This window comes from Dama dama, chromosome 33, assembly GCF_033118175.1.
Source record: "Dama dama isolate Ldn47 chromosome 33, ASM3311817v1, whole genome shotgun sequence".
NCBI classification, from domain to species: Eukaryota; Metazoa; Chordata; class Mammalia; order Artiodactyla; family Cervidae; genus Dama; species Dama dama.
Genome location: NC_083713.1, coordinates 33,309,820 through 33,598,177, shown reverse-complemented (window position 1 = coordinate 33,598,177; position 288,358 = coordinate 33,309,820). Strand labels below are relative to the sequence as shown.

The 288,358-nt window shown below is 37.6% G+C and overlaps 1 protein-coding gene, 1 non-coding gene and 1 pseudogene across 2 annotated transcripts; 2 read left to right on the top strand and 1 right to left on the bottom strand.

Annotated features, from left to right (window-relative positions):
• Positions 1-59,947: 59,947 nt before the first annotated feature.
• CSRNP3 (cysteine and serine rich nuclear protein 3) lies at positions 59,948-255,725 on the top strand. Its single transcript, XM_061135230.1, has 7 exons — positions 59,948-59,996; positions 73,858-74,028; positions 96,481-96,569; positions 176,053-176,223; positions 231,270-231,529; positions 246,792-247,088; positions 249,344-255,725. Exons 3-7 carry the CDS (start codon positions 96,557-96,559, stop codon positions 250,391-250,393), a joined length of 1,791 nt encoding a protein of 596 aa, XP_060991213.1. The 5' UTR covers positions 59,948-59,996; positions 73,858-74,028; positions 96,481-96,556; the 3' UTR covers positions 250,394-255,725.
• Positions 149,042-149,832, bottom strand: LOC133051280 (small ribosomal subunit protein eS4, X isoform-like; annotated as a pseudogene).
• LOC133051322 (U6 spliceosomal RNA) lies at positions 218,730-218,836 on the top strand. Its single transcript, XR_009691826.1, has one exon. It is a non-coding gene; the product is annotated as a U6 spliceosomal RNA (small nuclear RNA).
• Positions 255,726-288,358: the final 32,633 nt, after the last annotated feature.

Here is a 288,358-nt window from a genome sequence, read left to right as displayed (position 1 = left end):
GTTCATTTATTTGATCACCTCATTAACTGAGCGCATCCTTCTTGGGCAATTATGGAGACCTCTCTTTATTTCTACTACTCCTCAACCAGCTTGTCCATCTTTTTTGTAGCTTCTTCTTTTTTATTTCTTCACTTCAGTCATGGTTCTCATTTCCCTGACATCTTCTCAGCTTTTGCTCCTACATACTCTGCTCCTGCAGATTCTCTCTTTTCTGGGTTAAACTCCAGAGGAAGAATCTAGGTCCATGTGACTTACCTGTCTTGGAGACTTTCATCCCAGGCCACTTTGGATGGCCACTTTGAGAAAAGAACCCGTCTTGTGCACATAAAGGATTGGATAACATAGAACTGCCTTACTATAGTATACATATATATACTATATATATATATACTATATATATACTATATATATATAGTAGACATTTGTAAGAGGGATATGTTTAAAAATTAACTAGTAGTGTTTATATTAAAAAAGTTATAAGCTACCCACTCGACTGTCAGCTTTATGAAGTCAGGGCTCCTTTCATTTGTCCACATTTCTTGCTTCGGTCAGTTCAGTTGCTCAGTCATGTCCAACTCTTTGCAACCCCACGGTCTGCAGCACGCCAGGCTTCCCTGTCCATCACCAGCTCCTGGAGTTTGTTCAAACTTATGTCCATTGAGAAATGGCTCATGTAATTTCTCGTTTAGCATCTAGCTTATAACCATGCTGAGGAGCTGTTGTAAGCCAGACCAGATACTAGTTTATCATATACCATATATCATGTATCATATACCATCCATGTTTTCAGAAAAGGGTAAATGTACAGTATAGTAGTCAATGACTTCAGGAGAATTAGTGCTTGTGGGTATAATGTGACTGAGTAAGAGTGACCATTCTGTACAATGCACCGTGCTACGCCCAGGCAGTGTGCAAGGGTGGAATCCCACCCTGTGACTCAGAGCTCAGAGCTGGGGTGGAATGAAGGGCTCTTGTCCCAGAAAAAGGCAAGCACCACAGGAAAGGGATGCCAGGCTAGATTTGGCAGGCACTTCCCTTTCCTGGCACAGCCGCCGTGATCACAGGGCTGTCCTATTAGGTATCTGGCTGTGATGCCATCACAGGAGGTAACAGACAGACAAGCTAATGGGATAGCATGGACATTGATAAGTTGAGGCACAGAAAAAGGTTTGAGGGAGGAGCCAGAAACCTGGAAATCTAGAGAAAAAAAATAAGTCAGGAAACAAAATGGGTAGCTGGCTAACAGAGACCAGAGCAGATAGAGAATTCAGGAAAGAAGCTAAATAGGTACTCTGCTAAATAGCTGCATCAGTTATTTTGTTAAACTATGAGTTTCTCAATGACTTTTTCTTGGTTCAGTGGAAACAGTTTATAAGCATGAGGTGGACTTTAAAAACATGGTCCAGGCCCATTCTCCTTGTTAAAGTCATTTGAGATGACATGTGTGCATGCATGCTGTCGGTTCAGTTGTATCCAACTCTTTGCGACCCTTGGTCTGTAGCCTGCCAGGCTCCTCTATCCATGGGATTCTCTAGGCAAGAATACTGGAGTAGGTAGCCATTCTCTGCTCCAGGGGATCTTCCTGACCCACGGATCGAAACTGCATCTCTTGTGTCTCCTGCATTGGCAGGTGGGTTTTGTGTGTGTGTGTGTGTGTGTGTTTACCACCAGCACCACTTGGGAAGCCCCTTGAGATGCTATAGCTTCACCAAATAGAAGTAATTCAGGTAATGAACATAGTTGGAAATAAATATATATGGTAATAGGAAAAGACAAAATTATTAGGCTACTTTCAAAGATGCTTCATAAAATGTCCTCAAACTTCTTTCCATGGATTATCCCTCATTTTTATGTTTCAAAATACCCTGGAGTCAACCTACACAGACCAGAAGTCTTTACTCATGCAACACACATGTGTTCAGGTCCCTATAGTTCAGTACCTGTATCTTGGTCTCTGTTATATAGTGAAGAATTTAGCTGATCTTTGTCTTCAGTTTGAGGGGAGTAGCCTCTAAATCCTTGGAATTTCCCAAGTGATAAGGGTATTTTTATTATTCACAGTGATGGTTCCTAACACTTTATACTAGTCGATCTCACTAGTTACCCACGCACAGGGGTGTCCTAGAGAGTTTATGCTGAGATGAGTCAGGACCAACCTTGGTATTGGAGGATTGGGATTTTGAGCTGCATGACAGCAGCCCAATATCTAGGGATGGGGGGTGTAGATTTATTTCGATCATGTGGCCCATGACTCACTCACTCACATTTATGTAATGACACTGCTATGTAAATGCTAGACACTGAAGCTTGGGTAACTTCCCCTGGTTGGCAATATTTTGTTGACCTAAAACAAACAAACAATCCCAAATGCCATTTGTTAAACATCTATTCTGTTCCAAGCACTGTACCAGTTTACTGCAGTGACAAAAGCTGCCAGTACCCTCTGCGGAGTAGGCCAGTGGGTTGCTTGCAAAGACTTTGGGGTCCTCTACTGTGAAAGTGGCAAGGTTTGCAGCTGTTGCTGGGACTATTGAGCTCCTTGGGGACAAAGGCTGCCAGTGTCCTCTACAGGGCAGGCCAATGGGGATCTTGATGGCACCCACCATGTGGCTGATGCTGTACGGATCATGACAGCCTCTGACCTTCTTCGTTTCCAGCTTTCTCCAGATGTTTCAGCCAGGCTGGTCTCCCCAGCAATCTTTTACGTGCCATTATTCTCCCTTTTTTTTCCCCTCCCCTGCTGCTGTAGCCTCTTAACCGAACTGTTGAGCCTTCCTGGAGCAATTTTCATTCATGAGTAGCAGTATGTTTTCTATAGGAGGATGAAAACTGACATTTCTTACTCTGCCTTCTTGCTAAAGTCCTAGATCTGCCTTTTTCTAATCACACAAAATATTTAAAAGACATATACTTAAGGGTCAAGATTTAATGAAATTAATCTTTACTGCTTCATTAAGAACATTCTTAAGTGAAGCTGTTTTTTTTTCTTTGTCTTTCTCCCACATATTTGCAACAGTAAGAACAAAATTTACTAGAAATGGAAAACAGTAGGGTGACACTGATGGTATCTGTGCTAAAGCACCAGCAGTTTTACCCATTATTGCTTCTACATCACGTATGCAAATGTCAACAAAGAAGATGAAAAAGCAAATAATGTCTTACGCTAGTATGAAAAGCAGTTTGAGCTCATGGATCCACTAAAAGAGTACTGGGGATCACCAAAGGGTCCATGGTACACACTTTGAGAACTGCTGATGAAATAGCACTCCCTGTTGCTTAGTGATGCTTCCACTAAAATAAAAGCTTTCTGGAGTCAGGTTCACTCCTGTCTTGCTTGTCATTTTAGTCTCAAAGCCCAGAAAGGTGCTCAGAATAAAATATTGCAAAATAAATACGTATACAGCAAATTAATTTAATGTTAGTTATACTTGAACCTTGCACTCCACTGTTTTGCTTTTGATGTTCCCCTAATTAATATCTATCAGTTATAAAAGAAGACTCTATAAAACGGATCTCTTAAAAGACTTACCCTGCACATGCTTTATTGACTATGCCAAGCCTTTGACTGTTTGGATAACAATCAACTGTGGAAAATTTTGAAAGGGATGGGCATACCAGACCACCTGACCCACCTCTTGAGAAACCTTTATGCAAGTCAGGAACCAACACTATGAACTGGACATGGACCAACAGACTGGTTCCAAATAGGAAAAGGAGTACGTTAAGGCTGTATATTGTCACCCTGCTTATTTAACTTATTTGCAGAGTACATCATGAGAAATGCTGGGCTAAATGAAGCACAAGCTGGAATCAACATTGCCAGGAGAAATATCAATAACCTCAGATATGCAGATGATACCACCCTTATGGCAGAAAGTGAAGAGGAACTAAAAAGCCTCTTGATGAAAGTGAAAGAGGAGAGTGAAAAAGTTGGCTTAAAGCTCAACATTCAGAAAACTAAGATCATGACATCTGGTCCTATCACTTCATGGGAAATAGATGGGGAAACAGTGGAAACAGTGTCAGACTTTATTTTAGGGGGCTCCAAAATCACTGCACATGGTGACTGCAGCCGTGAAATTAAAAGACACTTACTCCTGGAAGGAAAGTTATGACCAACCTAGATAGCATATTAAAAAGCAGAGACATTACCTTGCCAACAAAGGTCCGTCTAGTTAAGACTATGGTTTTTCCAGTAGTCATGTATGGATGTGAGAGTTGGACTGTAAAGAAAGTTGAGCACCAAAAAATTGATGCTTTTGAACTGTGGTGTTGGGGAAGACTCTTGAAAGTCCCTTGGACTGCAAGGAGATCCAACCAGTCCATCCTGAAGGAGATCAGTCCTGGGTGTTCATTGGAAGGACTGACGCTGAAGCTGAAACTCCAGTACTTTGGCCACCTCATGCGAAGAGTTGACTCGTTGGAAAAGACCCTGATGCTGGGAGGGATTGGGGGCAGGAGGAGAAGGGGACGACAGAGGATGAGATGGCTGGATGGCATCACTGACTCGATGGACATGAGTTTGAGTAAACTCTGAGAGCTGGTGATGGACAGGGAGGCCTGGCGTGCTGCGGTTCATGGGGTCACAAAGAGTCAGACACGACTGAACGACTGAACTGAACTGAACTGCACATGGCAATATTGTCTGGGAAGTTTGTAATTTCCTCAGTTCTGTCTCACCAGAGCAAAAATTTGAAGCTGTGGACAGACCAATGTTACAGTTCCGTATTACAGCTCAGTTTTAATTGCAAGCAAAGGAAAATACATCCTCGAGGCGTGAGTGCAGGCTGACCCAAAAGACAGGAAGAGAAGCCCAAAGCTCCTCTTTTTATATGTTTTTTCCTCCTCCCTCTGAGCCTGCCCTATGTAAAGTGGACTAGCCAGAGGGCTGTTTGTTTTACCTGAGGTCCTCACTCTGGTCCTTCGACCTTCCTTTGTTCTATTTTCACAAACTTTTCCCTTCTTTGTCTTTTAGCCACCACCATTCTGGACTCCTTTTTCCTATTCTAACAACATCAGTTCAGTTCAGTCCATGAAGAGAAAGCCCATCTCTTTGACATCCCAACAAAGGATAGTCCCCAGACCAGTAGCATTAGCTTTACTGGGAGCTTATTAGAAATGCCAAATCTCAGTTCCAAGCCCCCAGATACCCACTTTAACATAATCCCCCAGGAGATTTGTATGCTTGTTAATGATTGAAAATCACTGATAACTTAAAAATCACCTTCATCCATTTCTCTCATTTTTCTTGTCTTCAGAGCAGCTGTTCCCATGCGTTTGATCCATGAGTGCTTTGTGATGTTGAATTTCTGCCAATGGTAATAGAAATATTTTTGGAAAGAAAACAAATCCTACCTCATCCCCATCCTTCTACAGAGGAAGGAAGGTCCATGAAGATAAGAAGCAAATGATGCTAGGAAGATGAGGAAGAATCAAAAGTGCAGAGGTAAGGTGTTTGTAGGGGTGAGTGGTTAACCTGGGAGCATCTATGGTTGAAGAAATTTTACTTTAATCTTTTTAAAAAGTGTACACTCTGGAAGTACACTCTAATCTGCTTCCCTATTAGAATCCAGATTACTCTGCTCAGATTCAGCCTTGGCTGAATAATTAAAAACAAAACTACTGAAATACCATTGGTGATAAACTCATGAGTTCAGAAAAACATTCTAAAGCCTCTGATCTTTAAAGGGTATGATAAACCACTGATTTACTCTTAATTATTTTATTTCTGCTCACCTGTCTGTAATCTGTGATTCAGCCATTCAAAAGTGTCTTTAAAAAAAAATGGTGTTTTCCCTAAGCTTATTAAACTGTTGACTTGTGGTTCTAACACATTACACTAAACAAAAATATGAACTTCAGTGAGAATCTGATACAATCTAAGAAGCCTTAGATGTTGACTTTTTGCAATGAAAGCTTTCTCTCTCTCTCTCTCTCTCTCTCTTTTTTTTCAAATATTCATAGCTTGTTGCTTTATAGGGATCCAGAATAAACCGTGGTGGTGTAAAAATTTATTTTGATCTGAAGACCTTTGACTTCCTGAAATCCCTCTGCCTAAAAGCAGACCCTCCATTGCCACAAATGGAAGAACCCCATTGTCACAAATCACCTCCCTAGGAGTTATGCTAATCTCTTTTTGGAGAACAGAAGTCAGTACCACACCCAAGCAGACATAATCCTATCTCCCATCTATTTTCCTAAAGCCCATTTATCTCTTAAGACTGTTTGTTTTTCCTTAAGTAGCCTTTTTAACCCCCTTCTAAGAACTCATTTGTTCTCCCAAAAGTGTCACTCTGCCCCACCCAGCCTCCTGTTAAGATGGTATGTAAGCTCCAAACTCCCCTCCTTGAGTCCCATTTCTTTGTGAAATCCCTTGTGTACATATGTAATTAGGTCTTTTTTTTCTTGCTAATTTGTCACTTGTCAGTTTAATTGGAGGCCCCAAACACTTCACTTAAGAGGGTAAAGGAAAAGTTTTTGGTTTGCTGACAATATTTAATCTTATCAAATTTGAGGCACTGTAAATTAGTATTAAAAGGGCTTCCCAGGTGGTGTAGTGGTAAAGAATCTACCCCCAATGCAGGAGACATGTAAGACTTGTAAGGGTTCGATCCCTGGGTGGGGAAGATCCCCTGGGATAGGAAAAGGCAACTCACTTCAGTATTCTTGCCTGGAAAATTCCATGAACAGAGGAGCCTGGTGGGCTACAGTCCATAGGATTGCAAAGAGTTGGACGTGACTTCGTGACTCAACAACAACATTTTATTTCTTTCCTAATGCAAAGCATAATTCCACACCTGATATTGTTGTAGCCACGCATTCTGAGAAGGAGGATGCAAATAGTGGAGGGCAGTTTATTACACCTGCAGTCCCAAGGCAGAGTCTCCTCTTAGCCAAGGACCCTGACCAGTTTTTGTGAAAACCTTATATACCCTAAGTGTACGTGCCCAAACCCACCTCCCCAATTTCCCTGAAACTAGTCTTGAACAAAGGAAAAGAAAGATACAATCAAAGTTAACCCGCTATTCATATACCTTAAGCCTAGTTAGTTAACAGTGGACAATTATCAATAGGCCTGCGGTCATACCCTGGTTACACAAATAATTAGGGTATTCTTTTAGTCAATGAGTGTCTAGGTATGAGCCCTGGGGCTCTTCCATCTGCGGCGTCTGGTTTTGCAGTTGGTATGTCATTTCATAGATACTGGGCATATATCTATATATATAGATATATGTCTGGCCCAAGATGGAGTCCTGCTTTCAAGATGGAGCCTGTTCTGTCTGTTTCCTCCTTGAATATCACCACTAATAATGTTCTTGTTGTTCAGTTGCTCAGTCGGTTCGACTCTTTTGGGACCCTATGGTCTGCCTGCCAGGCTCCTCTGTCTATGGGATTTCCCACGCAAGAATACTGGAGTGGGTTGCCGTTTCCTTTTTCAGGGGATCTTCCTGACCCAGGGATCGAACCCACGTCTTTTGTGTCTCCTGCACTGGTAGGTGGATTCTTTACCGCTGAGCCACCAGGGAAGCCCACCACTAATACCTCATTCTTAATCTTTAATATCTGACAAGTGTATTTGAAAGATGCAGGTAGGTTGGAAAGTTAAAGTATCAAGGGATTTGGAAAGTTTTACCATTTGCCATTCATGGCAGAACAATGCGAAGATTATTATTACAATACATTATCATAAAAGATGTGACATTTATATAAATTCAATTACCACTCAAATACATGGACATCATTTGGCAGTTATGCTATAGTACGTTAAATCTTATATTTAGTGTATTTTATCAAACACATTTCTACATGATTGCAGAGACTGTCTTCCTAACCATTGTCACACAGGATACTATATCATCCATTATTTTTTTAATTGTATTTTTTAAAATTAAAGGGTAGTTGATTTACAGTGTTGTGCCAATCTGCACTGTATAGCAAAGTGACTCAGTTATATAGACATTCTTTTTTTTTTTTTAATATACTTTTCCATTATGGCTTATCACAGGATATTGAATATAGTATCCTGTGACACGGGTTTGATCACTGGGTTGGGAAGATCCCTGGAGAAGGAAATGGCAACCCACTCCCGTATTCTTGCCTGAGAAATCGCATGGACAAAGAAGCCTGGTAGGCTACAGTCCATGGTGGTGCAGAGTCAGACATGACTGAGCAACTGAGCACACACACATATATACTAGTTTACATCTACTAATCCCAAACTCCCAGTCCTTCCCTTCTATACCCCTCCTCCCCAGTTAGTATTTTTGATGGTTGATTAACAAAAGAAAAGAAATGGCTGCAACAGAAACTTAGACAACCAAACAACCACAAACTGCTACCACGTACAAAATCTGTCCTGCTCTTACTTCAAGAGCTGTGTTGATATTAAATGGTTTATGCCTCATATGTGTGATTTATAAAACTCCCATTAAGAAGAAGCAGTTATTGCTGCATGTAGAGATTTTGTGTCGTTTGTTTTAACAATAAAAACTAGGCTGAGACAACTTTGTTCTTTAAGAAGAATGTGTGTGTGTGCTCAGTCTTTGCAACCCCATGGACTTTGCTCGCCAGGCTCCTCTCCCCATGGAATTTTCCAGACAAGAATGCAGGAGAGGTTGCCATTTCCTCTTCCAGGGGAATCTTCTCTACCCAGGGATTGAAACTGGGTCTCTTGCATCTCTTGCATTGATGGGTGAATTCTTTACCACTAGTGCCTCCTGAGAAGCAACCTTAAAAAGAATAGATTTAGGATATAAAAAAACTTTGGATTCCAAGGAAAAATTAATATAAGTATTTTAATATGCTGGATTATTTTTATTCATTGTTAATCTCACTTAATTAGTGCATTTAACTGAATCCTGACTCTGCAACTCAACAAATGCAAAAGTTTTGAAAGTTGACAACACATTAAATTATAAAGATTTTTAAAAATCAAATTGAGCACATTGACTGGTGTACTGTAACTTTATCCAGTATTAGTTCCCATTCTCCATCTCTTAGTGATGGAATAATGGCTTCATGCAAAATTTTCAGAGCCTGATTGTCTTTCAGAATAATAGCTGTGTCATCTTTATACATGTATAAAATCAACATGCTTCTCCAGAAGTTTTTCTTCCAAATACTTAAATAAACATACAATTATTTCCTTTGTACCATAAAGATTAGGCAACATCTATCTAGGATTATTTTGGTCCATTTCTCTCTGAGGAATTAGATATTAGATTTTCAAACAAACAAAAAAATAAGCACCACTAATAATTGTGATTCTAAGGGGACTCCTGTCAACTTCTGGGTTTCCCTGGTGGCTTGGAGATGAAGAATCCACCTGCCAATGCAGGAGACCCAAGAAATGCAAATTTGATCCCAGGGTTGAGAAGATCCCCTGGAGAAGGAAATGGCAACCCACTCCAGTATTCTTGCCTGGAGAGTTCCATGGACAGAGCCTGGTGGGCTATAGTCCACAGGGTTGCAGAGTTGGACTTGACTTTGTGATTAAACAGCAAAGAACTCATAAGACTTTGCAGAGACTAGTTTAGAAATGCAATTTTTCTATACCTATATGTCTCTGCAAATGGAACAAAAAGTTTTTTTAAATAAAATTTCTTTACCACAATGTTTTTGATTATAAGAAATTTTATTTTCTGTGTCATATCTCAAATTTAACTGAAATTAGTAAACAGTAGAGATGATTGTTCCTGGATTTTATCTAATCAAGGTGAGCCCTTTAGAGGTGGCATCTAAGAAAGCCATTCTTCTGACCTTGAAGGATGAGTCACTATGAGTTCTACAAGGGAACAAATTCTACCAAATTGGAAGAAGAGATTTCTGGAACTCGGATGAGACTCCAGCTCTACGGATAGCTTGATTGAGCAGAGAATACAGTAATATGGTGCCAGGACTTTGGACCCATAGCCACTGAGATAATAAGTGAAGCTTGTTTTAAGCTATTAAATCATTGGTAATCTGTTACACAGCATTAGAAAACAAATAAGCTTATCTAGAGGTGGTGCTAGAGTTCCATTCTTGTCATTATGACATAAACACTCTCAAAGCATTTCCTTGCTGCCTGTGCTATTATTTGTCCCACTGACGCGGTGAGAGGGCTTCCCTGGTGGGTCAGTGGTAAAGAATCTGCCTGCAGTGCGGGGAGACGCAGGAGACCTCAATTCAGTCCCTGGGTTGGGAAGATCGCCTGGAGGAAGGCATGGCAAGCCACCCCAGTATTCTTGCCTGGAGAATCCCATGGACAGAGGAGCCTGAGGCGCCACAGTCCATGAGGTTGCAAAGAGTCCAATATGACTAAAGCAACTGAGCACGCACGCACAAAGTGGCGAGAACTTTCCTCACTACCCACAGTGTGCACTCTCAACTAGTGTAGACGGAACTGTTAAAGACCCAGCCATGTGATATTCTTTCCCTTCAAGTAAAAAGATACATGGGGTATACTTTTATGTCTTCTCTCTCCAACTAGATTTTACATTCCATTTGGAGTGAGCATCTCTGTGTAATTTTTATAACCATTTAACAAGTATTTATAATGTACATTGCTTTAAGTCTATTCAGTCTATAGTAGAAAAGCAAATAGAATTTGTTTTTCATTGATGAATCTGTCACCAGTTTCCCAAAGATGGTTAATATAGTTTAGTTAAAATATTCAATTTATTTCTCAAATTTTCAGTTTCAAGATCCTGATGAATATTCACTCAACTGTGATGCCAAAACCATTCTTTGACACTAAACACTATTTATCTACAAAAGGAATAATAAATGTCAATTACTTTTGACCCACTAATTAATAATTGCCAAAGTTTTTAACATCTATAAGAGGTAGCATTAAGACAATGCTTATAATATTCAAATAACTAATATTCACTTTGTTACCATTGATTGGCATGTATTTCTAATTCATAGATGAGAAAAGAAAGAATTTCTAATTTATTAACAGATTTCTAAGAACAATACTCTCTCTAATCCAGCTTCTGAAAGTCAGTATTTTCAAACAAATATCCTCAGCACATGAATATTTATTTATGCCATAAATAAATTTATATATTCCTTAAATTACAAAGGATGCAATAGAAGTTTTTAAAAACTGAACTGAGAAAACCACAAACATTTTAATAACTATTTTAATATAAAGAATAAAAAAACTTTTTTTTCTTTGAAGACAAATAATATATAGTACGATATGGGGACAAAACTAGTATTTCATATGCTTCATTATTTATAAAAAATATTTCAGCCTAATGCTTTATAATGTAGAAATTTGCAAATATGAGTTTAAGTTCAGTTTGCTTAGATATTTGGGTTTGGAGACCCATCTTAGCTGACCAAAAAAAAAAAAAAAAAAATGCAGATACAAATGGAAAAAACGTCTTTTTTTTTTTTTTTTTACTTTGCATATGAAATCATCCTACTCATTTCTCTATATTGTCCACTAAAGATTTTTGTTGAAATTCAAGCAAGCTTTAATCTTCCCTGAAGTCTGTCAGGTTTTTTTGTAAACTAATCAAATGTTAATTATATCTTTAATGATTCGAAACCCATTGAGTCACTTTTGAAGATTTTCAGAGTAGAAAATTCATTTTCCATGTTTTTAAGTATGCAGATTTTTAGCAACAAAATTATGTAATGATAGAAACATCCGTTTTCAAAATGCTCTTTCCACAGCCTGCATTTACTTCAGAAAAGAGTTCTTTTTATTGATCAACTTCTTGGATCTTAGTAGATTACTCCTCTTAATTAGATTGGGAAATAACTTGCATTAAGAGTAGGAAATGTGTCAGCCGTATCATTTTCAGATGGCTTATTGTGGTTGCATTACTCACAATGTCTTCAATCAATCTCGATTCTTTTTAAGCCATTTTCTGAAGACTTAGGTCAGTGAAAATCAGGGGGAAAAAATCCATATGTCCACCTACATGAGTCTCAGTGAACTGCTTTGTGTTGTAATAATGTTTGAATGAGAATCTTGCTGTCAACCTCTCCATGATAAAGACCCACCTTTCCTTCCACAGTAGGTGACTCATGACTGGCCCTGCTGATGGGTTCATTTTGGAGGACAGAGTATGAGGAAAACCTAATGCCTTTCTTAGTTTTCACGTTAAAATAAAATAATTTTAGTCTTTTCTTTCCCCATCTCAAATAGATGTCTTGAAGAGCTCACTTTGAAGAATAATCTTGTTCATCACCTTCACCAAATCCTGGTGGTTCTTGATAAAATTTCAATTCCTGAGTCCCATCCAGACCTACTGGGGCAATGATTGGAGATTTATAAACAAGCTTTACAGCTATACGCTACAACGTGACAACTTGTCTTGAATCAGTGATTCCCAAGCAAAGTAGAGAAATAGGCGTATATCAGAATTAACTTGGGATGCTTGTTAAAAATATTCAGAAACTGGATTCCATCCAAAAGCAACTAAAATCTCTAGGAATAGGACCCGGATTTTTGTATTTTTTAAGTGATTTCTCAGGCAGGAACTGGTATGAAAACCACTGCAATCTCCATCATTAAAGTGAACTTTTAAAATAAAAACTGACATTTTTCTTATTCTTCACATGATTCCATGGCTAGGAAGGTTTTTAGAGTTCTTTGAGATTCTTAGCTTAGATCTGTGGTTCTCAAAATAAGGAACTTGGGCCAGCAGCAACAGCATCACTGGGAAATTTTAGAAATACAGGTTCTCAGATCCCACCCCATTCACTGAATCAGAAACTTTGGGGCGGAGCTGAGCACTTTGTGCTATAAGGAGTCCTGAAGATAATTCTGATGCACACTTATGTTGAATGCTGCTGGTTGAGGTCAAATCATGAAAATTACCTGTCTCATTTTTGTGGGGAGAAAGGTTTTTTAATAATTTCATATTTAAAAACTAACTTAATTTTTTAAAAGTTGTGCTATTGACAATGAAAAAAAAACTCTCTGTGTTTCCTTTAAGTTATGTGCAGCAGATATTGGCAAGAATAGCACCTTTTAAAATATTTGTATTGGGGGAATCTGAGATCAGAATTGAGGAAATATTTTAAGGTTAAACTCTCACAAATACTTCCTCCCAAAGACCTTGTGCCAGTCCGACTGTGATTTCCCAGCAGATGTTTTCCATTATACTGTTACTGGGTCATGACAGACTTTGCAGTTTGCAGTTGCCATGACAACCACAGTTTTCTGTCTGCAGAGAATAGTATACAGCTCAGAGGTGTACCTTTTTTCTCAGTAATGGAAATGTTGATCCACCAAAGGAATTGAATAAGTTGACAACTGTAGTTTGATAAATCAGCAGTAAATTTGCAGGATCGCATTTATTAAACATGCTTTATCCAGTGGACAGTATGCTATTTCCACTAAATTTTCTAGACAAATAGAGATCCTGTGGTAAGCATATCAGTCTTTAAAACTATAAAAAGCTGGGGGAAATGTTTTATTATTCTTATAAACCATATTTTTCATGGAGGAGAAGATGATTCTAGGGAAAAAGAGCCACAAATTCTGGTGATTCATAGTCATGGTTTTGCACTAATTTTGAACCTATTTTCCCCTTGGTCACTTTACAAAATGAAAGCAAGTATTAATTTGCAAAGCAATGATAATTTAATAACACTGTAGACTTGAAAGCAATGTATGTAACATCTAATTGTTGGTAATTTTATTTGGGAACTTGTTATCTAGGGTATCATTAGATTTTACATACACAAAAATGCTATGGTAAAATATTTTCAGAATTAAGGTCCTTTGAAAAATGAACCAATTATCATTTTTAAATTAAATCAGGAACAAGTTTTTTTTTTTTTTTTTCCAATCTGTTTTTTTTTTTTTCCTACCAGTGTATGTCAGGGCATGACCATTTTCTTTGCAAATACTCATAATATACTGAAATCATGTTCTGGTTAATTTATGACCTAGATGAGAAGGGAAATCTTTCAAAAGAGGTATTCTAAATTATGGTAATTACTTTCATTTCTAGGTCCCATGAAGTCAGGGTCAAAGTAAAATGTTCATTTAGGAAGCTGTAAAATCTAACAGCATTTCTTCCACTACAAAAGTAATTAGAGAGGGGCTCCATTTTCTACTTGTTTTTGCAATATTTTAAATTTATTGTCTTGGAATAGTTTGATTAAATATAATTAGGTATATGCATCACGGGGCTTCACTGGTGGCTCAGGGGTAAAGAATCCGCCTGCCAATTCTGAAGCTTCAGGTTCAATCTCTGCATTGGGAAGAAGCTTTGGAGAAGGAAACGGCATTTCACTCCAATGTTCTTGCCTGGGAAATCCCATGGGTAAAGGAGCCTGGCAGGCTATAGTCCATGGAGTCACAAAGAGTTGGATATGACTTAGTGACTAAACAACAAATATGCATCAGGTTGATATGCAATTGTTCCATTTTAATTGATTATTTTTTAATTTGCTATAACTCAATGAAAATTTGAAAATATTCTCATTTTTCTTTGTCCAAGAAAATAAAAACTCTTTATATTCTTTCACTGCAACTTTCACTGAATTATACAACTTGAATTAATTATATTTGGTATATTCCTTTTACCAGTTGCATCTTATAGTACTGCATAAGTGGTGTATGTACTTTTATTGTTTCTTACTTGTAGGTTAGATGCTACCTATGCAGATGACACCACCCTTATGGCAGAAAGTGAAGAGGAACTAAAAAGCCTCTTGATGAAAGTGAAAGAGGAGAGCGAAAAAGTTGACTTAAAGCTCAACATTCAGAAAACTAAGATCATGGCATCTGGTCCCATCACCTCATGGGAAATAGATGGGGAGACAGTGGAAACAGTGTCAGACTTTATTTTTGGGGGCTCCAAAGTCACTGCAGATGGTGATTGCAGCCATGAAATTAAAAGATGCTTACTCCTTGGAAGGAAAGTTATGACCAACCTAGACAGCATATTAAAAAGCAGAGACATTGCTTTGTCAACAAAGGTCCATCTGGTCAAGGCTATGGTTTTTCCAGTGGTCATGTATGGATGTGAGAGTTGGACTGTGAAGAAAGCTGAGCGCCAAAAAATTGATGCTTTTGAACTGTAGTGTTGGAGAAGACTCTTGAGAGTCCCTTGGCCTGCAAGGAGATCCAACCAGTCCATCCTGAAGGAGATTAGTCCTGGGTGTTCGTTGGAAGGACTGATGCTGAAGCTGAAACTACAGTACTTTGGCCACCTCATGCAAAGAGTTGACTCGTTGGAAAAGACCCTGATGCTGGGAGGGATTGGGGGCAGGAGGAGAAGGGGACGACAGAGGATGAGATGGCTGGATGGCATCACTGACTCGATGGACATGAGTTTGAGTAAACTCCTGGAGTTTGTGATGGACAGGGAGCCTGGCGTGCTGTGATTCATGGGGTCGCAAAGAGTCGGACACGACTGAGTGACTGAACTGAATTGAACTGAAAGTTCAATATTATTTCTTTGGTTTGTCTTTTTATCCCTTGTAGTGCCCATTGTCTTCAAAAGGAGGTAAAAAATATATATATAAAAGATAAAAAAAGAGACAGAAGAGTTAGGGATGGAGACCCATCCCAGGAGGGAGTCCTAAAAAAGAAGTTTCCAAACACCAGGAAATCCTCTCACCAGAGCGTCTGTGGGGAGTTTTGGAATCTCAGAGGGCAACATAATCAGGAGGAGAAATAAATAAATAAATAAATAAAACCCACAGATTACGTGCAACTCCCAGCAGAGAAATAGCCCAGACATCCGTGCCACGGGATGCATTGCATAGGATAAGGACCAGGCCTGAATGCCCTGAGGGCAATCCGAGGGAGTTAACATGAGATAGCAACCCAAACCAGCCTGTTCACAGAAAAAAGGACTGAACAAATACCAGAGGAGAGCTAGCCAGCAGCGGACTGGCCCATCCCCTGCTGGAGGCAGGGACGCAGGTGGGCAACAGCCAAAGCCTGAAAGGGGCAATCTCAGCCCCAGAGACGGTATCCTCTACCAAACTGCGAGCAGGCTCCTAGTTGCTAACCGAGTCTTCCTGGGATCCTGGACAGTTAACATCTGACAGGAGGGTCACAGCCAGAGATCAACTCTCCAGAAGAGACACATGGCACACCTGAGATGGCGGTCCCGCTGTGCACCCAGGAAACAGAGAAGCTGGTACTGGGGAAGTGATAAGACGCACAGCACCTGGGGAGTGTGCACTCGCTATGCACCTGGTTACCTGAGCTGCTCAGACCTGGGAAGGGCAAAAAAAGCAGGCCCAACTGAGTCTGCGCCTTTGTAAAGTACCCGAGAACCTGAATCTGGCTTAGACCTGGGAAGTACTGGCAACCCAGGGCCCACTTTAGACAGTTCCCCTGCAGAGCAACCTGGAGCCTAGCAGTGTAGACTGGGAAAGCACACATGCGGTGAGCAGTGGCAAACCCAGTGTGGCTGAGACACTGCGAGCACTCCCCACAGACGCCAGTGATGTTTGTTAGCAGTGTTCCTCCCTCCTCACAGCACGATTGAACAAGTAAGCCTAAATAAGTGACCACCTTCGCACCCTAGTGTCAGGGCAGAAATTAGACATTGAAGAGAATTGCAGACAGAAGAAGCCAAAATAAACAGAGGGAACTAGTTTGGAAGTGACAGGTGCAACAGATTAAAACCCTGTAGCTGGCATTGACTACATTGGAAGGGGCCTATAGATCTTGAGAAGTATAAGCTGGAACAAGGAACTATCTGAAACTGTACTGACTCCACACTGCCCACAACAGCTCCAGAGAAATTCCTAGATGTATTTTTACTATTATCATTTAAAAAAAATTTTTTTTAAATTTTAAGTCCTCTATTACTCCTTTAATTTTCATTTTTATAACCTACTATTAACTTGCAAAAAAAAAAAAAAACGTATTTTCAAAGCAAACTTCATATATATTTTTTATAATTTTTGTGATTTAAAAAAAATATTGTATTTTTGAGAGTCTAACCTCTAGATTTTTAATCTTTGCTTTTTGGTATTTGTTATCAATTTTGTACCTTTAAGAATCCAATCTTCAGTACTCATTTTTACTTAGGGGTGTGATTACTGACTTGATTGTCCTCTCCCTCTTTTGACTCTCCTTTTTCTCCCCTAGGTCACCTCTATCTCCTCCCTCCCCCTTCTCTTCTCTACCCAACTCTGTGAATCTCTTTGGGTATTCTGGGCTGTGGAGGACACTTAGGGAACTGATTACTGGCTAGATCTGTCTCTCTTCTTTTGACTCCCCCTTTTCTCCCTCCCCCTCTTCTCCTTCTGGTCACCTCTATCTCCTTCCTCCCTCTTCTCTTCTCTATGTAACTCTGTGAACTTCTCTGGGTGTTCCAGGCTGTGGAGAGCACATAAGGATTTGATTACTGGCTAGATTGCTCTCTCCCCTTTTGATTCACCCTCTTCTCCTCCTGGTCACCTCTATCTCCCTCCTTCCTCTTCTCTTCTCCATGTAACTCAGCGAACCTTTCTGGGTGTTCCTCACTGTGGAGAATCTTTTCTCCATTAACCTAGATGTTTTTATCATTGGTGCTGTATGGATGGAGAAGTCTTGAGGCTACTGTAAGAAAAAGACTGAAAACCAGAGGCAGGAGGCTTAAGTCCAAAACCTGAGAATACCAGAGAACTCCTGACTCCAGGGAACATTAATCGATAAGCGCTCATCCAAAAACCTCCATACCTACACTAAAACCAAGCACCACCCAAGAGCCAACAAGTTCCAGAGCAAGTCATACCACGCAAATTCTCCAGCAACACAGGAAATTAGTCCTGAGCTTTAATATACAGGCTGGCCAAAGTCACACCTAACCCACAGGCATCTCAAAACTCACTACTGGATGCTTCATTGCACTCCAGAGAGAAGAAACCGACCTCCACACACCAGAACACCGATGCAAGCTTTCCTAACCAGGAAACCTTGACAAGCCACTAGTCCAACCCCACCCACAGGGAGGAACATCCACAATAAAGAGGAACCACAAACTGCCAGAATACAGAAAGACCATCCCAAACACAGCAATCTAAACAAGATGAAAAGGCAGAGAAATACTCAGCAGGAAAAGGAACATGATAAATGGCCACCAAACAAAAGAGGAGGAAATAGGGAGTCAGAATAATGATAGTAAAAATGGTCCAAAAATCTTGAAAGCAAAATGAAGTTACAGATTAAATAGCCTGGACACAAGGACTGAGAAGATGCAAGAAAAGTTTAACAAGGACCTAGAAGAAAAAAAAAAAGAGCCAGTCAATAATGAATAATGCAATAAATGAGATCAAAAACACTCTGGAGGGAACCAACAGTGGAATAACTGCGGCAGAAGACAGGATAAGTGATGTAGAAGATAGAATGGTGGAAATAAATGAAGCAGAGAGGAAAAAAGAAGAAAAGGATTAAAAGAAATGAGAACCAAATGTCCCAACATTCAAATCATAGGAGTCCCAGAAGAAAAAGACAAGAAGAAAGGCCATGAGAAAATACTTCCCCTAAAATGGGGAAGGAAATAGTCAGCCAAGTCCAAGAAACCTAGAAAGTCCCAGACAAGATAAACCCAAGGTGAGACAACCCAAGACACATATTAACCAAATTAACAAAGATCAAACACAAAGAACAAATATTAAAAGCAGCAAGGGAAAAACATCAAGTAACTCACAAGGGGATCCCCATAAGGATAGCAGCTGATCTTTGAATAGAAACTCTTCAGGCCAGGAAGGAATGACAGGACATACTTAAAGTGATGAAAGAGAAAAACCTATAACCCAGATTACTGTACCCAGCAAGGATCTCATTCAAATATGAAGGAGAAAGCAAAAGCTTTACAGACAAGCAAAGGCTGAGAGGATTCAGCAACACCAAACCAGCTCTCCAACAAATGCTAAAGGATCTTCTCTAGACAGGAAATATAGAAAAGGTGTATAAACTTGAACCCAAAACAACAAAGTTAATGGCAATGGGATCATACTTATCAATAATTACCTTGAATGTAAATGGGTTGAATGCACCAACTAAAAGATGAAGACTGGCTGAATGGATACAAAAACAAGACCCCTAATATATGCTGTCTACAAGAGACCCACCTCAAAACAAAGGACACATACAGACTGAAAGTGAAGGGCTGGAAAAAGATATTTCACACAAATAGAGACCAAAAGAAAGCAGGAATAGAATACTCATATCAGATAAAATAGACTTTAAAACAAAGGCTGTGAAAAGAGACAAAGAAGGACACTACATAATGATCAAAGGATCAATCCAAGAAGAAGATACAACAATTATAAATATATATGCACCCAACATGGGAGCACCACAATATGTATGGCAAATGCTAACAAGTATGAAAGGGGAAATTAACAATAACACAGTAATAGTGGGAGACTTTAATACCCCACTCACACCTATGGATAAATCAACTAAACAGAAAATTAGCAAGGAAACACAAACTTTAAATGATACAATAGATCAGTTAGACCGAATTGATATCTATAGGACATTTCACCCCAAAACAAAGAATTTCACCTTTTTCTCAAGTGCACACAGGACCTTCTCCACAATAGATCACATCCTGGGCCATAAATCTAGCCTTGGTAAATTAAAAGAAAAAAAAATTGAAATCATTCCAAGCATCTTTTCTGATCACAATACAGTAAGATTAGATGTCAACTACAGGAAAAAAACTAGTAAAAATTCCAACATATGGAAGCTAAACAGCACACTTATGAATAACCAACAAAAAATTACAGAAGAAATCAAAAAAGAAATAAAAATATACGTAGAAAGGAATGAAAATGAAAACACAACAACACAATGCCTATGGGACACTGTAAAAGCAGTGCTAAGGGGAAGGTTCATAGCAATACAGGCTTACCTCAAGAAACAAGAAAAAAGTCAAATAAATAACCTGACTCTACACCTAAAGCAACCAGAAAAGGAAGAAATGAAGAGCCCCAGGGTTAGTAGAAGGAAAGAAATCATAAAAATTTGGGCAGAAATAAACGCAAAAGCAACAAAAGAGACCATAACAAAAAAACAAAGCTAGAAGCTGGTTCTTTGAGAAGATAAACAAAATAGACAAACCATTAGCCAGACTCATCAAGAACCAAAGGGAGAAGAATCAAATCAACAAAATTAGAAATGAAAATGGAGAAATCACAACAGACAACACAGAAATACAAAGGATCATAAGGGACTACTATCAGCAACTATATGCCAATAAAACGGACAGCTTGGAGGAAATGGACAAATTCCTAGAAAAGTATAACTTTCCAAAACTGAACCAGAAAGAAATAGAAAATCTTAAAAGACCCGTCACAAGCATGGAAATCAAAACTGTAATCAGAAATCTTCCAGCAAACAAAAGCCCAGGACCAGATGGCTTCACAGCTGAATTCTACCAAAAATTTAGAGAAGAGCTAACACCTATCCTACTCAAACTCTTCCAGAAAATTGCAGAGGAAGGTAAACTTCCAAACTCATTCTATGAGGCCACCATCACCCTAATACCGAAACCAGACAAAGATGGCACAAAAAGGAAAACTACAGGCCAATATCACTGATGAACATAGATGTAAAAATCCTTAACAAAATCCTAGCAAACAGAATCCAACAACATATTAAAAAGATCATACATCATGACCAAGAGGGCTTTATCCCAGGGATGCAAGGATTCTTTAATATCTGCAAATCAATCAATGTAATACACCATATTAACAAATTGAAAGATAAAAACCATATGACTATGTCAATAGATGCAGAGAAAACCTTTGACAAAATTCAACATCCATTTATGATAATAAAAAAAAAAACCCTCCAGAAAGCAGGCATAGAAGGACCATATCTCAACATAATAAAAGCTATATATGACAAACCCACAGCAAACATTATCCTCAATGGTGAAAAATTGAAAGCAATTCCCCTAACATCAGGAACAAGTCAAGGGTGCCCACTCTCACCACTACTATTCAACATAGTTTTGGAAGTATTAGCCACAGCAATCAGAGAAGAAAAAGAAATAAAAGGAATACAGATTGGAAAAGAAGAAGTAAAACTCTCACTGTTTGCAGATGACATATTGATCCTCTACATAGAAAACCCTAAAGACTCCACCAGAAAATTACTAAAGCTAATCAATGAGCATAGTAAAGTTGCAGGATATAAAATTAACACACAGAAATTCCTTGCATTCCTCTACACTAACAATGAAAAAAACAGAAAGAGAAATTAAGGAAACAATCCCATTCACCATTGCAACAAAAAGAATAAAATACTTAGGAGTATATCTACCTAAAGAAACAAAAGACCTATATATAGAAAACTATAAAACATTGATGAAAGAAAACAAGGATGACACAAATAGATAGGGAAATATACCATGTTCATGGATTAGAAGAAACAATATTGTGAAAATGAGTATACTACCCAAAGCAATCTATAGATTCAATGCAATCCCTATCAAGCTACCAATGGTATTTTTCACAGAACTAAAACAAATAATTTCACAATTTGTATGGAAATACAAAAAACCTCGAATAGCCAAAGCAATCTTAGAAAGAAAAATGGAACTGGAGGAATCAACCTGCCTCCCTTCAGACTGTACTACAAAGCTACAGTCATCAAGACAGTATGGTACTGGCACAAAGACAGAGATATAGATCAATGGAACAAAATAGAAAGCCCAGAGATAAATCCATGCACCTATGGACACCTTATCTTTGACAAAGGAGGTAAGAATATGTAATAGAGAAAAGACAATCTCTTTAACAAGTGGTGATGGGAAAACTGGTCAACCACTTGTAAAAGAATGAAACTAGAACACTTTCTAACACCATACACAAAAATAAACTCAAAATGGATTAAAGATCTAAACGTAAGACCAGAAACTATAAAACTCCTAGAGGAAAACATACACAAAACACTCTCTGACATAAATCACAGCAAGATCCTCTATGACCCACCTCCTAGAGTAATGGAAATAAAAGCAAAATAAACAAATGGGATCTAATTAATCTTAAAAGCTTTTGCACAATGAAGGAAACTATAAACAAGGTGAAAAGACAGCCTTCAGAATGGAAGAAAATAATAGCAAATGAAGCAACTGACAAAGAATTAATATCAAAAATATACAAGCAACTCCTGCAGCTCAATTCCAGAAAAACATCTGACACAATAAACCAATGGGCCAAAGAACTAAACAGACATTTCTCCAAAGAAGACATACAGATGACTAACAAACAAATGAAAAGATGCTCAACATCATCATTATCAGAGAAATGCAAATCAAAACCACAATGAGGTACCATCTCATGCCAGTCAGAATGGCTGCTATCCAAAAGCCTACAAACAATAAATGTTGGAGAAGGTATGGGGAAAAGGGAATCCTCTTACACTGTTGGTGGGAATACAAACTAGTACAGCCGCTGTAGAGAACAGTGTGGAGATTCCTTAAACAACTGGAAATGGAACTGCCATATGACCCAGCAATCCCACTGCTCAGTATACAGACCGAGGAAGCCAGAATTGAAAGAGACACGTGCACCCCAATGTTCATCGCAGCACTGTTTATAATAGCGAAGACATGGAAGCAACCTAGATGTCCATCGGCAGATGAATGGATAAGAAAGCTGTGGTACATATACACAATGGAATATTACTCAGCCATTAAAAAGAATACATTTGAATCAGTTCTAATGAGGTGGATGAAACTGGAGTCTATTATACAAAGTGAAGTAAGTCAGAAAAAAAAAAAAACCAATACAGTATACTAACACATATATATGGAATTTAGAAAGATGGTAATGATGACCCTATATATGAGACAGCAAAAGAGACACATGTGTATAGAAGTCTTTTGGACTCTATGGGAGAAAGCGAAGGTGGGGTGATTTGAGAGAATAGCATTGAAACATGTATGTTATCATATGTGAAACAGATCACCAGTCCAGATTTGATGCATGAGACAGGGTGCTCAGGGCTGGTGCACTGGGATGACCCTGAGGGATGGGATGGGGAGGGAGGTGGGAGGGGGTTCAGGATGGGGAACACATGTACACCCATGGCTGATTCATGTCAATGTATGGCAAAAACCACTACAATATTGTAAAATAATTAGCATCCAATTAAAACAAAAAGAAAAAATAAATAAGTAAAATTTCTGGGTACAGCAAATAAATAAATAAATAAATAAAATAACATTTTGAAGTGATGAAGTCCACTTATCCAAGAGACTTATATATCAATACTCAATCAGGAATTGGATAGAGGCCCCTTTCTCCTCACTTTGCTCTATTTCTTTTCACCCTTCTCTCAATGTCTCCTGCTCTATGTGTTGGTCTTTTAGGAAAAGGAGAATCATAGGATTTCAGAGCTGAAAGGGACATAAGAGACTATGAGGTTACCATCTCCAGTGCCCCTGGATCTGGGTAGTCGGTGCAGTGGGCATGCTGAGGACTGATGTCTTGAAAAGCACAAGCCCCACCCATAGGAGGCAGTGCAGACTCAGCTGCAGGCAGTTATTACCAAGGGAACATGTAGGCCAGCTCTGCCAATTTCTTCATGAAAAATTCAAAACTGGATTTTCACATAAACATCCCAATTTTAATTTTATTTTTTAAACTTAAAATAATTGAAGTTAAGCTGACCTACAAGATTATATTAGTTTCAGGGGTACATCATAGTGATTTGATATTTCTGTAGATTATATACCATACAAGGTTTTTATAAAATATTGACTATAATCCCAAGCTGTGTATTATGTCCCTGTTGTTTATTTTATAATTGAGTGCTTGTACCCCTTAATCCCCTTCATATATTTTGTCCCTTCCCCAACCCCTTTCCCCTATGATAACCACTAGTTTGTTCCCTGTATCTGTGAGTCTGTTTCTGTTTTGTTATATTTGTTCTTTGTTTTGTTTTTCAGATTTCACATATATGTGAAAACATACAGTATTTTTCTTTCACATTCTGAATTATTTCACTAAGCCTAATACAATCCAGGTCCATCCATATTGTTACAAATGGCAAGATTTCATATTTTTTAAGGTGGATTAATATTCTTTTCTATATATATACACATCACATCACATCTTCTTTATCCATTTATTTATTGATGGACACTTAACTTCCTTCCATATTTTGGCTACTATAAATACATTTAATAGCTGATCTTTTAGCAGAAACTCTGCAGGCAAGAGGGGAATGGCACTGAAAGTACTGAAAGAGAATAATCTATAACCAAGATTACTCTACCCAGCAAGGATTTCATTCAAAATTGATGGAGAAATAAAAAGCTTTTTAGACAAGCAAAAGTTAAGAGAATTCAGTACCAACAAACCAGCTTTACAACAAATGTTAAAAGGATTTATATAGTCAAGAAATTCAAGAGAAGAAAAAGATCTACAAAATCAACCCTAAACAATTAAGAAAATGGCAATAGGAACATATATATATCAATAATTACCCTAAATGTAAATGGTTTAAATAATCCAACTAAAAGACACAGATTGGCTGAATGGATACAAACACAAGACCCATGTATATGCTGTCTACAAGAAACCCACTTCAGACCTAGAGACACATGTAGACTGAAAGTGAGAGGATGGAAAAATATATTCCCTGCAAATAGGAGGCAAAAGAAAGGTGGAGTAGCAATCCTCATATCAGACAATATAGACCTTAAAATAAAGAAGATTACAAGAGATAAGGAAGGACACTACATAATGATCAAGAGTTCAATCTAAGAGGAAGACATAACTACTGTGAATATCTATGCACAAGAGGAAGACATAACAACTGTAAATATCTATGCACCCAACATAGCAGCACCTCAATACATAAGACAAACACTAACACATAAAATGAGAAATTGACAGTAGAACAATAATAGTAGGAGAATTTAACCCCACTCACACCAATGGACAGATCATCAAAACAGAAAATTAATAGGGAAACATGAGTCTTCAATGATACATTAGATGAAATGAATCTCACTGGTATCTTCAGGACATTCCATCCAAATGCAGAAGAATGCACCTTCTTCTCAAGTGCATGTGAAACATTCTCCAGGATAGACCACATCTTGGGTTACAAATCAAACCTCAGTAAATTTAAGAAAATTGACATAATATCCAGCCTCTTCTCCAACCACAATGCTATGAGGTTAAATATCAATTACAAGAAAAAAGAACTGTAAAAAACACAAAGACGTGGAGATTAAATAATACATTTCTAAATAACCAACTGGTTACTGAAGAAATCAAAAGGGAAATCATTTGTTCTAGAAACAAATGACAATGAAAACATAACAACTCAAAACCTATGGGATGCAGCAAAAGCAGTTCTAAGAGGGAAGTTTATAGCAATACAATTCTACCTCAAGAAATAAGAAAAACATCAAAAAGATAATCTAACTTTACACCTAAAACAACTGGAAAAAGAAGAACAAAGGAAACTCCAAAATCAGTAGAAGGTAAGAAATCATAAAGATCAGAGCAGAAATAAATGAAAAAGAATTGAAAGAAACAATAGTAAGGATTAATAAAACTAAAAGCTGGTTCTTTGAGAAGATAAACAAAATTGACAAACCTTTAGTCAGACTCATCAAGAAAAAAAGAGAGAAGAATCAAATCAACAACATTAGAAATGAAAAAGGAGAGGTTACAACTGACAATGCATAAATACAAAGGAGTATAAGAGTCTATTATGAACAACTGTATGGCAGTAAAATGGATAACCTGGAAGAAATCGACAGATTCTTAGAAAAGTTCAATCTTCCAAGACTGAACCAGGAAAAAATAGATATTATGAACAACCCAGTTAGAAGCACTGAAATTGAAGCTGTGACTGAAAATCTCCCCAAAAACAAAAGCCCAGGGCCAGATGGCTTCACAGGAGATTTTTATCAAGCATTTAGAGAAGAGCTAATGCCTATCCTTCTAAAACTCTTTCCAAAAATTTCAGAGGAAGGAACAATTCCAAACTCATTCTGTGAGGCCACCATCATCCTGATCCTAAAACCAGACAAAGAAAACACAAAAAAAGAAAACTACAGGCCAATATCACTGATAAACATAGGTGCAAAAACCCTCACCAAAATTTTAGTAAACAGAGTTCAGCAACACATCAAAAAGCTCATACAACATAATCAAGTTGGGTTTATTCCAGGAATGCAAGGATTCTTCAATATATACAAATCAATTAATGTGATACACCATTAACAAATTGAAAGATAAAATTCATATGATAATCTCAGTGGATGCAGAAAAAGCCTTTGAAAAATTCAACACTCATTTATGATTAAAACTCTTCAAAAAATGGGCATAGAAGGAACTCACCTCAACATAGTAAAGGCAATATATGATAAGCCTACAGCAAACATTTTTCTTAATGGTGAAAAACTGAAAGCATCCTGCCTGAGATCAGGAAGAAGACAAGGGTGTCCACTTTCAACACTATTATTCAACATAGTTCTGGAAATTCTAGCTACAGCAATCAGAGAAGAAAAAGAAATGAAAGAAATCCAGATGGAAAAGAAGTAACGCTCTCACTGTTTGCAGATGACATGAAACTGTACATAGAAAACCCTAAAGGTAGTATCAGAACATTACTAGAACAAATCAGTAAATTTAACAGAGTTGTAGGATGCAAAATCAATACACAGAAATCACCTGCACTTCTATATACTAACAATGAAAAATCAGAAAGAGAAATTAAGGATCAATCCCATTCACCATTGTAACAAAAATAATTAAATATTTAGGAATAAACCTACTTAAGGAGATAAAGAGACAACACAAAAGAAGACTCTACACAAGGACATCACCAGATGGTCAACACCAAAATCAGATTGATGGTATTCTTTGCAGCCAAAGATGGAGAAGCTCTATACAGTCAGCAAAAACAAGACTGGGAGCTGACTGTGGCTCAGATCATGAACTCCTTATTGCCAAATTCAGATTTAAATTGAAGAAAGTGGGCAAAACCACTAGACCATTCAGGTATGATCTAAATCAAATCCCTTATGACTATACAGTGGAAGTGAGAAATAGATTTAAGGGACTAGATCTGATAGACAGAGTGCCTGATGAACTATGGACGGAGGTTCATGACATTGTAAAGGAGACAGGAATCAAGACCATCCCCCCAAAAAAATGAAATGCAAAAAAGCAAATTGGCTATCTGAGGAGGCCTTACAAATAGGTGTGAAAAGAAGAGAAGTGAAAAGCAAAGGAGAAAAGGAAAGATATTCCCATTTGAATGCAGAGTTCCAAAGAATAGCAAGGAGAAATAAGAAAGCCTTCCTCAGCAATCAATGTAAAGAAAGAGAGGAAAACAATAGAATGGGAAAGACTAGAGATCTCTTCAGGAAAATTAGAGATACCAAGGGAACATTTCATGCAAAGATGGACTCAATAAAGGACAGAAATGGTATGGACCTAACAGAAGCAGAAGATATTAAAAAGAGGTGGCAAGAATACACAGAAGAACTGTACAAAAAAGATCTTCATGACCCAGACAGTCATGATGGTCTGATCACTCACACTCACCTAGAGCCAGAAATCCTGGAATGTGAAGTCAACTGGGCCTCAGAAAGCATCACTATGAACAAAGCTAGTGGAGATGATGGAATTCCAATTGAGCTATTTCAAATCCTGAAAGATGATGCTGTGAAAGTTCTGCACTCAATATGTCAGCAAATCTGGAAAACTCAGCAGTGGCCACAGGACTGGAAAAGGTCAGTTTTCATTCCAATCCCAAAGAAAGGCAATGACAAAGAATGTTCAAACTACCACACAATTGCACTCATCTCACACACTAGTAAAGTTATGCTCAAAATTCTCCAAGCAAGGCTTCAGCAATATGTGTACTGTGAACTTCCAGATGTTCAAGCTGGTTTTAGAAAAGGCAGAGGAACCAGAGATCAAATTGCCAACATCTGCTGGATCATCAAAAAAGCAAGAGAGTTCCAGAAAAACATCTATTTCTGCTTTATTGACTATGCCAAAGCCTTTGACTGTGTGGATCATAACAAACTGTGGAAAATTCTGAAAGAGATGGGAATACCAGACCACCTGACCTGCTTCTTGAGAAACCTATATGCAAGTCAGGAAGCAACACTAAGAACTGGACATGGGCCAACAGACTGGTTCCAAATAGGAAAAGGAGTACATCAAGGCTGTATATTGTCACCCTGCTTATTTAACTTATATGCAGAGTACATCATGAGAAATGCTGGGCTGGAAGAAACACAAGTTGGAATCAAGATTTCCAGGAGAAACATCAATAACCTCAGATATGCAGATGACACCACCCTTACGGCAGAAAGTGAAGAAGAACTAAAGAGTCTCTTGATGAAAGTGAAAGCGGAGAGTGAAAAAGTTGGCTTAAAGCTCAACATTCAGAAAACTAAGATCATGGCATCTGGTCCCATCACTTCATGGGAAATAGATAGGGAGACAGTGGAAACAGTGTCAGACTCTATTTTGGGGGGCTCCAAAATCACTGCAGATGGTGATTGCAGCCATGAAATTAAAAGATGCTTACTCCTTGGAAGGAAAGTTATGACCAACCTAGACAGCATATTAAAAAACAGAGACATTACTTTGTCAACAAAGGTCCATCTAGTCAAGGCTATGGTTTTTCCAGTGGTCATGTATGGATGTGAGAGTTGGACTATAAAGAAACCTGAGGATAGAAGAATTGATGCTTTTGAACTGTGGTGTTGGGGAAGACTCTTGAGAGTCCCTTGGCCTGCAAGGAGATCCAACCAGTCCATCCTAAAGGAGATCAGTCCTGAATATTTATTGGAGGGACTGATCCTGAAGCTGAAACTCCAGTACCTTGGCCACTTGATGTAAAGAACTGATTCATTTGAAAAGACCCTGATGCTAGAGAAGATTGAGGGCAGGAGGAGAAGGGGAAGACAAAGGATGAGATGGTTGGATGGTATCACCGACTCAATGGACATGGGTTTGGGTGGATTCCAGGATTTGGTGATGGACAAGGAGGCCTCACGTGCTGCAATTTATGGGGTTGCAAAGAGTTGGACACGACTGAGTGACTGAACCGAATTGAAGGAGACAAAATAACTGTACACAGAAAATTATAAGACACTAATGAAAGAAATCAAAGATTACATAAACAGATGGAGAGATATTCCATGTTCCTGGGTAGGAAGAATCAATATTGTGAAAATGACTATACTACCAAACACAATCTATAGATTCAATGTGATCCCTACCAAATTACCACAGCACTATTCACAGAACTAGAACAAAAAATTTCACAATTCATATGGAAACACAAAAGATCCAAAATAGCCAAAGCAGTCTTAAGAAAGAAGAATGGAGCTGGAGGAATAAACCTTCTTGACTTCAGATTATACTAGAAAGCTACAGTCATCAAGACAATATGGTACTGGCACAAAAAATACAGAAATATAGACCAATGGAACAAGATAGGAATCCCAGAAATAAACCCATGCACCTATGGGTACCTTATTTTTTTACAAAGGGGGCAAGAATATACAATGTTAAAGACAGCCTCTTCAATAAATGGTACTTGGAAAACTGGACAACTACTTGTAAAAGAATGAAATTAGAACACTTCCTAACACCATACACAAAGATAAACTCAGCATGGATTAAAGACCTAAATGTAAGACCAGAAAGTAAAAAACTCTTAGAGAAAAACATAGGCAGAACACTCGATGACATAAATCCAAGCAAGATCCTTTATGACCCACCTCCTAGAGTAATGAAAACAAAAACAAAAGTAAACAGGTGGGACCTGATTAAACTTAAAAACTTTTGCACAGCAAAGGAAACTATAAGCAAGGTGAAAAGACAACCCTCAGAATGGGAGAAAATAATAGCAAATGAAACAACTGACAAGGAATTAATTTCTAAAATATACAAGCAGCACATACAATTCAATTCCTAAAAAACAAATGACCCAATCAAAAAGTGAGAAAAAGACCTAAACAGACATTTTTCCAAAGAAGACATACAGATCGCTACCAAACACATGAAAAGATGCTCAACATCTCTCATTAGAGACATGCAAATCAAAACTACAGTGAGATATCACCTCACACCAGTCAGAATGGCCCTCATCAAAAAGTCTACAAACAACAGATTCTGGAAAGGGTGCAGGGAAAAAGGAATGCTCTTGCACTGTTGGTAGGAATATAAATTGATACAACTACAATTGAAGATGGTATGGAGGTTCCTTAAAAGTCTAGGAATAAAACCACCATATGACCCAGCAATCCCACTCCTAGGAGCATGTATACCCTGAGGAAACCAAAATGGAAAAAGACACATGTATCCCATTGTTCATTGCAGCACTATTTACAATAGCTAGAACATGGACGTAACCTTGATGTCCATCAACAGATGAATGGGTAAAGAAGTTATGGTACATATACACAATGGAATATTACTCAACCATAGAAAGGAAAGCATTTGAGTCAGTTCTAATGAGGTGGATGAACCAAGAACCTATTACAGAGGGAAGTAAGTCAGAAAGAGAAAGATAAATTTCATATTCTAACACATATATATGGAATCTAAAAAAATGGTACTGAAGAATTTATTTACAGGGCAGCAATGGAGAAACAGACATAGAGAATAGACTTATGGACATGGGGAGAGGGGAGGGGAGGGTGAGATATATGGGAAGAGTAACATGGAAACTTACATTACCATATGCAAAATAGATAGCTAATGGGAATTTGCTGCATGGCTCAGGAAACTCAAATAGGTCCTCTGAATCAACCTAGAGGGGTGGGATGGGGAGGGAAATGGGACGGAGGTTCAAAAGGGAGGGGATATATGTATGCCCATGGCTGATTCATTTTGAGGTTTGACAGAAAACAGCAAAATTCTGTAAATCAATTATCCTTCAATTAAAAAATTAATTAATAAAAAATAATGCAGCTATGAACACAGAGGACCATATATCTTTTAAATTTACTCTTCAATTTCAAATTTCTTTGGATCAATATTCAGGAGTGGAATTGCTAGATCATATGGTAGTTCTATTTTTACTTTTTTGAATCACTTCATACTGTGTTCTATAGTGGCTGTACCAATTTGCATTCCCACTAACAATGTACAAGTGTTCCCTTTTTCCACATCCTCACCAAAACTTGTTATTTCTTGTCTTTTTGACAATAGTCATTATGACAGGTAGAAGTTGAGGATTTGCATTTCCTTAATGTTTAGTGATATTGAGCATATTTTCATGTGCCTGTTGGCTATCTGTTTGTTCTTTGGAAAAATACTTATTCAGGTCCTCTACTTTTTAATTGGGTAGCCTATTTGTTTGATATTGAGTTATATGTGTTCTTTATATATTTTGGATATTAACCCATTATCAGACATATCATTTGTAGATATCTTTTTCCATTCAGTAGAAATGGAGGAAATTCCTTTTCCATTCTGTTGATGGCTTCCTCCACTGCGGAAAAGCTCTGAACTTTAATTAGTTCCCATTTGTTTATTTTTGCTTTTCTTGCCTTGGTTGCAGAGAGAGATCTAAGGAAAAAATATTGCTAAAACTGATTTCAAAGAGTTTACTGTCTATTTTTTTTTTATCAGAATTTTATGTTCCAGGTCTTATATTTCAGTCTTTAGTCTGTTTTGAGTTTGTATTTGTATATAGTATGAGAACATTTTCTAGTTTCTTTCTTTTACACATAGCTGCCCAGTAACATCCCATCTTTTGAATGCTGGCAACTGATGCACACCAAAAATGTACTCTTTTTCCAAGACTTCCCTGGTGGTCCAGTGGTGAAGACTCTGAGCTTCCATTGAAGGGGCCGCAGTTCAGTCCCTGATGGAGAAACTAAGATCTCCCATGCCATGAGGTGTGACCAAAAAATAAACAAAAAAAAGTACTCTTTGTCCAATAAAACATATCCTCAGGGCAAAATTAGTCCATGAGCTACCAATTCTCAAAATGTGGTTAGACCAAACTCTCATTTTATAGCTGAGGAAAATAAAATTCAGACAAATATAAAAACTTGCCTAAGACCATCCCAGATCTTAAACAAAAACTCCAGCACATCAACCATAAATGTTGGTGAATTGACATAAATATTTTCTTAACAAGTCAGGAAGGAAGTATGTAAGCATGTACTCTGCAAAGATGAAATGTCTGGAAACTGTTCTATATCTTTGATGGGGCAAGAAAGCATTTATTTTGTGATTAGAAAGTACCAACAAGGCCTTGTTTGAGTAGGTAAATGGTCCAACATTTGACAGGCAAGTAGAGTAACAACATTTAATTTGTGTTCTCTGAATTTTTTAATAACTCCAAGTTCTTTTGTGCAGAATAACATAGCAGTCTGAATTTCAGTTAGTTTTAGTAATGCAAGGAAATTGATATATTTTCTATTACTAGATTATTATTTTGATGGATGCATCAGGATTTAGGATTTGTAATTTAGAGAAAGAAAATTATCTACTGAAATTGCAAGAATAATCTCTTTCCCTGCATTTTCATTATTACATCACATTTTGTTTTCTGCATTTAAAGTACTTTTTTCCCTAATGGCTCAAGGAATTTCCAATAGATCATCGGCAAACTCATCCAGATCTTCTTTATGAAAATTAAAGTTTCTATTTCCTTAGATAAAATTTTCACCACTGAAAAGATTTTATGTTATAACGGCTCATCACACATTGTGTTTGTCTCACAAATCACACAAGACCAGAAATGGCTGAAATCTAAAAGTGAGAGTATGGCTGCAAAGATTAAGAAATGCCTAAATCACAAAATACCTAACAAGGCACACTTGAAATGTTAAATAAAAATGACCCTCTATATCAGTTGTCCTCAGCCCAGATCATCTGAGAAACTTGAAAAACAAACAAACAAAAACCAGTGCCCAACAAAGAATTCTGATTGAACAGATCTGGGAGGTGGGCACACAGATATCTTATCCCAGTCCACTTCTATGTAGTGATACTGACACAGGTTGGAAATAATAAAATGTCCAGAAGTAGGGAGAATACTCCTCTAAGTGCACGTATCAGTCCTTGCCCTGCATCCTGTGACGTCCAGCATCAGGAGTGATATGTAAGTGATATGTCCATCTCAGTCCCATAGTGATGTGCTGGGTACTGAAGACTGAACCAAGAGCTTTGGTTTAATAATTGTGTCATAAGTGTCAGGGCTGATCAGTTTACAATTCCTTATCAGTGTCTATTTCCCTGACCAGCACATCAGTTTTCAGATTAAGTGGCTTGTGTCTTTAAGACTAAAGTCCTTTCACTTCTCTGGGGACCCAAAGCAGTAGAGGAGATTAGCACACTGACAGAAGGAAGCACCACTTGTTGGGCATGCTCAGGGTCATGGTTGCAGTTCAGTTCAGTTCAGTCGCTCAGTCATGTCTGACTCTTTGCGACCCCATGGGCTGTAGCATGCTAGGCCTTCCTGTTTATCACCAACTCCCAGAGGCTACTCAAACTCATGTCCATTGAGTCAATGATACCATCCAACCATCTTATCCTCTATCGCCCCCTTCTCCCCCTGCTTTCAATATTTCCCAGCATCAGGGCTTTTCAAATGAGTCAGTTCTTCACATCAGGTGGCCAAAGTATTGGAGTTTCAGCTTCAGCATTAGTCCTTACAATAGATATTCAGGACTGATTTCCTTTAGGATGTACTGGTTAGATCTCCTTGCAGTCCAAGTGATTCAAGAGTCTTCTCCAACACCACAGTTCAAAAGCATTAATTCTTCGGTGCTTAGCTTTCTTTATAGTCCAACTCTCACATCCATACATGACTACTGGAAAAACCATAGCCTTGACTAGATGGACCTTTGTTGGCAAAGGTTGTCTCTGCTTTTTAATATGCTGTCTAGGTTGATCATAACTTTCCTTCCAAGGAGCAGGCGTCTTTTAATTTCATGGCTACAGTCACCATCTGCAGTGATTTTGGAGCCCCCCAAAATAAAATCTCTCACTGTTTCCACTGTTTCTCCATCTATTTGCCATGAAGTGATGAGGATGCCATGATCTTAGTTTTCTGAATGTTGAGCTTTAAGCCAACTTTTTCACTCTCCTCTTTCACTTTCATCAAGAGGCTCTTTAGTTCTTTGCTTTCTGCTGTAAGTGTGGTGTCATCTGCATATCTGAGGTTATTGATATTTCTCCCAGCAATCTTGATTCCTCCAGCCCAGCGTTTCTCATGATGTACTCTGCATATAAGTTAAATAAGCAGGGTGACAATATACAGCCTTGATGTACTCCTTTCCATATTTGGAACCAGCCTGTTGTTCCATGTCCAGTTCTAACTGTTGCTTCTTGACCTGCATACAGATTTCTCAGGAGGCAAGTTAGGTGATCTGGTATTCCCATCTCTTGAAGAATTTTCTACAGTTGTTGTGACTAGGCTTTGGCATAGTCAATAAAGCAGATGTTTTTCTGGAACTCTCTTGCTTTTTTGATAATCCATCAGATGTTGGCAATTTGATCTCTGGTTCCTCTGTCTTTTCTAAATCCAGCTTGAACATCTTGAAGTTCATGGTTCACATACTGTTGAAGCCTGGCTTTGAGAATTTTGAGCATTATGTTGTTAGCGTGTGAGATGAGTGCGATTGTGTGGTAGTTTGAACATTCATTGGCATTGCTTTTCTTTGGGATTGGAATGAAAACTGACCTTTTCCAGCCCTTTGGGCACGGCTTAGTTTTCCAGATTTGCTGGCATATTGAATTCAGCACTTTAACAGCATCATCTTTTAGGATGATGATCACAGTAGAGTCCACCTATTAAAAAATATAAGAGCATTCCATAGATAGCACCAGAGTTGTTCATGGGAGGCTCGACTCTACATGGGAGGCTGAACTCTGGCTGGCAGGGAGGAGAATAATCCTTTAATACCTGTCTTAAAGCTATATTTCCATAACAAATCACTAGTTTTACCTAGAGCATATGTTTATTTGCAATACAAGAAGTTACAGAGCCATGAAAGGCTGATGGAGATTATGGAAATAACCAAATACCCAAGTCAGCCATCTATCTGAGACACCTGTGATGGTTTAGTTTAAGAGTTGGCTGGTTGTCAAAGCAAATTTTAAATATAGGTCAGGTGCAGAGAGGGAGTCTGAATGCTCTAGAATGGCCACTGGCACACACTTTGAAGTGTTGGGTTTGGAGAAAACCTCGGCCCTCTCAATCACGCTCAGTGCTGAGAACTTCATTCCTGACTAGACTTGACCTCAGAGGGTTACCGTTCTTAGTGTTTGTTTGTTTTAATCATCTCCCAAGGTGCTGGATCAGGTTTGTTTCTGGTATGTGCCACCTTATGGATTCAGAATCCTCACTTTCTACTTCTTCCTAAATGTCCATTTGGACAGTTATTAATAATATTTAGAACTTTGGAACATCAAAATTCTTATTATCCTGATCTACAGGATAACCAGGACAAATGGCCGTGAACTTGCTTCTTTAAGGGAAACTAACCTCCGGGAGTCTTTGGTAATTTTCTGTGCCAATATTTAGAGTTGCCACTTATCACTTTATGGCAGGAAGAAAATATGGATATATGTTTATTTCCACTGAAGCTCTGAATAATTCCTTAATTTACATTCAATCCTCTGAGAGCCTACAGTTAGAGGTTTACACAGTAGAAATAACCAACTTTTATAAATTTTAATATTTTAAGTTTTAATACTTAACTTCAAAACAATATATCTAGTGAACACAAGACTTTAAATCAGTATTTCCCAAACTGTGTTCTGCAGACCTACAGTTCTATGGTTTATTAGCAGTTGCCGTTTACTCATGCATTCATGTAAATACAACCACACACATACAGACACACAGACACACAGAATTCACAGGATTGGGAAATGCTGTTTTAATTAAATGTAACCTGGCTTAATTGCTCTAAAACTTCAAAAGATTATGCCAATTAATATCAAGAGGATATATTTTAGCATGTTTTTCAAATGTATTCAGCCAATCAGTCTATCTTGGAGGGTCACGTGATGAGGTTAGCGTGTTTTAAAAAGAACTTCAGGAAATGTGTTCTACATGATACACTGAAAAGCTATGGAATTTGGAATCCCAGACACAATTCAAATCCCACTTTGTCACTTGTCCATCAGTGAGACTGTGGACAAGCTACTCAAATAGATTTCTTGAATAGAAATTATATAAGTAATATCTGTGTCATAAGACTGATCTGAGATTAAAATATATAAATTATGTAAATATCTTGGAATTATGGAAATGGGGAAGTATTACATATATCAAGAAAACTGAATTCACTCCATTCTCTCACTTAAGTTTCTTATGATGGCACTTCATGCACATTAATTTATGTTTGTATGATTTTAACAAAATTTCACATGTATATCTTCTTCTTACTTCACTTACTTACCTACTTACTATAAAGATGGGCCTATTTTAAGGTAGTTCATACAGTTTAACAGGCAAACTATTAATAGTGTTCCATGGTATTAAACATTAGTTTCCTTGGACAATCGTTTATTGTTGGAGATTTGAGTTAGTATTTTCAAAGTTTCCTTTTCATAAACTGCTTCGTATGAACAACTTGGAACAAATTATTTGTTTTCTTTTAGATTATTTTTCTGAGAGTATATTTCCTAAAGTGCAATTACTAGGTCAAAGAAAAGAAAGCATTGTATAGCTTTTGTCACAAATGGCTCTACAGAAAATTTGAACCAATTTACAATGTCACTTAAAATATATAAGCGTACCCTTTTTTACCCTAACCTGTCACTGATGTCTCTTTATTGCTCTTTCTGGTTTAATGGGTACATACTGGTACCTTCAATTTGATTTGAGGCAATTTTATTTAATCTCCAGATTTTGAGTATAATGGTTTACTGCCTTTATTTTTATTCCAATATGAAAGCTGTTTATTCTACTCTTTTGATATTTGTTGACTAGAATCTGAATTCCCAGTGTAATAGAATCTTCAGCCAACCTCATGGCTTTTTAAAAAATTATTTATTTTATTTTTGGCTGAGCTGGGTCATCAGTTGCACCACGGGCTTTTCTGTAGTTTCATCGGGGCTGGGGGTTGGAGGAGCAACTTTCTAGTGGTGATGTGCGGGCATCTCATTGTGGTGGCCTCTCTTGTTGCAGAGTATAGGCTCTAGGGCAAGTGATCTTCAGTAGTTGCAGCACATGGGCTCAGGCAGTTTTGGCACATGGACTTAGTTACTCTGTGGCATGTGGGATATTACTGGACCAGGGATCAAACCCATACTTCCCACATTGGTAGGCAGATATTTTTTACCACTTAGCCACCAGGGAAGCCCCCAACCCCATGTTTTAGGGCAAATATTGATAACATGTGACAACGCTTTTTAAAGATTAGTAGCAAGTTTTGTCATGTGACTCCAACTGTTTGCACTTTCATCACTTCTCATCCCCATTCTACCCTCTAAATTTTGTAGTTCAGTGGATCTCATTTTTTTTAGTACAAGAATGATGCCACACAATATCCAGTGCTTAAATCTCTGCTTATGGTTTAGTTTTCTCTAAAACTCAAAAGAGACATGATCCCAAACTTACATTTAATAATTTATCCCATGGAAAGTCTTTAAGTCAGATCTTGATAACTTTTAAATTAAGGTGTAAAGTTACCAGACAGTTATGTAAGAGCATTACAGAGGACTATTTCATATAATACCAAGTTCTGCCTACAGTTATTTTTCTCCATTGCCAAGGCCACTTGGCCACTGTCCACCCAGTTCTTTAGGAGCAATCCTGACTTTAGACCACAGTTTCCATTTCAGTAATATATAGCTTAGCGTTAAGTTACAGGTCAAGCTAGTCCAGTCTTGAGCTTCAGTACTGATCACTAACTTATCTGTCTTGAATCCAAGGACCAAGGTATTTGGTTTTGCCTCTGTTGGCCCTCCACAGGGTTAGTTGTCTGTTCTCCAAAACTCAAGCTTGTTGGTGGGGGGTGAGTTGGTCTGTGACCTGTTGATTGACTGCAGACACTGGCTTCACTGACTTTCTGCCTATCCTAAGCCTTAGCAAATACGTGTGTGTTCAGTTGCTCTGTCATGTCCGACTCTTTGTGGCCTCATGGACTGTAGCCTGCCAGGCTCCTCTGTCCATGCAATTTTCCAAGCAAGAATACTGGAGTGAGGTGCCATTCCCTCCTCCAGGGGATCTTCTTGTCCCACGGATCAAACCGTGTCTCTTGTGTCTTCTGCATTGGCAGGCATATTCTTTACCACTAGCGCCACCTGGGAAGCCTTAGCAAATTAGAGTCATCTTATTAACTACTAACAGATGAAAAGCTAGATATATCATGATCCAAAGTCTGAAGCTCTACCATTGTTTTCCACAGAAAAGAGTGTGTGTTATTTACATGGCAACCTGAACAGCTCTCTCTTGCCAAGTTCCACAAAATGTGGGCTCTCTTAAATGCATGACTCTATATTTTCTTCTTTATATTGGGGAAACATGCGTGCTTTGTAAAAGAACAATTATTGAGGACCGTGTACTGAAAGAAATGAGGCAGGAGAGGGAGCCATGAGGACGCAACCCGGCAACTGTCTGCAACAACAGTTCACTAGATGTCACCCCACACTTGTGTCAGGATTCATGTTTTTCTATTTTAACAGAACACACTAGCAGGAAGGTGCCTTCAGTTTACTGGCAGAAACCTCTTATTTCTCCTCCAACCTAATGGCATATCTGTGTGTTGAAAATGATTCCAAGTCATAAAAGGAACTTTTGGCTTTAACCAGAGGATTTTTAATGTCCATGAAGCTTTGACATTTAACCAATTATGTACTATGTTAATCTATTATGTAATTGTATATAGTGTATGTTTACTATGTAGAAAATTTTAAATGCAAATAAGCAAATGAAAAAAGGGGACATCTATGTGACATGACTTTGCCTTCACAAAGAAAATTACAAGCATTTTGATGTTGTTGCTCTTGTTGCTATTCAGTCACTAAGTTGCGTCTGACGCTTTGCGACCCCGTGGACTATATACTGCCAGGCTCCTCTGTCCATGGGATTTTCCAGGCAAGAATACTGGAATGGGTTGCCATTTCCCTCTCCCAGGATCTTTCCAGATGAAGGATCGAGCCCATGTCTCCTGCATTGGCAGGTGGATTCTTTGTATACACACACACACGCACGCACTAAAAATTTGGGTTATAAAGTACATATTATGAATCCTTTCCATATCAATAAATACATTTTTACTATGAATATATAGTCACTTAAATGACATAATAGTGTTGTTATTTATTAATAAGTCTTATCAAACAACTTCAAACATATTATCAAACACTGATTCTATAGGCTTGAGATACTAATATGATGGAAAAAGATATGAGCCTATTACATTTTTCTCATGTTTTATTTTAATGGGTATGACATTACCAAATCCTCCTTAAACAATTTTAGCATTTTCCTTTGAAATAATTCTTCAAACTTTGTTGCCAGAATCTTGACTCCCTGTCCACTGATGTTAAACAGACATACGGAGACAGTTTGGAGGAGATAAAGAGTAGCTTTATTATTTTTGCCAAGCAAAAGAGAAACACAGCTGGCTAGCACCTCAAGAACTGTGCCCCTGTCTTTGGGAATAGGGGGAGGTTTTATATCCTAATGAAGGTCTTGCATTTTTTTTTTCTTCTGCAGTGTCAGAATAACCACAGCTGGCATCAGGCAACTCAACAGCCGAGTCTTGTGTCCCTGAAATTATCAGCTTGTGACCTTCTTTCTTTGAAATGCAGAATGCTACAAGAGAGTGTAGGGGGAGAAGAATTAGCTTTGTAAGAGAGAGTAATTAGTTTTGTGAAGGCCTAGTCCAGCTACCAGTGTTTGCTAGTATTAATAGTAATGGCTAAAGAATAACCAAGTTGTTTAACTCTTGTAGGCCTGTCTGACTAGTATGTGCCAAAGGCTGTTCACTCATTTCTGTTTTTGCTGCAACAAATTCCTCTCACATACACACACCCCCATTATTTATTCCTTCTATTTCAATGGAGGAAGGGAAAAAAGCATCATTCTTGCTTGACTGAGGACAAAACTGAAGTTTTGTTCCATTTGACAATCATCAGCTGCCTGGCCCAGGGGGCCCGTCTATCTCCTACTTCAAATTAAAAAAAAAAAATCTTACAGTAGCCACCTTTAACCAAGTACTTGATATGAATATCTGTGTTTATCACTAAGTTTTCAATTCTAAGGAAGAAAAACTTCCTTAGGAAGAGAAACTTATTGGGAGACTTAGTTCTTTGATGTGAGCATTCACTTCTATGAAGCCTGAAACAGCACAGGTTTCTTATCTGTGATTAAAGCTGGAGGGATCTGTGGACACCTATTGTGTGCAAAATATTGAGTGTATGTTATTTACTGACAAGAGACTGTAGATTTCAAGGTTTTCAAAGATGTTAGTGATATATTCTTGAGACCAGATATATTCTTTATTGGGTTAGTTCATGCAATTTATTTAATTTCTCTGATCTCATTTTTCCACCTGTGACCTAGGGGTCATGATATCTACCTTGATGAATCATTGTAATTAAATGAGATCATGCTTTTACAGTTCCTGGTGCATAAAAGCACAAGGAGTTTATTTTCTGTTTTATAAATGAAACTTTCCCTTTTTCAGAAATATAATCCGTGATTTTTCAAGTCAGTTGAATGCATGAGTAAGTAATACATGTTTAACTCTGTAAAATGCTTAAACATATTTTATTGAACTGAACAATTATGAGTAAACCATGCTTCCTGCTGTTATTTCCATATGGTTTTTATCAATATACTTTTCAGTTGTTTATTCTAAGCACTACACATTCTTACAATTTTTGTCTTCCTCTAATTTTGTTTCCTCTCTCCTTAATTCTTTTCTGTCTGGCAAACTAACAAAGTCATTGAGTCCAAAATGCAATAAATCCTGTTGCGTTATGAATATATGACTTCAGTTTCTGTTGATATTCACCATGTGCTTACAGAATACACTGGTTTTTGAAAGAAAATAATGATATGATACTCTGACAGCTTACTCTCTACACCCTTTCCATAATAAAGTAATATGGAATATTACAAGTCAAGTAATAAAGAAAGTGGTTGCTTTTCTTTGACAAATCTGTTTAGATAGCCTGGTCAAACCTCATAGGTTTGTTTGCACTTACAAACCTACCCAGCAAGTGAAGGAATAAAGCAAGAAATAATCTATCCTTTCTCACTAGGATACACACACACACACATAAGGATATTGAGGTCAAGGAATGCTTTATCAATCCTTCATATTATCTTTATCAGAAATGGTTTTTTTCTAAAACTTATTACTATACAGGAAACACCACTGGGACTTTCCTGGTGGTCCAGGGTTAAGAATCTGCCCTTCTGCAGTGGAGAAGGAAATGGCAACCTACTCTAGTGTTCCTGCTGGAATAATCCCAGGCACAGAGGAGCCTGGTGGGCTACAGTCCATGGGGTACGAAAGTCCATGAGATTTGCGGAGTGTTTAATATGCACCAGATACTACTTGTGTGACTAAGAGTGCATTTCTGCAAAGAGTCGCACACAACTGAACAACTAACACTTTCCAATGCAGGAGGCACGGGTTTGATTCCTAGTCAGGGAACTGAGATCCCATATGCTGCACAGCCTGGCAAATAAAATAAATTTAAAAGAAAGATAAAACCACTAATCTTGACTCAGCTCAAAAACAAATATGTGTGCTTGGTGTATGTGTGTACATGGACATGATTTTCATATATATATAAAATTCATGTCTTTATTTCTCCACCCTATAAAAATAATAATAATAAAAACACCAGCTAGGTGGGAATTAGTTAATCTTTATTTGCAAGGCTTGCACTTCTAATACCAGACATTTTATTCCTTTCTTTTTTTCTCTCCTTTTCCCCTAGGTGGGCTTGTCTGAATGTTTCCAGGAGAAGTTAGTAGGTGGCGACTTTCATCTATGCTTTCTGCACTACTGGTGTCTGCTTTTACCTTGGTACTGTGCAAATTGTCGTGTTCATGCTGTTTTACTCTTTAGGGCTGTGCTTGCTCAAGCTGTGTTACTGTTTTGCTTCTGCTGCCACATGAAGACCTAAACATTTTAAAAGAGAGGTCAGAATAAACACATTCTGTTCCTTCACTCAGTGGAGATTCGTGGAGTGCTTAATATGCACCAGATACTACTTGTGTGACTAAGAGTGCTGCTGCTGCTGCTAAGCCGCTTCAGTCGTGTCTGACTCTGTGCGACCCCATAGACGGCAGCCCACCAGGCTCCCCGTCCCTGGGATCCTCCAGGCAAGGACACTGGAGTGGGTTGCCATTTCCTTCTCCAATGCAGGAAAGTGAAAAGAGAAGGTGAAGTTGCTCAGTTGTGTCCAACTCTTAGTGACCCCATGGACTGCAGCCCACCAGGCTCCTCCACCCATGGGATTTTCCAGGCAAGAGTACTGGAGTGGGGTGCCATTGCGCATTTCTGCTATTAAATTCTTTCTATTAGGAGAGTTTATTCTCACTTTTGGAAAAAGGAAATCTGTATTCAGAGTAAGCGTTATATTCAATGTATGCCTTATATTCAGTTTGCTGCCCATTGTGTCTGGTTCATGAGGTTTGCTAGTTTCTGCCTTTTTGTGAACTTTGACAGAAAAGACTATAAACATTTAGACTCTGTTTCATCATTTCAAAATTTAGGAAGACTTTGCTTTAAAGTTTATTGAAGTAGTAATAAAACAACCCATTTGACCAACCTATCCTCATTGAACAAATCTCCCATTTCCTATGAATTGAGACAAATTGATAGAAATAACACCATACCTTTGGTCTTAGATCCAAATATAAAATGACATGAAATAGTGTTATTTATCAATTATATTTTGGAACACTTTTTTCCACACTTGGCAAGTGCTAAACACTGAAGACCTAAGGACGAATAAAAGTCTCTGAGCTTTAAGAAGCTTCCAGATCTAAACTCTATACAAATCTGTTTCCTTCTATCTGGTAGAAGAATGATAGAAATGTCCATGGGTTGGATTTCAAACTCAAAACTAAATTACCAAGGGTTCCTATAATTAATGATTCATAAACTTAAATCAGCAGTGAAATAATATGTACTGGACTCTACATCAGTTTTTATTACATATTCTTTTAGCAAATATTTATTTTTAAAATATCTAGCATTTACTTACTCCTATTAAATGCATCATACTAAATACATACTATAATGAATGTGAAAGTGTTAGTCGCTCAGTAGTGCTTGACTCTTTGCAACCCCATGGACTGCAGCCCACCAAGCTCCTCTGTCCATGGGATTTTCCAGACAAGGATGCTGGAGTGGTTAGCCATTTTCCTTCTCCAGGGAATCTTCCTCCTGCACTGCGGCAGATTCTCTACCAAATGAGCTACCAGGAAAGCCATTATATAAATATACATACATATATATATATATTATAAATATAAATATTGTCTCTTTAAACACACACACACACACACACACAAACAACTCCATAAAGAAGGTGTTATTACTAACTCCATAATACCAAAGAAGAAACTAAAATTTAGGGAGGTTTTTCATTCTAGAGCCAGGACTGGAATCAGGGTTTGGATCTGGATCCCATGCTTTAATTACATTGTACTAAATGTTGGGGATTGAATGATGAGTACATCAAATACCTTCCCTCACCTTATGGAGCTTACAATCTAATTGAGGAGACAGATATTAACTAAATCACTACACAAATATGTAAACACAAATAGCAAGAAGTACTCAGAAGTGCAAATATGAGACATTAGAACAAAACTACTATGGGAAACAAGACATAAACTGACAGGGTAAGAGAAAAAAACCCAAAAAGTTAAAATCACTGAATGAATTCTCAAAGTGCCCAGGAAAAGGGCAAGCAATTCCTAACATTGCCTATGGTCCACCACAATCTGGTCTCTGATACTTCACAGATTTCATCAAATTTCATGCCCTTTTCCTGGGTGCTTTCTGAAGTATAAACAAGCTTTAAATTGGTGCATGTAATGGAAAAGGGGTTAGAGGTTAAATAAAGTATTCATAGACAGAGGACGAGGCTGTGAGGCAGAGGAAACAAAAGGAAATTCAAATGGCTGAGAACCTCTATTAAGGAGAAATCGGCATGAAATTTGATAAAATCTGTGAAGTATCAGAGACCAGATTGTGGTAGACCATAGGCAATGTTAGGAATGTTTGTCCTTTTCCTGGGAGCTTTGAGAATCCATCCAGTGATTTTAAATCTCCAAAAGTTCTATTTACCTCAAAAAGCTTGGCAAATTTGCAAATCTACTGCCCACAAACACAAAGACATATTTGAAATTTCTTCAATTTTTGTGAAGAATATTTTGTTATGTCTTTGGTCTGAGATTTTTATTTGAAGTTATTTGCTACTTTTGAATTTGAATTACTTTTAGCTTATCTTCATTACATATTTAGTGGGTCATAAAATTTTTGGCTTAACCCCATCCATCTGGAATGTCCAGTGTTTGCATCAATATTTTTGGTCTGTAATTTTTGCAATATTACCTGAAGATTCATACAGGTTATAGCTTACGTATTAGTACATTCAGGCTAGTATAACAGAATACTATACACTGGGTGGCTCATAAACAAAAGAAGTTTATCTCTCACAGTTCTAGAGGCTAGGAAGTCGGATATCAAGGCACAAGCAAATTCTGCTTCTGCTGAGCTCCTGCTTCCCAGTGGAAGGAACAAGATGCTCTCTGAAGTCTTTAATTAGGGAAATACTCCCATTCATGAGACTCCACCCTCATGATCTAATCACTTTCCAAAGGCTCCACCTCCTGAATTAAATGGTTAAAATTTCAACATATGAATTTGGGGGAGACATGAAATTTCATCCTGTTCATGGACTTCTTGAGGCAAGAATACTGATGTCATTTGCCATTCCCTTCTCCAGTGGACCACACACCTTCACCACAACAAGGCTGTGATCCATGTGATCACTTTGGTTAGTTTTCTGTGATTGTGGTTTTCATTCTGGAGGCTGTGGGATTGTAATTTCTGCTTCCTGATGGGAGGGACTGGCTGTGGGCAAAACTGGGTCTTGTTCTGGTGGGCAGAGCCATGCTCAGTAAATCTTTAATCTGATTGTCTGCTCTGGGTAGGTGATGTGAACAGTAGACTCATTGGAAAAGACCCTGATGCTGGGAAGATTGAGGGCAGGAGGAGAAGGGACAGACAGAGGATGAGATGGCTGGATGGCATCATTGACATAATGGACATGAGTTTGAGCACACTCCAGGAGATGGTGAAGGACAGGGAATCCTGGCATGCTGCAGTCCACGGGGTTACAAAGAGTCGGACAAGACTTAGCGACTGAACAACAAACTTTCAGTCCATAACAAAAACGGTGATGCCTATCCATAGAAAATGTGTACGTAATTCCATATCCCAAATCTTCTTATAAGGAGGTACTTTATTGATGTAATTAGGTACTTTTATTTTCCACATTGGAGTTTAGACATAAGTAGAGTTTATGTTTTAACAAAAGGTTCCCCCCCACCAAAACGGGTTAAAGTTAAAAAACATTTGAGAGGCATGTATGCCCACATGCATGAAACAAACTATTATCTCATACAGGAAAGAAACCATTATCACACACTGCACATTTCTATAATGGAGATGATGGCAAAGGGAAACAAGACTGCCCAGATCTCCCTGAAAGAAATAGGAAAGGCTGCAGACCAGGCAGTGTCTTATCTGAGGCTCTACAACTAAGTAGATTATTGCCATGCTTTTCAGTGGAAGAGAGCAGAGGAAATAAAATGTATAAATGCAGGGAAATGAGAGAATATTCCATAATTACAAAGTTACAATGAACTTTGAATTCCAGAAATCAAGTGAAAGCCACAGCAAATGATCAGCCAGGATAGATATGTACCTTGTGAGACATGGAGGTGGAAGTGTCCAGTTTGCCAACTTTGGAAAAGAAATCTCCTTTTCACAGAGGTGGATTTTATGACCTATAACAACAGAGGACCCAAGACCAACAGAGGAACCAGAGTCTGCATTAAAATGCGAGACTATTTCTTGAGAATGCTGAGCTATTTGGCTTTCAAGTGAGAAAGTACATAAAAATATTATGATAGATATTGTTGAAAGGGAACACACATTGTCGAGACTCCTCAAACTTTCTATTTTTATGGAAATTAGTAGTCAGGAAAAATACACCAAAAGGAGATGATCAATATGCATGTACAGAGATTTGGCTTCTGACAAACACCCATATGATAACGTTGGGTCTACTCAGCACATTAATGAAATTTGGCAAGAGTTATGAATTGTCTTAGCAACCTCCCCAGGAAATGAAGTTTGGCTGATGCAATGCCATCTTAGGAAAGGCCAGATCTGCATATCATTAACATTTGTGTTGGTGGGTTCCCAAAAATGGATGTCATTTGACCTAAAATGGGTGTTATATAAAAGCCCCCGCTTGCTACAGGAGTGGGAAACCATGTGAGGGAAGTAAAAAATCAGACACTTCTTCAAGCACAAATGGCTGGTGTCAAAACTCGTTGCAATCATGCTATGTTCGGCAGCTGCACCTGCGTGGTAACTAGGGAGCTATCTGGCTATGCATGTTTGTTTCACACATCAGAATTTAAAGTAGAGGATGGAATACACTGGGCAACATCTCATGAAAATGGAGTTTTTTCCTCCTTCCATAATCTGAGCCTGAAGCCTTAAAATGGGAGGAAGTCAAGACATAACTGTGTTTTCATCTGCAGAAAAATACATATTTTTCAATGCTAGTAATGGCATTTAAAAGGAAAACATGCCTGTTTGGTCACTGGCCACTCCCACATTATAACTCTCCTGGAATTTCCTTTTTAAGCAATCTTTCCTAGAGACCCAGTATTGGCCTGAGACCAATTTACTCTTTGCCAAAAAAGTTATTTCTCAGGCCCAATTATCTAGGAAGCTCATAAAATGTGTGCCTTGGCAGACTGAAGAAAAAAGATTTTCTTAATCAGGTTTTCCAGAGGAACTCTCAGAATTTCCAATCCAAGATCCTGTTTTAGTTGGAAGAAGGTGCACAGATAGAAACATTAATAAAAAAAAAAAAATGAGGAGTATTGTCTCGTAAAACTATGGGAAGATATATAGTATCAGGACCCTCCTGGTGGAAGTGAAGGGAATAATGAAAGGAAAGAATCTAGAACTAAGGATCTATAAAATGCCCATATTCAACATGCACAGTCATTTGGGTAACCTGATGGAAGACCTAGAAGTTAGAGACAGGATAAAAATTTCTTTTCATAGTTGTTTGAACCAGATAGTAAGGCAAAATAAGACGATTACAATTTAAAACATAAAAATAAAACAACTACAAAAAAGAAAATGAGGGCCAAGAAGTTTGCCTGGGATCCATGTAGGTAGGGGGCCAGGAGACTTATAAAGACCTAGGACTTTGCTTACATATACCCTGTTGCCATAATTTTAAGGGGGGTTTTTATCTTCACAATGAGACAACAATTAACCTTTATTCCTGTTTTCTCTACAGTTTCACTGGTATATCTAATTATTTTATCTGAGAGAACTTCAAACATTTTTAACTTCTGTTATTCCTCTTGAAGGGAGTATATGTGCCTTAATCTAAAAGAATTTTTCCTGAGAAATTCAGAAAACAAAGGTTGGATGCTGAGACATTTTAAAGCTAATTATATATGCCTCTGAATGATCAATTACTATTTGCTTCACTTAGATGAGAAAAATATCATAAAACATTACCTACTCATTTTTATCTTTTTCTAAGCTCATGTTTTGATCCCTGGATCAGGAAGATCCTCTGGAGAAGGAAATGCCAACCTATTCCAGTATTCTTGCCTGGAAAATCCCAGACAGAGGAGCCTGGCAGGCTACAGTCCTTTGGGTTGATAAGAGTGGAACATGACTGAACAACTGAGTGACTGAGCACAAACGCAAGCTTATGTTTATTCTTAATCCTTTGCTTCAAATGAGTTCACAACTGCAGACTGATCTTTATCAATAAATAAAAATAGCAATAACAACAATAATATTAATCATGTTATTAGAAGAGAAGGGGGTGCCATCTCAGGAGAATTCCTAGGAGGAGTTGCCAAGTAAGGGTCTTTGGCTTTGTGTAGGAAAGAATTCAACAACAACCTGTAGTAAGGTGAAAGCAATTTTATTTAGGCAGGTACACTTTCCGTAGCAGATTGTGGTCTGTCTCAAAAGGAGAGAGTGCAGAAATTTGAAGTGGTTAGTTTGTATGGGCTGGGTATTTTCATATGCTAATAAGTGGAAAGAATAGTCTAATTTGGAGGAGTGGGGATTTCCAGGAATTGTTCCACCACTCACTTTTTGGCCTCTCATTGTCAGCCTCTGAACTGTCGCAGTGTCATTTAGATATGCTATATTATATTACAATGAGCACAGAAGGCGCAAGGTTTCATGGGAAGTTGAGTCTTCCGCCATCTTGAGCCTAGTCAGTTCTAACCTGTTTTTCCCATGTCCTGCTTTTCTGAATGGCTGTGTCATTCTCTCAATGGTTGTGCCCTGCCGCCTTCCCTCCTGTCTCAACATGACAGCATCTTCTTCGGTGAGTGAAAGTGAAAAGTGAAAGCCTTTGTTGCTCAGTCGAGTTGAACTCTTTGTGACCCCATGGACTGTAGCCCACCAGTTTCCTCTGTCCGTGGAATCCTCCAGGCAAGAATTCTGGAGTGGGTTGCCAGTCCCTTCTTCAGGGAACCTTCCCAACCCAGGGATCAAACCTGGGTCTCTTGCACTGCCGGCAGACTCTACCATCTGAGCCACGACCAGAACTTAAAACCTTGATGTCGTTTTTGTTCCTGCAAATGGAGACCGGGAGAAAAACTGAGAGAATGAAACACTTCAGAATACTATGTGAGTGGTAAGGAAATGCAGTGATTTTAGTTGGGTTGGTTTAAAGTGGATGAAAATTTTTAAACTGGATGAAAAAAGTGGCCCTGGCATTCCATTCTAATTAATTGCCCTAAGGAGACAGTTTAGGGTCCACTAGTGTTCAGAGTTGCATGGTGAACCAGCTGCTGCTTTGTTTTACTTGAGGAAAGAGGAAAACCAAAAGTTGTTCTTTGAAATTTAGGGAAACGTTAAACTAATCAAGAATACTTTTAAAAACAGCATTAGGATATTAAGGCCATTTTGAGAAACAGAAGGTTCACCTGATAATATTTTACTGGCCGCGTCTCTCAGAGCATCTGCTACCAATTCAAATATTTGAAATCCATGGGAAACTTTGGCCCAACACCACAATATCATATAATCATGGCAAGATTTTTTTTGTTCTTTTTGCTATTTTGCAAATAAAACTCTTCTGTTTGCAATGTGCAGCTGTAGGTACTACATCTTTTCTTCCTGTATGAGGAAAGTGAAAGTGAAAGTTGCTCAGTCCTGTCAGACTCTTTGTGACCCTCATGGACTATACAGTCCATGGAATTTTGCAGGCCAGAATACCGGAGTGGCTAGCCTTTACCTTCTCCAGGGGATCGTCCCAGGTCTCCCACATTGCAGGCGGATTCTTTACCAGCTGAACCACCAGGGGAGCCCAAGAATACTGGGGTGGGTAGCCTATTCCTTCTCCAGTGGACCTTACTGACCCAGGAATCGAACCGGAGTCTCCCACATTGCAGGTGGATTCTTTACCAGCTGAGCTACCTGTATGAGAAGGACAAAACAAATGAACATAGTTCATTTATGAAACGTTAGGAACCATTTTGCTACTTCTTTTCTTTTGCTTCCAGGAAATTTATATTTAAATAATGTATTTTAAAGAAGCCTTTAGCACAGTTAAGTATGGTTAAAATAGTATGTTTTTTATTATGTGATTTTTACCACATAAACATTTTATAAAAGAAACCTTTAGAAGTAATGTGTTGACCCTCATTTTTGTCTTTTATATAAATAACCCCGATGTGCTATGATTTCTTGCTATGACCATGCCAGATTTGTAATAAATATCTATGTACAGATAAGGAAAGAGTGCCTACCCAAACGCTATCTGGGAGAAATGCCTCTCAAGGGGTTATAACAGAGATCAAGTTGGAGGTAATAAAATGACAAAGCATCTTTCATTTCCATCATTCCCTCTGAGATGACTATGAAAGAACAGGATGCATCATCCTTTAGGACACTTCACTAAGATTTACAGCAATTGTTCCTTTCTTTCAGATTGCTGTTACTTTCCTCAGTGTTACATACTGTCATTAAATTCTCCACCCTCACTATTACAGCTTCCATTACCACCCACATGGCACTACGGCTTTATCCATGGGTGGCAGATGTTATCACCATATGTCATCCGATCAATTTTCCATTCAAGGGTAATGTAATGTTTGGGGGAAAGCCAACTCACACTTTAGTAAAGACTTTCTCTGTAGTCTTCACCAGCCGTAAATGCAAGCGTCCTTTCAACTTCTTGGCTCTGATAGCTAACCAAAAAATCAGCAGGGAACTTAAAGATGTATTGCATATTTCCATGTTAGTTGGGCTCTCTCTTACTATTACCTGCCAAATTGCTTCCTATTAAGGAGTTTGCCAATATTTTGCTTTCCTCTACTTTTATTCTTCTGTCCAGAACATCCTGGACAGAGAACCATTAGCAAGATGAATCCCAAAGAAGACAGTGGTCTCAGGTCTGATTCACAAGGTTGCTGCTTTTTGTTTATTTCTAGGATCTTTATTTCACCCCCTTATTCTAGAAGTTGGCTTTGCTCACAGAGTTTGAAATTCTTATTCTATATAATTCTAGAGGATAACCAACAATGGCAAGATCAGTTTATCATCATTTATCATGATTTGCATATGCTCTCTCTCTTTCTCTCATTCCTTTTTGTTTTCTTCTTCTTTTTTCTCAATATTTTCTCCCAGTTCCATTCCTCTCTTGCTGTGGATTTATACTTTCCCATGTTTACTGAACACATTTTTTGCCAATCATTGTGCTATGCTCTGCATATTTAAATATTAAATAAAATGCACTTCTAACAAATTTTTCAAACCTGGAAGTTTAAAACTCAAATTATTTTGAAACCAGTCCAGTCTAAATCACTGAATTTCTCATCCATGTTGGGTAATTAAAATGTGGATTGTTTGGGAGGAGAACAAGTGGAAACAATTACTTGTTTTTATTGATCATGAAATAATTTCCATCTCAAGTGTTCTAGATGCCTTATAATTTGGTAAATAAAGTTATCTTTACGTTATCCACAATCATCAATATTTTAAGAACCTGGATTATGTTCTTTTTCCAATCTCATGGTTAAACTCACTTGAAACCTGTTAATTCTAATGATCATTGAACTTGCCTTTCTCCATATATTTTCTGTTTGTTTCTTGATATATGGTAACCAGAAATTACTGTGGCATTTCAAGTGTAGATAGAAAAACTAAAATTTTATGTGAATACACTTTTCTTTTAAAAATTTCTTATGTCTTATGCTTCTCAAAGACAGGTAGGTTTGTGGGCATTTTGGGTGACATGAACCAAAATGATGTCTCCTCCTGAGTTACAGCTGATGTTCAAAAATCATCACATTTAAATTTAAACAACTTTATATCTACCCCTAATGAAAATCACCCACTACTTTATTATTCATTAATGCTGACCTATACATTTTTTTTAGTCTTGTTTTTTATGAAACTCTCCAGGAAATGTAAGTAGAATCAGAACACAAATTATTTTACTGTTTTTCAAAACATTTTTATTAATGTCAATTGTTGTAAAACTAACAACCCTATTTGTAGTTGTCTTAAGCATAAATTCCTAAGGAAACCATGTTGCCAGTTTTATTTTTATCCAGAGCATCTTATCACTCAGCAAATTCCTTATTTTTGATACATCATATTTCACAATCTTCTTCTATATTTTGTAATGCATTGGGAACTATTTTTTTAAATTAACACCCATATAAAAATGTAGACTCTTTTTTTTTTTTTTTAAATGTAGACTCTTAAAGCTCTTTAACAAAGAGATCGCAAGGCACATTTTTTTCTTACTAAAATATGTTGTCACCTTTGCTCCCATAGTTATTCCAGTTATTGCTATCATCTATGATCCTCCTCTTTGTTATACATTCTCCTGGGATACATCTCAAGGGCAGGAAGTACATCTGCTATTTAATTTGGGTCTCTACACATTGCCTAATTCAGCACTCCTGTTCTATAGTGTAGACCATAAATGTATATAGATAAGATATAATTTACCTCCATTAGCATGGGAGCTCCATAAAATCAGAGATATGACCTTCTTTACTGTAGTATTTTAATACCAACAACAATAATTTTCATGTGAAAATCTCAATAAATATTTGTGAATTCATACTTTCAGAAGTACATTGTTAATATTTCACAAGTAACTAATGAAGCTAGTTTCATCTTTTTTTTAATTAAATACCTTTGAACATCTCTTACTGTTTGATGATTATCATGGTGTTCTCACATGGGTAGAAGTCACACTGATGGTCTCCTGGCACCAAGGTAATTTATAACAACATGTAAAATACTTTGGCCGGTTGCATCAAATTTTACCCTTGAGTTCTTATAAGCATTTGGGTAGTTGCCAACAAGTCTTGCTGATCCATTCTTTTCTGTGGCTCATCTAGCTCTAGAGTAGTCCTAATATTCTTTATTACCTTTTGATTTGATGCTCCTGAATCTTAATTTCAAAAGGCAATTTAAGAATCCTTTAATGAAATCCATAGTGAAGATTGGAATGAAAAAATGATTTTCTATATTTTTAATCCCTGGATATGCTTATGAGATAAGAGATATGAAATAGTTCTACTGATCCTTCAGCTTACAATAATATATTGAAAGTCTTTTATCTTTGACAATCTGGTTCCTTGCAGGGGGCTTCTTGCTTCTAAACTACATAATTGTGGATGCATTTGGACTACCACACCTTAGTTCAGTTCAGTTCAGTCGCTCAGTTGTGTCCGACTCATTGCGACCCCATGAATTGCAGCAAGTCAGGCCTCCCTGTCCATCACCAACTCCCAGAGTTTACTCAAACTCATGTCCATCAAGGAAGTGATGCCATCAAGCCATCTCATCCTCTGTCGTCCCCTTCTCCTCCTGCCCCCAATCCCTCCCAGCATCAGGGTCTTTTCCAATGAGTCAACTCTTCGCATGAGGCGGCCAAAGTATTGGGGTTTCAGCTTCAGCGTCAGTCCTTCCAAGGAACGCCCGGGACTGATCTCCTTTAGGATTGACTGGTTGGATCTCCTTGCAGTTCAAGGGACTCTCAGGAGTCTTCTCTAACACCACAGTTCAAAAGCATCAATTCTTTGGCTCTCAGGTTTCTTCACAGTCCAGCTCTCACATCCATACATGACCACTGGAAAAACCATAGCCTTGACTAGACAAACCTTTGTTGGCAAAGTAATGTCTCTGCTTTTGAATATGCTATCTAGGTTGGTCATAACTTTCCTTCCAGGAGTAAGCGTCTTTTATTTTCATGGCTGCAATCACCATCTGCAGTGATTTTGGAGCCCAAAATAATAAGGTCTGACACTGCTTCCACTGTTTCCCCATCTATTTCCCATGAAGTGATGGGACCAGATGCCATGATCTTAGTTTTCTGAATGTTGAGCTTTAAGCCAACTTTTTCACTCTCCTCTTTCACTTTCATCAAGAGGCTTTTTAGTTCCTCTTCACTTTCTGCCATAAGGGTGGTATCATCTACATATCTGAGGTTATTGATTTCTCCTGGCAATGTTGATTCCAGCTTGTGCTTCTTCCAGCCCAGCATTTCTCATTATGTACTCTGCATATAAGTTAAATAAGCAGGGTGACAATATACAGCCTTGACTGGCCCATGTCCAGTTCTTAGTGTTGCTTCCTGACTTGCATAAAGGTTTCTCAAGAGGCAGGTCAGGTGGTCTGGTATTCCCATCTCTTTCAGAATTTTCCACAGTTTTTTGTGATCCACAGTCGAAAGCTTTGGCATAGTCAATAAAGCAGAAATAGATGTTTTTCTGGGACTCTCTTGCTTTTTTGATGATCCATCAGATGTTGTTGGCAATTTGATCTCTGGTTCCTCTGCCTTTTCTAAAACCAGCTTGAACAGCTGGAAGTTCACGGTTCACGTATTGCTGAAGCCTTGCTTGGAGAATATTGAGCATTACTTTACTAGCATGTGAGAATAGTGCAATTGTGCAGTAGTTTGAGCATTCTTTGGGATTGCCTTTCTTTGAGATTGGAATGAAAACTGACCTTTTCCAGTCCTGTGGCCACTGCTGAGTTTTCCAAATTTGCTGGCATATTGAGTGCAGCACTTTCACAGCATCATCTTTCAGGATTTGAATCAATTGGAATTCCATCACCTCCACTAGCATTGTTCGTAGTGATGCTTTCTAAGGCCCACTTGACTTCACATTCCAGGATGTCTGGCTCTAGGCATGCCATCATGATTATCTGGGTCATGAAGATCTTTTTTGTACAGTCTTTCTGTGTTTTCTTGCCACCTCTTCTTAATATCTTCTACTTCTGTTAGGTCCATACCATTTCTGTCCTTTATTGTGCCCATCAAAACATGAAATGTTCCCTTGGTATCTCTAATTTTCTTGAAGAGATCTCTAGTCTTTCCCTTTCTGTTAAGAGCCTCCCAAGTCCATTCATTTCACAAGTCCTCCACTTTCAAAATATAAGTTTTATTACAATAGTCTCTAGTTAAGTATGGTGGTGTGTGTGCTCAATTATGTTTGATTCTTTGTGGCATCATGGACTGTTGCCCACCAGGCTCCTTTGCCCATGGAACTTTTCAGGCAAGAATACTGGAGTGGGGTGCCATCCTACTCCAGGGGATATTCCCATCCCAGGGATCGAATGCCAATCTCTTACATCTCCTGCATCAGCAGGGGAATTCTTTCTCACTAGCGCCACCTGGGAAGCCCAGTTTAACATGGTTAATATTTATTTAATTATTTGGTCTGTGCCAAGCCTCATCTATTTCCACAGTGTTCATTTGCATGATCGTAAAACCTTACCTTACTTCTGTTGCTCAACTGAGGAAAACAGCACCCAGTTAAAACATAGAATATTGAAATCCTTTGCTACTACAAATTGCTTTAATTTTGAGACTTCTGTAAATTTTCCCAATTCTTTTACTCTTTTGGCTTATCTTCATTACACATGTTTTTGAATATTCTTAAATTATTTAATAATGGCACCGCCTTTAGAGTTTTTGTAATATTTACTTCTCAGGAAAGATTTTTAAGGTCACTCAGACTACCCTCAGTTCTGTTACCTCTGCTTCTGACGCTGTGTAACTGAATTCCCACAGTGATCAAGGGTCCCACTGTCACGGTTCCTTAGGAAAACATTTTCTCTATCACCATCAGCCTTATTATTCTCGTCACTTCTGTCTGCCCAGTGGTCTAGGCAGAGACATGCAGTCGAGAGGAAGCCCACTTGTTTGTGTTATTGTTGTTCAATCGCTAATTCATGTCTGACTCTTTGCGACCCAATGGACTTGCAGCATGCCAGGCTCCTCTGTCCTACACTATCCCCTGGAGTGTACTCAAATTCATGTCCATTGAGTCGGTGATTCTATCTAACCATCTCAATCTCTGCTGCCCCCTTCTCCTTTTGCCCTCAATCTTTTGCAGCATCAAGGTCTTATCCAGTGAGTCAGCTCTTACCAACAGGTGACCAAAGTCTTGGAGCTTCAGCTTCAGCATCAGTCCTTCTGATGAATATTCAGGACTGATTTCCTTTAGAATTGACTGATTTGATCTCCTTACTGTCCAGGGGACTCTCAAGAGTCTTCTCCAACACTACAATTATAAAGCATCAATTCTTTGGTGCTCAGCCTTTTTTATGGTCCAACTCTCACATACGTACATGACTGCTGGTAAAACCATATCTTTGATTATAAGGAACTTTGTTGGCAAAGTGATGTCTCTGCTTTTTAATATACTGTCTAGGTTTGTCATAGCTTTCCTTCCAAAGATAAAGCATATTTTAATTTCATGGCTGCAGTCACCATCTGCAGTGATTTTGGAGCCCAAGAAAATAAAATCAGTCACTGTTCCCTCTTCTATTTGCCATGAAGTGATGGGACCAGATGCCATGATCTTAGTTTTTTAAATAAAAAATTCAATTTAGTGTCTTTGAATTGAAGAGAGAGGCTGGTGGTCATTGTGCTAGAAGATTCTTGCCCTGGGTATATACAAAGCACAGAATTTGCCTCTGTTTCATTATCTCCCATTCATTCTTAAAATCGCTTTCATTTGCCTCTTGACCCAACCACTCCCCTGAAACTGCTTATTTTCAGTTCACCAAGAACTAAAAGTCAAATTTCAATGGAAAAAAATGTTTCTAAAACTTAAGTCAGACAGAAAGACAAGTGCTGCATGATATTACATGTATGTAGACTTTTAAAAAGCCAGACTTATAAAAACAGAACTGGTGGTTACCAAAGGGTATGGGAGTGGAAGGACAGGAAAGATGTTGTTTAAGAGTAGCAACCTACGATTAGTAAATAAGCCCTATAGCTATGTATAAAGCACAGCAGAGTGAAAATAGACAAAATTGTATTATAAACATCAAACTTGCTAAGAGATTACATCTTAATTACTCCAACTCCTAAAATGAAAGGATAATTAGAGGTGTTAATTATCTACAATGCCAGTCCCATTGCAATATATAAATGTGGCAAATTTAGATGTTGTATGCCTTAAATTTACACAGTGCTATATTTCAAAAATATTTTCATGAAAAAAATAGTAAAATTTAAATGTGCATATTACTCACCTGGGGATCTTATTAAAATGCAGATTATGATTTAGTTTACTGGGATGGAACTGAGATTCTGCGTCATCACAAGATCCAGAGGATGCTTACCTCAGTGGGCTGCACTATGTACAGCAAGGCATCAGACTTGGCAGAGCCTTGATAAGACATGATCTTGAAATTCTTTACCCTTTTGGATTTTGCTCCATCATTCTCTTGGTTTCCCTCCAGGATGACTCTTCCTGTTCCCCTTCTCCAAGCATCTTTTCTTCCTTCCACTACCTCTGGTGGTTCTTTAATGCCAAGAGTATCATTCTCAATCTACTTCTCTTTCCAGAGTGAGAGTTTTCAAAGGTTAGTATAAAAGGAAAGGTAGCTGGGAAATTCATTTAAATGGAGTTTTAAAGTTTTTAAAGCCCCACTTCAGAGATTCTGATTTAGTAGGTAAGGAGTAGTCTGTTAGTGTGCATTTTTAATCATATTTTTAGGGTTATACATAGACTTATCATATGACCTGGTGGTGCCACTCCTAGACATATACCTAAGAGAAATAAAAATATACGTCCATACATAAACTTGTATACAAATATTCACTGTGGCCTAATCACAACAACCAGAAATTGAAACAACTCAAATGTCCACCAACTAACAAATGATCAAACAAAACGTGATATGGAATGGTATTTAGCAATAAAAAGGAATGAAGTACTGATACATGCTACAACAGACATTAACTTTGAAAACATTATTCTAAGTGAAAGAAACCAGACACAGAGGCTATATACTGTATGATTTCATTTATATAAAATATCTAAAAGAGGCAATTTATATATAGAGAGAAATAGAAAATAGATTAACAGCTGCCTAGAACTAGGGGTTGGAAAAAGATGGGAGTAATTGCTAATGAGCATGAGGTTTCTTTTTGAGGATGATGAAAATGCATAGTTGCTTGGGATAACAGTGGCACAACTCCGACACATTTTTAATTCTGATAAATGGGTTTCTTGGACCACAGTTCTGAGAAGCATTGCCTAAGGGCACTCATGCACTCTAATTGCTCTAGTTAAACCCTAGATGATGTCTGGGTTAGGCATTTGTTAGTTGGTGGACATTTGAGTTGTTTTAATTTCTGGTTGTTGTGATTATGCCACAGTGAATATCAGTATACAAGTTTATGTATGGACATATATTTTTATTTCTCTTAGGTATATGTCTAGTAGGAGTGGAATCACCAGGTTATATGATAAGTCTACGTATAACCCTAAAAATATAATTAAAAATGCACATTAACAAACTACTCCATACCTACTAAACCCCAGACCTCATCGTGATTTCAACTGACTATATAATAATTCAATCTGGATTATTCAAAAACTTCAAAATGTCAAAACTAAATCAGTTATATTTACCTCCAAAACCACTTTTTACCCCCTCTCTCTGAGATAACAGGGCTATAATCTAACAACAACAAAAATTTCCAGTCAGAGTTTGTTTCGAAAAAATGCATATCTACTGAATCGATGACCTACAGCATGGTTGGCATAAATATCACCTGGGAGAACTTGCTAAAAATGCTAGGCCAAAGACTCCCCAAATGCTGATTCCTGAAGTCTGACCTGTGGCTTGAAGATCTGCATTTTTCATAAACGTTCCTGCATTGACTCTTATGCAGATGGGCCCCAACCTGCAAGTTAAATGCTATCTGAGGGATTCCTCCTGTTATTCCTACATAGACGCTCTGAAAGCACTGTTCACAGGAAAGGACTTGAAATGGGAATCAGAGATAATTTAAGCTTCCCTTTATCTCTAACAGAGCCTCCCAAAGCTAACCCAAATAACTGTACACACAAGGTAAAACCAGTGCAATTCTATCTAAAGTCAATTTCAGTGACAGTCACTTCCCTCCTAACCAGATTGACACCCCTAAAACCTTCCCATAGTTATTCCTGAACTACCAGCAATACCAGTGACTTGCTTTCATTCCAGTTGTTCTTGGAGTTAAAAAATATTTTCTTTTCACCTCTCTATTTGTCTCTCTTTGGTCTTATTTCCATGAGGACACATTACTAATTTAAGAAATTGAATGGCAAAGCCTTTAAATATCTCAGGTAGAAAGTGCACATCTCTGTGGTTGAGATAACATTCATTGTTTATGTCTCCCCATGGAAAATTTTCAGACCTTCACTAGTGAAAGCTCAATTAATAGCACTTTTTATCATAAAGAGGCATGATTTGTATGATATTTTGTAAGTTAAGAGTTCAAGCTGTATATAGTTTAAATTCTTTGTCAGTTCTAGACAAACTTCCTTTAAGCTATGGACAAATTTGCTTTATTGCCTTAGAGAAGTCTGACGATTTTCCTCAAATGTCCTTATATACATGTTATGCTTCTTACTTCAGAAGTGAAATGATTTTGCCCAAGGTTAATAGAATAATATTGGAATTCAATTAGTCACTTTGAGACATGGCAACAAAATGGCTGATTCCTTTTTAATCTTTAACAAGTTCCGTTATTCACATAGAGAAATTGATGCCAGCATTTAAGAAATATGAAGTAATGCAAACCACATAACTTTGAAATATTTAAATATTCTAGTGCTTGGGATGAAACATCTTTCTCATTGTGACTAGGCTTAGAAACTGTTTTTAAATGAAAACAGTGCCCAACAAAGGTTGAAATGCAAATAGCATTATACATCAATGTAAAGGGTCTTAATTCATTTTATCTCTTTGCAAACTAAATGTGCATAATGTTATCTTGATGTTCAGCCTCAACCTCTTCTATCTACATATCAAAATGTACAATGAGAAGATCATTCTTTATTCCACTGAAAAAAAAATCAGTGGGAACTGAAAAATAGGCAATGTCCCTAAGCTCTACCATGAGGGTTTCACTTTGATTTCAGATGGGTAAAGCATTGATTAACCAACCCTATTTTCCTAAAGCCAAAGCAAGACATTTTTACTTCAGTCGAGTTCACCTGCAGATATTTTCCATAGTTTGGAACTGTTCTTTGAAATATCTTTCATCTCTTTATTCCTTTCCTCTCCATATTCCTTTTTTCCCACTCCCTGCCTCTCTCCCAGCTGCAAGGATTTGTCCTCTAAAAGAGTGGGGGTGGGAGGGAACAGGGATGAAAGCAGACAGGGAGCATGAGCCAGAGAATGCCAGGATCTGGCTTTTGTTATTGGTTGGCTGCCGCCTGATGGATAGAAGAGGGAGGAGTGAACTCTTCAGTCTGTTCTGACGGAGCCGAAGTACAGAAACCATATTTACAGGTAAGAGCAAAAGAGAAGGGAAAACATTCCTTTTCTTCAAAAGAGAATGCTTCTCAATTCTTACTGAGGCAATTTTATGATATAGAAATTATTCCATGAGACATTTCCTTGAAAGTGTGTCCCTCACATTACTTGAGGAAGCTTGCAATGAGCTGTTCTTTCTCCCTATAAAATCCTTAGCTGATAAAAACGCCAGAGGCATGTTTTATCCTGGATAACTTTCTAGCAAGTGTTACTGGAGCAAAATTAATAGATAAAATGAGTCATCGAGTGTCTTTTATTGTTCGTTTTTATTCAAGTGTATGTTACTGTGAATCAAAGAAAGACTGAGGAAAGCTCGGTAAATTCCACAGGTCCTGAGAAAATGGAGCTTTCTCTGAATATACAGTATAAAATTTCATGTGGTGTTTAATATTTACAACACAAGAAATGGCTTAGGAAAATAATTTTTGCAGGTTGTAGACTCTGAATACTAATTTAGCATGAATGATTTATATGCATTTTATTTAACTCCCTCCTCTTGATAAAGAACATGTTATTGAGTAGTTATATCATTTTATTTAGTAACTTGTAAGCTCACATGATAATTAAATAATTGTCTTTATTTATCAACATGCATGGAGCTGTTTTCATTTTCAAAGTCCAGAAACCTGTTTGTGAAGAATTAAACATTGCTATAAAAAATAGCATCATATTAAGCAAGTTTCATTGGTAGTTGTATTAATCAAATATATCTATATAAGAATTCCATCACAGCATTTATATTGTTGTAGTACCCCTAGGGCAATATTTTTAACAGTTCAAAAATTAAGATTTTACTTTACCAGTTCCTTCTCTCTCTTAATATTGTCTTTTATGTACCCTTAGGGTAAATGTATAGACTTAAATGACACAATTATAACAGAGACATATGAAAAATAATCTACTCCAAGTACATTTAATTTTATAGTGATTTTAATTTATAAATATAGGTCAATTTAGGTTGGGAAACCTCATTAAAATGGAGTTCCTTTTAAGAAAGGTTATTACTGACTTGAACACAGTGACCATCAATTAATACTTGTTGATTATATTAATAAAAGTCTTTCAATGATGACTTGTTCATATATTTTTAAAATGCTTCTTTTGAATGATTCACAAACTAATAGGAATGGACGTATACAATGTTTTTGGATTTTTTTTTTTTTTTTGGTGTTGTGTTTGCTTTCTGTTTTTGTTGAGAAATGGATTTTACCCTTGAAGAACAGACAAAAACATAGCAGTTTTTGCAAAATTGAAAAAAAGGGGTAGAAAAACTACTGAATGAAATGATTATCTAAATGAATGGAGAACTATCTTTAATTATCTAAATGTGGCAAGCATAGTTAATAATATGTTTACACACTTAAATGTCATATTGACCCAAGCAAATACTCTTGCATAATTTATTTTGAGCTATTTTTGGATTTCAAAAATTTAATGATGTTAAAATACTGCCATGTTTCTAATTATTGATGGATTCTTTTGATCTTGTTTTTCAAAACAAAATGATGGTAGAAATTAATACACCCCTTAGATTGGAATTTAAGGTGATATGATATTCATCTCCTGAAATGTGTTAAAGAAAATAAGTTAAGGCAGCTACATTTTTTTGAAAATTATAAATTCCAAGTAAATCTACCTCTAAGAATGAAGGGGAATTGATGAAAATTAGAGAGCAGAGTTCCACATGGTTTTAAATTATTCTGTTTCCTTGGAAACCAGCTGCTGCAGATGCATTTTGCTTTCTTTGGCTAAAAATATCATCCTTTTAATAATCGCTAAGGGAAAGGTTCTGAATAAAACCAGAGTATATTGTTGCTGCTTTTTATAATTTGCTTAATGGCTCTCATATTTTGGATGAAAAGTAGTTAAACCCTTTCTCAGTCAGACTTTTCTATCCTCCATGGGCAGCCGTCTGCATGAGATAACTATGGTAGCTTTTCCTGCAGAGACTATGTGAAAAGAATGTGTGTGTGTATGTGTGCGTGTGTGCATGCACACACTGGAGTGGAGGCAAGAAAGAAAAAAAAGTATGAAAGAAAACAGTTAAGAGGCTCCTGTCCAAGTGAAGGATGAGACAAGGCACATGAAACCCACGTAAGGCTGCTGTGTGAATGGTACCAAAGGAAGACCATTTGCTTTTCCTTTGGTGCAAACATAAAGACTCAAATGCAGGTTTTTGATAGAGACCACTATATCCAACTTTGTCTCCTGAACAGAATACTTTCTTTCTTTTTTCTCTTTATATTTGTAGTGGTTAGTAGGATACTGAGCAAGATAATAAATTAAGAAGCATTTTTTAATGTGTCAGTCATTTCAATCATAAAAAGAGAAAAGCTTGAGATATATGTTCAGTCTATGGATCGTGAAAAGGATTAAATACATATTTTGACATATGTGATTAAAAATGTCTTTTAACTTAATGTCCAGACCATCTTTTATTAATGTAGTCATTTCCTTACCTTTGTAATATATCTAATATATATAAAAAATCACACATTTCAATAACCTAATAACTGTTTTTCGATAGCATTAAGGTAATATATTTGAAGTTTAATAGGAATTATTATAAGTACACATACATGCTTTTTGTTTTATTTGAAATCTTTTGCAATTTTTTTGTACATGAAATTTTTATGTAGCTTTTCTTTATAAGAAATAAAAATCACAACTATCATCGTATTTTACCCTAGGCAATTTTTAAAATTAAAACATTATCATTATGATTTTTTTTATCTCAGCTGTTTGGTGAAAGGGAAAATTCAGCAGAAAGCTGCTATTTATTTCCTGGCTCATTAGAAGCATGTGGGCTCAGTCATGTCTGACTCTTTGGGACCCTATGGACTGTAGCCTACCAGGCTTCTCTGTCTGTGGGATTTCCCAGGCAATAATACTGGAGCAGGTAGCCATTTCCTTCTCCAGGGGATCTTCCTGACCCAGGGATCAAACCTGTGCCTCCTGTGTCTTCTACATTGCAGGAGGATGCATTTTATTATAATTCAGATGAGATTCCTAACTCTATCTTCCCTTTCACCACTTGTTTAAATGCTTTTGACATATAATATCTTATTTTAATAATATTAACGTTAGTCTATTAGATTAATTGTTAGCAATGGAGCAAATAAAGTACTACAAGCTTAAACCATGTTTTAATATACTTAATATGTAGGCAATACATTATTTAAAGTGAAATTAATTTGGTATGTCAGTATGTTATTTTTCAAAAAGAGTTAGGATAATGGGAAGTACTTAGTTTTTATCAATTAACACACACAAAGCTCTTCAATGGCAGCACTTTCATCATAAACACAGATGACATTAAAGAGCATGCTAACAAATCAGATAGACTAGTAAATGGATTATGCAACCTGTGCAAATAACTCATTTCAGGCACATTCAAAATTATCAAGTATGTTTCAAGTTCCTGAAAAGAATGCATTGCATGGACTTTAGCTACAGATAATTTCTAAGTACGGTTTGTTAATAGTGATTCTTTACTGCTTTATGCTTTTTTATCTGCTTAAAGTAGCTTGCCAGATTCATAGGTGAGTTTATATAGGTCTCTTAAGTCTCACGAAATGTATTCAGGAATATGAAATATTAATAGTTTCCCCTATAATATAGGTAGACAACTTTATATCTATAATGAAAATATGCTGCCTTGGCAAATAACCCTACACTGCTGGAAATGGAAGGGTGGGATTTAGAAGAAATAGAAATTCCACTAGGATGAGGGAGTTCAAGTCAGGTTTCACTGTTCAAACTGTGCTAGGTACTTCAAGTAATTCAAGCAAATGAAAAACCATGTTAGTGTTTGTACTGTGGTAGGCCATGATTCGGGCTTCCCTGGTAGCTCAACTGGTAAAGAATCTGTCTGCAATGCAGGAGACCCCAGTTCAATTCCTGGGTTGGGAAGATCCCCTGGAGAAGGGATAGGCTACCCACTCCAGTATTCTCAGGCTTCCCTCGTGGCTCAAACAGTAAAGAATCCACCCACAATGCATGAGATCTGGGTTTGATCCCTAGGTTGGGAAGATCCCCTGGAGAAGGGATAGGCTGCCCACTCCAGTATTCTCAGGCTTCCCTCATGGCTCAAACAGTAAAGAATCCACCCACAATACATGAGACCTGGGTTTGATCCCTGGGTTGGGAAGATCCCCTGGAGGAGGGAATGGCAACCCACTCACTTTTCTTGGGAAAATCCCCGTGGACAGAGGAGCCTGGCAGACTACTGTTCATTGGGCTCACAAGGAGTCAAACATGACTGACTGACTAAGCACAGCACAGCACAGGTCTAACTCAAAAATATTCTTGATCAGAATTTATTTTTGACTTGGTGTATATCTAATACCTGATAGCATAGTATAAGGTGTATATCAGTGTAGAAAAGGCGTTGATTCAAAGCAGCATTATTATTATTCTTTAATTGCCATTTTGTGAATCAAGGAGCAAGGAATGGATTTGCTTATCAAGGTAATGATCAAATTTGGATGTTTTACATATCTCAGTGAATCAGTTGGGGAACTCATTCTATTTCTTAGTCAACTGTTTAGATCTCAGTGAATAACAAATAGACTAAATAGTTTCACCTGAAAATCGCTGAATGTACATACTTTGAGAATAGAGATCCAATGTAACTTTTCAAGCATTTAATAGATTATGATGACCTTGATAAATGTCAATGCTAATTCTAAGGATGACACTTCACCAAGAAAACTACTTAGTGGGAGATCAGTTTTGCCATTCATTAATTTTAGTTTCATGGCCAAAAAGATAGATAGTAGTCATGTGATTTATTGCCAGAGAGTCTGTGTACTTTAGTTAGATTAAGGGCTTAACACATCAACTTCCAATACAACAGAAGTTAGTGCACACAACACATTCCTATAGATACATTTCTCCTGACTCACATGCACATTTGTAACAATATTAAATCACCAAGTAAAAGTAGTTCTAATGTAAATTCTGTATTTTTAAACAATAATGACTACAAAGTCCTTTGGCAAACACTCACTTAATTTTCATTATTCCCTTTAAATATTGTAGTCTTCCATCATTCTAGAAGTGTGGAGATGGCCTGTAGAGATAATTCCTCCCTGGACTGCTTACTTTACCTGTGAAGAAAGTAAGGCACAGAGAAGAATTCTCGCAATGATATTGTAGTGGGAAACTGAGAACTATGCAAGACAAGAACAGCCAAACAGTATGTTTGTATTAAGTATTGGTTATAATGCATTAAATACTGGATGAATGAAAAGAAGAGTTAGGAAGACTTTGGAAGAGGGTGAAGAAACATGGTGTACCAGATGCTCCCTAATGTGCAAAAACACAGGAATTTCAGTTGCATGGAACTCCCCATTTAGACCTGCTTTGGGTTTCCGGTCATCCTGGTCACTCTGACTTATTGTCATAATCTCCTTGACTTTCTGTGAGTTTGCTGTCAGTGTCAAAGCTGGCATTCTAGTTTTGTTCTCTAGTAAGTGTTGATGCAGTTAGCTGCTGTCATCTTGTAGATCTATCACAATATATTTAACAAAAGAAACAAGCAACTTCTCAAACAGGACTCCTGAATGTATTTACAAAGATTTCCATTTCCTTTTCTATGTCAGGTTAAGCTAGCCATGGAAAATCAATATTTGTCACCAGTCATTACCCAGGTAAAACTGGTTTTGATGCTGTCAGCATATTAAGGCAGAAAGATTGGGAAAGGTTCTCAAAAGACATTTAAAAAATTCTTGCTTTGCTGTCTTAAAATTCCTTTCTTATAGCTCATAAAACTTAAACCTTAGATTGTTTGGCCACTGTGATGTCTGGATCAGTACAGGGCCCTGAGTGGACTCTCCCAACCTGCCCACTGAGGTCCCCAAGGACTGTGAGTCAAATGGAAAACTGAGTTTAGGGACTCCATTGTAAGCTTCTGTATTCAGAGATCATCACGCCCTCTGGGCAGGACCACCAATAGCAGTCTTAAGACCACCTCAGGCCTGTCTTGTACCCCCTGCCATGGCTTTTTGGTGTGGCCCTTCTAGTCACTTCTCTGACCTCTCTATAACCTTTCACAACTATCTCAGTTATAATTCTGTGCCAGGGGGTTTCCTTTGTCTTATGTCATCAACATCTATCATAATACCTGATATGTTTTATGTATCAAAATTGTACCAAAATTGTCTTGCTTTCAGAGTAAATAAGTGAATGATCTTGTCAGATAGTCATCTTACCCTTTCCTGGTACCTTTTCCATGACAGACACTCATTACATGCTAAGACAGTTCCTTTCTTTCATGTGCTTCTTTGTCAACACCCTTCTGTGTGACAGTGTTTGTGTTACATAAATGTCATTAAGCCACAAAAAGTTTGTATCACAGACTTTTTATTGTGCAAACGCCCTTTGAGCTCTCTCTGACTTTAACAGGGAATGGCATCTGTGTACATCCTCACCATGCCTGTCTGCACTGTGCTCTTCGTTTATAATACTCTTCTGTTTCTGAAGAGCAGAATACACACACACACACACACCCATCATATAGTAAATCAATGGACAAATTATATATTAATGTAATTAATTGTAATTTTATATTAACATAAATCCTAATGTTTGTGTAAGAAAATACAGTAATATGTATTTTATCAATCTCTAATATATATACTCTTGTTTAATAAATACTCACTCTCTTGAAGTTATTCAGCAGCACTGATTAAAGATTAAATTGTTCAGCAATATTTTTCTTCTGCTTCAGATCCATTTTCTGCCATTTATCTTGCATTCTGGTGAACAATTTTAAGTCATCATGTTTGGCAGGTGACAATGCTGAATCAGCTACAAAGAAAGAAAGGGTGTGTGCTAAGAGTTAATATACCCATTTTACCGGGGTTTAGTATGTCTCATGGAGAAGGAAATGGCAGCCCACTCCAGTGTTCTTGCCTGGAGAATCCCAGGGACGGCAGAGCCTGGTGGGCTGCCGTCTATGGGGTCACACAGAGTCGGACACGACTGAAGCGACTTAGCAGCAGCAGCAGCAGTATGTCTCAAGGCAAAGGTAAGCAATCATACAGGACAAGTGAAAGTCCCAGTCTACCATAACAAGGTAGAATAGAACTTCCAGTAAAAAAAAAAAAAATTACATGATGTATTGTCTGGGGAGACTGTAGAGAAAGAAGACTGGTAATAGCTAATATATCTTCAAATATACTCATGTGTGTGGGGACTGTACTGTGGTGTACATTGCATTTTTGCATTTGTTGCTAAGTGGAGTACGTATATATCCATCCCTTAAATGGAGGATTCAGTCAGCCAGTCAGCACATCTGCTTCTAGAAATGCATCCTCTAGTGCAAATTGGGTATTGTATTGGTAACTTTGGCTAACCTTTAGTTCTTTAGATAGTATAGCATAATGATTGATGAAAAGCATCATAAATTTTGTCATTATACAGACAATAATTCATTTCCCAGACATACTATCTTAGTGCCTGTGTAAATGCGGGCAAATTACTTCAGCTATCTGAGCCTCAGTTTCCCTTTCTGTGAAATTCAGTAATCTACCTGGATGATATTGTAAAGATTGATAGATCCACATAGTACATTTTTCACCATAGAATTTAAGGCATAATCATGAATGGTATGCAATTTCAGTTGTTATTGCTAGTCATCCTTTTCTGTTAATAAACTAAGAATCAAAAGGGCAGAGTAATCCCCAAGGTTTTTAATGGCTTCCTAAATACTATTCCTCATTAGGGGATTAAAAAATTCCTTTTTTCTTCCTATTTTTCCATATTAGCTGCAATTAACTCATTGGATATCAGCTGGCTAAATTAGTACTGTATGAGATAGTGAAATTGCAAAAATGATTTAAGCAGTAAGATACCATTAAGAATCAAGGAAGAGTGTAATGATTAAAATATAATTTCAAGTCCCAAAACGCCTGGGTTGGAATGCTGCCTGTAAGACTAGTTATGACCTTGGTTCATCATCTAACCTCTCTGTATTTTAGTTTTTAATCTGAAAATGACATTAATAATAATGCTTGCCAATAATAATGCTTACCTCATATGTATACAACAAAGTTAAAAAAGTTGATATATGTTGTCTTACTTTTCTACTGCCTTACAACAAATTACCACAAACTTAACAATTTAAAACAATGCATGCTTTTAGCATATGGTAGATGCTATAGATGCTGTAGATCAGAAGTCTGACAGAGGAGGCTAAATTCTTAGCCTAATGTCTCAAAAGGCTGAACTCAGGGTCAGCTCCGTTGAATTCTTGTCTGGTCACTCTGGGGGAAAATCTACTTCAAAGCTCATTGGCAGAATTCAGTTCCTTGTGCTTATAGGGTCCCTGCTTCCTCCTTTGCTGTGGCTAGAGCCACTCTTAGCATCTAGAGGCTGCACATATTCCTTGTAACATGACCCCTTCCATCTTCAAAGTTGACCAGAGAGAATCTCAATTTTATGTGATTAAGTCAGGCCCACCTAGATAATCTACTAGGTCACTGATTTGGGACCTCCATTACATATGCAAATTTCCTTTGCCATATGATGTGGACCAAGTGATATTTCACCATGTTCACAACCCTGTGGTTATACAAAGAATGTCCACTAGAGGGTGGGGAATCTTGTACACCGCCTTAGAATCCAGCATTGTTTCTGTTCAGGCGCTGAGTCTTGTCCAACTCTGTGATCCAGTGAACTGCAGTACATCAGACTTCCCTGTCCTTCACCATCTACTGGAGTTTGCTCAAACTCATGTCTGTTGAATCAGGGATGCTATCTAACATCTCATCCTCTGCCGCCCTCTTCTCCTTCTGCCTCAGTCTTTCCCAGCATCACAGTCTTTTCCAATGAGTTGGCTCTTCACATCAGGTGGTCAAAGTATTGGAGCTTCAGCTATAGCATCAGTCCTTCCAATGAATATTCAGGACTTATTTCCTTTAAAATTGACTGGTTTGACCTCCTTACTGTCCAAGGGACTCTCAAGAGTCTTCTCCAGCACCACAATTCAAAAGCATCAATTCTCCAGCACTCAGCCTTCTTTATAGTCCAACTTTCACATCCATACATGATTCCTGGAAAAATCATAGCTTTGACTATATGGACCTTTCTCAGCAAAGTGATGTCTCTGCTTTTTAATACACTAGGAAAAAGTGGAAATAGTGACAGATTTTATTTTCTTGGAATCCAAAATCACTGTGGACAGTGACTGCAGCAATGAAATGAAAAGACACTTGCTTCTTGGAAGAAAAGCTATGACAAACCTAGACAGTGTATTTGAGTGTCTAGTTTTGTATAAAAGCATTCAGCTGTTGTTTTGAATATTTTAATTAACATATGACTCTTATGTTTGACTGACAAAATTTTAACTGTTTTCATATTAGGAAAAGTATTAAGGAAATTATTTTATATACCTCTCTAAAAGGAATTGTTGGATATAGGGTCAGTAACAATACTGCATTCCTCTAAGTTAGATAAAGAAAACCTAATTTAACTCCGTTTGTTTTTTTTTGGGGGGGGGGACCTAGGACACATACGACCTTGTGGGGGACCCTGAATTAGAATTCTAGAACCTTTGACTTCTAACAAATATTGTAATCATTTAGGTGCTAGAAAATATAAATCAAGTCATTCATACTCTGCTCTCTTTGCTAACAGTTTCTTCCAGCCATGTACTCTCAAAAGAGCATTCTGAGTTATAGGGTGACTTAATATTGTTTAGAATTGCTCTCCCTGGGCTATGTGGCTGGGACAAATTCAATCAAGGATATTTATAATAACTCTGTTCTCCCTTCCCACCTATTATTGCAGGCATCTGAATGGGGGTAGCATCTTAATTTCTCTCACAATTTAACTTCTCCTGCATGATCTCACTGTCTGTTGCCATGGAAATAATTGTAACATTGCAATTTTAGTACTACAACTGGAACACACTACAGTAGAATCAAATCGGCAAACACAAAGTAGGATGAATCTCTTTTTCTTCTCTCTCTCCAAGTATTTCTTTTGCTTTGAGACATTTTTTCCCACCCTTTCTTTGTGTTTACTGAGCTATCTAATTACATGGTTCATTTTCTCCTTAATGACGATTCAACTTTCTTCAAGGTCACTAGAACTAAAAGTAAAAATGTGAGCAAATTCACACAAATTATTTACATTGATTTCATACCAATTAAAGAAAAATTTCCAAATAGTTTCTTATAACTAATAAACAGAGTACATTAGCATTTTAAAAAACCCATCAACAGCTCTCAGTTTTTAGGAGGTTTTCTGCAGTTCTTTTAAAATCTCCATAATTTGCTTACAGATAAGAGAGATTCTCCAACCAATGGCCTTCAAACAGGGTCAACTCCAAGCCAGAGTCCTATAACCCCTGCAGTAACAAGTCATAATTATGGATTTTACTTTGAAAAAAATCTTGAATGAGTAACCTTGGGGAAGGTAGTGGATTATTAACTCTTTGCCTCCATTTACTCTTTGCCTCCATTTTCCCATCGATAGGTAAATCTTTGATAATGGTCACCATCCATATAATGCCTCTTCTCTACCAAATGAAAAGTATTCCTTTAGAATAATGAAAGAAAGCTTACATTTTCATTATTAATTTTATTTGCCAAAGGGGTATCACAAAGTGCTTGGATGTATCAGAATTGGTCCTATTTGAAACCTAACAGGTAAGGTGGCTCCCATTATCATCAAATATTTGTTAGATTTAGATACCAGAGATGATTGTAGGTAAAATTAAGTAACCACATTGCTTTGGGAAGCACTTTGACCTTCCTCATCCTTCTGACGTCTTTCTAAAGTCTTTTCCTCCAGAAGAAATCTCTTAAGCCCTCTGACTTATCAGGTTCTGATTTTAACTATTCATCTGAGCTGCTAAGTCCTCCTTAATTCTAGACTTTTCCATTTCCCCATAAAATCTACCTTTCCTTTATCCTAAGTGGAATGAAAGTGAAAGTCGCTCAGTCATGTCCGACTGTTTGCAACTCCATGGATATACAGTCCATGGTGTCCTCTGGGCCAGAATACTGCAGTGGGTAGCCTTTCTCTTCACCAGGGGATCTTCCCAACCCAGGGACTGAACCCATGTCTTCCGCACTGCAGGCAGATTCTTTACCAGCTGCACCAGGGAAGCCCCCAAGAATACTGGAGTGGGTAGTCTATCCCTTCTCCAGCGGATCTTCCCCACCCAGAATCAAACTGGGGTCTCCTGCATTGCAGGCGGATTCTTTACCAACTGAGCTACTAGGGAAGCCCACTCCTTTATTATAAGCCCTCTTTAAAAAAAAAAAAAAGAAATAATAGGCAAATGAGTGGCCCTTTTAAAGTATAAGTGAGATCTTATCACTCCACTACTTAAGCCCTCTAGCTCATGTAGAGTAACGTCCAAAGTCTTGACAGTCTCGACACAATCTGGTCCCCAACACTTGTCTAAACTCATTGCCTCCTATGCCCAGACCAGGACCTTGGGCACCTGCCTCCTATAGCTTGATCTGCTCTTTCCCCAAATGTCAGACTGACTGGCTCCCTTACCTTTCTTACTGTAACATGAGCTCACCAATTCATTCAAAATGCAGTGTTCTCTAACAGCCAAATATCTGATCGCTATATCACTTGACCACTTAACTTTCTTCATAGTATTTAACTCCACAGAACATATATCATACTTAATTTACTCATCTGTTTATTTGCCCTTTCCCCAACAACACTGAGCAGGGAGCACTGTTAGAGGAATGATTTTTTTTCCTGTGTGGTTACTTTAGCATTCTCTAGCATCTAAAACAGTCACTGGTACATGGGAGAAGCTCAAGAGATGTTTATTGAATAAATAATAAATGGCCCGTTAAAGTACAGAAAATAAACACATTTCTTTTCTATTAGAATGGCATAAATATCTGAATGAACACACTCAGATTCCCTTACTCAACAATCTGAACTGGAATATATTAAAAGAACAAGAGAATTGGTGTTTAGTGTTGAGGTTTTCAAGATATGATAAGACAGAAGATGTTATTTCAGAAATAAAACTGTATGCAGCTAAGAATACTAGAAAGCAGAAAATACAGAAACAGAGGAAGCTAGTCAACAGAAGGACTTGGAACAAATACTCCCCACAGAAGTATAGCTACCAAAATTGACCTGAGGTACCAACGTTGAGACTCCGTGAGGTCACTGAGAGGCAAATGAAAGTGGCCAGACTTTTTAAGAAAGTCACTCTACTTTGATTTGTTCCTTATTACAGATAGGAGTGCTGTGCTGAGGTTTGATGGCTTAAGATACCACCTCTCCTTGGTAGCACGTATTGTGCAAGCATCTTTGTAAAATAAGTTTGTTCTCCCAACTTGTATGTCTCTAGCAAAGGCATTTCAGGTATTGTGTTGGGCTAGTAAGGAAGAGAATGTTTTGAATCCTTATTCTGTTAATCCTTCTAAGCCACAGATCTAAACCGTTGTTTGACTCTTACAGAGTCAATCTAAGAGGGGCTTTACATCACAATGTAACATAAGAATCACTCCTTTAATTTTAATTTTATAAACAAAATTAATAAAAAGATGGGACATGTGAAAGCTAACAGTGTAAAGGATTGCTTCTGAATGTGAATGGGGCATTGGCCAGATTTTAGATTGGGTTATATTGGGAGAGCATGGAGGTGAAATGACCTGGACCTAAGTAGTGGCTTCCCAATTTGGCCTGTGTGTGCATCTCCAGTTTTCCACAGTTTACACTGTTTACTACCCACTGTCTCTTTGGTTGTGAGATCATTTATTATGGTTCCTATGCTATCATTTTTCTTAGGGTAGAGAAGTATTTCTTGATACCTTTGTTACAAATAACAGAAGAAAAATGAGAGGACTGAGATGATTTTATTATATCTGATCCTCTTTACTCATTGAAATTAACTGCCATTGTAAGAATTTGTGTTTGCAACCACTGATTATCATCAGAGTTACTTTATGGCTATGAAATTATTACTCTCAGAGGTCTAATGACTCATCTAAATTGATATTAACAACTTTTTAAAAATGTATCAGGCTACCTCAGACTGGCTTTCACTGACCATATTGATACAAAGAATCAGTTCAGTTCAGTTCAGTTCAGTCGCTCAGTTGTGTCCGACTCTTTGTGACCCCATGAATAGCAGCATGCCAAATAAAGAGGCTCAGATTAATATTTTAACCAGCAAAAGATTTAGGGACTGTGATTTACCCTGTATAAAATTTATTCAGCCAGCCTCCATGGTACAGGATTCCAGAATTCCCTGTAGCTCCACTGAACTGACTGGAAACATGATAAGGCATCTAAATTCTGTAGGTACAGCCGTTCCTAGCAACCAATTTGATTTTTGACGGACAAAGAGCCCCAGGAAAGTAGGCGCCTTTGTACCTGAGAAAAAAAGAAATCCCAAGCAAGATAGACATGCCCTAATCAGCATGCTCTGGGTATGACAGCATGCAAGTGAGTGATCTATTTCGTTCTGAACCTTGGCTCTGTCAATGACAGAACACGATTTACTAGAACAAATCAAATAAATGTCTTTGACTCCTGTTTTGACTTTTCAAAACACTGAACCATATTTCCTTATGCAGCCCTCTGATGTCACATTTTTAATTTTGACTTTTTCTTATAAAATAGTCTTGTCAGAATGAGAATGTAAATAGCAATGAGTCCGGGTAGAAATGCTTTCAAACATTACGGAAAGGATTGTTTCTGCATGGATATGATACTCTGGCAGATGTGGTTCAAAAAATTATAGCCCTCCCCACCACCTCCAAAGAACGACTTGGAGACCTTGACTGTGCAATCAGTGGTCAGATGTTTCAGTACTCTGTTGTTCCCATTCTTGTTACAGTTACATGTGACAGTGCTGCAGCGATGAGTGGAATTTTCAAGAGGAAGTTGGAAGAAATTGATGGCTCCTTACCCTGCTCCTCTGTGCAGGAATCCGATGATGAAGTTTTTAGCTGTGACAGTGCTGCCAGTGTTGATAGTGTCAATCCATCCACTTCGAATCATTTTACTGGTAAGTATCTGAGGCTGTATTTCAGGTTGTACTCTAAATTGTGTTGTATAGTCGATTCTTAGAATTTTCATCTGTATCCATTGGCTTATATTTGCCCCTCAGCTGCTTATCAAAACAGACTTAGTTTGTAAAACATGATACCATTTTGGTTAATTAACTCTCGGTAGTCTACTCCTGTTTATCTCTACAGAGTGAGTATGAGAGGCAGAAATGAGTCCAAACTAAGGTAAGCAAATAGCAAGTGAAAATGATTTCCTGTGTGTCTTCAGCTTTCTGAAGCAGAGCCATCCTTTTGAAATCTAAATCACTTGAGTTCTTTTGACCGTCTAATACTGGTTAATGAGTTGTGGAATATTTGCAGTACTGAGTACAAAACATTCACTTCCAGGGTGAGAAAATAATGTTTGTTTTTAAAAGAATGCTACTCTGAAATGAAAGCCTTGGAAACCGTAAGATTCTGTAATTGTTTGAACACTGGTAAACCTCAGACCGAAGGCCAGATTCATGCACTACAGTAAATGTAGCTTTCTATACATATATGGGCTTCCCAAGTGGTTCAGCATTAGAGAATCTGCCTGCCAATGCAGGAGACACAGGAGACATGGGTTCAATTCCTGAGTCAGGAAGATCCCCTGGAGAAGGAAATGGCAACCCACTCCAGTATTCTTACCTGGAAAATCCCACGGACAGAGGAGTCTGGCAGGCTACAGTCCATGGGGTTGCAAAGAGTCAGACACGACTGAGTGACTGAGCATACATACATACATATATACTTCTATGCTGTTAATGTGAACAGCATCATTTAATTTAGTGTAATATGTTCAGACTTGAAGTTGTAGCCATTTTAGTTTGCATTCCGTGTGACAGATGCTCATATGAAGACTTTGAAACAGGCAAATCTTTTCTAACGTATCCATGTCCATTCAACACCATGTGATTTTAAAATTATTTTTTAGAAGAGTTAGTGTCATTCAAAGAAAAACTAAAAAAGGTCAATAAAAGCCCCTTAAGTTCACCCTGACGGGTATAAAATTTTTTTAAAGGTGCATTCCTTAAATAAAGGTAAAAATTATCCAACACAAAAGAGAAGTTTTTTTCTTTTCCACGATAGTATTTCCTAGCATTATTTTTGTAGGGCATTTGTGTTTGAGGATTTTTTTTTTTAGCTCACCAAAACAACCTTTTAAAATTCACACTGATATTTATTTATACAATGTGACCCCTCTAATTCCATCTTTAAACTTCCTCTCCCCAACTGCCAAGAATTCAAAAAATCGTTTGGTTTTCATGAATTCTCCATCATCACTGTTGGAAGGGTTTAGAATAAAAATAGGTAAAACTTTATAATAATGTTTAGCTTCTGTATTATTTATCTCTTGACTAAAGTAGAACTTAGTTTTAATCAACTTGTACAAAGTATAAAACAGTAGGGAGAAGATAAAGGAACACTCAGGCAAAGGGAGAAAACAATAGCTGTTTGGAGAATAAAATTCTCTGGTTAGAAAGGGAAGTTAGATTTATTGGGGGGTTACATTTTGTTTGAAATTTATCAATACCTTCCTGTCATCCACGGTCCCTGGAAGAGCAGTGAACACTGAATGATGCTTGAAAGTTAAAGTGAAGTCAGTCAGTTTTGTCCAGTTCTTTGTGACCCCATGGACTGTAGCCAACCAGGCTCCTCAGTCCATGGGATTTTCCAGACAAGAATACTGGAGTTTGGGTTACCATTTCCTTCTCCAGAGGATCTTCCCGGCTGAGATCGAATCCAGGTCTCCTGCATTGCAGGCAGATTCTTTACCGTCTGAGCCACCAGAGAAGCGAATGATGCTTAGACTCCTGTATTGAGTGAACAGATTAATTTGTAGACAATTTTTATACTTTCTTGATAAATAAAAATTATATATATTTAATGTGCACAACTGGAGAAGGCAATGGCAACCCACTCCAGTATTCTTGCCTGGAAAATCCCATGGACGGAGGAGCCTGGCAGGATAGAGTCCATGGGGTCTCGAAGAGTTGGACACGACTGAGCGACTTCACTTTCACTTTTCACTTTCATGCATTGGAGAAGGAAATGGCAACCCACTCCAGTGTTCTCGCCTGGAGAATCCCAGGGACGGGGGAGCCTGGCGGGCTGCCGTCTATGGGGTCGCACAGAGTCGGACACGACTGAAGTGACTTAGCAGCAGCAGCAGCAATGTGCACAACATGATATTTTAATACACATATGCATTGTGAAATGATTACCACAGTCAAACTAATAAACATTTTCATCATCTCACATAATTAGTTTTTTTCTTTTTTGGTGGTGGTGAGAACGTAAGATCTACTCTCTTGGCCAGTTTTAAGAACAAAATACATTATTTTTATAATTTCGGACAAATTTTTTAAAACTGGAGAGAAAGAGTCCACTGGATGCCCTTGTCCTTCAAAAAGCAACAGTATGCATTTAAATTCAAGACCCTCAGAACACTCTATTAAATACCTTCTGTGTGTCCCTTGAGAGAGCTCATTCTGCAAGCCCCAGAGAATGGCCTAGTATTTCTCAACTCTTTCCCCTTTAGCCACTCCTGAAAAACACCACCAACCTAGACCCTCTTTCTTTGAGATCCCCCTCCTCTAGTGCAGTGCAGCATTTTCCACACAATTTTTTTTTAAGCCCGCAGCATGCTTAAACCTCCTCCCTGGTGTCTGTGCTTCTCCTAAAGTTACAAATTGACTCTCTCCTGGAAAAATCAATTTCAGGCCTTCTCTATGCAAGGTGCATATTGATTTCTATAGCTTGTGAGTTCACAAAGTACCTATAATGTTCGTTTAAACACCATCAGCTCTTACAATTGCAGTTCAAGAAATTTTCCAGATGAAAGTGATGTTCTGGTGGTTTAGAGGGGTTTGAAAAATTATACGTCAGGCACTAGTTATGAGCACCTGAACAGTTCCCTGGAGGGTAAAAGTTTGAGTGGAGAGTGGTTTTATTTCGATGAAATAAACTATTTGATAACTATTTTGCTATCTGGTCATAACTTTCCTGTTTCATCACCACGGCACAAGTCTGTGGAGGAGGAGGCGTCTACTGTGTACAGAGGAGACGGGCAGGCTAGTAAAGAAAGCAGCTGCGATGTTTGATGAGCTTTTTCAGCATTTTTGTTGCAAATTTTCAAGGGTTTTGAGGGAAATATTTACTGATACTCCTCTGTAAGGAAACAGAGATAGGCATCATTGAACAACTTGTAATTGAATGTGTGATCAAAACCCTGATTTGGGATAAACAGTGGGGAGGAGGGGCAAAAAAGAATAGATGGAAATGTAACAGTAATGGGGGGATTTCTTGTTTTCTGTGGGTTATTCTCAGCCTGATCTCCAGTACAAAACTGGAGATTATTTTAGAAAATTGGGCAATTGAGGAAGAAATTCCATTTTAATATTTTTAGAGGACCCAATGATCTTTTATATGAGTAAGACAAAAAAAAAAAAAGAGTAGTACCCGTAACCCTCATTTTGAATCCAAAGAATTTTAGAACTAGTAGAGCCTTTGAGAACGTCTAGATAGACGCCCTTATTTTACAGATATGGAGACCACAGCCCAGGGAGATTAACTTGACAAGAATCCAGATGTGAGAGAGTGGCAGAGAACTTTATTGTAGATCCCTAGAGGGTCGGCCTTTCTCTAGACTGTGCTGCTCTCTAACAGGTCTGTTTCGTCATGCTTTATCTTTTGTGCCATCTCCTCTTAGAAACAGAATGAGCACATCTGTTGGTGAAGGTAATTGGCACCTCATCTCTGTTGCCTATTTTTTTTAAGTTGGTTTTTATGAAAAGTATGGTTATCTCCTGGCTGTAATACAATACCAGTGATGAGTTTATGAATAAATTCAATGAGCCTAAAGAAATAGTGGACAGAGAATTCAATTTGAGTGTGAATGAACAATTCCTCTTCCTCTTTCTATGACATGGCAGACTGTTGAGACTTTGCTTGTGTGTCCCTGACAATGATGGAAATATCTTACAGCAAATATGTTTTATGTTTACATGAATGAAATTGGTTTGTCTTGGTGACATAATGCTACTTGTGACAATGTGAAAATATTACGATGAAAGTAGATGAGATGCAGTTTGCAGTGTGCGTCTTCAATAGCAGCTAACAAATAGAAGTTTCTTTGATTTACTTAGAAATAGAACCCTGTGCATTCCACTTTTGCCAGAAGGGTGAATGGTCATCCTGGATTCCCTGAAGAAAAAAAAAAGATAATGATACCCTTCCATCCCTTCAACTCCAGGACCCTACATTTCTTGTTCAATAATTCAAGACCAGAAACCCACTTACCTTGCATTTCAATGAGACTCAGTCACAGCTTCTGACTAAATGCAGTAATTATATTCTGTTTTACTGGTTAGGTAAAGATTGGCTTTCATATTTGCTTGCTTTACGTCCTGAATAACTTAAATTTGAGTTTAAATATAAAAACACAATTAGACCAAGTTTCAAGTGAAATTTTATATGTCGACATCATGGTAAATCTAGGAAAACAACACATCACTTGTGGTTTTAACTCTCAGTTAGGTATATAAGAAGCTAATTATAAAGATAGTTCTGGTGGTGCCAATGTACTATTTCTCACATCATTTAAAGGATAAGACCCTATTAGCATGAAATCCAAAATAGAAAGCCATAGAAAAATCTTCCATTTTCACACATCTCTTTTTTATTCAGGATATCTATAGATGCAATTGATATTGTAGTGGTATTTCTTGAACAGTACAAGAATTAGAGTTGAATTAAATAGTAAAGACACCATCTTTACATTACTGATCAGAATATTTTTGTCTGACAATGTAATTTGTTTACAAATATTTCTTACAGTATTTGAGTTTTTAAGCTTCTTGATAAGAATCATATTTTGATTTTGGGGTCATCCAAAGTGATCATGGGCAATAAAGAGATGATTATTGAACTGCAAAATATTGTGACTTGAAAAATGGATCCAAATGAATTTAGGTGATTAAAATTTTACTAACCATTCTACTAACAATGGTTCTACTAACCATTCAAAGTCTTAAGACCTTTTGGCTTTGGTTTGATCACCAGAGGTTGACTGGCATTCTACTTGTTGTTTATGTTGGTGATGATAAAATCATAGTGCCTGAAGCAAATGTCCTTGTGTTTCTCAAAAGATTTTAAAATTCATCATGCAAATCAGGCAATCTGATGCTTTCTGACAGCTCGAGGGAAGTATATTTGTGTGCATGTGAATGCAAAAAAGCATTAAACCTGGTTCTGCTAAAAAAAAAAAAAAACCAGTTGCTATTTCTGAATTGGCTGCAATATTTAACCATTTCACTCTGGAAAGTACTTGTTTGCACTCTGAAAATGTTGCTTCTTTTTTGTCTGAACCATTTGGAAATAAACTGGGAATGTGTTAGGGCCACAGAATTGTTATACCATATGTTTTATATGTTCAGCTATAGTGATCTGGCATGAACTATAATAGTTAAATGTCTGAAATTTACTGAATTCTATTGAGAGTTAGATTAAGGTTAAAAGTACAGTTTTTAAGCATAGTGAAGAAAGAGCAATCATAATAAATATAGCAAAACATAAATATTTTATTTTCAACCAAGGATCAATACTTAAAAACTAGAAAGGCATTTTCTTTGAATGGTGTTTAATTTCCAGGTAGGGAAGTATTTGTAGCGAGATAAAATTGAAATGGACACTCAATTTTTTGCATTTGATTTTATTTCATCTCACAAGTATTATACTAATGGAGTGGTAATAAAGATTTATGTAATTTACAACTCTAGAAATCTGCATGATATGTTATGAAACTTGATTTATATGATGAACCATTAAATCACTTTAAGATCCTTCATGGATATCTGCAATGGTCATAGCATGACAAAAAATAAAAATAAAAATCTAAAAGCAAATTCTATTAAAATGATTACCAAAGCACTGTGAAAGCTGGTAAAGACTGCTTCACCAAGTACTAAAAGCAGTAGATATTTCTGGCTGAATTACAATAGTGGGTCCCACTAGTTGTGATGTTTGGAGGCTGAAATGTATATTTCAGTAGTATATATTTTTATGCTCGATGATAATGTTAGTGGATATAAAAACAGTACATATTTTAGTTTTAAATCATATTAATAAAATTACTTTATTCATGAAGAATACTTAACATTTCATTTTAAAATTTGCACTAATGCCTACAGTTTTCTACATTTAAAAAAATGTATATATTTTGAATCTTAACAATGCCAGCATTTGGGGTATTTAATTCCATCTTTGAGGAAACTTGTTTGGAAGAAATAAAGACTATTGATTTTAAACACAGTTAATTTTTCTACTTTTTAGCCTGTTGTATTTCACAATTTCTCCAAAGGTGTTGCCCCTTATCTTCTTACTATGTCAGCTGTGAGTTTTTGCTGTTTCTGTGGCAACCATTATGTTGGCTTAGCAAGAGTAGTACATATTTCAGATATATACATTCATAATTCTAGGCGCACACACACACATACACACACTCACTTTTAGAATTTTTTATTTACTAACAGAATTGATGATTAATCTAACTATTATGATGGTCATTAATCAGTACTAAAATACTATGCTGAGATCATGGCTGCATAAAACATATATCATGTATTTGGCCTACATTTAAAAAAAAATATGCATGAAGCTAGAGGAACTGCAAAAGCAAACCAGGGAGTAAACTTAACTAAAATTTACAGATATTAACAAAGAAGTGTATATATTTAAAAAGTCCTCTCAAAATGAGATATTTTGATGAAAAATTAAAGAATGAATGAAATTCAGGATAACAACCTAAATAAGAATTGTTATTTTTAGCAGAGCAACTCTTACTTTTTTTAGCATTCACTAGTTTTGCAGCTAGAATATGGAAACTGTTGAAATTTATAATTGCAATATTTTAAGTTCTTTGCGGTCAAGAATTGTGTCTTTTCCCCCCCACATTGTTGTTGTTGCTATTCAGCTGCCCAGTCATGTCCACCTCTTCGTGACCCCATGGGCTGCAGCATGCTAGGCTTCCCTGTCCCACACCGTCTCCTGGAGTTTGCCCAAGTCCATGCTCGTGACATCGGTGATGCCTTCCAGCCATCTCATCTTCTGATGCCCTCTACTCCTTCTGCCCCCGATCTTTCCCAGCATCAGGGACTTTTCCTGTGAGGCCTTTGTTCACATCAGAAGACCAGAATACTGGAGCTTCAGCTTCAGTATCAGTCCTTCCAGTGAATATTCAGGGTTTATCTCCCTAAAGATTGACTGCTTTGATCTCCTTGCTGTCCAACGGACTTTCAGGAGTCTTCTCTAGCACTGCATTTCAAGGGCATCAAGTCTTTGTCATTCTACTTTCATTACAGTCCAGCTCTCACAACCACATATGTCCCCCACATTACTTAATGTTAATAATCATAATAGCAAGCTTTATTAAGCATTGTCATTTGCCAAGCACTGTGCTAGATGTTTTAAATAAATTATTATCATTATTATTATTTTGAGTTTCATTATAGGATTTATTTTCCAGAGGTTCCTTTTTTTGACCACACTCAGTGGTTTATGAGATCTTAACTCCCCAGCTAAGGGTCGAACCTGGGCCACAGCAGTGTACGCACCCAGTTCTAACCACCAGGTCACCAAGCAATTCCCCAATTATTTTGATTCTTTTAATACACGGTCCTAAATAAATTTATTTTTGATTGGTATGTTCATGACTTTTTCTAAAACGTACATGTCTTAACTGATCAAATGATTTCTGTCATCTTAAATGTGAAATGAGTGAATTGAAACAGACTAACTGTATAGAAATTATTAAGTTGGCCAAAAAGTTCATTCAGGTTTTTCCATAAGATATTACAGGAAAAACCAAATGACCTTTTAGGCTAACCCAATAATTAAGATTGCTGGATACAATTTAGGGTCTTCTTCAACGGGTACAGACCCATATGAAAAATGTTTTTATATCAGATGTTCATAAAGTTTCCAACTATGCATATAATATTGTCAGTATAAATGAAATCACTTTCCAAACTTCCTACACAGTTTTAAATTTATTAATATCAATATCAGAATTCAATATTTTAAGATGAGAGCACTGAACTATTTTTAATACATATATTTAAAGTTTATTACTTAAAAATAAATATTAAAGAATTTAGCTTTAATTTTTGCAATATTTTCCTTACAGTGAAAAATTATAAACAAACTATATACTACACAATTGCTTAAATAATATATGGAATACCCATACAATAGATTACCATGTGGCCACTAAAAAGAATTGAACAAATGTATCCATTGACACAAAAGTATATTCAAATTAATAAATAATTCACATTCATTGCAAAATTATTTTGCAGATTCATCCCACTTGTAAAATATTACACATGAGTTAGGAAAGCAATAAGATCTAGAAACAGAAAGAGGAACACATATTTTCTATTGTTGCTGTTATTCAGTCACCCAGTCATGTCTGACACTTTGCAACTTCCAGGACTGCAGCACACCAGGCCTTTCTGTCCGTCACCATCTCCCGAAGTTTGCCCAAGTTCATGTCCATTGTATTTTTCTATAGAAACAGAAAATCTTAAGTTTTCTCTGAATAGTGGCTTGGGTAATTTAAATTATCTATATATTTCTCAATATTTCACAATATCTATATATTTCTCAATTTATATTAATATATTTTAGTTTAAGACTTATTGTCTCCATTCATTACAATAGCTTTCTAGAATTTTTCACTAATACAATTACTGCTGCTATAACATGCTTATAATTTTTTCCCTAAGATAGAAATCATAGTTCAAAGGTATCATTTTAATTGCCCTCCAGAAAGCTTTACCAATTCATGTGCTCACTTCTAATAACTAAAGTAATCCCCCTGGTAAGTTACCAAACTAACTAGGCATTTTTTTCTCTCTCTCTCTCTGTGCATATATATACCTGGCCAATTTGGTAGGTAAAGACTGATATTTCCTTAATGCTTTCACTTGAATTTCTCTGAATAGTAGAAAGCAAATTATTTACGTATTTATTTACCCTTTTTTTGTGTGTATAAGTGGTCTACTTTAGTTCTTTTTTTATCATAATTTTCTCTTTCATTATTTTATATTAAGTATTATTACATTAACATTTATGTGATAAGATCCTTCCTATTTTGAAACTGGTCTTTCAACTCTGTTTATGTTTGCCACAGAACTATGTTATATGGTCAAATATACTCATGGATTTGGCTTTTAAGAAATGTTTAGGTAGATCTCAGCTCCCAATATTAATTGCATACAAATAATCTCCTCTAAAACTTTCATAAATTTCTATTAAAAATTTAGATCACTGGATCAATTGAAAATTGTATTGGCATACTGTGTAAAATAGACAATTTTTTCAGTTTTTCTAAAATCATATATTGAGTAATATAATATTTGCTATTTGAAGTTCTGTCCTCCTCTTGAACCAAATTCTTATATACATTAGGATCAGTGTCTGTAATTTTCCATTTCATCATCTAGATGGCTATGTCTAAGCCAACAATACTGACTCTGTAGTAAGTTTTATCTCACATAAGAGTTCCCAATTTTCCATAACCTACTACTATAAACAGAAACACGGTATATTATTACACTTTTTAAGAACTCTATTAGTTCAGTTCAGTCACTCGGTCATGTCCGATTCTCTGCAACTCAATGGACTGCAGCACGCCAGGCCTCCCTGTCTGTCAACAACTCCCAGAGTTTACTTAGACTCATGTCCATTGAGTCCATGATGCCATCCAACCATCTCATCCTCTGTCATCCCCTTCTTCTCCCACATCGGGTGGCCAAAGTATTGGAGTTTCAGCTTCAGCATCAGTCCTTCCAGAGTATTCAGGACTGATTTCCTTCAGCATGGACTGGTTGGATCTCTTGCAGTCCAAGGGATTCTCAAGAGTCTTCTCCAACACCACAGTTCAAAAGCATCAATTCTTCGGTGCTTTCTTTCTTTATAGTCCAACTCTCACATCTATACATGACTATTGGAAAAACCATAGCTTTGACTAGATGGACCTTTGTTGGCAAAGTAGTGTCTTTGTTTTTTAATATGCTGTCTAGCTTGGTCATAACTTTTCTTCCAAGGAGCAAGCATCTGTTAACTTCATGGCTGCAGACACCATCTGCAGTGATTTTGGAGCCCAGAAAAATAGTCAGCCACTGTTCTTCATCTATTTTCCATGAAGTGATGGAACCAGATGCCATGATGTTAGTTTTCTGAATGTTGAGTTTTAAGCCAACTTTTTCACTCTCCTCTTTCACTTTCATCAAGAGGCTCTTTAGTTCTTCTTCTCTTTCTGTCATAAGTGTGGTATCATCTGCATATCTGAGGTTATTGATATTTCTTCCAGAAATCTTGATTCCAACTTGTGCTTCATCCAGTCCAGCATTTCTCATGATATAATCTGCATATTAGTTATTCTCACATAATTATTTGAATTTCATAAGAATGTTGTCAAACTACCAAACAAACCATGGCATTGGAGTTACATTATATGCTATGCCATTGGAGTTACATTACATTTATAGGTTAATTTGAGCCCAAGGCAAATTGACATCTTTACAATTCCATTCCAGGAATACCAGATATCTGTCCATATTTAACTGTCATTCTACCGACAGAAGAGTTTTGTGCATTTCTTCTTGCAGTGCATTTTTCTTGCTGAGTCCCTAAGTTTTTAAAATATTTTTATATCTATTAGAGATTTTTTAAAATAATCCTATTTTTATTCAAACTTCTATTATGATTAGCTGAAAAATATTTTTCTTAATATTAAAATCATTGTTGCCTTTGAATATGAAAGTGAAAGTCACTTACTGGTCTCCAACTCTTTGCGACCCCAAGGACTATACAGTCCATGAAATTTTCTAGGTCAGAATACTGGAGTAGGTAGCCTTTCCCTTCTCCAGTGGATCTTCCCAACCCAGGGATCAAACCCAGGTCTCCCACATTACGGACGGATTCTTTACCAGCTGAACCACAAGGGAAGCCCAAGAATATTGGAGTGGGTAGCCTATCCCTTCTCCAGCAGATCTTCTCAACTCAGGAATCAAACCAGAGTCTCCTGCATTGCAGGTGGATTCTTTACCGACTGAGCTATCAGGGAAGCCTGCCTTTGAGTCTACTTTAAATAAAATGTGCTTCCTGGGTGGGGCTAGTGGTAAAGAATCCAGCTGTAAGTGCGGAGGACATGGCAACCCACTTCATTATTCTTGCCTAGAGAACCCAGTGGACAGAAGAGCCTGGTGAGCTACAGTCCATATGCAGTTGCAAACAGTCAGAAATGACTGAAGCAACTTAACATGCATGAACACAAGAGGTCCTTAAAAACGTTCAAGGTTACTTTAAAAATCCACTTAAAAATGTTCCATTGAAAGAAAACAAACCTGAAAGCATCACTTTTCCTGATTTCAAACTAAATTACAAAACCATACTAGTTAAAGCACTATGATACTAGGATAAAAACACGGAACAAAGGAACAGATTAAACACCCCTAAAATAAATTCAGGTATGTTTGGCCAACTAATATTTTACAAGGGAGTCAAAAACACTCAATTAAGAAAGGATAGTCTCTTAAATAAATTATACTGAAAAAAACTGTATATTCGCATAACAGTAATGAAACTGGACCCCTGTCATATAGCATTCACAAAAATTAACTTGAAATGGGTCAAAGGCTTAAATGTAAGGTGAAACTGCAAAACTCCTAAAGGAAAACATATGGGAAAATCTCTCTGATGTTCATCTTGGCAATGAATTTTTTGAATATGACACTAAAAGCACAGGCATCATAAACAAAAATCAACAAGTAATGCTATACCAAACTAAAACGCTCTGCACAGCAAAGAAAATGATCAACAAAATGAAAAGCAATCTATGGAGTGGAGAAGGTATTTGCAAATAGTATATCTGATAAGGAGTTAGTATCCAAAATATATAAGAAACTCATGAAACTGAATAACAAATGATCCGTTAAAAAATTGGGCAAAGGATGGAATAGAATTTTTCTAGATGTATAATGACCAACAAGTTCATGAAAAGATGCGCAACTTCAGGAATCATCAAGGAAACACAAATGAAAATAACAGTGAGAAATCACCTTACACTTGTTAAAACAGCTGATATCAAAAAGACAAAAGATAGAAAATGTTGGGGAGAATGTGGAGAAAAGAAACCCTTTTACACTACTGGTAGGAATGTAAATTGTAATAGGTTTCCAGGAACCTATGGAAAACAATATGAGGTTCCTCAAAAAATTAAAGCCATATTGCCACTTCTGGGTAAATGCCCAAAGGAAATAAAGTCATATCTTAAAAAGAAATAGATACCCTTTATGTTCACTGCAGCATTATTTGCAATAGTCAACTTGTGTCCATTAATGGATGAATGAATAAAGAAGTTATGGTGTATGTATATGTGTGTGTGTGTGTGTGTGTGTGTGTACAATGGAATATTATTTAGCCATAAGAAGGAGAAAATCTTGCCATTTGTGACAACATGGATGGAATTTGGGGCATTAATGCTAAGTGAAATAAGTCAGGTAGAGAAAGACAAATACTGTATGATCTCACTTATATGTGATATTTAAAAAACAGAAAGCTCATAGAAACAGAATAGTGTTATGGTTACCAGAGCTGGAAGATGGAGGAAACAGGGAGATGTTGGTCAAAGGCTAGAAAAATAAGTAAACAAAATATTTCAAAAATATATTTGAAATTTATACACACAGATGGTAATAATATAAAAATGGTGCAAAAAAGCCCTATGCTATTTTCCACTTTGGGCTTCCCTGGTGGCTCAGCTGGTAAAGAATCTGCCTGCAATGTGGGAGACCTAGCTTCAATCCCTGGGTTAGGAAGATCCCCTGGAGAAGGGAAAGTCTACCCACTCCAGTATTCTGGCCTGGAGAATTCCATAGACGTGACTGAGTGACTTTCACTTTCACGAGGACAAAGTGATTAAATCAGTTAAATCAGGGGAGTAGTAAAAAGATAAAGTATAGATATTGCTTAATGTGAAAGAAGGAAAAGCTAGAAATATTAGTTTTTAATACAAATAAATAGATATAATGGTTTGTTGAGTCTCCTTTATCTGTTCTGCAAATGGGTTAAAGGATAAATCATCCACTTTATTAAAAAATCTTCAACATTGGGGTACGATAAAAGGAAATAAAACTGCTCAGTTTAGAAACTCACATATTGTAGCTGCAAATTAATTTTAAATACATTTTTGTTTCTTTGTGGCCATTTTTTGTTTTGATAGCCTCCATCTGGTATTGATCTGCATTTTTTGTAGTCTGCTTACCAGGCACAAATCAAAGAAATCAACTAGTTCTTCTATCTTAAAAAGCTGGACGAAATTTTCTTTTTAGATTTCTTTCCTTCTTTTTTTATTTTTGGTATTTAAATTCTCTATTTAATATATGATGGTCACTGAGGACCTATCAACACAATCACTTTCACTTAATTTCTCTTACTGGTAATAAGTAACTATATCTGTTTTTAAATTGCATTTCTTACTGGTAATACTTGGCATTTGTCCTAGTACTTCTTTAAAATATTCAGTTAATAGTCATGGTTATGTTAGTCAGAACTTTTTATTGCTTGTGAAAAAAGCTCTATGCAATATGGCTTAAACAAAAAAGAGATATCTTAGTTCATGTAACAGAGAGACATGGGTGAGATCGTATCAGGCAAAAATGGTTCTAGGGCTCAAATAATAATCTCAGTGCATCCTCCCACCCTCATGACTTGCCTCTGTTCTCACTATGGGAGGGCCTTACTTTCTCCCACTGCATATGGGGTTATGGGTTTCCCTTAAGATCTATGAAAGATATCTGCTTACATGTAGACATACACATCTTCCTAGCACTATATTCTTGAAGACAAGAAGCTGTCTCTTCCACCCCTGGCTCCAATAGTTTAGATGGTGAAATAGCTCATGTCTTCATAGTGTGTCAACTATGTACCCGTTTGTATTCATTCTCTGCCCTTTCTCTGAAAACTGCATTGCCTGATTGCTTGTCTACTGACTTCCCTGAGTGTGTGCATGCGTGCTAAGTCGCTTCAGTCATGTCTGACTCTTTGCAACTCTGTGGAATGTAGCCCGCCAGGCTCCTCTATCCATGGGATTCTCCAGGCAAGAATATTGGAGTGGGTTGCCATGCCCTCCTCCAGGGAATCTTGCTGATCTTGGCATCGAATCCACATCTCTTATATTTCCTGCACCTGGCAGGTAGGTTCTTTAATACTAGCACCACTTAGACCACTGATTTCCCTACAAAATGCAAAATTGAAGTTCACATGCCCATTTAATAGATGAAGAAACTGATGTTAAGTAAATTGATGTGCCCAAAGTCACAGAAGTAAGAAAGATAAAAACATAGAAATGATGACAACCTCTGTTTTTTGGTACTCCAGAACCTAAGCACTTTTTCTAACAATGTCATGTCCCTAATACTTTTCTTGAACTGCATTGAATCTTCATTTGTCTACTCTTATTAGTAAAAATCTCCACTCAAGTTTCATTTATTGTTCACTTTATGGTAAAATCACTTTATTATTAAGTCAGCTATCATGAAGTGTATCAACAGAGAGCTCTGTAACAAAATTTTCTCATATAATATCTAGATTGCATCCCTCTTTTCTTCATCCGCACATTATACCTGACATTAGCAGGATGTGCTTCTTCATGTTACAAGCAGACAGATTTGGGGACAGATTAATTACATAATTATATATCCCCCATATCTGTCTGCCACTACATGCACTGCTTCTGAAATGTGGAGAAAGTATGTAAAAACATTAAATACTAACTAGGTTCTGGGCACTTTCCACAGGGAAATATTGGTGAGGCTTCTTACATTTTATAGTGGCAGAGAAGATAAGGACACATTCTTATGTAACAAATTTGTGTTTTTTTTCTCATTTCTTTTGAGAGAATGGAGGTTATCAGGGCAGTGCGAGCAAGCCTTCAAGACTTTATTTTGACATTCCTACCCTGCAGAATAGTAACCCTGCGTGGTTTCCATGAGAAAGAATCTAAATAATTAAGGTAGATACTGTAGACTGCTTCATTAACTGAAAGTGGAGGGAACAAATGCTGTAAAGATCTTCCTCTTTCATTCCTGTCAGTGGATGCTGCTTTTTCTTTTTTTAGATTTGATTTCTATTTTCTGCAACTGAGCATGAAAGTACACTGACTAACATAGTCTGTAATTTAACTGTGTTCCTAGGACCATCTGTAAGAATTTAAGCAGTTCCTGGGAATCTGATCAATTCTAGCAGCCTTTCTCTATTTTCTCTGTAAATTTAAGAGCTCCTCAATTAATTTTATATTTAAAAGTTGGTTTCTGCTGAAAAAAAAATGTGGACCCAACATCCAAAAACTGTTCTGTGCTTCAAAATTGGTTTTGTTGAATAATTTTTTATTATGCAGCTACATATGCATTTTTATGTAAGGTCATAAATATCATATCACAGAATTTGTTTAATGTAAGGAAGATTTGTTCCTTCTCCCCTATTCATTGATTCAGTCATTTATTTACATCAGTATTGACTCATAGATATTCATTTTATTCTTTGGGTTATAATCTAATACTGTCATTAATTTTTCTTGCTTAAATTATTCCAACTTTTACCATTGAGAGTTCTTTTGGGTCAGTTCTTATGTCCTTCTGACATGACTGTGCCTCTTTTTTTCCTTCCCTTTCTTACTTTTCATCACTGTAAAATCCTTCAGGTTCATCTGATATTTACCTGCCCCAATCCTAGAATTGGCCATTTCTCAAAGAGATTTTTTAAATACCAGTCATTGGGTAAATGATGATGCAACTTAGTGAAATGGGAAAGATTGGAGGAAGGGGAGGAAGCCCGGAGTATGTTACCTTCCTTCCTCACTCCCTTCCTTCCTTCTATCTTTCTTTTGTTATTATTACTATTTTTAATATGTTAAATTTGAAAAGCCTACTAGCCATGTAAGTGAACCTGTAGAGTAGACAGTGAGTATAAGAATCTAAAGCTCAGAGAAGAGGTTCAGGCTACATGTCTACATTTGGGATTCACAGATAAAGGGTAGCATTTAAAGACAGAGGACCAGGTCTGCTTTGCTGTGAGTCACACAGAAAAGTCTCAGACTTCAGTTCACAGGAGGCTTTAGAGGTTAGGGATAAGGGAAGACATCAGACAGAGAAGTTGAGAAAGGGCAGCAAATGGGCAGGAGAAAATCCTACCTTATGTGTGGTATCCTACAAACCAGGTAAAGAGAGTTCAAGACAGGAAATCTGCGTCAAGCTCTCTTGAGATATTCAGGAAAAAAAGGACTGAAAATTTACCATTGGATTTGGTAATATTTAAGCTCACTGATAAACTTTATAAATGTTATTTCAGTGGAACTGTGAAAATGAAGGCTAATTTGGGGGATTTCAATGTAGAATTGCATCTGAGAAACAGAAAATACCTTCCTTTGGCAAGTTGCTACAAATGGAGTAGAGAAATAGGTGATAGTGAGATGGGGAACTGATGGAAAGGGACTTTATTTTTAAGTTTGGAGACATTACAGCATATTTGCAGACAAATGGGAATAATCCAGTAAAAAGAGGGGGGAACGATGATGCAGAAGGGAAAGGGGATTATTAAAGTGGCAAAGACCTAGCATTGGTGAGAGGAAATGGAATTCAAAGCTTAAGAGAGGGAAATCACCTTAGGTGGGAGAAAGAACAGTTTCTCCATCATAACAGGATTGAAGGTTGACTCCATATGTACAAGTGTTAGGGGTACACACAATATTGTGGTAAGAAGAGGAATTTGAATAGGGTTTTTTTCAGTTTTCTTAGAAGCAGTATCATAAACTAAGTTGGAAAAGATGGGAAGAAATGATGGGCAGTTGAAAAGAAGTAAAGTTGCTTTTTGTGGTATAGAGTTGAAGCATGCATTAAGAAGGGAAATGTAACAAGATTGTCAGACACTGCTACTGGGGACCCACTTGCAAGAGCCTATATTTCCTCTAGTCATTATCATCTCTTCAGCTATGAGAGGCATGTTCATAGTAGGAAGAGAGATGAGTTTAACTAGCTGTTTTTGTCACATTTATTTGAAGAAGAGAGGAAAAAGGCCATCATGGTGAGTGTATATATGAGGGAGAGACCACAATGATGAATAATGGACCCTAAATTCAGTAAGTGGGGAAATGTGAATGTGAGCGGGATGAGAAAAAAATATGTAGAGGTCAAGAAACTTTCTTGTTGATGAAGTATATGATTCATTGGAGACTTTTGCTATAAAGATTCCTTAAGGCTTCCCTGTACCCTGTTGATGCTATCTGCTCTTGCAATGGTGGAATATGAAAAATATTTTCAATCTCTTTTATGATAATCTGTCAAGTCAAGTTTGCACCTGTTCTTGGGTCAGTCTTGCTAATTTACAATTTTCTTGGAATTTATCTACCTCTTTGGTGTTTTCAATTTTTACCTAAATTTTCACCCAAATTTTCTTTTAGCTCTTGCAAATTCCTAGTAATTATAGTTATGTCTTTCCCCATGTCTTTAAATATAGATCTCTCTGAACTATTTCAGACATTTGTTTTGCACACTTGAGAGCACAGCTGATTGAGTGGAAGAATCCCATGGTGAACCTGATATATAAATATCCTAACTAGGACTGATTTAATTTGTTTCAGTAACTCCTGTCCACTTTTATTGAAATAGAATGACTAAGTGCTATTATAATCTTAGAAAGTTTTTGGTCATATGATACCATTCACTATAGTTCAGCACATGTTAGGAAAAATGGATTAAGGGCTACATGTATTTTGATAATTGCACTTTATCAGGTGTATGTAGGTACAAAATTGAAGTGGTATTGTTACTTAAAAAATAAATCTAAATAGAATCAATGTGATTTCAGTGGTATTTTATTGTCTTTAAAAAAAATAGGGCCAAACTGTATATGACAGATTGGTGTTTCCTGCTAGATTCCTTTGTCCTAGGCCTTTTACTTCTGTCTGGAAGTTGTCCTTCAGAGTGAAAGATGCTTTTGCTGATTGCAGGCATATTAAATACACAATACTGTGTTTTGAGATGCAGTTGCAAATGTAACTAAACTGTTGCACCAAACTTACAAGTTGTATTATCATCTTAGAAGCACTGAATAGACAATTCATATTTCTTCACTTGTGTTCATAGAATATTTCCTTTTGACATATTGAAATTGATATAAGCCAGACTCCCAGACATGTAGAAGTGATCAACTTGAGAATCTCAAAGTCCACGATTCTTGGAGGAACAAGCTTAGTCTGAAATCCCCACAATTGCAAGAAAAATAAAAATTTTAAGGATGGGAGCAAATTAAAAGAATGTTGTAAGCAAGTTGTATTTCATCTTATCTAACCACTGAATCACCCACTAAATACAACACGAACTGATCTTATAGCTCAGTCAAGGCTACCACTGAGATGTGACCCTCATTGACCTCAGTGAAGTCTAGCATGGCTGTTGATTAAAACATGCCAGCAAGAGCTTGGTGCATCACTGACCTGCTAAAGATACCATTTAGAGAAAATGTTGATGAACATGGGCGAGTTCTTTGACCCTTGCTTGCCACTCCTAATGGCTTCTGGGATCTTAGGCTGATTTACAGTAATGTGTATGGGCAACCAAGAAACCACAGGGCCTAGAACTAGAAGAGGTGGCGTTCACCTTCCACCTGCAATATTGCAAGACTTTCTGTAAGTGAAAAACGGTTCTCAGGGAATTTCTCAATTGAACCCTAGGTATGAGGAAAGACCAGATGTGAACTGTAAGTATTGGGTGCACGTTTTAAAATAATAATGTAGGTTTCTGTCAGTTTTGTTTTTCATGGAACTCATAAGCAGAAACTGAAGTTCTTTAGATGAGCACAACAAAAGATATGTGAGGACAAATGATATTACATTTACATTAGCATACATGTTCCATTCTATCAATGTCACGCTCCTTGATTATTTTTCATAGTTCCTGAGATAGTTATATGTATCCACAAATCAGTCCCAGATGTCACTTGTCATTGTTAAGGCCACCCATGGGATTGCAATCTCATTCAAGAAAAGTATAACAGGCTACGCTGGGGGGCTTGGGGGGGAATTCTACTTAAGTCATGATCACATCATAGACATAGGATTTCAGGAAAGTGGCACTTCCCACAGATCTTGTGTAGACCATCACCGATGTGCCCACAGGGCTTGCAAAGGAAGACCAGCAGCCTCTGCATCTTCCTGGGTTATATCATCTAGGTGGTATTCCTCTATGTATTGCCTGAGTCTCAAGTGGGTGCTGTTGACTGATGGATCCTAGCTCCTCCCCTCTCGACCTTCTTTCTCACTTGTGGACACATGCTTTTTCACACAGTCTCATGCAGCCAGTGTCTCCTAGTCACACCCAGAGAGCCACGGTGCTGAACTGGAATTGTTTCCAGCATCAACCACTGCACACTGTGCCCAGAACTGGTGTTGATTCTCATATCTCCAGGTCTTGGAACATGGCACTGAATACGACTTGTTCTTCTAAAATTATTTAACTTTTGTGATGACTCCCTCTCAAGAACTTGACTGACCTGAGTTAGGATCAATCCTGCCCATCAAATTTATTTTTACATCCTTGACCTTCAAACAGATCAGAGTTTGAGTCCATTTATTTTTCCCCATCACTGTGGGTCCCTTGGCCTCAGTCTGAATTATAGGTTAATTACAGGTATGCAATTTTCAGTTCAGTTCAGTTCAGTCGCTCAGTCATGTCCAACTCTTTGCAACCCCCATGGACAGCAGCATGCCAGACCTCCCTATCCATCACCAATTCCCGGTGTCCACTCATGTCCCGGTGTCAAACTCATGTCCGCTGAGTCAGTGATGCCATCCAATCATCTCATCCTCTGTTGTCCACTTCTTCTGCCACCTTCAATCTTTCCCAACATTGGGGTCTTTTCAAATGAGTCAATTCTTCGTGTCAGGTGGCCAAAGTATTGAAGTTTCAGCTTCAACATTAGTCCTTCCAATGAACACTCAAGATTGATCTCCATTAGGATGGACTGGTTGGATTTCTTTGCAATCCAAGGTACTCTCAAGAGTCTTCTCCAACGCCACAGTTCAAAAGCATCAATTCTTCAGCCCTCAGCTTTCTTTATAGTCCAACTCTCATATCCATAAATGACCACTGGAAAAACCATAGTTTGACTAGATGGAACTTTGTTGGAAGAGTTATGTCTCTGCTTTTTAATATGCTGTCTAGGTTGGTCATAACTTTCCTTCCAAGGAGTAAGCGTCTTTTAATTTCATGGCTGCAGTCGCCATCTGCAGTGATTGTGGAGTCCAAAAAAATAAAGTTTGTCACTGTTTCCACTGTTTTCCTATCTATTTGCCATGAAGTGATGGTACCAGATGCCATGACCTTAGTTTTCTGAATGTTGAGCTTTAAGCCAACCGTTTCACTCTCCTCTTTCACTTTCATCAAGAGGCTCTTTAGTTCTTCTTCACTTTCTACCATAAGGATGGTGTCATCTGCATATCTGAGGTTATTGATATTTCTCCTGGCAATCTTGATTTCAGCTTGTGCTTCATTCAGCCCAGCATTTCTCATGATGTACTCTGCATAAATATTTTTGCTTTACTCTATAGACTACCTTAAATGACTAAAGAAAGTCTTTTATTTTTGGTTGTAAAATGCAATTATGCTTTAAATTTCAATTTTTCCAACTGGTAGTCAAAAAACATACAGTCTCTTCCCGAGAGTTAGCTACACGTCACAAATACATGGTAGCCAGTTTTCCTGTGTGTACAATAGGGAAAACTGAACTAGATAGCAGTTTCTTCACTTTTTTGCCTCTTGATGTGTTTATATTTAAGTTTCCCCACTTTTTTATAGAAGCAAAATTTTATTTTATTTTTAGGATAAAATCTTAATGATACCTCAATATGTAAAAATGACATTTAAATAATATGAGATTCATTTTCATTAACAAGAAAATTAGAGTTAAGATTATAAATGACATTTATAGAAAGATTCATTTCAGCATCTAATTTATTTTTAGTATTTGATTTTAATTTCAGATAAGTTTTTAAAGTCTGTATTCAATGGACACATTACAAACAGGTAGAGATCTGTTAACATGCTTACTTGTTGGTTCTTAGTTGCTTGACATGCAATCTAGGATATGTACATAACAGAGGAGTCAGTTATTTTCTGAAATATTCCTCAAAATAAGTGCAAAGGTGATGTAAATTATTGCTTTAGTGGTCTTCAGTATGTCATCATGTTATGCATAATATTCTTAACAGGGTTTTAAGACATTTTAAATTATACTTAAAATTGAATTTTGAATCTATCTTTCCAAAATTTCTCATTCTTTTGCTGAATCTGGGCCTTCTCAGAAGCAAACTGAACTCCATTATCTCTATTAACTCTGTAATTCTAACCGCAATTTGATAACAGTATGCTACTGTTGTGAGTGCTGCAGGTATTCTAGTATGTTCTAAAGCTATTTAAAGTGTATATCCATGAAGATACACATAAAGTTTAAACAGAGAAAGAGGCTCCTAAAGACATAATTTTCCTAAGACAACTTTTTTCTTAAAGATTTTTGCTGTTTTAAGCTTGTTTGAATGACATCAGCATAAGTTGTTTGCTCAGTCTATTTCTTCATTCAGTAATCCATTCATAGTCCTTTTACATTAGCTATTGTTATTGGCTATGATCAGTGGTAGTTCACTTCTGGCTGTTGTGCAAACACAATAAATGAACCACAGTTCACAAGTTTCTCTATGTCGTGTTTATGGAAAAATTTTACATTTGTATATGGACTTACTGATTTATCTTATTAGAATGGAAATTTGTTAGTTATTTAGAAAAAGTGATTATATATGATACATTTTAGTCTGGAAAAATAAAAGCATTTAATTATTGCCAGGATTTTGTCATCTCTTTAAATTATTTCACTAATCCTAATAAATATTTATTGTGATTTTCATCAACTATCTAGCTATAATATTTTGGTTGGTTTTCTTGTTTATTTTTGTTTCTTGAAGATATGACTCTCTGGAGACTAGAAAGTTTTTTAAATTTAGTGTGATGTTGATTGATGAGATACAGTGCCTTTAATTTTTTGTCCCTAGTAACAGTTGTTGATTGAATAACAGGTTAACAAATAAATGAAAGCTTATGAATGATTAGAAATTTACTACATTCTTTTAAGATGGATATTTTTTCTTCACTAATTTATATACAGTATAATCATTCAGTTCTAAATTTAATGCCTTATTTTTATATTCCAAGAATCCTATTGATTTTGCTCTGTCTCATTATATTTACACCTTGTTGTAAACTTTACTTCTTGAAAATATAACCTTATATGACATATTGAAGCATATTTTCTTTTTTAAGGAAAAAATAAGGAGAGATCAACAGACTGAAAAGATGTTTTCAGAGGCATAGCGTCTTCAGGAAGATACTGACATTCATGAGATCTCAAGGTTAGTATACATTATCCTTTTCATAGTTATGCAGATCTGGGATGTAACTGTAACACTATTCCCTATGCTGTTACTGCTAATGTGTAATTGGATAATAAGGAAAAATGCTCTTATATAAAATACATATATTTAAATGTTCTCTTTAAGATTTCAGGAAATTCATTTATACTAGAAATGTATATTTTTATTCAATTGGGGATAATTACAAGAATTTTTTTTTTTTAGTATAGAATCCATTTTCTATTAAAGTTTTCTTCACTTTTTTAATGGGTAACACTGTTAGCATAAAAATAAACATTATGCATTCCTATACATTTTTATTTTGAATTTGTTAAGGAATGTATACCTATTTAGCAAGTCTTTAAATTTCTTTTGTATCTTTTGTTACAGCATACACACACATTCTTTAGAAGGACCACTAAAGAGCAATCTTTCTAAAATTCTTAGAACCTCATCCCCTGACTTTCCCAAGTACAGTAAAAAATTTTACTCTTGTCAGAAAGTGTGACCTCAATAAAATGACAGTTGGTATGAATGAGCAAAAGGATATGTGAGGAATTTACAAGTTGTTTAGAGTCATAAATCTAGAAAAGCAAAGCAAAATAAGCCTGCTCTTATTAAATAGCTTCAGTTCAGTTCAGTTCAGTCACTCAGTCCTATCCCACTCTTTGTGACCCCATGGTCTGCAGCATGCCAGGCCTCCCTGTCCATCACCAACTTCCAGAGTTGACTGAAACTCATGCCCACTGACTCGGTGATGCCATCCAACCATCTCATCCTCTGTCATCCCTTTCATCTCCTGCCTTCAATCTTTCCCAGCATCAGGGTCTTTTCAAATGAGTCAGTTCTTCTCATCAGCTGGCCAAAGTATTGGAGTTTCAGCTTCAGCATCAGTCCTTCCAATGAATATTCAGGACTGATTTCCTTTAGGATGGACTGGTTGGATCTCCTTGCAGTCCAAGGGACTCTCAGTAGTCTTCTCCAACGCCAAGTTCGACACCACAATTCAATAATAAACAGTTTATTATAGTAATAAATGAACATAAAATATTCAGTTGGAAATTTGAGCTACAATGTAGGTTAAAAATGGTTCATTCTGATGGGATAACTTGAGAAAGTGGATAATTTCTGACTACTTTGTATTGTGGGGACCCAGTGTCAAATATTAATAATTTTAAATGAAATATATTGATGATTCTTATTTATTTTTATTTGTTTTATGTGTTTATTGAGGTAACATTGATTTATAACATTATGTAAGTTGGATGTGTACATTATATTTCTGCTTCTGTATACAGCATAGCATGCTCGCTATAAGAAATTTAATTTCTATCTGTAATCATACAGCTGACCCTTCTTACCCATCCCCTACCTGTTCACTGCCTCCCAGCCCCTTCCTTTCTGGTAACAACTACTCTGTTCTCTGTAATGATCTTTTATTTTGATTGCCTTGATCATGCTTGCCTTCAGAATCTTCTTTTCCTCACTCATCCAAGAACACATCATTCAAAACTTATTTAAGACTTAACCATATGCAAGACAATGGGCTGAGTGAAGTTTTGGTTGTTTCAAAATGAATAAGATATGGTTCTTGTTCTCAAGAATTTTGCAGCTGATGGATGTGTTTCTGGGAAATTAATTTTATTATTAATGCAAGCAACACATAATTAAAAAGACAGGCTAGATTTAAAAGGGCAAATAATGAATCCTAAAGCACAGTGGGAATTCTTTCGGGATTATTCATAAGTTCACATTATGGCTTTTATTAGTCAATGATACTGAGTGTTTATACCAATGGGAGTGGTGCTCCATTACAACCCACATTCAAATGACCTTTTAGTAAAGCTCTTCAAGTATAATACAAGTAAGTAATATGAGATTCTAAGAAAGAAAAGTCTTTTTTTTTTGCCACAACTGCAAATTTAATGTTGTAGAAAATAGTTATGCAAACACATGAAAAGAACAAAGGTGAGAATTGCCTACTTAGTTTTTCTTATTCCTGTACAGGCAACTTCTTTATTAAGCTAACCAGAGAATTAAATCATTTCCCCAAAGACCTAGAAAGGCATGTAGATTTTCAATGCTTGTAATGTAGGTTTGAATGCTATAAACCCCTAAGGAATCCATATGCAAATAGCTGGGTAAGTAAAGAGATTTGCAGTAGAGTGGGAGTCTAAACTCCGCTGGAGACGGAATTGCACAGCACTATGCTTCTCACAAAATGCTTCTAAAAAGGTGATGTCTTAAGGTGCAGATCTCCAGCACTAGCCACAGGTAGGACTCCACCCCCAAGCCATGAAAACAAAAAATGTCTCCAGACGTTGCCCAGTAACCCCTTGGGAAAAATTATCCCAACATGAGAATCACTGATCACATCCTAACCTCCACAACCTCAATAAACATCTACCCCATATCAACAAAAATCCTTCTAGCCACCAACAGCATCTTGTTCTCAATTAAAGCTCAACTGAGACACTTTAAATTCCAGGCACCATTGTTAAAGTGAAACTCACTTAACCATCTGTATATGTTTTTAGTTTCCCTTCATTTGCTTTCACCTGTCCTTGTATCTAAAATGTGTCTGACAGAATAATGAGTGAATATGAAATAAGTTAGAAAATTAGGGGAAAGGAAAAAATAAGGTTAAAACATAAGTTTTTTATTGGGAGTCACAGAAGGAAATGGCAAACCACTCCAGTATTCTTGCCTAGAGAATCCCAGGGACAGAGGAGCCTGTGGGCTGCCGTCTATGGGGTTACACAGAGTCGGACATGACTGAAGTAACCTAGCAACAGCAGGAGCACATAAGTCTTAGGCTACAAATGAATAAATCCTTTCTCTCTCAGTCTTGTTTTTCTTGAATCTGTGGCTTTTTCCATTTTCCCAAGCCTTACTTGGACTTTGGCTTGGACACCAGGAGCTTACTGTCCACATTTCTATAGCCTGTCCTTTTACACTGTACACACAAACCTGAATTTATATGAGAAATCTCTTTTCTTAAATTCAGGCCCATGAGTGCTACAGGAATGAATTATACCACTCTGCAGATAGATGGTTTTCTAATCTGAGTTAGTCCCTCAGTAGCATTCACTAATCCTGTCACTCTGATGTGGTCAGCCACCATTTCAAAGTTTATTGCCCAACTTAAGCCATACAATCCCTGCCCTTCACTCTCAGTGAACCTCCTATTTTGATAAGAAAATTGAGGTCATTGTACAGAAACTCCTTGTGTATCCTTGTGAGTCCCTCCAGCACCAAACAGCAGCATCTATCACCATTATTTCTTTCTTCCAATCTTAAGGGATCAGGAGTCCTTCCTGCTATTCAAGGCAAAGCCTGGATTTGATTTTATTCCCTATCACTGATGCTAACGCTTTTGCCATTAATTTCCTTTATACCCTTTACCTTCAATACTTTCTTCTTTGCTGACCCTTTTTCTTCAACCTATACATGCTCTTCAAACTTCTATCCAAAAAAGTAAGTCAACAAACAAAAGCAAACTGACCTCTCCCTTCACTTGATTTCGCCGCCGCTACCATCCAATTTCTCTGCTCCCCAGCTCATTCAGGCTCTCGATAGTAGCGGTCTACATTCATTATCTCCAGCGTCCAAGATTCAGTCCCTGCTCAGCACAGTGCGATCTGATATCTAACCCCATTTAACAGAGCACGCTCTCTCTAAAGGCTCAGATGACCCGCTGCCCTTATCTTGACTGGCTCTCTCAGGGGTATTTGACACTTTTAACTTCATTTTTCTTCCTTCATTTCCTGGGCTGTTGTGACACCCCTCCCTCTTGGTCTACCTTATCCCTTGGAAACCTTTTCACAAACTCCCCTTTCATGGGCTCTTCTTTCTGTATTCTTTCCCAAAGCCAGAACCATAACTCAAATACCAATAGGCAGTCGGAAGTAATATAAATGAGTGAAATCAACTCACTGAAAACAATAAATATTGTAGAAACCAAACAACGTGCCTGCAGCAGGTCTTGATATTTTACTCCTGCTCAAAGGATAGTGCTCCCTAGAGACCCACCCTCAGCTTCCTGCTCCTCCACCCGCCTGGCTATCCATGATCAAGCAAAGCCACACTTGAGAGTTTATTAATGATATAGGTGGCAGTGACTCCAACCCTGTTCTTTGATTTAACTACAGAATTGCATATCACACACACACATGTCTATAGGATATCAATGCCTGGTAAGGACAGACACAAAGACAAATCATCAGACCAATGGAAATACAAAGTTCAAAAACAGACACTATATACATGTGATCATAAAATGCAACAAAGAAATAATCATCTGTCAATGGGGGAGGTCTTCCAATGGAAGTTTATTAGCAACCCCAGGTATACAGTTAGTGTCTGAAGGCGTTTTGAATGGGGAGAAGCAGGAGGGACAGTGGCTTACTTAGTAGAAGGCACTAGAACAATTCTTTACTTGGGGAAAAATAATACATCATATGGGCTTCCCTGGCGGCTCAGCAGTAAAGAATCTGACTGCAATGCGGGGGACCTGGGTTTGATCCCTGGGTTGGGTAGATCCCCTGGACGAAGGCATGGCAACCCACTCCAGAACTCTTGCCTAGAGAGTTCCATGGACAGAGGAGCCTGGTGGGCTGCAGTCCGTAGAGTCACACAGAGCCGAATAGGACTGAAGCGACTAAGCAGCAGCAGCCTCCATCATACCATATTAAACTGTAGATAAAGATTTAAAGTACTTTAATTACTTTAAATATTTTAAAATTATTATTGAACATTCAGTAAGCTCGATAACTCACAAATATTTATGTGTCTTTGGTTTAGGGAAGCACTTAACCAATGCAGGAAAGCAAAGAAAAATGAAAAATAATTTATTCATTTTCATATTTACAAACAGTAAAATTCACTCTTCTTGGTGTATAGTTACAGAAGATCTGACAATTGCATAGAGTCATGTAATCTTCCCTACAATCAGGATACAGAATGGTGTCATCACCCCTAAAATTCCCTTGAGCTGCACGTTGTTGGCTCCTCCCCACCCCAATCTCTGGCAACTGATCTGTTTTAGTTCACTATAGTTTTGCCTTTTCCAGAATGTCATACCAATGGAAACATACAGGATGTAGCCTTTTGTAACCAACCTCTTTCCCTTAATTATAATGCATTTGAGATAGGTTTATGCTGTTGTATATTTCTATAGTTTGTTCCTTATTATTGCTAAGTAACATTCCATTGTATGAATGTATCATAGTTTGTTTATCCATTAAAGGACATTTGGGTTGTTGAGATTTTGTTGTTTCGAATAAAGCTACTATAAGCATTCATTTAGAATTTTTTGTGAGAACCTAAATTTTCATTTATCATGAGTAAAGGCTTAGGTGGAATTGTGTGTCACGTGTTGAGTATGTTTATAACTTTCTAAGACACTGCAAAAATGTATTCCAAAATGGTTGATGAGTGCATGTTAAGTAGCTTCAGTCACATCCAACTCTTTGCAACCCAGCGGACAGTAGCCCGCCAGGCTTCTCTGTCCATGGGATTCTCCAGGTAAGAATGCTGGAGTGGGTTGCCATGTCCTCCTCCAGGGGATCTTCCTGACCCAGAGATCAAACCCGCATCTCTTATGGCTCCTACGTAGTGCTACCTGGCAAGCTTTAAATGGTTGGTATCATCTTGCATTTCTATCAGCAATGTAAGAGTATTCATACTGCTTCACACACCAACATTTTGTATTATCAATTTTTATTTATTTTTATTTTAGCCATTCTAATTGTCATTGTGATTTTTATTAATTTGTATGCCCTAAATAAATAATAATATTGATCATTTTTACTTGGGTTTGTTCACCATCTATATATACTTTTGTGCAGTGTTTATTCAAATATTTTGTCCAATTTTTTAAAAAGAATTATTTAGAACAGTTTTAGGTTCATAGTAAACCTGGGAGGAAAGTACAGAGATTTTCCACATATTTCCCACCTCTACCACATGCATAGCTTCCCCCATTACCAACATCCCTCAACAGAGTGGTACCTTTGATGTAACTTATAAATCTGCATTAACATATCAAAATCACTCAAAGTCCATAGTTCACATTAAGTTTCATTCTTGGTGCAGTACATTGTATAAGTTTGGATAAATGTATAATGACATGTATCCATCATTGTAATATACAAAGTATTTTCACTATACCCCCAAATCCTTTGTACTCTATATCTATTTCCCTTTCCTCCCCACCCTCAATCCCTGGCAACCACTAATCTTTTTACTGTCTCCATAGTTTTTACCTTTACCAGAATGTTAAATAGTTGGAATCGTATAGTCCATAACCTTCTCAGATTGACTTCTTTTACTTAGTAATATACCCTTAAGTTTCCTCCATGCCTTTTTGTGGCTTAAAAAGCCATATTTATTTTTAGCACTAAAAAATATTTCATTGTCTGGATGTATCACACTTTACCCATTCACCTACTGTTAGACATCTTGGTTGCTTCTAAATTTTGGTAATTATGAATAAAATGTCTAGGAACATTCAATAGCAGATTTTTGCATGGACTTAAGTTTTCAAACCTTTTGGATAAATACCAAAAAGTGTATTTGTTAAGTCATATGGTCAGAGTATGTTTAGTTTTGTGAGAATCCACCAAACTGTCTTTCAAGGTGTCTATACCTTTCTGCATTCCTAGCAGCAATAAAGAATTCCTATTGCTCCACATCTTATTCAGCATTTGGTGTTGTCAGTGTTTTGGATTTTGGGCCATTGAGAGTCCCTTGGACTGCAAGGAGATCCAACCAGTCCATCCTAGAGGAGATCAGTCCTGGGTGTTCATTGGAAGGACTGATGCTGAAGCTGAAACTCCAGTACTTTGGTCACCTCATGCAAAGAGTTGACTTATTGGAAAAGACCCTGATGCTGGGAGGGATTGAGGGCAGGAGGAGAAGGGGACGACAGAGGATGAGATGGCTGGATGGCATCACAGACTTGATGGGCATGAGTTTGAGTAAACTCCGGGAGTTGGTGATGGACAGGGAGGCCTGGTGTGCTGTGATTCATGGGGTCACAAAGAGTCAGACACGACTGAGCGACTGAACTGAACTGAATAGATAGATAGTGGTATCTCATTTTTAAAATTTACATTTCCCTGATGACATATGATGTGGAACATCTGTTCATATGCTTATTTGCCATCTGTGTATCTTTGGTGAGGGGTCTGTTCAGGTCTCTGACTCATTTTTTAATCTTTTTCTTACTGTTGAGTTTTAAGAATTCTTTGTATTTTTTTGCCTATTTTTTATTGAGTTGTTTTCTGTTGTTTAGTTTTGAGAGTTCTTTATAAATGTTCTGTATAAAAAGACTTTGGGAGATGTGAAATTTGCATATATTTTCCCCTTTTGTTTTTGTTTTCTTGACTTTGTTTTCAAAGAATAAGAGTTTTTAACTTTGATGAAGTCATATGTATTAATTTTTTTCTCTTCTGAATTACAATTTTGGTGTTGTATCTAAGAGCTCTTTGCCTGTCCCAAGGTCACAAAGATTTTCACCTGTTTTTCTTCAAAATGTTTTATAATGTCATGTTTTACATTGGGATATATGATCAATTTTGAGTAAATTTTTATATGGGGTAAGAGATTGAGGTTCAATATTTTGCATACAGACATCCAAATGCTTTATTTTTTAAACAGACTCTCTCTTCTCCATTAAGTTGCTTCTGCACCTTCATCAAAAATCAGTCACATTTGTGTGGGTCCATTCCTGGCCTCTCTTTTCTGTCCCACTGATGTATGCATTTGTAATTTTTCCCATTATCACAATCTTGATTCCTGTACTCTGTGGCAAGTCTTGAGATCAGATAGTGTGTGCTCTTCTTTTTCAAAATTTCTTTGCACTGTGCATTTTAATATCAGTTTGTCAATACAAAAAATCCTGCAGAAATTTTGATTGGAAGTTCATTGATATGCATTTTTTAAAGTCTTCAAATTAAATTTAAATTAAAAAACACTTGAAAACATATTCACCCAATATATAGGATGAAATAGTCAATATTATTAAAATATAGAGTTGTTAGGTACCACTAAGAAAATATAAACCTCATTAAGATAACTTCTAAGGCCTTCTGGGGCTTCCCAGGTTTTCAGTGGTAAAGAATCTGCCTGCCAATGCAGGAGACACAGGTTCAATCCCTGGGTCTGGAAGATTCCCGGAAGAAGGAAATGACAACCCACTCCAATATTTTGCCTGGAAAATCGCATGGACAGAGGAGCCTGTTGGGTTACAGTCCATAGGGTTACAAAGAGTTGGACACAGCTGGGCGGCTTTCTGAGAACTTTTTACAGAAATTGTTCTAGTCACCTCTAAGTTTAAAAAAAGAAATATTAAAATAATTTAAGTAACTAGAAACATTTGATGTGTAACAATGGTCATATAAGTATATAAAACTTTTTGAGATAGTATAGCATATGGACAGAGAGCATCAGTTTAAAGGTCAGCCTAAACTTTGAGTTCATTCTTATTTCTGAGGATTTAAGCAAACTGTTTAAATTTTCTAATGTTCAGATATTCTATCAATTAAGTAGATATAAAGTCTAACACATTGTAAATATAAATGGGGATTATTATTGGTGAAGATGTGGAGAATTGGACAGTGTCACACTATAGGGATGGACAAGTAAATTAGTTCAACTTTTCTAGAAGGTAATTTGTCATTATGTGTCAGATCATTGTACTCTTTGCATCTTCTTAGAAATTCCAGATATTTAAAAACCTTAATGAAATAATCAATTATGAACACAAAACTATGTATACACAAATGTTTATTAAGATAATGTTTAAAATAATGAAAATAAGAAACATCTGCAAGTCTGATAATAATGAAGTAATTAAATTATTTAATATCCATTCAAAGTAATATCCTGAGATGGTTAAAATAAAGATGTTTCCACAGCATATTTTATTATTAGAGAATTATATGCAGTATACCAATAAGTCAAAAGAAGGCTATAAAGTAGTTTTTGCAGTGTGATGTCATTTATGCTTTTAAATGATGTATATGCATGGAAGAAAGGATGACTAAATAAGTGCATATGTGTATGGGTGTATGCACATACAAACACATATAGAAAGTTGGTTATGTCTGAGTGGCTGGATGTAGATTTAATTTCTTGCTTTTTTGGTGTTTTTCAGTAGTCTCCAAATTTTCTGAAAATATATCTTATTATTACCTAAAATTAGGTAATTTAAAAAAGAATATGGAGGTGTAGGAAATCAAACTATATAAAAAAATAAACAGTCAACTACTTAAAACATTTCATAGATGACAGTGAAGGGTTAGCTTTATTATTTAGCCATATTATTTAAAGAAATTCACAAAGGGCTAAAAAATGGAAGAACAACATGCATAAAAATGAAATATAAATAGCTGATAAACATATAAAAAATTTCATCTTTAACAATATTCAAAGATATGAAAATAAAGTGTTGTAATTTTATGTCTATCAAATTAACACAGGTTTTTTATTACCTATCTGTTTCACTGACATATACTGTCGATAGAAATATGTTAGTAGCAAAATATGTTAAAGGTCCATATGCTTATGCTTTCTTATGTTAAACAAACAATAAATTTCCAGATAAAGGCAAATATGTCATAGCATTATATATAACTATTTGAATCATTGAAAATAATAAACCTGTTCTGTAATGGAATTGTTTGAAAAATTGTGGTACATCCAGAAGATAAAATATTATTCATATACTGAAATTTCTTTTACAAAAAAAATTTTTTTTTTGTTTTTTTTTTAATTTTTATTTTTTTATTAGTTGGAGGCTAATTACTTCACAACATTTCAGTGGGTTTTGTCATACATTGATATGAATCAGCCATAGATTTACACGTATTCCCCATCCCGATCCCCCCTCCCACCTCCCTCTCCACCCGATTCCTCTGGGTCTTCCCAGTGAAAAGTACTCATAATATGTTAGATGAGAAAAATAGACATGAAAAAGTGGAGATAATATAAATATATAAAAAGAGCATTAAAGTAAATCAATGACAGAGAAATTAAAATATTTTAAATTATTTTATAATAATGTAAATATTATAAATAGTATTTGAAATACAGATTTTTTCAAAGGTAGAATGGCGACTGGTTTGTTTTTTTCATTTCTAGATGCTCATAGCTTTTTTCTATTGAAATATAGTTATGCAATATTATGTAAGATTCGTGTACAATGTAATGATTCACAAATCTTAATGGTATTTTCCAATTTTAATTTGTATAAAATGTTAGCTATGTTCCCTGTACAAATATCCTTGTAGTTTATTTATCTTATGCATAATATTAATACATCTATTAATCCCCATCCCCTATATTTCCCTTCCCTCCTTCCCTCTCCCGACAGGTAACCACTTGTTTGTTCTCTGTATTTGAGTTTGCTTCTTTTTTGTTATATTCACTAGTTTATTTTATTTTTTAGATTCTAAATATAAGTGATATCATATAGTATTAGTCTTTCTGTCATTTATTTCACTTAGAATTATGCCCTCCAAGTTCATCCATGTTGTTGTAAGTGACAAAATTTCATTCTTTTTTGTGACTGAAGTAGTATTCCATTGTGTATATATACCACATCTTCTTTATCCGCTTATGTGTTGATATCATGTAAATCTTCAGTTCAGTCACTCATTTGTGTCCAACTCTGCAACTCCAGGGACTGCGGCACACCAGGCTTCCCTGTCCATCACCAACTCCCGGAGATTGCTCAAACTCGTGCCCATCGAATCAGTGATGCCATCCCACCATCTCATCCTCTGTTGCCACCTTCCCTCCTGCTTTGTATCTTTCCCAGCATCAGGGTCTTTTTTTTTTTTTTTCTTTCATTTATTTTTATTAGTTGGAAGCTAATTACTTTACAGTATTGTAGTGGTAAATCAGTCAGCTCTTCGCATCAGGTGGCCAAAGTATTGGGAGTTTCAGCTTCAGCATCAGTCCTTCCAATGAATATTCAGGACTGATTTCCTTCGGGATCAACTGGTTTGATCTCGGTGCAGTCCAGGGAACTCTCATTAAGATGTAAATTTTAATTTTTTAAAATTTGCTTATCTCCTTTCCGTCTCAAACCTTTTCCTGCTACTGTATTTACCATGTCATTTAATAATAGCCAGTCATGAAAATCAGGAAGCTTCTCACTCATCAGTATTTCCAGAAAACTACAATCGGATTTGACTGAGTCTTTCTTCGTGCTCTTCTCATCCCCTCCTGAGAGCTGCGCTGTCCCTACCACCGCTTTAGTTCTGCTGCTTTTCATCTCTCAGCTGGATACAGTGATAGCCTAATGGATGAGTTTTCCTGATTCCATTTGTGTCCCTTCAAATCCACTCTCAATACAGCTCCCTGGAGACTCAATCTAAAACAAATGTCTTCCTTCACCCTCCTACATTTTCACACATTGATGAGATCCAAGTCGCTTGTCTCAAGTACCTGCCTTTTGCATTCTTCTTCAGCATCTTCACTTCAGCATCACGCCCAGCCTTGATTTTACATTTCATCATCCTGAACTCTTATACTCATCCCCTTGGTTCTATAACTTTGTGCCTTGACATAGATGCTTGTTCTGATTATAATACTCTTCTGTTCATCCTCCTCTCTTTTTTAACTGCTTCGCTAACTCCTCTTTATACTGCAAGTCTTAGATATAGTGATTCCTCAAGCAGAAAAATTTTTTTTCAGAGCTTTCCCCATATTCTGGCTCCTTACATTTACTGTCTATCAGATAATTAACTGCTTTTTTCAAATTATCTTTTTACTGTGTTATCCTCCTCTCAAGACCAGTGAGCTCCAAAGTATAATGAATATAACCTAGGAATGAGCAAAAAGGTCTTTTGAGAAACAAAAATATTACCGTCTCCATTTATATTTGTTCTTCATTTCTAATTTCTATGTTTAAGTGTTCATATAATTGAGATAATATATTTGTACAATAATACATTGTATTATATATAAATGCATATATATATGTACACACACATATATATATAAAAGAGTGAAGTTCATGCAGAAACTTTTTTTTCTGCTGGTGGGAATCTATGGTTTGCCATGCTTGAAGACCATTGCTCTGAAGCTTTGCAAGGGCAGGGAATATGTCTTTTTATCCATAGCATATGGCAAAATTTGGGGCATAGATACTCTGTTGATCTCAACTAAAAGTAAAATTTTAGCAAACTCGAATCCACATTTATGAAGGTAGTTGTGAAGTGATAAAAAATTTAGATTAAGGTGGAAAATTCTTTTTTGTTTACTAAACTTGACATGTATGAGAGTTAGAGGAAATTTGAGACAGAAAAGTAGAAAGCAATAGAGGAAAAAATTATACTTAAGTAACGTTCATCATTGCAAGTGGTTTTAAATCATGAGAAATACAGTTTTAACAGATGCATGCTTATAGTTTCCCAGATACAGTAAAAATGCAACATTGCCTTAGACTAGATCTACAAGAATTTATAAAAGAGAGTATCCCTTTTTAAAGGAAATTAAATTTTAAGGATAGAATGTTTTATTGTTGTTGAGTCACTAAGTCATGTCCAACTCTTTTGTGATTCCCTGGACTGTAGCCTGCCAGGCTCCTCTGTCCATGGAATTTCCCAGGCAAGAATACTGGAGTGAGTTGCTATTTTCTTCTCCAGGGGATATTCCTGACCCAAGGATCAAACCAGCATCTCCTGTATTGACAGGCAAATTTTTTTACCACTGAGCCACCAGGGAAGCCCCGCTAGAGTGTGTTTGTATACTCCAATTCTGTAAGCTCAGAACCTGAAAGTCCTTTAAGAATTCCCTTTTCAAGGAGCTACCCAGTTTATATATACATTGGAATATCTGTCAATTAGTTTTAATACTATGGAAGGAACAGAAGTCTAAACCTGAGAGAAAAATTCATTCAAATGTTTGATTACTTTATAGTGAATGATTCTCCTGATTTTAATAAAATCATAGTTCTAGTTATCTGTAACTCCAGACATAGAATGTAAGGAAAATCTAAGGAAAGTCATCATTATGGTTTGTTTAAGAACAAATGGGTACACGAATGAATGAATAAAATTTACAAGCTGTGTTTTGGTTTTGGTTTCAGGATGAATTCAAAGTATATATTTAAATATAATAACAGATGTTAAAAAGGAATTTTTCTCTTCTAATTAGTTTTTTTAAAAAAAACTTTATGAATATGAGGAATAAAGAGGCTCCCTTGGACTTTTTTTTCTTACAAAATATTATAGCTTTATGTTTTCCTGCCCCTTCTTCATTTTAATTAGAGCTTATCCAATTTAGTTGTTTGGTTTCTTTTTTTTTTTTAGGTTTTAAACATCAAGCCAAACATAAGCATCTAAAAATTTGTGTTACTCTTGGACAATTTTGTCCTACTCTAAGACATACATTCCTAAAACAATGTTATTTTTATCTCACTCATGATTACCTTTAAGAATCAAAAGAAATGAATCTGTGGTTTGCAGTATTTCTCTTCTGGCCTCATATATTAAGAAAAAATAAAAACTAACAGATGGAACTTATTTCAGAACACCTAAAAAAATCCCTTAGTTTCAAAGTTTTTTATTCTCTGAAATGATTTTTCAAATCAGGATAATATGGTGCATTTTGAAGATAAGCATTTAGGAATTGTCTTCAACATAGGTTTGATTTCCAGTTGTCAACAGTATGTAACTAATTTCTTTTACATCCAGCAGAGATGGTAGCTTCATCCTTTCTGTTAAATATAAATGAAAAGTGTTGGGAAAATAGATGCAATTTTATCTCTAGGTATTCTACTTTTCAGATTTCTAAAAAAAGAAATACAGCTTAAATAACAGTCAAAAACACAAAAGTACAATTATAATAACAAGAGTATTTCCAAACTCTCCTTTTAATCAGCATCACCCTCGCGTGAGACTGACTGGGAAACTCATTACGCTTTGAAATCCACTCTTTGATGCATCCTGTAACAATGGGAATCCCTTATTTGGCCACCTTGACTTGGCATTCCTGTAAGGTTAAAGGGCATAACAAGGTGCTAACAGAGGCCAAGCTGCCTCATGCTCACATTGTGTGCTCTACTGAAACTTCCAGAAGTTTACTGATGCAGTGGAACTAGAAAAATGAAAGCAGAACCAATTTGCTCCCTGGCCTTCACCCTTTCCCATAGACCACAAGATAACCACCATTATCAAAAGGAAACTAAAATTTTCCTCTTCTGCTTTTTATAAAGCTAAAATAATGGGATTTCTTTTTTCTTTCCAAGGACGTTTCACTAAATCAAATATAAATCTTAGCAGCATATTGCATATGTTCAGAACAAGTAGTGTTTCCATTTCTTTCCATCTATTACTGATATATGAATATATTAAAATGAACATATTTAAATTTGAAAGCTTTGCACCTAGTTAATAAAAACTTTTACTTGTATTTATGAATGGGCAAAATATGACTATGTTTTGTATTGTTTTCAACATGTCTATTATGTATGAAGAAATAAAATATGATAAAGATAATGTGTGTGGTGAAATGATCTTATCACAGATTGTATTGCTGTCTTTAGTAAAGAAAGATCTATGCTTTAAAATTAAAGGATTAAAACAAATATATTCCATTAAGACAAAGGCTGAAAACCGGCAGCCTGAAAACCCAAGATATATTATTTTGGCTATTATAGTTGGCTTTTTAAAAAATTAATTTGCTTAGTATCCACTACTTCTGATTTCCTTATTCTATGCATAAGATATTAACATGTTTTGTTATCTAAATGGCCCTGAAGTCATCTGGATCTGTAACCCAAGCTTCAAATAAATTGTTATTGCATGATTTTAAAAACATCAGCAAGTATGTAGAACAGATTCTCTTATTTACTCTATCAGCAGACATGTCAATTCTTTACAATGTTTTTTGAGGGTATTTGTCAATATTTACTAACACAATAATTCATTTGAATCTTCCATCTCACTGAAGTTATTCTGCAGAAACACTCATATAAGGGCATAAAAAGATGTTCACTGATAAACTGATGATGAGTGAGAAATAGTAAACCATCCAAATAACTGTCAATAATGTGTTGGATTAATAAATTATAGTAAATATATATAATGAAATATTACATAGCTCTTTAATTAAAGAATGAGGTGATTCTAATGCACTTTAATATGGAAAGATATTAAGTAAATATTAAGTGAAAAAAGAAAGTGGCAAAATATTTCCATGTTTCTGTAAATAATTTTCTCATATTATTAAAATGATAATGCATGAGCATTGTGCTAATGTATACCAAACTGGTAATGGTAACTGTCCTTATGGGGTGGGATTATGATGGGTCTTATGATGTGTTTTAAACCCATATTCCTATAATATTTAAGTTATTAGAGCAAGCATACACAACTCATAATAAAAAGCTAAACTACAGACATCCAAAACATTGAAATTTTCTATAAAAAATTAGTTAAGAAACCATTTTCATGCATTTATATTCAGAGTGTGTGCTCAGTTGCTCAGTCATGTCTGACTTTTGCGACTCCATGGACTGCAGCCTGCCAGGCTTCTCTGTCAGTGGAATTTTCCAGGCAGGAATACAGGAGCAGGTTGCCATTTCCTACTCCAGGGGATCTTCCTGACCCAGGGATTGAACTCGCATCTGTCGCAGCTCCTGCATTGGCAGGCAGATTCTTTTCACTGAGACACCTGGGAAGCCCATGTTTATACCTTAGGTATAATTCAAGAATAGAGATATATGGTCCAGATTATAAACATTCATTGGATTATGTTTACCACATTTTTGTTACTTTTTTTTGTTTTCTTATTTAAATGAATAAAATGCATTGTTAGAGATATAGGTTAAGAGTGTTAGACTCTAACATATTCTTAGGAAGAAGAAAAACACTTAAATATTTAAGTACATATTTTTCATAGACTAAAGGAGAGAAATTTATTTGGAGCTTCATAAATACTTTTATGTTGTGGACCAGGTCTATTCTCGATGTGTTAGATATTTTTTCGAGTCACATTTTAAAATTCTGTAAAACCCCTTTTGGAAGGAAAATAAAGCATATTCCTCCTGATGTTAAGATGAAAAATTTGTCATCTCAGCCTTAATCATGAACTAGACAGTGGGTTATAAAATAAACTTGGCAAAATTTAGATGCCCTTCCCTTATAGACTCATTTGGTCTACAAATGGACAGATGATATACAAGATGACCTTCTTGTCATCAAATATAGGATCAAGAATGAGGCAAGTTTTCATGCGGGAGAAAGAATTTGTGTGCTAGCCTTGGAAAATTTTATGTCTGACCTGGTCACAGTGACAGGTTTATGAGAGAGAATTAAAACCTGGCTGGCCTAGAGAGAAACTTGAAAATAGAGAGAAGATCATAGTCTGGAAAATGAGATCATAGCTTGGACTATTGTCATCATTATCAATAGCAAACAAACTGAGAACTCACTAGATGAAAAGCATTGAATTAAGTGTGGTGAGGCTGATGTTATAAAACCCACAGGAGAAGCTGACAGAATGATATTTATTTATAAAATTGATTTAATGGTATATTTAGTCATTCTTGACATCATCAGAATTGGTAACATTCGAAAGTTTCTGTTTCCTATGAAACTATGACTCTTCTCCTCAAAAAAATACACACAAATTTTGCATGTAAAATCTGAAGTTCACTCAGCCATTTTCTTAGGTTAAACACAAAAGATGGAAAAGATAGTTGAGTTTTTAACTCCAGGTTAATATGCACATGTATGCAGCAGTAGTATGCTCCCAGAATTCACTTTAATTAAATATGGCAACACAACCTTTCTGCACATTTGTCAGTTTAATGTGTCAAATATTCTGGTTGCTTGTTGAACAGTAACCAGAACAGTAACTAAAACAGTAGTTTTATTGTTGTTACTGCTGTTTTAACATCAGTCCAGGACATGCAGACTCAAAGTTTTATAATGTAGATTCATTTGACCTCAAATTACTCATGCTTATCTCTTTATTATTGATCATGATTAAACAAATTTCTTCAAAGTGAATCTTGGAATTCTTTTTACTTATTCCTTATGAATCAATTGACTAAGTTTTCTGCAATGTCTCCATAAATTTCAGCTGAAGATGATTTCACGTTATTCCCCCATCAGTAACATGTCAATATCTAATGACCACATGAAAACTATACTTAACTGTTTAAAATAGTGGTTCTGTCAGAAGTGAAATAGATAATAACTGTCTTTAAAACTGTATTATTCTGCATATTACTGGCCACACCTTTGCAAAATTTCCCATAGAATTTCTAGAGTGTGTGATGTTAAACATGTGTCAGACCCTTCAATTCAACACAGTAAATGGAAATGTGTATAAGATTGTGCTCTGCCTGCAATATGGGAGACACAAGAGATGCGGGTTCGATCCCTGACTCAGGAAGATCCCTGAAGAAGGAAACTACAACCCAGTCTAGTATTCTTATCTAAAAAAGTGCCATGGACAGAGGAGCCTGGCAGACTACAGTCCAAAGGGTCACAAAGAGTCTAACTGAACGACTAAGCACTCTGCCACAGAGACATTGGCTCAGACACATTCTGGTAGAATCTACTCATTCTTCCAAAAGTGATACTTAATCATGATCTACATGTAATTCTTTCTCGTATGTCAGTCACGGGGCACATGTAATGTTGTGTCACAGGAGAATAAGATTTTAAATTGTGTTTTCAATTAAATAGATGAATAAATAATATGCATTAATATTAGTCAGTATGTATTAAGATCAGTGAAGAGGCCATATGTTGCAATGGCTATAGCCATTGTTTCCATATTGTATTGGATGCATGGTAGTCTCCAAACTGAAATTGAAAACCTGATCTATAAAACAAACAATCAAGCAGGAAATTCTGCCTTTCCTTTCCTCTATGTCAGTGGATTCTCCAAAAGAACAATCCCCAGCAGTCCTGATTTCTATTTTTCACATCCCTTTATTGTCTCTGTTGCCCAGAAAGTGAAAGTGAAAGTCACTCAGTCATGTCCAACTCTTTGTGACCCCATGGACTATACAGTCCATGGAATTCTCCAGGCCAGAATGCTGGAGTGGGTAGCCTTTCCCTTCTCCAGGGATCTTCCCAACCCAGGGATCAAATCCAGGTCTCCCGTGTTGCGGGCAGATTCTTTACCAGCTGAACCACAGAATAGAGATGAATCAATGTCTTCAAATGTCAGGAGAGAAGGACAGTGGATGGCAGACTCTACTGTTACTGACACATTCAGTGCCAACCTGTTTTTTTCATGTTTGCGGCAAACGGACAGACAAGGGGGAAGGAGACAACTTACTGAACGCCCGTGGATTCACAGATCCTGACCTTGTGAATGCTGAGCTTTCACGATTTGTTTCCACATGGTAAAGATATTCAGAACCTGAACAACAAGGGGACCCAAAAGCCCTTTACACCAGAAACCTAACCTTAAATTTTCTGAATAACAGTATCACTAAATCCTAGACATAATGAATGATATTTATATGCAATTTCATATCAATGTTATATAAGGGGTAGCTGAGCTTTTGTCATCAGTTAATATCTTTTGTCAGTATCACAAGTGTACATGGGAGAAAAAATTTATCATTAATTTTACACTCATTTGTTATGAATTATTAGCAGTTTTCAGAATGTAACACCTCCTCTCAAAGAGCTCATAGTTTTTTTCATATTTCATTTATGGTACCTCAAAGAAATATTATGTTACTCACTCTAAACTTCCTTTTCTGTGTCCTCTTAATGTTTCTTTACTTCTTTCTCTTGCTTTTCCTTTTCTCCATCCTCCCCTTTCTGTTTTCTTCTCTTCTTATTGATCTTAGATTTTCTTTCCTTCACCTTAATTAAATTTATGACCTAGAACTGCTGTTTGCCTTCCATTTTTCTTTCTGATTTGTTCAATTCAGGAAATATTTATTATCTACCACATGCACAGGCTCTGAGAATCCTAAGTGAAGAAGAAATAGCTTCTGCCTTAAGGAAACTATGGAGTTTATACCTTTGGTTTCTGAGGAGAGTAAGGAAAACAAAACCAGAATGTTTATGCATAAAGGAGGAGGACAAATCCAGTTTTTATCTTTAGCATTATTAGCAAGAACCAGCTCTGCTTCTGCAGGACTCCTCAGAAGTTCAGTAGTGACTACAAGCCCTTAAAGGGGCAAAATCTTTCATTCTACACTATAGGAATGTCTATAAATACAAATACCCCTGAGAGAAATCTAGTTAATTAAGCTCTCCCTATTTGAGATTCCCATGGTGCATTGGTTAATTTCTTTCATTATTGTTATTTTTATTATTATATACTATCCTGCCTCTAACTACGCTATTTCCCCCAAAACAGTAGGAGAAAAGTGGGACAAGCCATTTTAAGGCTTATGATTCTAGTTTCCTGCAGCACCTTCATTCCTCTCCCTAGTAATCTTGCTTTTTTGAAGATTGCCTTACCTGTCTCTACTTTCTCCTATCTCCATAAAGTAGTTAACTCTGTGTTCTACACCACTTACCCACTGCCTGCGCTTCCATTCCATCTCTTCCTCCATAACTTGGGGATGACAGAAATGTGTCTAGTCTTCCAGTGTTTTCATATGGTCTTAAAGGGCCATTTCGTGGAATTGCTTTTGAAATGAGTCACTGACATTTTCATAGTATTTCATAGTGACATCCTTCTTAGTATTTTGCCTTGACATTTCTCCCATTTTTTCATCATTGTCTCCAGGAATAGAAATAGTCTCTTGCTTCAGTTGATTTGTTCCCCTACCTTTCATTAAAGAATAATGAAATGGCTTCTCTTTCATTGGATCTTGACATATTTTCTGGAATGTGACAATAACATTTGTGAATACTATTTTAGGGACATATACCTCATTTTTGAAGGATTTAGCATCTGTTGCCATTGCTAGGTATCCGCCCTAGCCAATTCTCAAATAGCAAAAACTGTTATGTATAAATTTCTATCACTTCTTCCTTTGAAATAACCCAAACTATATTTAGAATTTTCCCACATTTGGTGAAGAAATATTCTTAATGATGGATTTTTGGAAAGTATGAACTATCATGGGACATCAGGTTGGGAAGGTGAAGTGATGTTTTAGCAACCAAGACAGGCTTAAACTTTGAATCTTGCCCTTTATCTTTAAAATTCATGCACTCTGTGCATGCAACTCCATGGTATATTTATGTTTATTATAATGCAATAGGATGCTTTGACTACTTGCAGCATTTTCTCTAAGTTTCTTCAGTAAAACCGACAGATCAGTATGTTTTTATTCTGTGGTTTCATGTTAGTCTATCATGTCTCCCTGATAGAGAAACAGGAATAGACACTAATTTGTTTTTCCTTCATCCCGCCCAACTCGGACACTGAATTTTTATGCCTAATCAATTTGGTTTTCTTCCTTATCATTTACACTTCCAATTTTCCCCTTACTCCTATGTGACATTTCGCCTGTCATGATATAAAAGCCTCGCCAATTTATCCAATATTTGGTTATTTTTCCCAAATTTATGTATATTTTTTAACATTTTTACATAGATCCTTTTAGGTGTCTGAAGACTCCAAGAAGACAAAAGTTTTGTGTCTTAGTCTAATTTATAGTGTGACTTGTACAGCTAATGTACAACAAGATTTTAATAACTGCATTTTAATGGTAATTTTAAAATTTCTTTTTCCATAGCTTTCTTTGTATAACTTTTTTTCTTGAATGAATATGGATTTATATTTGCAATCCAAGTGGTTACCTGTTGGAGATATGGTTAACAATAAGAAAGAAATCAGAAATAACTGTAATGATTATTGATATAGAAATGGCATAAATTTTAAAAATTAATTTAATACATGCTTGGGGTTTTTTGTTTGTTTTCACGTGAGACTGACTCTTGGTTAAGTGTGTCTGTTAATGACTGTGCTGCAGCAAATTGTAAGGCGATTTCTTGACTTAAAGCTAGAGGTACTTGAAATCAGAATAAATCCATAGGTGATGCCTAATCCTTAAACTGGAGAGATCGCCAGAGTTGCTGGTAATTTGCCAATAAACCCAAAGGATGAAATGCCAGAAGTAATTGACCTGTAGTCCATCCCCAATAAAACAACATGAAATTACAATACTCTCTTACCCAAACCTCTAACCTATTACTGTTCCTGGAGAGCAGAGTGCATTGTCTCACTGAGGCAAGGTGTTGGCAGGCAACCAGTTCCCTCTCTCTTTTTGCTCTAAAATGCATTGAATAGGCTGTTGAACTTGTTTATATTATTTGCTTCAGTGGCTTGCCTTGGCAAATTACTCCCTGTCTTTATTGTTAAATTCAGTGTACTGGTGGTGTTTTAATTTTAGTTGGTAGCCCAATGTTTAACATTTCCACTAGTGTAAACAATATTGGATAAATTGATATTTTTTTCTGAGAAAGAAGCTTATAAAATGTGTCTCATCCTCTATTTGGAATTCTTTTACTCAATATCTAGAAAGTCTTTATTTTTGCTTTTAAAATTTTGTTAATTCTATGGAAAACATAATTAATACCTATGAACTTGTCCTTTTTTCCACAGCTAGGCAAGGCATTCTCAGTCTATATCTTCTTCCAGTGCTTACCTGTGAAATCAGCTTCTCCTCATCATTCTCTGCTCACTAAGCCCTGGAGACACATGTGGACTTTTCCCTCCTATTCCACAAGACACCTCATTGATCTTTCCAGTTTTATTGCACCAGTTCTTTGTTTTCCACAGGAATCCCTGCTAGCTTGTCCCTACAGGATTCTGGCTGAATTCTGAAGTACCTGCTTAGTCTAAATCTCTAAAGCCTGAACTCTGGATTCTGGTAAATTAGAGGGAGAGCTTAGCTCCCTGGCCTGCCTGCCTGGAAAGGACAATCCATTTCTGTGGCTGATAGTGTGGTAGTCATTCTGTATTTATCTTTAACACAGTTGCTGGATAATTTGTATAATTTATGCATCTAGAAATAACATCACAGGAACATTTTGCATATATTTTTAAAAATCCAATATTTCTATATGGCAAGATTTTCTCTGAAAAGCATGCCTTTCCAAAGAAAATGCTGCATTATAACACCTCGTATTGCTCTGATGTCTTGAATTTGGAGCCTGTTGTTTATATTCCATCAATCGATCTTTTCACTTGATCTTTTTAACTGATCTATCTGAAGGCTCAGTTAATGTTCAGAGTTCAAATTTTGACGCAATCCCTTTCTTGAACTTTTCTACCTGATTACCTGCTAGGTAATCACACCCTCTCTACCAAATGGATATTTTAGACAGTGACAAAGGTTATCAGTTTTTTACTTATTGTGTAACCTACATGTTGGAGATTAGAGATGTTCATAAAGGAAAAGTCCTTTTGCCTTATTCTCAATGTGATGACTTTTCACATAGCTTCAAGAATGCAGGCTCTGAGTGACTCATGAGCACTAATAGAGGTTGTCCTATAGGACACTGACTATCCTAAGGCTCCTCTTTTCTGTGCTAGCTACTTTAAAATGACTTGAAATTGGAGGTTTGACTACCAGGTAATGCATGGCACCTCCTATCAACGCGTTCTGAACATTTTATAGTACAAATTCTTCTCCACACACATCTAGAGCACTGCGGGGTACCCAGCCCAGGGGACATACTCCGTGGGGTAGGAAAGTGAATTAGATCATCTATGCCTATAAAAGCAATTGAATCTAGGTGCAATGCCTGCTGAACACTAATGGTATCCCTGAAGATCTCATTCCCTCAGTAACTGTTACTCTAAGTGGGGCACAACCCAAGCAATTGTCTCCATCCCTTCCATTGTGCACTTGATGAGGTCACAACTCCCCAGTTACCCCAGGTTCAAGAGACTTAACTCATACTGGCCAGCATAGTGAGGAAGAGAGTCAATTATTTCCTTCTACAGATTTTATATTTCTAAAAATATTTATATAGTGTCCTGAAAGCAAGGTCTCATAGGGAGATGGCAGAATTGGCTTCTTACCAATGAGGAACCTGAGACTTTGTGTGGTCTATGGTCTAGTGATTTGTCCAAAATCTTGGTCAAGTCTAGAACTTGGAAATCTGTTCACCACTCCGATGTCCTTGCTGGTATTTTCCAAACATAGTTATTGTAGCCATGGAGCCATGATTAGAATTTTCAGGGATATTTTCCAAATTGCTTATTCCTTTCCATAACTTTTTATAATTTCATCCTAGCACTCCTGACACTCTGCTCTTCTCTTGAAAATTAGTTTGCTGAGTGCAGAATATCACCGATGTGACTGTTTTGGGAAAGTGAATTGTGTGGAGAAAGTAAAAGTGTTTACTACCAAACCTTTTAAAATTAGATAAAGCTTTCTGGGGAAAAATAAAAGGCCCATACACACAAATATTTGTATATACTTTCCTAGGACTCATGAATCTCTTAAAACTCTCTATTATCATTTGGTGTTGATCCTGTCAATATTAGTGAATGTATATATACGTAAATATATATATATGTAAGATATATGCTATGAAATATACATAGTAAAATACAATGTATGTATATGCATGTAAGTATATACATGTTTACTTAAACAAAAGACTCAAGCATTTCATCGTGTGTGTGTGTGTGTGTGTGTGTGTGTGTGTGTATACACTAAGTCGCTTCAATCGCGTCCTACTCTTTGCAATCCAATAGGTCATAGTCCACTAGGCTCCTCTGTCCATGGGATTCTCTAGGCAAGGATACTGGAGTGGGTTGTCATTTCCTTCTCTAGGGGATCTTCCCAACCCAGGGACTGACCCTGCAACTCTTACATTTCCTATATGTGGCAAGTGGGTTCTTTACCACTGGTGCCACCTGGGAAGCCCTCAAGCATTTCTTTATGTAATGTTAACTCCCTGATGGTTCAGAGGGTGAAGGATCTGCCTGCAATGCAGGAGACCCAGGTTCAATCCCTGGGTCAGGAAGATCCCCTGGAGCAGGGCATGGCCACCCACTCCAGTATTCTTCCCTGGGAAATCCCATGGACTAAGGAGACTGGTGGGCTACAATCCATGGGGTTGCAAAGAGTCGGACATCACTGAGTGACTTTCACTTCACTTCAGTTGTCAATGTATTATGAATCTCTTCTCATATCAGCAGATATACATGGCCTCACAATTTTAATGGCTGAATAATATTACACTATGGGTATATCAAATTATATGGTAAATCCTCTTTTCTAAACAATGAGATTGCTTTATATTTTCCCATTATTCATAGTGATTCTTAGAGTTAAATGCTTAAATACATTTATGATAGTTCTTCTCTCTGCAGAAATTCTTAGAAATGAATTTTTTAAGACTTTTGATTAGAAATGACAACTCAATGGACATTTATCTTGCATATTCTAATTTCAGCTGATCATAGTATTCTCTCTTAGCAGTAAAGTTTATGTTGGTGTAGATATGATTATTTAGGAATATTCATAATCTTCAAGACTTCTGGAGACAAGTCTTAATGGAGTATCCAAAAGTAAATCTGAATAATATTCTCTGAATTTATCAAGGATCTATGCTTTTGTAAGCAACAGTAGATTCTCATACTTTTCTGAAACAAATCAAACAATCAGTCAGCTCTTACTAGTAGTTGAAATATGTTATATGGCTGTGTCCTCTCCTGAACACGCTGAGGAGGACCGTTATCTGGCTTCCTGGATTGGCTGAAACATCAATTGACTCATGTTTAATTTGAGGTTTGGGGCTTTTCTACTTTTACTAGACCAGGTTGTTTCAATCATCTTCCTTAACTATGCCCAACTATGCCCTGGACTAGAGCTATAGCTGCCCTTGCCTCTAAGGTCTTCCTGGATTCTTATATTTGTTATTCTTTCTACTATTGGAATTTTTATCTAATTGGTCTGGCTTTTTAAAAATAGAAGAAAATATCTGTAGCAAAGAGCTTGCAACTTAAAAGTACATTTAATAGTAAAGGTAGAAATAGAAATTAGTTGAAATGATTTAAGTGAGCTCCTGTGAACATTTAAATTATATTTTAATCAGAATCTGAAACTGGATATGTAACTATTACCACATCTCCATTATCATTTAGTTTTAGCTGTAAAAGGTCAAACATGTTATTTTTTATCTATTTTTAAAAAGCTGATTTACTAAAGGGAGAAAGGAAGATTTCCCAGTCATCAAACTCAATTATTTTCTTCTTATTCAGGATTGTGTTGATATTCTAATGAATGCAGAAGTTAATAAAAATAGTAGGACTTAACTTATTTTGAAGCTGCAATAAAATAAATGGTTTTAAATAATTCATTCAATAAGTACTGATTAAGTTTCTATTTTATGTGCAAGACATTATTTTAGGGCCTTGAACCCATCAACAAAGAAAAGATGAGGATACCTTCCTTATAAGGATTTACTTCCTAGAAAGAGAAGATAGACAATGAGCAATTAATGTAATATTGTGTTCTCTGTATATATTATATATGTATATCATGTATGTTCTTTATATAGAATAATATAGATTCTGCATATGTAAACTATCCAGAATATCATATAGTAGGTTAAAAAGAGATGAAGGAAAAAGAAAAAACTGGGAAAGTGAGATCTGAAGTACAGAGTGGGGATGGGCAGATTGTACCTCAAATAAGGTAGACACTTACTGAGAGAAGGAAAGAACTGAAAGACGTGGAGGAGTGGAGGAGGTAGTCAAGGGTTATCAGGGGCCATTGGCCAGAATGCAGGCTTTCAGCAGGGAGTGACTCCACTTCAAAGACATCAGTGAGGCCATGGATGGATAGGATAATTAAGAAGAATGACTAAGAAAAAAGAGTTGGGTGGAGCAATAGCAGTGGAAATGTAAGAAGTGGTCTAGTTTTGTATGTGCTGTAGGTATTTCTAATGGGACCTACTGACAGATTGTGAAGTGCTGGAAAAAGAGAGAGGACAAACACAACAGAGCAACTGAGATCAAAATACAATGAGTAGAGATGGAGATGGCCACATGTGACAGGATTGAGTGGGGGAATCGGACGTTAAGGTGAGAGCAGTAAGTTTAAAAATATCCATTATACATCCCAGTGGAGATGGTGAGGATGTAGTTAGGTAGAGGGGCATGGAGTTAGGACCAGATATATAGCTTCAACAGGGAAGTGATGGCTTCCCAGGTGGCACTAGTGGTAAAGAACCCTCCTGCCAATGCAATTAGATGCAAGAGACAGGGGTTCAATCCCTGGGCTGGGAAAATCCCCTGGAGGAGGATTCTTGCCTGGAGAATGTCATGGACAGAGGAGCCTGGTGGGCTACAGTCCAGGGGGTCACACAGAGTTGGACTCATCCTAGCAACTTAGCACTCAGCACTCAGAGATGATATGTAAAGTCATGAAAGCAAGCATGCGCTCACAAAGACAGTCAGTGTAAACAGAGAAATTATCCAGAAATACCTGAACCTCTCCAATTTAATTGAGAAGCTGGGGAGAGAGGACTACCAGCAAAGGAGACCGGGAAGAACCAAAAAGTGAAGTAGAAGAAAAGACAAAGGATGTGACATCATGGGTCTCAAGAATGTGCATCAGAGAGATGGAAGTGATGGGTTGTGTCAGTTGCTTCTGATGGGCCAAGGAAAGGCAGATCGAGAATTGGCCATTGCATTTAACAATGTGGAGACCACTGATGGCCTTAATAGCTGCTTTTGTGGGCCAGTGGAATTAAAGCCCTATTTAAGTGGATTTAAGAGAGAATGAGTAGAGAAGATTTAGTGTATGCGTACCTAATTATTTCAACGCATTTTGCCACAAAGGGGAGTAAAGAAGGAGGGGGCAGTAACTGAATAGAGAATGGTGTTGGGGAAAGATTGTCATTTTCTTTTTTTTTTTTACAATTATTTTTATTAGTTGGAGGCTAATTACTTTGCAACATTGCAGTGGGTTTTGTCATACATTGACATGAATCAGCCATGGAGTTACATGTATTCCCCATCCCGATCCCCCCTCCCACCTCCCCCCACAATTGTCATTTTCTTAACTGGAAGAGACAACAGCATGTTCACGTGAGAAGGATCCAGTAGACAGTGAAAAATTAATAACATAGGAAAAGGAAAGAATTGCTGACACAATGTCCTTGAGTAAGCAGGATTTGGTAGGGTCTAGTGCATAAGGAAAGTGAGCATGTTGGGAAAATGCTAATATACTGCTTTGGCACTGTATGACAGTGTCATTACAAATAGTACAAAGAGCCCAAGATTCAGAGCAGAGATGGGGGTCATGTGGGTAGGTATCTGGGCTTCTTGTCACTTATTTCTAAGTCATTAATTCTTAATCAGGGACCATGAGGATAGTAACCATATCTATCGTATTTATTCTGTGTTGTGCCTAGTGCCTAGGATGAGTTCTGGCACATTAAAGAGGTGCTTAATAAGTATTTTCTAATTCACTGATTATACGAAGGAGACTGGATTATATGAAGGAAACTGGAATGAGTGAATTTAATTCAGATGACCATTTCATCTACTACTGTGGGCAAGAATCCCTTAGAAGAAATGGAGTAGCTGTCATAGTCAACAAAAAAGTCCAAAATGCGGTACTTGGATGGAATCTCAAAAACGACAGAATGATCTCTGTTCATTTCCAAGGCAAACCATTCAATATCACAGTAATCCAAGTCTGTGCCCCGAGCAGTAATGCTGAAGTAGCTGAAGTTGAATGGTTCTATGAAGACCTACAAGACCTTCTAGAACTAACACCCAAAAAAGATGTCCTTTTCATTATAGGGCACTGGAATGCAAAAGTAGGAAGTCAAGAAACACCTGGAGTAACAGGCAGATTTGGCCTGGAGTACAGAATGAAGCAGGGCAAAGGCCAATGGAGTTTTGCTAAGAGAATGCACTGGTCATAGCAAACACCGTCTTCCAGCAACACAAGAGAAGAATCTACACATGGACATCACCAGATGGTCAATACCGAAATCAATTGATTATATTCTTTGCAACCAAAGATGGAGAAGTTCTATACAGTCAGCAAAAAAAGGATCAGGAGCTGACTGCAGCATAGTCCATGAACTCCTTATTGCCAAATTCAGACTGAAATTGAAGAAAGTGGGGAAAAACAGTAAACCATTCAGGCATGACCTAAATCAAATCCTTAGGATTATACAGCAGAAGTGAAAAATAGATTCAACAGATTAGATCTGATAGACAGAGTGCCTAATGAACTATGGGCGGAGGCTCATGACATTGTACAGGGATTGTACAGGGGGCAGGGATCAAGACCATATCCAAGGAAAAGACATGCAAAAAGACAAAATGGTTGTCTGAGGGGGCTTTACAAATATCTGTGAATAGAAGAGAAGCGAAAAAAAGAGAGAAAAGAAAAGATATTACCATTTGAATGGAGAGTTCCAAAGAATAGCCAGGAGAGATGAGAAAGCCTTCCTCAGCTATCAGTGCAAAGAAATAGGGGAAAACAGTACAATGGGAAAGTCTAGAGATCTCTTCAAGAAAATTAGATATACCAAGGGAACATTTCATGCTTTGATGGGCACGATAAAGGACAGAAATGGTACAGACCTAACAGAAGCAGAAGATATTAAGAAGAGGTGGCAAGAATACATAGAAGAACTGACAAAAAAGATCTTCATGACCCAGATAATCATGATGGTGTGATCACCAGCCTAGAGTCAGAGATCCTGGAATGTGAAGTCAACTGGGCCTCAGAAAGCATCACTATGAACAAAGCTAGTGGAGGTGATAGAATTCCAGTTGAGCTATTTCAAATCCTGAAAGATGATGCTGTGAAAGTGCTGCACTCAATATGCCAGCAAATTTGGAAAACTCAGCAGTGGCCACAGGACTGGAAAAGGTCAATTTTCATTCCAATCCCTAAGAAAAGCAATGGCAAAGAATGCTCAAACTACCACACAATTGCACTCATCTCACACACTAGTAAAGTAATGCTCAAAATTCTCCAAGCCTTCAACAGTATGAGAACCATGAACTTACAGCTGTTCAAGCTGGATTTAGAAAAGGCAGAGGAACCAGAGGTCAAATTGCCAACATCTGCTGGATCATTGAAAAAGCAAGAGAGTTCCAGAAAAACATCTATTTCTGCTTTATTGACTATGCCAAAGCCTTTGACTGTGTGGATCATAACAAACTGTGGAAAATTCTTCAAGAGATGGGAATACCAGACCACCTACCTACCTCTTGAGAAATCTGTATGCAGATCAGGGAGCAACAGAACTGGACATGGAACAACAGACTGATTGCAGATGGGGAAAGGAATATGTCAAGTCTGTATACCTGCTTATACCTCTGTCACCCTGCTTATTTAACGTATATGCAGAGTACATCATGAGATATGCCGGGCTGGATAAATCACAAGCTGGAATCAAGATTGCCAAGAAAAATATCAATAACCTCAGATATGCAGACGACACCACCCTTATGGCAGAAAGTGAAGAAGAACTAAAGAGCCTCTTGATGGAAGTGAAAGAGGAGAGTGAAAAAGTTGGCTTAAAGCTCAGCATTCAGAAAACCAAGATCATGGCATCTGGTCCCATCACTTCAAGGGAAATAGACGGGGAAACAGTGGCTGACTTTATATTTTTGGGCTCCAAAATCACTGCAGATGGTGATTGCAGCCATGAAATTAAAAGACGCTTACTCCTTGGAAGGAAAGTTATGACCAACCTAGACAGCATATTAAAAAGCAGAGACATTACTTTGCCAACAAAGGTCTGTCTAGTCAAGGCTATGGTTTTTCCAGTAGTCATGTATGGATGTGAGAGTTGGACTGTGAAGAAAGCTGAGCACAGAAGAATTGATACTTTTGAACTGTGGCATTGGAGAAGACTCTTGAGAGTCCCTTGGACTGCAAGGAGATCCAACCAATCCATCCTAAAGGAAATCAGTCCTGGGTGTTCATTGGAAGGACTGATGTTGAAGGTGAAGCTCCAATACTTTGGCCACCTGATGCGAAGGGCTGACTCATTTGAAAAGACCCTGATGTTGGGAAAGATTGAGGGCAGGAGGAGAAGGGGATAACAGAGGACAAGACGGTTAGATGGCATCACCGACTCAATGGACATGAGTTTGGGTAAACTCTGGGAGTTGGTGATGGACAGGGAGGTCTGGCGTGCTGCAGTCCATGGGGTCGCAAAGACTTGGACATGACTGAGTGACTGAACTGACTGATGAAGGAGACATTTTATTTTCTGTATTTATTACACTTAGTGTAATTTACCCTTACTGCTTTTTTCCCAGTTTTATTGAGGGACCATTGACATATAGCACTGTATACTTTTAAGGTGTATACCTTTATTACACTCTAAATTAAAGAGTGAATATTATTAGTCTTCAAGAAATAAATGGATCCAGGAACCTTTAATTGGCGATTTCAAATGAAATGCAGTATTTGAAAAATAGTCTACCTTAGGTGATTTGCTAAATACTATGTAATTCTGAACTATTAACTGAAAAAAAAAAAAAAAGCACAACATGAAACTTGTGAGTTAAGATTTATTTGGGGGCAAAATAAGGACTATAGCTCAGGGGACATCTCAGCTCTGAGACTCTGCACCAGAGAGGAAAGATGAAGGTCACTGTTACACATGGGGGGGGATGTGAAGGGGGATACGTGCAGTCAGGCACCAATTTTGGCAGAGGCTTGCTGCTAGTCATGTGGTGCAGATGTCCCCATTAATGATTTTAGTGCTTTTTTAGGTATGAGGAAATGCAAGAATTTGGGCTCATAAAATCTTCTCCTGAAAATATCTAACTATATGAAGGCCTGTTCTGCCAATATTCCTCAGAGCACAAAGTGCCTCCTTCCTGATCTCCACTCCAAACTCCTTTCAGGGTATATTGGAGGTCAGCAGTTGGAGTGGCTAGTGACTTCATCCTTGTGGAGGCAGATAGTGAGTGCCTCCACAAGGAACTGATTTTTAGTTAGCAAAACCAAAATAAAAATAATATATATCAGATGCCAATAATGTGGTAGAGATTTACACTACGTAGTAAGATATTGCACATACTACCATTTTAGAGATGAGGAAACTGAAGCCAACAGATGTTAAGTATCTTGCCTGATATCACAAGGTTAAGTGAAAGACATGGGCTCAATCTGGGTCTGTCTGACTTCCTGCTCTTTCTACTTCACAAGTTTGTCATTTGCAATGACGGTACTCTGCATAAAAATATTGCTCCAAAAGATAATGCAACATTTTCTTTGAATCAGATTCATCCTAAGCAGTTTTTCACCCTATAAATTCAAAATTGTTTCCTAGCAGTTTTATCTTGTCTTAAAATGTATTTTTTTCTTCATATACTCTATTTTTTTAAAATGTATTTTAGTGGAAGGCTAATTACTTTACAATATTGTGGTAGTTTTTGCCATCTGTTCAGTTTAGTTCAGTTGCCCAGTCATGTCCGACTCTTTGTGACCACATGAACTGCAGCATGCCAGACCTCCCTGTCCATCACCAACTCCCAGAGTTTACCCAAACTCATGTCCATTGAGTCGGTGATGCCATCTAACCGTCTCGTCCTCTCTTATCCCCTTCTCCTCCTGCCCTCAATCTTTCCCAACATCAGGGTCTTTTCAAATGAGTCAGCCCTTCACATCATGTGGCCAAAGTATTGGAGCTTCACCTTCAACATCAGTCCTTCCAATGAACACCCAGGACTGATTTCCTTTAGGATGGATTGGTTGGATCTCCTTGCAGTCCAAGGGACTCTCAAGAGTCTTCTCCAATGCCACAGTTCAAAAACATCATTTCTTCTGCACTCAGCTTTCTTCACAGTCCAACTCTCACATCCATACATGACTACTGGAAAAACCATAGCCTTGACTAGACAGACCTTTGTTGGCAAAGTAATGTCTCTGCTTTTTAATATGCTGTCTAGGTTGGTCATAACTTTCCTTCCAAGGAGTAAGCGTCTTTTAATTTCATGGCTGCAATCACCATCTGCAGTGATTTTGGAGCCCAAAAATATAAAGTCAGCCACTGTTTCTCTATTCCCCATGAAGTGATGGGACCAGATGCCATGATCTTGGTTTTCTGAATGCTGAGCTTTAAGCCAACTTTTTCACTCTCCTCTTTCACTTCCATCAAGAGGCTCTTTAGTTCTTCTTCACTTTCTGCCATAAGAGTGGTGTTGTCTGCATATCTGAGGTTATTGATATTTCTCCTGGCAATCTTGATTCCAGCTTGTGATTTATCCAGCCCGGCATATCTCATGATGTACTCTGCATATACGTTAAATAAGCAGGGTGACAATATACAGCCTTGATGTACTCCTTTTCCTATTTGGAACCAGTCTGTTTTTCCATGTCCAGTTCTAAGTGTTACTTCTTGACCTGCATACAGGTTTCTCAAGAGACAGGTCATGGGGTCTGGTATTCCCATCCCTTTTAGAATTTTCCACAGTTTATTGTGATCCACGCAGTCAAAGGTTTTGGCATAGTCAATAAAGCAGAAATGGATGGTTTTTGCCATATATTCACATGAATCAGCCATGGGTGTACATGGGTTCCCCATCCTGAATCCCGTCCCACCTCCCTCCCCATCCCATCCCTGAGGGTCATCCCGGTGCACCAGCCCTGAGTCACCCTGTCTCATGCATCAAACCTGGACTGGCGGTCTATTTCACATATGATAATATACATGTTTCAATGCTATTCTCTCAAATCATCCCACCCTCGCCTTCTCCCACAGAGTCCAAAAGTCTGTTTTTTACATCTGTGTCTCTTTTGCTGTCTCACATATAGGGTCATCGTTGCCATCTTCCTAAATTCCATATAAATGCATTAATATACTGTATTGGTGTTTTTCTTTCTGATTTACTTCACTCTGTATAATAGGCTCCAGTTTCATCTACCTTATTAGAACTGATGCAAATGCATTCTTTTTAATAGCTGAGTAATATTCCATTGTGTATATGTACCATGGCTTTCTTATCCATTTGTCTGCTGCTGGACATCTAATTAGCAGCCTTTTAAGCAATGTGGAAGCACATTTTATTGAGTTCAGAGACTTTCCCTCAAGTAATACTGTGTAGCCAAATTGCTTTTCCTGACATGTGCCTAACTTTCCTCCTGGGTGAAGGTGGGAGAAGAGAAGGAGCTTACAGTTGAAACCCATTCATAGTTTGAGACCCTGGAAAACACTATAAAGCAGAAAGCAAATTACATATCCTTTTTTCAAAGATGGAATTCTAACTGACTTAACATATAGAATTTAATTCATTGGGTAGGTATCTGGGATTACTTTAGCTATATTGTGATTTTTTTTTAATTTGAAGTATGTTAGTAAGCATTGTGAAAATCTTTTCAAATAATGTTAAATATATTCAGTAAAAATTAAAGTTTCTTTATCTCCTTTCTTCTAATTAGTAAACAGAGTCAAAGCCATATCTTCTTTTAAGCCTTTTTCTGTGTATGGTAAAAATAATACCTTGGTGTTCTCTGCTTTGGAACATACATAGGAACCACACTCGTTTTTACATCTGCAGAGCACCCCATGTTTTGAATGTGTCATTACTCTAACTATTTCCATTTGGAAAGACGTTTGAAATTCTTTTCAATTTTTCACTGTTACAAATAGGTTGATAGAAAGCACCTATGTATTTCCAGAGAATATGCTCCTAGACACAGAATTGCTGGTCAAAAGAGCTGGACATTGAAAAATTCTGACATCTCCAAATTACTGAACAAAAAAACCTGTCTCTGCAATGAAGTAGGCAAAAGCCTGCTATCACAGCCCTTTGCCAACGTAGAATATCATCAGTCTTGAAATCTGCCAGTCTGGTGTGTGTGCTTTATTGGTATCTCTGGGTTTTAATTTGCATTTCCCTGATTATTAGAGAGGTTGAGGATCTTTTCATATGTATATTGACAGTTAGTGTTTCTTTTTTCTATTAAGTACCTGCATAGAATTCAAAATAGAATTCACCCAGTTTCTCAATGATTTTTGCTTTTAGGTTTGACTGAAATAGTCCAAAGAGTAGTCAAACTTTACCCAGGAAATAAGAGTACATGGGCAGATAATTAGTTTCAAAATAAAAAGCATATTTCTTTTTGTGGATTTTTTTTACTATAACAGTAAGTCATGATAATGATAAGAAAAATAAAATGCAGGTGTACAGGAAACTATTAAAAAAAAAACTATTAAGAATACACTTAAGAAAAATGTTAAAATCTCTTACAATAACAATCCAGAGGTACCCACTAGCTACATCTTGGTGGATATATATGCTTTATATTATTTTGTAGCATACCAGTTTACAAAATTAATAAAAGATAGTAGTGCATATTGTTTTTAAATTGCAAGTATTTTAAATTGTAATTTATTTTGTTTTTATTATGAAAATAATGCACACTCATGCTAAAGCACACAAATGCCTAGAAAAGTAGGATAAGGAACTCGAAACTTCATGCGCAGCCCTGCTCCTGCATAAGCTGAGTTTTTGGTTTGCTAAATCATCTCCTCAACAATTGCCTTATTATTTTGGTGTTCAGACCCACGGAGTGTGTATGTGTTATTCGCTCAGTTGTGTCCGACTCTTTGTGACCTCATGGACTATATAGCCCGCCAAGCACATCTGTCCATGGGATTTTCCAGGCAAGAATACTGGAGTGGGTTGCCATTTCCTTCTCCAGGGGATCTTTCCAACCAAGGAGTTGAACCCAGGTCTCCTGCACTGCAGGCAGAGTCTTTCCTCTCTGAGCCACCGGGGAAGCCAATTCAGATCCACGGAGAAAGCCTACTTAAGCAATAATGAAGTGGAAATTCCTTCAAAGTATGCCCTGGGAATAATTAATCACAGAACTTTGCTTTTCCTGAAGTATCACAAATAAAACACAGCCTTTGGTTATGAAGATGTGATTGGAGTCCCATTTCTGCTATTTATTAATAGTCTGACATTAAGAACTACTTCTCTCCTCCTCAGATATAAACTGGGATTAGTAACATAGACCTCTCCAAGATACACTGAGGATTAAATGACATTACTGCCTGACACATGGCAAACTGCCCAATAAATATGCTTGAATTTGAATTATCCAAACTATTCCATATATTTACCTTATAACTAGATTTACATAGGAAATAATGTTATTTTCACATCCCATAATATAAAAATATATATATATTTAGTTGTAAATATATAGCCAAAAGTCTTTGTGTCTTATCACAAAGACAGCAAACAAGACTTTAATATTGTGACATAAAACATAAGAGCTTCATACTAAGTCTTAACATTTATTATTTTCAAGAAAAAGGCATCTAAATTGTTTGGAAATGGTTATATATCCTAAAAATCGAGAAGTGTAAACATGAGCAAGCACATAAAAACTACCAATAGCATAGTTTTTTTTTAAGTGACATTAAAGTATCATATTTAATCATGGTATCTCAATATTTCTGTGAAGAATCCATCATAGGAAAGATACTCTTTAAATAGACAGAATTATGTCAATAATTAATATAACCCATATTCATGGTATTTTTCAAAACTACTCCTTTAGGGATTTCTATTCCAGTCTAAATAAAGAGAGAATTCACTTTAAAAAATATTTTCCCATTACTTACATTCCCATTCTTTTAACTTTTTTGGTAATTGTTTTACTGAGGTTTTATATATATATATATATATATATATATATATATACACATTTTTTTTTTAATGAGGAGATACACACACATACACACACACACACACACACACACACACACACACTGAATATACATAGACTAGTAAAGAGTTTTATGACTTACTTAAGGGAAACTCCTTTTGAATTCTTGAATTCTTTGAATCTGGCTATTTAATCTGCCCTTAATTATATTGAGATTGCCTGAAGGAATAATTTTGAGCTGGTGTTTCATATTGTGAAGATGATTCTATTTATAATCTGAGCTAATAGAAACTGCATTTTTATGAAGTCTTCATCTCAGAGTCCTATTAAATCTGGGAAGTACCAGAAATACTTCTCAATTTTTCAATGTTTATATCATAGCTTTTCCAAGGTTCATAACTATAAACTACAGATTTGTTTGGGAGAGTTGAAAGTTAGGGTAATAAATGTATATTTAAACTTAAGGGGCCAGTTTGAAAGTTTACAATTATAGTCAATTAATCCAAGTTAGTAGCAACTGTCTGCTTATGAAACTAGGCTGATATACAGCTTGGCCTCTGACATAGAAAGCTCTGGGGTTTTCTATGCTAGAGAGTCAGTTTTTTGCTTTGCTTAAGAAAATACACCCTAGTTACTCAACTGTAATTTAAGTTTAAATGTGATAGCTCTCAATTACATGTAATATTATTGTTCTCAATGAACTGTTACATTTTTCTTCCATGTTATTCTATTTAAATCTTCACAAAATTGCTGAAAGATACATCTCCTCACAAGCACTCAAACTGAGAAGAATTGAAGGGGTGGGAAATGTGACACAATCTAGCATGACAAGAAGATAGAGACCATATTTTTTCTACCTATTAAAATCCCCTACAAGGCCACACAGGCTCTAGTGTACAATAAAGATTCATTGTTATGGCTGCCTAAAGGAGCTTTCAGTCTTTCTGAAGTCCATATGCTGTAGATGATGTGTCCTTCCACATTTGTACTGACATCTAGAGATAATCATCAAAATGACCTTGGAAATGTGCAGAGGAAAATAAATCATTAGTCCAGCCCAAAGGTTTTCCTGCAGTCTGTTGCTCATCACTAAAGAATCATAACATTTGAGAGTGGGAAACATACCAAGTTTTTAAGCAATTTAATTGTCATTATATGCTTAGGACTTTGAATATTCTAAGAGCTGGCTAAATAACCCTAGCTTTAGGAAGGAATTAAAGATGTGGTAAAATGGTAAACAATCTTCCCAGACCATGGTGATTATTATTAGTGATTTGAGGGCAAAGAAAGACATTAATAAAACATCAACAAAATTTTCAAATATCACTGGTGGTGCATGAACAAAATGGAAAAGAGAAAAGAAATGGATGCCAGCTGAAAGAAGGAAAAATGTGATTTTGATGTTGCAGAATATTATTGTAAGTAAGGCCTTATTTTAGAGAGAATTCAATACATCAGTAAGTCTGTGGATGAATTATAATGTGATCCTGTGGGAAAAAGAAAAATCAAGGGGAACAGAGTGGACAATTTATTTTGAATAGAGTAGGAATGGTATTAACAGCTCAATTAAGTGCCAATGGTTTAGAATTCACTGAGAGTCATTGTCTTCCTGGGACAAATAAATTCTAGCTGTTCTAACTTGCTTTATGTTTCACATAAATGTGAACTAAAATGTGCTTACATCTTTCCTGTTGACAACAGAGCAAGCCAGAAAAGGCTTCATCTGCTGAGGAGAAATGAAGATTCACCCATTACTGTTTTCTAGAACACTGTCAGGGCACAAATCCTTTTAAGTTTCTATATTTAGGCTAATAGAGATACATTTTCACTGCAAAAATCTGGCCCAGCTCTTCTGAATCTTCCCCATTCCTTGCTGTCCTACTTTCTCTCTCTGTCTCCAGCTCACATTCACTAGCTATGTCTTAAGAGGCCACCATCACTCCATAGGGGGTTAAGGTTTTCTCATCAGTCGCTCTGCCTGGATTCAGGCCTCTGACAAGAACAATTATTTGATGAAACAACCGTGATCAGCTTTTTCTCAAACACAGTTTCTCTGCATTTTAATTTTATCATATAATCTCACTTTCTCCACCTCACATCCTGAAGACTTCTCTCTTTTTTTTTTTACCTCTGAAGTTGCTCTTTTAGATCCACTTTCTCTTACCCTTTTTCTATGATCTGCTTCCAGAACTACACAGCTTTCACAGTCCCTTCCTGTGCTCTCATTCTTTGATTCCAAATCTGCCTGAGCTTTCAATGCAATTCCAAGGTCGTTCTCTTACGGAGTGTTGAAGCTCCTGTTTCACACTGGCCAGATCAAGCTAATATCCCTAGTCATTTCATCTCCACTCAGAACCCTAGGATAGACACACTGTTATGAGTTCTCCCCACCCCAGTGTGACTCTACAAAAAGATGTTGAAACAGACATTTTAGAAGTTCCCACTAAGAGAAAATGAAGTATCCTTCACAATTTTATTTCCACGGTGCTTATCTATTTCCCCCCAAATCTTTTAGTCTCCCCCCATACCCAAGTGAATAGTGGGAACTCCCACTGTTTGTCTCTCTACCACTCATCTTTCTCTTTCTCTGTTGTCCCTGAGTGCTAAATTGCAAATGGAGATAGAGAAATTATACATTAAAAACACTCATGTGTATCCAGCAATGGCAGAAATCAGTTTCAAAAGCCCCTGCAGATCTGGATAATGATGATTTCTTTCTAATTCTGGTTGTTCATTGCTAAAATAGAAAGCTGGGAGCAGAACAAAATTGCATTCCCAGAGGAATCTAAATGGTAGCATTTCATAACAAAGTAAAAATAATGTTCACTGATTTGCAAGCTCTGTGGATGTGTCATAAAATATTGGGCTATCATTCTGGATCTGGGAGCAAAACAAAAATATGTAGATTACTCTAAAAAAAAGTTCAGAAGTCCAATCAACTTTAGGCTGTAATGTCAACTTGTTCTCAAATGAGACAGATACATGGAAGGAAATCTTCAGAGGCTTTTAAAGAGTTGCCAAAGAAATACAGAAATTCAGTAAATAGAGAAAGTGTGAAAAAACATTCATATTTATTTTCAATGAAGAATCTAGCCTATTAATTTTCACGATGTGATGATAAACAACAGAAGAGCCTATACCCTTGTTTACGGACATTTTATGAAGAACACTATCCTCCCAAATATTGAGAACTCATGTTGCTGGGAAGGCCAGTGTCCTAACAAAATCTGTGACCCATTCTATTGCCCTATATTTTCATTTATAAGCATGTTGGGGAGAGTGGCTTGAGTGGAAATTTAATTAAAAGAGAAAAAGGCTGTTAGTTTTTATGCAAATAGGTAAATTATGACCTCATGGAATTTCTGATTAATATATCACTAAAATCATCGCATCACAGAAATTCTACTTCCTGTGCTCTTAGGCCCATTCCCTTCGGACACCTACAGCCATCTCTCAGTAATCTAGAGAGAAGACCAACCATCTGTTTCAGTATAATACTTATCATCCATCAGCCAGTGTTAAGGTGAGATATGCTTTGGTGTTGGCAACATAGTTATCAGCTATGGATTTGATAGGGTAATAAAAATCAATGTTTTTTAATTCACTATGGACTAGTACTCTGGAAATCACTTTATATGCATATTTTCTTTAATCCTCAGTAAACTAAAAGATACAAACTATCAATATCTCTATATACAGCTATCTACAAACCCCATATCACCCCTTCCTTCGCTGAAAATTTTAGTGTCTTATTGTTACACTCTCTAACATCATACCTTCATAACCTCATTCTTGGTTATATCAATGTCCAGGCAGATAAGCCTTCCAGTGGTAGGTTTATGACTACCTTCTCCAATAACTTTATATTTTGCTTTCTTTCTGTGTACATACCATACAGCTTTTCATATCCAATAATTGTAGCCCTTCCATGATCTCAATCTCACTGGAACTCTTCTGTGATCACCATTCTCTACCTATCTCCTTCTTACTTGCTTTCTCCCTCTAGTAATAAGAATCTGGTAATTCTTCAACCCCTTAGGGCTTACCATGCATGGATTTCACCACCTTTATACTCATTTCTTCCTTTCTTCCTAAAATAAACTAGATTAAATGGCCCATTATTATAATCACTTCCTCAGACTTATCCTCAATTCCCTTGGCCCATCTGTCCCACTTTATAGTACGTTCCTGGCATGACCCCAGGTTCAACCTAATACTACCTATTTCAGACCTATTTCCAGTTGAACATGATGGGAGAAAAATGTGCAGCTGTACTGATTTATTTCTATTTAAACTTATAACCACTAATTTCAACTGAGCTTTGCTGGTAGTCACTCATCCTATCATATTCTCCAGGTTCACTAAGTTCCTTCGCGTTCCTTCTTATAACAAAATTCTAACACCTCTTCCTGACACCTTGGTGATCAGCTTATGATCTTGTTTACTACTTCACTGAGAAATAGAAACAGAAGAGAAATGGTGTAGGCTCTGTCCATAGCTCTACCTTCCATTAATATTTGTCACTATGGACGAACTGTTCATGTTGCTATCCAAGGCCAGACACTCAGTATATACATGAGATCTCATTCTTTGTTGCCTATCCAAAGATATTACTCTGATATTTACTCTTCTCTCCCATATCATCAATATCTCCCTCTACTATATCAGTTCTACCAGCATGTAAGTATGCCTTTTTTTTTTCTTTAAAAGTGAAGTCTCTTTTCTTTCACATCACCTTCCATCTATGCCTCATTACTATCTACGTACTTAGCAAAACTCCTTGAAAGAGTTATTTATGCTCTCTGGTCACGCATTGCCCCTACCACTTCATCAAAGCTGCTCATCAAGGTCACAGTGGCCTTTGAGTTTCTAAACATAATAAAATAAAATTGAATTCTCAGTCTTCCACTTACCTGACCCATCAGTAGCTTTGGAGAAAGTTTATCACTTCCTCTTGTTCACTGTCTTATTTTATTTTTTTACTTTCTATACTTTGCTCCCAGGAAGCTACACTCATAATTTTCTTTTTGCCATGTTTGCTGACTCTTCTCAGTTTCCTTTGCTGGTTATTCCTCATTTCCCAAGTAGCTAAATACTAGGGTGCACAGGACTCAGTTCTCAGATTGCCTCTCTTTTTTATCTACAATCTAGAGGCTTTATGTATATAATTTGTTCACTGGAAAATGTTAATCTTGAGCTTAAAGACCTTCCATAAGATTCAGCTCATCTATAGATATAACTATCTATCTGACTTCTTCACTTAAATATATAATAAACAACTCAGAGTTATTTTTATCTAACCTAAACTCCTATTCTTATTTATTCCTTGGGGAATTTTTGCCCAAGGATTTCCCAGTAACACCCTCTTTGTAATTGCACAGGTGACACTCCTTGGAGTCAAGATTGTCTCCTCTCTTTTCCCAAGCCCCAAATCCAGCAAGTTTTTTTTTTTTTTTTATGCTACTCCAAAATATGTTCAAAATAAACTATGCCTTATCACCTTCACTTGATTCAAACCTCCATCATTTTTCATCTGCTTCATTGCTAACAGCCCCCGAAATGGCCCTCTTTCTAGCCTTCCTCTTCCATGATACATTTTCAACACAGCAACCAGAGTCATCTTTAACCTTATTCAGTTCATCTGCTTTTCTCCTCAAGAACCCTGAGTGACTATTTCACTCAAAGTCCTTACAAGAGGCTACAAATGATAGTACTGTCTGCTCTCTTCTGATACCGTGACCACCTCACCCACAACTTGTCTCCTCCTCTCTTCTTCCCTTGCTCACTCTTTTCCAGCATTCTTGCCTCCTTGTTATTTATGGAACAGGCCAGACCTTTTGTAGTTGCTATTTCTTTTTCCCTGGAATTCTCTTCACTGTCGATACTCTCATGGCCCACCTCCTTCAGGTTCTCTGTTCAAATATCACTTCTCAGTGAGACTTTTCCTAATCACTCTCGGAAATTTCCCATCTTCCTCCTCCATCCTATCACTTCACTACCTATATTCCCTGTACACTTTCCATATGTTAGAGTGTATATTTTAGTTATTTTTTTATTATCTATTTATTTTCTTTCTCCCCTCCTTTCCTTATGTCTACTAAAATGAAAGTTCCTTGAAGATGAGAATTTTTTCTGTGCCTAGAAAAATGCCTGAAACATAATCTGTGTCCCAAAGGTATTTTTTTCATGAATGACTTGAGTTTCCATTTTAAATACGATGCATAGAAAGTGTAAACCCCATCCATAGAGCAAGTAAGCTGTGATGCTGGGAACAGAACCCAGACACTCTAAATCCTGTGCCTTGCCCAGTAGTCTTCACCTAGACCTGTTTACCAGTTACTAGACTAGGAGCTGGAGTGACAATGACTATCCACACTTTACTTGTTTGGTAATAGTGAAGCTGAGATAGTTAGAGAAAAGAGAAGTCATACTTTCAATAGAAACTGGAAAATAAAATGGAAACAATCAAGAAAGGCTCTTAGAGCAGCCTTATGAATTCAGAGGCTGAATAAATAAGTAGGACTAGGCAGAGGAGGAAAGAGGAGATATTTTTGATAGGAATAACATGTTCAAAGACATGGAGGTATAGGATTGCATTGTATATATGTGTGTGTTATTATTTTTAATTAGTTTGTTTCCATCCCCCTATTAGTGGGATGGAAATAAAACATACAGGATTTGATAGAAAGTAAGACTGAGGCAGGAAGCAGAATCTATATGGTGGAGGGCCTTGGGGCCATGCTAAGTAGCCTAACAGTGAGTCACTCAGGAGGTTAATAGAGAGGGTGGTTTCCTTGATTACATTGTGTTTGAGATGGCCCACCTGATGGCAGGTATAGAAAGAGAGAGCAGGGACTAGACCAGCACAGTGGACCAGCTCAGTGAAAAAGCCTGAGCAAAGACAGCCATAGTTGGGATGTGGCTAGAGGGCCAGAATTAAGAAACTTTTGATGGAGAAATCAGTACTCAATTAAGTGGAATTAGGTGTAAGGGAGGAAAGCATTGAGAAGGATTCTAAGTTTCTTGGCTTCAGCAACAGGGGTGGCATTGCGGGACTAAGACATGGAATGTGAGAGAGAAGCATGTCTGGTGGGAATGTCTATAGGTTCGTTGTCTGACACAGTGACTTTAGAGACACCTCAGGGAAATCCAAGTGATGAAGTGAGTCTGAAGTCTAAAGAGAGGTCAAGGTCAGAGATGTAGACATAGAGGTCATCTGCATAAAAGTGAAAATGAAACCCTGAGAATAGATCAGACTGCCAAGGCAAGAACAGGGAACAGGGAGAAGTAGGCAGAAAATGCTGGGGAATACCAGGTGGGAATGGTTGCAGAAAAGAGGGCTGGATAAAGAGGAACCTGCCATGGCAACCAAGAATCAGAAGTTGGAAAAGTAGAAAATGCCTAGGGGGATTTAATGCAAGTGACAGAAATTGAACACCTAAAAAGGGCTGAAAAATTAAAAAGAAGGTTTCTTCTGGAAAGGCCAGTTTTAAAGGAATGATGGAAACAGATGATTTATTGAAGAATAGATGAGAGATGATAAATTACAATAATTTTCAAAAATATTGGGTATAAAGAGAGTAGACCAATATCAAGATGGCAGTGCAAAATGTGCTTTGTTTCATTTTTCAAATGAAATGAGGTGTGTTCTGGGTTGGTATTTGTCCTAAACACATCAAAATTATTCACTAGTTGCTTATGGCTTCTATTAGATATGAGAGGCAGATTTACCTATTCTGATTGGTCAGAATCTAGAGTCGTCAGTCAGTATCCAGGGTCATTGCTAAATATTTTTTATATTCTCCTTAGTGTGATTATAGGCTAAAAGGAAGAAAGTAGAAAAGGAATGGTTGAAGATATGGAAGAATGGCCATTATTCATAGCAGAGGTCAGCAAACTATGGTTGAGAGTCAAGTTTGACATGCTACTTATTGTATTTGCTCATAGAATGTTCTAACATTCTTTAATAATTGGAAAAAAGAAAAATAACATTTCACAACTCATAAAAATTTGAAATTTCAGTGTCCATATGTAGAATTTTATTGGGACACAGACACATGGATTTATCTACATACTGTCTATAGCTGTGTTAGCATTGCAACAACAAGGTTGAATAGTTGCAACAAAGACCATGTGTCTTTAAAAAGCCTAAAATATTTATTATCTGGTCTATCACAGAAAAAACTTGTTGACCACTGATTTATAGCACAATTCCTAAGAAGAGAGAGGGAGAATATGGGATCAAGGTCACATGCAGAGGTATTGGCCAAGAAAAGGAAAAATGATGCTTCGTCCTATGAAACAGGAAAGTGTGATAGGATTGTAAAAATATAAACAGTTTTGTAGGGGCTGGGGGAGAAAGGAGAGGGAGCTCCCCTTACCACCACATACACCCCACACTTGAGGTGAAATGTGTTAGCTGCCATCGATCATGACATTCTAGAGGACAAAAACTGTGTCGTATTCATCTCTGTCTCCCACACAGCTTTCAGCACACCACCTTTCTTTCAGTCACTCTCACTAAATATTTAATTGAATCCCAGGTGAAACTCTATTATAAGCACATTCCTAGAAACCTCTGCCCTTAGGGCCTTGCATTTAATTCTCTTACTATCTGAGCCCACATTTATTAAAGTTTGATGTTATGTTTAGAGGTGTAAAGATAATGGAAGCTGGCTTCTTATTCAGTTAATTTCCAGTTCACTAAATGGAGTCAATGTAGTCAGAGAGAGTTAATGTTCTTATTAAAATTAGTCTGTTTTCCCTTTTCTTTCAGCCTGAATAGTATTGTATATCTCTAAAGGGTTTTAAAAATAAATACTATACAAATATAAGGTGTTAATACAGATTTTTAAAACACTACTAACAATGTAAAAGAAAAATAGAAACCATAGGAAAGTTGAAAAGTTAAGGGGGAAAAATTATTATAAAGTAGAACATATGGCAACTCTTTAGTTATTTTATTTAGCCAGCATGTTAGGTTTTAAGAGTTTCAATTCTAACACCCTTGGGTATATACTACTCATTCACTGCTACTGTCACCGTCTCTACTGTCTTATACCTACTCATATGAATACACTGCCAGCCCAGACCTGGCCTTTAATTACAAATTAAATTTGTAATTGCTAATGAAGAGTCATCTGAAATCATAAGAAAAGTGATTAGCTTAAGGTTTATGTTTATCATGACTTAAATATACTTGCACATATACACATACAAGAATATTTACATAAATATACACAAACTCACCCCAATCAGCTCGCTCTTGTTTACTTAAAAAGTAACAGCATGACAGTGGTAATCGTTTGGCAATATAAAATATATCCAACCATCACATTGTACACTTTAAATTTACACAATATTATGTGTCAATTATAAGACAACAAATAAATAGGTAAATATAAGTAACCACCAAATTTTTAAAAAAGTGACAGCATGTATGTGGAAGTGTTAGTGACTTTACCTATTAATTCATTGTGAATGTGAAGATTGATTTTGCAAGCACTCAGTTATCTAATCTTCTTTAGGCCCCCAATAAATTTTTCCCATCTCCAAAGGGAGCTATACATGTGGCAACATATGATGATAGTCTTCTTGGCATGATCATCCTTATTATGAATCATCTAGTAAGGCATAGATTGCTGAAAATAATACTCTGAATTACTGATGAAAGCATTGTAGTGCCCAATGACAGAGAAACATATCTATTCATGCAACATAATAGTAACTAGGCACATTTTCACACTCACAGGCTGCTGCCTCTAAACTAGACACTTGTCTAACAGATCTAAAGTACAAGACAAACGTACAGTAAAATGATATATCAGAAGCTTTGGGGGTGGAAGGCAGAGCAAGAGAGAGAGAGGGCATGTATAAAGAAAAAAGTCAAAACTTTTGCATGTTAATCAATTCATTTGGGATATGAGATTTCAAATATGGGAGTTTTCATTTCTTATTTCCAACTGCATTAGTTTTCAAAAAGTACAAATTTTTTATTCTTTGCCATTTTCCTCAAAAAATCACTCTAGTACCAGAAAAAAAAAAAAAAACAAAACAGTGCATAAAGGTGACAGAAACAGCAAGAAAAATATTCTGTTAACTGTTAATCTCTACTGATACAGGTGCACCTTTAAGATCACTTGTTTTAAATGGTATCAAACTCAGCATAGATAAAGACTAGGAGAAATAGTATATGATTGTCAGGTGAACATGCTTTTATTAAGTATCTTATTTTAGGCTTTCTAACTGAACAACATTTAAATGCATTAAACCAAGATAAATGTTGGGAAGCTGAGATATTTTTTAAAAATGAATGAAACATAATTTATTAGCAGACTATTCTTTGGAAGGAGTCCCAGTTATTCACAAGTAAAGAAAAAGAATGTATAATAGGACTAATAGTTGTACTAATGAACAAAATCAGGTTCTATTGTCGCCATTGAGCTTTGACACATTAGAATTTAAGGGAATATAGCTAAGTTAAGAGATCTATAAGAACAAATCATAAAAATATTACATTTGCATTTTAAGTCATCTTTCTAGTCTCCTATTTATCCTATATTTTGGAATTACTCTCTGTGATACTTTTCAAAACCAATATCATTTTTAATTCATCCTGTTCCAGGGACAAAAGATTATATATTAAGTTATAGTTAAGTCCTATTTCTTGTCTTAGAGAGCTCACAGACTATTATCCTATCCGGATATTTCTTCCTTGTTAAATGATGGGATCAATGGACTTCATCCCTAAAAATAAATTTTTAATAGGAATATCAATTTAAAATATTATACCTATACTCTTAGGGACAGAAGAAGTTGCTTAGTGACTTCTATAAAGATTTTTTGAAAATGCCCCAAGGTACAGGTCTCTGAAATAAGAGAATAAGGTAGTTTGACCCCTTTTTAGCATTCACTTCAAACATAGTTTTCATAACATGTGTGAATAATCCTTATGTGACCATCTCTTTTCCTGTGTCTTCATCTATCAAGTTATTCCATAGCCAACCCAAGCTCTATACTGTCTTTTCTATCTAACCTAAAGCCATGTACTTCTCACTAAATGATTCCATTCATGCCCCACAACCTTCCCATCTCCAGTGACAGTATCCACCCAAACAACCAGAAGCCTGGCTCCCCAGTTGAGCTTGAGTTATTCAAATCACTCTGTTTTTGACAAGAAGAAAAGCAACACAGTAATCAGGTGATAAAGTCCTATCTAAAAGCAAAGCTCAAAATGTCTGTGTATAATTTGGCTAACTACTTATCAGATATGAAATTCAGGTCCGTATGGCGAACCAGACATTTTCCCGTTATGTGCTTGGCTTGCAGATCTACTCCGTTCGTGATTTGTCTTCAATCTCTAAACTGCTTCACTGGTGTCTATGATATAATTTGGCTCACTGAAGCTTAAACTTTTGAGAAGCAAAAAATGCTATTATTTTTATATTTGGTTATAGCTGTCCACTTTCATGCAGTGCGTTTAGGAACAGGAAGAATCCCTTTAAACACTATCCATTTATCTAACATATAAAAAGAAAGACTTTAATTCCTTATATTAGTTACTAAGGACTATTGCTTGTCAAATACATTTCTGCAGTTAAATAATAAAAAGCCAGAGTGCTTGACTGAAAAGAGCATTAGTCTAAACTAAGAAAATGGCCCCTTGAAATATTTATGCCTTACTTTTCCCATCAGTAAAATGGGATAAAGTTACAAGTGGTGCTTCTTTCTTGCATGGCTACTTAAGGATGAAAGAAATGTTTAAAACATCTCAGGAGAAAATTCAAGTCCATCAAAAGGTTGAATAAATTCAAGTTACCCAGCACAACCCCCTCAAAAGGCCATATGAAATTGGACTCAGAAAGGGAGAATGGTTGAAATATTTTTTCTCCCTCTCCAAGAATGATTTCTTACTTTTCCAATTTAGTAATGATATTTCTGTTTATTCTGTGCTCTTGATATTCAGTAAAAAGTCATTTCAATTTTGGCAGTATATTCACTGAAACCTTTTGGGTTTTATTCTCTCTGCAAATATTATAAAATTGTATTTTTTTTCTATAAATTTAACAGCAATGTTTACAAAATTGTTGCAACACAGGTCACCTTATAATCTCGTTTGTCCTATGAAGTTCTCTACAACTAAACTGAAATCTTACTATTTTCCACAGCACAGTATGTCCCTTGCCTCAAGAGGAAAGAATAAGACAGTTGCAATAAACAAAAACGGAGTAAGAAATTTCTACTTTGTAAACCCTTTTTCCTTCTGGTCCATCTGCTGTAGGTTTGATGGGGAGGGGGTTCTCATCATCAATCAATGTCTCAATAAGCTTTTCTTATGTTAATGACCGTCAGAGTCTTGTGAACTCAATGCTGAACGAATATAAATACAAAGCTCTTCTGTATGTACTATTACTGTGTGGACATTTTAGTCTATCTAACATACTTTCATTTAACACATGTCATGAATTGACAGAAAGCTTCTGTTGACAGTAAAAGTGTTCTCGAAATGGCTTACATATTGGCAGACATGTTGATCTGAAATGTGACATGTTTGTTAAGGCCCATTAGCAAAGCCTGAATACCTCTTGATGTGCAAGTGTCTGTACTCTAAAAGAAACTGACCTCTGACTTCAAAGAGATCACAGTAGGCAAACAAGTACAAGCAAAATCACAGGCCCCGCTCTTGGACATAGCAACAGTTGAAGCATATCTCTTCTGTATTTGGAAGAAAAGGAGGGAAGGGAGAAAAACTGTTGACAAAGGGGATAGTAATGATGATTGGTACTTGAGGAAAAGGCCCAAGAAGCTTTATCAGTTGGAGAAATTTTTAACAAGGCTAAAAATGTGTTATCAGCTGTGGAACAGCTACTAGAGGAGAGAAATTGCAAGATATCCTGTCTGATCCAATTCTCATAACCCTGTTGTGATGGGTGAGAGGAGGAAGTGTGCACAATCTTTCCAGCTTTTCATCTGTTTTCTATTGAGACAAGCTCAGAAAACACAAACTGGAAGCTTGTGTTAAACAATAATTCTGTCCTCTGAACAGCAACCTGTGCATTACCAGTGTTATTCAAATATTCTAAAGACAGCTATCTAAAATCTTGTGTACATTTTATGTCTATATTCTAAAAACACTTTTGCAAGAACTTGTTCAACAGCATTGAGCATCCCCCAGTGTGAAAGTCTTGTGGGAGGCACTAAAGATATAAATATGAATAATGTGGCACCTTTATCTTTGAAATCCCAGTTTATTGGTATCTTTCTAGAAATGCAAACACATTACTACAGTATGATGTTGTAAGGTGGATAGTAGAGTAATAAGTGAAGACATGTGAAAGAGAGAGAAAGGAATGGCCTTTTTCTCTCCATGTGCAAGGGATATGGAGATAGGTTTTAAAAGGAAGGGCAGTTTTGAGCTAAGTCTTAAAGGGGGAGCAAGAGCTGATTGATGAAGGAAAGAAGAGAGCATAAGGAAGCAGAGGGCCATCCCTCAGTTAATACTGGCCTGTGGACCGAGAATGGGCTTCTATTCCAGATTTTCCTATTTATCGCCGAGATGTATGGGTCATTGCAGATTCAAAGTTGCCCCTCAAATTGTTGCCTGGGAAACTCCCAAACTATGTTATACTTTTCCAGTATATGATTAACTTTAAAACTGACAATGGGATATTAGGTTCATAAGTTCTAGCATCATGTCTCTCTGGAATAGCAAGAAAGCCAGAATTAAATGGCTAGGCATTTGTTTTCCAGGCACTCTCATGCATAAGGAATATTTTGTATGAATACATTAATATTTTCCCAATTAGATGCTTTTACCCCAGGCTTTCCAATTTTTCTGCTGTTGAGTTTCAACTAGAACTACATAATGCCCAGCTACAGATTTTTTTTTTTAATCCCAACGTCTTCTTCCAATTTAAACATGTACCTCTTACTCTAGGGCCCTTACCTTCTTACCATCTCCTCCAGGCAAGTAAAATAACGTATCATAGTGTAAGGCCCAGCAGCTCATTCAGAAGTAGGGTTACACATTGAGACCTTATTGTGCCGCCCCTAGTCACCCATTCTGGTCCACTGCCACGGAAAGAAGGCCTGGGAGTAGATACGTGAACATTCTTGCAGTACCTCAAAGGTGAATTTAGAAAAACAGCACACACTCTGTAGTTGCTTGAAGAAAATGTTGAAAAGGAATCTGTTCATCAATGGACAAAAATCACATCTTTAAAAAACCTAGTAGACCAGATGGCATTGTGTCAAATCTGGCCTAAGGGTGGAGTGTGGAGGCAGAGTTCAATTTCCTTGATATCTGAAGGCTTAAAATCACAACAGTTAAAATTGTTTGAACAATAGCCTTAATTTTAAATTCTTTTTCTACCATTAAATTAATTTAGCATAATTAATTTTAATGTAAAAATTACATTATTAATTTTTCATTGTATCAGTAACAGGAAACAGAACACTTATAAAATTTAGAAAAAGTCAAAGTCAAAAATCAAAATCACCTATTACTTGATGTCGAAGAGATAACTATTTTTTATGATTTTGATTCTACTTTTCTAAATATCTTATGCTTAAAACACTGAACTTGCAGTGTGTATATTGTTTTAAACTCACACATAATCCCTAAATTCCTTTAATTCCTCACCAGTCTTCTTCTATACATTTTACTTGTAATGATGTTTTTTTATATTTCTGGTAAATTTCTTCACTAATTATTATTTTTAAACATTTATATTTTTATATAGTCATAATGCTGACTTTAATGGCTATATGATATTCTATTACACTGATAAATATGTAATAAGTAATTAAGTATTAATATTAATTACATATATGTAATAAGTAATATGTAATACTTAACTTATAGTTTATTAAGTCTTAAATTTATTGCTTCCACCTGGTTTCAGGGTGGCTATAATATATAGTAAATTAAAGCAAAGGGAAAAATAAATAAATAAAGGGGAAATGAAATAATGTAGTCATAGGCTTCCTGGGTCAAAGAGATACTGTATAGACACAATGTAATAAGCATCAGTAGACAACATTAAAGTCACCTCACTGTGCATGGCTGGGAAATGGTAGCAATATAATGCCCAATTTTGTCTCAGTCATCATAATCCCATGTTTCATAGATAAATATGGGCTTCCCCCATAGGTGACTCAGTGGCAAAGAATCCGCTTGCCACTGCAGGAGATGCAGGTTCAATCCGTGGTCTAGGAAGATCCCCTGGAGAAGGAAATGGCAGCCCACTCCAGTATTTTTGCCTGGGAAATCTCATGGACAGAGGAACCTGGTGGGCTACTGTCCTAAGGGTTGCAAAAAGTGGACGTGACTTAGTGACCGAATAACAGCAGCAGCAACAATCAATAACTATCAGGCTTCCCAGGTGGCTTGGGTGTAAAGAATCCGCCTGCCAATGCGGGTGATGCAGGTTCGATCCCTGGGTTGGGAAGATACCCTGGAGGTGGGGATGGTAACTCACTCCAGTATTTTTGCCTGGAGAAGCCCATGAACAGAGGAGCCTGGCAGGCTACCATCTATAGGGTTGCAAAGAGTTAAATACAACTGAAGTGACAGCATACATATAGATAACTATCAGTAATTAAAGAGGCAAAGATTAAAATCTTGCTTTGGCTTCAAAAGAGTAGCAATAGCTGTGGTATCCCTGGTTGTCAGCTGAAGTTATCAGGAGTCACCCAGGAATCCCTCAGGAGTCACAGTATTCAGATAAAATGTATTTACAGTTCTTTCTATTCTTAATCCAAGGTAAGAAATTCTTAGAATATCTAGACAGAGTTTAAATGAGACTGTGATCAAAAGTCTTTTTTATTATTTATTTGAAAGACTGATGGCTTTTCTTCAATGGCGTGTTGATGTTCCAAATTAAGATAGGTGTGAAAGGTTCTTTAGCCTGACAACCCGAATTAAATAACACCACTAATACAAAGGAACACATATACACCATGATCACATGTGTATATAACAATCATGTGTGTGTGTACGTGTGCGTTTTAGTCTCTCAGTTGTGTCCAACTCTTTGCGACCCCATGGACCGGTCAGGCTTCTTTGTCCATGGAATTCTCCAGGCAAGAATACTGGAGTGAGTTTCCATTCCCTTCTCCAGGGGATCTTCCCGACCCAGGGATTGAACCCAGGTCTCCTGCATTGTAGGCAGATTCTTTACTGTCTGAGCCACCAAGGAAATCAATTATATACCAGTACAATAAGGGTGTATAATTTCCTTCCCTCAGAGTTAAAAATTAGAGCCAAACATGCTTGGATCATGGTTTCATGTAATAGTGCTCTTTGATAAAAATAGATATGAATAATGAATACTAAACAGGAAGCTGACTATATGAACAGGAAAGAAAATGCATTCCTCTTTTCAAAGAAGTCAGTCACTAGCATTAATAGCAAGCCTCGGGATTAAGCTCATTAAAACACCTGCCTAAAGAAGAAATCTAATTTATTTTTTGTATGTCTTCATATTGTATGATTAATATAAAGCATGGAGGTAGATTTTGTGATCTGGATCATGATCTTAATCTGCATAGAACACTTTTATTATATAGTTTCCTTATATGAGTATCACAATTAAGTTCAATTAATGGTATTCCAGATTTGAAGTTTGGTTGTGAAGTTGATTGTGCTTTCTTTACCTTTATTCAGGCCACTGAGAGAGTGGAGAGAAATGTGTATCCGGATAATTGATTTTGTCTGTGAATTCCTCTGCCAGGCACTGAACACTCCGGATGGAATCCTTGTGTTCTTAGGGCCTTGTACTTTTTCTGGGAGCGTTTTAGGCATTCAGTGTTTACCACTGAGTGGCTCCATATCTTTAATTAAGTACAAAGACTTTGCGAGTCATGTCACCTAGAGATCATTTTATACACTGCTCTGTTTGGCTGCCAATCTCTTATTTCTTTCCTCGGGAATGCTGAGGCAGATACCCTTTCACGAGGAAGAGAGATCCATGGTCTGTTGCCTGTGCCAATAACAAAATTGTTGGAGAGCTGGATGGCAAAGCTGTTGCCATTGGCATCTTTTATATGAGCTACATCAAAAGAATCAGGATGTCCCTCCCTGTCGGTGATCATAGCAACTCTTCCTAAGTTGGCACCTCCAGTCACCATGCACAGGTTACCAGTGTTAAATTTGATGAAATCAGTAATATTTCCAGTCTTCAAATCCATTTGAATGATGTCATTCACCTTGATGAGGAATTCGGGGTAGCAGATGGTGTGAGCATCATGGGTCACCAGATGAGGGATTCCTTTTGTGCCCATGAAGATCTGTCTTGCTTTCTACAACTGATAGTTGGCCTCCTCAGGTGTAATATGATGAAGAGCAAAGCAATTCTTGATGTCATAGATGAGAGGAAAATTCTCTCCAGTCTTCCCAATGCTGATGACATCCATAAAATCAGCAGGGTAGGTTGTATCAGTGTGGACCTTGCTATCAATCTTAACGAAATTCTGTACGCAGATCTTCTCTACTTCATCCCTTGTTGGGGCATACTTAAGTCTGTTCCTTAGGAAAATGATTTGGGGGAAACACTCCCTCAGCTTATGGGAACTGGTAGATGAATGAGGAGCATACACTCCAGTCAGTATATCCAGTATGCCATGCTCTGGAGCTGCGACATGTTTCAGGTGCTTCTTGGGACCACAAGTCATGGCTGCCCTAGGCATGAAAAGCATTCCTCTTGTATTTCTAACATTGGTTACTGATATCATCATCCATGCTGTCCTCCAAATAAAAAATCCTAGATTCAGGGTTCCCCCTCATGCCCGCCTAAGTATCTGCTGACTTGCTTCCTTAATAAGCCAGCATTACAAATGCACAATCCCATATCAAGATCAAATAAACTCACCATTTTCACAGTAAAGTTTTTAATTTCTTCCACATATACATTAGTCATGCCTCAGACTCTTTATATATTTTAGCTCTTCTGCCTAGAATACCCTTCTCCTTTTCCACAGAAGAACTCTTACTCATCCCTTAAGATTCGTTTCCCATATCACCTCCTCTATGAAGCCCACTGTGACTATCTCAAGTAACATGATAGCAGTAGAGACACTCTGAATTAAACTTAAACTATCTGGGTTTGGATACTGACTCTGTCAGTCACTTAACAAGTCACTTAACTAGCCTATTCCTTAGTTTTCTCATCAATGAAATGGAGATAGTAAAAGTAACTTACCTCATGGGCTTGTTGCAATTGTCATATGAGTCAATTTATATGTGTAAAATAAAACACTTCATCTTAGTTAAGTACTTGATAACTATTAGCTATTTTTATATAGCTTATTCACTCCTGTCTTTTATGTTCTTATACATTTTTCAGTTAGAGAATGTATCCCATTATGTTGTATCTATTTCTTTATATAGGTCCCTCCCTCTAGATGGAAAACCACTTAGCTTGCTGCCTGTGACTTATTCATCTCTTTAACCTGTCAGAGCACTGAATCAGATTCTGAGTACATAGTAATCAGTGAATGTAAAATGAATATGTGAATGAATGAATGAACTCAGGTAAATAATATGCTAAAACTATTTCTGTATGTCTCATATAAATCAGAGTAGATTCAATCTAGTCAAGTACCTATAGACTTGTGTTAGTGAAATAAAATATAAGAAACTCCTTCCTGTGTCTTGAAACCCCAAAGCAGTGTCATAGCTCTCTTGTGTGCATGCTTAGTCACTTGGTCATGTCTGACTTTGAGACCTACAGACTGCAGCCTGCCAGGCTCCTCTGTCCATGGGATTTCCCAGGCAAGAATACTGGAGTGGGTTGCCATTTCCTTCTCCAGGGGATCTTTTTGACCCAGGGTTTGAACCCCCATGGCCTGTGTCTCCTTGTATTGGTAGGCAGATTCTTTACCACTGATAGTTCTTTTAGTTATGATATAACCTTCCCATTGACATGGAAAAGCCACTGGTCCTATTAAATTATTATGTTTTCTTTTTCTTTTTTTACCTGCTCAGTTCCTGTTTGCTTTTGCATGTGCTGTTTGATTCCATATTTTTGGTCCCATGTTAGACATCTAATTCAGCATAAAAAGAAATCTTTATAATCAAAGTTGATGGTCACTAAGAAATAAATGTATCCTTTGTGTTCTCAGAGAGGAGGTTTGCTTCATATACTCTTCTCTGGATAAATGCTGTTTTCTAATGCTTTTGTGCTGATAAAGAGAATGAAGGGTAGGGGGAAACCTGGATACTTTCTTCTCTGGGTCACTTTGCATAAAGACTTCTTTGCAGCCGTGTTCAGATGATTTATGTACATATTGTATATGCAGCAGCAGCAATTATAGCAATACCTACCATTTAACCTGCATCATTCTGCATGGCTGTTCACCGGCTGCTAACCTAACATCTGCTACTTTGGTAGTCTAATATTCAAATAGAATGAAGAATCAGAAAAATAAAGCTCTAGTAGACTTGTATACTTTGATAGGTAATGGTGTGTGGTTTTGGGGGTGTGGAGGAGCATATTTTGTCTTAGTTTGCATTATCCAAAGGTAACTATCTTTTTAATCTTTGTAGAATTAAGACATACTTTTCTTTTTCAAGTTAGGAATCAAATGGCAGAAAGAAATATAAGTGGTTTCCTCTATGTACTCTATCTATTTAAGGAAGATCCTGTTGTTTTATAGTCTTTTGTAAGCTCCCAAACACAATGTTAACAAAATATGATGTAAACCAATTTTCACAATATTTAAAAGGAGACAAACTGAGGCCAATACAAATCAAACTACCCATGAAATTACTAAATCTGTCTAACAAAGCTAGTTATATGCTCTATACTGGTCATATATAATTTGTAACTGAATCACAGAACTGTTGAATTTAACGCAATAAATCAGAGAGCTTGGCTTATCCAACCAATTTAAAATTCCTTCTTTCCTCAGTTGCCAGGGTTTCATCATTTCTTCTTATCTCCTCTTCCTCAGACTCCCTGCTGCCTTGCTTCTCTCTTGCCAACGTTGCTTTCCTTATTCATCACTTTGACCATACCTCCTTTTCTATGCCTTGGTCACTTCCCAGTGTCTCCTGTGTTGCAACAATCTCTGCACTTCAAGCTTCATTGCACTCCAAGAACGGGCACCAGACTTCCTTTTTTCTCCTTTAACGTCCCAGCACATGCCTAAATCTCTTGCCACCCAAGCTTCCTCAAAGTTCCTCTCATTATAGTAAAGCTATTTCCCCTGTTTCTGGGTTTTTCCCAAAGTACCATTACTGGGAATTCCCTTTTCTTCTGGCTAGTGAAGCAATTTCTTCTCTGTTAGTTCAGATATCCCATTCCGGCAATACAATCTTCTTAGATAACTCAGTCCTCATGTGCTTGGACATGCTCTGATTTGGGGTTTTTTTTGTGTGTGTGTGTGTTTTTCTCCACCCTCCTAAGTTGTATTTTCTTTTAATGAATCCATTAAATTCATCCATTTCACTGAATGTTTGCATGCTAATTCACTTCAGTCATGTCCAACTATTTGTAACCCTATGGACTGTAGCCCACCAGGCTCCTCTGTCCATGGGATTCTCCATGCAAGAATAATGGAATGGGTTGTCATGCCCTCCTTCAGGGCCTCTTCCCAACCCAGGGATCGAACCCCTGTCTCTTAAGTCTCCTGCATTGTCGGTGGATTCTTTACCACTAGCACTCCCTGGGAAACATGTATGTGTGTATATATATATATGTATGTATTTGTATGTATGTGTATATATATATACACATATATTAGACTGCCCTTTCTTGTACTTTTATGTTTATTATGTTGTCTCTGTCCTACACATGTAACTAGGTTCTAGTTATCAATATCTGAGTAACTGCCACAACACTTAGTGCCTAAAACAGCAACCATTTTATTACATCTTATGAATTATTTAGGACAAGAATTTGAGAAAAACTCAGCTCAGTGATTCTTGCCCCATAGTGACAACTATGGTAACTTCATGATACACCTTTGGTGGCTAGGAAGATGTGGAGGGTCCATGATGGCTTTCCATATGGGTTAGGCATCAGGAATGGCCAGAATCCTGGACTCAGTTCAGATCGTTTGATCAGAGTGCTACTCTGTGGCTTCTTTGTGACAGTCTTAGTGTAGTTATTCCTTTCACATGGCAATTCAAGGCTCCTGGAAGACTCAAGAGACTCCAAGAGGCTGAAGTGGAAGCTTTAACGTTTCTTAGGACCTAACCTTGGAATCTCCAAAACATTCACTTGTGCAGCCTCTATTGGTTAAACAAATCATTAAGGAGGCAAGGGAAATTAAATTCAACCTCTTGATGAGAAGGATACCACAGGAATATGTAGCTATTACATGTTACATATATATATATATATAGACATCTAGATATGACATTTGATAAATGATTTTCTGATTTTGTGAAACAATATTGAAAAGAAATTATATTCATTGTACCTAAAATACATGCTAAATCAATAAAATAGTCAAACTTTAGAAAACATATCTCCATTGTACTACTCCTCCCATAACTTGCTAAGCAACTTTTATTTTTTAGCTAGATAGATTATAATTGTCTTGGGTACAGTGTATATTTCATTTTTATACCCCTAGCAACTCTCTCAAGCTTGGTATAGTAAACTCTCAAATGTTTGTTGAATTGAATTGAGTTAGTCCTGGATTTTGACATTGACGTGGCCAACTTACTGACTTCTTTGAATGTACTGTAAAGAAGGGTGAAGGTAACTTGAAAATCCAGCCTTATCAAGGGTACATCTAACATGATGTATTGGTATATGCCAGTATGTGTGTGTGTGTGTGTGTGTGTGTGTGTGTGTGTGTGTGTGTGTATACATGCCAATTAATATAGTTCTAGTTAATGCAGGTGATGGTATCTTAATCTTCATCTTCCTTCATGCAGTAGAATTTTCAAGGGACCATTCAGTTGGTGTGTCTATATCCAAGTTACTAAATGAACTGGATAGCAAACATTCTGGATTACTTCTGACAAGCATTAGTTATTTTGTAGAAAAGAGGGGCAAACAAAATGATTCTATTATGCCTCTTTGTCATTAGAGAAAAGTCAAGCTAGTAAGAGTCAATAATAAGAATTGACACATCTTTTTTGAATTCACAGCTTTTCATATACAAAGCAAATTAAAATTTTCTTTCAATCTTGGATGGAATTTCCTTCTTTAAGCTGTGATCTCGTGTTTCTCTGGTAATTTCAAATGTAAAGAACTCTTGGCTGATGAACTTGTTATATAAGCAGAGGCATTGCTGTTCATTGTGTGAGAATCAGAAACTCTGCTGCAATTCTCTTGTCATGTCCCTGACCAAGTTACAGAATTTTGATTGGAAGGATGGGTATATTTTGTAATTTGTTTTAATCCTGAGGCAATTTTGAGATTCATTTCAAATTACTAAATTCATTTCTAGCTTATTTTCTGCAGGTACTAGGGAAAAATCACCTCTTGTTTCAGAAAGTCCTATCTACTTACTAGAACTGTTTATCTCTGCTGTTAGGATAATGCATTCAAAAATTCTCTTAACTACTCATTAGAATTTTACATCATTTCTCCTTACTTTACTAATATTAGTTGACAATGCTTGGTTAAAACTTATTTAGAGAACTGAAGTATAAAAATATTGCTATTTACTTCCATGACATGTTTTCCAAAGATTTTTCTGTTCCTGTTTTGCAGACTTGACAAATAAGGCATAAGATGATAGAATCATTCACCAAGGTCATTTAAGACAATAGTAGACCTGGGAAGCTAATTACTGTTTCATGATCATTTTGTTTTTTTCTAGATCTTTCCAACTCTGTTGTCCATCTTTAAATACCTCTTTCAACATTAATGAATTTAATAAGCTTTTACATTTAATACATTGTTTACAGACTATAGTCTTTCCATTGGAGATATTATTTTACTGATAATTTGTTTAAATTGCTTGCTATTTCTATATCCCTTGTATTTATTTACAGTTCTTTCTTATTATAAATTATTTATTTACATACATTCACACAAAATTCATATATATGGATTTTTATTTCTAATTTCACAACCTTTGCTCCTCCCTCTTCCAAGAATTTGAAAGTAACTTAGTTTTCTGCTGATTCTTTTTTTCCATTTGGCGACCATTTTATTTCACTGTTTTTGAAGTGATGCAGCAACAGAAAAATGGCTGCCTTTTGTTTATTTCCTTGTACATTAACATGATGACATCATCAAAGATATTAGCTACAATATGCATATCTTTAAGAACCCAGAATTACACTATAAGCCAGAAACCCTTGTTTTCCTTTTTATTTTAATGCCCCAAGGTTTTCTAGCTTTAGTGCGGCTCTTGTATGCAGGGGAAAATGAACATGAGCATTTTGGAACAAATGCATTAAAATGGTAGCATTTGAAACATATCTGAATATTTTTTCAAGGTTAAGAAAAATCCATGAAAAGGCATTTATTTAAGTCATGAAACAGTCTAAATCAATGTTAACACTACAAAAAATATTATAAAGAATGATGTTAAATCATCGTATTTAGAGACTGGCTATTTAGCCACACATGTCTATTTTGGCTTTAAATTATTTTTTAAAATTTCAGCTGACACAAAAAAATTTTAAGTTATAATTATTTCCAAAAAATAACTTCTCATTAATGAAAAGTTTAAACAGGTAATAGATTTACTATTTTTAGGATTACTATATTACTTACAGGCATTATTAAAATGTTCCATATATCTAACTGTACAGAAAAATTTATTTTCTGATATTTATTTATGGTGTTTCTGACTTTTACTTTTGTGCTGTTCGTTGCACATTGCATGTATTTGTCCTAAGATTTCCACTGAGATTAACAAGAAACAAGCTTTCAATTACCAATTCAATTTAGATTATTAAAGAGATAAGAAGTTTATTTTTTCATCAACTTCCAATTATTAAATAGCTTTTTCATTTGGAAATCCACTATCCATTTTCAAATTTTGAGAAATAATTTTAGGTAATTATTTTTAAATATACTTTGGAAAGATAATCTGACTATACCTATGTGTATATATGTATGTGTATTAATTCAGTATTTACATAGGAGAAAAATTACTATAAATGTTGAGTAGTTAGTTTTGAAACTACTTGTTAACACTGAAATCAGATAAGGTAAACCATATGCTTTATTGAGGTGAGCTGTCTAAAATAAGTTACTGCGATTTTAAGAATTAATATGAACCGCATGCCCTTTAGATCTTTAAATTGAAATCTTCATTGTTCTTTTAAGTCAGCTCTTATAGGAATGTGTCATCTTTTGAGAAGATAAATTAATCATCTACCTCACTTATATACATCAATAAAAGACACTCACTCTCTCATCTACTTTATCAAAAGTAATTAGAACATCTCTATTTTTATTCATATATCATATCTATTAGTGACTGAGATTTTCATTGAGGCGATTTTGAGGGGAACAATGACTTATCCTTTCGAAAACAGCCAAGAAAAAGAAACACCAGCAATCTAAAGGTTAAACATACTGTCAAATCATTCAGTTCAGCAAGGTTTTTTAATAACATTTGTACAAAAGTACTTTCAGAAAGCAAAAGGTGGGAAACAGCTTTTTCTTAGTTCCCCTTCCTTATTTTCCAGCTTCTTATTAAAATGAAATCTAGTGAACTTCTTTTGAATGCCTGGTCAAATGTTTTCTATAATAATAAAAAAAATCTTGTGAAGGGATTTCCATAAGTTGTGCTGCATTAATGACTTAGAGCAGCTCCCTAATCTGTTATTCCTTCCTCCTAGCAGACCTCAGCTGATAAAAATATCCATAGACACAGTGAAGTCAGCGGCATGCCTGGCTTTCTCAGACAAAACTCCCATGTGATCACATATAGGCAGCCTCAGTGAGGCTGATGCCGTGCAGCAAGCAGTAGGTAATGAGTCTTTGTGCAGAGTGAAGCTCTTGTCGCTGAACAATAAAGCATACGGTACCAGCAATAAAACACAGGGCTGGCAAATTTCAGAAGATTCCGCTGAACCAGGAAGAACAGTGCCTTCGGTGATGCTGACACACATTAGAAAATGTTAATCAATTTATTTTGGATTCTAATGAAAAAAGAGTGCAAGGACTAAGACTACAGCTATTTGAACAGGTCAGTGATTTTATAAATTACTCCAACACTTCCTTGTGTTTGATTGGATTTAAATTAGGATGGGCTGGTGTGTATTTTGCCTTAAAAACTTTGCAAGATATTTACAGTGTGTAATATGAAGGATGCACTTGAATTGACCCAACTCAATTAAATGGCTGATGTAGTCAGATGTGATAGAGAAATGTTTATATGATTATAGTAAACTGAAAAGTTATTTATCCTATTTAAAAATTTATGGGTTAAAAAAATCATTCAGTAATTTCTAACCTTCTATAATGCAGAAATAACATATGGCAGAATACTAACAAATAGCTCAAATAAAAATCTTCACATTTATTTTTCCAGAATTAAAAAATTCTGTACTGCAGTAGTTTGTGTCTTATGAATTGGATGATATATCTTTCAAAATTTATTGATATCTTTTAGTGTACTACAAGAGATTTAGCATAGTTAATTATTTAAATAAAAAATTTTAAAACCAAGAAAATTTTGAAATGTTAATAATGCTATCTCCCAGAACAATGCATTTTATATTTAACTATAAAATAGCATATATCTATATTAATCTGTGCCTTTTATTTATCATGTTATATTTCTTTATTGCATTAAACAGTTTATTTCTTAAATATTATTCACTTATTAAAGGAGAAAACAAATTAGCTTAATTTAAAAAAGAAGAATGGATTAATTATGTGATGATTCATATTTCCATTGACTCACCATTTAGAAAAGAATATGTGCCTTCATGGGTATTTATAAAAATATGTATACATGACCTTCTGTACCTAGAAAATAATCACTTCTTAGGTTTATGAGCAAGAGAGTTTGTGTTTTAAATAGAGAGACTGCTGTGTGTAGGAAGACAAGGGAAGAAATAACTCTAGCAAATAATAGCACAACACTGAACATCTCTGCCAAGGAGAGACAAGCGCTACTGCTGCATGAATCTTTAGATCAAAACACACAGTTTAACTTTGCTCTACATTTTTACTGCTGTGTTGTTTTAAAGGCATCGTGGGACCCAAATTCTTTACAATTAATTTGTCGGACACCATTTAGGATGATCTTAAGGCACTAGGGCGCATTTAACATTTTATAGAATTACCACAGTGACTTCATGTATTCGTATAGTGACTCAAATGTATGCCTGTAAGATGCTGTTTAAACCACAACAAAAAGAAATACCCTATGTCCCTGATTATGCGTGCACTGTGCCTTGCAAGGGGGGGGGGGGGGGGAAATAGCTATGTTTCAAAAACAAGAGGAGTTAATGAAAATTTTAAATTGGCCTTCCACATGTATTTAAATGAAGTATTTGACTATTTGGGTTTCCTTGGTTACCATAGTCGCTGCTGACAGCTTCTTTTTGGTGAGGAAGGGGAAAGCAGGACTCTAAAACAAAGAGTTAAAAACACTTATACATTAATAGACAAGGGGGGCTGGGGGTGGGGCTGTGATGCCGGCAGCCCGGCGCAGTCGGTGCCCACCCCCCATCGCGGATTCCAGTTCTCGGGTGATTCAGGTATTCTGGCAGAACTGCAGTTCCACAATTCCTTACCCAGCATTCCGTTTCAGCTGCTGGAGGGCTGCCCGAGCCTTATGCAAATGAGACCAGCTCCGAGGCTTTGACTGCAGAAGCGGGGGGGGGCAGAAGGGAGTTCAAAGGTCACAGGGCTGGTGGAAAGCTGGATCAGTTGCCCGAAAAAAATGCACTGGGCTCCTCTGCAGCAGTGTTTTGCAGCAGTTACATGAAGTGTGCTTTATGTCTCAGAGTGAAGATCTTACAGCGTGTGTGCCGTAGTCGTTTCAAGTGCACGCAGGTACGGTGACAGATTTCGTGATGCGCCTGATTTTGTTCCTATAAAAGACACCGATGAGGATTGGCTATTTTAATTCATTGTGGAAATCGGCAGGGTGTTCTTGATTTTCAGCTTCCGTTAACTAGTTTATTAAATCTTCTTAATGTTGTCTCAATTTGAAACGTGGGTGTTTTGTTCCAATGGAATAATGTCATGAGAGAAAAAATTTGGGTTGGGGATCCTAAATAATTCCATTTTGGAGAAAGTTTTTGATTGCAGGGAGGTATCTGGGTTGAAACATCTAGTTGAATGTCAAGACTTTAAACTTTTAGAGGATTTTCACATATTTAAGAAATCTGTTTTAAATAAGAACCTAAGATTCTTGTGAGGTATCTGGAACTAAATAATGGAGTTCTTTTGTTCATAACCCACATGATACCATAAGGACAGTTTCAATAAGTTATATTTTCATTTCCTTTTAAGAGAGGGTTCATTTTGGAGAGTCTTCGTTCTGTATTTCATTACTAAACACCTTATCAAAGAAATAACTTCTTATTTGGGGGTTGCATCCTTTAAATACTTTAATTTTCATAATTGTTATTAATTTTCTTTGGGACTTTTAGATAATGCTATTTTGAACTCAACATGTTCAGCTTCCTATGACTTTTCCTTTCAGTTAAGTCTGGATTGTGAAGTGAACCTCATAAATGTCACAGGCAGGAAAAAAGTCTTTTTCCATGGACTAAATTTCACACTTTAGTAAAATGTGTGATTACATCATAGTAAAGTCTGACCTGAACCAAACAAATGTGTCCTCACTTTTATTGTTCATATTGCTTTTTTATTTAAAAAGCGTATTTTAAAATAAACCTAATTAAAGCAGCATGATCAGACTATCTATGTTATTAAAATTTTCAAATGTGTCAATTCAGCAGTTACAATGCTGATGGGGAAAAATGTTATTGTAATTTGCATCAAATATTTATCTGTTTACATTATAGGTTATATGTGTATGAAAATAAGTTGGAAAGATGAAGAGGCAAAATAATGTTTCGTTGTGAAATTGCTTTATGCTTTCATATTTGCCTAAGATATATTGAGTGAATTTTATGAACCTTACCTACAAAGAGCTAGTACATGTTTAGATAATTACTTTCTTTTGCATTGAAAAGGGGGGCATTAATTTTATTATAATGATTATCAAGATTTGGTAGTTTGGCACTAATATCTTTTATTTTCAAATGGGGTACGGGGAGTATGGAGGGCAGACCAAAACAGGAGAATGGCCATTTAAAACAGTGAAGGACAAGTATTTTAAATATTTATGAAATCACTTCATAGTAGTCATGTAGGGCCAGCTTCTCATCCTTTATCACACTATGGGGACATTCTGACATTTATCCAGAATCCTGAGATTAAATTAGGAAAAGATACTCATATTTTGTATGAGTTTTGTAAAAACAAATAAACTGCCATTTTCTTCTAAACTCTCTTTTGTAACTTTCAGTAATGACTGCAGCTTAAGGGGGTATATTTTAAGTCAACTGCCCCTTTTTATGTAGAATGGAAAATGCTGTCCTTTGGTCCTAACAACATATTTGGTTACTTTTGTTTTATACATAGGTATATAATTTTATGAAATACATATTTACATATATTTTATATATTCATATGTTGTTATATATAATATATATGATATGTATATATTATATATGTATGCATACATACTACATACATACATGTATTTCAAACAGCCAAATAAAGTCTTTCTTACGGTCAACTATATTTTATCCAACAATTTTGAAAAGCAAACCTCTTTACTTTTAGCTCAGGTCATGCCCATAGTTTATACCTACCAGCCCTCTACATGTGTTACACGCAGGGCACAAGGAAGAGGAAAGAACTAGGTTTAAAATTCATTTAGCCTGTCCAATACTATTAACTTTGTAAATGCAACTGCTACTACCCGTTAGCACATTCTGAATATAGAAATAAAAACAGTGAGGGCAAAGAAGTAGCGCCTGTGAAGATTCTTGTAGAAAACGTGGTAATAGACAAATGTGAAATAAAGAGGATTGTTGTGCTTTCGTGAGCCACGAGAGAGCTATATATGTCCTGCGGCAAATTTACTGCTTTGAATATCCTGGAGAATTTATGTCTCTATGCAAATTCACTCAAAACTTTGAAGTCTTTTTTGCATTTGCTTGAACCATACAGCTTCCATACAGGTCTCAGCAGCAGGTACCTAGTAAGTTAATGGTCTGGATACTTAAATGTATATAGAAAAATGCATTTCTGTAATACAAATGAAATTAAATTTAGAAAGTTAAGAGCAAATAGAGTAATGTAAAAACAAATCATTGAAGGACGTACACAGTGTACTTTACGAGGTGGTATTATATCAGACTTCAAAGAAATCTTTAAGGATTTTTCAAAAATTAATTTCCTGCTTTCTGATTACCAATCTGTCTTTGTCATCATTTGAAACTAGAGACCATATTGTAAGCCTGGAAGAGATTTTAGGGCAAACATGTTGTACTCAGTCTAGCAGGATGGAACATAATCTAAAATCTACAAATAACTGTTGTCGTCTCAAAATTGTGTGTGTAGGTTTTAGGTTGTATTATCAATATATGTGTCCTTTCCCTGAAGTTCTGGTGCCTATGAAAAAGAAAGAAGAATAAAATTACAACATATAGATGAAAAATGTGAAGAATAATTGAGTATTCAAAACAATCGCATTTTTTCATCTTAAGCTGGCATTTCTTAGGAAACAGTCGAAACAAATGATTGCATTTTTATTGCCTATTCTAAAATGTAAATAGACTTGTATTAATTTTGTTGAAGAGTATAAGGATAATACAATTGTAAGATGGTTTTAAAGGTCTTATTTTTATTCCATATTATTAGACAGATGGCAACATTATAGTAATACTTTGTCTAGGACAGTTGGAAAGTAATCTACTAAATTAACCAATTTTCCAAATATGTAAAGTTTACAACTTAAATGGCCAGTTTTTCTTTAATGGTATTGGTTTCTTGGAAGTTAAAATATGGTACATATCATTCTGCTTTGTTGAGCAAAATGGAAATCAGTTTAGGCCCTTCTTCATGGCATAAGAATTATTTCCACCATTACGCTGACTTATAGCAAATGATAACATTGTTCCTCAACTGTGTACCAATACTAAATAGTGTTAGTTGCTCAGTCATGTCCAACTCTTTGCGACCCCACAGACTGTAGTTCACCAGGTTCCTCTGTCCATGGGATTCTCCAGGCAAGAATACTGGAGTGGCTTGCCATTCTCTTCTCCAGAGGATCTTCCCTACACAGGGATTGAACCCGGTTCTCCTGCCTTGCAGACACATTCTTTACCATCTGAGCTACAGGAAAGTCCAGTACTAAATAGTGTTGCCATTATATACTTTTTAGCATATAGCTTTATATGCTTTCTATATACTTTATGTGCCTTTTATATTTTACTCTTTCTTTTCTCCTGTTAATATTTATTATTTTAGTAATTAATGATTACTCCTTATCTGATAGTAATTTAAAATGAAGTATGTGCACTTAGTTTACATTAAATTCTGTATAGCTTAGACTTTGGTGGGCAGAATGGGGAGAGGTAAACATCCCTCTGTATCACTCCTATGTGCTGACCTTCTGACACATGCAGATATGTAGTATACTGAGCACAGAAACGTAGAATTTGTCTTCGTTTTTCTTACATTCAGGATATTTAAATCATGTTGGAACTCCAGATAAATGAGAAATTGAGTTTTGTTGCTACAGTGAGAATCTGTCATACTAAATCACCAACAGGGATTTGAAATTACTTTTTCTAATAGGGAATGAGGAATTTCTAGCAGGTATACCAAAGAAAACACACAGACCAATTATCTTGGTGGCGTTTGACTAAACACTGGTGCATATACCTATTCTTACCAATTTCAGGACTTGTGGTCTATTTCATACTTAAATCCTGGGACTTTGAGATACACCACCTTCTACTGCCATGCTAATTATTACTCAGGAAATCTCTCATCTCCATGTAAGCTTATGAATGCACATATTCATTTAGAAATGCATTATTTAGTTGTTTGTGTGTGTGCATGCATGTACACATGTGTGTATGCCTAACATTCCCCCCAATCATATACAAGAAAAGACAACAGAGCCATCAATCCCTATTTCTTCAAAATTCACTAGTATAGTGTATATGTTAAGATACATACAGTGGTTAATATCATACCCATTAATAGATGGTCTCTTACACTCCAGAGATTTTTGAAGAGCTGAAGAAATGTTGCTTCTCATTCTGTAAGAATTAGAATAGTCCAAAGTACTGGGGAAAAATTCTATATCATGGTCTTCTTTTGCCCACTAGCATTTAAAAATGCCTGAAAACTACTTTAACAAGCCTGGGTAATTTTGTCTAATACAACAAAACATTGTAAATCTATGGCAATTCATGAACTGAAAAACCAGGAAACTATTGTATATTGTTTCCTTGATAAGTAAGTGCTTTTATTATGTAGTTTTAAAGAGTGTAAGTTCACACTATATTGTGGAGTGTGAAAAGACTGAATAGCATGGTGTTTGGGAGTTTACTTTCAAGTTTCAACCCTGTTGTCATTTCTAAAGCATGGTCTGCCATTTACAATCCATGTGGCCCTGGACAGGGTACTTGAAAACTGTAAGCCTCATCTTCATTTGCAAAGGGGAGATAATTGTGTCTGTATCAAAGAACTTTTATGAAAACAAAATGGCATGATGCATGCCTGGCACAGAATATGAGCATTATAAGTGAGAACTATAGTAATAAATTAGTAATATTTTTCAACCCACAGGAGTCGGTTCCCTGGTCCTCATATGACAAGTTCAGCTTAAGTCTATAGTTACAACACTCTTGATAAAATTTCAATGGATGAAAAAAAAACATGTTTTCCAAAGGTAGAAACCCACTAGGAGAGAGGTCATACCTAGGAAGTACTGAGCAGTTGATGCCTTATATTCAGATGGGACAAGTAGAAGTGGCAGCCACCACAAATTCAAATTCAGAATATATGTGGTTTCATAGTCCTACCAACTAGAAATGTAATATCCACAAAATCCTCACATATGTAGTAATATATGCTTTTTTTGAATTTTCTTGTTTTATATCCTTTGTTGCTTTAATATTTTTCATTTTTAAGGCTTTGCTCTACTATTTTTTTCTTTTCCATGTTGACTTTGTACAATTAAGGCATTAGTTGTTCCTTTTCCACCCAAAGTTCCTGGTTTATCCATAGACTATGTGTTGCAGGAAGGGGAACCTCTTCCAGGGCCTGAAACTGGACTCTTGTCTAACATTCGGAAGTGAATTGTCCGAGGAGACACATGTGCTGACAAAGCAAGAGATTCTATTGGGAAAGGGTGCCTGGGCAGAGAGCAGTAGGTAAGGGAACCCAGGAGAACAGCTCTGCCGCGTGGCTCACAGCCTTGGGTTTCATGGTGATGGGATTTGTTTCCGGGTTGTCTTTAGCCGATCATTCTGACTCAGAGTCTACCTGGTGGTGCACGCCTTGTTCAGCCAAGATGGATGCCAGAGAGGAGTATTCTGGGAGGTGGTCGGACATGTGGTGTCTCTTTTTGACCTCTCCCGAACTCTTCCGGTTGGTGCTGGCTTATTAGTTCCGTGTTCCTTACCAGGACCTCCTGTCGTAAAACAACTCATGCAAATGGTTACTATGGTGCCTGGCCAGGGTGGGTGATTTCAGTCAGTGTGCGTCCCCTAACATATGGACCTTTCAGTTATAGAGCGAGCATGGCTCATGTTCGGTGCCCAAGAAACGTTTGCTGATCCAATGCTGTTGTAGAGCAGGATTCCAGTTCTGCCTCATGACTTAAAAGTGCTAATTTGTTTAAATCACGAAAAAAAATATTCAGGGACTCACTGCTGTTTTAAACTTCCTCTGTATCAGAATGATGTCTAGAAATACTGCATCAATTGATGTAGTCACAAGGTTTTTCCAAAGAAATCTAGAAAATATATCTACATCTTTTTTACTTAAAAATCATTTTAACAGTAGCATACCTAGAAGTGCTCTGTGATGACTATACATGAGTAGCAAGTGTTGGATAAATTGGTGGTGGGGAGTGGGGAATATCATGATTCTGCTTTTGTGAAACTTGTTTGAATGATGAAACTTTTCTCAATAGTGGGTTTCCAAGTTTTAAAAGATTGTATGAGTTTGGTGTGATTTATCTCTATTGTGAAATGATTTTAATTTATGCCAGGAGAACATTCTCTGAGCCTTGAAAATTCAGGTATTTAATCTTACTCTCTAAATTATTTTTACTAACTGCTGCTTCATGCAATGTCAGCTGCAGGTTGAATAACTATTTACTATCTGCCTTCGGTAGTAAAAAAATCTATATCTTGCCTAAGGTAGTGATCATTTTAAAGGACATGTAAAGTGCCTTTTCTACTTATTCTAATTTTTCAAATCATCTTTATTTTTTTGCACAGTATCTTTGGCAGGATCCCAGTGCTTAGATGGGTATGGTCCTGAAGTTTGACCATATTTATTATGATATCCACTTTAGGGTACTTTATAAGGAAGTGTTTTTAAAAGATCTTTCACTTCAGTCTATTCCTATGATTCTTCTGAAGGAAAAGGATGTCATATCTCTCAAATATCTTTTGATCTATGCTGACTACTCTACTATTTAGTCAGAAAATTTCTAAACAACTGAAGAGAAACTTAAGTGCTCAGGAAAAAAAAATGTAATCTTCCAGTGCTGCAGTAATAATTCTAAATTCTTTCACATTTGTGTGGTCCTTTTTTTTCCCCTAATGTGGGAAGTCTTGCCAGTCTTCCAAGAAATTAGACTAAGTCTTAATAGAAGCATATAAAATAAATTTTTCATTGGTACTTTTTTCATAGGAAAAATAGGCTTACAACAGGCACTTGATCCATTTTCAACAGTTTTAAAAGCCTTATCATGTTCCTGGTTGGGTCTCTCTGCTCTTGCTAACTGAAAATGCATCCTGAAAGTTAACTTCAGGGAACAAGTTTGACTTTCTGTCCACATGTATTCTATTATATTGTGTTGCCAAATAACAACTAATGAACGATGTTTTTAGGGTTACGAGGCATTGAAAACCAAGTTCTGGCTATCTTATGTGGACTCTAATCCCAATGACAGGTAGTATGGAAAGCTTCTTGGGGTTCTGTAGAACCCCTTTGGCATTAGTCAGTGGAGCAGCCTTCCATTCCTTTGTCAGTAGGGCATGCATCAGTTTAGACATTGCAGTTTGCACACAGTGAGGCAGGACAGTACTGACAGTTAGAGGCTCCCACGTTTGATGGAGGCCAGGCTTCTATCATTTACTCCTTTGTTGTGGGGACTGTACTGCATCAGAGCCTGTTCTTACTAGGTATGCCCTGCCCCTTATTTTGATAGAAGTGGAAACTGAGACGCAGAGGAGGTAATCCTCTTACCTAAAATTAGGCCACTTGTTAGTAGCTGATCCAGGATTAGGTTCCAAATTGATGACCATTCATTTACTGAACAGGCACTGGAATACATGTTCAGCTCAGGAAGAACTGTACAGTCAAGTATGTGAAACAGTCAGGTGAACTAGTAATTATGATGCAGTGTAGTAAATACTGCTCAGGGCATCTGTGCTGTGATTTAGGGAGGTCACTAGACCCAGTGTGATGCTGGTCAGGGAATATTTTTCAGAGAAAGTCTGGCTCCGGTCTCCTGGGCAAATGACCTAGATCTCTGAAACCACAGTTTCCTTTGCTAAAACTACCCTGCAGATTTGGGGAAAAGATTACAGAGGATAGGTGCAAAGTGTCTGGCCCATAATAGATATTCACCAAATGGTGACTGGCATTATTATAAAAGGAATGAGGCAATCTAAACTACATCTTAGGAAAGACAGACACTGTTTAGAAAGGAACCCTTGAAATCAGCAAGGAATGTCCCCAGGAGATGCAGTGCACTCTTTGGCACCTATGGCAGAAGAAGCTAGGGTAGAAAGAACCTTGCCTTGGGAGGGGGATGACCCTAGTGTAAAGAGAACAGGATGCAACAGATGCTCAGACTTCTAGGATACTTTAAATTAATGTGTTTCCAATCAATCATTCTTTTAAGTTCTGGATGTCCACCAAAGCTGAGGAAATGGCGTTAAGTCACTAGAGCAGACGTTTTTAACCAGGAAATCCATGGATAAATAGCATATGCATGTGTGCACTTGTTTCAGGGGCAAGCATTCATTTCTTTAATTAAATTCTCAAACTGCAAATCATCAAGCTACAAAATTGTCGAAATTCAAAATATATAAAGTAACTCAGACCTTTAACTCAAGGTCACAGGTCACTCTGGCATAAGGAATTCATACATAATTGGGGAACCCTCCAATTGTTTCTCCAACAAAAATATTCATTAGACAAGAGCACTCCCAGCATTTTTGGCTTAAGCAGACACCTGGACAAGAGAAATATATTTGGCTAACTTGCACTCCTTGAATTGGCAAGCCACCAGTAACATTTTTCACATTGGTGATGCCCCATGGAAACACCTTGCAGGATTTTACCTTGTGAATTCATTGCCAAATCCCTATCTTCTTGGCAGCAGCTATGTCAATTTCTTGCCAAATGGGTTAAGGCAGAAATGGCCTAATATTGTGAAAGAAGATATCCCCCCTTTTTAAAAAAGAAATGCATAAGCATTCTGAGACCATTTGGCATGATGTGGTCAAGGCATTGAAGTCTGATGCCAACTTCTTAAGATAATAATTATCTTATTTAGTAGCAACTTCAGTCAATAGTCAGTGTTTGATTCATGTAACAGTGTAAGGGCAGTAGCAGTGTGAATGTTAGGGCAGAACAAAGATTACTCAAATTCATGGTGTAAAAAACTGAGGATGAAAAAGATTTTGATTTAAACTAACTCGTTTAATATTGTATCCTGATGGGCTTTCTGGTGGCTCAGATGCTAAAGAATCCACCTGCAATGTAGGAGACCCAGATTTGATCCCTGGGTTGGAAAGATACCCTAGAGGAAGTCATGGCAACCCACTCCAGTATTCTTGCCTGGAGAATCCCGTGGACAGAAGAACCTGGTGGGCTATAGTCCATGGGGTCACGAAGAGTCGGACACGACTGAGCGACTTCACTTTCTTTCACTTGATAACTAATGATATTCCACCAGGAAATACCACTGTATGATATTTTCAGCCAAGCCCTCTTTTCTTAAGTACTGGAATAAAACCTGCACACCATCAGTTGAGCAACTGTCCTCTTCATCCTCTCTCTGGCCCTGTAGACAATCTAGTTGATGAAGTGTGACATTGTGAATAATCTTGGTTTTGCCAGCTAAGCTTTTCCCACCTGCTATCACAGAAGAGCCATACACCAGTATTTTCATCAACCTGTTTGCAGTGCTTCTCATCTCATCATTTGAATTTGGTGAAGCAGCCAGAGGAAACATCAAAATTGCTTTCCATTCTGCATAACAGTAAAGGAGAATAAGCTGCTTTTTCTGTGCAACTGAATCCTGACACTGGTGGTTCCTGGGCTCTGGGCCCATTGCTGACTGAAGCGAACAGCCTTAGCTTATCAGAGTTGTTGGGAGAGAACTTTATTATGGTTTCTTAGTTTTCTGTGCTTGCTGGAAGAATTTGATGAGGATGTAAAGTAAATTATTTTCTTCTTTGACAAACCAGGAAGAAATGTCCTTCATGTCAGGTTATAATGCAGGCTAACATGCTCTTTTGATGTATGCCACATCACCAAGGCAGAAGGGTCTTTGTTAATGACCTTTGCAGTTAAAGGTTACTCTCATTTTGATTAACTACAAAATTAGCAAGCAACCAATGCAAAGGATACACCCAGGTAAAACTGAACAGAGGGGCTCTAGACACACTTCTTTGTTCCTGAGAGAGGACCATGTATAGCTCCTGGTCTAAGTGGCCTCCATGGAATTAAGGACCTGCCAGGTCAAATGAACCATCAGGCCAGGGAAGAAACAGCATCTCACTGAAAATATCTCCTCATTACAATATAAAGAAATTCTTGCCATGCCAGAATTACTTCCTTTTAAATGCATTTTTTCTAGCATCGGTGATAAGGCAGGCTTGCCCTTAACTTATTAACTATATCCCACCTCCATCACCTTTTTTTCAGTTGTTTGATGAACTCATGATTCACCCTAATGACCTCACATGTTTCATTTACTGGGTTTTGTCTGACTGGTAAAGGACAGGAATATTCATATGCGGTAGTTCCAATTAGTGAAGTGAAGTGAAAGTTCCTCAGTCGTGTCCAACTCTTTGCGGCCCCATACAGTCCATGGAATTCTCCAGGCCAGAATACCAAGTCAGCAGCGGTTCCCTTCTTCAGGGGATCTTCCTAACACAGGGATCGAACCCAGGTCTCCTACATTGTAGGCAGATTCTTTACCAGCTGAGCCATAAGGGAAGCCCAAGACTACTGGAGTGGGTAGCCTATCCCTTCTCCAGCGGATCTTCCCAACCCAGTAATCAAATCGGGGTCTCCTGCATTCTTCACCAACTGAGCTATCAGGGATGCCCCAGTTCCAGTCGGTAAAAGGCATCTTTTATGTAGATGTTTTCTTGATTTCATAGCCATCCTGCTTTTTCACCAAGAGCCAAGAACACCAGTTAGGGTTGTCAGAAGAAAAGCAGGATGCCCAGTTAAATTTAAATTTCAGATGAGCAACAAATAATAGGTCAGTTTATATCTCAAATGTTATGTTTTTAATCTAAAATTCAAATGTAACTGGGTGTCCTTTATTTTAATTTGCTAAATCTTGCAACTCTAAAATGATTCTTCTCCAAATAAAAGAACTCGCTGTACAGAACTGAGATTGATGATGCTCTTCAGCCATATTTTCTGTGGCCATTTCCTTATAATACATAGCAAAACATTAGAAAATAGGGATATGCTGTCATAAGAAAAAAGGATTAAACATAAGATGAATATAAATGGGATAGTAAGAACTCAGTGAGTTACCTAGAAAAGCTATGAAATTTTTAGGCTGTTGAAAGAGGAACATGAACAAGATTCCAACAAATACCCAAAATTTAGCTTCAGTCATTCTTCCCGAGGCATTAAAATGTACATTTTTATCCAATATCTTACTTATTTTCTTCACCCTCCAGCCTTCTGGTTTCTGACATTTTTTCCAGAAATACATTAAATAAAATCATTGTACTTATAATCATAGAAAATCTAGTGTAGTTTTATCAGTATCTTTTTGAGTAGAGATGGCGACATTTCTACTTTTCTACGACTTTTTCTTTAAATGTGTCCAGAGGCTTCTTACATCTAATACAAATATGAAATAAATAGTATATATTAATTAAGAATAACAGATATCCAAGATTATAAAATGTTTATTAGAATTTTAAAGTTGAATTTGGCAATAGAAAGGGCACTTGAGTGTAGGGAAAAAGCAATCCCAAACCAAGAAGCTGGCCAAGTAATGAATTCATGACTATATTAATAAATGAAAAAATTAGACAAATCAGTGCTAAACAGGGAGAGACTATTGGCTTTGAAATGCGGTGAGCTTATTGAAGCCTCTGAGTGAGGTTCTTTGTAGTGATACCTAATTGGGTGGCTCCTTGCCCATTGGCCCTGTAGTCCATGGTCACAGGACTGACACCTGACCCAAAATGGGCTAAAGGTTGCTCATGCCTTGGAACATTAAGCTTGAACTGTGAGACACAGAAGTTGCTAGACTTAAACCTGGTAAGAGTGGTGCTCTAAAAAAAAAAAAACACCAAAAAAACACATCAAGGAATTTCTACAACTGTAATCTAGAAGCTGTCCTTATTCCTGCTGTTCCTCAATTTTGCATTTCAGCTGAATCTTAGATTGCATCAACTAGTTCAGTATTTTTCCAACAGATGTCTTTGTGCTTAAGTTAGCTAGAATTGGCATTTGGGTTGCTTGCAAGCAAAAAGAAATTGTATGACGTTTTGAGGTCAATTTCATGTCATTTTGATTCTCATCTAATCAAATATGCCAGATATTTTGTTAGGAGAGATGGAATGGTGAATGAGATGAACATGATTCTGCTTTATGGAGCTTTTAGTCTATCAGAGAAAACAGACACTGACAACATAATTAAACTATGGAAATGGAAGAGTTTCATTCATTCATCATACAAATATTTATTGAGCCCCTATTAGATAAGAGAAGGCAATGGCCACCCACTCCAGTACTCTTGCCTGGAAAATCCCAGGGACGGAGGAGCCTGGTAGGCTGCAGTCCATGGGATCACGAAGAGTCAGACACGACTGAGCGACTTCACTTTCACTTTTCACTTTCATGCATTGGAGAAGGAAATGGCAACCCACTCCAGTGTTCTTGCCTTGAGAATCGCAGGGACGGGGGAGCCTGGTAGGCCGCCGTCTATGGGGTTGCACAGAGTTGGACACGACTGAAGTGACTTAGCAGCAGCAGCAGCCCTGTTAGATATAAAGCATTGTTCTAGATGCTTGGAACATCTGTAAAGAAAACACATATTCCCACTTTTGTATCTTCCAGCAGGGGATGAAAAATAATTAATACACCTAAAAATACATAAATAAATAATATAGATTTAGAAGGTGGTAGACTGAACTGAACTGAACTGGACTGAAGTGCTGTGGGAAAAGAAATTAAAAAGAAGATTGCAAGAAATCATGCATATATCAAAGGACTTAGAGTCCAGAGAGAAAAGACAGGTTGGAGAAAGTGAATTATTATTAGAACTGAAACTGGCAACAAGGCCAAACGGTCCGAAAAGGTGGAGTTAAACAGAGTATGTTGTTAAAGAGTTTATAAGCCATTTTGAGGATTTTGAACTTTATCCTAAGGCAATCCAAAGCCACTTAAGAGTTTTAAGCTATGGACATGATCACATTTGCATTTTAAATTTATCGTTCTGCCTCCAACCTGGAAAACCCATTGAAAGCAAACAGTAGTGGATGGGAGAGAATAATTAGGAGGTGGTTGTCCTAGTCCAAGTGAGAAATGGTGATACCGTTGATTAACATGCGTTTCTTGAATTGGAAAATGGTAGCTGTATTTAAAAGGCTGTTAACGAGACAAATTTTCAGCTTATCATATTTAGAGTAAATTAATGCCTGTCCAAGTTTATCTTCTGTTCTTCAAGCTTTGATGCTGTTTACCAATTTGAAATGTTGACCACTTTTTCACTGGCTTCGTACCTACCAAGTTTAATTATGTCTCATCTTTAGGAAAAAAATATATTATATGACAAGTTAAGGAGCTATGCAGCCACAGGACAAGCATTGATTCTTTTCACCTGCATCTATACCTAGCTATCTACATATGGTTGTCCTCAAATTCTGAGAGAAACAATACAGGGTACAAGCAAACCAAGTATATACAACTTCTTTATTAACAGGCCTTCTCTTTAAATTCTTGTATTCTTTTCTTCCTAGTGAGATAGTATAGATGATGTAGGAGAAAACCACATGCTCTTTTTACCATTCCACTATTAGGTCTTGATCAAGGTTTATCTGCTAGTAAGCAATAGGTCATTTGGCCCTCATAATTTGTTATAACATCTTGTTACACTCACATAAGATTTTTTAAAGGCTGTGAAACTAGGCAGGTGTTATGCTTGGTTGCTACACAAGCAGTTTAGCACTTAACCTGTTTCATTGGTATAAGTTAAAGTTATAAAGTGGAAGTCGCCCAGCCGTGTCCAACTCTTTGTGACCCCATGGACTGTAGCTCACCAGGCTCGTCAGTCCAGGGAGTTCACCAGGCAAGAATACTGGAGTGGGTTGCCATGCCCTTCTCCAGGAGATCTTCCCGACTCAGGGATCGAACCCTGAAACACGTATTAATCAAGGGTATCACCATTTCTCACTTGGACTAGGACAGCCACCTTCTAATTATTCTCTGCCATCCACTACTGTTTGCTTTCAATGGGTCTCCTGCATTGCAGGCAGATTCTTTATCATCTGAGCCATCAAGGAAGCCCAAAGTTAAAGTTATACCCATCTGTGATTATCTGAATGTTTAATTTTCAGCATAGATACTAATCCTACCCTAAGCAGTCAGTTCCTTTTTTTCCTTTGACCTGGGAAGAGCTTAGGCTCTTTCAGTCCCAAAGATGTAGACAGAAATTGCAGTCAGCCTTCAACTCCACTGCTTCAGGTCTTGCCAGTACAAATGTAACAACAATGGGAAAAGAGATTTTTGAATTCCCTTATCATCCCTCCAAAAATTTCCCCTCTCATGCTTTGAGGAAGTGAGAAAGGAAGAGAAGAGTGCCAAGTACCACATTTTGCCATGCTGGAATATAGTTTCCTTTGGGCCAATTGGGTGTCTTTGATTCTCAAGAAATCTGCCTTTCTTAAGGAAGTTGGGGGAGATCAGATGGTTAAGTGGCGCTTAGGACATGGTTTTTAACTGTTACCATTGCAGTATCTTACTTAAAAATGTACTTTTTAAACATGAGTTTCCATCTTGTATTACTTTGTGTCTTGGTGTCTCTCCCTCATGAATTACTTTGCATCTTGTTTGAAGTGAACAATTTTCAAATTTATGTCCTGTCCTACTTTTATTTCAGGAACTTTACTTAAAATATCTTTTCCCCCCCTCCACCCTGCTCAGATATACATGAACATTTTATGCATTTCATACTCTTTAAGACAGAGAAAATAATAAACCAATCTGAATAGTGGTAAAAGAAGAGTCAGAGTAGAGATTTTATTCTCAAAAGAGTGTACAGTGCAGTATCTTCTTATTGCTATCAGTTATCTATTGTGAAAATAAGTCATGAAAAGGCATAAATTAGTAAAACAAGGCAATAGAACATGAATTTGGAGGTATTCTCAATTCCATGCAGCCCAGCATAATGAATGCTTGCTTCTTGGGAGCAGGTAACACATTCTACTCCTTTTTGTATCCCCTTACTCCACCGAAGGAGTGAAGCTTATGCCTACTGGTTAGTAAACACATGAATAGAAGAGTAGAGTAAATTGAAATTAATGATACTTAAGAGACATCTAATACTGTCCTTAGCTTTACTAGAAGTCACAGCAGTGATGGACGCAAAAGAAGATTTTGATTAGGAATTGAGTGCTGGGTCAGATAACTCCCTGCGGCTGGTGTGTGGCCACACTCAAGGAAGGAAAAGCCCAAGGAAGGAGCTACTGCAGAACAGACTAGAAATTAGGCAAATGGCCCTCAATTTGAGTATGTGTCAGAATCACCTGGAGGGCTTCATAGAGCAGTGTCCTAGGCCCTAATCTCCGAGAGAGTTTCTGATTCAGTAGATCTGGAATGAAGCTTTAGAGTTTACATTTCTAAGATTTCCCCCTTAGGTGGTTCTGATGCTGCTAATCCAAATAGAATTTGAAAAGCCGGCCCAGCTCAGGGGATCTGGTCAGGCTGTGCGCTGTGTGATCTGCATAGAGAAGGGGGTAATTACAGTGATTTCTGAAGCCAGTACCTAGAAAATGTAACAAAGAACTCAAATGGAAGTTAAAAATCAGCTGACATACAAGATGGAAGATAGAATGAATGGAATCAACCTAATAATACCTTCAGCTTCAGTTCAGTTCAGTTCAGTCGCTCAGTCGTGTCCGACTCTTTGCGACCCCATGGACTGCAGGTTGCCAGGCCTCCCTGTCCATCACCAACTCCAGGAGTTTACTCAAATTCATGTCCATCAAGTCGGTGATACCATCCAACCATCTCATCCTCTGTCGTCCCCTTCTCTTCCTGCCCCCAATCCCTCCCAGCATCAGGGTCTTTTCCAATGAGTCAACTCTTCACATGAGGTGGCCAAAGTATTGGAGTTTCAGCTTCAACATCAGTCCTTCCAATGAACACCCAGGACTGATCTCCTTTAGGATGGACTGGTTGGATCTCCTTGCAGTCCAAGGGACTCTCAAGAGTCTTCTCCAACACCACAGTTCAAAAGCATCAGTTTTTCGGTGCTCAGCTTTCTTCACAGTCCAACTCTCACATCCATACATGACCACTGGAAAAACCATAGCCTTGACTAGACAGACCTTTGTTGGCAAAGTAATGTCTCTGCTTTTTAATATGCTATCTAGATTGTTCATAACTTTCCTTCTGAGGAGTAAATGTCTTTTAATTTCATAGCTGCAATCACCATCTGCAGTGATTTTAATTTAGCAGTGTTAGACCATCTACCTATATCTGTGCTAATTTATAGATAAGTTATTCCTGAAATATTTTTACATGGGCAGAAAGTTTATACCTTTGTGCATATGTCAAGGTAAATGATGAAGATGGAGAAAGGGCAGCTCAAGGAGAGGAGACACATCATTCAGCCTAGAGAAAGAATTTAGGAGAAACCACCTCCACTTCCCACTCTTCACTCTTCCCACCCAATTAGTGCTATATCCCTGGTAAATATCCTTAGGAGGTTTCTGAAACTGTGGCAACAGATTCAGCAACCAGGTATCATGTGGAAAAGTTTCACTTTATTGTAATCGTTAAGTGGAAACTACCTAAAATTTAGACCTGATTGCATATGCTTCATTGTGCTCAGCTAATTGGGTTTCTTGCAATTTAAAACTTGGGTATAAAGTTTGTGCATACTTATCTGTGTTCCTCCCAGTAATCGTTGAGGACTTTGGGGAACATTAACATTTTTCTTTGTTACAGGATTTTACATACTTTAAGTGGATTTTCTCAACTTGCCAACAAAAAGGGATAGAGGTAGTACATCAAAATGAAATATGTCTAAAAAATTGTTACATTTTGATAAGCAAATGGTCAGATGCTCATATTTGATCTAATTTCCTTTCTGAAAATATGTTTTAAAAAACTGCTTAGTGATCCTTTCAAGGGAGAACTCAGCTCATGTATAAAAAGCCATATAAAAATGACTCCAGAGACCTTGGCTGCACATCCAGCGGTCAAATATCTCAATGCTCCGCTGCTCCCGTTCCTGTTACAGGTACATGTGACAGCACTGCAGCGATGAGCGGAATTTTAAAGAGGAAGTTTGAAGAAGTCGACGGCTCCTCGCCCTGCTCCTCAGTGCGGGAATCCGATGATGAAGTTTCCAGCAGTGAAAGTGCTGACAGTGGGGACAGTGTCAATCCATCCACTTCTAATCATTTTCCCCGTGAGTACAGAAACCATAACTGAAACTGATTGTTTGGTTCTACAGTGAAAATAATTGGATCATTGTGGTGATTTTTTTAACTGTTATTACTGATTTTGTTTTGTTTTTACAATTGAACTAAAAGCAAGACATGATTAAGGAAAAATTAAGGAAGATTTCTGAGGCAACATTGGATTCCTTTATTTAGTGGATTATTTGATAGTGTTAACCAACATTTTCAATGAAAAATGAGTTTTTATTATTGTTACTTTTCAAAGGAAATGACCTACTCTGGCAGTAGATGGGGAAAGACATGTCCAGGCACAAAAAATGTATCCTCGTCATAGTTGAAATGATACCCTAGGAGAAAAAAAAAATGGGGAGGATGTATTTGGGAGCGGAAGGTCTGGGTTCACTGAGAAAGAGCTTAGTCAACCATGACTTTAGAGATTAAAAAGCAGCAAAACTCTCCCAAATGTGCAAATGAGTGCTGTTTATACCTCTTTCTATTCATCCCTTTATTCTTTTATCCTTAAGAATAATATTTAAGGCTCGCAAAATAAAAAAGGTGTATTCTTTTTCTTTTTCCACTGCACTGTAGCATCACACCTTCCTGTCAGGCAAGGTACTGTGAGGTTTGAAGGACTGACAAGAGAATTTCATAGGGTAATACAATCTACAGGCTAAGTGAAACTATTACTAGCTAAATAATCTTGAGTTTATGTTTCCAATAGGAAGCTCTTAATATATCGTGATATGATGGTAGATAACTAATTTTAGTTTTTTATTTTTCAGTTAAGTAGCTGATTTTATTAATATGCATTACATAATGTAGAATTTATTTTGGTAATGTGACTACCGAGAAAACCAAGAGAATTAATAATATTTTTAAGAGTAAATAAGGAGCTCAATAAAACTATTGAACATGAAACACATATATTAAAATCAACAGCATTCCTTTAAGCAAGCAAAAGTCATAGAAAATAGAATGAGAGGACATCTACAATTATTATAACAAAAAAGTCATCAAATATTCAGGGGCAAAGTAATTGTGTGATGTAGGCTGATCTTCAGATATATTTACAAATGTCATGATAGTGTGAAATGAGCTTGTGTTTTGATTTTAAAGATGTATGTTTACCTGTTTGGCCTTAATATTAACAGTGATAATAACAACAACATTATCATCTAAGATGGTTTTGTGAAGATCAAAGAGCAAGTGAGATAATACACATGAAAGAACTTTGTAAAATGTCAAGTATTGAGCACATGTTATATTAAAATTTATTCTTGTAGCTCACATGTACTGGGTACATGCTGTGATCTAATAGTTTTATATACATTATTCCTACCCTTTATAGCCATCCTGGAAGAACCACTACCTTCAATTTACAGAGGAAATAACTGAGGTTCAAAGAGGCTAAATATCTTGCCCAAGATCACATAGGATTTAAGACTAGACATACATATATACATGTGTGTGTATATATACATATATGTATATATATATCTCCATATATTTATGTGTCCCATCCCATAGTCTTCACCTTTTCTATTATCTCATTCTTCCCTTTAATTATATATATTGGACATATCTTTATAATGTGATTTATTATGAGTTAGAAAAGTATTTGAATTAATGAAGAGACAGATTATGCTTCTGGATATAAAGGTAAATCTATTAAATCTTTCCATATTAATTTGTGAATATAAAAGTATAATCTTTATAAAACCCTCAACTAGACTTTCTTAGAGGTGATGGAATAATAAAAATCTATTTGGGAAAATAAGCTACTGAGAATAAAGGGATATTTTTAAAAAGAAGCCATAAACCTTGAAAAGCTACTCCATCTATCAAATAATCATAGAAAATTATATAGTTTAACATTTTTGGTACTGTATTAGATCTAGGAAAATAGAGAAAATCTCAACATAGTATAGATAAGAATTATATATTATACATACATATGTTATATGAATAGAGCATTATAAAACAATGTGAGAGGGAGGAAGTATTTAATAAATGGTTTTGGTATTAGAGTTTGAAATAGAAAAATTCAGAAACACATCTCATAACATATACCAAAATACTTTTCAGATGGAGTAAGTAGACAAAGATTTTTAAAATTCATATCATGGGGAAATTGCATATTTGCTAGACTTTTGGTAGGATTGTTATCTGAGCTTTGAAGTAACATAAAAAAGTCACATTGCAAAATACTTAAAATATTTAATAATATAAAAGTATTAAACATACCTGATCCCCCCAAAATCCCAAAGTAAAATAATCTCTATTGGAAAGATATTTGCAGTTAGCATGGCAAAGCGTTATTGTCTAATGGCATACAAAAATACACATGTAACTTTTTTATATAAATTAAGATACATACCTTCAAAGATAATCAACATGATAGCAAATATGATTAGCGAATATTCTGAGGCATTACAGTAGTAATAACAACACAGAGTAAAGTAATACTAGTGAGACTTCATTGTATGAAGTCGTGGAAATTTCATTTCCATGAAATTGGTGTTCCTCTCGCCAATAAAAAATACTAGTAGAGTACTAAAGTGCTGGTGATGGTCACGGTACAAATTGTATGTACATCCATATTGCTATTGACGGCAATGAAATTTATAACGCACTTTGGAAATACAAGAGCCATAATGATATTCATCTGTATACATCTATACTTCAGATAATTTATCTAAAGGTGAAAACATCAAAAACACAGGGAAAATGCATAATTGAAAATGTTGATGGTTGAAGACAATGCCAAAAAATGGGGATTGGGGCAGGGAAGAGGAAGGTCATGTGTCTAAGAGTAGGGAAGTGATTCGTTAAGTTATGGTAGCTGATATAGTTAATGTATTTCCATGATAGTTATGAAGACATGGGGCTTCCGGGTGGTGCTAGGGGTAAAGCGTCTGCCTGCATGCAGGAGATGCAGTTTCTATCCCTGGGTCAGGAAGATCCCCTGGAGGAGGCCACAGGCAACCCACTCCAGTATTCTTGCCTGGAGGGTCTGACGGACAGAGGAGCCTGGCGGGCAGCAGTCCACAGGGTGGCAGAAAATCGGACAGGACTGAAGCAGCTTAGCACAGCGCAGCATGAAGACATGAGGTAGTGTTAAGAAAAGGAGAACACACAATTTTACCTACACTGTCAGGGAATGTCTTTGTATCATAAGTTACTCTAAAAACTGAAAGCGGCTTGGTTTTTTGAAGTATTAGAATGATAGATTAATTTCATATTTGTTGATTTTTATTTCAGTTAATATTTATATATCTCACAAAAAATGGTTTAAATTTAAACTGAAATAACTGTAGTTTAGATTGTGTTTATGTAAGCAAATGGCATGATCAGCTAAATCATGCAATGCTTCAGTTAGCTAGTAAAGACTTTTTATGAGTTATGTCCAACAGATGTTATTTTTCCTGTTGAATAAAATAGACATATTTTGTGATGCCCAAGAAGTTACTGAAATTTTCAACTCATCATTTATTGTCAGTGGTAGCTGGCAATGGTTAGTTTTCAAACTTGAAAATTTAACTTTGTATTAAATGAAATCTGGCAGAGATTTTTCATGACTTTTAAAGACAGTTAAATGATTGATTTAATAAAAAGTGCCCTTTTGATGTAATAGTCTGTTTAGTTCACCATATTAACATTATGAGGAAGGAGAAAAAGTGGGAGAAAAAAAGGCAAAACATCAAAAAACAAAAATTCCCCCTAGAATATTAATATTTGCTGTATGAAAGATCTGAACATGTTAACCCATGTGAGAGTAGTTAAAAAGATTTCTTGTTTCTTGAAATGTATTTCAAATCATTTGCTAGCCCCAAGTAGAGGAATAAATTTTTGTAAAATGTTTTATTTATTTTTTTAGCTAGATTAAAGTATGTACTGATCTGAAGTCATTTTTAGAAATACGTATTATTATTGATGAATCTTATTCCTTTAATATATTTTTCTACTTTCAAAATAAAAGCAATTACCGTAAAGAAAGATTTTTGATTGCTATCAAATTTGTGTGGTATTAGGAAACCAAATTTAGCTTCACACATCTTTTAAGATATGGTTATTTAAATCTCACTCATTGTGAACTCGTCTTTCAGATTTAAAATGTCAAGTACACCCAGTGCTTTATAAGCACTAACATATTGTGTAACATAACATTTTGTTATCATTACAAACATAGGAATTGATAAAAATCATGTGGTACAATTCAGCATCTATGGTAGTAGAAAATTCCATCCATTCCATGCTTTCTGAAAGCGTATTCGATTATGTAGCACATCACATTATGATATTAAAAGCTTCGAAATGTAAATCAGTAAAAAGACTATGCTTTTTTCCTTGGACTTTTGAGTTTTGCTAGGCAGCTAGCATACTCACCAGCGATCAACCAAGGTCATATCTTGTACTTCCCTTGAGATAGAAGCAGCTGGATTCTGTATTGCTGTGGAACGCTTTGTTTCACCAAATCCCTGTGGCTCTGTAGCCAGTCAGCCTGTACTTGAGCTCTGTCACAAAGAGAGCTACAGAGAAGCCGGTGTGATTTTTTTCCTAACTTCTCAAGGTTCTTGGCACTTCACACAAGTAATGAGAAGCTGTTTGATGAAGCATCCTCCCCCAAGGAACACATATTTTTCCTGAAACATAGTGTTTCTACAAATAAACATATAATATTTAAGAAGTGGAAATAGCAAAAGGCAAAATGATAGGTATTCTAAATTGCACGTGAAGTCTGGTAGTGGATGTCTTATATAGGATAAGAGTTTCTAATGTACATTTCCACATTCTTGAATTCATTGGGTAGCCTAAAATCATTGTTTGATTAGGAGCCATTATTGTACCCATTTTATACAAGTAGAAGTTAACATTCAGAGATATATTATTAATTTATCCAATGGCTGAGATTATAATCTGTGTTTCTCTCCCACCCTCCCTCCTTCCTTGCTTACTTCCCTCAGTTTTCTCGCTGAATACATAGGGCGTGAATATGCTGCCACATGCACCTAAGTCACAGTTTTCCTCCAATCTCATTTCGCTCCTACTGACTGCACATTTTATAGTGGGGTTAGAGATAAAAAAATCAATGGAAATCAGATCTTGATGTGAAACTTTGTGGTGGAAGTATGACCAAAACATATCTATTCTCTTTACCAAGCAGTTAAAGTGCATTGAACATTTAGATTCAGTTTTGACAAATATCGTGTATCTCATGTTAAGTCTCTGTGGTAGGTGCTTTTAGACATGTCAAAATGATAGACTACATGTGGTAAATACAGCTCAGATTACAGCGACAGGTCATGTCTACTCAGCATTGTGATAATAACTTGAGAACTTGCTATAGCAAAAACAAACATAGCAATCAATCCCTGAATCAATGATTTTTCAAACAATGGAGGTGCTTTAAGGCAGAAAGTGAACATCGAAGTTTTAGGGAAGTCTTTGAGCAGGAGTTAGCACCATGTGACCCTCATAAGCTTCTTTCTACCTTGTGATAATATGGTTCTAAGAACAAGGATCAAAATTGGTCTTAAGTTAGAGCAGAAACCAAGTAGGAAAAGATAAGCAACATAGGTCAAGGGACCTCTGATAAGCTGTTATATTAAGACCTTCCCAGACCCTGACTCCCTGCATCTGCTTGTGCTAGAAAAGAACCAGTTAGCCTGGCATTGTGAGATCAGATCTGGAACCAGTTGCAGATTTACATAGTACGTCATGTCCCTATCTGGACACTAGCCATGCGCCAGTTAAGTCATTAAGTGTTTAGTGGAAATATGGGATTTAAGTAGTTTGACGATTATGAGTGAAGGAAATAGATATGAGTTAGTGGTCCATTTGGAAAATATTTAATACTCATTTGAATGTATTATAAAAGACTTTGACTGATATACAGTGGAATTATTTTCAGATTATTTTGCCTGAGAGATCTGGGAAATCCAATGCAATGAATCAGAAATAGTCAACCTTTGCTGCCTCCTCTGACCTTACTTTCCCCATCCCTCAGGCTGAAAGTTCTTCTCCTCTGCTTCTCAGTCTCTGACTATGAAGTTCTGTACCTGCTACAAGGCTCACATCAAATGTTTTTTCTCTATGAAAACTTTACCAAGTCTCTTATTCTACTCATCTTCTTTGCCTGAATCTCCTGGTATTTCACAACATTCAAACACTTTGGCAATGGTTTTCTATCTTCTTACCATCCCAGTATTTCCCACCAAACCATGATGTGACTAGCCATGTGATAGCTCATTGAACCATTAGCCTCTTGTTTCCTTGACCACCTCTATTCTGGAGTCTTCTATTCCGTTCATATCATTTATCTCCACTCCTCATAGCTGCTTGTGTCCGCAGCTTTACCCATGATAGTTTTACAAACCAGTACAGCCCTATCATTGAAATATCAAATCTCAGTGCTCTAAACTCAGATCACACCCCTCCTTCCACCCCATTTCTCCCTCCACCCATATTTTTATCTCATACTCTTGTTTTCCCCATCGTGCGGGTGCATGCTACATCGTTTCAGTCATGTCCAACTCTTTGTGATCCCCAAGGACTATAGCCCGCCAGGCTTCCCTGTCTATGGGATTCTACAGGCAGGAATACTGGTATGGTCTGCCATGCTCTTCTCCAGGGGATCTTCCTGACCCAGGGATGGAACCCACATCTCTTATGTCTCCTGCATTGGCAGGTGGGCTTTTTACCACTAGCACTAGCTGGGAAGCCCTTTCCCCAACATAATACCCACTTATTATCTTTACATATCTTTCCACAGCACCCTATAAAGTGAATATAAATTCACTCTATTGTTACGGCTTTTTTTGTGGAGAGTACAGTGAGGCCTGGAGTCTTAACCGTTTTCCTCCCATATCCTTTACCCCATATTTCCTTTTCATTCAAAACAGCTGAACACTTTAAGAAGTTTTGGAGAAAATGATGAAACTGGGTGTTTTCATCTTGGCTGCCCATTATTGCCACATGGCCTTCTCCTAAGGTGCCTGGGATTGTTTTCTCTTCCATCTCAAAGCAGAGTCCTTAACCAGACTCATCAAGTCCCTCCAGTTCTGACCTCATATTGAACAGATTACCTTGCCTTCTCATCATCATGAAGCCTACTTTCCTATTTTCCTTTTCTGCATGTCCTTCTTTCTGTCTTTAAGCAGGGCATTCAAAATGAGTTTCAAAGGAATGAGTGTAAGCTCAGCAAAGGCAGGAGCTAGGTCTTTGTATGTCTTGTATCTAGTAACCTCTTAATAAATATTAGTGTAAGTGGGTGAATGAACACTTATTAAGTACTTACTGTTTGCCATAGCGCTAGTACTAGGAGCTGGAAATACAAAAGTAAAGGAGACACCATCCAGTTCTGTAGAAACTTACAGTCTAATAGCTCCTCAGCCCTTCTCTAAATTATTGCATTCTGTTTTACACCATTGTTATTTGTGTGTACACCTTATCTTTTTGGAGATTTATAGAGCTTAAACATATATTCTCAGCACTAAGACTGGTGCTGGTTCAATTGCTAATAAATACTTGATAAATAGCACTTGCTTTGTAAAGAGTTTTCTTTTTTAGTACAAATAAATCACATAAAGAAAAAAATATGCATTTGTTGTAGGACTTCATAATGACATGGACATTAGTGGAAATAAATACCAATTTTCAGGCTAACTCTGTAATTTATGATTTGGATGGGTGTCACTGTGATATATCAGGGTCCTGATTTATCGGTTATTATATCCGAATATGTGTAATGGTGAACTGGGTTTTAAATAGGTTCCCTCTGTAATTATGTATTCCCAGCATGTCCATGCACCTTTCTGGTTTCATCTGCTTGTATACAGCTTTCCCAGGCAGAAACATCACTATTTAATTGGATGCTGTGCAGCTATTTAGGTAGTAGCAATAGAACACACTTGAGAGAATCCAAGATGCTTTCACCTTCACCATTCTTTGAAACAGCTAGGGAAAAAGCGGTATTACCAACTCATACCACTAACATATGTAAGTACAGTTCACTTAGTGTTTTTCCGTTTGGTTTAAATTTAGAATCAGGACCTCACAAGTAGCCTTAATAAATGATGACTTACTATATTGAGTTGTTTATTTCAGCCCTAAGATTTTCTTTAAAAATTCTGTTTTGGTCTTATTGTCTTTCCCCATGTGACTATAGTCACATGTTATATAATAGGTCTCAAATCTGTCCACCGATCCCCGTAAGTGTTGTACCCCCAGTGCAGACAACTTGCATCTCTCCTCTGTACTGCCGCAGGAGCCTGCCCGCTGCTCCGAGCTTCCTCTCTGCAGGAAGATCAGCCTCTTCTCCATGCAGGAGTGTATTGGATCACATCTCTTTCCTATTTGAGTCCTTTGGTTGCTTTCAGTTGTACTCATTACCTCAGCCTCCAAAAATCTATGACTGACTGAGACTTTGCTCTCCTTTCCCACTCCTCTCCTGCCTTCCCTCCATCTCCACACTGCAGCCATACTGATCTTGACTCAGTTATTTGAATGTAACAAACTTTCTTCCTCTAAGATCCTTCTTGGAAGAGTCTTCCAATAACTGACTGTTGATATTTGAGGTTCCAGCTTAAATATCTGCTCTTTGAGGTAGCTGTCTCTGATCATCCCATCCAGAGCCTGCTGATCCAAAGTCTTCCTCTTTTAGTGATATATATGCAAGTTTTTACAGGAAAAATGATACTATCTTGGAGTTGCTTTCCAATAACCTAGCAAAAAAAGAAAAAAAAAAAGAGCTAGACGAAATGAGATTTAAAAGTATGCTACTATGTATATTTTTATTTAATTAAAATTTTACATAATACATTAAAATATGTAGGTACCATTTATCCTAAAATTTCAGTGAAAGGTCAAGGACTTAAAAAATGACGCAGTAAAATTTTGAAAAAGAATAAGGAAAGGGGAGGATGTGCTTACTCTAACATATCTCAGTACTGAAAATGTTATAGTAGTTAAAGAACATGGGACTGCACATGGAACAAATGGAGAGCTTAGAAACAGACCAACATTTAAATGGCAACTTAATTTACATCCGAGGAGACATTGCAAATGAGATGGAAAAGCAGAGACTGTTCTAGTGAATATTCTTTGAACAACTAGCTAGTCACACTGAAAAATATAAAATTAGATCCCTGCCTCATAACATACATGAAAATAAATTCCCAATGAATTAAATACCTAAATGTAAAAAAAAATTAAACACTATAAAACTTGTAGAAAAATGTAGAATATCTTTATTTCAGGTATGATGCAAGTAACACAAAGCATAAGGAAATATGATATGTTTGCATATATTAAGCTTGTTTTAATGACCAAATATGCAATTAAAAAGGTGAAACAATGGGCACAGACAGGAAAAAAAAATTTGTAATTCATTAACTGACAAGGAATTACTATTTCAATATGAAAGGAACTCTTATAAAAATAAAAGCCAATCCAATAAAAAATAGACATAGAATATAAATATATAATACACAGAAAAACGCTAATACAATTATGAATAGATGTTCAATTTTGTGGTTAGTCATTAGGGAAATTAAAGTTGAAAGAAGACACTGTTTCACACATGACATACTATCAACATGACAAAATTTTAAAGTTTGACAATATCCTTTATTGACAAGCATATATTGAAGCAGGAGTTTTCAGAATGTACTGTAAGTGTCAGATGCACTGTGAGCGTGACACCTAGGAAACCCGGTAGCGAAAAGTTAACCGTTAACTGTCCCTCAATATGGGGCTTCCCAGGCGGCTCAGTGGTAAAGAATCTGCCTGCTGGGGCAGGAGACACAAGCAAGGCAGGTTCAATCCCTGGGTTGGAAAAACCCCTGAAGAAGGAAATGGCACCCACTCCAGTATTCTTGCCTGGAGAATCCCATGGACAGAGGAGCCTGGTGGGCTACAGTCCATGGGGTTGCAAAGAGTCGGATACGACTGAGCAGGCACGCATGCATGCATGCGCCCATCAGTATAGGGTTGGATAAGCTGTGCTTTGTTCATATAATGACAAAATAGATAATAGATTGAACTGAATAGTCAGATTTATGTATATATATATATATACCAGTGAAAATTACAAGTTGCAAGACAGTACTTACATCATTAAAACACACAGAAATACAATCTATTTTATGAAACAAAAAATATACATAGGAAGGGATGATAAAAAAGGATGTGAAAATTGGTACCTCTAGAAAGGAAGGATGTAAGACTGGATGGTGGGTGCTTTAACTGTACTTTCTCATTTTCATTTTAAAAGGAGCAATCTAAAGTTAATATGCTAAATACTAACATCCATTAAATGTAGGTAATAAGTACATGTTACGTCTGTAAGTTTGAAATATTTTACAATTTTTGACAAGTTTTATGTATCTTTCACTTGGGATAAAAATCTGTGAATCACCCACTCTCCACATCCCCATTAATTTTTTTCTCTGCATCTTTTTTCCCTTTCATAGCACATACCACAGTTTGCGACTATTTTATATTTGTTTACTATTGCATATGTATTTTGTTTACCATTGTATTCTGAATAAGGAAAAGCACTAGAGCCCTGCAGCCCACTAGAAACTTTCAGGCCAAATTTGGTCGTTAGGTAGAACTAAATTTAATGTATTCATTTAGCACCTTTCTCTTGTCCACATTGATAGCCAAGTGATGTTATCAAATTTTTTCCTGAAACCTCATACCTTCATTGCCTGTGTCCTAAAATGTAGGGAGTCATCTCTTTCCCAGGTGTCATGTTCCAGGCTGCACAGTGATATCTAGAAAAATGCTCATCGAAATTTGCTTCTTGTACTTATAAAATACATTATACACTGTTATACTCTATATACAGTAAGTCCCACATAACCTTTATGTCTCCTTTATGGTGTTAAAAAGGAATATTGTTTCTTTATTTGATTATCAGTGAATGGCTGTTTGTGTTTGAGAGCTATTGTGAAAGAAAAATATTTAGGTTTGCTATGATTTTGCTTTCCTGATTGCATCAGTTGAATTTGTGAGAATGAGACTCTACTGCAAATTCCTTCCGTTTGTTGTAATTGAACAAGTCACAACTGAGGAGCCAGAAGATCCTCTAGTTTTACTTCTGTTAGAAGTAGCTCTGACCATGATTATCTCGTTTATTTGAAAAAAAAATGTGAAATAGATTGATTTTCAAGGTATTTTAAATTGTGTAAGATTCAGGTAATCCATTTTCCCTCCAAATATAATATGCCTCTGATGGTCTTTTAGCTTGAGTTATTTATAGTATCATGCTTGAGGACATCTTAGTGTTTTCGTGTTTATGTTTGTGTGCCATTAATGTACCTATATACACGTCCAATAGAATATTCCATCTGGCACTTTTAGTTTATAGATTGCACCAGAAAAAAAACAAACAAACAGAAAATTATGAATTATTTTAATTGATGACATTTTAGGATGTCTTGATTAAATAAATAATGCACTCAAAGTATAGTACGTTATTGTTGTTGTTTAGTCACTTAGTCGTGTCTGACTCTTTGCGATCCCATGGACTGTAGCCTGCCAGGGTCCTCTGTCCATGGGATTTCCCAGGCAAAAATACTGGAGCAGTTTGCCATTTCCTTCTCCAGGAGATTTCCTGACCCAGGGACTGAACCTGCATCTCTTGCATTGGCAGGATTCTTTACCACTGCGCCACCTGGGAAACCCCATAGTACATCAGAACTGTAAAAAAGGCAGTTTAATGAGGACGGAGTAAAAAAAGGTGATGATGGTTGGAATAAGGAATTATGTATGTTGTCCTATTGACAGTGAAATGTTATAAAATAAATAGAATATTCATGTACTTATGCTTTTAAAAAATTATCTTCAATGCTGTCTTCATCTGAAATGTATAAGTGAACATTCTGGAACATCTCGTTACCGCAAAGGAGTATTCTAACTAAAAATTTTCTAAAGAAAGCCACAAAATAATGAAGAATTGGAAGGGATGATTTGTCTGGAATGTGTTTAAAATACAAAATACATAGTCATTTGATGTCATGGAACGTTATTTATAAAACTAAATATCTAAATTTGTCTCATTTATGTATTAATTGTGTTTTAAAATTGGTAAGTCAACACAATGTGCAGACATTTGGGGAGTATATTTTAAGAGGTTTTTCTATCCTAAAATATCTTCTACCACATGACTGAAATTCCCACCATTAATATAATCACTTTGGGATGATTCCTTTGAAATGACTATTAAAATCCACAATAAGTGACCTTCTAGTCTGTCTATTAGTTAAAAATATAATGTCTAGACTCAAATTGCCTATATTCTCTTCAAAGATTGTCTACTCAGTAGAAGGTAATGTAGTAGCTCTAACGTTTGATTTTCTTTTCTTTTTTTTCATTTATTTTTATTAGTTAGAAGCTAATTACTTTACAATATTGTAGTGATTTTTGCCATACATTGACATGAATCAGCCATGGATTTACATGTATTCCCCATCCGGAGCCCCCTCCCGCCTCCCTCCCCATCCCATCCCTCTGGGTCTTCCCGGTGCACCAGGCCCGAGCACTTGTCTCATGCATCCAACCTGGGCTGGTGATTTTCTTATCTATGCATGCGTGCACGCTCAGTCTCTGTCATGTCTGATTCTTTGAGACCCCATGGACTGTAGTTTGCCAGGTTCCTCTGTTCATGGGATTCTCTGGGCAGGAATACTCAAGTAGTACTTTCATTCTCCAAGGGGATCTATCTTTCTGACCCAGGGATCGAATCTGCATCTCCCATGTCTCCTGTATTGGCAGGCAGTTTCTTTACCTCTGAGCCACTGAGAATCCTTCCTCATCTATAAATACTAGTAAAAAAATATATCTACATTGGAAGTTTAACGGTGGCTTACATGAGTGAATACAGGCAAAATGCTTTCATTGTACTTGATTTTTATTAAATTCCCAGGAAGTGTTAGCTGTTATTGTAATGATGGCTCTAATGAGAGACAACACAAATTTTATTAATACTTATTCTGGAAAACTACATGAGCAGAGAATAGCTTTCAAGAGGAAAGAGACATATGACAGTTGTGTTTTTGGTAGAGTGGGATATAAGTCTGAAAAAAATTAGATCAGAAATGCAAATCCAAATAAATTTTCAGATCCAGGCAAGTCGTAGGACTGTGAGAAAGGAGCCCAGTGTATGACGTGAAGGAGTGGTAGATCTAGAGTATACCTCCCCAAAAGACTTTAGATTTAATGGTAACAATAATAGCAGCAAATCTATTCCACTGAAATTCTTCTTGAGGCCGAGTTCAGTTTACTACCTACCTGTTTGACACTCGTGATCTAGGCAGTGGAACAATATTTAGGGAACATCATGAGATTCAATACAACAGATACGGAAGTAAGAATTTCCAGAGTTTACTCCATTCTTATAGCAGTAATAACTGGCATTTATTGCGCTTTTATTAAACATCTGTACTGGGGACTTCACTTATATTTTATACGTGTTATTTTACTTAATTGGCATAACCTATGAAGTATATGATGCTGATTTTAAGTAGTTGCCCAAAATCACAAAGCTAATATGTAATGAGGCCAGCTTTTGGTCTTTAGGTCAGTGTGACTCTGGATCCTGTACTTTTGTATTATTAGATCATATTGTTTCCCATAATTATTGTTGAAAACAGCATTAACAATCTTTCTCATTCTAGCATCACTTCTCAGACTTCTGTCGGCATCCAATTCAGAAAATATACAGTCTACTGCTAATTAATCAAATAGCATATAGATTCCATTTCAAATGAGAGGTGCAAATTTGATTGGGCTCAAAGTAAATAAGGTGTATTGGCTTATTGTTTTCTTTGTGTTTAAAATGCAAGACAGATAATCAGAGTTTTGTCCTCTTAAGATTTTTGAAGCTGAACCCCTTAATTTTTTTTCTGAGTTGTATTTTCTTAGAGTAAAAGGAGCAGGGAAGAGTTGCTGACATTGTTAATGGCTGAGATGTAAGGCTGGGCATTGTGGCACCACCAGCCAGGCCCACTTCCCTGCAGGAAGTGCTTCAGAGCTGCAGAGAAGAGGTGTCTTGGCAGCTGCCTCCCCTTTGATTGACCACATCAGGCTTTAAAAATATCTATGGGCTCATTAGCATCAGCCATTTACAGAGTTCTCTCTTTGACCATCTTAATGGAACCGTGAGAGCTTTTATGAGTGCACTCCACCACAGGATTTATGGGAAAGAGTCACAGCAGGTGTTCGATGTCTTGTGGACTTATTCTCCTGAATTCTAGGCACTATCAGAACATCAGTTAAGTGTGTATATAACAGCATGGAGAAGTACAGTGTTGGCACAGGTGTTTCTGGAAAGTTTTCTATAACATATATCAAGGTCAGTGTACTAGAAGAAATAGATAGTAACTTGAGGTTTAAAAGTCAGGGAAGGAGAGAGGAGGAAGGGAGCGAGAAAGAAGATAATGTAGTCGATTGCACTGAAAATGTATACTTACGTACTCAGAATATGGGATCCAGAAAGGAAAAAGGGTCAACAAGCAGGAAAAGCATCGCAGGGTGGAGGCCTGTGCTTGGCCCAGGCCCACAGCACAGACAGTAAACAAGTAATAAATAAAAATATGCATTAAAAAAACAATTGCTGTTCAAGTAAGAGGGGACATGGGTAAACCTATGCCTGATTCATGTTGATGTTTGGTAGAAGCCAACACAATACTATAAAGCAATTATCCTTCAATTAAAAAATAAGTAAACTTTTTAAAAAAGAAAAAAAAATTTCTGGTGTTCTAGTTAGCATCTCTTAAAGTTTCCAATTAAGAGACAAAATCTGTTTCAAACTCACTAGAAGGTGGGTTTCCTTTCAAATGGTGTAAAAGAAATGTGAGATTTTTTTAAAAATTATATTTACTGCTATACTTTTCATGCATTAATACACTTAACAGCAATTACTTTTAATCCTAATTTTGCACATGAAGGAACTGGAATTCAGAGGTTAGTGAATTCCTGGGTCCTATTGTTAGTAAGGGCAGGACCACATTCAAACCCTGGTCACTTCATTCTAGCACCTGAATTTTTAACCATGCACATTTACTTTTCTATGGCTTCCCCCCATGGCTCAGTGGTGAAGAATCTGCCTGCCAATGCAGGAGACACAAGAGACACAGGTTCGATCCCTGGGTTGGGAAGATCTCCTAGAGGAGGAAATGGCAACGCACTCCAGTATTCTTGCCTGGAGAATCCCAAGGACAGAGGAACCTTTCTATGGAAGCATCAAATGATCTACTCAATGAAACTTTTTCTCCTCTCATTTACAGTTGTTAATCTAGGCATGATTTTAATCTTTGCAGAAAACTATGTGGGTGTGATTTAATTTTCTAAATATGAAATGAAATCATCTAATTTTCTAAATACAATCTTAATCCAAAAAACTTCATTGTACAGCTTTTATTTGTATTGCCTAAAATGTAAAAACATTTATAATATACATATATATATTTGCTTTTGATAAAGATTACCTTTATATTGTCTGTGTAATATTTACAAAACCACAAAATGCTTGCTAAAGTATTAAATGCATATTAGCCATATGCAAAGATTTTACTTTATTTTTGTGGTTATTCTTGGTACTCAATTAGTTCTCCAATTTTCAGAATTATGCTTTATATATAGTAGCAAAATCAATTACCTTAGAATTCTTGAATAATAGAACTATGCATGTTTAAAAGAGTGTGTGTCAGAGTACTACATGACCTTCATTCATTTTTCCAAAGGTTTGAGGACATATGGCTGAAAATATTGGTTGTAACTCTAAACCAAAATTTCAGAAACTGAGACCTGATTGAAGTAAAGAAGCATTTATTTGGGGTTTGTTAAGATAAAACCTGGGAGACGACAGATTTAAGAAGCACTTGAAATCGTGTTTCCCTGACTACAAAATGGTGGAGGCTGATGAAAGCAAAAAACTGCAAGGTTACATAAATTGTTTTCAATAATTAGGATTGAAGCTAGTAAGAAGTAAGAGTATTTGTTAAGCAAGGATTGGTTGGGGTCTGAAGTGGCTTGAGTTTTCCTTGAGTTTGATATGTTCTAGAGAAAATTCAAGTTCTTAGTGATGAAGAAAGGTGTCTGAAACCACATCTACAATGGTAACCTGGTTTCATTTTGGATGCCTGAACTATAACTACTCCATTTTAATTTTTAAATGATCTTAAAAATGACATCATAGTCATCAGAACAGTGAAATTCTAAAAATATTGTTTGACTCTATTTTGATGGTTATCATAAGAGCTCTTTTGCTTGTATATTTATTGTATACTTTGAGTTATTCCCATAAATATTATATTGATATAAAATTGTGTTAATTTACCAGCCCCGGTGGGATTATTTCCTCCACAGAAATTGACAAAAACCCTCACATCAGAGCTATCAATTTATTATTTTATAGATTGTACAATAGAAAAGCAATGGAAAAATGTGAATAATGCAAATTAAATCATTTCTGTAGCTTTTACAGTGTGCATAACACAAGAAGCTGAATAAATATTCTTCTGGTCTTCAGAAATTTTATCCTACTTAGCAGAGAAGTCCTTCATGTCATTGACGGATGAATGACGTTTCAGCATGTTTTTGCTATTTCATTTTCCTTTGACCCATGTGTGTGTGTGCTCAGTTGCTCAGTCATGTCTGACTCTCTGCAGCTGTGTGGACTGTAGCCTGCTAGGCTCCTCTGTCCAGGGAATTTTCTAGGCAAGAATACTGAAGCAAGTTGCCATTTCCTACTCCAGGGATCTTCCCTGACCTAGGGATCAAACCCACATCTCTTATGTCTCCTGAATTGGCAGGTGGATCCTTTACCACTAGGACCATCTGGGAAACCCTCTTACCCATTTTCTTAAATGAAAATGTCAACCAGTATTCATATCTTAGCTACACTCATCTATCATTTGCAGCCAGAAGTTGGTGATGGATGCAAAACTTAGGCAAAACTCAATTAATAATCAACTCTGTGAGAATCAACTGATTAAATGGAATTATAATAAAAAATATTTATATTATTTGTAAATAGTGGGTCTATGCATTCTTTATATAAATAAATGCATTTTTGTGGAGAGCCAGTTATTAACTATTGGATTTAGCTCTATGATTGTGGTTAAACCCACCAGTTTTTGTGCACCTTAAACTTTTTCTACAATTTTCCTTTATTTTTTTGAATGCCCTGAGTATAAAATTTTAGTGTTTCTTAACTGATAAAATGGCATTTTGTTAATTATCATAAGTATTGACTCATTACAAATTCTTAAAATTGTTAAGAATTGGTGGGGGAACAGCACTCATTACAATAAAATGAAAAAATAATTTGGGTGATAATTTATAGATACTTAAATATTTTTAAAAATACCAACTTTTCTCTTATGTTTCTCAACCATTTCCAGTCTTTTTATGCCATGAGCTTTTGTCCGATTTGTGGTCAGTTAGCTCAGTTACAATTCAAGTGTGAATATCAGGCACAATTCCAGACTAACCACTGCCTCAGCTTCCTTCTCCTCCGTTGACACAGGCTAGCCCCAATTCTGATCAGATAGCTATACTGTCTATTCTCCAATTCTGCAGAAATGAGGTAGAGGACAAATACATGAAAATGTGCCACAGCAACAGAAAAACACAGTTCAAACTGTTTGGTGCTCAATGATCTTTGTACACAGATTGTACCAACAAAAATATTCCATCTGTGACTTTTTAACACAGTGGTGGCAGGTCATTTGCTGTGCTGTCTTTAAGTAGATGCTTGAAAAACTAGCAGAGTCTTTTTCCCTCTCTTGGAAATTGAAGTGTGTTATCTGATTAACGTAGCACTCATTGTCATCAACGTTAGCGAATATTTACTAACACCCAAACAGTACTGTCATTTAATTGGACTCTGAAATTCACAAAGTTAGGTACCTTTGTTATTTAGCAGAAAGACAGTATGAACCAAGAACTAAACAAATTGACATTTACACAAATTACACCGTTTCATATAATTGTGAAGCCAGCATTAAGACATCTTTGCTATCCAGTCACCTTTTCCCCCCTCTCTACAGGCCCAAACAGAGAAAATTATATATGTGGAAGGATTATGGAGTGCTGGAAATAATAGCCTTCACAGGGTTGCTAAATGCTCTGAGGTTAATTATAAAGGGTTTATTAGGAGAACCAAACTTGGGTTTGACTTAAAGAAAGATTTGGTAAGGTAGTAGAATTTGGAAAAAGAATTATATAGCAGGATTATGCTGGATTACCCTTATGAATGTTGTTATTTATGTGGGGTAACTTTGGGAGGCTGTTCAAAAGTGCTATAACATGTTAGGAACACATTCCTTTGCATTTAAACCCACCCTTTGCATTATTTCTTTGGGGATGGTTAAAATCAGGGCTTTAAAGTCATGAAGTTGTCAATCACAGCCAAGGTAGTGAATGACTTGGTTTCTAATGGAAGGTGCATGGGGCCCCAGTAGTGGCGCTGTATGTCTGAATTATAGAAGAGCTACAATGAAATCCACAAGAGCACTAAAGCCAAATCTCTCCTAATTTATAATTGTACCTAATATTGTTTCTAAGAGAATGTGAGTGTCCTCTTCTGTGTCTTCATCTTCCACTTACTGAGTTGTGAAATAAAAAAAATTGCAGGTTGTTTTTTTTTTTTTTTTTACCTACTTACCTAATGGCTCAGTGGTAAAGAATCCACCTGCCAATGCAGGAGATGCAGTTTCAATCCCTGGGTTGGGAAGATTCCCTGGAGAAAGAAATGGCTACGTATTCTAGTATTCTTGCCTGGGGAATCCCACAGACAGAAGAGCTTGGCCATCTACAGCCCATGGGTGGTAAAAGAATCGGACATGACTGAGCGACTAAACAACCAACTCCTTTTAGAGTCAGATTCACACACGCTAAAGATAGCAGCTGTGGAATCACATTGACTCTTTTTGCTTCCGCAGACTATTTTATTACGTTACGAGTGAGCTTAGGGAGCAAACAGTCCTTCTTGGTGAGTGGGGTCACGTGTCATTTCCCCCCATATAGTACCTCAAGTGTGTGTACTAAGTTGCTTCGGTAGTGTCTGACTCTGTGCAACCCTATAGATTGTAGCCTGCCAGGCTCCTCTGTCCACAGGATTCTCCAGACAAGATTACTGGAGTGGGTTGCTATGCCCTTCTCTAGGGGATCTTCCCAATCCAGAGAGTGTACCTGGTAGCTGCTAGCAAAATCAAGAAATATTGTGAGAACATGTCTTTTCAAAATCAGTTATAAAAGTTATACACACACAATGTAAAGCAGTATCAAAAAGAGAAGCGTTAGAGGCTCAGAAATTCTTGTATCCACAGTTGGTTTACTGTCAAATATCCTGCTATACGTAATTTCCACCTGTGCTGTTCCCTTACTTGCTCAATCTGATAAAGGTACTGAACTGCTTATACAGTCACCTAAGTCAGAAGGACGTAGAAGTTCTGAGTAAAAATATTTTAAAGAGTTTTTTCAAGCATACTAGTGAAATCATTCATTTGATTATTAATAAGACAAACCTGCTACTCTCATTGAAGGAATAGAAGCTTATTAATAGCAAGATTTGGAAATCAAAAATTCTCAGATGAAGTGCATATATCTGAAGTGGGCACTCAAAAGACATGCAGCCTTTTTCTCCTGTATTTTTAGAGATTTCATATATTACCTAAGCAAAAATATTTAATTGCAAAATTTTTAAAGCAGAATTAAAGCAACTTTGTAATTAATAATTACTTATTATGTGGTTTTCTATAAATGTTGTTGGATAAAGCTTATAAGCTCTTAAATTTTTTAGTTTTTCTTTATGATCAATTTGATCCAGACAGAACTTATAACGATATAAACATTCTAAAAATATCTAAGATATCTGGTCATCTACTGTTCAAAAACAGAAAAGGAAAAAAAAAATGGAACATTGTAAAGTGAATAAATATTTTAAATTTTCTTTTCTGTTTTGGAAATCTATGTAGATGCTGTTGTAGTTAAATAAAACATATTCACTTAAAATAATTACAAGTCCAAAGTGGCTTTTTTATGTGTATTTCCCAATTAAAAGTTAATGTGGGGGATGGTAATTTTGATATTAAAAGGGAGCCTCAGTTTGAAAACATTGAAAAACCATTGTTCTAGATACTCCAATATGATTTATTAGGCAATGAGGACAAGTCCAGTGGGATTGATAAGGAAGACAGTTCAGGACTTCTTAGTATCTCCTAGATGCCTCTGTCATTTCAAATGAGTGCTCTATTCAGATCAACTCTACATAAATGTTTATTTTGTTTAAGAATTGTTTATAAGGTTAATAAAGCAGAAAAAGGTTTTACTTAAATATTACCATCAAATTTGCAAAATACTGCAAGCCCACTCTTGATAAATTGTGACTGATTTTCCATTATATGTTGTAATGTAAGCTCATAGTGGGTAGTATTGGTAGCCCATAAATGTGGTGGATGATATCTTTTTAAAAATTATTTATTTATTTTGGTCATACAGTATTGCATGTAGGATCTTAGTTCCCAGACAGGAGAGCAAACCTGTTCTCCTGCACTGGCAGGCCAGAGTCTTAACCACTGGACTGCCAGGGAAGTTCTGTGGCTGATACCTTCTTACATTTGGTATCTGTAAGGTACCTTTTCATTCAGTGGATGCTCACATATTTTCATGGAAGGAGTTTATCTGAAAGATATTACATTATAATTCCTTCCCTACAACAAAATGTCAATATTACCTATGGATTAAGTGGCCTCAAGCTTTGTTTACCATCCCTTAATTTTATCTTCTCTTTCATATGTGTATGTGATGTATATGTAAATAGATATGTGAAAGTCGCTCAGTCATGTCTGACTCTTTGCGACCCCCTGGACCATATAGTCCATGGAATTCTCTAGACCAGAGTGTTGGAGTGGTTAGCTGTTCCCTTCTCCAGCAGATTTTCCCAACCCAGGGATTGAACCCAGGTCTCCTGCATTGCAGGTGGATTCTTTACCTGCTGAGCCACAAGGGAAGCCCAGGAGTACTGGAATGGGTAGCCCATCCCTTCTCCAGTGGATCTTTCCAACCCAGGAATTGAACAGGGTCTCCTGCATTGCAGGTGGATTCTTTACCAGCTAAGCTACCAGGGAATATGTAATGATTTATATATATGATGATTATATATTATATAATTATATTGTATTATATATGATTATATATTATATGTAGTATAATATATGTAATGATCAATTCTTTAGTGGGTCTTTTTCTAGTTTGCTTCTCTTCAAACTTATACTTTAAGAGAGCAATGACCATCAAATAGTAACCTTGCTTTTCTTACTTTATTTCCCTGATGTTTGAAAGAACATATGGATATGGTCACCTTATGATACATCTTAATCTGGAAATCAGACGCCAAACTAAACAAATACCATCCTTGGTAAGCAGTTGTGGATCATTGTAGTCCTGGGTGCTATGCTGAGTCTTGTCCAACCACAGCTGTTCTTGGCAGCTTTTACTGCGGGTGTCTTACCAAAATATTATTATTTGTGTTCTGCTCACTTCCTTCAATCCTTTTTTGAAATACCATTGATGCCAGCTTTGGCTTTCTTTTCTGGCTCTTCATCTCACTTTCCTCCCAGCAGGCAACATTGTCCTCAAGTATTCTTTCGTTTGATATGCTCAGAATGGAAGACACAAAGAAATAAAACATGACTTGGCCCTCAAGAAACTCCCAATTTTAGTGATTGGAAACGAAGATGCAAACATTTTTCAATGGAGCATAAAATGAGTCCATAGAAGTAAGGAAAGATGTGTGAAGCAGTGCAGAAGCAGAATATTTCTGTTTAAAAGAATATGGACCAAGAAGATCATCTGGATGAGGGGATATATGAACTACTTTGTTTTTATTTAGCTGCAAATAATAGTATTCCTTTATTAAAGAAAGCTTAATATATGTTCTCATCAAATTCTCTTTCCTTGTTCTTAATAATTTGTACCATTGAAAAAAATTTTCTCTATTTTAAATAGATTAATTAAAGTCTAAACACATTTTCATCCTCATACCTGTGACATATAAAGTATATTGCCTTAGTCTTGTTTCCTCCTTGCATCTCGTTGTTTTGACTTCCCATTTGATATTTCTATGTAAGGATGCTATTAAGTATTTCCACAAAGGATTTGAATATTTATTTTTCTCTTTAGAGCCATCCTGTGGCTCAGCTGGTAAAGAATCTGCTTACAATGCGGGACACCTGGGTTTGATCCCTGGATTGGGAAAATCCCCTGGAGAAGGGAAAGGCTACCCACTCCAGTATACTGGTCTGGACAATTCCACGGACTGTATAGTTCATGAGGTTGCCAAGAGTCAGACACAACTGAGCAACTTTCACTTTCACCTTAGAGCCATCAACTTTACCAAGTAGGGAATTTTCTTTAGATCATTTAACATGTTCCCCTACTCCTCAGTTCAGTTCAGTTCAGTCGCTCAGTCATGTCCAACTCTGAGAATTTGTGGACCGCAGCATGCCAGGCCTCCCTCTCCATCACCAATTTCCAGAGTTTACTGAAACTCACACTCATTGAGTCAGTGATGCCATCCAACCATCTCATCCTGTGTCACTCCCTTCTCCTCCCTCCTTCAATCTTTCCCAGCATCAGGGTCTTTTCAAATGAGTCAGTTCTTCGCATCAAGTGGCCAAAGTATTAGAGTTTCAGCTTCAGCATCAGTCCTTCCAATGAATATTCAGGTCTGATTTCCTTTAGGATGGAGTGGTTGAATCTCCTTGCAGTCCAAGGGACTCTCAAGAGTCTTCTCCAACACCACAGTTCAAAAGCATCAATTCTTTGGTGCTCGGATTTCTTTATAGTCCAACATTTCTCATGAAGTACTCTGCATATAAGTTAAATAAGCAGGGTATACAGCCTTGCCGTACTCCTTTCCCTATTTGGAACCAGTCTGTTGTTCCATTTCCAGTTCTAACTGTTGCTTCTTGACCTTCATACAGATTTCTCAAGAGGCAGGTCATGTAGTCTGGTATTCCCATCTCTTTCAGAATTTTCCACAGTTTATTGTGATCCACACAGTCAAAGGCTTTGGCATAGTCAATAAAGCAGAAGTAGATGTTTTTCTGGAAATCTCTTGCTTTTTCAATGATCCAAAGGATGTTGGCAGTTTGATCTCTGGTTCCTCTGCCTTTTCTAAACCCAGCTTGAACATCTGGAAACTCTCAGTCCCTGTACTGTTGAAGCCTGGCTTAGAGAATGTTGAGCATTACCTTACTAGTGTGTGACATGAGTGCAATCATGCAGTAGTTAGAGCATTCTTTGGCATTGCCTTTCTTTGGGGTTGGAATGAAAACTGACCTTTTCCAGTCCTGCAGCCACTGCTGAGTTTCCCAAATTTGCTGGCATATTGAGTATAGCACTTTCACAGCATCATCTTTTAGGATTTGAAATAGCTCAACTGGAATTCCATAACCTCCACTACTCCTACAGATCTTGAAAGGCAGGTAGAAGTTCCCTCTTTGCTCTGGTCTTTCTATTCTATTTTTAAATGTTTCTTTTATAATAGGCATCTTACTGTATTCTGCCATATTTTCCACTTTGAAAAATAATTTCAGAAGTTACTGTGGCAGTGAGAAAAGAGACTATGTCTCAAATTGAATTCAAAAGGTTCTCCCTTGCAAATAAATATTTTTAATTCTAATAGTCCATTTTCCTTCTTTCGTACATGTATTTTCCACCACATCATTATCCAGCTAACTCTCCTTAATTGACATCTGGCTTCATAGATCTTTTGATGGGCTAGTTCTGGGTCTGCATATTTTTGTAAGAGTCAAATATATATTTTAAAAATAGTATGTTAAAGAGAGGCTTATATTTAAGCCTTCTGTTTAGTATCTATGTATTAGTTTGGTTGATGTAACAGAATAATAGCCACTTTAGCTACACTATAGAATATAGCTTACGGTTAAGGTTATTATGTAGCTTAAAGAAAATAAAAGTTTGTTTCACTCTAAATATAAAGGTCAAAGCCTAAGCAGCCCACTGCCCTTTTGGCGGCCCCCTGGTTGTGGGAATTCGGGCTACTTCTATCCTGTTGACCTCTGATATTTCATATACAATTTATAGGTTGACTGGTCTCCTGACACCCTGTTCACATTCTCACTCGTGGGTAGGGGATAAGAAAAGAATGATGAGGAGAAAGACACCTCTTTTAAACACAAGACCTAGAAATTGCCCATATGATTTTTACACATCCCCACTGGTTAGAACCTAGACACTTCATCACCCCATTTCACTGTCAGGGAGGCTGGGTGACTAGCTTGAAATGACATTAGCAGAGAAGTATTCAAAATATTGGCAAATGAACTACCAGTCTCTATGCTATTCTACACCTGTAACATCCCATCTTCTCCTCCTCCAACCCAGACCTCCTGCCTTTAAATCCACCTGTCCCTCACCTTGCTGAAGAGTCTTGCCCAGGCCTTTTGTATGACATTTAGTTTATTGGTTCTTTGATGTCCTCGCCCAGCAGAGTCTTCAGATATCAGATATCATGGTGTGATGTCATTTATCTCTCTCCCTCTCTTCCAGTGTCCACTTTTGAACCTCAGACTCCTCTTATAGGTGGCTGTTGCCTCAGCTTTTTGTCTCTTACCATCACTTTTTCTAACACCCTTCCTTTCTGTTTTAGAGCAACCTCAAGTGAAATGACCCTTACTGTCTCCTCTCTGCAAAAGTTATGTTCTCCTTGTCTAGCATTTCCCTGGATTCCACAGGAAGTCTATCAGCCTCATTTTTCCGTTCCTCCCTGGAGCTTCCTCTTGCTACACACAGCCCGCCCCCCGCCCCCCAGTCCCTGCAAACAATGACGAGAGTCCTAGCTGCCTGCTCTGTTACTCCAGTCAGTTGCTTTGTCTCTTCTTTCATCCTGGGTTGGGCCCTAAAGATAATTCAGAAAAGTCATCCTGGAATTTAGGGGGAGAGAGCAGAAGGAAAATAGCCCTTATTTTATAAAATTTGGTCTTTTTAATAAGGACATTTTATTAAATATTTTATTTACGTTAGGCTTTGCCCTATATATTCAGAAGCTAAAGGGTTTATCAAAACACAAAACTGTGTTGGGATTCTGTGTATCTACACCCCAGCCTGGTTCCGTGGGACCTCCTGAGGACATGAACAAAGCCTCCGTGCCTGCGCTGCAGAATCACACAGAGGGCTTCTGTCAAGCCAGCCCTTTCTTCTTCCTAAAACGGCCTCCAAAGGCAGCCTTTTCCCCCCTTTGATGTAAGCTCACAATTTCCTCACTTTCAGGGATTTAAATTACAACAAATGTTCTGTGGGTTCACCTGTTTTTTTTTTTTCCCGTCTTGTATTTTTTTCCCATTGAGCTGAAATTCACATAAAATAAAATCAACATTTTAAAGTATACACTCAATGTAGGATATATTTTTAAAATTTCACCTTGATTTTCTTCATTTTTACCATAAAGGGTCAAGATACCCTTTCTTTTTTGTAATTTTTAAATAAAAATTGTATATATGGAAGGTATACAACATGATGTCTTGTTATATGCATATACAGTGAAATGAATTCTCTAGTGAGGCTAATTAATATATCCATCTCCTTGTATAGTTACTATGTGTGTGTGTGTGTGGTTGGAGCACCTAAAATCTACTCTCTTAACAAAGTTCTGGTGTACAGTACAGTATTAAGTAGAATCTTCATGTTGTACTTTTAGCTGTCTAGACTTATTCATCCCGTATCACTGCAACTTTATGAAGGTTCGCCCATTCTGAGGTACCGTGGTATCTACCGAGTCCATTGTTGGCCAGCTGCTCTCCTCCATTGTTAAACTGGGGCCTCATAAATTTCCCCTTAGAGGTCCTCCCTCTTTACAAAAGCTGCCTGGTTTCTGCTTCTTAACCAAGAAGCCTTCTTTCCATCCTACAGCTCTCAAGGAAAGCCAAACACACCGAAGTTCTCACCTTTCCTTCCCAGCCTTTCCCTATTTCCTCCTCCTTCCTAACACCTCATTCTTTTATTTATTCTGTCCACTCCAGTAGTCTCACCTACCATTCACTAGGAATTGCTTAGGTGCCAGATGTTATACTTGTTAATCTCCACATCCCAGTGAGGTAGATATTCTCGTTTTACAAAGAGGAAACAGGCAAGAGAGGTTACAAAGCCTGCAGAAGGTGGGGAACTAAATAGTGGCTGAGCCAGGATTGAAATCCCAGCCTGGCTGGGAAGCCAACACTGTGTCACACTGCCCTGCAGACATACATGTTCTGCTTTTAAAGAGGTCACACAGAGTAATTGAAACAACCTAACAGTCCAAAAGCTTCAATTTCAATTCCTGACTCCATCATTTTGTTTGTGTCCTAGCCAAGTTACTAAACTTCTGAGTTCATTTTCTCACTTGTAATATGGGGTCAATGATCAGTTCTTTCATTCAAAAAAGTATTACAGAGCATGTTTTTTTAAAAGATTTTTTTGATGTGGACCATTTTTTAAAGTCTTTATTGAATTTGTTACAACATTGCTTCTTTTTTTTTTTTTAACCGTTGGCTTATTTTCCATGAAACATGTGAGATCTTAGCTCCCCAGCCAGGAATTGAACCAGCACTCCTTGAGCTGGAAGGCAAAATCCTAACCACTGGACCACTGGGGAAGTCCCTATGGAGTACTTTTTATGTGCTGGCCACAGTTCTAGGTTCTGAGGGCACAGCCTCGGGTAGACAGATGTTACCGTGCTCTCAAGGAACCAACATGTTAGTGGGAAAGCAGATAATGAATATACATATCTTGTAAGCACTTTAAAGAAAAATAAAATAGGGGGAAGGAGAGCATGAAAGAAAAGAAGGAAAGACAAGACCGCTCCAAGAATGTAAAACTTAAGTGGAGACCCGTAATAAATAAGGAGCAATGCACAGAGGGAGCAATGTGGTTATTCTGGGATAAGAATATTCTAGGCAGGAGAGTAGAAACGGCCAAAAGCAAGATTTAGTAGAAACTAACACAAAAGCTTGTAACTATTAAATTAATTCTGACAGTGCATACAGATTGATATATTTCAGGTGCATAAATATTGTCTTTTCTTCTTCAAAGTTTTCGTGTGTTGCTAACACTCGATAGTTCCTTGTGCAAAGAATCAGTGAGAGCTGCACACATCTTAAAACTTCCTGTTTTGCTTCACTGCCAAGATGCACAGGTTCTTTGAGCCTGCTGCCAACACCTTTTACTGCCCCTGCTGTCTCCTCTTTGTATCCAGTGGCCAAGTAGCTTCACCCCAGGGTGAACCAACCTCTCCCAGTGTGAAAAATCTTTATTCTGCCAAGCTTTTTGACACAAAGTTACTATGTTTATCCTCAAACCATAGAAAATCCCTACTCCTGCCTCTAGTTTTCCATACCCCCAGTCCCCTCCCATTTCCCCAGGAGCACAATGAACAGCTTCTTCCTTTCTTTCTCCAGCAGCACTCCCCTCGCCGTTCTATAGACAGCGTCTCTGGCCTCCTTGTTTCTGATGTGATACACGTTGCTTATTCTGGCTTTATGCTTTCTCGCACTTTAGAGAAGAGGTTCTTCATGGCGTCCTTTGAACACCCCTCAGCTCCTGTGAGACTCTTCTCTTTTACTACCACCTTAAAGACTGTTCTTGTCACCCAGTACTTGACAGTGTTGAGACCTTGTGGAACCCATTTAACTGGGCTGGATGTTCCCCTTCAATATTCTCCTCAGAGCCTGAGACGACCTCTGCCTCTGATATAAGCCTACCCGTCTCCTCTCTTCAGCAGGTGCAATCACTTCCTTTCCATTTTCTTGATCTCTGTGTCATCCGAGCTGAGCTTTCCATCGCCTGAAATCCTCTGCCATCCCTCCTGCAAGCCCTTTCGCACTAGCTCCTCTTGCTGTGCTGGGGTAGCCACAGGTAGCTTCCCCGGGTTCCCTTTCATTCTGGACCCTTGAAATAGGCATAGTCCACTTTTACTGAGAAACTGTTTGTGGCAATCTGCTAGAAATAGCCTTTTCCCCCTCGTCTAAAAAGACACGCTGACAGTCTCTCCATTTTGAAACCCCTCTTCTCCCTTTACATTGCACTTGATTGCACCACATGCAAACCATGCTTTTGGTGCCCTCTCTTGGAGCCACAGTGGAATTCTTGAAGAAGAGAATGGGTTGTTTTTAGCCTCCGCCTGTTCGATTTATGGATACGTATTAGAGTGTGATACACATTTAAGTTTGAGAACATATTCATGGATCACATATGACCCTGCTCAGAGGGGTGATCTGCTTCTTCAGGCTCTCACCAAGTTGTTCTCCTCATGTTCCTCCTCCTTTCTGCTTCGGGTCCCATGGATAGATAGAGGACCACTGTGTATGTTCACCATTTGCCTCCTCCTGACTCATTAAATAATGTGCAACAACAGCGGATCCCATGACCCTGGAACTCTCCCATATTCACTTCACTTGGAGTAGCTGTGCTTTCTTATGCCCCCGTTCATGCACCTCTTTCATATAGGAAAAGCACCCATGATTTTTCTCCCACATGCTTTGAATTCAGGAGGATGCATGTGATCCATCTATCTCTGTGAAGTAGCTGAAGCATCATAAGGTCATCTGGGTATCTGTCAAGTCAGGAGAGAGGGCAGAGTCAGAGGCAGAGTGTAATCTTCCTCCAGATAGCATGATATAGTCTCCAAGTGAGAAGTGAAGCTATTTCTAGTTATGTTTGATTCAGAAACCAAATTAGTAAACATGAAACTCCAGAACCATCAAATTACTGGGTTTGGGAAAACCTGAAGCATCAGCTGAGCATTAGTCCTATTTGATCACCCTCTCTTTATTCCATTTAAAAGTTTTCATCTTTATTTATCTTCATTTTGCACTCTACTGTTCATTGATTCCCTTTTAATCCCAGACGCCCTGCCTGCTGTATTCAGCAGACTCTTCCTTCTCTCAGATCTAGAGGAGTCTAAGCTGATTTCCTGTGGTTCAGTTCTCAACCACTTAAAAGAAAGGTTGCAGCTTTTTCTTTTGTAGTCGGGTGGGTTTGATTGTTTAAAACAAGCTTTCTTTCAAAGAATCTCAACAGACTATACAAAAGCTTAATCTTCATATCTGTATATAGACTAAAATAAGACCTGCGGTGCACCATCTGAGGGTGCTTGTTCTTTGATTTTTAAAGACATTTTAAAGCTCCTTTTTGTCTCCTTTTCTGCCTGAAAAATTAAATTCTAGTGTTTTTAGTGAACAATATATTAATCTTAATCATGCATACATATTTTGGATTGGTCTTTTCTCTTTCTTCTAAAACGGCATTTAGCATTGCAGTTTTTATTTCTTCTACTGCTAAATCTGATTCCCTTTCCTCCAGTGTTTATTCACCCTGCTTTGTTGCCTTTCTTGGTTTACCCGTTTGTAATACCTTTTCCTTAATCACTTTGAAATCCACGATATTTTCTCCTGTTAGCGCACATCCTCCCTGGGGCACTAGCTGTAGCAAGTGGTGGACACGTTTTGGGTACTCATGAGAACCTGCCATGGAGCTTTGTCCCTTCAGTTGGACGCCAATAATTTCTCCAGCCTGGGTCTCCAGGATCCTCCCAAAAACTGCTCTTCCACAGCATCTCTTTTTTCCCAGATACCAGATGAAGAATAAGGTAGACACTTCATATTTACCCCGGACATGGATCTCTCTCCCTCACTGTGAATTTCAGCACAATTTTAAGAGACATTGACCTTGCACAGCTATCCTCTAGTGGGAATTTTATCAGAAATTCTTTTATATCTCTTATCATAAAATTGCTAATATTCAACATGTTCCATGTCAGCCCTTCGATCCCTCAAAACTGGTGGAGCAAAGGCCTATTGCCCTCATTCATTCAACAAACATTTGTTGAAAGCCTACCCGGGGACACACAGGAACATGTGGATGCCCTGGGGAGATGAATTGTTTGTTCCACATCCTGTTACTAGAGCCAGGGTTTTCAATTATTTGTATACCTTTTTCATTATGTTTAAAATGAGAGATTTATTACCTGCACTACACATTATATAGCTTTACAACTTAAATGTAATTGCCTCGCTATTGCAATTTTCTGAACCAGATCACTTCTGAGGAGGCATAGAAGACGGTTTTTAATTCAAATGATAAAATAAATCACATGTTCCTGGTAAACAGTAGTTATGCCATATATCAGGCACTTCCAGTATTTCAGCTCCCAGTGACTACAACTTCAGGCAACTGACTTAGTAGCTGGGTGGGGGTGGGCACTGTGTGTGCAAGGAAATGGTTGTTCCTTTCCTTGCAAGGAGCAGCCTGGGGTGTGTGCCATGCGTATCCTCTACAAAGATAAGTGGTGACAGTGAAGGCTTTTTTTATGTACTTTAGTGGGAATGAGACCAATTTACAAGTTGCCAGTCTCTAGAAATCCAGCTTCACTGGCACATATATTTTATTTATTCCTGTGATATTCTAATACCCCGTTATGGATGCCCTGGTAGGAACCCTTGGCAACCACCCAGTTGTGCTGCCCTTAACACACCAGGGATATTAAGGGAGAGCCAGATGCACTCCATGCTCTGAAAGACCTCAACCCAATAAAGGAGGCAGCAGTGAAAACAGATTAGTTGCACAAACTAGTAATCAGGCAATCAGAATATGGCTTCTGTTTAAATGATATTTTATAGCAGTAATCTATTTTATAATTCAGAGTTCAGCAAACTACAGTCATTGCAAGCCTAGCCTCTCCTGTCACCTGCTTTAGTAAGTAAAATTTGACTGGAGCACAACCATCCTTATCCATTTACACATTACACATTGTCTGTGGCTGCCTTTGCACTGTAATGGCAGAGTGGAATAGCTGCAGGAGACAGAATGGCCTGCAAAACCAAAATGTTATTATCTGGCCCTTTACAGAAAAAAGGTTTGTTGACCCCTGCAATAAAATATGCATGAACCTATTTCAAAGTGATGAGTTCAAATACTGTTGGCACTTAAAGCTTTCAACTCGAGAATTGCTTGGAGTATTTTCACAATTTCTGTGCAGTGTGGTCAAACCTAGAAACAATAATGAAATATGACCATCCTCACACTAGCAATAATAGAATACCATTAAGCACTGTATAAATGCTTAGAATACTGCCTAGGTATTAATTCTGCATTTAGTGAGAAAATGTTCTTTGTATTTTCTTAGCAATGTCACAAGCCTGACATCCTATTAAGAAAAAAGAAAGTGAAATAAGAAAAACCAAATGTTTTTTCTCTTTCTTCAACAGTCTCTCCCTGCAATGGGATTTGAGAGTCTTACATTTACATTTTTCAAATCTAAATCTAGAAATCAACAAATTGAAATCATTTGTGTTTGAAGAAATTCTCCAGTAGAATACTTGACTGTGATGCATTAAAAAAAAAAAACAAAACCTTGGATTAAATTAATATCTCCTCATGGGATAGTCCCAATAAATATGGTTGTGGCGTACCTCATGATTCGCCTACATTTTTATTTTGCTACTGTGTTTATCAGAATTTGCACTCTCCAGTCTAATTGAACAACATGGACGAAGCGACTTAGGCAGCTGTCAATTTCCATTTCCTATCTGCAGAGTAGAAGCCCTTTATTTCATTTGTAGGACTGTGCCAAGAATTAATGAGATAAAACCTGAAAAACACTGAGCACTATGGTATAAATGTGAAAAATGTTTATTTTCTTTCTCTTTTTTTAATACAGTCTATGATATTTGACCATTCTTTCATGTCATGCTTAATGCAAATGTTCCTGTCACCTTAAACATAGCAAAAGGACTAACCGAGTGAACCAGATGCTCACTGAATGGTTAAGCTGATTCCTTGTCTCGGAAAGCCTTCATCTCTGTCATTACCTGATAATACCATTTCAAGTGATTAAAAAGCAGGGATGCTCACTCCAAAGGGCTAATAATGCAATAATATTGTTAAAAGAAATCAACCGGGACTGTCTTTTATTGTTTCTATCACTTAAATCACCTGTAACTACATTGGAATACAGATCATTAACCTCCCAGAGTCAGCAGGTTTTGGGTTTCTGTCTTTAAGAAAGAATGCAATGGTCTATCGTGAAACCTCAGATTCTGGCATTCATCATATTTTGATCTTGTTATTTTTCTAGAATTTCTTATGAACCAGCCTGGGAAATATTTACTTTTTAATTACAAGAAGAAAGAAATCTCTTCTGATAATTGGAGCTTCTTTAGTCTTGCTTTATTCAACATTCTAATGCCTTTCTTTGTTTCCCACCTAATAACCTCAATCCCCTTGTTTACAAGCTTTCTGAGACACCCTGCTGACAACAGACTAAAAATCCAGTCTCCTGATCACAAGATCTGAGTTTAAAACCAAGCTGGTCTCTTCTGTGTTGTATTGTGTCTGACTCCTGTGTTTATTTCCTCAGTGCTAAAAATAGTGCCTGGCACATAGCAGATGCTCAGTAAATATCTGTTAAACTTAACTAGTAACTAAAGTATAAACAGAACTTCATCTGCAACCATCCACTCTGTGGTCCCTAAATGTGTTCTGCCACTGGCAACCTTGGGGTTCTTTTCAGTATTGAAATCTTACCCACACTTCCAAGGCCCTGCTCCTGGTCCTTCAGTAGCTAAGATGAATTTCTCTATTGAGTTTTCATAGCATTCCCTACTTCGTTTATAATATTAAAGCAATCCATTCATTCTACAACTATTTATTTGTTGTAAAATATTATTTATAAAATATGCAGCGAGCACCCTTTCTGCAATGTTCCAGCACCAAAGATACAGTGGTGAAAAGACTGATAAGGCCCTGCAGGTTTATATGCTGATGGTCATAGTGATAACAGACAAATGTATAACATCAGGCAGTGATGGGGACTCTGACAACAAAGGAGGGAAAGGATTGAAGAAAGAGGGATGGGCTTCTCTGAGCAAAAGGCACGTGAGCAGAGACCTGGATTACACGAGGAAGTGTGCAAGGCCTTGTGCTAGGGGCTGAAAAGATAAAGACGTGAAGCACGCTCCTTGCTCTCATCATCATGAAGAAACTTACCTGCTAGGCGATAATTATTGCCCACTAGTGTCAGAGAACTACAGCTAACACGACCTTTAGAGGAAAGCCATTCTAGTGCCTTGCTGCCTTGCTATTTTAGGTACTTCTGTGTTCCTTGCTATATTGTCAATTTGTCTAGGAAGGAACGACAGGTTGTTCATCTTGGTGTCCGCTGGCGTGTTCACGGAGCCTGGTGCCTTCCCGGGCCAGCAGACTGGTGGGCTTGGCCAGTGCGGTCCTGAGCAGAGCCTTCCCTGCAGAGCCTGGAGCTGGGGGAGAAGGCGCTTGGAGTTCCTTCCGGGCATTCTCCGCAGAGGGAGCCGATTGCTCTCCTTTGTGAATTACTGTCCACACTGAGAACCCGGCAGCAGAGGGTCTGATGAGTGGGAGAGCTGCCAGAGCAGTGCGGGGGTGTTGGGCCCTCGGGGCGCCAGTGAGGTTCATCCTACAGCTTTCTGTTTGAAAAACTTACTGTGATCACAGTGGAGATGAGAGGGCGGAACTTGGAGAAACTCGTACTCTTTTTCTCTCTGTATATATATATCAAAAATGTATCCCAGTACCACACGGGGCAATTTGATTCATTCAGGTTGACAAAACCCTGCCTCTATTTATTTCCCCAGGAAAAGAAGGAATTTTAAATGGAAACCAAATTCCAAAGTCTTCAGAAACTGTAACCCTTATTCGCAAGGCACTTCTGAGAGTTTACTCTCTGGGATAATTGTCTGCTTTAATAAATTGGTTGGCCCTTTAATAAAATGGTTGGCCATTTGTTGAAGCAGAAAGAAAGGCAGCAAGTAAGAAAGAGCAAGTGCGTGATTTGTATGCAGGTAGAAACAGGGCATCATAGACTGTTGATACATGCAGTACAAATAGCTATTTTGAATCCCTAATCTTATTTGTTATACTATTTACATATCAGGTAATATTATCTTGCCTACACACAGTATCTCACCTAATGGTGAAACTAGTCTGGACTGGTCTAGATTTTGTGTCAGATGGCAGAAGTCATTTCAGAGTTGTGGCCATGATCCAATGCAAGCACGCCAGGATTGCACCAGGATAAGAATGACACGATTCTGTACAATTGAAAATCTGTTTCAGAGTCATAGGTAATCGTTGCGTGACAAAAAGTGCCACCTCGCTTCTCTCCCTAGCTCTATTCTTCCTCTATACTTCTCTGTTTTCCTCCTGAATTGCTCCCCTGAGAGCTGCAAGGCACATCCTTTCATTATGCAAAGCCCTTTAGCTCCCTCCAGCTTCTGCTCCCAAACATTCAAACACAGCATGGGAGTGGCAGACTAAAGAGTAAAGAAACCTGGTTTTTGTTGTAACAAGTTCCTACATCTATGTAAACACATGACATTGTTTTAGTAGTGTTCCTACAAACATTAAGAAAAACAATGTCTTCCATTGGGTCAAATGAACATCCTTATCTTATCAGCGTGGGGCCAGTGGCAAACTCATTATGTCAGCAGTTTGGCAATTTATGCGGAAGCCACATAGAAATTGCCAGGGTTATAGGTGCTTAATATATGTTTATTCAGTGAATGAATAAATATGAATGTGGGTGCATAAATTAGGCATTTATATGTGAGGAACTGTTTGAAGGAGTGAATAACATAGGAAGATGATCTGTGTATTTTCAGAGAATTGAAATAAGGAAAACTGTTCCAACTATATGAGGAAAACTATTCTAACTCCATCATAGACATATGCCTTGAGGTGCTTTCAGGAGTGCTGATGTATTTGCCTTATTCAGGTTCATCTCTCCCATTTAATTCTCATAACATATAACATTGATGTGCAACACAGGAGAGGTAATTACTATTACCATGTACAACCTTGGCTTCACTAGAACCAAATTAGCAATCAACCAGATACTTAAAACTATTTAGACATACCTCTATGTTATTTGTATATTTAACTACACATATATTTGAATTCTAGCAAAACTTAGACTCTGTGGATATTTTTCCCACCCATTCCAAAATTCCATCATGATAATTCTCCTACTCTTGTATTATTTTTTAAGTAATTAGAGAATTAAGCATTAGTTGACTGATAACCAACAAATTCTTTTGCTTTTTACTGATGCTGGAGCAGGAGTGGTTTATGACTAGTGGATTGAGGGCAATAGGGACTGGGCAATAGGGTTGACCCCTATGTAAGAAAATCAGCAATCCTATTCACAATATCATGGCATATGGCTCTGATCTAGGCCAATTATTTCCTTTTAGCTAAGATGTCTGCTATGGTGAAAAGAAGTATGGCAGAAGATATTGTGGGATCAAGGAAATAGGCAGGTCATAGAGCTTTGATTCTTGGTTGATTCAGCAAGTCTTATTCATAAAGTAGCCTGGAACTGAAGGAATAAAACCAAGTTCTGAGTAGGAGGAAACTAAATGAGACTAGGGTTCTTGATAAGAAAACTTCAGTTCTGAAAAGGAAATGGAATTCGAATTCAGAACCAAGAATGAGGCTGATTTAAACCGTCTGAATCTTTATGTGGAGATTGGTAGAAACACTTCTGTCCAGTGATTGTGAGGATGTCCCATGAAAAAAGAACAGACTAATTGTATACCTGGCATGCTAATGGAGATGAAGTTATTAACATATTTCTAGGTTCATCCTCATTGTCTCTGAATTAGTACTTAGCTTGTTGTGATGAGGTATATAAGGAATGACACATTCATAACCATTTTGGAGTAGTTTAGGTACTTGTGGTTATGTTTAATGGAATTTTGAAAATATGAAACATATGGTCATAAATGCTAGAGTATAAGATGACTCATTTATAGTAATGTCACTTCATGAATGCATTAAACAATTTTATTGTCTTACATTCAAAAGCTATAGAATGATCTTAAAGTACAAAATGGAGAATTTATGTCTATAAGTTTTCTGCTTTTTGTGGCATTCACTGTAGAAAAGTTGGAAAATTCAAAACTGTAAAGAAATGGATTTTGTGGAACTGTGATACTATCACTCCAAGATGATCGATATTAACATTGTGGTATATTTTCTCAGTATTTCTTTTGTGTGTTATTATATAGCTGTTATATATTGTTAAACATTTTTTTCTAATCTATTTTTTATACTGAACATTGTATCAGGCATTTCCAGTATTATTAAAATATCTGCAAAATCTTATTAATTTTATTGGCTACAGAACTATCCCTTCATATAGATAAAGCTTTATTTTAACTCAACCATTTCTACAATGTTGACCATTTAGGTGGTTTTCAGTTTTTCATTATTATACATAACTTAATGAACATGTTTAGACACATAATTTTTAAAACTCCTGATTACTATATCCTTGAGGTCAATTCCTAGATCCAGAATTATTTTTATTGAAAAAACAAAAAAAAGATAAACCTTTTCTGAGGTTCTTGGTATATACATTGAGAACTTGCCTTCTGAAAATGTTGTAATAATTTATATACCAATCAGTAGTATAGAAAAATGCTCATCTCTTTGTACTATTGCCATACTTAAGATTATTCCAATTTTGCATTATTTACTAATTAAATCAGAAAAAATGTATTTTGTTATTGTTTTGATTTTTACTTGTTTGATTATTGGTGAGTTTGAACACTTTTTATATATTTTAATCACTTAAGTGCCACTTCTTGTCCCTTTTCTATTAACTTTGCTCAGCCGTCAATTGTTAGAAAAATGGCCCATGAACAGAGAAAAAGTACTGCTAATTCTCATTATTCCTAGTAGTTGTGTTGTATAAAGTTGCAGCAAACAATAAATTAGCAAATACCGAACCTCTGTTCCTAGGAAATATAGGGTTAGGTTTCTGGGAGCCTGTGGTCATGTTTTCATCCACCGGTCAATACATACTTTGTTTAGTGTGTTTCTGTTTCAAGGTAGTAGTGGTAATGTTAGTTGCTGAGTTGTGTCCAATCCTGCAGCTCCATGGACTGTAGCCCACCAGGCTTTTCTTTCCCAGCTAAGAATACTAGAATGGGTTGCCACTCCTTTCTCTGGGGGAATCTTCTCAACCCAGGGACTGAACCCGAGTTTCCTGCATTGCAGGCAGATTCTGAGCTACCAGGGAAGCTAACCTAATTTTTATTCTTGATTGATTAACATTAAACTCATAGTCAACAGCACAGTGACTCATGCCCATACAAAGCTTATCTAGCACGACATCACAGCCTTGCACTTAGGGACACTGGACATTTCAGCACTATGCTTGGGGCCATTTCAAACAGCAGACTGACCAACAAAAAGCCCCAAAGTGCATATCCTGTGACAGTAAACATACCATGTGAAGGATGCTGGTTTACAATAGGACAGCTGACACAGATTCAAGCATCAGCTTGTTCAGCCTCAGCTGAGAACATGAGGCTACTCAGAGTTTGCGCTGCTCTGGGCATGTCTGTGAATGATCATGAAAGTACCATAAGTATTGATTGGAGGTTACAAATAAGTTTCAACAAGAAGGTGAATTCACAAATCCAGAATCTATGAATAGTGAGAAATCACTGTATCTTCATTATCTTAGTGATCTGGCCCCAGGTTAATGGTGATAAATATGGGTGGGTAATGAAATGAATAGACAGATAAATGTAAATCAATTCTTGTTGAAGCTAAAAGAAAAGTGTTACTTAAATCCTATAATTTTGAAGTATAGACAGGATTTGCAGTACCCACGACACGGAAAGAGCAAAACTGAGAATGGTGAAGCATGTATGCTGACACCTGAGGAGAAAGAGCAGAACAGGGAAATGCAAAAGGCGCCAGCGTGAAGCCAGACAGATTAGAACATGCGTCTCATCAACCAGCTTGTGACCTTGGCTGAGAACCACTCTGGGCCCCTTTTTTCTCCTCCATAAAATCAAGACTAAAACATCTTCCTTAGACTAAACCTTATTTGGGGTACCTTTTCTCTCTTATTCAGCTACAGCCCTAGGACCTTGTGTAATTCCCGAAATATATATGTCAGCTATGTTAGGTGTATATATATGTCAGATACTCAATGACAGAAATGTACCAAAAATGAAAAAAAAAAAAGTATTTAAAGTCCAGAATATTGTACACTTAAAATACAGAATAGAGCATTTTCATTGTAAAACACTTGTCATGTGGGACTAGTCCCTGCCAATGAATAGTTAACACATATTGATCTCTCCATTTCACATACTCGACTGCTCTATATAAATGATTTATGTCAATTCAAATTATATTAATGATTTATTGATTTCTTTATTTTTATTTAACAAACGCTTGCATAGTACTTACTATGCGCCAAGCTTTGTTTAATGCTTAACAAATATTAATTTGTTTAATCCTTGTAATAACACTATACAGTGGGTTTTATTATTAAAACTATTTTATATTAATACGTGAGTCATAGAGGGACTGGGTAACTTCTACAGGGTCACACCACAAGCAAATGGCAGACCCGGGATTTGAACTGAGTGCTTTGGCTTCAGGGTTCATGTTTATAACCTCTACTCACAACAGCCCTAGGAAATTTGAGATAAAGAAGCAGGGGTTTAGTCACTGACCTAAGTTAGCAATGAGCCTATTGGTGTGTCTGACTTTAAAGCCTGTGTCATTAGTATTTATAGCTCCAGGCCACTAGCATTCTGGTAATAAAACAGCAGAGGCTTACAACAGTTTACTACCTATGTTGCTTCTAACTGCTTCTAAAACAAAAGCAACTTGCTTTCTCTCTTCCTGTTTTCTTAATAATGCAGCTAGATTTTCATTGCTATAATTAGAGGTTTTCTTTCTGAGTCCTGAAAGCTGATTTTCATGGAACATGAAAGTGAAAGTGAAAGTTGCTCAGTTGTGTCTGACTCTTTGCAACTCCATGGACTATACAGTCCAAGGAATTCTCCAGGTCAGAATACTGAAGTGGGTAGCCTTTCCCTTCTCCAGGGGATCTTCCCAACCCAGGGATCGAACGCAGGTCTCCCCCATTGCAGGTGGATTCCTTACCAGCTGAGCCACAAGGGAAGCCCATACCTTTGCATAAGCCCTCTTAATTTTTATGGATGCCAATCCATGACTAAAGTCTGATCTGACAAATATACTTACGCCATGGAATATAAGAAGGGAGATTGGGTCATTTATTTTTCTGGAATTGAGCTGCAGGAGTTGCTTGTATATTTTTGAGATTAATCCTTTGTCTGTTTCTTCATTTGCTATTATTTTCTCCCAATCTGAGGGCTGTCTTTTCACCTTACTTATAGTTTCCTTTCTGGTGCAAAAGCTTTTAAGTTTCATTAGGTCCCATTTGTTTAGTTTTGCTTTTATTTCCAATATTCTGGGAGGTGGGTCATAGAGGATCCTGCTGTGGTTTATGTCAGAGAGTGTTTTGCCTATGTTCTCCTCTAGGAGTTTTATAGTTTCTGGTCTTACATTTAGATCTTTAATCCATTTTGAGTTTATTTTTGTGTATGGTGTTAGAAAGTGTTCTAGTTTCATTCTTTTACAAGTGGTTGACCAGTTTTCCCAGCACCACTTGTTAAAGAGGTTGTCTTTTTTCCATTGTATATCCTTGCCTCCTTTGTCAAAGATAAGGTGTCCATAGGTTCATGGATTTATCTCTGGGCTTTCTATTCCGTTCCATTGATCTATATTTCTGTCTTTGTGCCAGTACCATACTGTCTTGATGACTGTGGCTTTGTAGTAGAGTCTGAAGTCAGGCAGGTTGATTCCTCCAGTTCCATTCTTCTTTCTCAAGATTACTTTGGCTATTCGAGGTTTTTTGTATTTCCATACAAATTGTGAAATTCTTTGGTCTAGTTCTGTGAAAAATACCGTTGGTAGCTTGATAGGGATTGCATTGAATCTATAGATTGCTTTTGGTAGAATAGCCATTTTGACAATATTGATTCTTCCAATCCATGAACACGGTATGTTTCTCCATCTGTTTGTGTCCTCTTTGATTTCTTTCATCAGTGTTTTATAGTTTTCTATGTATAGGTCTTTTGTTTCTTTAGGTAGATATACTCCTAAGTATTTTATTCTTTTTGTTGCAATGGTGAATGGTATTGTTTCCTTAATTTCTCTTTCTGTTTTTTCAGTGTTAGTATATAGGAATGCAAGGGATTTCTGTGTGTTAATTTTATATCCTGCAACTTTACTATATTCATTGATTAGCTCTAGTAATTTTCTGGTAGAGTCTTTAGGGTTTTGTATGTAGAGGATCATGTCATCTGCAAACAGCGAGAGTTTCACTTCTTCCTTTCCTATCTGGATTCCTTTTACTTCTTTTTCTGCTCTGATTGCTGTGGCCAGAACTTCCAACACTATGTTGAATAGTAGTGGTGAGAGTGGGCACCCTTGTCTTGTTCCTGATTTCAGGGGAAATGCTTTCAATTTTTCACCATTGAGGCTGATGCTTGCTGTGGGTTTGTCATATATAGCTTTTATTATGTTGAGGTATGTTCCTTCTATTCCTGCTTTTTGGAGAGTTTTAATCATAAATGAGTGTTGAATTTTGTAAGAACTAAACAGACATTTCTCCAAAGAAGACATACAGATGGCTAACAAACACATGAAAAGATGCTCAACATCACTCATTATCAGAGAAATGCAAATCAAAACCACAATGAGGTACCATTACACGCCAGTCAGGATGGCTGCTATCCAAAAGTCTACAAGCAATAAATGCTGGAGAGGGTGTGGAGAAAAGGGAACCCTCTTACACTGTTGGTGGGAATGCAAACTAGTACAGCCACTATGGAAAACAGTGTGGAGATTTCTTTAAAAACTGGAAATAGAACTGCCATATGACCCAGCAATCCCACTTCTGGGCATACACACTGACGAAACCCGATCTGAAAGAGACACGTGCACCCCAATGTTCATCGCAGCACTGTTTATAATAGCCAGGACATGGAAGCAACCTAGATGCCCATCAGCAGATGAATGGATAAGGAAGCTATGGTACATATACACCATGGAATATTACTCAGCCATTAAAAAGAATTCATTTGAACCAGTCCTAATGAGATGGATGAAGCTGGAGCCCCTTATACAGAGTGAAGTAAGCCAGAAAGATAAAGAACATTACAGTATACTAACACATATATATGGAATTTAGAAAGATGGTAACGATAACCCTATATGCAAAACAGAAAAAGAGACACAGAAATACAGAACAGACTTTTGAACTCTGTGGGAGAATGTGAGGGTGGGATATTTCAAAAGAACAGCATGTATACTATCTATGGTGAAACAGATCACCAGCCCAGGTGGGATGCATGAGACAAGTGCTCCGGCCTGGTGCACTGGGAAGACCCAGAGGAATCGGGTGGAGAGGGAGGTGGGAGGGGGGATCGGGATGGGGAACACGTGTAAATCCATGGCTGATTCATATTAATGTATGACAAAACCCACTGAAATGTTGTGAAGTGATTGGCCTCCAACTAATAAAAAAAAAATAAATTAAAAAAATAAAAATAAAAAATAAAATGATCAACTCTGCTAGGAAAAAAAAAAAAAAAAGAAGGGAGAAAAAAGAGTCTTAGCCCATTCCAGAACTAAGAATGGGCAGGAGATTGTTAAGATTAACAGCTTGAGCCTTGGACTGATGCTGTATGCATTCACATCAGGCTGCTCTGCTACTGGCTGTGAGGTTTTGGTAAATCGCTTCACCTCTCTGCACCTCAGTTTCATTTATAAAATTGAACAGTCTACCTATTCCAACAATGCTTGTATTGGTATGAAGATTCAATGAATTAATACCTATGAAGTTCTTAGAAAGGCCTTGGCACATGGTCAACACACAAATAAAACTTCATCAATAGAAGCAGTATTTTAAAATTATCCAATTATCATTACTAGTTTTACAGCTTCAACACTTGTGTACTAGTAAGTTTTCAAACTTTGTGATTACACACCTCTACCATTAAAACTGGCCTATGCACAAATATCCTTACTTTATGTATAGATTGTCAAAATGTGTAGCAGTGGTTTGTAGTAATAGATTGCATGAAACTTTAAACTGGATCACAGCAATGATTCACCAAGTCTTGGTTTATCTTTTCCTAATGCCCCTAAGCTGCCCCTGGATCCTTGTACCCAGACCTCTCCTCCCCACAGAGCTCTTTGCTCAAAGCTACCTAGGGCCTTCTCTAGTCTTTCTCAGTTTCAATGGCTTGCTGTAGAAAAGAGGGTAACTTCTTCTGTCGAAGGAAAGTAATTATATCCATTACCATCTGGGAACAATAATAGTCCCTTAACGCTCTCAAGATTATTCAAGTACTCAAAAAACATCCTGTGTTATCCCTACTGAATCCTTGATCAAAGACCAGAAGTCTGGGGGGGTCAAGGCAGGGTCGACCTCAAATTGATTCTGCTTCTCACTTTTTTCCTTATGCCATCTCCCAGCACCAATTCCCTTTGGTGAGCGAATTGGTCCCTGGCAGGGGCTGGAGATGAATGCTTTGCTTGTGAAAGTCGCTTAAAACTTGAATTTAGAGTGCTGGCTTCAGCATCACTTTTACTAAAATTGGAATAATCCAGAGAAGATTAGCCTGGTCCCTGCTCAAGGATGACATGCAAATTTGTGAAGTGTTCCAGACTTTTTTTTTTTTACATATATACACTACTATGTATGAAATGAGGGCAGGAGGAGAAGGGGGTGACAGAAGATGAGATGGTTGGATGACATCACTGATTCAATGGACATGAGTTTGAGCAAACTCGGGGAGATAGTGAAGGACAGGGAAGCCTGGCACACTACAGTTTGTAGGATCGCAGAATCGGATAGGACTTAGCAACAGACGACAACAACGTATAAAATAGATAACTAATGAGAACCTACTGTTTAGCACAGGAAACTACTCTGTTCTGGGTGACCTAAATGGGGAAGAAATCCAGAGTGGATATGTGTACCTATATAACTGGTTCACTTTGCTGTAGAGCAGAAGCTAACACAACATTGTAAAGAAACTATACTCCAGTAAAAACATTTTTTTTAACTAAAAAGAAAACCTTAGAGACATTGAAGACCATATATACATGAGAGGAGGTCAGGGAACTGGTTAGTGGAGAATGCTGAGAACCAAGGATCCAAGTTTGAGCTCACTCCAGTTGTAAAAGAAACATAGAAATCATTGAGAAGTGATGCTCTTGAAGATAGACAGGGTTGAATCCTGCTTTTATGAAACTCTGTATACTCATTCTGCTCATTTTTTTCTCTTCCATCCCAAGGAATAGAAAATCCTAAAATGTAGAAGGAAAAGAAACCTTTTTATACCTTCATCTCTCCTTCATAGCCCAAAGTCACATTTAGCTTTGGAAAAAATATTTCCTGTAACAACCCATATGTCATATGAGTAGCATAGAAAAGGGAAAACATAGATCCCAAAAGGGGGACTGTTTTTATACATCCTGAGGTACCTGAGAGTATATGTGGATGCACACAGTTGACCCCCCCATATCTGTGGATTCTGCATCTGCGGATTCAACCAACAAATGATTCAAAATATTCAGAAAAAATTCCAGAAAGTTTAAAAAGAGAAACATGAATTTGCTGTGCTCTGGCAACTATTTACATAATATTTACATTATATTTGCAATAATCTACATAGTATTTACATTGTGATGCTGGGAAAGATTGAGGGCAGGAAGAGAAGGGGACAACCTAGGATGAGATGGTTGGATGGCATCACTGACTCAATGGGCGGGAGTTTGAGCAAATTCCGAGAGAGTGAAGGACAGGAACGCTCGGCATACTGCAGTCCATGGGGTCGTAGAGTCAAACACGACTTGGCAACTGAACAACAAGGTATTATAAGAAATCTTGAGATCATTTTAAGTATACAGGAGGATGTACATAGGTTATGTGCAAATATTATATTGCTTTACTTAAGGGACTTGAGTATCTATGGACTTTGGTTCCATGGGGGTCCTGGAACCAATTTCCCATGGATACCAATGGATACCTTTATCCCCCAATTTGCCCCATAGATGTGATATCAAATCATAACCAGGTCCACTCCTGGGAACTGCCAAATACATTCCCAAGAACTTTGGGCTGATTCTCTCCTTTGGCAAGATGTTTTCAAAGGGAAATATCTGTGAGCTACAAAGAGATCCTGGTAGCTCAGTGGTAAAAATCTGCCTGCAATGCAGGAGACTTGAGTTTGATCCCTGGGTCAGAAAGATTCTCTGGAGTAGGAAATGGCAACCCACTCCAGTATTCTTGCCTGAGAAATCCCATGGACAGAGGAGCCTGGCAGGCTACAGATCATGGTATTGCAAGAGTTGGACACGACTTAGTAACTAAACCACCACCACCCTGAAGGGTGAGGTAATGTCTCCTTCCCAATGAACAACAGGTTTGCTTACTGCTTGCTAAGAAAAACAGTGGATTCCCAAACTCGTGCTTTTGGTACAATGCAAACGTACTGTGTGTGCAGCATCTATCTGGCTCCACCACCTTGCCGCTGTAGAATCTGGTGAACAAGGAGTACCAATAGAAACAAGATGCTCATTCTGCTTCTTGTATAGTGAATAATTAAATAGTTTGTTTCTGACCCAGAAACTCATGTTTTTGCCCCCATCTGCGAAATATTAAGAGGACAACTCTTTAGTTGCAGGGTAAAATTGTCTCAGACAAGATAAATAGCTGCCTTCTCTCAAATTACATAGTAGCCTATATTGTATCAGTTCTGTCTGGTTCTTGTATTTCAATAAAAATTCAAAATTTTCCTTGCTTGCTTCTGCAATTTGTCTCAGGAACTCAACAACCATGGCTTTTACTTTCATTTCCACCAACCACAAAAAGAGGAAAATTAGATGTCTTAGAATGTGGCTGTGTATCATAAAATTCCATAGGAAATTAATAAACCTTGTGTGATATGATTTTATTTTTACAGGATAGTCATGACGCTAAGGCAAAGATAATAACTTAAATACCAAGAGACAGAATTGTTTTTTAGATCTATCACTAGTGAACTGCTAAAGGCACAAATTTCAGTCTTGTTTTTGCTAGAGGTCAGTACCAATTAGTGATGTTTTATCAGCAGGATTTCTCTTTCAAAACTGTTTTATAATGTTCAGGTAACTCCCCTACCAGCTACTTGCTTTTTAGAGATGGGTTTACCAGCTCATTATTAATGGATTATTTAGAGGTTTATTATGGTGCCAGGGTTTTTTGTTTTGGGGGTTTTTTTTATGTCAGATCTATTGAAATGGAAAATATAGCATATTTCAAATGGTTTGTAATACAAAAGTTATGTGTACCCTGAAGCCATGAAGGCAATGTGTCCTCTCTTCAGTATGTTTTCTATTGAAGGGTACCTTCAGAAAATAAAGTGACTAGAAACTAGGGAGGAAGGAAGACACTGACCATGAGGCTTTAGGGGAAAACTGTCAAATGTCTTCTTATCATTTAAAATTAAGGAAAATGTACTCAGGAAATGTATACGTTTACACATGTACCTCATATCTCAGTTATTCATTCATCTAATTTGGTTACACAAACATTTATCAAGTGAGTCCTCAGTGCCTAGCTGTGTGCTGTAACCTGAGGGTTCTGCAGGGAGCAAAATGAACTCCTTGGCCACTAGGTGTTTACCAGGCAGTGGAGGAGAAACACACATTCATATTTTCTGTACCAAGTCAGGGGTGTTCTGGAAATGTGTAGAAAGAGCACATACCACATATTAGGGATTCTATGAAAGGCTTCTTAAAGTTGACATTTGAGCTGAATCTCAACTAATTTTTTCTATTAATAGTAGACATTGGGTGGTAATTTTATGCCAGACATGATACTTTAAGTGGTTTCCTTGTTTGTAGTTTTTAAAAGTGTTAAAACAGACAATGAGAGGATTATGAGAAGTTGAAGCATATGCTCAATCAACAAAAGACTATTTTTGTAGAAGAATCATGAAGTTTTTCTTTTGTTTTTCTTTCTTTCTTTTTGATGTTTACAACCCTCCCAAATCTTTCGCTGACAGCCAGGAAACAGAAGGCACCATAGTAACCCCAGCTGCCCCACTCCCAGCTGCCTTCCCAGACTCCGTTTTAATCCCAACTCTGCAGCCCTAGATCTCTTTTTTAAATTTAGAATGTCTGACATATGGAGCCAGTAATACAGCATTGATGAATTTCTTCCTTTTATGTTTTTTTAATGATTTCGATTTTTGTTTGGGGTGAATGTAGTAAAGGCTTTTTAGGTTAAGGATATAAAAAAGAAATGTGCTTCCAGATTTCCTCATTCTTAGCAAAGTTCAAAGTTCAAGTGCATTACCTTTGACCCAGTCCTCTCCAGAAGGATTTTGTTTCATTTTGTTGTTGTTGTTCAGTGATGCTCTGACCTGGATTATCATGATATATTAGGCTTGATGGGGCTACATTGTTGGGCCAGATGAGATACAGTGTGGGGAAGTCGTTGAGCAGGTGGGAAGTGCTGTTTAATCCTTCTAACAGGGGAGGCTCATGGTGGTACTGAGAAAATGTAAAAAGCAGCAAAACAGGTTAGTAGAGCCAAAGAATAGCAAATATCTCCTTCTGTCATTGTGTGAGCATTTTAATCAAATGGCCTGCCTCATGCAGCTTTATTTTGCATTGAGATATTCCATGTCCCCCAAATATTTCTCAGATGGTGGTAATGAATTGCATTGCCCTCTCGGTTGTAAGAGCGCGGGTATTCTGCTGCGGAGCCATATGGTTCCCATTTATTTTAATGTGTCTTTGACATCAGGAGAATTGCTGAGACAGCAGAGGAAAGTGCTTACAACTTGGACTGCAGCCAGAACTGCGAATATTTATGTTTAGTGACGACTACCTTTTTTTCCGGGTAAAAAACGATATGGTCCTAAGATGGTATCCATGTTGAGATTTTAATAAAATGAGAGTTTATATATTTTGGAAATAGCTGTTACTTTAATAACAGTGAAATGTATTTCTTAAGCATGTAGTTTTAGGGTTTAATTGCACATATGAGAGATTAAGGAAACAAGCTGGGAAGTAGGTGGCATTTATTTTCTCACTGATAATAAAGGAACACACTTTTTGTTTGGATTAACAGCATCACCAAGATAGTAGTCTGCATATGTAATGCTTTCCATCTGTGATTCTTAAGGCTTTTTACAAAGGTAATATTTCTGATAATATTCCTGAGGTAAACATAATTCTGAAAATACTGACGGAGGGCCTGAAAAATGCAGGTGCCCCTTAATTTAATCTGTATAATGGAGATCAGCAAATTCAGAATTCAGATTTTGAATTAAGTACATTATCTAACAATTTATTATTTTCCAAGTATGAGGATAGGATAATAATACTTTCTCTAATTCATTAGTGATATGGTATGCTTACAATAAAGAAGCATTCTTTAAAAATGAGACGACAAAGACCTCAGTAATAATCAATATTCCATATGTAAATGTTAATATCAGCTCTGTAGAAATCTTAGATTCTCTGGAAAATGATTATGTTATCTAAAGGAAAATACATACTGTTAACAGAGAAAAGTGGTGATAACATTGATCAATTTCTGTGAAATTGTTCTCACTAGAAATAAAGTCAGATGGCCAGTTGAATATATGAAACAGGGAAAAAATTTTTGAACTTTCAGTTGTTTGAGACAGAACTAAACAGAATGCAGGGTCCAGATTTAGCAAAATACTTTAATATTATATTTTCTTTCAGATATCTTGCTAAAGGATTTTAATATATAAACTTTATTTAAGTGATATGTTATATAAACACACAATTTATCATATAAAGACCAGAAGGAAGACTTCATATCAAATACAGAATTAGAATCCCAAGATTCATGATGCCTAGTACTATAAATTTGATGGATGAATTGATGAAAAAGGAAAATTAGAGTGAAACTTGGTTATCATTCAGTTAATGGTATTATTTTAATCAGTGGTTTAATCTAAATATGTTTTAGTTTAACAGTTCATTATTCCCAGTATTAATTGCATTTGATATTGATAGATGGGGCTTTCTAAGTCACATTGCATTTTCAGTGGGCATCAGTTTAATGTAAGCAGTGAAAGGGTTAGTGCTAAGTCAACTATAAAGATTAAAGATAAGAGAGAACATGACTTCTTTTTAAAATTTTTGTTCTTTCAATTAAAAAAAATTGTATTGGAGTATAGTTGATTTACAGTGTTGTATTAGCTACAAGTGTACAGCAGAATGAATCAGTTATAAACATATATCAATTCTTTTTCAGATTTTTTTCCCCATATAGGTTATTACAGAATACTGAGTAGAATTCCCTGTGCTACACAGTAGGTTCTTATTCATTTCTTTCAGTTTTTTTATTTCAAATTTATAACTTTCAAAATACAGCATTTATTCCTTTTTTCTAATAAATATGAGAATAAAATGACCCTCCCCCCCCATTCTTTTAGATTACTCACAAGAATCAGGGGGAAAGTGCAGAGGGCATTTTAATAAACTCAAATGTATGAATAAAAAAAAGCTAGTTCTGAGAAATGACCACTCTTTGTGAGTTAATCATCATAATTATTTATGACATCAAAGCTGGAAGGTCGAAGTTCTCAATTTTTATTTGCAGCTTTCTAAATATATATCAAAATCCTGGGCAATAAACTTTATTTTTTTTCCAAGCAGAGAATTGCAAGTAGATGATTACACTATTGAACCACCCTCTCTGAGTCAAATTCAGCTTGCAATGTGCTGAGCGGCCTGGGCTGTAGCTGTCAAGAGACTGTGGAGAGAGCTGCTTCCCTGCACACGGGTCTCTGGCTTGCTTGTGTGGACGTAGCTGACAGACTGAATAGATGACTACGTGACACGCATGCTCATTATCCAAAACAAAGCGTTGGGCGTCAGGCCCGAAGGGTCAACATTTTATATTATTTCTGTTCTTGTTAAATTTTTTGCTTAAATGCGTATGCAGTATTTGTACATGTCTAGATAGAAAATTTATTATCACATAGTCTTATGTGAGAGAGTTTTTTCTTTTGTTTTGTTTTTGTAAAACTAACAATTTAAACAAAAGATTTTCATCTTGAATTATTTCCACTCAGAAGCTTCAGTGCACCAAAGACGTTATTAGTCTTCAGGGTAATCCATTGTGAAAATTTTCAACCTATTATTAGGATGGAAAATACTTAGGGCTAAATGGTTAAACTACCTAACCTTGTCTGTGAATTATAAACCTATTTCTCCTCTACAGAAGGACTGACGTCAGAATGCTGACTGGTTCTTATGTATGTTTATCATACTTTATATTCTCCAGTCAGTTTGCCGCATTACTGGTACATAAGTTGGTTGGTTGGTTGGAGATGGGAAGAATGGCATTTAGGGGCTGAAGAGACAGATGTGCTGCAGTTTGACAAGCAGTTAGAGCTATCATTCATACTATAGGGAACCAGATACAAACTGGAACTTGATATCTTAAACGTCACTTCAAGTGGGAGCTGCCCTTCCTTGATTTTTGTTTTTGAATGCTGCTTTCATAGAAATAAGGGCAATAGTAAAAAAAAAAAAAAAAAGTCCCTAATTTGATGGGTCCTGACATTTTCTTACTTTTACCAACTTTGTCTCCATTCTGATGGCCTTTTAGGAAATACAAAGCACTTCAATTACAAAACATTGGGAATACCCCAGTATTGTCCCTAACAGATCCAGTGTTTGGAAAAGTCTGTCTTTCATGATTGTTTTTGCACATGTTATATCTTTCATGACATGAAAGTGTTATTTGCTCAGTCCTGTCCCACTTTTTTTGACCCCATGGACTGTAGCCCACCAGGCTTCTCTGTCCATGGAATTCTCCAGGCAAGAATACTGGAGTGGGTTGCCATGCCTCCTCCAGGGATTGAACCCGGGTCTCCTGCATCAGAGGCAGATTCTTAACTGTTTGAGCCACCAATGAGGCCCTATATCTTTCATCACTAAATATAAAATAACATCCTGAGTATAACATACTATTGATTTGGCCACCACTTTGTGTTATATACTTCAGGTAATTTGAATTCTGTTCACAGTTGGAGGAAAAATACTCCCAAATAGTCTTTACTTTCATTTGCCTCTCATTTACCCGTGCCTTAAGACATTTCCTTTTATTAATCTTTTGGAATTGTTCCCACTTGAAAGATTTACTACTTCCCTAAATATCTTACTTGAACAAAATAACGAAAACAAACAAACAAAAAAAACACAAAAATAACAATTATGGTAAGTAGATTTGAGAAACTTGAGAATGTGACATAAGGGAATAAAAGGGAACAATTAGAACAAGGAAGAATTACTTTTGACAGCAAACTTGCTTCATTTTCAAAGGAACTACTCCTAATTGCTTGATTGCTAGATCCGTTTCACTCCTTACTTGTGGTTAAGATCTGATACCATGTGTGTGACACCGTGATCAAGAGGGGCCAATCTTGACAATTGTGTCAAGCTGGAGAAGATGTGAAAACATGATCACAGGAGATTTGTAGAAGTCACTTGGAAAGACTGAGGACATATTTTTAAAAATCTTAATAACTTTAACCATTGGAAGTTGATTTAGTATCTAAGCTGTTATTGTTAATTCCTATGCAAATTATTTTCTGGTGACACTGGGGTCTTTGTTTGAAAGTTAGATTTCATGACTTCATAACGGATATGATCTTGTTCTTCAAAAGGTGAGAAACAACATATTTTCAGAGCCCCTGATTAACTTGGCCTGTATGATTTAAGAAAACAAGTTTTTATTACCCAGGATTTACCAAGATAAACTAATTTCAACAATCTCACTTTGCTTCTACTAAGTTCCCCCCCCAAAAAAAATAAACTCAATATTGACTTACAAATCATCTGGTATTTTCCTTTTGAACGTACTGCATAGGAGAAAGAAGTATACTATTAACTTCATCAGACCCAAATGGTAGAATTAATATTTTCCACAATTTTCCCCTTGTTTAACATCAGACTGGACCAAAAACTCTCAACATCCATGTGCCAACTTCAGAGCCAAAATACATAGTTCTGTTTATTGTTGTCTGCCTTTCCACCTATATCTGGACTTTGCTGATAGCTGTTGACACTAGAAGAGCCAAATGTGCACTAAGAGGGTAGCTGAATTACTCCTCAAGCACTTGCCCCAGAGTGACTGCGCTATAGTGAAATCAGTGATCCAGAATCTTGTCTTCAGTTTCACAGGCTCAGACACATGATGGTCTCTGTGCATACAGAGAGAGCAATCTCAGATGCAATGACACACACATTCACAAATGTCTGAAGTATAAACCTGAAAGCAAATTTGATTATTTTCAGCAAGAATAGAATTGACAAGTCAATCAGATAGTCTTGTTGACTTTTGAAATTATGTTCCAATGTGAATGAACAGGTTGGTTTATGTGTGTAGAAATGGAGCAAGGTTGGTTGCATTTTCTTAGAGCCTGATGTGAGGCAGCTTTGATATTTTGATATACTCATCTTCTCTGTAGGATCAGAATATTCAGAATATGTGTCTCCTCAGAGCACTGGCTCCCCTTGGATGGCCCTGAAAACACACTGTACAACTCTTAACTTTGGCTTCCATTTTTTAAACATGTATTTTATTGAAGTATTGCTGATTTATAATGCTGTGTTTATTTCTGCTATAGAACAAAGTGAGTCAGTTACACATAAATATATATATATTCTTTTTCATATTATTTTGCATTGTGGTTCATCACAGGATATTGAATATAGCTCCCTCTGCTATATAGTAGGATTTTTGTTGTTTATTCATTCTATATATAATAGTTTGCATCTGCTAATCCCAAATGGCTTCCATTTTTAATCCACTCTGAGCATGAGCTCTTTATATAAATGTTTTGTATAACTTATTTTATCTACTTACTTTCTCACCCTGGCATCATTAATTAGTTTCTCAACTCTCTTCTTCATTCATTTTTAAAAGCATTTTAAAGATGGGTAGCTTCTGCAGATAACTAATGCTGGTTACTCTGTGCTGTTTATTCCTTTAATTTACAAGGATCAATATTATCTCCGTAATATGTGATGATTTTACACCAGTACCAGTACAGCCTGACGTGCTAGGCATAATGGTGGCCCCGAGAGCTGTGTCCTGGTTAGGACAAATAATACTGCTGCACTGAGACACTTCTGCTGCAGGATGGTAACTAAATGAGATAAAAGAAGAGGAGCTGGAAGGCAGCAAAAAATTAGCATTGCATATGAAAACAGACTAGTTATTTTTCAAAGCGGTAATGAACGCCACCTTCTCCTTCATTTTTTTTTTCTTGCTCTTGACCTCACTGTAGTAAAATGAACCCTGAACTCTGTAGAGACACAACGTTGAGTTCAGTTATTCTGTGAAGGGCACAGATTACTAGGTAGGTGTATCATCGAGGTTTCAGATTCCCTATGGCAGATGTGGGATTTAATCTGTTTTTCTCAGATTTGAAAAACACAGACTCTTTTTTGATAACTTCATTCTGTGATTGTTAGTCAAATTGGTTCTGGAGGCAAGAGATAGCCCACAAGGGCCTGTTCTAGGGCCCCAGTTCAATCATCAAAAGAGAGACATGAGTGCCTCCTAAGTTTAGGAAAGCCACATTTAAAATATTCCTCATAAGGCTAATCTTACAGCATCTCAAAACCTTCCTTTTAAATGTATTCTGTAAGCATTTTGATCATGTTTCTAATGTGCTACTTACAATATGCAAGTGCTGAAACAAGTATAAGCACGTTTGAATTATAAGCTGTAGTGGACAGGAAAAAGCGTGAGTCCATGTGCACTTTGACAATGTTAGAAATGCCAAGAGCCCAGGTGAAGGGTTCCTACTCTCTGCCACTGTTGTCTTCTTCCAAGCTTTGGAAAATCATCTCTTAACAGTTTTCTGGGAAAAGTATAATATGGCTTTTTGTGAAAGGATGGTACAGTAGATTCATCCAAAAGGTGGAATTCTTTTATAATCTAAAAATGCAGGTACAAAATCTGAATAAAAATTTCTAAAGGAAATTCATGTACACTACTATGAATTATCTAAAATGCAAGTAAGAAAATTATCAGATGTGGTTATAATAATTATTTTAAATGAGTACATTAAAATATTTTTATTTTATTTGTAAATTATGGCCTTGAAAGATAATATTTTCAGGGCATCATTTTTATGATATGAAGAGCAAAATAAGTTCAAGGTTATCACCCAAAAAGCAGAGGCGCTAGCCTGCTGTAAGGTGGTGATGGATAAGGTTGTCAGATCAGGTAGCAAATTACTGGGCAGATGGTTGAATTTTACTTTCTGTGGTGAAATCTTTTACATTTTGACAAATTCTTCTTTGTTTTGAGATGATTTAAACCTACAGTTATGAAGCAGATTAGCGCTTTTAAATCTAAGTTGAAAATTGTCACTAGTGCCAGGAGTACAAGTATGTTGCCGTGAACATGTACATAAATAACTAGAAAAAAATAAATGGAAAAACGACATACACATTGGAAGCAGTCGCTCCCTGGCAATCTCTTTTGGAGAAGTAAAGCATTAACGAGGAGGAAAAGTTGAGATAGCTAAATTCTTGCCCAAATGTCTTATTTCTTTTACTCTGTTTGAGTCTATTTATTCTGAGTTTCTCATCACTGGAAATGAAAGCTCCATGTGGGCAGGGATCACTATCTGTCTTTTCCACCAATATATCCAATCATTTAGAAAGTGCCTGGAAAAACTACTGGTTTTTATTTATAGAATATATAAATCCTCAAAATGATATGTATCACAGCAACCTCTCTATTTGGCTTGAAGGTTTTATAAGGAGAAAATGAGACAACTGAACTTGGAAGTTCATTCCATTCCCTTAGAAGCATATTTTTATATAAATTCAAAGTGCTCCTGTAGTTACTTTTGTTTCATCGTTTATACAGTCTTACAAATAAAAATCATCTTTGGAGTCTGCAGCAGTTAACATCTCCCAGAAGCAGTGTGGCCCCAAATCATAGCCTTGTTCATCTTCCTTAGCTTGATCTCAGCTTTCTACTGTGACCTGATGGCTAAAAGACTGTGTTCTAGAATAATGAATCCCATTTTCACTGCTAGTTATATGAGCTTGGCCACGTCATTTAACCTTTTATGGATTGTTTTCCTCAAAATGGAGGCTTGGATTACTCCAACTCAAGCAGTCATAAGAATAAAATGAGATAATTCATGCATAGTCCTTTGCATAGTTCGTTGAACAGTCCATAAATGTTAGCGGATCTATATATATATAAAACATCTGAGGGGTTCATTGTTTCTTCATTGAAAGAAATCACTCAAATTCTATAAGACTGGGTTACTTCACAACAAAATAAACAGACTGGCACATCTTCCAACTCCAAAAGGTCAATGTCTAACTCTCTTTCTGTCAACTACAGAGTTCATCTCAACCTTCCATGGTGCTCTGTGCATCTTGATGTCTCTGTAACTAATAGTAAAGGTTCTGATATATCTCATGACATTTTCAGTACTCTCAATGTATACTTGGATTAAAGTCCCACTGTCCATAATGTTACTTATTGGTGTTTTCATCAGATGAAAACTTGGGTTAGATTTAGATTGTAAAAATGCCTAAATAGTGCCATTGAGCCTTTTCCTATAAATTTTTATTGCATTTTGGAATTTTCTAAAATTTAAAAATAGACACTTATTTCACACCAAGTGCATCCATATCAAATGAGAGACAAAGAGTTTGTAGTATGTGTCTTTTCTGATTATAGTAAAATACAACTCATGTGAAAATCATAAAAGCGAAACTTAAAAGGTTAAGGGAAATGAGAAATTAAATTCTGCCACTGATTCACAGACTACTGGCAACTTGCCTATAAGTTTGCTTGGACTACCATTATAGAGGGCTTAAAAGTCTACTCCACCACAGCTAGGAAAAAATCTAAGCAAGGAATGCGAAGTCTGTGCCAATGCTGAGTGACAACATTTTTAGTGTCTCCCAGCCAGAAAGGGTTGACGGTAAATTTGAGATCATCGAGTGGCATTTTCTAATTCTTCACCTCATCCGAAAACTGCTGTGGGGCTATTCCCTGAATTGTTTCTTTCCCTTTCAGCTTCCTCCATCCTCAAAAGAGAGAAGCGGCTGAGGACCAAGAATGTGCATTTCAGCTGCGTCACTGTGTACTACTTCACCCGGAGGCAGGGTTTCACGAGCGTGCCCAGCCAAGGCGGCAGCACCCTGGGCATGTCCAGCCGCCACAACAGCGTACGCCAGTACACCCTGGGCGAGTTCGCCAGAGAGCAGGAGAGGCTCCACCGGGAGATGCTGAGAGAACACCTCAGGGAGGAAAAACTGAATTCTCTAAAACTAAAGGTAACAAAGACCTTAGAAATGCACTTTTTTTTTTTTTTTTTTTTTGCCAAACCCCCATCCTTACCTCAATCTGGTTGCATTAACCCATTTTCATGTTTAGATCCGCAGATTAAAATGGATATTTTCCAAGCAGACTCTCTGCTGAGACTTTTTTTTTTTTTTAAGGAAAAACAGTATAGTCTCATCACTGAAAACAGGGCAGAAAACTTCCCTCACATCGTTTATTTATTCGCTCTATAAATATTTATTTAGGTCATAAACCCTGTGCTTCAGCTGGGGCTAATTGCTATGAAAAATAGATGTGGTCCCCTTTCTCCTGGAACTTACATATTAACAGAAAAGAAAAATATTCATCATGTAGACAAAATCACAGCTTCATGAAGTACCATAAAGGGGAGTTGCTAGGTGCTAGGAAAGTATGTAACCGAGAATTGATGGGGGCCGGATATCAAGGAAAGTTTCCTCAAGAAAGTGACGATTGAACTGAAATCTGAACAGGTAATTAGGCAGAAAGGGTTGGTGCGACTGGTTCAGGCAGCAGGGAAGGCTGAGTTACCTTGTGTCAGGAGGAAGCACAGGGAGCCATGCACAGGCTCGGGAGCCTGGAGCAGAGACGGAAGGAGTAATGTGAAGGGGGTAGGGTTGGGCTTTGTCGGTCTGATTAAGACATTGTTTTTCTCTTCATCCTAATGCCATCAGAAGTCATATAGGAGTTTTAGGCATGGGGTCAGTTGGCAGAATAATGTGATCTGGTTCATGCTATGATTTGAGAATGGTTTAGGGGCAGGGGTGGCCATGTTAGGGGAGCTTATGGAGTCAGACCAGTTAAGAGGCTATTACAATAGTCCTGGAGAGAGAAGATGGTAGGTTAGATTACACTGATGGTAGGGGAGATGAGGAGAGATGGACGGAGGGAGTAATTTAGGAAATAAAATCAACAGTCCTTGATGATGGGTTGGATTTGGAAGGAAAGTGGGGAGCTGTCAAGAGTGACTCCTAAATTTCTGGCTCACAAAACTGAATGGGTTGTGGGTGATAGTACCTTTCTCGATGACAAGAATATGAGAAGGAGTCCAGGTGATTCTGAGAAGATTTTGAGTAATTAAAGTGATGTCAGGGAGAGATCCAGGCAGAGATAACTATCATTGTGCCATCTTAGAGAGTCAGTGGAGAGAAACACAGCTCAGAAAACCTTTTCCTCGATCAGAGACACTCTTTATATTTGTATTGATTCATCAACTTATCAGCTTATAGTAAATGGCCTCCCATTATTATCTAATGACAAAGGAAGAAAGACAAGGATTTTTCTTACATAATCCAGGATGCTTAACATAAAGGATCACTGGTTAAGTAGCAGAAACACCATAAGCACACCTGTGTTACGTGTACCTTTAGTTGCCAAAATGAAGTCAGTTAGCAGAGGTGTGATGTGTGTTTCACAACACCTGTTTTTAGGTATTTTGCACCTCGTGTATGTGCATTGTCCCCAGTTGCACAAGAAGCCAGTTGCTTAAATGAAGCTGGTTACAACCTGGCCTAGAGCAAGTCTCATAACTCCTTTGGAGGTATTTTTGACACAGTTCATTGACAGGCCCTTAAGATTTTTTTGGTAACGAGTCACTATTGTTGTTGTTCTATATGATAGCTTTGAATGTAGCCTAATTTAATAATAAGTCTCAGATTTGCTTCTGAAATACACTGTCTGCTTTTCTAACTCACTACAAACCAACTGTAACCCTTACTCAAAAGATGAAGTCATTCTCCAAACTCAAATATTGGCAGAACAGTAGTGATGGCTGCCATTCATTAAATGATTTTTTACTTGCCAGGCATTTTATAAACATTATATAATTTAATCCTGACAAAAACCCACTGGAATAGGTAAATTATGAGACCATGTGTACAACTGAATAAAAAGAAGCACAAAGATGTTAACTGGCTCACTCAATAGAAAACTATTATCTTGTTACTTGGTATTCTAAAATCAATTGATTATACCCAATAGGTGTTGGGAAAAACAATCTCTGTACCTATTGGGAGTCATCCCCGTCTGGGGTTTGGTACTGTGTGTAGTGGTTTTTAACAGGTGGGGAACTGTAATTCTATCTGAGAACCAGATGTATTGTGGTGACCTTTGTAGCACACACATGCAATGACTGTTAGGGGGAGCTACATACCTGCAGGAACCTTCCTCCTTACCAGGCGGTGATATATTCTGATGCTATAATTTGTATTCAGTTACTTCTACCCTCTTATTTTTAGCAAGCTGAAGAAGAAGCAAAAAGAGGCTTCTGTTATTGATTTACTTTTGTCATTGTGCTTAGCGTTGCAAGTTGAAGAGTCAGTCTTCCGAGTGGGTGTCATGCCTTGGTTTGTCATTGATAACTGAAAACATGCAACTTTCCCTTTTGGTGAAGATATGAACAAAAGGCATTTGGATATCATCACTCCTTTCAAGTGAATATCAAGCAAAAAGATAATGAATGGGATTCCAAGGTGATCTGATCTAAGCGTACTGAAAGTATTCAGAAACTGGGAAACACATTTCACAGAAATCTAATAAAAGATCAAAGCAATGTGGACTCATTGACTAAAAAATCTGAGGGGTATTAATGGAGGAAAATATATTAACTTTTATGAGTTTTTAAATATCATCGACTATGCTTGTCTAAGGTTTAGCTATCCAAAATCTAAAATTAGCTATCCAAAAACATTACGGATCCAAAAATTTCACTCAGATACTTGAGATTTCACTTTCAATATGACATTTGCTTTGAAATATACCTCTGGGATAAGGAACAGAATGTGACTAAATTGATTCCATTTTTTGGATAAAGCAGCTAGAGGGGGTCAGTAGCAGAGAGAGGGACCCAAAGAAGAAAGGGAGGATTGTTAAGGACAAACTTTGCCATTTTGGTTTTTCCTGGAGATGGTCCTCTCTGGGTGACAGTGAACTGCCCATTAAGGGCGGAGAGAGAAGGAGTGTCTGACAAAAAAAAAACAAAAAACAAAAAACACTTTGCAAAGCTTTAAGTGTCAAACTTTTTCCAAAGCCTTCACTATGGAGACCAGATAAAACACACCAGGAAACTCAGTGGACTTGGAACTGGGTCATTTCCTTCCTGCTTACCCAAGAAGCAAAAGCTCTGGGACATAAAGGAGACGTTTTTCTTTCCACTCTACCTGTGTGTCTTTCCAGGGTGTCTCAGGTTCTAAACAGTGAATCAGTTTACACAACGACATCCCCCCTCCCCCTCCAATGGGGCCTTTTTTTTAAATTAATTTTTATTGGCGTACAGTTGCTTTACAACATCGTGTTCATTTCTACTGTGCAGCAAGGTGAATCAGCTGTATCTCCTCTTTTTTGGATTTCCTTCCCGTTTAGGTCACCACAGAGCCCTGTGCGTAGTTTCCTGAGCTACACTACAGGTTCTCCTTAGTTATATAATTTGCACTTAGTATCAATTTTGTGTATATGTCAATCCCAATCTCCCAGTTCATCCCATCCCCGCTTCCTCTCTTGGTTTCCATACATTTGTTCTCTAAGCCTGTGTCTCTATTTCTACTTGCAAATAAGGTCATCTATACCAGTTTTATAGATTCCACATATATGCATTAATATGCAGTATTTGTTTTTCTTTCTGACCTACTTTACTCTGTATGACCGTCTTGTGTTGTGGGCTTAGTCGCTCAGTCGTGTCTGACTCTTTGCAACCCCATGGACTGTAGCCCACCAGGCTCCTCTGTCCATGGGGATTCTCTAGGCAAGAATGCTTGAGTGGTTGCCATGCCCTCCTCCAGGAGATCTTCCCAACCGATTGAACCCAGGTCTCCCGAATTGCAGGCAGATTCTTTACCATCTGAGCCACCAGGGAAGTCTAAGAATACTGAAGTGGGTAGCCTGTCCCTTCTGCAGGGGAACTTCCTGACCCAGGAATCAAACCGGGATCTCTTGCATTGCAGGTGCATTCTTCACCAGCTGAACTACCAGGGAAGCCCATATGACAGTCCTAAGATCAGTAAAAAGAACACAGACATGTGTTTTGGTGTTTATTTATAATAAAATACTTCAGAAACAAAATAAGGATAGAAATTTAGTTTCTCATTGTAAAATGTCTTCTTAGTGATTCATCTCAATCTAATTATGAGTTTGATATATTGAGAAGTAATATATATAATTAGATTTGTAGAACAAATCCAATTTTATTTGGGGGGGAGGGGTTCAAGTGTGCCTTTATTGGTGGTGGTGGTGTTTGTTCCAAACATTGTCTAGAAACAATTAATAGGGAAAGCTTATTGAATAAAGTACATGTTTCTAGAAGAAATAACTAGCTTTAGATTTCTAAATTATAGAGTACAGTTCTTTTTCCCTGTCAAGCCCATTCAGACATGTCATACTCTTCACAGTAATCATTGCAGTCATCTTAATACTATACATTTTTCCAAATTAAGTACTTAGATTTCATCATCTGCACCACACTGTTGAACAATTACATTAGCCTTTATTCCCATTTCACATGTATCTGTAAAATCCATTAGGCGGCTGCCTCTATATTTCAAAAGAACCTTGGCATTGAATTCGCCTCTGGGGTTATATTTTTCTGGATTCTATTACCATGGTATAGGAAATGTACCTTATTTTTCACAACTTTCACTGGATTCTTTTTCTCAATGTTTTCTCAACCTTGATCGTTCTTCCTCTCCTTTCTAAGGTCAAAGCTGTTTCTACATTTTGGGGTTATCATGTGTTCCTTGAGTAATGCTTGGTTGTTTGCTCTCTTTCTTCATAAAAAAAGAGTTGCCAGATGGTAACTCTTCCTTTAATGAGCAAGCTTTAAAATGTCTCTAAGCTTCCTTCACCCCGAATCTTAGATTTATGACTGTGCTTCATTCAGCTAGTAATTTGCCTGTGCAGTATTATCATTCTCCACCTTCACGCCCAGTCTTCCAGCCCTGCCCTCTTGTTTCCTCTCAACAGTCTTATGATTCAACTAACCTTCAAGTAAAATTCCTAAAGGCTCTAGAAGATAGAATCCATTAGAGGTTTGTGAGAGATGACTGGCGCCAAGTATCTCTAACCTGTGCTTTCCAAATTTAGGGATATGTTTTTAACTATTTCCTCATACTACAGTTCTTACTAAATGGGTCAGAGTGTGCTGATCTTGGTATTTTTAAACTCCACTTAGTATTTTTAAACTCCGTACAGAATTTCTTTGTCAGCCTCTGCGGAGATTACTCAAAAGCTTATATGGGACCAGTACTTCAGAATACATTGTCCAGTGCAGGCCTGCTCTGACACCAAAGGGAAAACATGGACTTCCCAAATACTTGCCATGTCATATGTGCAACATATTTTGAGAGATTCAGAGAAAATACACCTAACCAAAGTGGTGCATCCTGAGAGGCTGGGCTTCAGCCCTGAGCAAATGCAATACATTTAAGAATAGGTTCCTTCAAAAATGCTGGCCTTTTTATTTAAGTGGAAAAATTAAACATATGTAATCAAATCTCTACAGTTTTCCTATGCAATAAACAGTGATCTTCTAGTTCAGGAGACATCCATTCAGCTGATTGTTCTCATTAACATGTGGGGTTCATGCGGTGGTGTTCTGGACTCAGCTTGTAAAAATTCCTCACTAAAGTGGATTGGACTCATCTCTTCCCCCACCGTAGCTTGAAATCGCCAATGATGGGAACAGTCATATTGTGGGACTTGACAAGCACAAAGCAAACACAACATCAGACAAACACAACAAACTCGACAACAAATTAGAAACACCCCTCCCTTTTTTTTCAGAGACGTAGTTATTATATATTTACCAGCACACTCTTGGATTCATTTTGCTTATTAGCCCTTGCTGAAAGAGACAATATTTGTCTAAACCAGAAGGAAGAATAAAGGAATGTATGGAAAATGTATGTCTTATTTGTTGATATTATCATCTTTTCTGGTGACTTTTGGGGTGATATGTAAACCAAGGACTCATTGTAAATTCAGGTTGTTGAAATTCTTATCAGCTGACGAAGCAGCCAAACATAATGAATCTGGTTCCAAATTGCCAACTACAATTAACAACTAATGAGCTGAGGACTTATACTGTAAGATTTGACTGAACATCAAAGTGATATGAATGTTTTAGTTTGGTTTGCCAGAGACATTAGCACCCAGGCTATTTATTCAACTCATAACATGTAACCAGGAATTCCTTTCATCAAATATATATCCTATGTGTAGTTGGGTATACAAATGCAGATATGTATATCCAGCCTCTTATTACACATTTCTGGCAACCCAAAGCACATTGCTTTGTTAAAAAAAAATGTATTAAAGTATAGTTGGTTACAAAAGAGGAAAGAAGGGGAGGGATAAATTAGGAGGTTGGGATTTATACATATACATACACTACTATATATAAACACACACTGCTTTTTGAGAAAGCCGATTCCAGTTTGTAGTGATAATTGTTAGAAAGCTCTTCTTCATATTGATCAACCTGCTATCATCTAATTATACCTTCTGACCCTAATTCTGGCCTCTAGAGACATAGAATAAATCTTGTCCCTGTTCTCCAAACTCCAAGTGTTTGAAAGCAGTCTTGATGGACATGCAAATATTTGACAATAGGTTATATGGGCTCCATGTGTCTCTGTTCTATAGATTTAAACATCCTTAGTTCTTTTCTCTAACGTTCCTATTTTCCAGACACTTTATAGCCTTGGTTGCTCCTTCTGAATATAACGCTGTTTATTAATATCCACCTCAAAATGTGGAACCTGGCGGTGGGGTGGGAGTGAGGCTCATGAGAGACGGGATGCACATATACATAAAGCTGATTCATGTTGTTGTAGAGCAGAAACAAACACATTATAAAGCAATTATACTCCAATTAAAAATTATGGAACTTGATCTGGACATTGCACTCAAGATGGGATTTTTTCAGTACATAGGGATGTGTTACATTACCTGCTAACCGAGCTATAGATACTCTATCCACAGGTATATGCTAAAGGTACAGGAGCTTTTTGGATCTTAATCAGTTTGTTTGTTCATATTATGCTAGTGGTAAGTAAAGCAACAACAAAAAGACAAGGAAGCAAATATGCATATCAGGCCTGGTAAATAAGATCTGCATCATCATGCAAATTAAAACTTTTTAACATCTCCTAGGTAAGAATCCTCTTTAGTACTATACATGGTGTACACAGAGCAGTCAATAAAATTTTGGGTTTTTTTTTTGAATGAACTTGATCTTGTCATCTGAAAAATGTGCTAACCTGCCTTTTAGTTATCCATCCAAGATATTATTTAAAAACTACATTTAACAAGACAGGGCCAAGTTCATGATACCCTCTCAGAGGATCCTTGTCACCACCCCTTGGTGACCTTCATGGAGATTCCTTTCCTGGATTGGTCTCTACTGCCAATAGAATCTCTAGGTAGCACACATCTTATTGGTGGTGCAAAGAGGCTGAGCATCTCTGTTCTTTGAAACATTTTCAACATTTCAACTAACTAAAATCCATGCATTCAACCATACCCTTATTAATCAGTTGGTATTCCATCCTTCCATGCGCAGAACATAAGAAACTTTGACAGAGAATCTCAAGACTAGATTGCTGGTTTTCCAGTTATGTTCCATCGGGTCAGGGCTTTGGATACCTTTCTCACTTTTGTTTGTTTAATAGGTTAAGATTCTGCATGAATTTTAATTTGGCAAATGGACATCCTCTCCCGGGTGAGCCCAGGCAATAGTCTAATAGTCACTGTTACCTGTTCTCCCCTGTACAGAGACCATCTTTTTAAATCATCTTTTTTTGGAATTTTATCTAGAATTTGCACTTTTTAAAATAATAATTCACTTGCATTTTGATTACCTTTTAATTCCTTTCCCCATGACTCTTTGCAGATACTAGACAGAGCAGTCATAACTTTCAACTTTTTCGTTGATTTAAAACATGTATAGCCCAGACCTAAGGATTCTTACATAAAACTGCTGAGCACTCTTGGACTATCTCCCACCTTCTTTTTTTACATGAAATTCTTCCTAACATATCTGTTCTCCCATTTCTTGTTTAAAGGTTTTTCTCCTTGATACAGACTGTGAAATCAGAATAGGAAGTAAATGATTCTACTTTGTGTCTTTGTATCTCCCTCCCATTTTATTTGTCTGTCATTTCCTCCTCTCCACTGCTTCTATAACTTGCTCATATATTTTGTTGCACTTACCACACTCTATCATATTTATTACACGGTCATCTCCCCAGCAGACTAGTAGCTGGTGGTCCTTGTTCTCAACATATTCCCATTATAATGAGGGAGATATACATAAAACCAACCACCAAAACTAATATATTACTACAAAATTAGGCAGCATACTATGCTGATTAAGTGCTCCCAGGGTAAACGATAATGGCTCAGACAGTAAAGATTCAGCCTGCAATGCAGGAGACCTGAGTTTGATCCCTGGGTTGGGAAGATCCACTGAAGAAGGGAATGGCAACCCACTCCAGTATTCTTGCCTGGATAATCCCCATGGACAGAGGAGCCTGGTGGGCTACAGTCCATTGAGTCCCAAGAGTCAGACACAACTGAGTGACTAAGCATATAGCACAGGGTAAATGAGTTACAAGTCAGCTAAGAAACTCAAAAGTAACACATGAGTTCAACAGGGGTAGCTATCACTTGGACTAGCTTCTTTTGCTGGCATGTCTATTAGAAAGAACACCTCCACAAGCTCACAAAATAGATTACTCAAAGGAAATGCTCACTGGCGAGAATGTCATATCTTCAGCTGGCTTCCTGTATTCCTTTTTGAGCTCTTGTTCTGTGTGTATGAATCATATATTTTTTAAAATTTCTGAATGAGCTAATTATAAGGAAGCTTTTCTGCTCTCTTACCTCCTGCCCCACAGCACTGAGATCAGCTCTTGGAGTGTAACTGCAACCATATCCTTCTCTTTTCTTCTATACAGGTTTTCTATTAATATTACTCTAAGAATTTTCACTCCAAACTGGTCTTGTGAGCCTGGCTCAAGTTTTGGAGTCAAACCAAACCTGAATTTGATTCTCAGTACAATCACCAATTATCCAAGTAGCTAGACTTTAGCAAATTATCTTCTCCATGCTCCAATTTTCTCAACTGTTAAAATACTTCCTAAGATTGTTTGCAAGTCAGGTGAGATAATTCATATAAAGTAGAGAGTTCAGTACCTGGTTTTCAGTATATGATGGCTTGGGTCATTCTCCACATCATCCTCATTATTGTGGAATTGAATTATTTTTTCACATTCTTATTGCCACTGTCCTTGTTACATGTGTTAATAAGTTTGTAATAACCAGGAGTTTTATTATTAAGAACACTTTAAACCACTGAAAGGAAGTGTTTTTATTTTTGTGTTTTTTTGCTTTGTTTTTAGCATTACGATCGATCCACATTTTCAGTACTATTTCCCTACTATAATTATTTTACAGTAAATTAGTTTCTTCAAGCCTTCAATTCATCAAAAAGTTCATCTTGTTGGAATTTACAGGGGAATATATCCACTACATGATATAGAAAAAAAAAAAGATCGACTACTGAGTTGATAATCTCCCACTCACCAATCCCCCACCCCACTCACTCCCCCATCCCATCTGGTCCTTGATTCAGGATAGTCTAAGAATCACTCTGCTGATTCTGGAAGTAATGTGTAACGTGTCCCATCCCTCAAACATATTTAGATGGGCAAAACTTTTATTCTGTTGGGCTTTGGAAACTGTTTACTCATACTTAGCAGTACATATCAGATAGATTTGCAAAAGTAAGGAGTTTCAATTCTGTTTAAGAAAAGCTATAATCCTTTAATTTATAGAGTGAGTCTGGACAAGTTTACACAGTGGCTCAAGAACTAAGTCCTATCTTAAGTAGCATCATTAGAACAAAGCAAATACACACACACACACACACACACACAGCATCCCTCGAGATATTTCCAATACAGTATAAACACACGTACACATAAATGAAATAAATATAAGATAAGGATCATTAAATCAAATTATGAGTTAAGACATTACTTATCACCTGAAGATGGCCAAGGCAGAGGAAGGGGGATGCTACTTTCTGAAAACGTTCTGTTTATTTACTTTTTGTTTTTTGCTTATGGGCCAAGACAGGAAGGGATGCCACACAAGTTCATCCAGTCTGGATATTTTGTAGACCAGTGAAAGCTCTGTCCCATCTCAGGCCTTTAAAGCTATTGTTGCTCAGCAGGGACTGCCTTCTGCTTCCACCTGTTCAGCTAACTGCTACTCCATCTTCAGATTCAAGCTTAGATGTGAAGCCTACCCTCCTCACTCCACCACTTAGCCACACCACTAGATGCCCCTTCTGATGGTTTGGTCACTAAGTTGTATCACCCTTGTGACCCCATGGACTGTAGCCCACCAGGATCCTCTGTCCATGGGATTTCCCAGGCAAGAATACTGGATGTGGGTTGCCACTTTCCTCTCCAGGGAATCTTCCCAATCCAGGGATCAAACCCCAGTCTCCTGCATTGCAGGTGGATTCTTTACCATCCGAGCCACCACTTGCCCCTTCTGCATAGTCTCAATGCCCTGTGTCCAAGTTCAGTTAGGAAATCTTTATCAGTTCAGTTCAGTTCAGTCTCTCAGTCGTGTCTGACTCTTTGTGACCCCAAGGACTGCAGCACGCCAGGCCTCCCTGTCCATCACCAGCTCTCAGAGTTTACTCAAACGCATGTCCATTGAGTCGGTGATGCCATCCAACCATCTCATCCTCTGTTGTCCACTTCTCCTCCCACCTTCAGAAATTACTAGATTCCTCTTCTTTTTAATCCATTGATTTCAAGACCCATATCTTGTGTACCAACACACGTACAGCCTAATGTAAAATAAGCACAAAAGATTATTGAATATATATTAAATATATAAAAAGAGTGTATCTAAGTAATTATCAAAGCAGTTGAGAAACAAGCTGCAGAGTTAAATATTTAGGATTCTGACATGGTACATACCTCACTGCCTCTGATTTTGGACAGGTTATTTAGCATTCCTATGCCTGTTTCCCCATCAGTTAAACAATCTAATGCTAATATCTACTTTATGAGATATTTTGTGATGCTCAGTGAGCTTATGCAGGTAAACTGCTTGAAGCAGTGACATGCAGATTCAAAACTATTGTTATTCATATTGCTATTATTATCTCACATCTGATTCTCTCACCTCTCTTTCACCCCCACCTCCAATCTCTCTCTCTCATTCTCTGTCATACACACACACACACACACACACACACACACACACAAAAGCAGGTTTGAAGGTCAGTATCATTTGATGGTCTCCTTAAACCACATTTTTTGGCAAGCCTTCTTTGAGCTCTTGGAAAGGCAGCATTCTTTGGGAAAACAACACTGAGCCAGAAATGGTCCAAGATACAGATGGCCTTCTAAGGGATCAACTTCAAAAGAGAGCCTTTTTTTTTAATGTGCTCGTTACTCTGTATGCATTTATTTTATAAACAAAGGAACTTTTTAGACACATTGTGGTTTAATTCCACATTATATTAATAGTCCCCATACTGCGTTAGGTACCATTGGAAACTTGGAATCCATCTGTTTTATACAGGGAAAAGCATACTAAAATAGGAGTCAGGGGGATGAGATTCTATAATAAGCACGGTTTGGAGAGGCTGTAATTGTTAATAATCTGAGCTTCAGGAATGCATAAAATAAGGAGGCTGCATTTGATGAACTAATGTCTGAAAATTCAATGATTCTATTTTAAGATAGGAAAAAGACATTTAAAGGTATCATTCATGTCAAAGAGAAAAAAAATGTACAAAATAAATATTCCTGTGAAGATGGGTCATGGGGTAAAGGAGTCAGCAAAAACATATGAGGAAATCTTGGAAGACTCCCCAGAGTTTATCGTACTAGATCTTGAAAGCGAAATGAACATGAGTTAGTGAACAGAAATAAAATGCTCATTGGCTTATTTCCCCATTGCTCTAATATAGAAAATGCATTTGAAAATAATGTATGCAATACTCTAATTTAAAAGAGCATTTAAACTCAGTAGGTTTGGCCTGAGTTTTAAAGGTGCAAATGGGCATATCCTGGAGAGAGTTGGAGAAAGACTTCCGAGGGGACAGTAGAGAATAGTACCTGTCAGTGGTTACACACCAAACCACATACTGTGAGGAGGGAAGATAAGCCAGTTAACTAGGATGAACTGGAATAGTTCCAGTCTTCACTAGAAATGACAGAGATGATATTGGATAGGTGAGGAGAAAACCTTGCCAGACCACTTCAGTGATAATATGAGATTTTTAAGATCTTGATTAGAGCCCTTGTGTGTTCTTGAACAAGAGTAAAAATAGTTTGCACTCTGTATCAAGGATTTTTAGATTCTTAATTGAATTTTTATTTTAAAATGAAACTGCTTATTGTAATTTAAGTGACAGCAAAGTGATTCAGTTTTATATATATATATACATATATATATATATCTTTCTCAGTATCTTTTCCATTATAGGTTATTACAAGATATTGAGTTCCCTGTGCTATACAGGGAACCAACAACCGACCTTGTTGGTTATCTATTTTATACAATATCTAGTAGTGTGTATATTTTAATCCCAAACTTCTAACTTATCCCTCTTCTCTCCTTTCCCTTTGGTAATCATAAATTTCTTTTCTGTCTGTGAGTCTATTTCTGTTTTGTAGGTAAGTTCATTTTATCATTTTGTTTAGATTCCACATGTAAGCAATACCATACAATGTTTATCTTTGTCTGTCTGACTTACTTCCTTTATTATGATAATCTCTAGCTTCATTCACAATGCTGCAAGTGGCATCATTTCATTCTTTTTAATATTTCATCACAGAGACATATATATATATACGTATGTATACACACACCACATCTTCTTTATCAGTTTTCTGTCAGTGGACATTTAAGCTTCTTCCATGTCTTTGCGATTGTAAATACTGCTGCTATGAATGAACACTGAGGTGCATGTATCTTTTCAAATTATAGTTTTCTCCAGATAAATGCTCAGGAATGGGATCAGTGAGTGATCATGTGGTATTGGAATAAGAATCATCTGTAGTTTGAGATACAGTTGTTTCTTTTTCATTCTTAGATGCCAGTTGGGTTTTTCATGTTGTCCTAAAAATTTTCATGTTTTTAAAATGTTTGCTTATTTTTATTGATTTTTAGATTTTATGTGTTATATGACAGCCACCATTATTTTTTTTAAAAATCAAACATATGAAATGAAGTTCTTTGTTGTTTTTGTGATGTTACCAGCTACACAAGGGAGCATAAATATTATAGAACATGTAGATTAAGTAGGAAGGAGGTACTGAAATGAATCATGCTAACTAAGTCCTAGGTGTCCTGCATGTGCTGTGGAGTCAGAATTTTGATGAAGTTCACATAGACAAGCCAAGAATTAATGAAAACATAATTTAAATGCCACAGAGATGACAAACTAGGAAAGGTAACCCTCCTGTTGGTTAATGCAGATTTACCTATCTCAGAGGATTGAGTATATGTTAGGCAGTTATACACTTGAATTCCTTCAAAAATCAAATCTTTACAGATAGAAAGATGCTTCTGTTGGCAAATAAGAATTAGCAAAAGTGCTAATAGCAGCCAAATGAAGTAATACCATATTAGTGGACATCAAAGAAAAATGAAAACAGCTTAACCAATGCATTTATAAAGAAATTTCAAGAAAGGTAATAAACCACAGATCACAGCAAGAAACAAAACCCAATAAAAGGAAATGCTTAACTTTGTTAGAACATAGATTTAAGCTCTGGAAAAAAAAATTTATATAATAAATCAACAGCTTTTGAGAATGTATTTCAGGGACTCTTTGCAACACACACACACACACACACACACACACACTTGTTACTGTGTTGCTTCCTCCACCTGAGGGCAAAGATCAACCTTTTATTTGCTTTTCAATACATTCAGAGTTGTCAAGTTGTCAAGTTTGGGATTTTTGGTCAGCAATAAATATTCTTCTCTAAATGTCAGACTTTTTCCTATGAAGATGAGAAAATGATGTCCGGTGTCACCAGGGTATTTTAACTGTGTAATAACTGAATTGTTGTTAAGATCAAAAAGCATAGTAATGATTACAATGAATGAAATCCATAAAGTAATACATTGAAAAGCTAAAGAATCAAAAAAGTTCTATTTAGAACTTCCTTGAATAGTCCCTTACTGAGTTTCTCCTTTTATTCCTGTGCTGCTTCTTAAAATATATGTTTTGCTCATATTCAGAGAAAGTGTCTCTTTCTAAATGCTTTTTTATGAAGAAAACACGTTATGTGGTGATATAGCAGTAAGAAGTGAAATACTGACTCTGGGTTTCCTGATGAATGAAATTAATTTAGACAAGAAATATACATCGGAGAGAACAGTTATGGTATGAGACCCAGCCGCCCTCAGGGGCTCTATTGCAGAAGGCACTGCTGTGGGTAGTTTCCTGTGCACTCCTTTGAGGGCGGAGTTTGTTTGGGTACCTGTGTGCAAGAGCCTGCCTCACTGCCATCTGCTCTTGTCTTACTTCCCAGTAAGACACTGACCTGACTGACGGCTTCATATCCAGGCCTCGGTCATGGAACATTCTGTAGAGAAACCATGTTTGTAATCCCAACAGCACAGGGCAGCAAAACTTTTATTTCCTAGTACATGTCTTCTCTGGAACCCAAAACCCATGCTGTTTCAAGGACATGTTTTGCTGATTTAGGTGGCAGTAGCTTCCACTAAGATGCTATCACCTCTGAACAAGGACACATTTATCCCAACATCAAATGTGTCCATCACGAACTGAGTCTAAAGATAGCTTTCACTGATGGGCACCTGTAACCTTTGGCCTGTTTCACATCATGCTGGCTGAAAGCTCCAACGACTGTAGCTCCTAGATTAGGAGGTTAAGAGTTCCAATTAACAGGTCTTGTGTCCATATAAAAGCCTATCATTTTGATATGTTCATGTGCCTTCCTGTAACTTCTCTAAAGAGAAAAGTAAGAGGAAATGATTTGACTCACAGTTTTTTTTTTTCATCCCATATGAATCATTTGTAAGTGGAAGTGCAGACCTCTTAATCTCCCACACCTATCCACAAACACTCATAGATTATAGGGACATAATGTTATATAATAACTTCATCCTTACCAAGCGCAAAAGTGGGGATTTTCAAACCTGCTAAGTCTCTTATTTGCTGCTTTGTATTTCTAGATGACAAAGAATGGCACCGTGGAATCTGAAGAAGCGAGCACTCTTACAGTGGATGACATTTCTGATGATGATATTGATTTAGACAATACTGAGGTGGATGAGTACTTCTTTCTTCAACCCCTGCCAACAAAAAAACGAAGAGCACTGCTGCGGGCCTCTGGAGTTAAAAAGATTGATGTGGAGGAAAAGCATGAGCTGAGGGCCATCCGCCTATCTCGAGAGGACTGTGGTTGTGACTGCCGGGCGTTCTGTGACCCAGAAACGTGTACCTGCAGCCTGGCAGGCATTAAGTGTCAGGTAAGGGTTGGGATTTCAGGGAACCCAAAGGCAAGGCATTATACACTACCCACTAAAGAGGCAGTTGTGTTACACATAATGAAGTTTCCCACACGTGGAAAAAACTCTGAAGCAAGGCAAGACACATGATTCAAGAAGGGAGAAATACTAATTCAATGACATTTATGAGTACATGTAATATATATACTTATACATAATATATATTATATAAACATGCATATATACATATTTATATAAATATATGCATATATAATATTCTATATATTATGTATGTGTATTACCTATACACACATATATCTATTTATATATTATATAATATATTATTTGTATATATAATATTTATATGTATGATATACATAGTATACATAATAATAAATGTGTGTATACATATTAATATATATATATATACACACACATATTACATAATATATATACACACATATATGACATAGTGTGAAAGGCAATCCAAGCTGCAATTATCAGTTGAAATTGTTTCCCCTTGGACTCATTTATTATACGAGCTCATTTTGGCTTCTAACAAGCAGCCAGGGAGATCATGTCATCCCTACCATTTGAGTTTGCATTCTCTAATCCATCCATGGGCTATAAAATGATGATTGGTTAGAAGTGGTGCAGACTAGTGGAATAATGATTAGACTGGAACTTCAGAACACTGAGTTCTCCTCCTGGCTCTGTTTTCTGCCACTATGTGAAACTGGCAAGTCAGGTAAGCTTACTGGGTTCAATTTTCACACCTCTGACCTGAATGGGCTAGACTAGATCAGGGGTTGGGGAATGATTACTCTCAAGTCAATCTGGCCCGCCACCTGATTTTGTAAATAAAGTTTTATGGAGGCACAGATATGTTTTTGTTTTTTGTTTACATGTTTCCTATAACTGCTTTCATAATTCTACAGCAGAGTTGAATAGTTGCTGGAGAGACTGTATGACTCACAAAGCTTAAAATTATTCTCTGGCCTTTTACAAAAAAAAAGCTTACCAACCCCCGAACTAGATCATTCTCAGGTTCCTACCCATCTGTGTCATTGGTGCTATGTGATTAGATAGGGGGTGGTATTTTATGCAGAAATTCAACTTTTTCAGTTAAAGCCCTCAGGCAGACAAAAGGAGAAGGCAGTTATCCGTTGAGCAGTTGCTTGAGGTGGATTCACAGAAAAGGAAATCACAGCTTAGAAAGCAGCTCTAGATTCTGCCTCTGACATCTGCTAATGCTTTTTTGTTGGGGCCAGGATGACTGGGATCGAATCTGCTTTCTTCTCTGTAACATGGGAAATTCCTGAGCTTGAATAAGGTAGCAAGAAAGGCAAGTTCTTCCTGCTTGCCTATACTCTGGTCTGCATAGAGATGGGGTCTAAGACAGTAAGCATATCTTAGGCGTTCCTTGGGATGCCCACAATTCCACTCATCACCTGAGTGGGGAGCTCAGGCTTACAGCCCTTGCTGCACCCAATCACTCTATCTACGGAGTCCAATTATTGGAGTAATTCAGGGGCATTGATTAAATAAGCAGCTTCTCTAGAGAAGCCTGTAGTCTCAGGGGGGGATAGGGGAGGGGGAGCCAGCAACTAAACCGGAGTCCTCCAGGCACAGTCATGAGTGTGCATACCCATAGCAGCCCCCACAGTGCATCAAGTACCAAGGACCCAAAAGAATAAGACAGTGAACCAATGCGAGTGAATTATCAGGCTGCATGAGACTAAATGGTGTCTCAGGCGGAGAAGTTCATTTTATAAGAAGAAAAGAAAAAACTCCTGGCTAGTGTGAGGAGTGTCGTGTTATTTAGACTAAAAATAGCAGATGGGTATGAGGGCAGTAAATTTGTTTAAAATTGGGCATGTGAGCTGGCTTGCTGCTGAAAAAAGAGAGCTCAGGAAAAGGAGAGAAACATGGGGTGGGGGGGGGGGGGGGAGGGCGTTATGGGACCGAAATTAATGGGCTGGAGAGAAGGGGTAAGGGAGGATGGAAACAGAAGTAAAGAAAGCACCAGGAGGGATAAACGAACTAAAACCATACCATCGACTCATTTTTATTTGGAGCATAGGTTTAAAATTCGTTTAACTCTTCTGTCCTAAGCCTTCACTTCCCCATTTGTTTCTGTTTGCTGTTTGATTGTCGTTTTCTCTGGCGTGAGTGGGTTTGTCATCCCAGATTCCAAGGGTTTGCCGGGAGGTACCGGATTTGGATGTGATTTGTTGCGAGTTCCAGGGGGGCTAACCCGTGTTCTTACCCCCAAGGTGGACCGCATGTCTTTCCCCTGCGGCTGCACTAAAGAAGGCTGTAGTAACACAGCCGGCAGAATTGAATTCAATCCGATCCGCGTCCGGACTCACTTTTTGCACACAATAATGAAACTCGAACTGGAGAAAAACCGCGAGCAGCCAATCCCCGCGCTGAACGGCTGCCCCGGGGAGATGAGCGCGCACGGCAGCGCCATGGGCCCGGTGGCTCACTCCGTCGAATACGCTCTCGCGGACAATTTCGAGGTTGAGACGGAACCGCAGGCCGCCGTGCTGCACCTGCGGTCGGCCGAGGAGTTAGACTGCCAGGGAGAGGAGGAGGAGGAGGAGGAGGAGGACGGCAGCAGCTTCTGCAGCGGAGTCACGGACTCCAGCACGCAGAGCCTGGCCCCCAGCGAGTCCGAGGAAGAGGAGGAGGAAGAGGAGGAGGAGGACGACGACGACGACGACGAGAAAGGGGACAGTTTCGTGGAAGGGCTGGGTCCTCACGCCGAGGTGGTCCCTCTTCCTTCCGTCCTTTGCTATTCCGATGGCACTGCCGTCCACGAGAGCCACGCAAAGAACGCTCCTTTCTACGCCGGCTCTTCGACCCTCTATTACCAAATAGAGAGCCACATTCCAGGAACGCCCAGCCAGATCTCTGAGAACTATCCGGAAAGAGAGACTGTCAAGAGCGGTACCCTTTCGCTGGTGCCTTACACCATGACCCCGGAGCAGTTCGTGGACTACGCCCGGCAAGCCGAAGAGGCGTATGGCGCCTCCCACTATCCAGCCGCCAACCCCTCCGTCATCGTTTGCTGCTCCTCTTCGGAAAATGACGGCGGAGTGCCCTGCAGTAGCTTATATCCCGAACACAGGTCCAGTCACCCGCAAGTGGAATTTCACTCATACTTGAAAGGCCCCTCCCAGGAAGGGTTTGTCTCTGCGATGAATGGTGACAGTCACATTTCAGAGCATCCTGCTGAAGATCCTTTGAGCCTTGCAGAAAAGAGTAGATTGCACGAAGAGTGCATCAAATCGCCCGTGGTCGAGACCGTCCCTGTTTAGTAGTTTAAGTTATTCTAAGACCAACTCTTCTCCTATTTAAAGCACTGTATTTAATTGGATTTCCTGGGCTCGTTGTGGTTTCAACTGAGGACCAAGAAAACTTGGCCCGTGGTGAAGCATCCAGACTGTATTTTGTTTTCTCCTTTCTAGCTATGTGACTGTGCCATTGCACAAACGCAGTCTCTATGAGGATTTTAAATGATTTCAGACTGTTTTGATAGAAAATGCTAATTTTAAAAAAAGCATATCTCACAGTTGCCTACCTGTCAAACTGTGTGAAACCTGCCAAGCTGTGTAGATCAGAGCTCCAAGTTTTGGATTATCGGGCCTGTGCAAGATTGTTAACTAAGACTGGGAAATAAGATTTAGAGTCCTAATTTTCGATATATCTGAAGATGACGGTGACTTTTTAATGTAAAAGTTATTATTGTAAGAAAAAGATTTAATTGCCCCCTGTGTATTTTATTTATGGTAGCTAGAAGTCATGTTCTGATGAAAACGAACTGCAGCATGTTCTTTTCAGCTGAAGATGTATAGTTAGTACCACCGAGCATGCCCACATGGATTGCCTCTGGAATCCATTCACGTTTTTATGATCATGTCTGATCAGATTTGCAAATACTTTCTTAAGGGTGAAATAGGCCTATTTTTGCTATTTTGGACAAACAAATGAGTCTGTATGTGCAGGTCCTTACACAGTTTTCTCTAAAGTTAAGAGTTAGGACAATCCTCTGGTGAGGGCCTAGTTCATTGCCCTCCCTCAGCTGACTCCAGAGATGGAGGTAGAAGGAATTGCCTTTCTTTTTTAAACACAGCATCATCTTGGTTCTTAGCTCGGACAGCACCTTCAAACTCTACGCCCCTGCATCAAAATGCACTTTATGCCCCTTCATGGTAACTTGTGAGGGGTGGGGACTAAGAACTCTTTGAGATGAAAAATTAAAAAAAAAAACAAAACACATTTTTAAAATCTGTAACTATTATAAGGTTCATAGAATTAAATAGAGGAATCAATCCAATGATACTTTATGAAGGAAAAATGACCTGTTTTCCTTCACCACTCTCAAGACCTAACTGGGTCAAAGCAGAGGAGGCTGAGAAAACATGGAAGAGACACAGCCTCAGCAACCAGCCTTTTTCTACAGCGTGATCAATCCGTCTCTACAAAAATGAGTGTCTAATGAAATTTACACTTAGTGACTAGCTGACTGAAGTGGGGGCCTCTACCCAAATACTCAACTAGGCCTTACTTTTCTGAAGTATTTTGATTTCTCTTGCCTGGAACAATTAGCAGAACAGTCCAGAATGCATTGAATACTTTCTAATTACCTCATGTTCTCTTATAAAAGGGGACAGATAGAAATAAAACATGCACTCCCCACCTTTAGATTATCTGCACTTGGTTCGTCGGAGGACTTCTAAGATCCTGTTTTCCTGTAAATTAGTTTAGGTAACTAAATAGTGTGTTCTAACTTTTTAGTTCCAATGCAATATGACTATGCTAAACCTGTTTCATATTTTTGACCTTCTATTGTTATGTCATTTCACATTTTATGCCTTTTTGAAATGTGGACATGCCTTGCTATTCAGTGACTGCATCACTACTTATTTTTTGTCTCTTAGACTTGGATGTTTAGAAATATGGATATAAATACATTGTAGATCTCAAGTCCTTAAAAAATACTATTTTATTTCACTGAATTTAAAAATGTTTGGTCTAGAGAAAGTCCTCCAATGGAAGAGTTTCTACTAAGACTTGACTTGGGGAAAACATGTTTACTTGGCAGCTCTTCCACTGTGCAGTTGGTTACAGCTCCTACTCTACCCCCACAGTGAGCCAACCCAACCTTAGAACCATTAGTATTAACATTAAAGCAGCTTTGGGCTGATCTTTATGGAGGTAGCAGTAATGGGGGCAGGGATGCTCCTTGAATGACAGGCCCTTTGGGCTATTCAGATTGGGGTTTTGCTCAAATCTTGATAGCATATCTCATGTTATCTGTAAAATTACAGTTTTTAGTGCTTGATCTCCAAATTTTTCCCCCATCAATACAATCTAAAGAGCACAGGCCCAAAGAGAAAATGACAAGAAACTATTGTTCCTTCACTTGAGCACATGAAAAATCCTCTGTGCCATATTGATTAGGCCATTGCAAGCCTTGGAAATAGTTATGTGTGAAGCACTCAGCTTATGCTTGGAACACAGTGCGGCAGAGTAGGGCAGAGGTGTCTCTGTGTAGGATTGAAGGGTAGAATGCCAGTCTAGATTCTGAAAGGATGGATATTTAATTCAGTTCAGCTTTATTTTCACAAGAAGGTTGACACCTAGTTGTTTATGTTGGACTGGGTCTCTGTTTTGTAGCTTCATTTCCAAAAATATGCTTAACCTAGAAACAGGAAAACAAACAAAAAACAACTTTTTCCCCTATCTGTCTAATTGGGGTCAAAAGTCACTGCTACCCAGGATTAACCTTCCAGCCACAAGAGCTTCTGTTCCAAACGTTCATATATATATTTATAACCTAACCCCTCAATATTGCCTACATACACAGAATACCTATGAAAACACTTGCGCACATGCCTCCGTCAACACACACAGTAGGTGTAATACCACACATCAGAGAATGACAGATTTTAGGCCAATAACGAGTACTAAATTTTCCCTACCCTAGCATTTGGTTGGGTTTTATGATCTAAAACTGTGGTCTGGAAATGAAGATGATTTTTAAAGCTATATTTTAAATATACTGGTTCAAAGTTGTAAATAATACTAATGGTGGAATCATTTCATTGTTACTTTTTCCCAGAAAAGCTGAGAGAGCACAGTGTGCCGTTTGACTTTTCTTTTTCCATTAATAGATCGTCTATTCAACAAAAAAATGCCCACATGCCAGGAAGGGCTAAAGTTTTTCTAAGCATTTTTAAATGGGGACCAAGAGCTGAACACAGCCAGTGGATTCTTCAGATCTTTACACAGAGACACAGTGGCCTGACCTGCAGCTGTTGTATTCCCCCCGTAGTATAGCTAGCCAAATTATAGTCTTGTTTTGACACACGGCTTTTTAGTCATTCACTGTCAGTGGCAAAGCTTTGTGCTTTAGTCCCTGTTGTTTTAGCACCAGCCCTCTACCTTTTATTAGGGTTTAATTCCCGGTTATAATCCAGGCCAAATTGATTTGCAAGTCAAGTGGCTGGAGCAGCTTGCATTTCCTTTGTCATTCTAGGTTTCCTCTGGGAGAAAGAAATCAATCAAAGAGATTTACTTTTTTCCTTTCTCTTGATCATTGATTATTTAAGACATCAGTAAAATCCGTTTGTCTTCTGTCTTTTGGTTAATTGAAGAATATGGTTACTTTCTGAAAGCCAGTCTTTTCTTTGTGGTGAAACAGCATTTTTCCCAGAGTGCCAATCACATATAAAATTTGAAACTAATACTTACTAATTAATTTTATTATTAAAGTCTTCATAATCATATATAGCCCAGCAATACTGCCCCCAATAAAAACAATGAATTACAGAAACACTGGTCACACATTAACAAAGGAAAAAGGAGATTATAAATGATTATGTTCTTTAAAATTTTATCCTCCGACAGATGACTTCTAGGCAGAATTCTGGTTTGGTTGTCATTAAGCAAGGAAATGAATGATTTATTTCCTGTTAACTGATATATCACTGATTCTTTGGTTAAACTTCTGAAATTGTTGTACAAGTCAAAATCCTTTGGTCTTAACATATTTAGAATGTGTTTATCAATTCTTTCTTTTAACAAATACTTATTGAACACCTACTATGTTAAAGGAACTGTCCTGGGTGGTTAAAAAGAGGGGGAAACACTACAAATTCTAAGGGATTATGATAATGATGAAAAGTGGAATGAAATAATCAAGCCTCATTGCAGTCCTTTTAAGTTATGACTTTATAAAGTGATGTTAGAAAAAAACGACATCAATTCTTGTCTGACTACATGAAAACTGCAACTAAAAAAGATACTTCTTTTGCCTAAATTAGTAGAACTCACTGGATCCTCCTACTTCCCTCTCTATCTGAAATTTATGAATTAAATTTGGCCACAACTAGAAGAACTTAACCCAATGAAAAAGAGATTTTCACATAATTGCTTCTTCGGTGTTAGACCTGTGTAAGTTATATTAAATTTATACCAGCACTCCTACCAGACAGTTTCAAAGGCAGGTTGACTCACATATAACCCAGGAAACCTTTCAGGAAACCTCTGAAGCAGCAATGTAGAACACCATCACTCATTTCTGTTTACAAAGAGCCTATAAAATAGCTAAGCTTGAGTTCCTGGTTCCAACAGCATTGCCTTGCAGCTTGTAGAAAACAGGTCACTCGGCATCCTTACTTTTAGCCAGGGATTACAAACCATTGAATTAGCAGGTAGAAAATCGACATCCTCCAACGTTAAGAGACTGCCCTTTTAAAAGGTGCCACGAGACTTTTGTTTCTTCAAATACAGACTTAATCTTTCTCTTCAAAGTGGCATCTGCTCCTTGTTGTCTCAAGATAATTCAGAGTTCATTATTGTAGTCGGTGTATAAAATACCAACCTTAAATGGGAACTAGCTTCATGCTTTCAAAGGCAAGACAACTATAATTCAAAACTGGAACTAAGCTATGAATTCTTACCATGACCAACACCAAAAGCTAAAGCCTTACTCACTCTTAGTTCTAACACAAATTTGCAACTACTGATTACCTTATTCATTCTGAAATCTGCTAACTTCTGCTTGAGTAACTTAAATGCCTAAGCCGAATACCACAGCTCTGCGCAAATAGCACAGCTCATCAGATGTTTTCTGTAGCATTAAAGAATGTAATTGACTTAATTTAACTGAATGTCAGCAATTTGAAAACTCACTAGAATTATAGGAATTTTGGGTGTGCTGAGGATGGACTATAAGCTTAATAAGTTATGGTGTCTCCTAAGAATCATAAAGTTTCAGCTGAGCTGAGAAACTAGAATTTTATTTTACTAGAAAAACTGCATTCATAAATAGCAACCCCAAACCTAGAAGTTACAGTGTGGACCCTCACAGCCCAGTTGGTGTTCACATCTGTGACCTACTATTCCCATCAATTACATCTTCTTATCTAAAAATAATTTGATGCTTTAAAAAAAAATAATATGGAGCTACAGCATGATAAAAAAAACTATTTTAAAGATGTAAACACATTTTATATTAAAAAGTGATAGATTCTTGTCAAAAGTCATGAATATGGAAATGAAAGAGCTCTTTAATATTTCACCTGCCAAATCTGTATATTGAATGTGATTATTTAAAACAGTTGTTTCCAAGTTTTATTTCAACCCTACAGCCCTCTCCTACAAAGGGGAGCAAGAGACTCCTCCCTTTCTAACAATGCATGTGTTTTGGTTTTTTTCTTTCTAATCAGAAATTTAAAAGCTTGATGTGAGCTGAGTTTTACTTGATAAGCAGCCCTGGGGTTAGTCTAATTTTGTGCTGTCTGGATAGTAAGTGTAATAATGCCTTGATTTCTGTATCCTGGCAGTGGTGATTCAGACAGAATGATGGGCAGCAGGAAGGTCTGTACAACCAGATTCAAAACCTAAGCCAGTTCATTTTTTTATACAGTTTTTGTAATCTAACATATAGCCTGTGATTTTAGTAAATTCAGGTACTTGGTACATTCATGGAAATTGAATTTCAAAGATTTAAGTCAGGTTGTTGACTACTTTCTTTCACTTGTGATAAATACATCACTATACAGGGTAATTGTTTTCACTTGCTACTCTACACTTGCTTATAATTCAAGAAAAGCCAACTCTAGTGTGTCATTTATTTCATCTCATAGAAGTTTCTGGCAGAACTGAAGTTTCAAGAATGTAGAATTTATGTTGGACAATGCTTGTATTCAGCGTACTAATGGTGGCATTCCTTTCTTTGCATTACTTGTTACCATGGTGATAGTCAACTCAGTTCAATGACTCATTCTAGTGACATGTGAGGCCGCTTAAATATTTTCAAGCTAATGTATATTGATTAGAAGGGTTTAGGAGAAGACAAATTTATGGTAGAAATTAGCCTAGCCTTTGTCTAAATTAATTTATATGACCTGTTTGAATGACTTCAGTTGTAATTTTGGAATACTTCTTTGTTAGGTATTCTCCTTACTCTTGGGTCTTTCTCCCAGTATTTTTATCTGGCTTAGCAGGATATTGCAAGTTATTTATTAATGAGTATTTTTAGAAGGGGAATTGACTTAGAAAATATCTCTTTAAAAATTGTCTAGCAGCTTCTATCACCCAAGCTCTTTATCAAGCTCTCCTGCCGTGCTGGGTAGGACCAGAAATGATCTTGTCAGGGGTGTGACCTCCTAATACAGTTTTGCTGTTGTCTCTAAGTAGGGAACCTATACAATATAAAACTGAAATTTCTAACTTTGTAGCAAAATTTATCCAATTTTGTTTTGTTCCTTCTTTTTATGTTGGCCACCAAGCTTTTCTCCTTAGCCATAAAAAAAGCGCCTATCTTTTAAAAAATTCAAAGATCTATATACCATTTTGAAAAGATACTTCTGAAAGAAAAAGAAGAAATGAAATCCTTATCTGAATTCTTCTAAAAAGGAAAACCCAAATATCTAAAACTAGAATATAAATTACCCAAGGTTAGTTGTTGTTTTATTTTTAATTTAGTGTTGATCCTTGAATGTTTTAATGATACCCAAATGATTTCTGAATATAATTGATTTTAAATTTTAGTAGTTGACAAAGTCATTTCCTCTGTACCATAACCAAATAAGGTCCATCCACTGCCACAGGTTACTGTCTCTGTCTTGATTCATTAGGCACCAGTCATGCCAAATGGGTATCTCAGCATAGTTTCATCTTTTCAAAGATACTTAAAATGGCCAACTGTGTGTGAATAATGGAAAGTTTGAGATTCTTCTGTATTCTTCAAATTTTTTAGCCCTGCGGCTTCAGAGGTCATCTAACTCATCCATCTACCTCTAGGGAAGACTGTCACTCAGGCATGCTCTACAGGATAGATACCCATCTATTCTTAACATCTCTGGGGAAGATGGTTTCCTTAGCAACACAATCCAGTTCTTTTAGGCTTTTCTCACAGTAGGAAAATGTCTTGGCCAGTCTTTGTGAACTAGGCACCTGGCAACAGATGTGGTGATTTAGGCCATTGTCCTGGGAGCCTCAGAAAGTCGGATTTCCCTTACCTTTGGTGTTTGTTACATTTGATGATTCCCTAAGACTCCTAAGAAATCAGAGTTTTAAAAATAAAGATGTGGATACTGGGACAATGTTCAGTAACATGACCTGCTCGTGACAAATATTGCTATAGTTTTTGGTTTGTTTTTATCTTCTTTTTTGTTTTGCCATTGCTATGATATCAGGAAAAGTGACTGTTTCAGATCCCCAGTGACAGATATCAGAACTAGGATCAAGTGACTCCGCTTTTAAACTGCTCAATTTTCTGAGAAGTTACAGTTACAAAAAGGGAGCATTTTCTCCCTTCTTGCTTCCAAATAGGTACTTTCTCATTCATCTTTCTATTCCCTAAAATGACAAAGGAGAATCTCTAGTTTTCCCACTTTTTCTGGGGAATGGACTGGCAGTGGAGAGTCTGGTGTGGGATAGAATGACTCCAGAGAAAATACTCAGCCACCATTTGATCCCAGCCTTTGTCCCCATGTTCTGGAAACAGTGGCTGCTTGCCTTCTCAGGGTTCCACACAATGATTTAAAAATGTGTTGTCCTGACAAGGCCTGAAAACAGAAGGAGGAGTCCAGGAGGGTGGTGATTTTTTTCTGATTACATCACTTGATCCAAGCACTCCCTGCAGAGAGCTTTTTCTGTTTGTTCAGAGTTGCCTCCAGCTTGGAGTTAGAACTAGCAGGAAAATAAGGAGCACCCTGGAAATCAATGTCTCCTCTCTCTATGGGATTTTTTCCAGTCTAGGTACAGCTGCTTAACTCCCCCAACTCAGATGATCTTGTGAAATGACAGCCACATCCATGTGGTTGCTCCCCATAAATAACATTAGGGGAAATAACCTTTTTTTGCTTTAAAAAAAAAAAAAAACCAACCTATAGATTGCTTATGTAAAGAATGTTGAATCATTTGGCCCATGTTTTAATTGACTCTAGACACCTCTATGGAAATAAGTCTGAGGCGTAGTTTGTGAAACATGTTTCAAAAGTGTTTGATGTAAAATAAATGCTAGACATTTACAGTACAGAAATAGTTTTTATAAAAAAAAAATGTAGATTACAACTCTGTTCCTAAGAACCTCAGCCTTTATCGTGTCTTAGTAAAGCTGATCTGCTTTCATTTTAGTTTATTGCATTTCTGGTGTAATAGCCTCTTAAGATAGAACTATTAATACATATGTACTGGTTAATGCCTGTTAATGCAGAAAATGGCACTTTGTTATTTCAATGTGTTTCCCTCAGTGTCACAGGGTATAACAGTTTAATAGGAAAAGGTCTTCTGACATTGGTCAAAAATGCATTCTCCCCATTTAAAATGTGTATGTATAATTGGTTGCATAGGCAAATGTCACCTTTTGCAGTATCTTTATCTTGATCATAGTCTTAGACATCAACTGTGTGTCCACTTTCCAGCTGCCATAGAAATTTGGTACATTTGCAAATTCTGGTGAAATTTTGTAAGCTGAATGTAATGGTAGAGCAAATGATCCAAAGCACTTGGGTGTTATCCTTCAGTCTACATTGAACCATTCGGACATTGGGAATGGTCTTTACACAAGGGAAGTCTTTTGAGAGTATTTGTGGGTTTTTTTGTTTCTTATCTGTTGGATTTCTGGCAAAAAAAAGTAACCTAAACACAGTGGGATCAATTCACCATATAACATTTTCTATATTGTGATTGGTTTTATCTTTTTGTTGACTCCTATTATGACCTTTACTCAATTTCAACAATATTTCAATAGATACTTTATTACTGTTATGCTCAATATAATCACTTAGAAAGGTTGACAGGAAGAAAATCAAACTACAATTCATACATCCCTTCACTTTACACTAAGACATCATGTTGTATGTCACATAGTTTCCAGATTGATTTCTCTTGTGTATAAGTTATAACATCAAAGATGCCAAAGGGTATATAAAATAAGCTACAGTAATAGTCAACAGAACTTAACCTGGACCTTATGTTGTAATAATTTATTCATATTAGCTGTAGTCTTCTGTATTTATATTTTCAGTATTTATTATGAATGACATGGAAATTTGTGTATTTATTGTGGCTTTTTATTGCAGTGTGTATATATATATATATATTACAAATAAGCATTTTTAAGTCTTATCCTTAAGTTTCTTTTACTAGTGGCACTTGTATTATGCTGTACTTTTTATTATATATTGTACAAATATCTTGTCCATTTGTTTGCAGCAGAGTAAAACCAGTTTCTAAATTGTATCTACTGTTGCATTTTGTGTAAATCCTTTGTTCTTACCTTCAAAGCAGTCACACACATACAAGAATACCTCCCTCCTTTGGTGTAACAGATACATTCCTGAAAAGTTGTGTGTGAAGCCAGTTCCTGTGAAATGACTCAAAGATGTGCTAACTCTACTGTGATTGATCTCTAAGTGAAGATGCTTAATAACATTTTTCTTCCTCAACTGTATTCAACCCTTTCATCAAGTAATGACATGTAAACAAATATGAGGGCCAGAGAGGAACTTCCTGTTCCGAAGAAATTGGGGAGGATATTTTTACCAAGGCAAATACAATCTTTTGTAAGTAGTATCCTGCAATTCACCTGTTTAGTAGTATTTGTGTTTTGCTTTGCTTGAAGCAGAATCTATGTGATTTGGTATTTAGAATATGTGCACATACGTACACATATATGCCTATCTGTTTAATCATGCTGACTCAAGGTAACTAAACTTCTTTTTATTGGCAGTAGAATGAAGAGAAAAGAAAATGGATCCTTCCTAATTTCCTATTATGTACAGGTCACTGTCTTCGAACAACTTGTTTTTCTTACATTTGAACACTGTATCTATATTTTTGAAAGTTAAATCATAATATGTGATTGATCACCCCTGAACACAAATTTGATCGCGTGGCTCACTTACTTAAAAAATCTGTGGAGTTCCTTCCTCATTGTTGACAAGATAAAACACAAACTCTTTGGAATGTCCCCAGGACTTCCCTGATCGCTCAGTTGGTAAATCTGCCTGCAATGCTGGAGACCTGGGTTTGATCGCTTGGTTGGGAAGATCCCCTGGGAAAGGAAAAGGCTACCTACTCCAGTATTCTGACCTGGAGAATTCCATGGACTGTATAGTCCATGGGGTAGCAGAGTTGGACATGACTGAGCGACTTTCACTTTTGGAATGTCCCCACGAGGTGAGGTAAGATCTGGGTACAGCAAATCTCTCTAGCTATTTTACTTATCAGACTGTTTGTTCCATTGCCCACAGACAGACGACCTAGACTTTGCCTTTGTTGTTTTTGTTCAGTTGCCCAGTTGTGTCTGACCCTACTACACTAGTTTTTCTCTGCCTCCTCCTTTGCCCAGAATATACACCCAGCAACTGCATCCTGACAGCACAATTCTAGTGAGTACTTACTTTTTGAGCAAAAACTCAAATGCCCCTTCAAACTTTATGTTGCCTTTCTGAATCTCCTGAAGATGGATGGCCTGCTCTTTTATGCTAAATGCAGATGCTACAGGTGGCGCTAGTGGTAAAGAATCCGCCTGCCAGTGCAGGAGATGCAAGAGATGCGGGTTCCATCCCGGGGTCGGAAAGATCCCCTGGAGTAGGAAGTGGCAACCCACTCCTGTATTCTTGCCTGGAAAATTCCACGGGCAGAAGAGCCTGACGGGCTACAGTCCATGGGGCTGCAAAGAGCCGGCAGCCTACATGACACTGACAACACAGCTCTTCAAGTCTCACTGAGTTTATTTACCTATTTACTCCTTCTGCAGGACTCCCTGAGAACCAAAAGGTGTGTTTTTACTCAACATGTCCTTGGCATCCAACTTAGCACCCAGAATATAGTAGATGCTTAAAATATGTTTACTGACATATGTGCAGTACAGATCTGAGTGGTGCGTTTGCAGGAGTTGAGATGAAGGAAGGATGGCTGTCTGAAAGGGTGGAGATGGGGTCAGATTCAACAGGAGGAAGAAATTTTACTGGTAGGGGACATGCAGATTCCAAGATGTGGGATGGCTTGGGGAAGGACTGAGTCAGGACCAGGTCACCCCCTTCTGTGCAGACTAGAAAGATGCTACTAAGAGCAGATGATATACCTTGAGGGACAAATGAGCAATCCGATGAGGAATATCTATTCAGATATTGCAAAACTCTGAAGACTAGTCTGGGGAGTCTTCCTTTTATCCTTAGGGAAGGAGGAAAATCTTGAATGTATTAGAAGAGGAGGTTCAACCGAGTAAGAGTGATGCTTAACAGTGAAAGCACTGTGGTTGCAGGACACAGACAGTTTGGGAAGATGGGAATGCCAGAGTAAAAATCTTCCTTGTAGCTATTGAAGTCACTACTCATTCATAAATCACTGTCAAGGACCTACTATGTTTAGGACATTTCGCTAGATTACAAGCGGGCAGCATGAACAAGATAGGTCCCCTCCAGACAAGCAAGGACAGGGATCCAGACGATTATGGCAAAGAAAAGGCTGGTCCTTTGAAAGCCTTCTTGGGTGAGAGAGATTAAAAGCAGCAAAAAGATGATAACTCAAGACACTACAGGTGGAGAATTTAAGTGAATAGGGGAGAATAGATGCATCATGAACTGAAATTAGTGTTATAAGGAGGTGTGTTCATTTTGGATAAGGATTGTTGCTGGAATACTCAGTGAAAATACCAAATGAACAGAAGGGAATAGGGATCTAGAACTTAGATAAAGATGCGAGATTGAGCGTGAAATGGTGTCTAAAGAGGTAACTAGAGAGAGAGAAGAGAAAGGTACAAAGAAGACTGAACCTCTCAGAAGCTGGGGTTGCAGGCTGTGCTTCCCAGCAGAAATGCTGAGATGCAGTTTAGCAAGCAGGATTTTCCTTAGGGACCAATGCTTGTGAAAGCTTAGGGAGGACACAGGTGAGGAGGAGGGAGAAATCAAGCTACAAAGCAGATCCAACAAAGCCCCAGCCAGCCAGCCCTAGTTGGGTGCTGGACTAGAAAGGGCTTCTCCAAGCCTAGGGGCTGAAAATGATTGGACCTTTATACCCACCCCACAATCAGTCACTGGATGTGGTCCCCCAGGAAGGGAGTGGTGCATTTGCACCTCTGGGGCAAGCTGGTGCTCTGTAGTAGAAATGCCCAAAAATAGAGTTGCAAGCTGGAAACTACTGAGCACTCTCAGAATCTGGGGAAGCCCTACCCTGGAGGGGAATTCTTGAAGGTGACAAATCTGTGTCTTCCACAGATCACAATTCAGACCCACCTCTTCATTTAAATTTCAGGGAGCAGGCCTTCTGGGATTCAGGAAAACATAGAAGAACTTGGTTAGCAGAATGAACTACAGCTTTTGCCACTGCGGATGGTCTTAGAACCCCCACCGATATGCATCATCTCCCTTGTTCACTACACATTCTACTTTTTCCTCAGCTTCTGCAACCACTTCTGCTAATCTCTGTGGCTTCCTTGGTAGTAAGACCCAGACCCAGGAGGCATCTTAATAGATATTTCTTCCTGTTCCCACTGTATAACAGTAAACCCATCTCTTCCTGATGATCAAAGTCAATTACTTCTACTAGGATGGCAACTCTTCTCCCTGCCCCAAATGCCCAGGCAGCAGCTTACATTCTACAGGAATCTTTCAGTTCAGATCAGTTCAGTCGCTCAGTCATGTCCGACTCTTTGCGACCCCTTGAATCACAGCACGCCAGGCCTCCCTGTCCATCACCAACTCCCGGAGTTTACTCAAACTCATGTCCATCGAGTCAGTGATGCCATCCAGCCATCGCATCCTCTGTCATCCCCTTCTCCTCCTGCCCCCAATCCCTACCAGCATCAGGGTCTTTTCCAATGAGTCAGTTCTTCGTATGAGGTGGCCAAAGTATTGGAGTTTCAGCTTCAACATCAGTCCTTCCAATGAACACCCAGGACTGATCTCCTTTAGGATGGACTGGTTGGATCTCCTTGCAGGCCAAGGGACTCTCAAGAGTATTCTCCAACACCACAGTTCAAAAGCATCAATTCTTTGGCGCTCAGCTTTCTTCACAGTCCAACTCTCACATCCATACATGACCACTGGAAAAACCATAGTCTTGACTAGATGGACCTTTGTTGGCAAAGTAATGTCTCTGCTTTTTAATATGCTATCTAGGTTGGTCATAACTTTCCTTCCAGGAGTAAGCATCTTTTAATTTCATGGCTGCAGTCACCATCTGCAGTGATTTTGGAGCCCCCCAAAATAAAGGCTGCTATTGTTTCCACTCTTTCTCCATCTATTTCCCATGAAGTGATGGGACCAGATGCCATGATCTTAGTTTTCTGAATCTTGAGATTTAAGCCAAGTTTTTCACTCTTCTCTTTCACTTTCATCAAAAGGCTTTTTTTTTGCCATAAAGTTGGTGTCATCTGCATATCTGAGGTTATGGGAATCTTTAGTCCCCTGATAAAAGTGTGGCCACTTTGAGAACTGGGACCTCTAGCCTGGCAGAGCCTATAGAGTTGTAGAGTAGGATGCACAGTTTTCCCCAGTGGGTCATGTTAAGTGGGGCCCCTTCTGCTTTCACCCTATGGAAGAAACACCTGGGTTCCTAGACCCATGTGTTCTTTCTACTGGGGATGTAATAGTATATAAAGTTCCAATATATAGACTATATAACCCCATCCTATAGAATTTCACCTCCAAACTTGCACTCCAGCTGTACCTTTAGCAGGCCGGTCAGCACTCTGTCCGGTCGGCAGCTTATGAGTCCATGATATGGCCAGTGAAAGCTCACAGTAACAAGCCCACTACACACTTCCTTTCCTATAAGCTAGTTCACTGTTCTGATATGGTGTGATATGGGGTCTCATATGAGCAGATTAAATATACTGTAAGCCTTGCAGCTAAGAAAAGCAAAATCAGACTTGGAATATTTAAGTTAGAAGCAAACAACAGCAGCAGTGAAAAACAACCTCTTATCCATCTAGGATGTAGGAAGTCCAATGTAATTAATCTGCCAGTAAGTGTCTGGTTAAACTTCTGGAAAAATATATCATATCAAGGGCTTACCATATCGAGTCTCTGTTGCTGGTATTTTGTAGTTTGGGCAGCAGTGGTAGCTCTATCCACCTTGGGAAATGGGAGGTTGTGCTCAAGGGCCCAGCATGACTTTCGTGTCTCCCACTGCTGCCTAATTCATGGGCCTATCACGGCAGCACTGAAGTAGACAATGGCTGAGGCTCACTGCTGTTAGCTGGCGAAGCTTTTCTGCCTACATCAGCATAATGTGAGCCACAAGGGCGAGTTGCACATACAACTTTATGTTTTCTAGTGACTGTATGGAAAATAATTTTTTAAAAAATTCAAAATATTTTTATTCACCCTAATATAAAAAAATCATTTCAATATGTAATCAACAACAACAACAAAAACATTTTACATTCCTCTTTTTTTGTACTCCTAAATCTTTGAAGTCCAGTATTTTCACTAGCAGCATGTTTCAGTTTGGACAAGCCACATGTGGACAGTGGACAAAGTAATAGGCAGCATGGGTCCATAGTGCCATTTCGTGGCCCTTCTGCCACGAATGGATGCTGTCTGGTCAGTGTTAACATGAAATACCACAATCCTCACACTGTGTGCCCACTGCCATATGCCCACCCACACCATCCCACCCCAGACTTCCTTTTTCCTAATCTTCTGATCTCTCTCATCTCAGGGCCCCGACTAATCAGCCAGGCCATTCACTTCTGTTCATGATCCATATATCGTAACAGAGCCATTTTCCCTTCCACACCAGAAAACCAGGTGCACCACTGATGTTCTGCCCGTATGAAAGGTCTTCCCCAGCTACTATTTTTCAAAGCTAACCTTGAGTGACACCACCCTTATGGCAGAAAGTGAAGAAGAACTAAAGAACCTCCTGATGAAAGTGAAAGAGGAGAGTGAAAAAGTTGGCTTAAATCTCAACATTTAGAAAACAAAGATCATGGCATCCAGTCCCATCACTTCATGGGAAATACATGAAGAAACAGTGGAAACAGTGGCCGACTTTATTTTGAGGGGCTCCAAAATCACTGCAGATGGTGACTGCAGCCATGAAATTAAAAGACACTTACTCCTTGGAAGGAAAGTTATGACCAACCTAAACAGCACATTAAAAAGCAGACACATTACTTTGCCGACAAAAGTCCATCTAGTCAAGACTATGGTTTTTCCAGTGGTCATGTATGGATGTGAGAATTTGACCATAAAGAAAGCTGAGCGCTGAAGAATTTATGCTTTTGAACTGTGGTGTTGGAGAAGACTCTTGAGAGCCCCTTGGCCTGCAAGGAAACCCAACCAGTCCATCCTAAAGGAAATCAGTCCTGAATATCCATTGGAAGGACTGATGTTGAAGCTGAAGCTCCAATACTTTGGTCACCTGATGTGAAGAGCTGACTCATTTGAAAAGGCCGTGATGCTTGGAAAGATTGAAGGCGAGAGAAGAGGATGAGATGGTTGGATGGCATCACTGACTCGATGGGCATGAGTTTGAGTAAACTCTGGGAGTTGGTGATGGACAGGGAAGCCTGGTGCCCTGCAGTCCATGGGATCACAAAGAGTCAGACACGACTGAGCGACTGAACTGAAATGAACTGAACCCTTGAGAGAGGCTGCAGAGCAGCTGCTATGCATTTTAGGCTTACATTGCATCTACTTCCCAAACAAAATTCAGGTTTTTTCCTCCTCCATAAGGAATGGACATAAGGAATCCACCGCATGGTAGGAGGGTGAGCTGAGTGAGAGGTGCTGGCACAGAGATGGAAGACGGGGCTCCCTCTTCATGCAGCTTCCTGCGCCTTCCACTCTGGTTTGTGCGTAGCCCCAGGCTTTCTGCTTTGATTTTACTGTGGATTGCTGCTAGCCCTGCCTTATCTTTGGACTTAGTGGCTTTGTTGGAACCCAACTTCTGAGATCTGACTCCAAAGGCATGGTCGCTTGCCATCCCCTAGTCAGGTATTTAGTCTCTACCAAGCCTCAGGAATATATTGAGTTGTTTTTCAAAAGGCATATAAATTACTACTACAAAGGGCAATGCCTAGATCCATAGGCCTGGCTTGTGATTATACCACTGGTACTTGCCCTGACCTCCATACCACATCTTTTGCCATCACCTCTGATGTCATAGCTTCTGCCACACTTTGACACTGCAACCAGGACTTGCTACCCAGACCTTGTCTGCTCTGTGTTCACTCAGAGTTGGCAGTTTGTCCCGTCGTCCAGTTTATGATCAGAACAGCATTCACAGGTGTGCAACATGCTGCCTCAGAACCCAGAGTCTTACCAGGTACTACGCTTCCCTCCTCATGGTAGGAGATGCAATAACTTACTTCTACTGTGAAGGGTATGTCTTGGAATGCCCCAGACCACGGGATCCCCAAAGATTATGCTGATATGGCAGGCTCCTGAGTCTTCAAAGGGTTTATCTCCTGCCCTTTAGAGCACCTAATGCCTCCGGCATGCTGACCATTTATTACTCACCTGGCCTGATTTGCAGAATATCATAGATGGGGTGGTATTAACTGTGGGATGTCCAGAGAATCAATATCTCTTTGCACTATATTATGACAAAATACAAAACTAAATGTATACTGTCACCCAATCCACATAAACGCAAACAATTTCACTTCTCTTTTCTGGTTGGAAGAGAATGGAATACATTTTCCAAATCAATGGCCTCACTCACGTACCTGAGGTTGGTTAGCCTTCTCTAGAAAACATTCTCTTTCTATCTGACACAGCAACTGCAATTGTAGTGACCGCTTGGTTGAATCTGCAATAATCTATTCTCATTCTCCAAGATCTATCTGCATTCTACAGGGACTTAGGTGACTTTAAATGGAGATGTGATGGGACCTCCGCCCCTGGACACCTTAGGTATTTAAGGATAAGACTAATTTCCACTATCCTCCCTGGATTGCAGCCTTGTTTGTTTTATTTTACTTTGATTAGAGGGAGGGAGCAGGAACAGTTTCAGAGATTTCCTCTTGGCCTTCCTCACTATTACAGCCTTTATCCCATAGCCAAATGTCCTGTGTGGGGACTTCATATATACCAAATATGCCAATCTCAATTATGTGATCTGAGACAGGGGAACTGACCGCTGGTGGATCTACAAACCTAGTGGACTTAAGTCAGCCCTGTACTAGGACTCTGTTTATTTCCTGGTTCTTGACAGGTCCCCTCTTAAACAGGAGGCTCATGGTGAGGCTTCATTTCTCCAGATATAGACAAGTCTAATACAGCATCAAACAGTCCTTAAATGTTGGGATATTCCTCTTTCCCTGGTGCACAGTCATCTAAGTAAATGGTTGTAGGTCCCTTTTCAGGAGGACTGGGGGAACCATTACTATGTAGACTTGTATGATACAGTTGGGTCCTTCCTCCTAGAGACTTAGCCCCTTCTTGGGTCAATGAATCCTGAGTCTGAAAACTAATTTAGGTCTGGAAAATGGCCAAGAGCTATTATGATTTTTTATTGGAGTGATTGCCTTTAGGCTGTTAGTTATCTATCCTAATTTCTTGTGATGGTATAAAGGCTGTCCATCTATTTTGTCAGTAGATTCACCAGTTATCTATGAGCCATTCCCATGGCTTTCTGTGTCAGGACCCTTTCCTGCTCCTCTGACTCTGACACTCATTATGAAAAGTGCAACCTTCTGGCTTTTAGCAGTTAGGTGCCACTACCTGTCCTTTATTGTATTTGAGTTCCACTAACCCCAGAATTGATGCTTTTGAACTGTGGTGTTGGAGAACACTCTTGAGAGTCCCTTGGACTGCAAGGAGATCGAACCAGTCCATCCTAAAGGAGATCAGTCCTGGGTGGTCATTTGAAAGACTGATGTTGAAGCTGAAACTCCAATACTTTGGCCACCTGATGCAAAGAGCTGACTCATTTGAAAAGACCTTGATGCTGGGAAAGATTGAGGGCAGGAGGAGAAGGGGATGACAGAGGATGAGATGGTTGGATGGCATCACCACCTCAATGGACATGGGTTTGGGTGAACTCCAGGAGTTGTTGATGGACAGGGAGACTTGGCATGCTGCGGTTCATGGGGTCACAAAGAGTTGGACACGACTGAGCGACTGAACTGAACCCCAATAGACTGCCACCTTGGGCATCTATGGTCCATATACCATCAGTGATGGGCAAGTGCAGCTCCAGAATCCCACCATATTGACTACTATTTTTGGACCATTTCTTGTCAGATTGGATTTTAGAGAAACAGACTCTAAAATGGGGGTTGACATGCAGATATTTATTAGGTATCAATACCTGTAGAATCAAAGAGGCAGAAGCAATTAAACAGAGGAATAAATGAAACTGTGATGTGGCCTCAGCACAACCCACTAGGAGCCCCAGAGCCAATATGGCCCATTGGAGTTGTCCCCTAGTGAGACAAGGACATCAGGTCTTTAAACCCATCGTGATTAGTCACTGCATGTGAGTACCCCGGGTTGGTCATGCTTCTAAACAAGGCATCTCTCTGTAACTGAGGCCCTCCTTGAAAGAGAAACAACGTCAGCCTGACATGAATTGGGATGGGACATTACCATGTCCATCACAAACTCAGGATTCAAAAGAAGGAAGTGAAGATGTGTAGCAATTAAGAGCTAAACGTAAAGTGTTGGACTTAGATTTTAAAAATGAACATGTATGTTCACCTGGACAAGATTTATGCTTCATGATAGACTTCCTGCCCTAACCACACCCTCCCCCTACCCCACCACCCTGATACCTACCCCTGCTGCAAAGTGCTGACTTCAGTTCTGGTTACTGCAGTTTAAGAAGATCCACTTATTGAACTGTATTCAGAGAAGAAGGATCAGAATTGTAAAGAGACAAAAAATTATAACGAAAGAGGCCTGCTTAAAGAACTAATGTTTACACTACACAGAAATTTTCTTCGGATACCTAAGGACTCTTGAAATTATCCCCTGTGGAATTAACTCCCAAGTCTCAGTTCAGTGGTTCAGTCATGTCCAACTCTTTGTGATCCCGTGGACTGCAGCACACCAGACTTCCCTGTCCATCACCAACTCCCGGAGCTTGCTCAAATTCATGTCCATCAAGTTGGTGATGCCATCCAAACATCTCATCCTCTGTCGTTCCCTTCTCCTCCTGTTTTTCAATCTTTCCCAGCATCAAGGTCTTTTCCAATGAGTCAGTTCTTCGCATCAGGTGGCCAAAGTATTGGAGTTTCAGCTTCAGCATAAGTCCTTCCAATGAATATTCAGGATTGATTTCCTTTGTGATGGACTGGTTGGATCTCCTTGCAGTTCAAGGGACTGTCTTAGGACTTTGGCTATAAAGCAGTGGTGAGTTTTATTCCACTTGGAGTTTTAGAAGAATAAGTCTGACAGCAAAATAGAATGGACTAGGGGAGATGTACAAGACAGGAAGCAGAAAACCGATTAAGAGTAGCCATGATCGATGGGCCCAGGTCTTGCTCATCATGGTATTTGCAGTACCTGGCATTGTGGCTGCATATGAGGAGAGCCTCAGAAAATCACCATCAAATGAGTAAATGCTCAAGCCAAGTACAAACACTCACCTGAACTAAGACAGTGACCATGGGAACAGAGAGGTGGCAACTACATCAAAATATATGTCAAAGACTGAATGAAGAAGAAGGGAGAGGAAGGAGTGAAGGAGAATACATAGATTTCCTGATTTGTGCCTAGATGTACGCTTGCTCTAGACAGGAAACACTGGAAGAGGGGTAACCGGTGACAAGGGAAGAAAAGAAAGACTGAATTCTAAGGTTCATCTAATAATCTATGATTAGGAGCTACCTTTGCTGAAATTTCTCGACAAAGTCTCCACTGCTAATGTGCTTTCTTATAAGCATTTTCTATGCACAAGTTCCCTATGATCAGCACCTCCCTGTCAGTATGGAACAGCCTCTGCCTCTTTGTCAAGCTTTCACTAATAAAGCAAAGCAGCAAGCCAATTACTGGGATCATTCAGATGAAAATTTTACTTTTGCCTGAATTAGCCAGAGAATTGAAGCATAAATGGACCTTTTCACTTGACTGATTGAGATAATTGCCTCACTTTTCTAGGGGAGACCTATAGCTGGGAGGCTGTGTTTGGTCACCAAAACATGTTTGTAATATGCATTATTGACTTTTCTTGAAACATCTATGTTTGGCTAGGCGCCACACTCAAACGCTCTACCTCGTCTCTTGAGTTATCAGAAACAAATGCGGAGAAATACCATACCGGGGATATTCAGTGCTTGAATTCTTTCATTCTGGGCCAACCTGAAAACACATGCACTCAGGCCTCCAGAGGTAAAATAACATTGAGGGGAGTCTGGGAGAAGGCAGCAGGGCAGGAGGTTGGCTCAGTGGATAAGATGCTGGAAGTGAGAATTAGCTCCAGGTGCATGGAGACAAATGGCTTTTCCTGAAAGACGTGGGTAGGTGGACTTGAAAGAAGCATGCAATTTACATTTATTATTGGAGAGTGAGAGGAGTTGATAAAGAGACCTGAGTAGGGGCAGGCATTAAAACAGCAGGACTCAGATCAGAGCCTTTGGCCTGGATCCTACGTAATAGAAGCTTTTTCTAACAGCATGAGACGTGGGGAAAGAAGGAATTCCAAAGAAACAGCACAGCAGCTGAGCATTTCTACAGCATTTACTATCTGATGGCCCCCCACTATGACAGCCTGGGAGCTCACAAAGCGTGGTCAGTGATGACTTAGAAAACTCCCTGAAGAGCAAGACGGACATTAGAAAAATCCTCACAAGCGTTCATTCTAGGAGGAAAAGTTGTCATGTAAATGTGTTCATAATTACTTTGTGATGGCTCCCCTTACTGGCCAACAGGCAGAACGTCCTAGATCCTGTTCTAAAGAGAAAAGGGAGGACACACACTGCCAAAGCATCCTCGTTAACTTCTAAGTTAACTGCATTAAAAAAAATTTTTTTTTTCTGCTAAAGGAGATTTTATTTTCTGAGGATCAAGATAAAAGGAGAAATTTCAGCCATGATATTTATAAAATACATCAGAATCATTCTTCGTCTTTTAGTGGATGTCTAGAGTCCAATGTTAGGATTTGTGATTATAAAGGAATACAATTGCTTTAAACATTTTCATTTTAAAAATTTTATAGTTACCTCTAATTTTTAAAACTATTTGAGGTGATGGATGAGGTGCATACACAAGTACACAAACATGACAGAATTGATATATATAAATGAGTTGCATTTTTTGAAGACCGTATGCTTACAATGAGGAGGTTTGGTTGTTGTTATTCAGTCACTAAGTTGTGTCTGACTCCTCTGTGATACCATGGATTATAGCCCACCAGGCTCCTCTGTCCATGGGATTTCCCAGGCAAACATGCTGAAGTAAGTTGCCATTTCTTCCTCCAGGGAATGTGCCCAACACAGAATGGAACCCACATCTCCTGCATTGCAGGTGGATTCTTAACCACTGCACCACATGGGAAGCCCCATAAGGAGGCTGTCATTGTTCAAAACAATCTTGAATTTTTTTTTGCTTTATTATTTGAACTATAACTTTATGGCAAGTATTAACACATTAAAAATCTATTCAGCATTTTGTAACATCCATAAATCATTCAAAATCAACTACATGGCAACCCACTCCAGTATTCTTGCCTGGAAAAGTCCATGGACAGAGTCTGGCGGGCTGAAGTCCATGGGATTACATGACTGAGCATGTGTGCACGAGGGTGGAGGGAGATGGGTTGGTAGCAATAAAGTGGTAGAACTAAAAAAAAAAAAAAAATCAACTACATTAGTTCATGAATGAACTAGTAAAGTTAGAAAACTGTGTCTAAAATAATAAAAATAAAATACATCTTTTCCACATCATTCCCCAGGATTTCCCCCCAAATAATCTTCAAAAGGTTAAATAATGTACTAACTATGTAACTGTGGTGTTGGAAAGACTCTTGAGAGTCCCTTGGACTGCAAGGAGATCCAGCCAGTCCATCCTAAAGGAGATCAGTCCTGGGTGTTCATTGGAAGGGCTGATGCTGAAGCTGAAACTCCAGTACTTTGGCCACCTCATGCGAAGAGTTGACTCATTAGAAAAGACCCTGATGCTGGGAGGGATTGGGGGCAGGAGGAGAAGGGGATGACAGAGGATGAGATGGTTGGATGGCATCACCGACTCGATAGACATGAGTTTGAGTAAACTCCGGGAGTTGGTGATGGACAGGGAGGCCTGGCGTGCTGCAATTCATGGGGTGGCAGAGAGTCGGACACGACTGAGCGACTGAACTGAACTGAACTGAACTGAACTATATATCACCTACCTTTCCCATAGGCTGCGTGTTTTTTTTTTTTTTTTATTTAAACATAAGGACTGGAATATTTTATTTAAAAAATATCTATATATTTAACTAAAAATTTTTAATTCAGTATCTATATATCCTGGAGGCGGAAATAGCAACCCACCCCAATATTCTTGCCTGGAGAATCCCATGGACAGAGAAGCCTGATGGTCTTCATTCCATGGGGTTGCAAAGAGGTGGACAGGACTGAATAACTAAGCATGCAGCATCTATATATAGGTATCATCAGATGTCTTTGTGTGGATTTTTTCATCAAGAAGTCTGAGTAGAAAAATTCAGTTGCTATTGCAAGGCTAATTTTTTACTTTAAACCAAGACTAATAAATTTTGCTGATAAGATAAATGATATTGGCATGGAAGTAACCACATTATTAAAGTGATTTTTTTTCATTTACACTGACCAGCGATAGATTGAATACTCTTGAGATGGACAGTTTACATTGAAATTGTTCATTCTTATTAGATTTTTCACTCTTTTTTTTAAATTTTGGGATATCCATTGTTTTAGTTAAGAGATTTGAAAATATTTTATGTTTAGCATCAAACAAGATTCTAAATCTCAGTGATTTGAAACCTGGTCTCACTTCAGGTCCATCTGTAACGGGGGAGTGGGCACTCTGCTCCAAGCTGCCCTCAGCAGGCGTTGAGACTGATGGAGCCATGCAGCCTTCCAGCATCTGAAACATTGCAGGCAGCAGGGAAAAGGTGGTTAATTAATGCACTGATTCTTAAAGATTTCTGGCTGGAAGTAAGGTATCAGTTCCAAGACCATTGCAATCACCAAAATAAATCATTTGGACAGAAATAGAATTGCATTTTACTTCCTATTGTCTTAATTGACTCCCAACAAAGATATTTAATCTTTCATAGAAAGAGAGGGGCTTGGTAATGATATCCTACTAAGTGCTTGGAAAGAAAGCAAACGCTGAACGGTACCAATAACTACCACAGTTACCCTGAATGAAGAATGTCATCTTAATGTAAGGAAAAGGGACACCGCTTCCTACCTGAGAATCAAATACAGCAACAAGGATACGGTGAAATTTATGTTTTGATTTTTTAACAGAAAGAGGCTGAACATTACATTTGCTGATTAGATTTAATGCCTGAAATTCTTTCCAAGTCTTACTTTTTACTGCAATAAATTGTACTTAAATTGAGCTCTCTGGGGATTTCACAGTGATTGATTGATTAGACTGTGGTTAAGGCCACTCTGCGTAAGTGTGAGGTGTGGGGCAGCCGTGTGAGAGCAGCTACTTTCAGGGCTCCAGCCTTCATCTTGAGCGTTGTCATGGTGATAGCTGCCAGCAGGAACCCACTGGGAGCCTAGTAGGCGCACTGGCTGCCAGACCTTTGCATCAGACGACCCATCCCCAGCCTTTCAGACATAAGCATATTGAACTCTTTAGCCAGCGTGTTTCTGTTTCCTATCCTAAGGGATGGTTTATTCTTGCTTCAACTGTCAATTACCAGATGTCAATCCAGAAGGACAAACTCTATTTTCTCTTTCTTCGTGTACTCTTCCTCTCAGCTAATTTTCATAGCACAGCCCACCCTTTTGCCCATTATATAGTTAAATAATTAACAACTCTTAATTGAGCAACCTCAACATACAGGTGCTCTAACACAATGCTGGTGATGAAAATGCTCCATGTCTGTGCCATTCAATACAGTGGTCACTGGTCACATGTGACTTCTCAGCACTTGAAATGTGACCAGTACAACTGAGTCACCAAGTTTTAAAAAATTACTTAATTTTAGTTCATTTTAATTTTATTTGAAATAGCTCCATATGGCTAGGTATGATTACACTGAACAGCAGGGTTCTAGAATCATATTTAAGTCCATGGAGTTGTACCACTTACAGCTGGCCAGAGAGAAACCATCCTCAGCATCTCCTTCTCATCTGAAGTAGCGAATTATCTGCTCTAAAACATTTTATTGCTACTGCCACATAAGCTGTGCCCTGCCCTGTACTAACCTCCTCATTGCTTGTAAATTTAATTATGCAGCCAAAGAAAGAGGAGTAAAAAGAAATATGATGATTTGGGCCATTGCAGGTAATAGTCAGCTAGAAGCACACCTTTATAATAGGAAAATTGTTACTGTTTCTAAATACTATATTAGCCACATTACTGTGATTCTGCAAAGAACCAGGTTCCAACGAAAAGCCATCAGTTCTACCCTCATAGTTTAGGCTAGTCAACTGTATTATATAGGGAAGACACACAACAGAGGGTTTTTTGTGAAGAATTTCTCCTCTGTATGCAAAGGGGGATAATAATATTTACTATGTGTGAACTAACATGACAGGGACTTCATTTAAGTCTCATTTATTCCTTTTAACAAGTCCACAAGTCAAGATTTATTATGCATAATATACAGAAGAGGAAACTGAAGCTTAGAAGGGCTAAGTAGTTAAGATTTCCCAGGAAGTAATTGGAAGAACCAAATGTCCTTCCAACCCAAGTCTGTCTCCAAAGCTCAAGCTCTTTCTACTAAATATTATTAGAATGTTTCTATACTCTCTTCCAGCTCTTAATTATCACTAAAGTGAGTGCCATGAGTTTAAACATACTGAATGAACTTTGCATACAAGCAAACAGAGAATTCTTAACTGTACTCCAGTTTTAAAAACGCTAGAATAGGAGCTTCCCTGGTGACTCAGTGGTAAAGAATTTGCTTGCCAATGCAGGAAACCTGGATTTGATTCCTGGTCCAGGAAAATCCCATGTGTCCTGGAGCAACTAAGTCTGTGTGCCACAATTATTGAGCTTGTGCTCTAGAGCCCGGGAACCACAACTACTGAAACCCGTGCACCTTAGACCGTGCTCCACGACAATCGAAGCCACAGTGATGAGAAACCCACACACTACAACTAGAGAATAGCCCCCACTCACTGCAACTAGATAAAAGCCTACACAGCAATGAAGACCCAGCACACTCCAAAATAAATAAATAAAATTATATATAGATAATATTTTATATATATACATAAACACCACCATAATGACTGCAACTATTAGATACTTCCCAAGCTGGACCCATCTAAGACACCCTAAGTCAGTCACTTTGAATCCTTGCAACAGGGTTCAAAAGGCTTCTCTCCTGGCAGGTAATGCCATGGGAAAGTGGTACTATGCAGGGCCTAGTGGGGCTCCTGGAACAAGGCCTTTCTTGTCCACCATTTCTTTGATTATAGGAAACAACCTTCATTCAGCCTCCATGACCTTCTCTGAGTTCCACTGGGCAGATTCAAGCAGTTGTTAATTAGTGAAGGGAGGGGATGTGAGATCAGAGAGAAATAGTCAGGAGCAGCCATGGACCAAGGTCCTGTTTCCCCATCAATGGATACACACAACAATATCTTTGAGCTACTTTGTAGAGACTGAAACCACTGCCAGATGGGAGAAGTTTATGATTAATGATGGTCTGCTGCCCACAAGTACGAAGACCCCAGACCAATTAGATGTGAAGGTTGATGACGTTGATTTCTACTTACCACCAATCCATCAGAAGAATGTCAACAAGCTGATCATGCCCTCTTTGAACAATTACTACAAAACTTCTCACTATCTTCCCCAAGTTGGGGACACAGTCTTGAGGGCATTAGCCCATTGTGGCTGCCTTTCCTGGCAAAGCAATATGGCTATCCTTTTCTGCTTCACTCAAAACTCCAAGATCTGACTCGGCACCAGTGCACAGAGAAGCTAAGCTTTTGGGTATCAAAAGCAGGTATGTTAAAGCGGAATTCCCCCAACGAGCAAAGGAGTTTAGTAATTAGGGTGGTTCACAGATTAGAGAAACAGGCTTCCCTCACTCTCACACCCCAACTATTTGCTTTTGTTTTCCATTTTTTGATCCAAACTATTTGCAGAATTTTCTGTTACAAAAAAAAAAAGCAAATGTAGACCAATACTTAAGTAGCCCTTAACAGAGCTTAACTCTCACCTGATTTTTAAAAGCTCAAGTTTATGTTAAAATTCTGTCTTACTAATCTCACTCCTGTACTTACCCACAAAAATTTTGAGTGACATGTCTTTTCTTACTGCAGTGATTCTCAGACTTGAGGACGTTTGTTTAAAATGCATATTCCTGGACCCCACTCCTTAAGATCTAGAATGGAACCCATTTGAAATCTGTATATCTTAAGTGAAAGTTGTTCAGTCATGTCCAACTTTTTGTGACTCCATGGAGAGCCCGCCAGTTTCCTCTGTCCATGGGGATTCTCCAGGCAAGAATACCGGAGTGGGTTGCCATGCCCTCTCCAGGGAATCTCACCAACCCAGGGATCAAACCCAGGTCTCCCACATTGCAGGCAGATTCTTTACCATCTGAGCCACCAGGGAAGCCTCAGGTTTTGGTGTCTAATGTAACTACAAGGACCTTTATAAGACAGAGGCAAGAGTGTCAAAGTCTAAAAAGGAGATGTGGCAATGGGACCAGAGATTGGAATGAGGCACGTTGAAGATGGAGGCAGGACTATGAGGTAAGAAACGCAGATGACCTCTAGAAGCTGGAAAAAACAAAGAAACAGTTTCTCAAATTGTCTCCTAAAACCTCCAGAAGGAATGCTGCTCTGTAATGTCTTGATTTTAGACTTTTGACTTCTAGAACTATAAAATAACAAGTTTATGTTGTTTTAAGCAACTAAGTTTATGCTAATTTGTTATAGCAGTAATAGGAAACAAATTCAGAATTAACCCAAATAAAACACTGTAGAAGTCAATTTCAGTATCTCCCATTATAGAAAAGTAACCTTAAGCACAAAGAGTGAAGTAAATTATCTAACTTCACTCATTGACCTATAGAAAGTCTAGGGCACAAGTGGAATTCTCTTAGTTTGATTCTGTCTCTGAAACCTGGCATTCAAGGTGTAACTCCTCAATCTAACACAACCTTTTCTGCATTTTACCAGTACTCCTATACCCTTACTCCTATGGATGAGCAAACTAGAAGACACACTCCACACCCCACCACACTAACCGCCCCCCCACCCCCCACACCCCATCCCCGCCAAAGAAGCCCTGTATTTGCTGTTTTACTATCTTGGCACCTGTATTTCTCACTTCTTCTTCCTTATGTCCTCACATGCTTGAATGTTAAGACTCAATCAAGGTCAAATCCTGCCCCTTCCTGAGCTGTTCAGCATCAGATGAGTGTTGGCCTCTGAGTCTTGTGATGTCCATACAGGTGCTCTGTAGGGATCATGATGAAGACTGCTATTGGTCTATTTCTTCCTCAAGGTAATGATCTAATTAGCTCTGGGGCGATGGATACTCTGTAAAGTAATAGTAAAGCAGGAATAGATAACTAAAGATGTTTAATCCAAGTCAGACCCCCAGATTTTCCTTGTTCAATAAGTAAAATCTTCTCAGTTCCTTGATTAATAGATAGCAACCTCAATGTTTACATCTCAGTAGAGTAACAGCTTTTTAAAACATGTTTCATATTGAGATACAATTCACATATCATAAAATGTACTATTTAAAAGTTATTTTTTAATATATTCACAGAGCTGTGCCACAATCGCCACTATTTAATTCCAAAACATTTTCATTACTCACAAAACAAACCCTTTAACCATTAATAGACACTCCTCATTCTCCCTCCACTTCCCCAGCCCCTGGTAACAACTAATCAATTTTTTCTCTCTATGGATATGTCTATTTCACGCAAATTAAACATCCAATGAGTGATCTTTTGTGGTTGGCTTCTGTCACTAAGTTTAATGATTTTAAGGTTCATCCATGTTGTAGAATATATCAGGATCTCATTTCTTTTTATGTTTGAATACCATTCCATTGTATGGGTATATCATACCAGTGAATAGATATTTGGGTTGTTTCTACTTTTTAGTTAATAAGAATAATATTGCTATGAACATTTGTCAGCCAATTTGTGTGTTTGTGTTAAAATATGCTTTAAATTCTATTTGGTATGTAACTAGGAGTAGACTTGTTGGATCATGTAATAACCTACATATACATTTTTGAGGCACTACCAAAGACAAATATTGTATGATATCATTTATATGTAGAATTTAAAAAATTAAACAAATGAATAAATATTACAAAATAGATTCATAGATATAGAGAACAAACTAGTGGTTATCAGTGAGAAGAGAGATGAGGGAGGGGCAAGATAGGCTTAGAGGATTAAGAGGTACAAAATAAACAAGATACAAGGATATACTGTGGAGCACAAGGAATACAGCCAATATTTTATAATACTTATAAATGGAATGTAATCTATAAAATACTGAGTCACTATGTTGTACACTTGAAACTAATATAATATTGTAAATCAACTATACTTCAATAAAAATAAATAAAGCTGTTTCACTAGAACATGAAACTAAAGAGTCTCAATATCCCAGCTAGGTCAGGTTTCCTCTTCCATAGCTGTACCTAACTGAGTATGTACAAAACTGAAAAGTTGTTTTAATTCAAAAGTAAAAATGCACAATGCATTTCTTAGTTTATAGTCTTTGTTCCTAAAGTTACCTCTAAAGTAGTTGCTTCAGTTCACTTCAGTTCAGTTCAGTTGCTCAGTCGTGTCTGACTCTCTGCGACCCCATGAATAGCAGCACGCCAGGCCTCCCTGTCCATCACAAACTCCTGGAGTTTACTCAAACTCATGCCCATCGAGTCGGTGATGCCATCCAGCCATCTCATCCTCTGTTGAACCCTTCTCCTCCTGCCCCCAATCCCTCCCAGCATCAGGGTCTTTTCTAATGAGTCAACTCTTCGCATGAGGTGGCCAAAGTATTGGAGTTTCAGCTTCAGCATCAGTCCTTCCAATGAACACCCAGGACTGATCTCCTTTAGGATGGACTGGCTGGATCTCCTTGCAGTCCAAGGGACTCTCAAGAGTTTCCTCCAACACCATAGTTCAAAAGCATCAATTTTTTGGCGCTCAGCTTTCTTCACAGTCCAACTCTCACATCCATACATGACCACTGGAAAAACCATAGTCTTGACTAGATGGACCTTTGTTGGCAAAGTAATGTCTCTGCTTTTTAATATGCTATCTAGGTTGGTCATAACTTTCCTTCCAAGGAGTAAGCGTCTTTTAATTTCATGGCTGCAATCACCATCTGCAGTGATTGTGGAGCCCAAAAAAATAAATTCTGACACTGTCTCCACTGTCTCCCCATCTATTTCCCATGAGGTAATGGGACCAGATGCTTAGTACCACATAAATATCTGTTATGAGATGTAGTAAATGGTGAAAATTGTTAACCCTTTTAGATTTTGTAGCATATTAAGGTCTATTTAAAATAACATAGCAGAAGAACAGTAGAGTAGACCTATCTTAAGTTCTGGAAATAGAAGTTCATGGAGAAAAGGAAGGAGGAAGGCAGAGGACCTGAAACAAGAGGAAACAAAGGGAATGTGTTTCCTCTTTTTCTGAATGCAGGTACACCATAAGGAAAGTGGTTTTGCATCTTTCTTTGCTTTTTATACCCCTCTTCTTTGGCCGGTATTGTCCTCATAGCCACACAACAGATTGGCTGGTCCTACCCCAGTCAAAGCTCTCCTCCACTTCGTGAACAGAACTTTCGTTCCTCTAGCACAGTGCAAAACCCTCAGTTAAGTTTATTAATGGCACCTACTTCATTTTATAAAGGCTATAACCCAAGACAAATTATACATATATATATGCTGCTCAGAAACTCAGTCGTGTCTGACTCTTTGTGACCCCATGAACTGCAGCCCACTAAGCTCATCTATCCATGGGATTCTCCTGGCAAGAGTACTGGAGCAGTTTGCCATTTCCTACTCCTGGGTATCTTCGCCAGAGATTGAATCCATATCTCTTATGTCTCCTGCATTGGCAGGTGAATTCTTTACCACTAGCATCACCTGAGAAGCCTTGATGGTGCTAGTGGTAAAATATCCACCTGTTTTATATAACAGTTTTATAAAATTATATATATTATATATATATATATATACATACACACACACATATAACTAGTTAGGATATATAAAACAGTGAAGAACAATGATAACAACAATGAAATCAGGATACAGGCAGGAATGTTTAGGACCTCTAACTTTATCCCACTTTTCAAAAAACTTGAGGGGTAACATGGCTTATAATATCTATGTGGATTGAAATGTGAAATCCTCTGTCAAGTCCTAAAAGACTCAAATTCCTTTCATTCACAGAGTCCCAATTCTGTCAGGTTGGTAGCATTTAAAATAATTTATTACCAAAACAGCGGTGCCTAGCTTTCTGTAATGTATGCCATAAAGAGAGATGGATCCAATCATTTATTTAAATTGTTTGTGTCAGTGTGTTCATTATACTAAGGAAAAAGGTACGGTGGAAATGGTGATCCATAGTGCTTTTTTATTGTCTTCTTCAGTTTTTAGTTTTGTCAGGCGAGTCTATGCTCCTCGGTTTTTGTCTCCGCACAACAAGGATTTGGAGTGACGGACGTTAAAGACCCCCTCGGCGTGTCACAGCCGGGTCTTGGACAGACCATGTTATAGCTCTTAGATAAATCAGTGTTACAGCTCTATTTTATTTAGATAACAGCAGGAAAATCCATCTTCAAAGCGACACAAAGAGAAGAGCACCCCGGCGTGTGGGAGAGAACAAGCGAGCTAGCTTTGGCCCCTCTTTTTATATGTTTCTCTCTCCCTGGGCCTGTCCTATGTGAATTGGGCCAGCCAGGAGTGCTGTTTGTTTTACCTGAGGTTCTCACTCCGGTCCTCGGACCTTCCTTTTGAAAGGTCGGGTATGTTGAGACACGCCCCGGAAAAGTGCCCGCAAGGCAAATTCCGGAGGCTGGCTAAACTTCCGGGGACCGACCCCCTGCAGCCTGGTCCAATCAAGTACCGACCGGGAGCCCTCGGACACTGACCGCCGCTGTAGCCCGCGCTTTCTTCCTTCTCTGAAAAGACCTGGCTTGGACGCCGGCCCTGGCTATAAAACCCCCCCCCCCCACCCCCTCATACCTCGCAGACTCCCTTTGTCTCCTCACTCACCCGCCCCGGGGAGTTCTGCCCGAGAGCACCGACCGCTCAATAAAGGCCTTTACCACCGGTCCTTAGAGGCGGCTTTTTGCCTCCCGCGTCGTTTTCTAACACCTTTGTTCTATTTTCGTGGGCTTTTCCCTTCCAGGTCTTTTAGCCACCGCCATTCTGGACTTCCTATTCTAACTACCTAACAGTTTGTTGTAGCTGTCATTTTTTAACTTTTTATTTTCACATAATTTCAGATGTATAAAACATCTCAAGAGTGGCACAGAAAATTTCCATGTACCGTTCATCTAGTCTTCCCAGTGTGGACTTTCATCATCTTTGCTTTATCTCTCACTTTTCCTCCTGAATCGTTTGAGTGCAAGTTGCAGAACCAAGGCCAAGTCACCACCATATCCTTCCTACAACAACTTGCATCCACTCTGCTTACTCTGAGGGATGGGTCCCCACACCCTCCGAAGCATTCAGGCTGAAAGGTTATAACTCCTCTCTCCCTGTGTGTTCACATCAGCATTAGACCCAAGCTTCTACTGAAACATCTCTTAGATGTTTCAGGAATTTGAAGCAGCTCCCGGAGCCCTCTGGCGAAGGTGGGGAGGCAGGGAGGGGAGGGAAGAGGGCAATCCCTATTGTTTACTCTGTCAATGCGCTTTGATATCTGAAGCTGCTCCAGCATTAAAAAAAAAAAAAAAAAAAAAAACTGCTCCCCTACCACCTTAGCTGCTGACCTAATTTAGCTGAACACATTCTATTAAATATTCATTAAATATCAGTTCGTGGAAGCACTATAACAAAATGGGTACACAAGGGCAATGCCCACTGGGCTGGTTTCCAGTAAATCAAGAAGCACAGTTCAGAATTAGGAGGGTGGCTGGTGCCCTAAAGAGTAAGTGTAACATGAATTTGACTATTTGGAAAGATGGTTGTACACAATAGCAGGAACCAATTTTTTGTTTATTTTTTGATGGGTTGGAAAGCAGAATCAGAAACATCATAAATACAACATAAGAGAAGTGACATTTCATTGTCCTATGTGGATATGGAAATAAATTTCCTTATTAAAGCTTAACCTGTTTATTGTTCAGCTTTCACTTTTGCAATTGTTCATTTCCTTGAGCATCAAGGGCAGATGCAAGTATTGTGGAGGCTGAAGCTTTTACAATTTGGGGGTTTCTTGTTATGAAAATAAAACTTAAAATTATGAACATAGAGTGCAAAGATCAATACCAATAATGAGAATTTAAATCTCAGCAAATAAGACAAATTTTTAAAAGCTGACAAATATCATGTCATAAAATCAATAAATAAGTTTTAATTAATATGCCTCTAAATTTTCCTGCATATTTTAGCTGCATGCTCTAGCTCTATGATGATATTTTAATGTTATTTTCTACATAGAGAATACAAAAATTATTCCGTCATACCTCTACCATGAGTGGATAAAATTTCTATCAAAAATAAGTAAACTGACTCCTTTATCAGGGCCAACTGTAAGCAGTGCTCTGCTCAGTCGTGTCTGACTCTGTGGCTCCATGAATTGTAAACTCCCAGGCTCCACTATCCATGAAATTTTCCAGGTAAGAATACTGAAGTGGGTTGCCATTGCCTCCTCCAGGTGATCTTCCCAACCCAAGGACCGAACCCTAATCTCTTGAGTCTCCTTCATTGGCAGTCAGATTCTTTACCACTAGCAGCATCTGGGAAGCAGTAATTTAAACTACTTTTTATAAGGACATATAAGTATGTCCTTCACCCTCCGGTTGGTGTAGGCAAAATTTCCTGTGATATATTATCTCAAGACTTCTCTTGGAGGAACTTTGATCAGTCTTCCTAAATATGAAGCCTTTAGCTAGAGTGAGGGTAGAAGAACTAGAAGACCTTGGGAACATGGGGGAGGAGGAAAGATGATGAAAAGGGACAAGAGCATAAAGAAAGAAGCAGAAAACAGTTAGTTGAGAGGATGCTGAGATCATCTTCCGGAACACTGACTCAGAAGGCCTTTGGTAACATTTTCTCTTCTCCCATCACAACATGAATCTGAATGCCAAGGAGCGGACACGCTCCCATTGTTGAGAAACAGATCTAAAAGTAAACACCAAGCAGACAAAAATGGGTGATAAACATGATGAGCACCACTTTTCAGCTAACTATAGAAAGATGTAAGCACAGATGGAGGAGGATAGTTTATCTTTACTGCTGCACTTGAAAAATAAACACCAGAAATATAAATGCCATCAAAATGTTGACTCTTCTCAAACCAAAAATTTTGGTTTCATATTCAAAGCCATGCCTATTTAGAAGAAAAGCACATTCATTTGGGTTTTGTGGTTTGGGGAAAGGACTGCCAGAGAGGAGTGGAAGCCACAGTAGAGCATTCCTGGACAATCCACTGCAGGCCTGGGGAGATCACCATGCAGGCAGTTCCTGCTCCCCTAATAGTCAAAATAGCAACAGGACCACAAATAATTCAAAGCCTGAAACATTTTCTTCCCTCCAGTTCAAACTCTCCTGCTTCTATTAAATGGCTCCAGCAATCCTGCCTCCTCCACAAAGCCTTTCCCAACTGAAACCCTGGCAACTCCCTTTGAACTCTACTTTATATAAACACACAATTCCCATGGTTCCCTTATAACTCCATTAAATGCACTTGCTCTGTGGTTGGAACGTAACGCAAATCCTTTTATGCTGCATTTGTTCAATGCTTTGGCTCTACAGCCTTCATATCCGGTAGGCCCTTCTGAAGTATTCTAAGTTCCACATCCAACTCACCGAGCATTTTGCTTAGCAAAGCCTCTTATACAGATAAGTATTTACCATTAATGCTTTAAGACAGATGAGAGACAAGAGGGCCATTTTAGGGACAATAAAATAATAGTAAACAAAGTGGACCCTCCTCATGATGTGTATTTCACCTCCACCTCCACCCCCAACTCCTCACCATACTCACTCTCCTTCCTTCTTTACTTTTTTACTTTACTTTACTTAACTATTTTTTCTTTTAATTTTAAAATGCTTCATAAATACAGAAGACTATATGAAATAGAAATCTTCATTTTCAAGAAGCATGAACACCTGAGCACCCACCTTAAGAAATATTGGTGGAATGGACCTTAGACAGTCCTTGTGTGTTCCCTCCCAATCACAGCCGCGTACTTCCACATTCTCAGTAAATGCTGATTTTCATGTTAGTCATCGATTTGCTATTCTTTAGATTTTTCACTACATGTGATTTCTCTCTATATACTTTAGGTTTTAAAAACTCAGTAACAATCACAAGCCTATATGTGTAAGAAAAAATCAATGCTGCTTCTGATAGAGGATATCTGCCAGCAGAAAATGAGCTGAAGACGACCTCTGTCATAGTATGCCTTCAGTTTCCCTGTGAAGTTACAAAGCTCACTAATCAGGAAGCAGAGCAAAATAGCCTGGGAGGGAGGGACTACAAAGCTAGCGCATGTGCGGTGTGCGCCCAGGAGGTCTGGCAGGAAAAGAGGAGGGGGATGAGCTCTGCCTTCTCTGCTTCTAAGTTCACTGTAGCCCACCTCCTGCACTTAAGACTGGGTGAAAGATGCTCGATTCAAAGAGTAAATGCCAGGTTACTGAGGGAAGCTGACAGACAGTCAATCTGGCTAACTCTAGGTGGCCCTTCAAAGTGAAGCTCCCAGAAATATCTTCCAGCAAAACTCCCCTGACACCCACACACCCATCTTGTGAACAGGGTCACACCTCTACCTCCCTTTGTTCTGTGCTAACCTCTATCCCCAACTTCTACCTTAACTGTAATAATCATCTGATCAGGTGTCAACTTCCTCGCTGAACTGGACACTCCTTGAGGGAATAGATCATATCTTACTCATTTTAATAAGTCACCTAATGTCTAACTTACTGATGTGTACCAGTTTCTTTGAAACCAGAAACCAAGACTTGATAAATATAAGGCAGAATATATGGTCTCACTCTCCTGCCCTTATCAAGAATAGGAGATTGGGGGTCTCTCTTTGGTTAAAGTGCTTCTGTGAATTCTCTTTGAGTTCTCACATTTTATGCAGGTCTTTCATTACTGTCTTTTACAGGGGTAAGGAGACCTATCCACAGTGATACAAATGAAATAAAGGTGTCACAAAAATATCCTTGCCTTCATTTGTGCCTAAACCAAACACGAGTGTGTTGTACTAAGTAAATAAAAGTATAATTTAATCATCTTGTGCTTTTCCTAAGACAACCAGTAGTTGTTTTTACTTTAATAATTAGAAGGTGAAAAATGTACTAAGGGTGACACTACCTTTTATTTATTTACTTAAGTTTATTTATTTTAATTGGAGGCTAATTACTATACAATATTGTAGTGGTTTTTGCCATACATTGACATGAATCAGCCATGGGTGTACATGTGTCCCCATCCTGAACCCCCTCCCACCTCCCTCCCCATCCCATCCCTCAGGGTCATCCCAGTGCACCAGCCCCGAGCACCCTGCCTCATACTTCGAACCTGGACTGGCGATCTGTTTCACATATGATAATATACATGTTTCAGTGCTATTCTCTCAAATCATCCCACCCTCGCCTTTTCCCACAGAGTCCAAAAGTCTGTTCTTTACATCTGTGTCTCTTTTTCTGTCTTGCATATAGGGTCATCGTCACCATCTTTCTAAATTCCATATATATGCATTAATATACTGTATTGGTGTTTTTCTTTCTGACTTACTTCGCTCTGTATAATAGGCTCCACCTCATTAGAACTGATTCAAATGCATCCTTTTTAATAGCTGAGTAATAGTCCATTGTGTATTTGTATCACAGCTTTCTTATTCATTCATCTGCTGATGGACATTTAGGTTGCTTCCATGTCCTGGCTATTGTAAACAGTGCTGCAATCAACATTGGGGTACACATGTCTCTTTCAATTCTGGTTTCCTCAGTGGACACTACCTTTTAAATAATCCTTTCTAACCATAGTTTTCTATGCAATAAGCACCTTTACTGATTTAACTAATCTATAAAATAAGTTAGTAAAAATAAGATATCTAGATTATCACATATTACCCCACCACCCAGAATTAACCTAGTGACAATGTTGTATATCCTCCCAGATTTTTTCCACAAAAAATGAGATTATTCTGAATATGCAGTTTTTTAACTGGATTTTTAAAAACCCAGTATATCCTAAATATACTTCCCATATAAATAAATTCACTTCAAAAGAAGTAATGTTTAATGTTTGTATATGTATCTATATATGGTATAGTAAAATTATAAACATATGTAGAGAATTATAATAAACAGAGGAAAATAAACCCAAAACTCAGAAAAGTGGGTGTTTTTACAGGGTAGAGTTTGGATTTTGAAGGGTCTAGCCATGATTTTAAAGATGCAAATATTTTTCATTATTTTTTTACATAATATATATAAATTTACATATAAATATACTATTTCATTGTATAGATATACAAAAATTTATTCACAACAATCTTCTTCAAATAAGCATTTATAATTTTCTAACCCTTCACTAAATAAAATCCTAATGAATGTTCTTAGAGTAAAAGTTAAAAAACTCTTTTTTTTTATTCTACAACAAATTTCTAGAAATAGAATTGTGAGTCAAAGTGTTTGAACAATTTTAAGGCCATTAACACACTGCTGAACTGCCATTCAGGAAGATTATGTCACTCCCAGCAACTTATGAGTGTCCTTTTTTTCTCAGCCCTCACCAACACTGAGAATAACTTCAACCGAAAACTTCCAGATGTACAAGTTGGATTTAGAAAAGGCAGATGAAACAGGGATCAAATTGCTAACATCCGTTGGATCATAGGAAAAGCAAGAGTATGCCAGAAAAACATCTACTTCTGCTTCATTGACTACACTAAAGCCCTTGATTGTGTGGATCACAGCAAACTGTGGAAAATACTGAAGGATATGGGAATACCAGACCGTCTTACCTGCCTCCCGAGAAAACTGTATGCAGTTCAAGAAGAAATAGAAACGGACATGGAACAACAGACTGGTTCCAAACTGGGGAAGAAATAACGATGAGGCTGTGTACTGTCACCCTGCTTATTTAATTTGTATGCAGAGTACATGCAAAATTCCAGGCTGAATGAAGCACAAGCTGGAATCAAGATTGCTGGGAGAAATATCAATAACCTCAGGTATGCAGATGACACAATGGCAGAAAGGAAGAGGAACTAAAGACCTTCTTAATGAAGGTGAAAGAGGAGAGTGAAAAATATGGCTGAAAACTCAACATTCAAAAAACTAAGATCAAAAAAAAAAAAAAAAAAGAAAGAAAGAAAAAACTAAGATCATGGCATCTGGTCCCATCACTTCATGGCAAATAGATGGGGAAAAATTGGAAACAGTGACAGACTTTATTTTCTTTGTCTCCATGAGCTGCAGCACACCAGGCTTCCCTATCCTTCACAATCTCCCCAATCTCCC

Excerpts from the sequence above, each read along its gene's own strand:
- CSRNP3 (XM_061135230.1), top strand. Across the intron at positions 176,224-231,269 it reads CACTTCTAATCATTTTCCCC|CTTCCTCCATCCTCAAAAGA; the intron begins GTGAGTACAGAA and ends TTTCCCTTTCAG. Across the intron at positions 231,530-246,791 it reads TGAATTCTCTAAAACTAAAG|ATGACAAAGAATGGCACCGT; the intron begins GTAACAAAGACC and ends TTGTATTTCTAG.